This window comes from Chrysemys picta, chromosome 1 (genome assembly GCF_011386835.1).
Source record: "Chrysemys picta bellii isolate R12L10 chromosome 1, ASM1138683v2, whole genome shotgun sequence".
NCBI classification, from domain to species: domain Eukaryota; kingdom Metazoa; phylum Chordata; order Testudines; family Emydidae; genus Chrysemys; species Chrysemys picta.
The window spans coordinates 91879529-92130742 of record NC_088791.1 but is presented as its reverse complement, the minus strand read 5'-3'; the positions used below and the strand labels follow the sequence as shown (position 1 = coordinate 92130742).

At 47.3% G+C, this 251214-nt stretch overlaps 9 protein-coding genes and 1 long non-coding RNA gene across 36 annotated transcripts; 4 read left to right on the top strand and 6 right to left on the bottom strand.

Annotated features, from left to right (window-relative positions):
* Positions 1–17748: 17748 nt before the first annotated feature.
* Positions 17749–36305, top strand: TEF (TEF transcription factor, PAR bZIP family member). Of its 6 annotated transcripts, none has more exons than XM_065563207.1 (6): positions 17960–18161; positions 27077–27403; positions 29607–29827; positions 30616–30827; positions 31493–31556; positions 32671–36305. In XM_065563207.1, exons 1-5 carry the CDS (start codon positions 18059–18061, stop codon positions 31548–31550), a joined length of 921 nt encoding a protein of 306 aa, XP_065419279.1. In that variant the 5' UTR covers positions 17960–18058; the 3' UTR covers positions 31551–31556; positions 32671–36305. The 6 variants fall into 6 exon arrangements, with proteins under 6 accessions (XP_005302641.1, XP_065419279.1, XP_005302642.1 ...); XM_065563195.1 differs by lacking the exon at positions 17960–18161 and adding an exon at positions 21844–24432; XM_005302584.5 differs by lacking the exon at positions 31493–31556 and having other exon boundaries at positions 17749–18161.
* On the bottom strand, positions 35377–60162 carry LOC103307564 (uncharacterized). Its single transcript, XR_006172858.2, has 5 exons — positions 50761–60162; positions 45515–45641; positions 42602–42737; positions 41611–41862; positions 35377–39800 (listed from the first exon to the last, which is right to left on the bottom strand). It is a non-coding gene; the product is annotated as an uncharacterized LOC103307564 (long non-coding RNA).
* Positions 60163–69386: 9224 nt separating this feature from the next.
* Positions 69387–82307, bottom strand: TOB2 (transducer of ERBB2, 2). Of its 2 annotated transcripts, none has more exons than XM_005302586.4 (2): positions 80634–82307; positions 69387–74020 (listed from the first exon to the last, which is right to left on the bottom strand). In XM_005302586.4, the coding sequence occupies exon 2, from the start codon at positions 73939–73941 to the stop codon at positions 72925–72927; it is 1017 nt and encodes a 338-aa protein (XP_005302643.2). In that variant the 5' UTR covers positions 73942–74020; positions 80634–82307; the 3' UTR covers positions 69387–72924. The 2 variants fall into 2 exon arrangements, with proteins under 2 accessions (XP_005302643.2, XP_065419257.1); XM_065563185.1 differs by lacking the exon at positions 80634–82307 and adding an exon at positions 78228–78860.
* A 5087-nt stretch (positions 82308–87394) lies between these two features.
* Positions 87395–95564, bottom strand: PHF5A (PHD finger protein 5A). Its single transcript, XM_005302588.5, has 4 exons — positions 95281–95564; positions 93189–93212; positions 90748–90914; positions 87395–88116 (listed from the first exon to the last, which is right to left on the bottom strand). Exons 1-4 carry the CDS (start codon positions 95330–95332, stop codon positions 88027–88029), a joined length of 333 nt encoding a protein of 110 aa, XP_005302645.1. The 5' UTR covers positions 95333–95564; the 3' UTR covers positions 87395–88026.
* A 79-nt stretch (positions 95565–95643) lies between these two features.
* On the top strand, positions 95644–127388 carry ACO2 (aconitase 2). 6 transcript variants are annotated; one of them, XM_065563161.1, is made up of 20 exons: positions 95745–96104; positions 97354–97453; positions 100231–100371; positions 105479–105621; positions 107176–107434; positions 109637–109729; positions 112276–112434; positions 112887–113037; positions 114373–114477; positions 115099–115190; positions 115822–115927; positions 117048–117205; positions 118381–118454; positions 119279–119390; positions 120021–120143; positions 120474–120629; positions 122222–122413; positions 123864–123996; positions 125801–125922; positions 126905–127388. In XM_065563161.1, exons 4-20 carry the CDS (start codon positions 105548–105550, stop codon positions 127040–127042), a joined length of 2247 nt encoding a protein of 748 aa, XP_065419233.1. In that variant the 5' UTR covers positions 95745–96104; positions 97354–97453; positions 100231–100371; positions 105479–105547; the 3' UTR covers positions 127043–127388. The 6 variants fall into 6 exon arrangements, with proteins under 6 accessions (XP_005302646.2, XP_065419221.1, XP_065419237.1 ...); XM_065563155.1 differs by lacking the exon at positions 95745–96104 and adding an exon at positions 98674–98764 and having other exon boundaries at positions 97359–97453; XM_005302589.4 differs by lacking the exons at positions 97354–97453; positions 100231–100371 and having other exon boundaries at positions 95644–95802.
* A 1226-nt stretch (positions 127389–128614) lies between these two features.
* Positions 128615–141435, bottom strand: POLR3H (RNA polymerase III subunit H). Of its 3 annotated transcripts, none has more exons than XM_008179254.4 (7): positions 141281–141435; positions 138680–138811; positions 136768–136864; positions 133596–133682; positions 131875–131938; positions 130986–131193; positions 128615–130366 (listed from the first exon to the last, which is right to left on the bottom strand). In XM_008179254.4, exons 2-7 carry the CDS (start codon positions 138788–138790, stop codon positions 130313–130315), a joined length of 621 nt encoding a protein of 206 aa, XP_008177476.1. In that variant the 5' UTR covers positions 138791–138811; positions 141281–141435; the 3' UTR covers positions 128615–130312. The 3 variants fall into 3 exon arrangements, with proteins under 3 accessions (XP_008177476.1, XP_008177477.1, XP_042699437.1); XM_008179255.4 differs by lacking the exon at positions 141281–141435 and adding an exon at positions 140144–140923; XM_042843503.2 differs by lacking the exon at positions 141281–141435 and adding an exon at positions 140093–140114.
* A 16267-nt stretch (positions 141436–157702) lies between these two features.
* Positions 157703–186812, top strand: CSDC2 (cold shock domain containing C2). Of its 5 annotated transcripts, XM_065563126.1 has the most exons (6): positions 157744–157878; positions 158371–158425; positions 158868–158996; positions 179703–179968; positions 181627–181749; positions 182618–186812. In XM_065563126.1, the coding sequence occupies exons 4-6, from the start codon at positions 179793–179795 to the stop codon at positions 182778–182780; spliced, it is 462 nt and encodes a 153-aa protein (XP_065419198.1). In that variant the 5' UTR covers positions 157744–157878; positions 158371–158425; positions 158868–158996; positions 179703–179792; the 3' UTR covers positions 182781–186812. The 5 variants fall into 5 exon arrangements, with proteins under 5 accessions (XP_005302650.1, XP_005302649.1, XP_065419204.1 ...); XM_005302593.3 differs by lacking the exon at positions 158868–158996 and having other exon boundaries at positions 157703–157878; XM_065563132.1 differs by lacking the exon at positions 158371–158425 and having other exon boundaries at positions 157741–157878.
* A 226-nt stretch (positions 186813–187038) lies between these two features.
* Positions 187039–205933, bottom strand: PMM1 (phosphomannomutase 1). Of its 4 annotated transcripts, XM_005302599.4 has the most exons (9): positions 205362–205499; positions 201591–201793; positions 201185–201302; positions 199703–199779; positions 199318–199409; positions 198394–198493; positions 195821–195896; positions 192179–192294; positions 187039–191027 (listed from the first exon to the last, which is right to left on the bottom strand). In XM_005302599.4, exons 2-9 carry the CDS (start codon positions 201645–201647, stop codon positions 190905–190907), a joined length of 759 nt encoding a protein of 252 aa, XP_005302656.1. In that variant the 5' UTR covers positions 201648–201793; positions 205362–205499; the 3' UTR covers positions 187039–190904. The 4 variants fall into 4 exon arrangements, with proteins under 4 accessions (XP_005302656.1, XP_005302655.1, XP_065419161.1 ...); XM_005302598.4 differs by lacking the exon at positions 201591–201793 and having other exon boundaries at positions 205362–205496; XM_065563089.1 differs by lacking the exon at positions 205362–205499 and having other exon boundaries at positions 201591–204784.
* Positions 205934–214995: 9062 nt separating this feature from the next.
* DESI1 (desumoylating isopeptidase 1) lies at positions 214996–230760 on the bottom strand. Its single transcript, XM_005302600.5, has 6 exons — positions 230418–230760; positions 222603–222624; positions 221466–221535; positions 220576–220685; positions 219618–219740; positions 214996–218137 (listed from the first exon to the last, which is right to left on the bottom strand). The coding sequence occupies exons 1-6, from the start codon at positions 230506–230508 to the stop codon at positions 218044–218046; spliced, it is 510 nt and encodes a 169-aa protein (XP_005302657.3). The 5' UTR covers positions 230509–230760; the 3' UTR covers positions 214996–218043.
* A 230-nt stretch (positions 230761–230990) lies between these two features.
* XRCC6 (X-ray repair cross complementing 6) lies at positions 230991–250974 on the top strand. 7 transcript variants are annotated; one of them, XR_010591793.1, is made up of 13 exons: positions 230991–231125; positions 232367–232460; positions 232766–232878; positions 233832–233970; positions 236008–236262; positions 238067–238250; positions 240117–240303; positions 242013–242181; positions 244500–244661; positions 245926–246055; positions 247438–248469; positions 248907–249020; positions 250448–250974. XR_010591793.1 is itself a non-coding variant. In XM_005302602.5 (13 exons), exons 2-13 carry the CDS (start codon positions 232382–232384, stop codon positions 250645–250647), a joined length of 1833 nt encoding a protein of 610 aa, XP_005302659.3. In that variant the 5' UTR covers positions 230991–231125; positions 232367–232381; the 3' UTR covers positions 250648–250974. The 7 variants fall into 7 exon arrangements, 5 of the variants coding, with proteins under 5 accessions (XP_005302659.3, XP_005302658.1, XP_023955858.1 ...); XM_005302602.5 differs by having other exon boundaries at positions 247438–247538; XM_005302601.4 differs by having other exon boundaries at positions 231108–231774; positions 247438–247538.
* Positions 250975–251214: the final 240 nt, after the last annotated feature.

Below are 251214 nucleotides of genomic sequence, written 5' to 3'. Positions count from 1 at the left end.
GCAGTGGCCATCTAAATTCTATTTTTGCTGTACAGTAACTCCTCACTTAAAGTCGTCCCGGTTAACGTTGTTTCGTTGTTATGTTGCTGATCATGCTTGTTTAAAGTTGTGCAATGCTCCCTTCTAAAGTCGTTTGGCAGGAAGAGCAGCCTGTTGCAGCTAGCTGGTGGGGGCTTGGAACCAGGGTGGACCGGCAGCCCCCTATCGGCTCCCCGCTCCCCTAAGTTCCCTGTGCAGCAGCTGCCCAGCAGGCTAGCAATTGCAGCTATCCCTCCCCCCACTGCCATGTGCTGCTCCTGGCCTCTGCCTTGGAGCTGCTCCCTGAGCCTCTGCTTGCTGTGGGGGTGGGGGGAGGGAGAGGGCTAATGTCAGGGTGACCCCCTCCCCCTTGCTCCTACACCCCGCTTACCCCTTCTTCTCCATATAGAGCAGGGAGGGGATACGGATGGAGAGAGACAGAGAGCCTGGGGCAGCAGCTGCTGTCTCAACTTCCTGATCCACTTAAAAAGACAATGCACTTAAGAGTGGGTCAGCTTACTTAAAGGGGCAGTGTGCATCTCTCTCTCTCCCACACACAAGGTGTGTGTCTGTCTCTGTCTGCTATGCTGTCTCCCCTTCCTTGTGTTCCTGCTGCCTTGTAGAGTGCAAGGCTATATTAACAACGATGTGTTAACCCTTGAGGGCTCAGCCCAGTGCTAGTTCATCAGGAGTTCTCAAACTGGGGGTCGGGACCCCTCAGGGGGTCACGAGGTTATTACATGGGGGGGTCGCAAGCTGTCAGCCTCCATCCCAAACCCTGCTTTGCCTCCAGCATTTATAATGGTGTTAAATTAAAAATACTTTTTTATATATTTATGGGGGGGGGGGGGGAGTCGCCCTCAGAGGCTTGCTATGTGAAAGGGGTCACCAGTACAAAAGTTTGAGAACCACTGATTTAGCAGCAAGGCATTCCCTGGGAAATATCCCTCCCTCTTCCACCCTCTAACTTCACCACCTCAACCAAGCATCACAACCATCATAGCTGTGAACAGTATTAAACTGTTTGTTAGTTTTTTGTCTGGTGGAAAAAAATTTCCCTGGAACCTAACCCCCCCATTTACATTAATTCTTATGGGGAAATTGGATTCATTTAACATCATTTCACTTAAGTTGCATTTTTCAGGAACATAACTACAACGTTAAGTGAAGAGTTACTGTATTATTGAAGTTGCTCTTATTATTTAGAGGAACGAGGTCATTTTCTGCTTTGTTTACATTTTTCTATGCCTAAATGTCCCATGTGTGTGTTTCAACATCTCTGCTGTTAACCCTAAAAGGAATTACTACTATTCCCTTTAAACAGAATTCCTTCAATTACTGGTAAACCTTGAATAAATTGATTATATGGCTTCAGTATCATTTTATTAGTATTAGCTTTTCAATAGCTGTAATAATCTTTATAAATTCTCATCCTGTCTAGTTGCTTGTACAACTTCTTCCCAGACGTGTGACAGAATATATTCCTGTGTTCACACCCTACACATTACTGTATTAATGTTTGTACAAGGTATGCCTTGTGAGGTATTAAAAAAAAAAACTCAATAATGTCATGGCAAAATGCACATAGCAACATTATATGTAAAGTTATGAACATAAGCTGAAGTCATGACTGAAGTGTGTTTCCCGGATAAGTCTGGGGAGTGACTAAACCAGTTCCTCAGAGGCAAAGGGCAAGCTGATGCCTCAGCCAGTGTCAATGAGGCTGATGGACCATTACCTGTGAAATGGCCATTTTTTGGCAAGAAAGAGGCAGGCACAAAAAATCTACATGTTCACAAAGAAACGGCATGGAGTTTCTTTTCTTCACCAGGCTACCCGTTGCTAGGGTTGCCAATTTTGGTTGGGCATATTCCTGGAGGTTTTGTCACATGGCAATTTTTAATTAAAGATTAATCTGGAAGTGCTTCTCAAAGGAGGGCACAGGACTATAAAAAGAAGGGGCAGCCACCCTTCTCTCCCCCTGCCCATTGCAGTGTCGGCACCTGAGAAGACAAAAGGAAACACCTATTGGACTTTGGTGGCGGGGTCCTGACCTGAAGAGTTTGGTCAATAATCATGCTGGAAGCAGGTGCTGAGAAATTTTGCTTCAATCTAATATAGTTAGGCACTAGTCAACATTTTTTCTATTTTGTCTTGTAACTACGGTTTTCAACCCTACAGGATTGTTCTGGAGTCTCCGGGAATTAAAGATTAATCTTTAAAGATTATGTCGTGATGAAATCTTCAGGAATACATCCAACCAAAAAATTGGTGACCCTACTTGTACTCACTTAGTCTGAAGTGGTTACAAGTAATGAGGCATAAAAGTCAATCTCTGTGTAGTTAAACTTGTTTTACTGTTATCTAATCCAGCGTGTTTAAGTGGGAATGTCTGCGTACTCTATTTAAAATAATAAGATGGCATATTATTCCCTTTAAGGATTAACAGACTTCATATATTTGTACTGTCCAGCACAGGGCTGGGCACTACAGGACATACACTTCTGGGGAAATGCTGGGGTCACCGTGCAGTATAACCAAGGCTGGAGAGAGCCAGAGTGTAGCTGACAGGCTGCAGTTATACACAGACACTCAGGGTATGGCTTGCATGCTGGAAGGCTGTTTGTGAGCAGACCAAGGGGGAGCTACTACAGCAAGGTATTGTAAGGCACCCAAGGTTGCAGAACAGGGGTGACATAGCTCCCGCCCCCCGTAGTCTGGACTGTGCACTCCAATATAGAAAACAGTTTAAGTACATTTACATGTACCACGTCCCCCTTCTTCAGTTACATTGGTTATACAATAAGCTCTAGAAAGAGTATCAGCAACAATGAATGACTTGCTTGGCTGATACCCTCATTTTAAATAATTGAAAAAATAATATTTGGAACCGAGGTGGTATGTCTATCGTGTTCCTTTTTGAAATATTAACTAATGGTTTGTGATCTGTTTCTGCCAATACAGGTCTACCCTATATAAACGTGAAACTTTTTGCACGTCAAAACTAATGTCAAAGCCTCTCTCTTTGAGCATACTGACATTCCATTTTTGATATGGCTCTAGGATGCATAAGAGAGTGGTTTCCATACATCAGCCTACTTTTGTAATAGCACTGCTCCTAGGCTTTGTTTGGAGGCATATGAAAACAATTTTATAAGTCTGTTACTATAAAATAGTTTTAATGTTGGAGCTGTTTTTATTAGTTGGTTCAGATGCATAAATTCTGGTTGCTGTTGACAGTCCCATTTCCAATGATTACTTTTACAAAGTAAAGCCCTTAAATATGGTGGTGGTGGTTCTGCTAGGCTGGGAATGTATTTTCCTATCAAATTAACAATATCCAAAATTTCTGCAATGACTCGTCTTTTGGGTAAGCAATACTCTCAATGGGTTGTATTCACTGTGGATCAATCTATAATCCCTGAATGGTCAGTTTTTCCTTCTAGAAATGTTAATTCTTGCACTCTGAATTTACAGGATTGAAATTTAATAAAAATGTAATGATCCACCTTTATTTTCTACTGTTAATAATGAATTCACCTACTCTAATTATATCTAAACTAACTAACCCAATTTTTTGTATCCTATTTCTTAAAGCTAAGGATATCTTTCTAGTTGCATGTATTACTGGTTTGTTTCATTTAACTTTTTTTTTTTTTACACATTATATTCAATTTACCAATGCCAGTGAATAACTCTGTAAGCGGATGTTTTATTTCCAGTGTCTCAGAATCCTGAATAGTCTGAATTCTACCAGGTAGATTTATTGTTAAACATTGTTTCTAAATCTAATACAGAAATGTTGTCCCTGTACTACAAATCTTGTTTTCTAAATTACCTTTAACTATGACCTGTAATTCACAAATAGCCATAACAAGAATTTTTTCACCCCTATAATATTGTAAGTTAATATGTATTTGTTATAACTACAGGTTTTACTTTTAGACTTTTTACATTTTTTTCTGAAATTACATTAGCTTGTGGATACGTATATATTACATAGGAAATAGATGTTCCATTAGTAGATAGTGTAATTGACCAATCCTCCTTGTAGTTCAAAGTGACTTTCAAAATACCTAGAAACAAGTTTCTTCATCTGTCATGTCAGCTTTGTTGTCCTTATTTGGTATTGTTCTAGAAATATACATTTAGTTCAACATTCAAAAGTTGAAGTTTTTCCAGACTTCTGTGTGTAAACTTTTGTGAAATGATTGTTTGTTTCTTGCAGATATGAGAAGTTTGACCATATGTTGGACGTTGCCTAGGTTGGTACACCTCTACCCAATATAACAGGAATTCAGATATAATGCGGTAAAGCAGCGCTCCGGGGGGTGGGGGTGGGGCGGTGCTGCGCACTCCGGTGGATCAAAGCAAGGTCGATATTACGCAGTTTCACCTATAACGCAGTAAGATTTTTTGGCTCCCAAGGACAGCGTTAGATCGGGGTAGAGGTGTACCTCCTTCCACATCTAGAACATTCTTTCATCTGCTCATATGTTTTAACTTTAATACTTTCATTCTGTGTTTTTTTTTTTATTTTTTTTATTTTTTATTTCTCTATTCAACAGTTTGTTTTCTTTCTTAACTGGGCAATCACTGTTGATGAAGTTCAGCAGTTTGACAAATTCTTACTGCTTTTTCCAGATTTAGATCTGCCTCTAGCCGTCTTTCTTACACGGAAATCTTTTATGTACCCATCACAATTTCATCTCTCTCATGGACTCAAATTTTGGAAATTATATGTCTGACTTATCTTTAGATCTGTTAAAAATGCTTCAAAAGTCTCTTCCTCCATTTGATTTCTTGAGTGAAATCTTTCAGGTTAAGACAAACTCTTAGTACATTCTCTAACCTTAAGCTCAAATGAATTATATAATGAAATTGTCATCTTTTTCAATATTGCAGGTATTGAAGCAATCTTTTATTCATCTTCCTTATGAGTAGATCCCAAGGCCCTCAAATCGGTCAAGTTCACGTTTAAGCCTTTTCCAATTTTCTGCAGCATTTCTTGACATTTTTAGGAATGGGGGTGCTCTTAATTGATCCCTCTTATTTCAATCAAACTTGTTTTTCACTTATGAGTAACTTTTACCTCAGGGTTGTTGTTGTTGTTTGTTGTTTTGTTTTGTTTTAAACTTCTTCTAGTTATTTTTATCACTACTTTCACTCCTGGTACCCTGTGTTTTATATTCATGTAATTCACCAGTCTTCATAATTATTCATTGCTAGTAACTTGTCTTTTTTAGATACATAGTTAACATACACAGAGCATCTGAACTCAGGTCAATCTATCAGTCTAACTAAAACCAACTGCCTCTTCCAACAATTAACTTCCACACCCTGAAGAATCTGTTCATTCTCAATGCCACGGTAACATTGAACCTGGTACCTTTCATAATATAGAGCTGCCCTCTTGTATGGAAAAGTGTGTGTGTGTGTGTGTGTGTGTTGCAATTCTCCACCAGCCATGCAAATCTTTGTGTAAGTGGTCCATCTGAATGACATTTTTACCAAACATACGGAGCCTGAACAAGGTCACTCTGCATTAACACATCTGTCCCCTATGTATATGGGGCACCCATGTTTCAAGGCTGCTGGTGAGCAAGTCTGTAACTTGATTGTCAGGCTCTTGTAGAGTTCTGCTGTGTAGACTGGTCTGAGTAACTGAATCTGTTTAACTGCGTTAGCCAGTTCTCCTGCCTCCCATCTTTCACTGTAAGAGGACATTCCAAACCTTGGGACACCCCACAGTCCCCTGCACCTAGTACCAGCAGCTAAGGCAATGCAGAGTAGTTGCTCAGACTTCCCTCTATAGAGAACACTATCTAGTGGAGCACCACAGGTGAGGGGGAAAGGTCAAGATTGGGACACCTGCTAAATATTTTTCACTAATGACTTATCTGAGATTTCATTTCTTGATTACACCAAAATATCGAGATGTGGCAAACACAAGAAACTCAGCTGTTCAGATACTATGGTGATGGGTACCGTATAAATACCCAGTCGCTTATTGGAACTGTGTGCCTTATGCAATGAACAACTAGCTGAGATTCATTATTGCAGTCTTGAATGCAGGGGGGATACAAGCAACACGATGTCTATGTGGAAGGGGAGACAGAGGATGACCTACTGGTAGCCTGCCAAGCTAAACATGAGCCTGCAGGGCAAAGCTGTAGGAACAACAATCCAATGCTGTTTTAAGATGTCTATGGAGGTAGCACACAGTTTTTACAGTTGATAAGTGTCACTCTATAGAACTAGTGTAAAAACTTTGCCTGGAATACGGAGTGGAGTTTTGGTCTCCACGCTTCAGACAAAAGCTACATAAAATACAAATGGGAGGATAGGAGGATTGGAGGACAACAGGAGGAGAAAGAGCTGGAGCTAAATGTGCGGTGTCGAGAAAGGAGAACCTCCCTGGAGATAAGACCCAAAGCTATAAAATGAGCACTGTAAGAAGGGGACTCTTGTGTTCTGACGGCAGCAGAACACATGATGACTAAAGAGCAAGAAGTTCAAGTGATGACATAATGAAAATTTAACAACTGAGCAAGCCGTGATGGACTCTCAAGGCCAGGTGGTGGAGGCCCTGGTAGTGCATCACAAGCTAGATATGGAGGATGGAGCTGAAAAAGGCAGTTATGTGGTGACCATGCACTCTCTAAAACCTGTAAACAGGGTTCCTAGCCGAGCTGCATGATCACTGATTATAGAGCAGCATCAGGCCATGATGCAACATGAACATGAAATGTCATTGTACATGTGATGCTAAACCTGTGGGCCTGCCCAAAAATTGTAACTCTTAATGCTTGGGAATTACAAGCTTGTAGGCCAAACCTTTGAAAAACAGGCTGTTAGGTACCAGATGAGTGGAACTCCTAAATAAAGCTCACCTAGGCCTGGAAGGGGAACCTCTCAGACATGACTCCTATCATGGCCACCTCATGCTCAGAAGAGGGGGAAACATTTAATATTAAAGGAACCCTGAATAACTCTTACTCCTATAGGTTCCCTCAGTCTGCAGTGACTATTAACTTTCTGGTACCTTACAGGCAGACGCTGGGAAGGGGTAGATAGCCATGTGTTGCTAGAACTAAACACCTGGTAACCACATGCACCCAATACTGCTTGTGCAGTAGAACTGGAAATCCCTGATTGCGTGGAGCGTGTGGGTGACTGCACCAGTTTTCATAAGCTGAACAGCATCAGGCCCAATGAGACTATCAATAGGAGACCTCTAAGGAAATGCATGGTGCGGCAGGAAGTGGTGTTAGTGACTCGTGCAGGGGTGTTTTGAGTCAGTAAGGAACCAATATTTCAGAATGATGGCAGGGAAATCTGTTCAGCTGCAGGTGCCATCTTTCTTTTGAGACCTAAAAATGGAGGCCCTGACCATCTGGCGTCCTCAAAAGCTGCTTTCCCTATGAGGAAGTGTTACCTCTATCTAAATTCCAGTTTGGGTAATTATGTCCTTCTGACATACATTCTCCCTACCCCCGCCTGACACACACACAGACAGTTTCAGTCACATAGTGTTCTTCCCTTGCTCTTCTCATTTGCATTGCTCCAGGGCACATCACCCCAGAGGCCCCTACATTTCAGTGGTGGGTGAGTGATTCAGTCTGTAAAGTGCTTTGGGATGGGGAGGGGTGAAAGGTGCTGCTAGGGAAATGTCCGCTGTAACGTAAGATGTGAAGAAGAGCTCCAAAGCTTGTCTTTCATCAACAGAAGTTGGTCCAGAAAAAGATATTACCTTACCCAGCATGTCTCTGCTGTAACATAACTTATCTTCTTAATTTCACTGCTGGTCTCACTTATTTTTAGAGGAAGTACAAAGAGCTGCCCTGAGGGAATCAGTGTCAACTGCCCTCCTTGTCTCCCCACCCCGAAGGCTTCTGCTGCTCCCTATGAGATTAACGATTTTCACTCCTTCCATTCTCCTTTAAATATAGTAGGACATGTCTACACTAAAAACAGTGGTGAGTTCAATCCTTGAGGGGGCCACTTAGGGATCTGGGGCAAAAATCAGTACTTGGTCCTGTTAGTGAAGGCAGGGGGCTGGACTCTATGACCTTTCAAGGTCCCTTCCAGTTCTATGAGATAGGTATATCTCCATATATAAAACCACTGCAGAAGCACTTCTACCAACCTAGGAGGGGCAGTGTGGAGAGCTGAGAGTCTGGTGTCTCACCTCTGCTCACCAGCTCCCTACTGGGAGCCCGGCTGCCCCACTGGCTTCTGGCTCTCTGCTCCCTGCCAGTTCTCTTCTCCCCCCCCCCCCACCCTGCCTGCTCTCTGTTCCATGCTCCCCACCGGGAACCCGTCTGCCCCTCCCTCCGCTCCCTGCTGGGAACCGGTCAGCCCTCCCAGCTTTGTGCTCACTGCCAGGAGCAGGGCAGCTGCCCAGGCCCCCAGCAGGGAGCCAGGAGCCTTGGGGAGCAGCCTGGCTGGGAGCAGGGAGAACTTTGTCAATTTCACAGCTCTATGCTGGAGTTGTTAAATTGACAAGAATGACAGCGGACAGCCGATGTAAGTAATGCAGTGTCTACGCAGACACTGCATGGCCCTAACTACACTGCCATAAGCCTCTCGTGGAGGTGGAGTTATGTCGGTGTAGTGAGGCAGGCACATCAGCGGGAGCAAGGCTGTAGTGTGCACACTGACATAGTTAGGTTGACATAAGCTGCCTTATGTTGACCTAAATGTGTAGTGTAGACCAGGACTCAGTTTAGTGCAGTGATACTCAGACTGAGGCTTGTAAGCTGGAAGTGGCTCTTTGCACCACATATTAATACTGTTATTTAATTATTGAGCAATCTAATTCATTAACCAATCAGGATGCTTTTACTATGTTATTAACCAATTGTAGCTGATAAAATAATAATACTTGGTCATTTTGCTGTGGAGAATTATATATAATTATTTCCCCTGTCATACTGTTTTAATATGAACGTATAGTACTATAGTGGATGAAACAATTCACACTACTCTGGCTCTTTTGGGTAATGTTGATTGCTAATTTGGCTCCTGAACCACTGAGGTCTGTGTATCACTGGTTTAGTGCATCTATGTAGTTTGCAAGCACTGGTCACTAGCAGGGGTGCTACAAGCAAAGGGCTCCTTGTGAGAATTCACCTTTGGCACTTCTTAAGTTTGGCTCCACTCGGGCACCCAGATGTTTCATAACAACTGAAGAAATACAGACACAGCCCAAGATCTGCCTGTGTGTGCCTGGCAGGAAAGAGCACTTGTGGTGACACTCTGGCCCCAGCAAGCTTGCTCATGTTCCCCGCCCACTCTCTTTGGTTCCCAGGGGGTGGCAGCTCACAAGGGATGGCCATGTGCGTGCAGAGCTGTGGTGAAGCCAGCTGCCACGTGAGCTCTCCCAGAGGGGGAGGGGGCACAATTTTGACTTGAAGCAAAGCTAATTAGTTTTTGGCACAGACAGGTGTGAAAGGAATTTCTTCTGCCTCAGGCAGGAGGTGCCTCCTCTCCCCAGGTGATTCCTCTCCCCAGCACCAAAATCAGTTGCTCGTCCAACACAGGGCTCCATAAGTAAGGCCTGCTGGCTTTACACAGTTTGGGGGAAGGGAAGGAAGGTGCCAAGGACATGCTGCTGGGACTTATGAATGTTGCCCATGTGCAGTTTGGTTCCATTTAGGCTGGGACTGGGGACGGCAGGCTAAACCCATGGAGACTGTAGTGATTTTAGAGGAAGAGCTGCAGGCTCCCACATGCTGATGACGATTACAGGGGTGCCAAGCTGGGTGCTCAAATTACTGATCACAGCAACTCCTTGCTGGGGCTACAGGGATACTGGTCACAGTGATGCCAACCTAGGATACCTGGAATGCTGCTCTAATCATTGCAGGAGGATGTCTGAGGGGAGCATTTTCTGCCCACATAAGCGAAAACCATACCTGCTTCTTTCCCTGCTAAAGTAAGGGAGTGCCTCCCCCTTCCCTTCCTCCTTCAAATAACGAGGTTGCCCTTCCCTCCCTGTCTCAAGGGAGCTGAGCTGAAACTGAACACCCACACCATGCTGTGCCCAGTGATCAAGGGAAGGGATTAAGGAGAAGCAGTCAAGCTGCTGCTGACACCAGGCACACCTCCCTGGAGCTCTTCAGAGACCTGCTGCTGGGTATTAACTCTAATTCTCTCTCCCGTGGCTGCTGTGACAGGAGCACTTTGATTAATTAGGCCGGGCCTTTCCGCTGGCTGAAGCACTGAGGTGGGAGGTCTCCCTTAGCTCCCAACTTGAGGAGATGTTTCTTTAGTGCTGGTGAAAAGGGGTGAGATTGATTGCTGGGGGCATCAAATTCTGTAGCCATAACATAGGGGCAGCACGCACAGTGCCAGTGGGTAATCCCCCACAGACTACCCTGCCATGACTGCTCCCAGAAATACAGAGGAAGTTCAGAGTAAGGGTCACCTGCCTCCTGGGCACTCCCTCATGGCCAGGGGTGCCTGGACATTGCCCTGCTAACAATTCCTCCCCCTTTCAGGACTCTCCCATAACTTCCACATCAAAGGGACAGTCTCACCAGCTTCTTATCAGGCTTCAGTCCCCAGGCACCAGCCCACCAGGCTTGTGCTTGGGGCAGCACCTGGAGGGGGGCGGCGTGGTGCGGTGCTCTGGCTCTGGCCACCGGCGAGAGCGGAGCCGCGGTGGGCTCACTGCCCTCCCTGCAGCGCTCCGGCCGCCGGGGAGAGCGGAGCCGCAGCGGGCTCGCCACCCTCCCATGGCGCTGCGGCGGGCTCGCCGCCCTCCCCCCAGCACTCTGGCCGCCGGGGAGAGCGGAGCCGCAGCGGGCTTTCCGCCCTCCTCCCGGCGCTCTGGCCGCCGAGGAGAGTGGAGCCCCGGCTGGGCTCTCCGCCCTCCCCCCGGCGCTCTGGCCGCCAAGGAGAGCGGAGCCCTGGCCGGGCTCTCCGCCCTACTCCCGGCGCTCTGGATGCCGAGGAGAGCGGAGCCCCGGTCGGGCTCTCTGCTCTCCTCCCGGGGCTCAGGCCGCCAGCGGAACCGCGGCGGGCTCGCCGCCCTCCCCCCGGCGCTCCGGCCGGTCGGGGAGAGTGGCCCGCGGCCAGACTCGGCGCCCTCTCCTGCCGCGCTCCCGGGGGCGGCGGGAGGCTTTTTTTGCCTGGGGCGGCAAAAAAGCCAGAGCCGGCCCTGCCAGGCACTTCTGGCCAGGTTTTTAGTCCTCTTCCATTTTGTTAGTTCAGCAAACGAAAATTGAAAGCAACGCTACCCTGCCAGCATTGAATTCTGGCCTCAGGGTGTCTCTCCCACAGCTTCCTGCCTCTGGCAGTCTCACCAACTCTCTCAGTGCTCTTGCTACAGCTTTTCTCTCTCTCTCTCTAGCTTCCTGCTGCTCTGATAGTGGAACCACCTGATCCAACCCAGGGGTGGCTCCTTCAAAATCAGGGTTGGCTAGCTTTAGGCACTCAAGCCCCTATGGGAGAGGTCCCCTGTTACAGGCCTATTCAATCCTTGGCTTCTATGCTGAGAACTAGTGCCAGTAATCATGGGGCTTTTGCCATGTGGGCACGTACCTAAGAGCTCATCTAGATGAACTGTTAGTGCGTGGCAAGCTGGGGTATAAATGCACAGCACACTAGTGTGCCACACACTAATTGTCCGTGTGGACCCGACTACCATGCACTGAAAATTCCCTAGTATACAGTAATCTACTCCTGTTTCATTGACTCATTTCACAGTCACTGAACTGGGTCACTAGTCGTCTACTTGTGGAAAAACTCCACTCCCATTCTCAGACCTCTGAGCCATCCACCCCCCTTTGATATCTATTTTCCCTTTAAAAAAAAAATCACATCCTGTATGATACTTGAATGAAAGATCCTCCAATCTATGGTGATATTTGTCTATAATGAGCAATATCATCACCCAGGTAATTTAGGGTGGGGGGCAGTCAGCTGCTAGGGATAGGCTGAAATTATGTCCCTACAAAGGTACTGGAGGGCAGCACAACGTGGGCATTGCACTTCAGGTTTATGTGGCAGCTATCTCACCAGCCCCCACAAGTACTGAGCTCCGCAGCTCTACCAATATGGGTCGCCAACCCTCCAGGATTGTCCTGGAGTCTCCAGGAATTAAAGATTGTAATGTGATGACACTGCCAGGAATTGGGGCTGTCGATTAATTGCAGTTAACTCACGTGATTAACTCAAAAAAATTAATCACGATTAATTGCACTATTAAACAGTAGAATACCAATTGAAATTTATTAAATATTTTTGGATTTTTTTTCAATTTTTAAATATATTTATTTCAATTACAACAGAGAATACAAAGTGTACAGTGCTCACTTTATATTTTTATTGCAAATATTTGCACTTAAAATGATAAAAGAAATAGTATTTTTCAATTCACCTCATACAAATACTGTAGTGCAATCTCTTTATCGTGAAAGTGTGAACAGGCGTTCGCATGGCACTTTTGTAGCCGGCATTGCAAAGTATTTATGTGCCAGATATGCTAAACATTCGTATGCCCCTTTATGCTTCAGTCACCATTCCAGAGGACATGCTTCCATGCTGATGATGCTCATTAAAAAAAAAATACATTAATTACTTAGTGACTGAACTCCTTGGGGGAGAATTGTGTCTCCCGCTCTGTTTTACTCGCATTCTGCCATAGATTTCATGTTATAGCAGTCTCGGATGATGACTCAGCACATGTTGTTTGTTTTAAGAACCCTTTGACAGCAGATTTGACAAAACTCAAAGAAGGTCCCAATGTGAGATTTCTAAAGATAGCTACAGCACTCGTCCCACGGTTTAAGAATCTGAAGTGCCTTCCAAAATCTGAAAGGGATGAGGTGTGGAGCATGCTCACAGAAGTCTTAAAAAGAGCAATGCTCTGATGCGGAAACTACAGAACCCAAACTACCAAAAAAAAAATATCAACCTTCTGCAGATCGCATCTGACTCAGATGATGAAATTGAACAGGCATCAGTCCGCACTGTTTTGGATCGTTATCGAGCAGAACCCGTCATCAGCATGGACCCATGTCCTCTGGAACGGTGGTTGAAGCACGAAGAGACATATGAATCTTTAGCACATCTGGCACATAAATATCTTGCTACAACAGTGCCATGCAAACGCCTTTTCTCCCTTTCAGTTGACACTGTAAACAAGAAGTGGGCAGCATTATCTCCTGCAAATATAAACAAACTTGTTTGTCTGAGTGATTGGCTGAACAAGACGTAGGACTGAGTGGACTTATAGGCTCTAAAGTTTTACATTGTTTTGTTTTTGAATGCAGGTTTTTTTATACATAATTCTACGTTTGTACGTTCAACTTTAATTATAAAGAGATTGCACTACACTATAGTGTTAGGTGAATTGAAAATTACAATTTCTTGTTTTTTACAGTGCAAATATTTGTAATCAAAAATAAATATAAAGTGAGCACTGTACACTTTGTATTCTGTATTGTAATTGAAATCAATATATTTGAAAATGTAGAAAACATCCAAAAATATTTAAATAAATGGTATTCTATTATTGTTTAACAGGGCGATTAATCGTGATTAATTTTTTTAATTGCGTGACAGCCCTCCCAGGAATACATTCAACCCAAATTGGCAACCCTACTGCCTATGCACTTCAAGCCTGAGCCTCAGCTTCCCCTGGTGTTGCAGTCCTGAGGTCCGATACAGTTCTGCCAAATGCCCCTCACTTCTGATCTCCAGCTCTCTCTTACTTCATGAACTACTGTAATTCAGGGGTGCTGGAAGTAGGGGTGCTGGGGTGTGGCAGCACCCTCTGGCTTGAAGTGGTTTCCATCATATACAGGGTTTAGTTTTGTTCAATGGCTTTCAGCACCCACACTATAAAAATTGTTCCAGCGCCCCTGCTGCAATGGGTTGGATAAAGGCCACCAGTAAAGGGGGAGCTGGGATATGGCACAAACATGCTTTTTCAAAAGGTTGTGGTGAAATTTAGGTCATCAGCAGAGAAGGTGGCTCTTATCAAAAATCCCCAAAGAAGGCAAGTTCAGTCCTCTGAAGGAAGTAGGCAAAACTCCCATTGACTTCAATTGACTACCTCGCCCAATTTCTGGTTTAGACAAAGAAAAGAAGAAATATGTGGATGAGTTACGTGGAAAGGTCATTGCCTGGCCTCCAACAAACTTTTCTAATGGGAAAGTGGGGCCAACTGCCAGTGCTGGGTTTTTCCACCCTCAGGGCTTGGAGCCTTGATGGAGAACGCTATGAGTCATCTTGATCCACAGGACACACGGCAGAATGATGCGAAGTCTCTGTGAGAGCAATTGTGACATTCCAAAGCAAATGACGATGCTGCAAAAATCAGTTGTCTCAGCTGAAGAAAAAATAGCATCTGTTTACTAGAGGAGACAAGCTACTGGATAACCAAGTTAATTTGAACAGAGTTTTGCCTCGCCCACACAGAGGCGGAGAGATAGAAGAAGCATTAATAATAACTGCACTCAGGATGCTCTGCTGTACGCTTTAAGCCATTCCAACATGCAATAAAACTCTATAGAAAAATACCTTCTTAAAATGTAGAATTAATAAAGCAATTAATTAGTTGCTACTGGGAAAAAGGACCTAGCTCAGAGTAGGAATGGGTTGTAAAGGAAACAAATATGTATTCGCCATTAGTTTTATATGAAAAGCCAACTTTGCGGTGAAAGCTGTAACAGTGGGAAGAGATGTACTAAGATAGATGTCCGGGGAAGAATATTCCACATGTTAGGGCCCAGTGCAGTCATGCCACCATTGCATACAAATTTAAAAGGCAAGATTAACAGGCTGATTACCTCACAGCAGGTGGTGTGTGTGATCAGATACCTGTCCCGATGAGGCTTAGGGGAATGGTTTTGCATGTAACTCAAGCCTACACCACAGAGGGCTTTAAAACCCAGGAGTACCCGTTTAAAATTAAGTTACATCTATGTACAGCCAATATAAAGAATGCATGGCAGGCGTAATTTGATCCTGGTTGTTCAAACCGGTGAGCAAACATGCTTCCAGAGGCTGAACAAGTTGTGAATGATGGAGAAGCCCTGCTGAGAGCTCCACTCAGATGGAATTACAATAATAAACCGCACGGGAGCATGAGGGCCTGCAAGGTCAATGCAAAATAGATAAAGATGCGACCAGGACAAACTGTGCATCTGAAATAAACACTTTATTACGATGTCTGACACACAGCTTACCATGGACAAAGATAGAGCCAGTGTTTTAAACATCATTCACTATCCCAGAGCAAGCCCCCTCAACAGCAGGGGCACAAAGGAAGAGAGAACCTGTTACTATGAGTTCCCACTGCCATGATTTTTGATACCGCAGGCCTTGAAAACAAGACAGCTTGATACATCCTTCTTCTGAAATCAGCCAAGCATTTCTCCAGGGCAGGGACTACATTTACATGGTCGATGAGGCATGAACGACATAGTCTTGGCAAGAGGCCTCATTTATATGATGAACACATGGTGGGGGATACTACTTATTAGACCTTTAGTGAATATCACATAAATATCCATTACCACAGAACAGCCCCTGTTTTCTATTAATGGCTCAAACCACGGGATGGCAATTTCAGACACCAGCAACTTCCTTCTTTTGCTGAAGCAATAACCCACGGGCATTTGTTCCATAAATTACTGAGAAGTCATCTATCCCCCAAATGACTAGCTATAGCCAATCAAAAACAAATAAAAAACCATTCCTGTCCCTGACCAGTGTAGTTTCACCTTCAAAGAGAGGTTGTAGCCCATGTGGAATCAACCCAGGATGTCACTGGGTGTAAAAGTGCACCTGGAACTGACTAGCCACTACCTGCTCAATCACTTTCTTTGAAAGGGAATAAGTTAGACTTGGTGATAACCGGCAAGCATGCCAGTGTCAATAAATGGGTCCCCGAGGAGGGGCAGGACTCCACATATTTGAGGATAGTCTGTCTCCTCCCTTTGTTAAACAGACATGAATAATGCCTGATAATAATGAATGGCCCCCACAGCTACTCCACTTGCCTTAAGCAACCAAGATAGACAAGGTTTGGAACCACAGCTGGTAAGTGTCAGAAAAGAACATGGGCAACCTTCTTGAGAGAGAGTCTCCCTGTACCATACCGTAACAGCTGTGATCAGTGGAGGCTCTTGAGCTGGGGCTGTGTCAATATAAAAGAAGGGGCTGCTGGCAGGTTGTACTCCATGGAGGAATGCTGACTCCCCTTCTGCTGAATCAAAAGAGCCAGAAACTGTGTCCTTCAGGGAATTCCACAAAGCCTCTCTCCTTCCCTCTGGCCTTTTGGCAGGAAAGGGGCACAATAAAGGCCAGTATTTGTAGCTGTGATGGTGTATTTGCAGTGTGTTGTTTGACTGGTTGGCTGGCTGGTTATTTTCTGGTTTTGGGGAAGCTGCTAAGGTTTTACGTCATTAAATTTTAATTAAGAATAATGTCAAAGGCACCTCAATTGAAATTTTCAAAGCCGATTAGGGTATTTAGCTCCACAGCACCCCTAATCTCCTTTCAAAATCTCAACCCTTGAGTCCAGAAAAAGCACTTCCCCCCACACTTTTTTGTTATATATCTAAATAAATCTAACCCAGTTCATTATCACTCTGAAAAGAAACATATTATTATTGGAGAACAAAAAAAAAAATCAATTTTCAAGAATCTGGACCCCAGTAAAGCAAAGCCCTTAAGCTAAACCTCACAGATGTGAGCAGTTTCACTGAAGTCAGCAGGCTACTCACGTGAGTAAATGTTCACAGGATCAGGACCTTAGTGCCCATAAAATCAGCATTCAGGGATGAGGCAGCTCAGGTTCCCATTTTATCTCTGAAAAAAATTGTGGCACTTTTGAAGTCAAATTCTACATTTTTGGGGATGCAAACTTGGCCAAAATTGTGGTTGGTAAGATTACTAAGAAAAATGTCTTACATTATTATAGGTAATAGCTTATTAAGTATAGACAGTGTACATTGTACAACATATGAAGACAGTTTCAAAGAGCCTACAAACTGAAAGATGGAGACATACACATTTAGTGTCTCTGTGTGTGTTTGTATGGTATTAGTACGTGTGTCTGCTATCAGTGTTTGAGTGCCTCTCAATGTGTGTGTTTCAATGTGAGTTTTTGCTGGATCTGTGGTCTCGATGTGTATGTGTATTTGGATCCATGTGTGTATTTGCCGTCAGTCTGTATGTATGATGTCAGTGGGCATGTGGCTCAGTGTGTGCATTTACTGTTTGTGTCTCTGTGTGCATTTGCTGATAGTGTGTAATGTATGCTCTTGTGTGTGTGACTGTGTGTATTTGCTGCCTGTTTGTTGTCCGTGTGCTCTGTCTCTCATAGTGTGTATTTGCTGTGTCTCTGTGTGTCTGCTGTCAATGTATGTGTGCTCTCAGTATGTGTGTTTGCTGTCAGTGTGTTTGCGTGCTGTATCTGTGTGCATATGCTCTGAGTGTGTTTGTTAGCAGATGTGTGTGCTGAGTGTCTGCTCCACTGTCTCTCTGTGTGTGACTGCGTTTGCTCTCAGTGTGTGTTTAATCAGTGTGTATGTTTGACTTTCTGTCTCAGTGTGTGTGACTGTAGTTTCAGTGCATGTTTTCCCACTGTGTGTGTTTGCTCTCAGTGCCTGTGATGACCTGCCTCTGTGTGTGTGTTTGCACTCAGTGTGTGTGACTGGCTCTCAGTGTGTGTATTACTTGTCCGAACATCTTTCCAAGCAGCGGCTGACTTCTTTCCCAAAGTTAGGTAACAGGCCCAGTTCTTTGCAGCCTGGTTGGCTGCGGCGGGTCCTATCAGCCAATCCTGCCAGGCGGCCCCGGCCCAGCCAGTCAGGAGGCCATTTCCACCAGCGGCCAGGAGGGCGGGGAGCGGGAACGAGGACGCGGCTCGGAGGCGGGCTGGGCAGGGTCGGCTTGGGACTGGCTGCTGCTCTCATCTGCCCAGCCAATCCCGCGCCGGGCACGGCCGCAACTTCTCTCGTGACTCCCATTAGAGCCATCTGCGCTCTGCATCCCCCGGGCCCCGCCAGGACACGGCATGTCCGGCTGCGACAACCTCGGCGTCCCGCCTGCCATGGACTTTCCCGAAGTGCTGAAGTCCCTGCTGGAGTACTCCTTGCCCTGGGCCGACACGCGCTCAGGTAGGCGGGGGTCCCCTCCCTGCCTGGCTCCCCCCGGCGCTTGGCTGCGCTCCCCTGGGGGTGGGGGGTGCTGGTAAGACTGATCCCCAGCCCTAGGAAAGGGGCTTGGCTGCCGAGCCTTTGGGGCTCTGCTCCCAGCGACTCTGGCGGGCTTTGCGCCGCAATAGGCGCAGGTGACCCCCCCCGCATCTCGCCCCGGGCCGAGCCTCTGCCCTGTTTGTCCCGTTTCACAAGAACCGCCGAGCCTCCGGGTGTTGCTGCTGCTGCCCCCATCCCCCAGGGGTCCACGGTGGGAACGAGTCACCCAGGGGGTTGGATGTTTGTGGGGCAAACTTTGCCTCTGCTGCGGCAGAGGGTTACTAATGTAAAGCTGGGCAGGGAGCAAGACCGATGTCCCACCCTCTGAACACGTAGCCTCTTCTTTTCTGGGCTTTCCCTCTTGCTGTGTTCCTAGTACAGTCCCGCACAAACCAGATGCAAAAAACCTAGTAGGTCCCCTAGTGCAAACTCTTGTCCTTCCCGGAGCAGTGCAGGATAGATCAAGTCACCCTTTCTTGATACACTCCAAGGATTGGGGAATCGTTACACCCAGGGACCTTTCCATTTTCAGCTGGGATAGTTGCACTCCCTTGCAGGCTGCTTTGTGGTTGTTTTAACTCTTTCCTGCCTGAGCAGCGTTCTGGGTGGGAGTGCACGTGGAAATGCCACGGCACACCTCAGTCATGTTTGGACATGTGCCTCCTTACCTCGCAGACTGAGGTTCACTGAGCTATATGTTCTCCGGAAACTGCTGCCAGGACACAGATATGGTTCTGTGGCAGCAAAAGGGGCTAACATGGTACAGGAGAGGTGCACCAGAAAAGGCATTAATGAAAGACTCTCATAGCCCAGGAGAGAGGCTAATGGGATATAAGTGGGGGCGGGGACGCTGGTAGTAAGTGGCTTATGGCACAGAATAAAGGCAGCTGAAAATTTAATTAGAGACAAGAGGACCTATGGCATTAGGAAGATGGGTGATGACGAAAGGATTAATGTAGCTCCCCACCTCTCTGATTGGATTCATTTTGTCAAGTCCCTGTAGCACAGTCCTTCTGTTGTTGCCTGTAAATTCACTCCCTCCCTTGCTGGGACCCTGTACAATAACCAGACTGTTATATAATATGGAGCTGGATGGCTGGTCCTGGACGTGTTTCTGAGATATCCAGTGCCATGGTGAAAAGCTGACTGAGAGGGGTGGGTGCAGTTGTGGCAGAGCAAGGAAAGCAGAGTCACTAGTGCAAGTCCTGGATGTTGCTCTGGCCAAGGTTGGATTAAAATTCCTTAGATCCTTGGTATCCAGATTCAGCAGAGTGAAGCAACTGGTTGGAATCCATCTAACCTAGGAGAACTGGGAAGAATTTGTTGATGGGGCTAGAGAGGAAATTGGATTATTGATTGTTATGATTATTGGAGGGAAGCATTTAGTCTTAATTGGACATGACTTTCTTTGGCTGCATGGGGGTATGGTACCATGACAACTCCCTCCCTTTGCCTGGGGACCTCCCTGCACATTCCCGAAGTCTCTTTTAGTTAGTTCCCTCTTAGTACACCTCCCTGCCAGAGCCAGCCTCTCCAACCCCCTTTTTCAGGGACCAGGTCTGTCATCACACATACACACCCCTTCTCCATTTTACATACACTCTGCTATCCTGCCGCAACTCTCCTAGTGGTGCTGATTGCACACATACACTCTACCTGGTCATCGGCTCCTTATTACATATCCTCCCGCCACATCAGAGCTGTGCTTCTCCTCATCCCCTTTGGAGCTGAATTCCACATCACAAGCTTCCCAGTGTAAAAGCTAAGCCCCCTCAGGATTCCCATCTTGCGTGTTCCAATTCTTAGTACCAATGTTAGGGGGCTTATTCCTTCACCCTCTCAATTCCCTGGTCCTTCTCGCATGAACAGAGAGCAACAATACCTGAAGTCCAAAGGCGCAAACATTTATTGGGGTGAACTTCCAGCAAGCATGATTCCAGTTTCCTTCCTCAGTGTCCCCCTTCCCAGCTCTGACACCCAGAGCCATCCCTGTTCCCATTCCCCCCCTTACTTCCTGATTGACTGCAGACTATATAGTAAAACTTGAGTTCTGCTTAGCTATACCTTAACCAATCACTTTACTGAAATTTAACTAACCAATCCTAACATACTGTAACATGGTTATTTAACCAATTATATTCCACCACCTTAATTGTTTACACCCAACAAAATTAATTATACAGCAGACAGAAACAATTACAGAACCAGAGACCATGCAAATAAACATACAAAACAATACAGAAGTGAGGATTTCACAACTACATCTATACAGACATAAGGGTTTTCCAGCTGTGTCTATTGATAAGTTTTTGCCAGACAGAAAACTATCAAACTAAATTTCCTTTTACATGTTCTAGGCTCTTTCCTTTCTCTGGAGGTGATAAGAATACAATTCTGTCCTGATATTCCTAACAGCCCAATAGCACCTTATTTCCATGTGACTCGTTTAGAATGTGAGGATGTGACCGTTCACTTCTCAGCTTATGGCTATCTCTGCTGCATAGCCGAAGGCCTTACTTACCCTAAGAACAGAGCCTCAGACTGTCACAGTATGAGAAGGCCCTTTAACAGACAGACAGTGATTTTGATTCTTTCTTTTATACCTCTATAACTAGCTAAGTGATAATACACCTAAATTCTTAAAGTATAGGCCTTTACAGACAGACCTGAATATCTATATCCTAACAACGAGAGCTAAAGAGAAACTGACAATTACATTTGCAAAATCTAAATAAAGCAGGAGGGTGCAGCTGATGTTGCAGTTTCCAGTGACCTACTGCACCCATCCACTTTATTCCATTGGTGACTAGACTCTGAGTGTCTAATCCCAGGAAGAGTTCCCAAACCAGCCTCTCATATCACTGTCTGAGGAAGAGCCAGCAGAGTGCATTGTGCAGGATCCCACAAGAAGCTCCCTGCAAACTCCTGTTAAGGCCTATGCAAAAAATCATCTTTGTGTAAAACAAACACTTCCTGTGCACAGCCACATGCCTATGACTGTACAAAGCTAATCCTAATGTTCAGCATCTGCTAAACTCATCTGGGAGTAAGTCAGGGAACAAGGTCAGCCTTAGGCACAAGCACTGCACCGCCACCAAACCAGCTTCCACTTTTGGGGCCTAGAGGTGAGGGAGACACTGTTGGTCTAAATCACTGCCTCAGTACTGTAGTTTAGATTCCTTACAGATCATAAAACCAGCCTTGCCAGGGAAACTGCAGTCTTGAACAAAATGGTGGGAAGCAGATATGAGGACTGTAACCAGTGACAAGTACTGGTTCCTCCACTGGTTAGAATATATTATTTATTCATCACTGCCGATGTGTGTGGCACTTTTACTGTCAAGTAAAAGACAGGTTTCAGAGTAGCAGCCGTGTTAGTCTGTATTCGCAAAAAGAAGAACAGGAGTACTTGTGGCACCTTAGAGACTAACAAATTTATTAGAGCATAAGCTTTCGTGGACTACAGCCCACTTCTTCGGATGCAAGAAGTGGGCTGTAGTCCACGAAAGCTTATGCTCTAATAAATTTGTTAGTCTCTAAGGTGCCACAAGTACTCCTGTTCTTCTTTTTGCGGATACAGACTAACACGGCTGCTACTCTGAAACTCTTATCTATGTGCTTATCAGCTTTGCTAGCTGAGCTACTGGAGATACTCCTTTAACGCCTGGCTGGGTAGAGATCTGTGTTTTTTGAAATGGAAGATTGCAGGATGTAGTCCCTCCACTTATGCATTTAGGTGGCAAGTGTCATGTATGTATTTGAGTGATACAAGAAACATTCAGCAGGAACAGCAGTGGGAAATTGGTAAAGACAAGATAGGAAAAACAAAAACTCATAGATCACCCCATCCACACCCTGCCAATGGCAGATTGTAACTCTGGGTAGTTTCTCACCAACTTCACCAGTATAGTTATATTGGGTCTGCACTTCTAAATCGAGCACCATTTTCCTTGTTTGTTTGAGGGCTGGAAACAACCTCAAAGTTTCTTCCTTCTCCTAGGGGTTTGACATCACATAGGACACACAGCTGCTATTGTCATGATGCAGGACAGGATGAGATCATATCTATGTCACATAGTATCCTATCTGGAGGTTGTGTTAGATTTGATCTCCCCCGATGTTGGCCATAGAGAATGTTTGTTTGCATGATGATATTTGAATTTAAGCAGAATGGTAGTACTATAGAGTGCTCTGCCTCTTTACATTGCCTTTCACCTAGTTTCCTTATGCCTGTCAATATACCTGTGATCTGATATAACACGAATTCAGATATAATGTGGTAAAGCAGTGCTCGGGGGCAGGGCTGCGCACTCTGGAGGATCAAAGCAAGTTCAATATAACACAGTTCCATCTATAACGCGGTAAGATTTTTTTTTTTTTTTTTGGCTCCCGAGGACAGCGTTATATCGGGGTAGAGGTGTACACTATGGTTCCCATTAATCTAAAACATTTATCACTAGATTTTACTTATCTTCCCTACTCTCCCCCCTAAGAACAAAAAAAGCTAAAGAGATGGAATCTCCACACACATCTTTACTCAGCAATATTCCCTGGATGGAAAAATAAGGAATAGATTTCCCAAAGTACTCATGGCCAGACTTTCAAATGCTCATTGCCTACTATTGGGGCAAGATTTTCAAAAGAATGGTGCATCCAGCAGGTACTATTGTGATACTGGCAGCCAGATTTCAAGAGCTCAGCTCCTAGCTCGCTGAGCTCTCTTGAAACTCTGCCCCGATTGTGTTCTTTTGAAAATCTTCTCCAAGAAGTAGAGCAGGTGCTGGTCAAGCAAAAATGATAGATGACTTTTGTGCCAGGAGAATGATCATACACATCACTTCATCAGACCCATGAAGGAAGAAGGGGGCTGAGTCTGATTTCACATTTTTTCACTGTGATGACATGATCTCTTTGGCAACAGACAGATAGACGCTATGTTTGTACAGTGCCTAGAACAGCAGGGAAGGGTTCTTGGTTGGCCTCTCAGCACTAACATAATAAAGATAAAATGGAACCACGAAATGATACCACTGCTGGGGAGAAGCAGAGGGCGGGAAGGGAAAAGGAAAGAGGAAGAAATTAATGTATTGCTAGGGTGTTTTGCTGACATTTAGCAGCTGCATACAAGCGGAGCCCGTATCATGTGATCAGCCTTGTCCTCACTGGTAAGGTGACCCGCTATCAGCCTGCTGGGGCCAACCCGGAGTGAAGCTGAAGTAGTGCGACCTCTAGTGTAGACAGAGGCTGTGTGCCTGAAACCAGGCACGTCGCAGCCTGGAGTCGTTTAGCATGTGCACACGCGAGGCACTGGCACTGGGGGAGGCCAGCGGGACACAAGTGGGGAAAATCCCCCGAGCGCTGGCAGCAGCCCGAGCTGGGATCTCCCAAATCCGGCCCCCCCGCCTCCTCTGAGGCCGGGGCCGATGGGGGTAGGCGGGGCCGCGTCCCTGCGAAGGGCAGGGATTATTAGGGAAGCTGGGGGATCCGTTGCGCGCGCCCCGTAGCCCCGCCCCCTCTCCTCCCGAGCGGGCACAGCGGCTAATGGGCTCGCGACTCCCGGCCCGCACCGCTACGCAACTGCAGAACTCGGAGCTGGCCAAGCCCGGCCCCAGTGCCTCCTCCCTTCCAGCGACTGGGCTCGCGCGCTCTGCTGCGATCGCCGCAGCACTAGTGTGCGCGCGGCTGTTTTCACACCCCTCCCTCCGCGCGCGGTTTTGCTTGGAAGGGGCGGGACTAACATGCTAATAAATCACACTCCTTCCTTGCTCTTTCCTGGGGTGCGCCGACCGAACGTGTCCGCCTATGGCCAATGGGAGCGCCTCCCTCGAGCAGCGCAGCCAATCACAGAAGGCGACCTGGGTTGTGGGCGGGAAGTGAGGGAAGCTCGCGCTCATGAATAAAGAAATAAGGCGAGGCTGGCTCGTGGCGTCAGCTGCTGGCGCGTGCGCCTTGGTGGTGTCTTTCCGGGAGCTGCTGGCGCAGCCCTAATTCTTAGCCTTCCCCTGCGAGGGTCTCGGCGTTGACACCGCTCGCCGGACAGCGGGGAGCATGCCCGGCCGCGCCGCGCGCCAGGAGGCAGCAGCGGGGAGCGCAGGGGCGGCCGCCTCCGCGCAGCAGGAGCGGAGCCTGGCGGGAGCCTTCCCGCTAGTGCTGAAGAAGCTGATGGAGAATCCTCCGCGGGACGCGCGCCTCGGTGAGGGCGGGAGCGCGCACGCACGGCGCGACCCCGAGAGCGGCCGGAGCGCGCGTGTCGAGGGGCGGGGCGAGTCCCATCTCCCTGGTTCCCGGGCCGGGTCCAGCTGAGCCGGGGCCCGCGAGTGCTCGGCGCTGCACCCAGCCCCGCTCGCCGGCTGCATGCTAGGGCCGGGCCCCGGCCTGGGCTCCAGTGGCTGCTGGCGGGCGGCGGCAGCAGCTGGGGGGGGGGATTCCCCCTCCTTAGCCACAGGTCGGGGCTGCCGTGAAAAGACTTCTGGCCTCGGTGACTGACCTGCCCGGAGTCTGGCTGCAGCCTCGGGGCTTTTTGCCAATGCAAAATAGAGCAACATCAATCAAAAAAATCTCCCCCGAACAGCGCGGCCTGTGCCCCAGGGCTGGGCTTTGCTCCCTGCTCCAGGCGTTGCCACCTGGTGCATGCGAGTGTCCAGTTGCCTTACAGCTCCAGCCGAAATCAATGTGATTTACAAAACTAAGTCATCGGTGTCATTTGCATTTGGTTCACTAATATATACTTATGCTAGTACTCAGAGATCTGAGGCAAGACTGGCTCTATTATGCTAGGCACTGAACAAATGCATAGAAAGACATAGTCCTATCTGAAGAGCCTATGATCTACTATCAGCATGTGTGTTCCTGCTAGCTGTTGAGGAGTCCCAAGCCTCTGGCTGGTGAAGCAATTACTTTCTCATCCAGGTTTTTTCGTTCGCTATGAAATAAATTTCTTTCTATGCTTTTAAACGTAATGTGCAAAATACAGCAGGTTGAAGTAACAATGGTACCCTGTTATCACAGTGCTGTCCTTTTCAACAGAAATCTCATTCATGCCTTGAGACTTCCGAAGGCATATTCCACTTTGATTCTGTTCCTGCTAAGGAAGTAGTTTGAAGTAATGTCTGCCAGAGTAATTGGGGTAGGGTTTTCTAAGGGTTGGTATGCAGGATCTTCTAAAATCATAGCAGGGCTAAAAGGCTATCCTGGTCTCTCTGTGTGGTTGACCCTACTGACTGATCTATTCCATCTGCTTTGGAACAGCCCAGTGTTCTCAGGTTTGTGCATTGTGCTCTTTGCCAGGCTTCCCTATGTGAACAGTGAAGAGCCAACCTCTGATCCAGTAGGATTTACATCTCTCTGGAGTGTGTCATTCTGGTGACTGTTGTTTTATTCAGAATCAGAATGATGGTGCTGTCTATTTCTACATTGCAGCATGAGGAAATTTAGTTTACAATTGCTGAGCATTCTTGCAAGTATATATTTATACTGTGATCACACTTGCTGCATGAATTTGTACTGCTGTATACACTTCCCACACAATAGCCTGTATGTAGACTTCCAACCCCAGATGAACATCCCATCAAGCAGTAATTACCTGGGGTTCCTGGTTTCCACAGAGCAATCTTCACTGTGTTGCCTAAAGTAAGAGGAACTCTCATCCAGGTGCTCTTGTGTGGGAGTGAGCACCTCACAAAAATTGAAAAAATCTCATTGCTCTGCAGCCATTCCTCCTCATCCCAGGTCTTGACCATCACGCTTTCACCAGTCAGCGGATGTGCTTCTGCCCCCAAAATGGTACTCAGTCCAGTAAGGTCTAGAGGTAGGCACCTGATCTGAGTATGAGTGAGGTGTGATTTCATGGACAAAGTAGTGTCATTATTTAAAGCTGTCTTCTAATTCTTATGGGCCTCATTCTTTGCTGAGATTCTACTCCGTTTATCTATGACCTTCAGCAGTCAGTTGACTACGCTTCCAGGAATTCAGTCAGAAATGGGCTTTGCTTAGCATAGAGACAACTGTGCTTCTCCTGTGTATGACCTATAGTGTAGTTTATACAGAAAATTTTGTCAATCTCTGGGGAAAATTCTAAGATGTTCTCCTACAGCCTCCCCTTTTGGGGAACTGTGTGATAGGTACTTTGACCTATAACAAAATGTTAGAGGGAGTACTGTGTGGGGACACTGAATTTTTTCAGGAACAAATACTTTTATAAATGCTTAGCTGAACTGTTACAATTAGCATTTAATGTAGATGAACTTTGTGTTATTTCCAAATCAAATATGAAAATCCCCATTTCCACCTCTCCCCCTTCTTGTACCTAATCTTTCCCTCTTTGCACTTCTCTCCCACCTTCAGGATAAACGTTCTTGTTACCTCAAAGGCTTCTTAATAGTTTCCATTGTAACCTGACCCTTCCACATGTACTTTTCCTGTCTTCCAGGAAAAGCCTGGGAGAAACAAAATATCTGTTGTAAATCCTAAAGATAATCAAATCTAAACTTCGGTGAATCATGGTGCTTAGGAGCATGTGTATTATACCACCCCTGGGTGGGTTGTTGGCAGTGTGGATTAAACAGAGGACCTCTATGCTAAAAGACCCTGCTCTCTTAGCTCCAAGACTTTAATGTACCTGTAAATCTCTGTGGCCTACCTATTAGATGGAGACCGACAAACTGTTAAGTGTGGGTTACACATGGAGATTGGGCTGAGTAAATTGATGTAGAACGTGTCAAGGAGTGAATTTCCTTGCTCTGATGGAGTCTGTATTGAACTCTTACCATTATTTAAACCTAGTCTTTAATCTTCTAACCCATATTTTACACAGTGACCTTTATGTTTTTGTCTTTTAGATAAAGAAAAGGAGAAGGAAAAACTTGAGGAGGATGAAGCAGCAGCTGCCAGCACTATGGCAGTCTCTGCCTCCCTCATGCCTCCCATTTGGGACAAAACCATCCCTTATGATGGGGAATCTTTCCACCTGGAGTACATGGATCTGGATGAGTTCCTCCTGGAGAACGGAATCCCTTCTAGCCCTGCTCACCTAGGCTTGAACCAGAACCCGCTCCTGCCTGTGGCTGAGCTGGAAGGAAAAGAGCCTGCCAGTGCGGCTGCTGCCTCCCCTCCCTCATCATCTTCCACTGTAGTTTTCCAACCATCTGAAGCTGCCTCCGGCACAGGTAGGTGAAATACTTTGAAGCCATATGGACAGTTTCTGTTGCTATTATATGTAAAGAGGCCTCAAACCTGGGGAGAAGCATTACCACCCTGCTGAGATTAGCTTCAGAAGCTTAAATAGCATAAATGTGTTTAGCCTATACATTTACATTCATCTGTAAATTCCTGCTAATCTTTATGAAGAGGTCTTTCCCACTCCCAAAATAACGTAGGGCTTGTCTACACTTATTGCTGCGGCACGATCAACGCTTCGGTGGTCAATGTAGCGGGTCCAATGAAGACCCGCTAAATCGACCACTGATCGCTCTCCCGTTGACTCCTGTACTTCACCTGATCAAGAAAAGTAAGGGGAGTTGATGGGAGAATGTTTCCCGTCAACATTGTGTAGTGTGGACCCCACGGGAAGTAGATCTAAGCTATGTTGATTTGAATTACGCTATTCATGTAACTCAAATTGCATAGCTTAAATCGACTTTTCCCTTAAGTGTAGACAAGGCCTTAGTGCCACTGCCGCTTAGCCACTTCTCATTACTGTATCTGATTGCAAATCTTGTGGATGTTGATGCTAGGGAATGAGCCCAGCTAAAATAAGAACCAGCACAAACATTCTCCCACAACTGAAGCAGGACTTTTTTTGAGGTTTTAATATCTGTCTTTTAAAAAAAAAAAAAAATCACATTGCTTCTGTGCTGTTTTGTTTCTAGTTGGAATTGGAAAATCTGAAATACCAATAAATTTAGCCTTTCTAATTGGTACTTCTAACCTAGCAAGAGTCTGGAATTCCTTGAATTCTTGTGGAAAAATCTGTTACTATAAGATCTGCAGGCTTGATAGGTTCAGATAAGCTTTTGAACACCTTGGTGGTTCAGTCCGTTGAGGTAAACCATTAGTAGTTAGTGTACATCCAATGAACTTTGCTTTATGGAAATGTTATAATAAAGCTTGTGAAATGTGACAGCTACGTTTTTTGGACAGAGTCTGTTTTATATTTTAGTTTTGACGCTCCAAGGAATGCTTGGAAATCTCTTGAGTACCTGAGATGAGAAAGGAGACACACAAAAATAAAACACATTTCTGGTGCCTCCACCTTAGCTACCCGTGACCTGATCCTAGATAGCGGTGTGCATATCTGGAGAGGAGCTTCACTTTTCAGTTTAGTGTTGGATTTGGGAACTCCACACAATAACACTGCGCATATTTAATGGCTCTTTTGTGAGAAAAGAACCTGCAAGAAGGCCTTATGGAAAGGGCCTGAACCCTGACCCCCTTTCCACAAACCTGGTAGACAAATGCACAACATGGAATACAAGGTTTTTCAGCAGGAGGGAGGAAAGAAACCATGCATCAAGTGCTCACTTGTGGACTCCATGTTTATATATGATGTGTTTTATGTTATCCTTTGGGTATAGTTTTTTGTTGTTTCTCCTAAACTCTTGTGTAGTGTTGCTAATGTTTTACTGCCCAGATATGTGGCTGCATTTCATTAGTGGAAGAAGAGATTCATTTATCCCTGCCTATATTTCACTTTGTGCTAAAATTTGCAGTTCATCTGTATGAAAGATGTTTATAAACATAAGGTTACTGTAATGTGACTTTTAACTTGTCTTTAAAGGTCATGCTACCATTCTGTTTCTGTCACAGTACACATCTCTTCCACACTGGGCCCTCTGTTATTACTCTTCTATTTACATATAACAAATAAGGAAGAACATGATGTGTGGATTTTTATCAAACCTCTATTTTTCATGCTGAAAATTAAATTTTGTGTGGTCTTCAGTGGGCTGAGTGAGAGAAATCTCCAAGCCAGCTCATGCTTCTGTGGGAATTTCTGAGCCATAAATGGCAGGGAGCTAGAGCTCTGAATTTCTGATTTAACTCTGTTGGAGCAAATACTTCTTATATGTAGCGAGGTGCACAAGGGAGAAACTGATATCTTTCTGCCATTTTTATCTTCTTGTATCTCTCATTCTGGGCATGCATTTCTTCCATGGTGAAGGAGGTTATCCAGCATTTCTGTGTAAGGCTGAGATGTTAGTTCCATCCCCTGCAAGAGATATCTTGTACAGTACTGAGTTGACTATTAAATAGAAGTGATAAATGTGGCATACACTAGGACAGTGAGCAGAGATGCCCATATATGGGTACCTGGATTTATTTTCTTCGTCATGCTGATCTCCTATTGTGATGTTTACTGCCTTTTACTAGAATCCTCCCCAGAGAGTGAGAGAGAGACTCCGAGCCCTGTTGATCCAGACTGCATTGAGATTGATGTGAACTTTAATCCCGACCCTGCTGACTTAGTGCTCTCCAGCGTGCCCGGTGGTGAGCTTTTCAATCCTCGCAAGCACAAGTTTGCTGAAGAGGACCTGAAACCACAGCCCATGATTAAAAAGGCCAAGAAGGTTTTTGTCCCAGATGAGCAAAAGGTAACAGACTTATTATATCAGACTGATGAGGCTTTACTCAGGGTTGTGGGGGGGTCTTTTTTTGTATGTTGAAATAAATTTGGGGCAAGGCCAATGTGCCATACCTACAGAGTTGAGTGGAGAATGTTTCTCAGAAGAGGGTTGGCAGGCTGATTCCTATTCAGCTGAAAGGCCCTTACTGCTTTGTTAACTTGGAGCAGTGAGTGAATTGTTGGGCAGGAGTGACTTGTGATGGTAGACACAAAAAAGGATGGAAAAACTAAGTTGTCTTAGCTCATTCCTCCCTTCTCTTCCTCACTAATGCAAATTTGCCCCCCACACTGTATACAGTCTTCATGGTCATGTTCTCATTTGCCAGTGCTTTTTGTTTAGTCCAGTTCTAAATGCCCCGGACAATGAAACATTAATCACTTTCATTGGGAGACTGTTCCACAGGCTAATAGACTTAGCTGTTAAGAAATTGTTCTTGATGTCCAGCTGAGATGTTCCCTTTGTTTAATTTCATCTCGGTTTTAGTTCCCCACCCCACCTTGGACTATCCTAAATAGGCTTCTTGTGAGGAGACAATCTTCCAGTACCAGGTTGCCTAAACTTCAGTTAGTATCTGAGCCTAGCCAACCCAACAGCTTCCTGCATGAGCTACAGGAAGAAGTCCAACAGCAAGTAGGATGGCTTTTTTTGGATAGGATGACTCTTGTGGTAGGGCAGGAAGGTAGCTGTTTGACACTGGATATGAAATACTGAGCTGTCAGATTGGCATCTTTTTTTTTTTTTTTTTTTTCCTACAGGATGAAAAATATTGGACAAGGCGAAAGAAGAACAACGTGGCAGCAAAGCGTTCCCGCGATGCTCGGCGACTGAAAGAGAATCAGATCACAATCCGAGCAGCCTTCTTGGAGAAGGAGAACACTGCCCTCAGGACAGAGGTGGCAGAGCTGCGCAAGGAAGTGGGGAAATGCAAGAACATTGTCTCTAAATATGAGACCAGATACGGACCCTTGTAAGCACACTTTCTTTCCTTGCTAGGGCTCCTTGTTTAGCTCTTGGACTTCTGTAGAGACTCCCAGAAATAACATGTGTGGAGGCTTTGTCATTGTGCATCTATAACAAAGATCTGCTTCTGATGGCACAACTTGGTCAGGTCCTTTCCTGACCCTTGTGGTGCCAGAATCTAGGTTGTGTCCATCTTTACAGCTTTGTGTTAACACTGCTAGAGCAGTTGGTGATGCTAATCTAAGAGAATGGATTCATCCATCCAGGGGAATAAAAGTGAATCTGATTAGATTGTTGGACAAGGCTTTTGCTTTCTGTTCTAATTTCCATTTTAAATGGAAAGAGAGCTAGCTGAAGTGCAAAAGTCTCCTGTCCATTCGTTCTCTCTCTCTCTTGCTTTTAAAACTTAGTTTTATCATTTGGGTGCTGCGGGACAGCATCATAAAAAAAGTTCCTTTCCCAGTTCCTAGATATTGGAACGTAGCTGATCAGCATCCGTTGTGCAGGGCTCTGTGCTCCTGTTCAGGAGGAACAGGGAAACCACCTGGGCCTGGGAACCGTCTGTCTTCTGCAGAGGTGAAGATAACATTCTGATGAATATGCATTTGTGTAAACCAGAGTGCAGTGAAAACATTGTTTCTAAACAATACTTGTACATTTTTCTTTGGCTAGCTCCCAGATCCATAGGATGAGGTGCAGGGCAGAGAGCCCCATACTTCTCCTTTACTAATGTGAGGTAACGCTTTTTGAGTTCACAGCAATGGATTTTAGGGGGTGCATCGCTCTCTTCTTCCTTTTCCCTAATACAGTTAGGGGACTTCTTTTCTTGAACAACTAATTATGCAGCACGTGACTCTTCATTCAGAAGTGAAGGAGAAGGGCACCACCAAACCTTGAGTCATTCACCTGTGGCCTCATCAGATCAAACCTTAGGTCCATCTCGTTTGGGAATCACCAGCACTTTGTGTTTTGGGCGGGGGGAACAAACCCAAACCACCACTCTAATGCATCTTCCCAGTTGTACAAGTGTTGGTGGGGGATTTCTTGGTCCTTTTGAGCAAGCTGGGGGCAGCCACACCCACTCTAAACACGAAGAATTTCTCTCACAACCTCTTTGGGTGGCAGTCTCTCCATACCAGCTGGTTTTCTCTCAAGCACATGACTTGCCCTCTTGGTGCTGAGAATGGATTACTTTCCAGCGCTGCTCCTACAATAAATGGTGCTAAAGAAAAATGCATTCTTGTGTAACGTTGGAGGCCTCCTCCACCTGCAAGAATGGAAAGCTTTAGTAAGATGTCTGGTACAAATGTAGACAGTCATTGTCATATGTATTTTATCCCAGGTTTATGGCAGTGAATATGTTAGAACTGGTGGGGTTAGATGTCTGGGGATGGTGTTTGTATTTGGGAGCAAGAGGAGCGTGGGAGATAAAAAGATTTTAGGATAGATTTGAGTGAAGGAATTACAAACTTATAAGAGCATGTAGAAGTTATGGGGTTTCTTTTTCTGTAACAGAGATTTTGACTAGCTCAGCTTTGCGAGCTCAATGTGAGAATAACGCAGCATTTCTAAATTCATATGTTAGCTCCCTAATGGAGTGGGGAAGGAGGCTAATCCAGCATGATGAAAGTTAATCTGTACAGGAGCTGTTTTTCCCCCTCCATTATTACCTGCTTGTCTGGGCTGAGCTGTTTTTTTGTGCAGCGCCAGTCTGATTCCTCCTGAACGTCAAAGAGGGAGATAGAAAAAACCCAGTGGTGTGGGATTCTTTCACAGAGTGGTATGTAACGGTGATAGGAGGAGTATATTGTAAATAAATTGTCACACTTACTGCTTTGCTTTATTTAAAGTGACTTATCTGATTCCGAGTGATGCAACTTTAAAGACTTCTAAAAACAAAGAAACTAAAAAGCACACATGAAACCATCTGTCTTCAGAGTGAGCAGTGAGATGTGTGAGAGGTATCCAACACAAACAACTGACGGGGGACACTGCCTGCAAGTACCCCATCTGAACTGCCCGGGGGCTGGCATGATGAAAAGTGCAAGGTCTTCTTAATGCTGTGTATGGCTTTCTTCTCTTTTTTTTGTACTAATGTTTGTCTTCTCTCTGTAATCAAACTACAGTAATGTTACTTACTGACACTTGTCAATTACACTCACAGCTCATGTCTTTCAGTCCAATCTGTTGATGACTTGTGTGAATGGTGACTCTGTTTTGATACTTGAATGAAATGGGAGAAAGGGGGATTCTAACTTAAAATGGCTTAAAGGATATTGTCACCGATTTTTGGGGTTAGGGGGCAGTGGAATAGGTTTTAGCTACTGCTGCAGCTGGATTCTGACAAGCGTAGCATCTTGAGGTACTGCTCGGGGTGCTGAACTAGAGGCATCCAGGGAAAATAGTCTAGGTGTGCAAGAAAATGTAACAGATTTGTTGAAGTAAACTAAAAAGCACCATCGAGTGTGCTGTACAAAGGGTAACAAATAAATCCTGTTATATACCCCAGATGACAAACACAGCTCCTTAACTACTTCCTCCCCTGATATGTACATTGTGGGGAGCCCACCCCCGTCACCTTTTACTTTTAAGGGGCTCTTTGTATCCCAGTAAAACAAATTACATCCATTTTCCTGTCTGCTGCACCAAAATAGGGGAGAGGTGTGTACCTCTGAGCTGCTGAGCCCTGTATTTTGCTGCAAGCCAGACCAGTCAATCTGTATTGAAGTCCCAGGGGAACAGTGGCTAGCAGCTACTATGCTCTGCATCCTTCTCTTTTTTTCCTACTGCACTCTAATTCCCCAAGCACCTCGGAGAGTACGGCATACATCTGTCTCATGGACCCCAAATATCCAGCAATGCCATTGTCCTAATGGAACAGCTTTAAAAACAAAGACCCTGGGCATGTATGGAGGTAGATGAGGCACTTAGAGAGCATTGCAGGGATGTTGGCCCTGTGTAGAAAAGGGAGGCTGTCCATGGAAGGAAAGGTGCCATCAATACTGCAAAAGAATCCTAACCAGACATCATAACCAAATCTATAGGTGAAAGAACAAATGGAATGGCTTATTTCCAGTAAAATATTGTAGGGCTGCACTTGTATCCAAGGTTCTGTCAATAACATAGAAATGAAGAGAGGAAGTTTTTTCTATGTGTCTATATGACAAACTCTCTGCCAGGTGGCTGATCAATAGCAGACACCTGGTTGATAAAGTGCTCTTGAAAGCCTGCAAAAGGAAAAGGACCTAAATGGGAGGCTCAGGATCCATTACAACGGAAACTTATGAAGTATGGTTTAATACTGTACAAATACTGTGTCTTCATCTTCCCCAGAGGGATCCTGCCCTCAGGACTTCTTAGTAGGAAGGAGAAAAGGAAAGGGTGCAATGGGGAGAAGCAGACTGCTGCAAACTTTCTTTAAACAAAGTTGTAACCAATTCATTTTTCAGTGTAACCTGGCAACGATGAACGGGCTTTATCCATCAAGTGCACTGCTTGATCTAGTCTTGCAAGTGGACCATGTTTTCAGTGTTAAAGAACATGCTTTAACTTTTTTTTCTAACCAGTAAGAAATGTTATTAATATGTATATAATAAGATTCCAGGATTGTCACTCTGAAGCCTATTATGTCTGTAGAGTCAATGTGAAGCGATGGAAACAGCTACACAGGTAGTTGAGAGCTCTTTTTGTTCTGAATATCACCAGGTGCAGTCATTGCTGTGACTTGTGATCTGTTACTGTCATAAGTTCACAGCCATTTTTGGCTTTTTTGCGCACACACACAACTTTACAAATTACATTCATGGAACAACAAAACTAGTACTTTTATAAGTTGGAACTCTTAAGATTCGCTAGGATAGTACATGAAAGTTTCCAAATATCTGCAAATGGGTTACTATTCCAGCATCAAATTCCTAAAATGTCAAGGATATATTACCACCTGTATAAAGTGCTGCAGGCTTACACCTTGTACTGCAGATCTGAACAACCCTTTTTTTTTTTTTTTTTTTTTTTTTTTTTTGGTGGATTCTTTTTTTCGTTTAAGGGCCTTGATTTTAAAGATGTTGAATGCATGTAAATGTATTAACATCTTCTAGCATATATTTCCAATTACTTAGTTCTGAATTATTGTTTTTCACAACCATGTTAACCATTTGAGGAGAGGTGCTACTAACTGTGCCAGGTACATCTTAAGGTAGCAGGTGCCGAGGAGGTCCAGCAGCTCCTGGGTTTAGGAATATTGTAAAAGTACAATTGTGGCAAAAATATTTTGTGTAGTCAGCAGGAGATCAGTGCTGCTGTGGAACTTCAGATCTGCAGAGCTCCTAACCTTTACAGAACTGAAGCTCCTGGTTATCAAAAGTCCTGATTTTACAAAGTGTTTAGTTATCTCAGAGCTTTGTAAAACAGGGTGTGTCTGTATTGTTTTCTCCTGGCTGTGGTGGGTGAGCCCAAGACAAAGGGCAGATGCAGAGGTGATCTGACCCATTAACTTCATATTGTACAGTAACCTAGATCTAAATATTTACTGAGGAAAGAACATTTATTTTAGTATCTTCTTTTTTTAAAGGGCTTTTCCTCTCACAGAAATACAAAATCTTGACCAGCTTTGTTGGTCTTAAGTAATTCTTCTGTTGTGCATCTACCAAAACCACCACTAAAGGTTGGGGGAAGGGACAACAAAGCTAATAAAGTTCCTTGGAGATCGTCAGTATTTTTAGCCGGATGGTTCATTATTCTTTATTGTGCGGCTTTTTTAGAATACAAACATTTAAAGTTCAGGCTGTCACAATGGAGTGGAGAGTTGTGAGGGAGGTAAAAAAAGTAAGCGGAGGATAAAGAGGAGTGGAAAAAACAAAAGATAAGATTAAGGCAAAATACTAGCCTGAGCCAGAATGCTGAAACTGAGGCCGACCTGCTTCTAACTTTTGGGGCAGTTCGGATCCAGATCTCAACCCCACAGCTTGGGCTCTTACCCAAGATGTTTACTTTTTTTAAGTGATGGGCGCCTCCTTTTCTTCGCCATATTTTTTATGGCCTGAGATAGAGCATGAAGGTGAAAAGAACTTGGGAGAGTGAGGGAAGGTGCTATTATTTCTAACTACAGTAGTTGTTATATTAATGTACTCACTATATGTCCATTCAATTAAGGCACTTGATTCTGACTTGCAGATGGCAGTATTACTGCCCTTTGCTCATGTGGTGGCCTGAATTGTTTGACAGAGCTGCATCCATATATGCAGCTGAAGGTGAGGTGAGGATTTGTTTACTTACCTAAATGGAATAACAGGTAGCTGGTATCTGTCTTCTAGAGCAGCGATGATGTATCTGTTTGCTACTGGTCAGGATAATGGAAGGATTAATCTTCTACACTCGTGATTTATTGGAATATTGTATTTTGTATAACTTAGAACATGTAAATACACTTTTAAAATTAATTGTCCTATGAAGTAATAAATAGCACTTCCATTGTAACACCTGAAAATTGTTAAAAGTGCTTCATGTCGCATGACTTGGGATTTTTTTTCCTAGAGAACTGCAGAAATCAAAGTGAGATTGATGTTGTGGAGTTTTAATTTAATTGTGATGCTTCCTGGTAACACAAATATTTAAAAATAATAAACCACCCAAGCCGAGAAACTTCATTTTATTTTTTTACAGTAATCACTTAGGTGACATTCATCACTGTACTCAGACAATCCCATTTTCTGGATAGTCAGTTTTGTTGTTGGCCAGTAACATTTGGAAAGCACTCCTATTGGTCAGTTTCATAAAAAGCACTGTGCAAGTCCAGAAAAACAGTAACTTGTTTTTTAAATTGGTTGTGGCTTAAATGTAGCCCTCTAACCAGACTTCAATGTCATTGACTGTTACTGCAACTCATCCATAACATAAGTAGAATAAACCTTCATCAGTCATGTTGTGTACACACAAATATACGGTTATCCTACTCGCACACCTTTTGGTGCATGAAGAGATCCATTGAATTTTCAGTGCATTTTCACTGGATACTGCACAGATGGAACTTCCAGCAGCCAGTCAAATTCTTCTTTTTGTGTCAATTTTAGACTAGAGGAAAACAAAATTAATGGTTGAGAATCATGGTCAATGTGTTAGGAAGTAACTTGTCCTTGTCCTTCAAACTTTATCTAGCACTGGGGCCCACAGCCCTGTGATAAAACCTTCCCCCTGACATCTCTTCAGCTCACTGACTTTAACTGATGTACAGCAGTGGCCTCCACTCCAGTATCTGCTGCTGCAGCATTCCATTGAAATAACAATGGAAAATTACACATTTTTCATAGTGGGCAGAAATGGTGGTACATTTTTGTATTATGTTCCCAAGCTGTTAAGTAACTGTGAAGCAGCTAAGTTTTATGTGCAAGTTATTCACTGGAGTTCTGCTCCTGTCAAGGTTTTTTGGAGAAGAGAAGAGAGTCTGTTTTGATCTCATTAGTGTTTCTGGAAGAATCTCATTTGGTGTGTTTTGGTTTACACTACATTTTAATGCCAGAAGCAAGAGAATTTTGAAGTGTCCTTTATTTGGATCTGCAGATGACACCACTCTATCCCACTAAATAAGGAAAAATTTAACTGCAGAACGTTTTATTAACTGCAAAATATTTATATAGCTTTTGCTTTGTGTCATTAAACAATTGCTGTATTTCACCTCCTGGGTGTCTCCGTTTTTGAGGAAGGCAAAGTAATTCCTGTATATAGTTTTGTAAGTCTGTAAAATGCTTTTCGGATCGTCCTGGATGAAAGGCCCTATAGAAATGTAAAATTGCTACTAATTTACCAGATACGATCATGTTTGTGAAATAGGTGGGTAAAGTTGTCTATTACCATAAATAATCAAGCTTCGCTATTAATCCTGTACCCAAAACTGCTCATTTTGTATACACACTCTTGCCAGCTGATTGGAGAAAATAAAGGTGCCTGAATTGCAGTCTAATGAGGAAAGGGCATTTCACTGTACACCTGGTATCCTCCTATATTTCCACTTCTGACACTTTTTTTTTTTTTTTTTTTTTTTTTTTTATGAACAAACTGGATTTGAAGTTTCCAAGTCTTGAAAAATCACTTGGAATTTGTGGGTAGTTGAAATCCTTTCTGTTCTTGACAACTTTTTTTTATGCTTTTTTTTTTTTGTTTAACGTAAAGTTTTGACTGTATGAAATTGTTAGTATTTTTCCTTTTTAAAAAAATAAAGTGTATATTCCACTATAATAAGATCTAGTCATGTATTTTTCTCTCTCTCTCTCTGCCAGCGTTCTGCCTGATGCTGATCCTTCAATTGTTATGGAAAGGGGCTGCATCTTCCAAAATTAGGTCCTACTGGTCTACTTGTATGCTTATATGGTGTACACGCAACACAGTTTCTCATCTTATGTTTCCTTTATTACATTGGGATTATAAACTGACTTCGGAAATGTCACAAGGTTTCATACTTAGTGTCCCTCGATCACCTCCAGATCAAACTTTCACTTTGCAAGGTCCAAAGAAAACTTGCCAATGCCGCAAACATAATCTGTGCTCTTTCTGCCTCAGCACTATAATGACACAGTTAAGATTTAGTTGGCAATCTTGTGGACGAAGCAGAATTTTATTTAGGACTCCAGGGAGCAAATATGTTGAAAATGATGCCCCACCCCCGCCTATTTTAAACCTCAACCAAACTTTCTAAGAATGGTGCTGGTGAAGAGTGCTGGATTATTTACCCCCCCCAATCGGGTAAATCCTACATAGTAGTAGCACATGGTTTTTACTACCCCCTCCATCCCCACGCTGTGCTTCAGTCTTAACTTAAAAGGACCACTCCTAGGGAAAGGCCTTCGGTGTCTTTGGCCCCATTCAATCCTTGGGGGCCAGTTGTGACTTTAGTATGAATAATGAAGGTGCTGTAGATGTACATGGTATCACAGGGGTAGCCATCACATTGTAGTAATCAACACTTCATATGCATGGAGTGAAAATTACAGATACAGGCATAAATACATATTGGCACAATATAAATGCCTGTATCTTTAATTTTCACTCCATGCATCTGAAGTAGGTTTTTTTTTACCCACAAAAGCTTATGCCCAAATAAATGTTAGTCTTTAAGGTGCCACCAGACTCCTTGTTTAAATGTATGTGGTGCTTTACAAAACAAAGCAAGCCCTGTTCCATGCACCTAAAACTGTAATGAGATTGTCTAAATTTACAGTCCCGTAAAAGGGAAGGCTGGGGGAGGACTACGTCTACGAAGAACAATGTAGAAAAAATTATGTGAGTAACTCTATACTAGGAAATGCACTGAGGCGTCTTAACCATTTTTCACAGTGAATGGCCGTAGGATAGTAGCAGTGGTTTCTAATGTCTGCTGCTTCAGTCTGATGAACTAGAGGTGTAAAGCTCCTTTTCTCATGCCTGACCCTTGAGTCATCTGCTTCTAACTCCCTTTTTTCTGTAGTTGTGCTTAGCAGGACTGAAGTTTGCAAAATGTCAGCAAATCTCTCTTTTGGACTCAAATCTCCCTTTATTGAACAGCAGCACCATCTCCTGTCAGCTTCATATACAGAAGGGGAGGTCTGGGGGAAACACTCAAAATCAAATTTCCCCAGGTCTCAAGCAGTGGTGGGAAGGGCGTCTAAATGTGACTGAACAATAAACACAAAATACACGTGGAGGCAGAAGGTTTCATACTCTGCTGTTCAAATTAAACCTTGGGGAGCCACACGGAGTTGTAAGAATGGCCTTGCAGTCTGGATGAGGAGGGGCTTGATGATGGGGCTATTGCTTGTTCCGATCACCCCCAGGTCTGTGGCGAGCCAAAGTTACTGTGGTGAAGTTGGTTTCTCAGTCTAGCTCTGCATGAAGTGGCTGCTCATCACTGGTGTCAAGTGGCCTCCTTGTCAGTCTCAGCAGAGTCTCCGAGGACTGAACTGACATCTATCTCCTCCCCAGAGCGTCCCAGCAGAGTCGGACAGAGGCGCAGCTGCAGGGACAAAGCTTGCACTGCTGATACTTGTCACGTTATACCTTCTCTGGAGAATAAAGGGAGCACTGAAGTGCCCCAAGCTGTTGCTGTAGCTCCTTTTACCAGCAATCAATTCATTTGCTTGGGCACTAGAAGGAACTGCTGAAAGCTGAAGTGGAATTTCTATCACTGAAGGTACTCCAGGGGTCAGACTAAATGCCCGTCTATCAAGTGTGGATTAAGGGATAATGGAAATGGTAGAGTCATAGAAGATTAGGTTTGGAAGGTCAGGAGGTCATTTAGTTCAACCCCCTGCTCAAAGCTAAATCATCCCAACCAGAGCTTTGTCAAGCTGGGCCTTAAAAACCTCTAAGGATGGAGATTCCACCACCTCCTTAGGTAACCCATTCCAGTGCTTCACCACCCTCCTAGTGAAATAGTGTTTCTTAATATCCAACCTAGACCTCCCCCACTGCAACTTGAGACCATTGCTCCTTGTTCTGTCATCTGCCACCACTGAGAACAGCCTCGCTCCATCCTCTTAACAGAACAAGGAGTAATGGTGAAGCACTGGAATGGGTTACCTAGGGAGGTGGTGGAATCTCCTTCCTTAGACAAAGCCCTGGCTGGGATGATTTAGTTGGGGATTGGTCCTGCTTTGAGCAGGGGGTTGGACTAGATGACCTCCTGAGGTCCCTTCCAACCCTGATATTCTATGATTCTTTGGAAGCCCCCTTCAGGTAGTTGAAGGCTGCTATCAAATCCCCCCTCACTCTTCTTGTCTGCAGACTAAATAAGCCCAGTTCCCTCAGTCTCTCCTCATAAGTCATGTGCCCCAGACCCCTAATCATTTTCGTTGCCCTCCGCTGGACTCTCTCCAGTTTGTCCACATTCTTTCTGTATTGGGGGGCCTAAAAGTGGACACCATACTCCAGATGTGGCCTCACCAGTGCCAAATAGAGGGGAATAATCACTTCCCTCAATCTGCTGGCAATGCTTCTACTAATGCAGCCCAATATGCTGTTAACCTTTTGGCAACAAGGACACACTGTTGACTCATATCCAGCTTCTCGTCCACTGTAATCCCCAGGTCCTTTTCTGCAGAACTGCTGCTTAGCCAGTCGGTCCCCAGCCTGTAGCAGTGCATGGGATTCTTCTGTCCTAAGTGCAGGACTCTGCACTTGTCCTTGTTGGACCTCACCATATTTCTTTTGGCCCAATCCTCCAATTTGTCTAGGTCACTCTGGACCCTATCCCTGCCCTCCAGCGTATCTCCTCTCCCCCAGCTTAGTGTCATCCACAAACTTGCTGAGGGCACAATCCATCCCATCATCCAGATCATTAATGAAGATGTTGACCAAAATCCCTACAGTGTTGCAGTGAGAATAGTCTAAATGACTGGCTAGAGCTGTCTCCTTCTACCAGTTATTTACTGCCACTTCTCTCTGGTCACCTCCCTGAGAAATACCTGATTGCCAATGACCTGGGCAGCATGGGGACTCGGGCTAAGAGCGTAAACAAACTCTCAGTCGGTTAACTAGAAATAAGAACCTGACCTATTTAACATTAAAGGCCATGTGCAGCCCATGGGCTTGGTAGCGCATTTTAAGAGGAACTGTATGGGTGCAGTGAGGTTTGTGTGTATGGGTCTCATTCGGAAACAGATTAACATCCCAGTGAGAACACTTGGGGTTGGGGCCTAGCAAGATGGCTGCTGCCAGCACTAGAAATACCTGTTGATGCTCCTTCCCTCCTCCCCCCCCGACCCCCAGGGTCAATGTCTTCTGTGGAAACTTACAGACTCGCTAAATAAGCAAACTTTTATTACCTGTTCCCTGCAGGAAAGTGCAGTGATGCTCAGGAGAGTGGCAATGTAAAACTGGCAGCCTGCTTCCTGTCTGCAGTGGAGTCCGATCTGCTGACTTCAGTGACCAAAATAAACCCTTACTCTGTTTTGCTCCTGCTGTCTCCACAAAGCCTGCAGAGGTACAGGAGCGTGAGCTAGAATCTGTTCTGTTCTGTGTTGGCACTGCACTGCAGTGCACTCCAACAGATTTAATTTTTCTCCCCAAGCAGCCATCTACGACAAATCGACAGAATTGCTGTGTTTTCAAAACGAGGCATTTCGCTTCTTTCATATTACTCTGTTAGCCCTTGTTACTGGCTAGCACATCTTGTGAAAAATATTTCAAGCACTACACATGGTCTTCAGATAGGGTGACCAGATGTCCTGATTTTATAGGGACAGTCCCAATTTTTGGAGCTTTTTCTTACATAGGCACCTATTAGCCCCCCTCCCCCCGTTCCGATTTTTCACACTTGCTGTCTGGTCACCCTATCTTCAGAGGGTGTGCTAGGGCATAGTCTATTGAGCGGGAGCTGCAGGTTCTTTCACCAGCAGGTGCCTACTTTGCATATGTGATCACAGCTTTACTGTGACACTGAATTCCCCTTCAGAACTGCAGTTAAGTGTGGAGGTGCCATGATTATTTGAGAAGGGAGAATGGCAGAAGCTAGCCATGGTGTGTCAGGAACGAGGGGGAATAGAAGGAAGCGGTGGGGGCACGTATAGAAAGGAGCAGAATTTCAAAGTTTGATCTGAAGAGACAATTACATCAGGAGGAGGAAGGGGAGGGGGTCCTGGGTAGTGCAAGTGAAAGAAGAGCCAGTGCCCAGCCTTTCTCCTTTGTGGAAAGGGGAGAGGACAGCGAAAGCTGGGATTGGAGGGACTGAGGGAATGAGTGGCCAGGCAGGAAGAGCAGGATAAAGGCAGAGACTCTGGCAACATTCCAGGTGTGGCAATAGGTAGCTTTACGCACCTTTCATACGCATTTGCAAGTTCAGGGTCAAAAAGATGACTCAGCTTTTCTAGTCCTGGACTTTGCTTCCAGAGAGAGAGAGAGCAGAGTCAGCACCCTGAGCTGGTTGACCCAAAAGCAGCACTTTTGCAGTCTCCTACAGTGAATCAGAGTAAGACTTAAACAACTAATCTATTCAGTTCTGTCTAGATTCTTACACCCTGTCTATCGCCATAGTTTGTGAGCATCCTCCAAAGTTAAAAAAAAAACAGGTGACCACCATCAGTCAGAGAAAAGGTTCTTCTCTCACAGGGAAAAGTTTCATGCGGGGGATGATTTTTTTTTTTTAAATCATACATGAAGCTTAAAGCCAGGTAAAAGAAGTGAGCTTTGCATTAGAACCTGAAAGTGGTGATGTTTGTGTTTGTATTTACTTCCTTTGGGAGGGCGTTCCAGGCCTAAAATATAAAGTTTCTGCCTTCAGGTAGACAGCTCCGCTGGGTCTGAGCCATGGGCTCATCTGGCTCTCAGAGCATGAGGTGGTCCTTCAGGCAAGCTTAGGGTGACCAGATCGCAAGAGTGAAATATCAGGACACACTGGGCAAGCGGGGGAGGGGAGGGGGGAGGGGGAGGAAGAGAGCCACAGCTGCTCAGCACCCCACACAGAATGCCCCAACTCGCTAGTTTCCCAATACACACAGATTTCTCCTCCCTCCTTCCCAGTGCCCTTCCCCACAGCCCCACCACCACAACTAAACAATGCCCCACACAGACGCCCCCACTGGCAACCTTCTTCTGGAGTCTAATAAGGACTGAAATCTTAAATGTGAATTTGTTCTCTAAGTAGCACATGGAGTTAGCAGAGTACAGGGCTGAGGTTTGCGGTAACCTGTGTTGCTGAGAAGAGATGCTGCTGCGTTCGGCACATTTCTTTTCAGGGCTGATGCTTTCAAGGCCATGTAAGTAAGGTGAGCAGAGTGTGTTATTTTAACTTTTATGCTTACAACATGGAAGAGAACCTAGGCAGATATACTATAGCCAGGGCCGCCCAGAGGATTCAGGGGGCTTGGGGCAAAGCAATTTTGGGGGCCCCTTCCATAAAAAAAAGTTGCAACACTATAGAATACTATATTCTCGTGGGGGCCCTGGGGTCTGGGGCAAATTGCCCCACTTGCCCCCGCCCGGGCGGCCCCGACTATAGCTTAGTGGCATGACTTTTACTCCTGAGGAAATTCTGCACGAAAACCATTACAAATTCTGCGTGCAATGTTTTCAAATTCTGCAAATATTATTTGTCAGTAAATAAATTTGGAGGCTTCAGCATGGCAGTGGGGAGCACAGGCCACTGTCTGCACGGAGGTGGGAGATCACTTTGCAGCCCCCTCCTGACAGCGACTTGGGGATGAAGCTGCACCCAACCCTGACAGCACAAGGGTCGGGCCTGCCCCAGAAACACCCCAAGGCCCCTCTATGCTAGGCACACTAGGTGTGGGCAGGCAGGCTCAGCCTGGCAGGATCCAAGTGTGGAGCAGCTTTGGGCGGGGGGGCAGATGTGGGATGAGAGGGTTCCGTATGGGCAATCTGGGTGCAGGCAGGTCCATGGGGGGGGGGGGTTGCAGGAGGGATCTGGATGCACAGGGGCTTGTTGGGGAGTTCTTGGTGCAGGTGCCATGGAACTCTGCAAGGGGGTCCAAGTGAAGGTGGTTGGGGCTCATTGAAGGGTCTGACTATGGGGGGGATGTGGCTTGTTGGGAGGGTCTGCATCTGAGGGGCTCAGCAAGGGGGTCCAGGTGCTGGAGGAGTGAGGCTTGGTGGGGTGGGAGATCTGGATGCAGCTGGTTGGGGCTCAGTGGGGTAGGAGTCCAGATGGGGAGGGCTTGTTGGGGTGATTCAGGTGCAGGGGATTGGGGCTTGTTGGTGTGGGGGTTCGAATTTGGGGGCTCAGAAGGGGGTGGTCAGGGTGCATGGGTGGGGGTCCAGATGCAGGGAGTGCATCTCGGTGGGGTGGAGGGTTGGGTGAGTGGGGCTTGGCAGGGAGTCTGGGTATGGGGGGTTGTCAAGATGCATGGGGGTTGGTGGACAGGGAGCAGCTCCCCCTGCAGTGATCCCTCCCCCCACAGCTGAGGGATGATAGAGGAAGGAAGTAGGGAAGGGAGTGTGGAGCTTCCATCAGTCAGGGGAGGTTTCTGGGAGTGGGTCTGACCGGGCCCTGGTCACTCCCTGCAGGGGAAAAGGAAGTCTTATCCTCCCCTATCCCCAGCCCAATTGGGACTAGCGCTGGGCTCAGCTGCAGGGTATGAGCCACTGGCAGGGGTATCCCCAGCCCCCCTTCCCCTACAGTGAATTACCTCTCTGTCAGCTGCTCCGGGCGCCCAAAAATGACACGTCTCCACTGCTGGGGAGGAGTGTGTGACCACTCTTGCGGCTTCCCTATCAAAAAGTCATTTTTCTGTGGGGAGGCAAAAAAATCTGGGGGGGGGGGGGACATGAATTCTGCATGCATGCATTGGCACAGAATTCCCCCAGGAGTAAACCTTGATTGTAAATCCAAGGTAAACTACATAACAATAATCCAGTCAGAAGGTAATGAAAGTGCATATGACTGAGACCAGGTCATCATCAGCAATGATGAGATCTAAGGTAACATTTTCCAAAAGTGTCTAAGTGACTTAGAAGCCCAAGTTCCATTGAAAGTCAATGGGATTTAGGCTTTATGTAACTTAAGTGCTTTTGAAAATGTTACTGGCAGTCTAGTCAGAAGTCATTGAACATCTATATAATTCCCAGATAAAAAAAACTAGAACATAAAGTTTTAGGTACTGTAAGTAGCAGATATTGGAGAATATAAATACCAGGAATGTTGGTATCAAGCAACCTTAACATTAAACAATATGGAAATACATTAAGGGTTAATGTGAATCAAGAGTCAAATACCTTTACAATTCATACATCCTCTAGGAAAAAATCTTGATATGTGAACATCATCATTAAACAATAAGCACCTGAACTCTGACCCCCAAAGACATAGCTTCTAAAAATATTGTTTTTCAGCTTACAAGTTCTAGAAAGGAAAAGAAAAAAAAAAGAATTTTCAACACATAATACACCACCAGATCTACAGTACTTATAACTGTCTTTCACCCACCTCCATAGACAATACATCTCCATACACATCTTCTAATTGTGGAATACTAATATTAATTAACAATTCAGATATGAAAAAAATGTATTTAATATTGATTTGTTATGTGTATTCTGGTAGTGCTTAGTGGCCTTGCTCAGAGAACAGGGCCCCATTGTGATAGGTACCGTAGACCAGATCCTCAAAGGTAATGAGGTGTTTAACTCCCATTGAAATCAGTGGAAGAGAGGCACCTAAATACTTTTGAGGATCTGGGCCTGCGCATACAGCCCACCCTCCCATGCTGACCGACCACACACACACACACACACACACACACACACACACACACACACACACACACACACACACACACACACACACACACACACACACACACACACACACACACACACACACACTCACTCTCCTTGCTTTGAAGATCTTGTAATCTAGATAGTAGTAATTATAAAAACCTCTCAGGACTTTTGGCCCTGATCTTGCAAACTGCTCTACACAGGCAGATCATTGCATAGAGCAGTTTGCAGCATCAGGGCATTTGTAAAGATTAGTTGGCTAAAATAGTACTTTGAGTTTATTTTTGAGTGATGATCATCTCTCCCTCGGGGAGATTGTAACCAGCCACCTTATAGCCCCCCCTTGTGAGCTTGGCAAAGAGGTTTTGTCACAACATTTTGGTGAAACAGATTTTTTTTTTCTATTCATACATTTCAAATGATTTTATTAAATGTTTCTGAAGGGGCAAATTATTCTCCCCATTTAGCAGGTGGAGAAATTGAAGCAGGAGGAGGTTTAAGTGACTTGCCCAAAGTCAGACAGGGATTTGAACTCAGAAGTTCCTGATTCCTAGTCATGTGCCCAGACCATGTGGCCTGAAATGACTTCTGGGTTAGTGATATCAGATATAATGAGGCAGGAAGAGCCCCATTTCTCTGTCGCTCGCTCTCAGAGAGAACTTCGTCAATATCTGTGAAGTTCCAATGGCATCAACTACCAAATGAACTGAAGCTCCCTACCCCAATTTTCTGCTGTTCTTTTATTTGGAGGAGGCTTTCAAAGCCCTGAAGACAATTGCCCCTGACAGCTTGGCTCCCTCTTCCCCTCCCCAACCCACTCTGTTCCACAGCCCATCTTCAAGCTCCGGGAGGACTTCAGTGCTGCTGGAGCCAGCAGGAGGGTGAAGTCCTTGCAGTGTGGAGACACTTGGAGTGTGTCCTTCCCTCCATGCTTCCCACCCACGCAATAGGGGCTGAGTATGTTACCTCCACAGTGCTTCCAAGGTCTGGTTTGCCCTGCTTGTTGTTTAGAAATGGAGAGGCTGATTCGGGTCTCACTTTCTAGGGTATGTAAATCTGAAGCCTGCGGGGTTACACTGCTGTAACAGGAATGAGCGACGAGATCAGAAACTGGCCTGCTATCCTTAGAACATTGCAAGGGCTACTTGCTTGTAAATGAATACATGTGCCCCATGTGCAGGCACATGCACCCCTGATCTCTACCCTCTTTCTTCCAGCAATATAATTCTCTCATCCCACCGGTAACCCCCAGCAGCCAGACCTCAGTACCAGCTACAGAAACTGCTTGTGGTTGCTACCCTCTTTTAAGCTTCCTAATCCTACAGCTGCCTTCCACTTGGTGCCTGTTTTCCAGACCCTGAGACTGCCTAGGGTGACCAGACAGCAAGTGTGAAAAATTGGGACAGGGGGTGAGGGGCAATGGGAGCCTATATAAGAAAAATACCCAAAAATTGGGACTATCCCTATAAAATGGAGACATCTGGTCACCCTACTGCCCACTAACTAGCTTGGCAATTCCTTCGGAGCTGCTGAATCTGCCCACATCCTCTGTATGACCATCCTGATCCCCTCTCAGCTGCTCAATGCTGAACTACTCATCCCAAAACCTCAGCTGACAAGACCTCCAGCAAGTGCCTTGATGATTCCACCCTGCCTAAACCTCTTGCAATCCCTGCAGTATGCCCTCTCCTCTCCCTCCATCAGCCTGATGCTCCTGGTTTCCAAGCGTCTGCCACTTAACCCTTCGAACCTACCAATTCTACTTTATTGTTTTAAATCTCTTTTTAAGGCACATCTCTCTGTGTTTCCAAAGGCCGGTCACTAGATGGCTCTGTGGTAGCATAACAAATGGGGTGACCTTGTCTCTTTAAAAAAATAAGTAAAAGCCCTTCAAATTCACGATTGCGCAAGGATCCCAGGGTTATTCATATTGGATTAAAGTGAAAATGAGAGTAAAAAAAAAACCTCCTTGCCCAGAGCTATTAATCCAGGCCAAAGTCAGCGGGCTGCGTGGGTTTTTAAAGGAACAGGACGCTCCCTTTAAAGATTTCATTTTCTTTCTGTTCTTGGACCTGTGTGCTGGGTTATTATTGGGCAAGAGTCCAAATGCACTCTGATCAAATTCTTTCCCTGATTAATCTCATTCAGATGAGTAGGCAACCCTCAGGAACGTGCTCGCCTGAGTGAAATAAGCCTTTTATGTCACACGCAATATGAACTGGGAACATACCAATTGCTATACCTGTTTAGACCAGAGATCTATCTAGTCCACTATCCTTTTTTGGCCAGCATCAGGTGCGTCAGGAGAAGGTGGAAACTCCCACCGTCCATGGACACTTATCGAATAACCTGCCCATGGAGGCAGTTTCTTCCTAATCTCTGTCACAGACTCATGGCCTGAGGCAAGAGCATGTCTATCCCTTCCCACCTTTTGTATCTTATCTAATGCACCAGTGGCGAGGGGCAGTGCCTTCAGCTGAATTCATTCAGGCCCGGCTAACAAAATTGGCAGTGGCCCAGTTTTTGTGCACTGCCATTTTTGGACCATGTGTTGACTCTCTGATTTGGACTCTGCACCCTGACTATTTAAACAGGGAGACTGGGATGGGGCTATGGTATCTGTGTATTTCACAGCACGGCCAAGTCTCACTGGGTGACATTGGGCTGGTCACTTAGAACAAAGTATTCTGTAGTCTGGGCAGGCCCAAATGGCTATTTGGGCCTGTGAGTGGCTATCTAATGTATATAGATAGGGTGCTTCATGGCCCCTATCATTGTAGTATCTGAATGCCTCACAATACTTAATGGGTTTATCCTCATAATGCCCCTGGGAGATAGGGAAGTGCATTGGACAGATGGCAAACCGAGAGGCTAAATGAATGGCCCAAGGTCCCACTGACTATCTGTGTCAGAGCAGGGAACTGAACATGGCTCTCCCAAATCCGAGGCTATGGGATTTTCAAAGCTGGTGGCAGGCACATCCAAGTTGTCTGGGAACCTGGGGGGTGAGCGCTGTAAGGGGGTGTTAGCACTTTCAGAAAAGCCCAGGGGCTCATAAGGGCTGCTCTGGGTGCTCAGAAATAATGGTGTTAGAGCCACAACAGAGTCTGGAGGCCCATGTTCAAGTGCTCAAGCAACAGTCCCTCTATTGGGGGCTCTACAATCTATCTCCCCTGAAAACAACCTGGGGATGGACAGATAGACACATAAATGGACACACTCTGTGTGTGTGTGTCTTTTAGGACAGGGAAGGAGGATAGTTGGGATTAGGTTAGACTTAGAGGCTCAACAAGGTGAGGGGGAGAGGCAGAAAAGGTTGTGACTGGGAAGGGGGATCACTAAAGGGTTTGGAGAACAGGGGGACAGCATTGTGGGGAGAGGCTACAGGACAGTATCTGGGCAGGGGTGGGGTGGGGTGGAATTATGTACATCCCTTCCCACCTTTTGTATCTTATCTAATGCACCAGTGGCGAGGGGCAGTAAAGAATACATGAGAAGGGGGTGGTAGGCAAGGGAATTGGAGGCTCAAGAAGGATGGATGCATCATTACCTGCCTACCAAGGTCAAGGACCCTCTGAGAATGTTCCTCAATCTCCCTGAGGTCATACAGAGGTGCTGGCTCCCCATGAAACCACCCCTCCATCTCTGATGGGCTGAAGGGGGTGCGGGAGAGGCTGAGCCATAGGAGCCGTTATTATAATTTGTTATTTGTGTCTCAGGGCTCTAGTCAGGGACCAGGACCCCGCTCTGCTAGGCACTGGACAGTGTCTCTGTCCCAGCCAGGGAAAGCACAGCCCTCCCACAGACTCCGTATGCTACATTGGTACTTGCGTCCCATTGCTCCTTTCTGATTCACCGTGTTAGGGGAAGAGAGGCCCAGAGTTCATCACTGTGCCTGAGCAGAGCTGGGTAAAGGACATGGGGAATGGGGCAAGGTGGATTTATGCAACCTTTGTACTTCCCCTAGTCTGGAGGCTGGTCAGGGCCCCCGACTGCAGGTTAGATCAGCCCCAGGGCTGCCCTAACTTGTGCTTCCGGCCCTGAGGGGCTGTAACAGCAGCCAGCACTGTTCTGGCTATGAACCCATTCCCTGCGAGAGCTCCCAGCAGGCCCCTTACACCAGGGACTGTTATAGGGTGGTGTAGGGCTGTTGTACTGGCTTTTTGCCACTTGAAAAATCTCCTCCCCCCTCCCATGGAGAATTCCCTGGGGTCCGGATCTGCTAGGGAACTAGCTCAGAGGCACCCCAGCACTGTGCTCAGTCAGGCCTGTGGTGCCTCATGGGAGACCTGGATGTGCCTGGCACACACCCAGCGTTCTCTGCTCTAGACCCTCCGTCTCTTGACCTCATGTTCTCACATGACACTGCAGTTTTCCCTCGCCATCCTTCTGCTCAGCCCCCAGTGATAACCCAGGAGAGGGAGTGACCTTTCTAATGTTACAGCAGGAGAGAATGGGAACTGCCAGTACTGCTGGTGAAGAGGAAGGGGATGGGGGGGAGGGAATGCCAGCTGAGGGGGACGGGGCAGTGGAGGGATGGGGGAAAGACAAGGAGGCCAGGAGACAAAAGGCAAGAGGAGAGGAGGGCTGGAAGCAAACGGGTTTGCAGCTAGACCAGCAGTCTGAGTCAGAGAGCTCTCTGGAGTGGCTGAGTCTGCAGCCCTGTGGAATCCTCCTGGCTCAGAGGTGCTGTTGAGATGAGAAGTAATTATTATATTCGCATGGGGGAAGGCCTGCTGTACCTTGTATCTCCACTGGGTGTGGGGTCGGGAGCGGTGAAGGGACAGCTGCACATCATGATGGGGGCTAAAGGGGAAAGAAGAGATGGGGGAGGGGAGATTTAAAAATAGCCCCTTCTAATTTTTGTGGCTGTCACTCACAATGTGTAATCCACCCTGAGGCATCCCAGCGCCGGTATATACCATGAGTTACATAAGGGGAGACACACAGGCGTCACTTCAGCCTCAGAACAGGGACAGACGTGACATTTACGCTGCGTGTTTCCCAATCTGTCCCTCCAGCCTCTGCCCAAGCCTGTGTATATGGAGCAGATGCCAGGTGCCTGACACCTGGAAACTGGCTAAGGGTTTGGGAGGCAGGATATGGGGGCAGTGAATAGCAGGAAAAGGTTCCAGCAGCTGGGATGTGGCAGGAGTGGGGCTAGGGAAGAGGCAAAGGTGGGCGTATTGCTGCCAATGGGTGTTGGGGGATGGGTGCAATGGGAGAGTTCTGGGAGCGGGAGAGCAGGTTGAAGTGTTTGGGGGGTAACATTGCAGGAAGTGGAGTGATCGGGAGGGGATCAGGCTGCTTTGTGGGGGAGCAGGAAGCTCAGCTGTGGTGGAGGTTGGATTTCTTGTCACGAGGTAACGAGAGGCTCCATTGCATACGGGGAAAGGGTGGAAGAAAAGGGAGAGAGCCGCAGTTGTGGGGAAGTTTGTTGGAGTATCAGGGTATTAGCCATTGAGGGGCAGGCCAAGGCACTATTGGGGAAGCTGAGAAATCAGCAGTCAGAGAGGATCGGGTTAGCGGGCATCAGAAACTGAGGCGTGTGGGGAAGAAGGGAGAATCAGCAATTTTGGGGAGGGTCAGGGTGCTTGGGGAATAGCGTGGGGGGGGTCAGGGTTTATCAGAAGACGACTAGTGGTCACAAATGAGTGCATTCATCGCTGGTGTGGGAAGGGCTAAAGGGCCAAATGCTCCCACTTCTTGTGAAGGAGAAAAACGACATTCCATTCTCCTCATGCCAGTCATTCTTGGGCTGGGATGCTGCCCTGCTGTCATGTGCTGCTTTCCCACCCTCCCAGCTTTACCCGGAGCTGTGTCTATTGATGACTCAGGAAATTCCAGAGCAAGTAGGAGATGCACGCCGTGCAGCGCAGGTTGTGAGGACACATGGACAGAAGCAGGCTGGCTGGGCAGTGGTGGGGAAGCGAGGAGCCTGGTACCATCTAAATGTAAAAATGAGCCTCTCAGACCCTCTGTGTGGCCTTGAAACACTTTCACAGACGCCTTCTGCCCCAGAACAGTGCCACATGTCTGCTCTCTTCTTCCAAAGATCACCTGCTCCTATTCCGTACTCATGCAGCCAGCCTGCCTTGGGTTGCTGACTCATTAGTATGTGGTTATACCAAGTGTGTTTGCTGAGCTCAACTCTGCACAGGCTTGGAAGAAGAGCCAGTTGGTCCCTGGAGTTTACAATCCAAGGGCCAGACACAGGGGAATACTGAGCTTTGCTTAGCATTAGCAACGCCTGCTGGTCAATGGACACTGCAGGTGCTCTGCACTTCACAGGCGCTGACCCAACACGCAGTTCAGTCCAGTCTCAAATGGTGCTAGTGTTCCCTGCTCACACACACCAGCCAGGCCTCCCGGAGTATTATCTTGCTGTGGTTTACAAAAGGAGCTAGTTGGTAGCAGCTGGTTTTCTTTGCCCTGGTCACACCCACTCTGCTATGGTGGTGGGGGGAGGGGTGGCATGAAGCCACCGGTCTGGCTCAGTGCTACCTGGGGATCCCACGTCTGCTGGAGTGGGGTTCAGGAGCTGGCCTCAGACATCAGCACTGCTGCCAGTTTGGGCTTTCTAGGAAAATTCATACTTTAGTTTGTAAACAGCTGTGAAATCTCCTAACTATTCTCAGCAGTTTTCCTTTCAACCCGACTTCCCAGAGCAGTGAGTAAGTCCCAGGCTGTGTACTCCCTGGTTTGGCAGCACTCGGTAGGGCTGGCTTTAGTGGCCTCTATTCCATGAATGATCACAGGCTAGGAAGTTAATTCTGTGGCTGCAGAGCTAAGCACTTTACATTAGCATCAGCAATAAACAGGATTGCTCAATCTCCAGGCCAGCCCCAGAGCTCCCAAGGGCTTGAGTCAGAGGAGATCACAAAACCCTCTGTGGTTGGCCTTAGCACACTCCCTCCTTCCCCCACCTCATGCCCTGCCCCGGAGAAGGTCAATACTTCCCCAGGAAGTGGCCTGAGCATTCACACTTGCTGAGAGCCAGAGGAAATCACAGCATCCACTGCAAGTCTGCCCGAGGGCCTCTGTGAGACTGGCCAAGCCGGTAGTAAGAATGAGGAGGTGGAACTGGGAGGTGGATACAAGTTTTATTATAAAGGAAGGAGCAGCTCTAAACAGAGAGGAACTGTGTGTAGAACAGAGGACGAAGGATGATCCTTTGCAGATAAACTTGACTAGGCAGAAACCTTTTGGGCTAGATTTCCTAAGGAACAGGGCTGGCTCCAGGGTTTTGGCTGCCCCAAGCAGCCAAAAAAAAAAAAAAAGCCACGATCGCAATCGCGATCTGCAGCGGCAATTCGGTGGGAGGTCCTTCGCTCCGGGCGGGAGTGAGGGACCGTCTGCTGAATTGCCGCCGAATAGCTGGACGTGCCACCCCTCTCCAGAGCCGCCGCCCCAAGCACCTGCTTGCCAGGCTGGTGCCTGGAGCCGACCCTGCTAAGGAAGGACTTGCTACCCAGGAGCAGCCTCACAGCAGGGGAAATGTCCACTGAGGGGGGGAGTTCCCCAGCTCAGGGAGGCATGCACACAGGATCGGGTCACTCTTACTATCTGTACGCAGGGTTGCCAACTTTCTAACCGAACACCCTTGCCCTGGCCTTTCTCCAAGGCCCCGCCCCATTCACTCCATCCCCCCTCCCTCTGTTGCTCATTCTCCCCCACCCTCACTTATTTGCTCATTTGCACCAGGTGGGGGGCAGGGTCCCTTTTTGACCAGGTGTTCAGTTTAAAACCTGACACCTGGCAACCCTATCTGTAGGGCCTTAGCTGCCACAGCTGAGGCTCTGGCCATGAGTTTCCTCTCAATTGTTCTCACTGCCAGAGAGAGAGATAGTGCCAGCACCATTCAAATGTGTCACAGGCCTTCCTAAAGAGCTTGGCCCCAGATGACTACTTGCGTACAAGGCCTGCCCTGCATAAGCACCTGCCACCATAAGGGTCTTCTTCGGGGAGCTCCGATCCCTCCCCAGACTCGCAGGAGGGAAGCGGGTGGTGTGGAGTTATGTCCCTCCTGAATATCATTGCCTCATGTAATTATAAATAGTCACGAAGGTGTCAGGGATGTTATTAGCACAATTGCTCATGACACATTTACAGGAAGAGACAAGTGTTTGCCAAGAAGTGATGACAGTGGCAAGAGAGAGCCAGGCCATGCTATGGGAGATGTTCTTCTGGCCTCATCTTTAGCTCTCCCTCCCTCCTTCTGTTCAGTCGTTTTCCTGCCGTCCTATTTGAGGCTGAGAGTTGCTGATGTTCCTTCTGCACCTCTCCCACCTTCCTGCTCTTTGGCTTCCTCTTCTCCTTTGCTTTCCTTCATTCTCTTTTCTTTCTCCACAATCCCTCCCTCCTCAGAGACTCCCAGTGGTGGCTGGTGCCCACAATAAATGCTAGGGCTGCAGGTACTAGAGTCCCTCAAACACACACACACACACACACACACCTCCCTCCCTCCCTGCCCTCAACCCCACCAAATAAAACCTCCTGTACTTGCTGCTGCAGTGCAGCTGTAAAAGCAGGGTCAGAAACAGCAAAGGAGGGACTGTAGCTGCACGGAGCATGTGTGGGAAGCCTTATACCCTGCTCCTGGGAAGGGGAGAAAGGGCTAATCTAAATTAGCCCCACAGAGGCCTGTGTTTTCTGCTCTGCATCTGTTCCCCCTGCTGCCTGAAGTCCATGTGCTATAGAAATGCCTGCTCACGCGGGAATCTCCAAGGTCTGGAGTACCCCCTGCCCTAGGAGGAGTCTTCCAATGGTGGTAAGTTATACTGCAGCTGGCAGTACAGCAGCCAACATTATAGTCGCTACACAGCATTCATTGTGTGGCTGACGTAATATCCCCTACGTAACAGTCTCCCAAGCATTCTCCAGACACTCTGGGGTCCTTCTCTGATCTTCTTTTTCATTAGAGACTCGTTTTGTTTTTCTGAATTACTTTAGGGAACAGCATTTACAATGGTCTCAGGATAAGCAGAAGTGGGGGGCGGGTATATAGAGCATGGTCTTTGGGTACGGTCTCCTCCTGCTATTTTTCTTTACCCTGCCTCAAGCTTTGAACTCAAACTATACAAACTCAAGCTATGATCGCAGGTGATTTTGCAAGCTGGGAAGAATTGGCCTTAGCCAATATTTGGATGAGACTTCAAAGACAAGCCAGTAGCTGCTGGAAGTGGTGCTGATCGCTCACTTGGTGATTATATATGCTCTCTAGGCCTCAGTGAATCTGTGCCCAAGCATGGTGATGGGGGCTCATGAGCTGTTTTCAGATGAGCCATAGAACTGAGCTACTCGCTCCTGGTAATTAAAGATCCCATAGAACGTTTCTCAGTAGCAGAGCTGTGAATCCCTGTTGCCTGGCCAAACAGCAACTGGCCAATTACACTCTGCTGACAAACTTCTCTTTGTATTTTCAATTAGTCATTCTTTATTTACCTCCTCTGACAGTGATTATGGGTACAAAATGGCTGCCATCTCTCTCTCTCACACACACACGTAGCTCCTTCCACTATGCAACTACATTTCAATGGGGGATGCATGTCTTTAAAGTGCTTTAGGATCCTTCAGAATGAAAAGTGCTAGTGAAATTTAAGGGATTGTTAGTAAGACGCTATTTAACTAGACCCAGTAGTAAATGTGGCTGCCTAATTTGCCACTCAGCCCACTTCAGTCCTATATCTCTGTGAGCACACAGGAGCCAATCTTCCTGCCATTTAAGTCAATAGTAAGGGTTGCCAACCCTCCAGGGCTGTCCCGGAGTCTCCAGGAATTAAAGATTAATCTTTAATTAAAGATTATGTCATGTGATGGCACCTCCAGGAATTTGTCCAACCAAAATTGGCAACCCTAGTCAATAGGAGTTTTGATATTGACTTCAGAGGAGGCAGAATCAAGACCTTGAGGAGTATGGAAATGATGGGAACTTGGGAGGGACGGGACTTGGAGATACGTCTGTGTCTGCTTCACATAGGCAGCCGTTTCCTGTGAGTCTCGAATGCAGGAAAAACAGAGAGTATTTGCCTGATTTTCAGAGCTTCAATAGGATTCATTTTTTTACTTCAACAGAAACCACAGGTGTTCAGCATGTTTGAAAATAAGGCCATATATGTTGTGGAAGCAGAGAAAGAACTGACAGGAAGGAACTGCTTCCACAATGTGCAAGTGTAATTAATACTATTATATATACACCACTGGCTAATAAGAGGCTATGTTTTTTAATCAAAGATAATGAGCGACCACAAACACAAGAGATTGGCCAATATTTGGGGTCTTGTGAGTTGTTTCCATTGGGAGGAGAAATTGATGGTAGACAGAAAGGTATTTCTTTGACACAGTCCTGTTCAGTTACAAAGAATGTACGAAGTTCTGTTTCCCTGAACACAGTAGGAATCAAACAGCAGGTGAGAGGTTTTTTTCTCACAGTTCCAAGCATCTTTCCGGACTGCATTCTACCCAAAAGCTAGCCCTCTTAGTTTTACTCGGGGCTGTAGTTTTATGCTACAGGTGCGTCTCTGGGACTTCCTACTCTGTTTGTTTCATTCTATGGTGTTTCTGCCTCTCTCTCTCTCTCTCATATACACACACAGTTCCATCAAACAATACCCAGTTCCCTCCATTTGCATTCAGCCCTCAGGGAAAACCCATCAGGCCACCTGATTCAACTCCTACTCCAGCCTTGCACGTGGCCTGTGTTTTGGGCAGTGGCTCCTATTGTTTCAGCTACACTGTATCTGTCAGAAAGGAGCTCAATTGTTTTTTCCATCTAGTCTCAATGAAGGGCAGCTGTTACACCCACCAGCTTCAACCTGGGTTCACCCAGCCAGCAGTAAAACAACAACAACCTTTCACACATCTATGGCATCTTCCATAGTAGCCTTTGAAAATTATTTCAAAATATCAATGCTTAATAGCACTCCTGTGCTGCAGCATGCCAGTGACTTTGATAGGCCTTAGTATCCTCATTTTGTAGGTAGGAAAACTGAAGTACAACGAAGTTAAGTGACTTGTCCAAAGTCACACAGTGACAGGGCTGGGAATAAAAATCCAAGAATCCTGGTCCCTACTTTACCACTGGCCAGAACTCCATAAACTAGAGATTATCTCAACGGTGTCCAATGATTCAGAAGATTCAGCTGCGTAAGAGGGGATGGACTGCGGAGAACTGGGGTGGGCTATACATTTTCTTGGAAGGTCTGGCTAAACTCATCTTACATGGTCACCTGAGGATCACAGCAAAGAAAGTGCTGCTGTAGCTTGCCATCTAGGGAGACTTGTACAATTAAGGGTGTGTTGACCATCCCCTTGCTTTTCCTGTATAACTTCATCATCCGGAACCAGTCGGGGTTGGTTGTCTGACATTATATTGCCTGATCATCTTGTAGCTATACATGCAATAGCAGACCACAGAGTCTACTCTATGCAGCTCAGATTGAAACGGCTGGTGGCAGCTGCTATTATTATGATACGTCCATGGCATCAAGGAGGACTGGCCTAGAATGAGGAGCTGGGTGTAGTCTGGCCATTAGAAGGATCTCTAGAGGAGTTATTTCCCCACTGTTCTGGAGCCATTCCAGTGAGTTCATTACGTCTGCCCTGGACAGTACAACTGTGTTGACATTGCTCCCTCATGATTAAGCTTGGGCGCCTAGGGATCTATATCCTGTCCAGATAGGCTATGGGGCAGAGATCTGGCCATAATGATTTTACAAACAAAGTAACCAGGCCCTCCCTGAGTTTTATTCCACAATTCCCACTATTAAACTCTCTACAGTTATAAAGTAGATTCCTGTACCAGCTCTTGGCTCCCAAGCTTCTCCTTAGTCTTCCCATCACCTCCTGATGTGGGCCACAAAGAGAATATGGTTCCCCCAGAAGCTCGCTTCATATAACAAACTAGTGTTTCATGCCACATATTTATAGCTGACCAGACAGCCTTCATGCTGGGCTGGGCTGTCATCCATGACACTCTTGTCCTTCAGGATGTCTCAGCAGCTGCAGGATTGAAGTGACCCTCCTCCACACAGCCTCTCTACTGCTGCTGCTTCCATGTGGCACGTAGCTCCTCCCTGTTGATGGCCCTCAGGCTTGCTCTGCCTTGCCTCTACAGGGGGCTCTCCACTTGCTGCTCAGGTTGGATTTCCTAATCCTAGCCACTTCCCAATTGCTGGTTCTTTCCGGCTAGATGTGGCCGACTCACTGTCCCCTGCCCCAAATGTTATGTCTTCATGGTTTCCTGACGCCTGCCAGTTCATCCAGCACCTGTTGTCCCAGGGGGAATGTTGGCTTCACTACAGCCTGACATGCAAGGCTGATAGTGCCTCAGGCAGGCGGTGAATGGGCATGCACGGTTCCCGAAGCAATCCCTAGGGCAGTGTGCCCTCAACCTGGACAGGAGGGCTAATGGCTCTAGCAGCATGTATAGAATGCCTGTCACTGCAGTATCTATGCGCTGTCAGGGGTTCTCAGGAAACACCCTGAGAACGGCCCAGGGAGAAACGTGTTTTCACCTTCTTGGCAACAAAATGAGAACGTGCCAAGGCAAGAGCCAGGACTCACCAGGTGGTGCCAGAAGTTCAGCCCCACAAACCTTTCCTCCTCTAGTCCCCACGCGCTCCACCTGCTTTTCCCTTTTCCAAAACCTCCCACACCTCCAGGAGGAGACATGGAGGAAGGGACCTGAAAGTGGCACAGGGCTCCCCACCCATGAAACCCTCCCCTTCATTTCACACACATCCACCCCAAAAATCTACCAGAGGGAACCCCACACTGGCAGAGGATTCAGGGGGCCTGGAGTCTTCAGCGGCGGGGGTCCTTCCACTCCGGGTTTTTGGGGCACTTCGGCAGCGCGTCCCGGAGCGAGTGAAGGACCCACCGCCGAACTGCCGCCAAACTGCCGCCGAAGACTCGGAGCGGAAGGGGCCCTCGCCCCCGAATTGCCGCCGAAGACCCGGAGCGGAAGAAGCTCCGGGTTTTTGGCAGTGGGTCCTTCACTCACTCCGAGTGTGTTCGGTGGCACTGAAGGACCTGCCGCCGAAGACCCACTGAAAACTCTTGTGCGGGCCCCTGAAAACTCTCGTGGGGGCCCCTGTGGGGCCTGGGGCAAATAGCCCCACTTCCCTCCACCCCTGGGCGGCCCTGTGCATGCTGACCCAATGCTGTTCAATCTAAAAGGGCCCCTATAGTTATTGGGGGCAAACCAGAAAGCAGTGGTGTCACCTAATCTGTGCTTCCAGTCTGAAGGGTATAAGACATGAGTAGTGATGTGCTGTGGGGCGGAATTTGGTTACTCAGACGAGAAGCCTGGGTTATTACTAGTGACTTGTGTATTGGTGTATAGGGCCTGGGATATAGAAAACAAACTACACAAAATGGGGGCAGTGGGGTGTGAATTTATGTTTGAGTTGGGGGGTCTCATGGTGCAGGAGGAGTCTCTGGGGGAACCCACTATCTCCTGAATGCACAGGGAAGTTTTGGTAGCCAGGGCTTAGTCGCTGGGCAATAAAGAGGTGCCTGTGGCTGTTTCAGGTTGAAGTCAGGTCTCTGTTACCCTGAATGATCACTGTTGGGGGATGCTGGACAGTCAGTGCCCACCCCCACATCCATTTGTAGGAGTGAGCAGCCTGCGAGGCATAGGAAAGGTTTCATTCCAATCTCTTCGGGGCATGTGAAAACGCCTCTCCCCACTCAGCCACTTGGGCGGGCAGCACAGAGCAGTGTGGAGAGCAAAGAGTTAATGCAGGTAGCCAGAAGTCTGAGTGGGGCAGAAGCCAAAGGATAAATGTGTGTGCCATGCAGATCACTGAGCAGGTGGCAGGTGAAGGGTTAATCCGCACAGCAGGCTCCAGCATAGGGCTCTGCCTGCAGGCTCCTGGAGCCCAGCACAGAGGTAAGGAGCTGGGACTCTGACGTCAAGGGGGCCAGAATAGAACACTCTATTTATAGGCCTGTTCCAGGGGACAGCAGAAGCAGGCCAGAGATTGCACTCATCATGCTTGCAGCCTTCTTTTTCCTTTTCTAAACGGATCAGAAGGCTGTCCCGCCAGCTGATGTCACCTGCTAAATTTGGGAGAGAGATTCCCCCCTTCCCGGTCACTTCCAAACAGTGCAGAACACCAGAGCATCATGGCCCCTCTTCCCCTAATACTCCCACCCCCCACAGCCACACACTCCCTCCTCTCCTCTTCCCTCCCCACCTACCCCCACAGCCACACACTCCCTCCTCTCCTCTTCCCTCCCCTCCCCACAGCCACACGCTCCCTCCTCTCCTCTTCCCTCCCCTCCCCACAGCCACACGCTCCCTCCTCTCCTCTTCCCTTCCCTCCCCACCTACCCCCACAGCCACACACTCCCTCCTCTCCCCTTCCCTTCCCTTCCACCCCCACAGCCACACACTCCCTCCTCTCTTCCCACCTACCCCCACAGCCACACACTCCCTCCTCTCCTCTTCCCACCTACCCCCACAGCCACACACTCCCTCCCCTCCCCTTCCCTTCTCTCCCCTTCTACCCCCACGGCCACACACTCCCTCCTCTCCCTTCCCCACCTACCCCACAGTCACACACTCCCTCTCCTCCCCTCCCCTTCCCTCCCTACCTACCCCCACAGCCACACACTCCTTCCTCTCCCCTCCCCTCCCCACCTACCCCCACAGTCACACACTCCCTCTCCTCCCCTCCCCTCTCCACCCCCCCATGGCCACACATGCCCTCCCCTCCCCTCCCTACCTACCCCCACAGCCACACACTCCTGCCCCTCCCCTATCCATCCCCCACTAATTTCCCTGCCCTCCCCTCCCCTAATCACCCCCCCCCCAGCCACACACTCCCTCCCCTTCCCTCCCCCATGGCCACACACTCCATCACTCCCTCCCCTCACGCCCCTATGGCAACACAGACTCTTTCCTATTCAACCATTGCTTGGTTCGCGCGCACACATTCTGTCTCTTACACACACACACACACACGTCCCTCCAGCAATTTCAGTTCTATTCATTAAAACCTTATTGGCACGACAAGCTGTACAAGTGGTGCCAGTGTGTAGAAGAGACAGACTCCTCAGGTCTTTGTCAAAGGAAAGTACCATCTGCCCTGGACACCGTGTTCGGGGTTTGATCCCTGGTCTCCATTTGCTCTTCGTGCCCATGTCTGGTAGCCAATTGCTACAGAACGTGACACCGTCTCTGAGGTTCTCCCTGGGTTAGCACAGGTTCTCCATTGCTTTAAGAGAAGTCCTGACTATCTGAGGAAATAGCTTTCTTATGCTCCTTTGTATTTTGGACGCTGGAGTTGAATGTGTCTCTTTGGCTCAGCATCTCCTCTGTTGCCTAGGTCAGGGGTTCTCAACCCTTTTCTTTCTGAGCCCCCCCTTCCCCCCCGCGCTATAAAAACTCCCTGGCCTACCTGTGCCACAATAGCTGGTTTTCAGCATATAAAAGCCAGGGCTGGCATTAGGGGGTAGCAAGCAGGGCAATTGCCTGGGGCCCCATGCCACTGGGGCCCCCACGAAGCTACATTGCTCAGGCTTCGGCTTCAGCCCTGGGGGAGCGGGGCTCAGGGCCCTGGGCTTCAACCCATGTGGCAGGGGTTTGGCTTTCTACCCTGGACCCCAGTGAGTCTAATGCTGGCCCTCCTTGGTGGCCCCCCTGAAACCTGATCGCGACTCCCCCAGGGGCCCCTGGACCCCTGGTTGAGAACCACTGGCCTAGGTTGTACTGTTGCTTCTCCATAATCTCACTGATTCTGTATTTGCTGAGAGCCTGCCTTAGCTTTGCACATTTCACCATAGTGAGGCAATCTGATAGTTCTGTGCAGGAATCTACGGCAGTAGCTCACTGCTCATTGTTTTGGATTTGTTCTTCCCAGTGACTGGTATATTGGTATTTGAAGTACTGGTTTAACTTCCTGAGCATTTTTCAGTTTTGGGTGGGGCTGCTTGCTCCATGAATTAGAAGACTAGAGTTGTGAGGCTGAAGAAATGGTGACATTCAGGAGTGTATCATGCTTTCATTTGGATTTAATTTCTGTTCCTGTAGTGCTTTGTGGTGGAGGGGGAGTTTTTTAGCTCTGGCTGAGATGGCCCCAGAAATGGAACGTTCTTTTTTGCATGTTGATTAGCAGTGGGGTTGACTCAGTTCTGCTCTGTAGTTATTGTTGGTGGAGTTCCCGGATACATGGAGTATTTGTTTGCAGAACTAGATATGCAGGTGTCCTACTGGGGTATTGTCCTGATGGTGTTATTGACTGTTAAAACTGGTCCCAGGCTTCACTTCTATAGAGCAGAATGAATTGAATTAGGCCTTGGCTACACTTACCGGCAAGTTCGACGGCTGGAAATCGAACTTCTGGGTTCGACTTATCGCGTCTAGTCTGGACGCGATAAGTCGAACCCGGAAGTGCTCGCCGTCGACTGCGGTACTCCAGCTCGCCGAGAGGAGTACCGCGGAGTCGACGGGGGAGCCTGCCTGCCGAGTGTGGACCAAGGTAAGTTTGAACTAATTCGAAATAAGGTACTTCGAACTTCAGCTACGTTATTCACGTAGCTGAAGTTGCGTACCTTAGTTCGAATTAGGGGGGGTAGTGTAGACCAAGCCTTAGATTGTCATGTAGTTTTAGCGTAACTTTCTTGGAAGGTTGTATCTATTCTAGCAGTTCCTTAATGGTGTTGAAGATCTGCGTTTTCTTGTTTGTTTGTTTTTCCCCTTGTAATGCTTTTATAGCCAGTCAAAGCTCTCTGATGCATGCAGCATGCATAATTTAGGGTTCAACTTCTATGTCTCTGTATAAAATGTTAGTTGGTTTTGGTCATTTGGGGGCATTTTATGACACATCATGAATTTAGTTTTTTCCAGGATGATTTGTAATGCAATAGGTTTCTAGGAGGTGTAAGTTTCTTGGGGGAACCTTGTTGCCTAAGTAGTAATATGACCAGGTCATTGATATACAATAGGCATTTTATCTCAGTAGAATTCCTGGGCTTGGAGATTTTTCCAGTAAGATTTCCAAGTCACGGGTGTGTATATTGGGAAGGCTCAAGATGAGGTTATGGCCTCGATTGACTCCCTCTTCTTGCTTGGAGGTCTCTGTTCACACGTTGCTTATTTACATCATACATTTGATGGACAATTAGTTCATATGTTGCTCCACCAATTCCATTTCATAGCAGTTTATGGTTCACACTTGAGCGCCAAAAGCTTTTCTGAAATTCTACAAGGCAGACAAAGCGCTTCCCCTGATCTGTGTTTTTTTTTTGCATGTTGGTTAATGAGCATCAGTATGATCAAGATGTGATCAGTGGTTTGTTAGTCAAGGAGGAATCCAGTTTGACTTTCATGGATTACTTTGTTGTGGTTCAGATACTATATTAGTCTTTTACTGAACTTGCTACAGAACAGCTGGCTGGTGTTCCTCCAAACACCTCTGTAACTTCTGGGTTTGAGGGCATCTCCACTTCTGTGCATTGGGCAGAGTTGATCAAAAATTTCCCATCAAAACTTGACTTTATTGGAAAAGGCATTTTCCCTTGAGGAAAAAAAATGGGGAAAATGTTTGTTGTTTAAAGAACAATTGTTTTTGAACAAAAAAACGTGATTTATTTATTTCCTATGAAGATAAAATGACCTTTTTCTATCTGGCGCTAATATTGGATTGATTCATCCATATGACCAAGTGTCCAGACTGGAGGATTAGGGGAGTCATTTTGGCAGGGCTTCCTAGACATGATCAGTGCTGTGCTTTAGGCCTTACGTAATGTTTGAGCCACGTGATCTCCTTGCTTGGAGTTTTGGAAGGTTAGGAACCTTCACTTCCTGTTCTGTGATATGTCTGTCCACAGGGTTAGGGGGCTGTAGTTTTTAATGATATCGCCAAGGGCAATTGTTTTTGTAATGATGCTGTTTTGCTCTCAAGGTTGGATTCCTCTGTTTAGGCCTCTGGAGTGTCCTGTCCCGATGTTACCTTCTCATGTTTGTCTTCTCCCCAACCTCCCCTGCACATGCTCCTACCCCAATCCCTTTCCCCCCAACACGCTTTCCCTCCGACTAGCTTATGGAGGCTCATTCAGTCATTCTCCCTAGGACACTACTGATTGAGATCAGCCATGTAGGAGACTCCTGCAGCAGGGTGAGGGGGGAAAAAAGAGGGGCCCAGGCAGGGCGGGCGTAACCCATTAGGTGACCTAGGCGGTCGCCTAGGGCACTGCGATTTGGGGGGCGGCGACCGCGGCGGTATTTCTGCGGCGGGACCTTCCGCCATCTCTGTGGGGGGGCGGCATTTTGGGGCGGGACCTTCCGCCGCCCTGGTGGCACTCCTGGGCCCAAGATGGCACCTGCTGCCCTCTACTGGAGCACAGGTGGAGTTCCAAAAAGCGGAAAGCACACAGCAGCATCACTGCCATTCTATAGCTGTCCAGTGGGACGGATACACAGAGCACTGGAGTCTCCACACCTCTCAGCCTTTCATCAGGACTAAATGCACTGGTAAGCCGGAGACTGTGCTCCCCCAAGTGCTGATCAGTTCACTTCTCCCCAGTTGCTAGGTAATCATGCCTGGCTCTGAGGATATGTTCCAGCCCCAGAGTATTCTGGAAAGGCTTCTCTCTTGTGTTTCATTGGCTGCCTATGTTGTCACTCACTCTCCTGCTGGGGCTGGGAGTGGCACAGGCTGACTCAGAACACTTCAGTGCTCCTGCTTGCCTATCTGAATTAATCTCTCTGCATAAAGCACTAGCTATTTTTCCCATTCACCTTCAGAATTGCTAGCATTACTCCATAATGCTGCAGGTACGTTTCTTCTGCATCCATGGAGTGAACAGTGCATGAAAGTGGAGGGCTGCTGCTGCTTTAAGCTGCAGTGGAGACGGACGAACTGTAGAATGTACTGGACTGACGGATTCTTCCAGGGCATGGTGCATTGCTGTGATTCCCATTCAGCCCCCCTGTTCTTTCCTACCTTAAACATCAATGACATGCCAAAACCTGTACTAATGCAACGTGCAGCAGCACAGATGAAGACATGAACAGCAGGAAATACAAAAGTTAATGCTGCTGTGGGAACCTTCATTTGCACTATGCGAGACTTAAAGCATTTAACATGGAGAGACAGTAACATTATAGGGGGAACCATTTCCTGCAGCTGGCTCAGCCAGCCACATGACCCGCACGCTGTATCCATGCTATCTAGGGCATTTAATACATATGAGCTTGGATTTCTTAAAGAAAGCCCAGCCCATCCTCTCCAGGCTCTTGCTTGTTGATTCCTTTCAGCTGAAAACATTGTCCTTGCTTTAAACTCCCCGCACAGCACCCGTGGTGAGGGAGGTGGTGGCGGTGCCTCCTTCCATCTGAACGCCATGCCAGTACCACGTCAGGGGCTGCCAACAAAAATAAAATCACTCAACTGAAAAACAAGTTCCCCTGGCATTAGTGTTGCATAAACTCCAGCAGAGCACAGGGACCTTCTATTCACTTCCTTCTCCCTCCCCGAAGAGGGAATGAATCCCCCCCTTCAATGGCGAAGTGAAATCCAGGACTGAACTCTTCCCACAAAGGCCTGAGTGTTGGAGGTGCTGAGTACCTACCATGCCTGCTAAAGGCAATGAACACGGCAGCTGCTTAGCGCCTTTGAAAGTCAGGCCATAATACGTCTGCCTCCATGCATGCACTACAGAGTCTCCTTTGCTGTAGGCTACAGGCATGCCTGAGTCTGCCACTGCATTACGCACCGCCCCAGCCCGATCAGCAATAGCAATAATAATAATAATAAGCAGCAGTATTAATTCTAGCAGGGCACTACACTTAATAGTGGCACTGGGGACAAAGTCCATTTGTCAGTTTAAACAAGCACCAAAGGTTTCTTGTGGTGAAATCATTACCGTCATGGGGTGTGTGCCTGGGGGCGGGGTTAGTGAAAGGGTAGCCCCATAAGCGGGCAGAGGCAGGGGTCAGGGTGAGCATGATCCATGCATTGTTTGTGTTGGAGCCCGCCCAGAGGGATTGGGGGAAAGTTGCACGCACTGACACAGCAAAAGTTTTCACACATTGCTAAGTAGGGCTGAGCTTTTCTGACTTCTTAAGTTTGTGCTCTGGCTTAGCAAACCAAACCGGGGCTGAGCACGGAGGAAGGAACTGGTGAGGATAGAGCGTGCACGTAGTCCTCCGAGGCTTTGGGCTTATGGACAGCAGTGCATGGAGAGCGAGGGTGAGAAAAGAGCTTAGAGGGCAAGTGGTAATTCGAGTCAAACTGAGGAGAGTCCTTGATTTTCTAATCTAGTGAGCCAGCAGCTGAGGAGAGGAATGGGGCTTGCCAGGAGACCTAGGCTATGCAGCCTTTCTCCTCTTGCTGACCAGTTCCAACCCAGCCCCCAACCTGAACGCAGTTACCATCTATGCACAACAAGGGAGCAGGTGTCCTCAATGCAGTCCCTTGTGCTGTTTTGCAGACACATAGGAGACTCTAAAGAGGCCAAGGACTGAATAGGTCATAGGCTCTTCCTCCGTTTTTCCATGTTAGGGCTCAAGCACATTGGCAAGGGAAGGGATGTTGGGACCGTGCCGGCTGCCACAGCCTGCGCTGTACCCGTTATATGAATCCAATCATCTAAATAACTGAGAGGCTTCAGGGCAGTCATACGCTCCCTGCCTGCAGAGCAAGCCTAACCCAGCGTCCCTGTGCTCCTACGCACAACCAAATCCCAAGTGCTACTATAGCACAGTCTGATTTTCACACCCATGAGAGACAGCCGGCTTTCCTCCTCCTTCCCCCGCCCCGCAGCCTGACATGTCAGAAATTACTGCTGCCAGAGGCTGACACACACCAGTGGGAAGCTTGGCATTTTCTATTGAAGCTGTCACCTCCGTTCAGGTGGGAACCCTCCTTCTCGATGACTCAAGCTGTAAGCTCCATCTTTTAATAACGGAGTCCCCAGTGATGAGTGTCTAAACACGGCCCCACACCCATGCTTTGGAGAAACTACCCAGTGATTTCAGGGGACACGTCCCATCTTGTTGCTGTTCCCACCCAGTAACCAATGTCTTGCACTTGGGGATCTAGCTATGTTATTGGCCCATATGTAGGGTCAAACTCAAGGTAATCATTCCCCCTCCTCACCCCCAAGCACTGCCCCATTCAAGTGATCACTGCACTCACACTGTCTTCTTAGTACCCCTGAGAGGCAGCTATCTAAAATGCCAGGAGGGAGTGTGAAATTTTCTCTAATCCAGCATGAGCTGTACAGCACGCACTGCCTCTGGCACTGCACCTCAACCTAACCTAGAGGGACCACAGCTAGGGCAGGGTTGGGAGTTTGGCCCCCTCAAATCATTCAGGCCCTGGCCCCATTGCTGAGAAAGCCAGTGTGGGCTCCTGTCCCATTAGAAGCAAGGTGAGACAAGCCCTTCTCCCCATCCACATATAGGCCCAAAAGCTAGCGGATGGCAACTACATTCAGCCCCTGCCAGCCTGGGGCTCCATTTGAACCTGTTGCCTAAAAGTGAGAGGTTCTGTATTTCCTGCCTTGCCATCACCTTGTCCCCTCCACCATGGGTTATTCACCAGACATTATGTGGGGGTTATTAGGGTCACCACCCCCTTCGCTCAGCCCCAGTCTGCAAATGTATTTTAAAACATGATTGCAAGGCTCAAACAGACACACAACACGCCCCCCATGGTCTTGTTACTTGGGTCTGTGTCCGTCCCCCAGTATCCAGACTAGGGAAGAAAGGAGCTTGACTTCTAGAGTCTGTAATTGAAATGCAATGATCAAGCAATGTGCACTCCGTGCAGTCTCACAGACCACCAACCACCATGGGGGGGGGGACCCCAAACAAACCTGAGTGGCATTGCAAAGCTGTGTGTCAGGTTGCAACACCTCTGCCACCTGTCTCTGCCATGACAGAGAGGCAGCTAGGCCAAAACTGGCACTTACTCCATCCCCCACGCTCTTCTACCATAACCACCCAACCTTCAGAAGGCTCGCCCTGTCCCCCACCTGAAATGTGGGTGGCTACAATTTCCATAGTGTACAGATCCCCACAATTCTTTTACCTGGCACTAATCCAATCAAGAGTTCTTAGTGAGAGACTCAGGTAGTCAGATCTGTGGGGAAGAGATCCTAGCAGGAGCAGGGAACAAAGTCTCCTTTGACTCCATTCTTCCAACAGCTTTTTGAGGGAGGGAGGTAGGGAGAGGTCGCTCTGCGTGTGCCATTGCATGGGACTAACTCCATCCCCCTCTCTGGTGCAGAGGAAAGGAAGAATAAATTAATTAGGTTCTGGTAAACTCAGGTGGTGGGCAGTTTCACTAGCCCAATTATGTACCCAACAGATTCAAGTCACCAAAGTATCGTAAGATTATGCAGCTCTTTACAATTAAAAGGATCCACACCATATCCAGGGATCAGCTCACCTTGTCTCACTGGTATGGAAAGGAGGAACTGTTTAAACATGTTGCAATCCCACAATATACTGACTCCAACTGGAACCTGAAGGGTGGGTTTGAGGTAAGCAGACTACAATTAGCTCCCTCCTGGAATCAGACCCATACTGTTCGGAGAAATGCCACAGGCTCTTGAACAATCTTACAGGGTGAGGATTTAGCCTGGGTGCTCTTTGCTTCAGAGACTTTCTTCACTCATGTTTGGAGACTGTCTAGCACATTTTGGGTGCTAGACCAACCAGTTTTACTTCTCTCCAACACAGTGTACGCTGGGGCACTCCATCTATACTACCACTTCCTGCAGCAACCCAAGTTCTTTGTTGGAGGCCTCTCAGCCCAACGTGAGTGGGGCTGGGCCTGCTCAGTCCATGAAACCAGGGAAGATTACAGCTCAGCGTGATATGGCTGCAGGCCACGTATGTACTTCTGCACTTGTCAGTCGAGGGGAGCCTGTATTTTTGACAAACTTCAGTGTTGATGTGATATTGATTCACTAGGAGGAATCCTAAGTTTGAGTGGGACAAGGGGCCCCAGGGCACTGTGGGCTAGAGGCAACATAGCATTCACTCCCCATCATCTGTGAGAGGTGGCTCCTTTTGCTGATCACTAGTGACCCTTGTTGTGGCACTGATGGATCTAGAAGGAGATGTGGAAACCCCTTCACAGCTACTATGGAACAGAGACTTCAGGAAGCACAATAGGGAGCTTTACTAGAGCTTTACCACCAACTGCACCGGTTGAGAGCCAGAGCTTTTATCCAATGTAGCATCAGATGGAAGATGGGCTGAGATGGACCAATGGTCTTTCTAGGAGGGTGTTAGCACAATAGCAATTTTGCTGTCTAACATCAGACCAGAAAGCAGGGACTTCCTCCATGCACCTCCCCCCTCCCCCACTGAGCGCACAACGCAACACAACACAGGACGAGAGGCTATTATATATCATGCTTTTAATACAAACTTAAAAAAATCTGGAACAATAGAAACTGTACAGATTTGATCAACTTTTTGTTTTGTTTTTAACTAAATCTCTAGACACGCCAATGTCCCGTTCCAAAATATTGCACAACATTCTGAATACAAAACTCTGATTGTATTCCTCCTTCGCTAAAGAAAAAAACAGCAACCCCCTGATCCCCCTCTCAGTAGACCCCTTCTCATAAAAACAAACAGAACAAACATAGGAACCTTCTACATTAAGAAACATACATAATTCTGTCCTCTTTGTGTTCACACATTTTCTCTCTCTGTCTCCAAGATCATACAGTTGTTGATTCTCTCTTCACAAGGGGTTAGGGAGGGGGAAGGAGGGAGCTGGGGGATGGAGAAAGGAATTTTCACTGCTTTTTTTTTTTTAAAGTTTTTTTTCCTGAAAAAATATTTTCTCTCCTCTTAAGAAAAAATCTCAAAGAAAAAATTACATTTTTTACGTTAGAAATATACATATATTATATATACCTCTTACATTTTACAAATGTAGCAAATTATTCAATACAAACGGACATCAACAACAAAACACAAACCCATAAAAAATAAAAGTTAAAAAAAAAATCTCTCTTGCTCTCTTTTCCTAAGAAACCAGGTTAATTAGTGCAGGTTTTAAAAAATAAAATCGAAGCTGAACGCCTAAATCCAAGACCAGACCAAAAAAGGCCATTAGTTTAATTGCCACCAGTGCTGGAGAAACGCTTCTGAAGCACGCTTTTTTTTCCTTTAAGATACAAAGAGGTTGGTCCCCTCCCCTTTCCCTCCTCGTCTTTGCAACACTATTTTTAAAGCAGTTACAATACGTGTAAGCAGGTTAAAGCAGCGTCAAAGCTTCACACACACATAGCAGGTGGCTGGTGATGTTCCATCTCTCCCTCCCTTCCTATGCCATAAGAGGGTGCACAAAGGCAGTGACTTGGGGCAGCATTTTGCTGAAGGATGAGAGGGGTGGAAACAACAAAGGAAACTGGGCTGCGAAGCCAGCCGGTCCCCTGAGGTGCGGAGAGTTATTTAGTCCAGTGCAATAGTCTGGCAGTCTATAGTACGCTCAAAGGGGAGGAACTGGGTGGCAGTAGTAAAGTTGGTGGGAAAGAGGATCAGCTAAACAGATCCCCCGAGTCTCAGTCTAGTTTTTCCATCTTCAACCCTGCAGGTTTCACACCTCATGCTAGGATAGACTGCTTAGTAGTGGCTGCCCTTGCCTCCCACCCACCCGCCAGTTGGGTCACAGCCAATAAGTGGCAAGCAGCCTGTTTTGGGAAATGGTGTGTTGGGATTCAACCCAATCAGAAGAGTGCTCTTCCCATTAATGCAATAGTGATGGGGATTTAGAAACAAGCCCCCTAGTGAGACCAGGGTAGTGTCAGTTGTGGCAGGGCAGTCTCCTTAACCCAAATAAGATTCATTCACAACACACACACACACACACACACACAAAGACATGAGAGCTGGAGCGTCATCAACTCGGGGGTTTTTGGGGGTGGGGAGAAATGGGAGTTCAAAGCCTCCTCCCACTGATAGACAGTGAAGTCTTGGAAAAGTAAACTGGATCTTATCCCTTAATTACTTGAGGTGAGTCTCGGAAGAAGCTCCAGAGACAGGTTTAGTTAAAAACAAACATGGGAGACAGCAGAGCTGGAAAAGATTGTTAAAAAAGGAATGCCCCAAAGCTAGATGCATCTGCTTCAGACCTTTCCTCTTCACTGTCTTCCTAGCCCAAGGCTGACACCCCAGGAGGCAGTCTTCCCACCTGGAGTCCCCAATCCCAGGGGGTTCTAGGTTGCCCCACCTGGGAGGAATAGGGATTCCCACACATCATGGAGGCAGGCTATGGAATAACAAGATGCAGAAGCAGACTATCAAAGGCCACTACTGTCCTACTCCTTCCCTTGTTCCAGCATTTTTTTGGGGTGTGTGTGAAGGGAAAAACTAGGGAGCAGCTTTAGGATTCCTAGCTCTTTGTTACTCCCAATAATGAGGAGGGGACAACTATTCATCTAGGTCCTGGAATATCAGTTTCTTCTCCCCACACCATCAGTCATTTCAAAGTATTAGTCCCTATTCTGCAGCGAGCCCCCTCTAGACTGTGTCTCTCTGCCTGGATTGATCAGTTAACACTAGGGGCTGAGTACAATCCCCCCGGGCATTCCCCTCTGTACTAAGTCACCTGCCCCTCCCACTCCCCCCCCATCCTTCCAGAAGGAAAGCAAAGGGGGTTTGGTCACACTTTATTATATCTTTTAATAAGAGAAAACAGGAAGTGACATCCCTCAAGCTATCAATCAGGAAAGCAGCCTGGGGGATGCAACCCCCTGCTCTCCCCAGAAAGCTGTGCTGCCTCTTCAAAAGCAGGAAACCCTTTCCCCCCCGAAAGCCTGTAACCAAAGGTAGCTGAGAGTAAGAGAACTCAAAACATTTGGAGACTGCTCCAAAGGAACATCAGTGGATGCTGCTTACATTGGAGGGGAAGAAAAGCACATAAGAATGTGAGAGGCAGCATATCTAACCATGTCCCCTGAAAGAGAAGTGCAATACATAAGGACTGATACTTCCTCCCTATAAACAGCAGTGGGTGCACCTACTGTAGTGCTTGTATATAATAGCAACCCTATTGAACTGACACTGGCTCTGACCAACTTGAAGAGACCAGCTCAGACAAGATCCTTCGTGCATGAGGGTGGGAGTAGGAATCATAAATGGACTCACTGGTATAACACAGTGCTGTTCTTCTCCAGCATTCACCTCTGGGTGAAAGTGTAGAGAGGGAAGACAGCAGGAAGCAGCCGTTTCATATAGTAGTGCTCCAACTTACCCGCCTGCCAAGGAAAAGGAGATTGGGGGAATCTTATTCCAAAACAGAGGCTGGCATCAACTGTGGCAGTTTTGAAGGGTTTTGGATGACAAGATCATAGCAGTCTAAAGCAGGCAGGGTAAGGGGAACTCGGTAAACTCACCCTGTCTGTTCCCCGGGGGAGGAGAGGAACTGACTAATCATGGTAAGAAGCATACAGTGCCCTCCCACCTCTCTGGGAAGCATACAGTGAAACTGTGCACCTCTTGCCCGGCACTGAAAACCAAACAAATACCCTCGCCCCTCTCAGCAAGGCAGCCTAGCACCCAAGGATATGGGAATGCCCAGAACAGGCCATCTCTACACCAAAGAACAAGATACTAAAGCCCAGCTCTGAGGAGGAAGTTGGGAGACAGGAAGATAAAGTGACCTTTGTTTCCACCATTTCTGGATCAAACAAACCCATTACAGGAGTAAAAAAGTGGGTAGGAAAAAGCACGGGGATTGAGTTAAAAAACAATTCAGTGCTTCAGGAGCGCTGCCCGGCACAGCACAACGACTCCGGGGTTGTCTCTCTTTCCAAGAAGCTATATTTATAAGATTTCAAATTTTTGTATATTTCTATTTTTCATTTTTCTTCTCTTTTTTTTTTTTTTAATTCTTGTTTTCCCCAAATACTCTCCTTCCTCCCGGTCAGTTGGCCAGGACGACAGGCTGGAAAGACTGGCTGGGATACTGCATGGCGTTCAGGTTGTAGCTGAGTCCTTCCACAAAGGGAGACTTCTCCAGAAAGAGGCTGTTGCTGCTGCTGCTGAAGACCTGAGCCATGTCAAAGCCGCTGCCGCCGCTGGTGCTAGTGTTGAACTGGGAGGCCGGTGGGATGCTGCCGCCCTGATTCTCGTTGGTGACACCCTCAAAGAAGAGGCCGCTGGGTCCGGACGATCCGCCATTGTAAACAAACTCCTTGGCATTGGGGGAGAGCTGCGACTGAGGAGCTTGACTCCCCCCGCCCCCGATGAAGTTCAGAGAATGCATAGAGAGGGAGAGGCCCTTGTGCTTCAGCAGGTTGTTGGTGGGTGACCTGGCCATCCTTTGCTGCTGCTGTTGAGCTCCTGCTCCCCCACCCCCACCCTTCTTCATCTTGGTGGAGCCAAACTTTGTGGCAGCAAACGTGGCAGTGGTAAAGGTGATGGGCTGGGCAGAGCGGGGGATGAAGGTGGGGCTGGGTGACTGGCCAAAGGATGGCGATGGCGAGTTGGACAAGGAGTTGTCCTGGCTACCAATGGGGACAAACACCTGGGCATCAGGGTTGAAGCTGCTCTTGATCTCCTTGTCCAGCTCAGCTGCACTGCAGCCCTCACTGTCATCCAGATACAGGACCTTGACAGACCCTTTCTCGCCAATCTGGTAGGAGACCTCAGAAGGATCGATCCAGACGCTCAGTTCTTCAGGCACATTGGCCCGCACATCCTCTACGGCCAGCCCGCTCCGTTTGGCTGCCAGTTCCACCACCGGATCCACCGTTTCCCCGATGTGGACGCAGCGATAGCCAGAACCCTTCAGAGGCTTTTCCGGGTACCAGTGGCCCTCATATTTCTTCTTCAGCAGGCGTTCTAGCTCTTCACCAAACAGGTCTGCCCGCCTCCGGGGAAGCTTGTTATACAGGTACGAGATGATGAAGTTCAGAGCAACTTTGATCTCCAGATGCATACTCCCTTCACAGCAAGCAAGTCAGGGCAGTGTATTGAAAGAGACAAACAACATACACAAGATTTGGCTCCAAGCGATCCTAGAAAAGAAAGAAGAAAAAAAGATGGATGAAGGGAGAGAAGAGAACGTGGCAACTTTAATATTGTTGAGGCAAACAGCTTAGTATATTTACAAAAAGATTAGACATTTCTACAAATAGCATTTGCAATGCTACTTCCTAGAATAAAAGCTACACGAATGTGATCAATCCTTATGCTACATGACATAAGTGGATTGCTAGAGGAGGTCAGGAAGAAATTCTGCCCTACTAAATGGAATGAGTAGTACGTTGAACAGTACGTGCATATGATGCCATTCTCTCAAGTTAGCCAACACTGATCACCAATGGAGACAGGATACCAAACTAACTGGACAAATAGTTTGTTTTGGTACAGTGGTTAATATGTATTTTAGGCCTGGTCCACACTAACCCCCCACTTCGGACTAAGGTACGCAAATTCAGCTACGTTAATAACGTAGCTGAATTCGAAGTACCTTAGTCCGAACTTACCGCGGGTCCAGACGCGGCAGGCAGGCTCCCCCGTCGATGCCGCGTACTCCTCTCACTGAGCTGGAGTACCGGCGTTGATGGCAAGCACTTCCGGGATCGATCCCAGAAGATCGATCGCTTACATCCGGACCAGGAAGTAAATACAGACGTACCCGTAATACATCTCTTTTTGCTTCAACTCTTATTTATTTCCTTTCACCTCATGTGCCTCTGATTTAAAAAAATTACATCAAGGCAGAATCATGAGAGTCTTTCCCCATCCTGAGTGGAGATCAACTCCTGAACTCTGTATGGCAACACCAGCCTCTCTGCTGAGGAACAGCAACAAGATTCAGTTGGAAGGCAGTGGCTGCTGGTGGTTTTTGGAGATTTGCATTCTCTGGTCCTGCTGGCTCAAGGATGAGAGAGTGGAGGTGAGGGTATGAGGATAGTGAGGCACTAACTGCCAGCCCAGTTTTACTATCTCCTCAAAGTGGACAGTTCATCTGACATTCAAATACTCACTTGCCCCCGACAGAGGATTTGTCTGGCTAAATCAAGCTAAAAAGCTTCATGTCTCAGTTTAATTCAGATCAGTAAATAGTGTGGGGTGTGCACACTACATACATTGCTGGCCACCTGTCATGCATAGTTCCCAGCCCTGTTGTCATTCCAGCAAAAAAGGGTGTATGGGGAGTATTGTAGGCCCACACAACTTTTAACTCACTTGCCAAAACAGAAATGAACAGTCTTTTTCCAGCTACCAACAAACTCTCTAGGTGGGTCATTTCCTCAAAGAGAAGAGATGGGAAAGGACAGAGAATCTCAGACTTTTTAAAAAAGAAGTATACCACTATCAACTCCTGCTCCATTCAGCAGGGAAGCGGCACATCCAGTTTTTAATTGATAGCTTAGTCAGAGGGAAGTCAGCTCTCCACTACTCTGGGCTCTGCTCAGACAAACATGAACACACCACATTCATCCATGTTGGCAAAATGGGCTTAAGGGACACTCAAACCTTCAGCCCAAGCATTTAGGTTGCAGGCCAAATGGAGTGAGTGAGTTTGTGTAGCACAGAGTTAAGACATAAGCCTTCCCCTGCAGAACTAGAAACCCAGGCAACACTGGCCTAGATCAAGAGAAGCAGAAAGGGAAACTGATTAGGGCTAGTTTACCTATCCTGGTTGCGTGGATGGCAGGGAGTAAACATGCAGCATTAATGGTGACATGCACAATTTGTTTTTAAATGAAGACTGAGTTATGACAAAAGTGACAGTACGAATTCTACATTAAAAAGATATTACACTGGTAACTTATGTTCAGGGAGGTTTATTTCCAGGAGTAAAACAACAGGCAGTTGGAGCTGTAAACACCTCAAAATCAGCTAGCACAAGAAGCTACAAAGTTCTAGATATAAACCCCTTCAGGTTTAGCCTCGCATGGAAGTGAATAGAGGCAGAGAGTGACGGCTGAGAGTTGAAAAGGCACCGCCAGCCTTTGGAGCTTGGATTTCAGGAGTTACTGGACCATGAGAAGTTCGGCGAGTTCCCAGGGACCTGACAGAAGTTCAAATAAAATAGAAACATGCCAAGAAGATCTGAACAAGGCAGCTTTCTGAAAGGCCAACTAGGACAGGTCATTCTTAGGCTGGTGTGTAGGTGGCACTCAATAGCTTGGGATGGAGGCTTTCAATGACTTTCAGAGGAAAGGAGAGCCAGTGGACCTGTGGAATACACGCTGAAATAACAGAGGCCTAATCAGCCCATGTTATCCCAAGTAGATTGCATAAAACTAACTTCTGTTACTATGGCCTTTTTTAAAAAAAAAAAAAAAAAAAAAAGCACCCAGCCTGGTTCACTGGAATCCTAGCAAGATTGGATGTTGGTGGGAAGATCCCTCTGGGTCACAATTCTGATCCAGAGCATTAGAGACCAAAAGTTAAGTGGGTTAATAAGAGGATCTTGCTGTTCAAATTTTGACAACAACTTCTGTAGAGAAACAAGCATGTTTTCAAGAGAGTTCCAAAAATAAGAGACGACGGTATAAAAATACAAGCTACCTGAAAAACTGTACTTGAGAAGGGTCCCTTTAACAGAACAAGGACAGGAGGTAATAAAGAGTTTTCTTGCAAAGAGAATTGATATAGTGATCTTTAACAGAAATTGCCAACAGCTTCAGTGATCCCCAGCAACCACAGGCACACTGGAACTGACAGATGGGATCAATCAGTGGTCCATTTAGCCCAGTATTACTTCTCTGACATGACCAGCGCCAGATGTTTCAGAAGAAGGTAAGGGGGGGGAGAAAAAAAAATCCCAACACTCCAGGGACTTGATTTATTATCATCCCCAAAACAGCACAAAGCCTCAATGCTTCTCAGCAGTCCTGCATCTTCACCAACAAATCAGCACAGTACTTCCGTGGGAGGCAAGGAGAAGGAGGGGTAAAATGCAGCAACCAATTTCAGTATCAAGCTTGCAGAGGAGTTATAAAAATGGAGTACTTTTTCTTTTTTTTAAAATGGAGAATACTCTGAGTGTGGCGTCTGTGGCTTCAATTTAAAAAAAGCCATTAACCAAATAACAGCATGCACCAAGACAGCTACACACAACAGGCCTTGGCAGATGCCTTCAAATGTAAGAGAGGGTTCCAAATGAGCAAGAGGCAACATTTATTCCCGACATTGTTAGCACAATAAAATGTATTCCATTTGGATCCCTTAAACCCAGGATTGCCAATACGAGAACCCGTATGGTGGAGCTGATTACTAGTTTTAAACCATAAAGTAGCTGCAGCTGAATCTGCACATCTGCAGTGAAAAAATATATTTTCTTTTACATACCTAGGGGGCTTTTGAGAGGGGGTGGGTGGGAAGCAAAGGTCTTGAAGCTGATGACCAAGGTAGAAAGCGTCATAGCATGTTTTGCAAATGATAAGGCCAGTCACAGAAAAATGTACATATTTCCCCCCATCTCCTGCATATATTTGCTGGATAAATATTTTATGGTGGAAGGAAGGTGGGGGGAAGGGGGGGAGAAAAAAAATAAAAAAGAAGAGGTTATGTTGCAGAAATGCAGGAGCTCTGGAGGTCAACCCTCTCTCTTTGTTTTAACAGAGCACAGATTTTAAAGAAAAAGGGCAAAATGACTGTACACATTAGATGAGAATGAACACTTTAAACATCTTCATTCCTCCCGGTTATGAAGATACTAGGCAGTGACCTTGTAAGACAAGTTTCAATCTGGAACAAGATCTATTTTTTTAAACCTATAAAGAGCAATTATCCCTCTGAAAACAGGTCCGCGATTCTGCCCCCTCATTAAGTGCACACAGTGACATTTCAAAGGGCTTAAAAAAAAAAAAATCAAGGCCAGTATGATAGGATAACCTTCTATGTTACTTTGCAGGCCACACCCTACCAAAACAACAGCCTTGTCTCTAACCATCCTCACTCACCCCCACCCACAGACTATAAGAGGCAATCCAATTATTTTCTATGTTTAAACAATTTTAAGGCACATAATCTCCAAAATGGGGAGAGAGGGAGAAATATTTTTAAACACTCAGCTATCCCTGCAGACTGTGTGCATGGGGAGGAATGGGCCCTATGGACACACATTCTAGACACCAAGATTGAAAAATCTATGATCGCCTCTTCCCCTTATAAACACTATCAAAACCACTGTTCCTGGGTGTGGTGATGGTGGGTGTTGTACAGAGGACACCCCTCCCCCCCCCCAAGCAAAATTATACATACATTAGGGGGCCTGTTCTCCAGATCAGCCTCTCTCAGCTGGGAGTCCAGCTCCCCCCACCCCCCTTTAAGCACAGCAGCCAAGGCTCATAGAGGATGATGCATTTCCAATAACCCAGCCAAGGAAATTTCTACAAACACTCTGAATCCGCCTCCCCCACCTTACTATATCTAACACACAGGATCCTGGGAGTTGCAGTCCTTCACCCTCCACTTCTCCAGGCCCTCATCTGAGCCAAGCCGAGTGACCTACTTTGCCGCTGAACTACATTTCCCAATATGCCGTGCGCCAACCCTGGCCCAAAGAACCAGCGCCTGCTCAGAGGAGCAGTGTAGAAAATTTTCCATGGCACATGCGCTCTCAACCCTCCCAGCCAATTGCCCAATGCAAGAAACACACCCCATGTACCGTGTCATCGGGAATTGCTGGGTTATTTTTAGGGGGTCTAAGCGATCTCTCGCGTTCCGGGGGCGGGGGGACAATGAGGGCTATTTACCCGTCACCTCCCCATACACACCCTGGAAGCCCCCCACACGGATTAGCAAACATCCCCTTGGTTGGGGGCTAGGAGTGAGACTCCGAAGTGGGGTCCTGGAGAGCTCTTTGATGGTATTATCACAATTGCCTTTAAAGACTTAAGGCTACACCTGTACCCCCCCCCAAAAAGCCACCCAGCTTGCTCCCTTCTCCCCATATTGGTCACCACTGCTGTGGGACAGGGATAAATAAGTTAAAGGAGTGAGGAGACAGAGGTCCCAATATTAGGGACTTTGTCTTGTGTGCATTCCTCCCCTCCCCTCCCTCCCCCACAAAAAAAAAGTGTCCTGATTTTTCACATCTGCTATCCGGTCACTACCCACAGCTACCTCGCTGTTGGGGGAAGAGATCAGCCACCAAACCAACAGATCCCAAACAAGGCCCCAGGAAGAGGCCTGCAACTGGGTGGCAGGGATGAGGAGACATAGGGTGATTCCCCCCAAGGCAAGGACATTTCTCTGCCTCAAAATGTATTGGGGGAAAAGGGTGCGTGGAAGAAGGGAAACCCTAATAACCCTCCATGAAAGGTGCCCAGGCCCAGAGGCTTTGGGGAGGCGATGGGTGTACAGCAGACCCATGGGAGAAGGGTGCTTAGGCCTCGCATGACCTTTACTTCTGCCAACATATGGCAAATGACCCCTCTTGTTCTCCCCGGGAGAAGGGGGGCCAGGCCAGAGACCTGGCTTTGTTACAGGTGCCCAAGCCCTCCAGACTAGACACTAGCCCCCATCGCCCTGAGCGTACAGGTCTTTAGGCCTGGTCCTTTGTTGGGGACTCCCCCTCCCCACCCCGCAGCATAAATATCCTTAGTCCTTCTTAGAGGGGGGCAAAGAGGGAATAGATCTGACCTGATATCCACCCCCCTCCCCACCAACAACAGGGGATCCTCCCCACAGATCCTCCTCAAAGGGAAAGGAAATTATTCAACCCACGAAGGGCACGGGGATTATATTTCTCGGTCTCATCTCTCCTCCCCCCGCCCCCAATCTTCCTGGTCTGCGGTGGAGGGGTCGTTCCTGCGGTAGGCCACCCTCGGGTGGCCTTTAGGACCCCATCCCATGCCGGGGAGGGGTGCGACAGAGCATCAAACAGAAGCGTCGCTTGGCCCAAACACAATGCCCGTTGTCAGCAGTGCTGAAGGAAGCGAGACCCGCCAGAGAGCAGCACCCCCCCCCCGGCACCCCCATCCAGCCCCCTCATTTCTCCCTTTTGGCCAACGGCAGCTGCTTCCACAAAGGGGGAGGGATCCAACCCCCCCTTCTTTTTCAGGGATCAAATAGCTGCCTGCCCCCATCCCGCCCCCCCCAGCCCACACCGCAGGCTCATTTTTCTTTAGGGGCCGTCTCCGGACCTTTCATTTTTAAATCCCCTCGCAAGAACAACAACAAAAGCCAGAACAAAATGGTGAACTCGGGCATTTCAAAGCGTCACAAGCCAAAGGACTGTCACCCCCCCGCCCCCGCCAATAAAGATCCCACCGCTCCCAAGAAGCCACCAGCACCAGAAACGCTTTGAAGGGTGAAAACGACGGGGGGGGGGAGCTAATGTCCTACAAACGGGGACCCCCCCCGCAAGCCAAGGCCGGATTTGCTCCCAGCCGCCCCGCATGCTGCAGAGTGGGAAGGGGCAGGGTGGAAACTGAGGCAGGGGGATTTCTCCCCGGCCAGTCACGGCTCCGGGAGCCGCCGCTCCCCGCTCCGGTGGAGCCCGGGCGGCGCTGAGCGCACCGACGGGGCAGAGCAGCCAGCCGCAGTCAGACAGCGGGGGCTGGGCGGGGGGGAGATACGGGTCCCAGGCCGGGGGTGGAGGGGGGAGCGAGGCAGGGCCGCTCTGTGCCCCCGATCGCCAGCGAGCGCCCCAGCCCCACTTACTTCGTCCTCAGCTGCAGCGCGGGCGGCTCCTTGCTCCTGCCGGGGGTGGGTGTTGCTGGAGGGTTTCTCTGGCGGTTTCTTTTTTCTCTCTTTTTCGCGGGGTGCGGATGGGGTTGGGGTGGGTGACTCCCCCCTGCTATGGCCTGGGTGGGAGGGGTTGTTTGGGGCGCCCCCTAGCTGGTTTCTCCCCCCTCCTCTCCCTCGGCTGGGATCCGGAGCCTCCCTCGCCCTGGCCCAAAGTGAGCAAAGTAAATGAAAAGTTTCACCCTTAGCAACCCTGCGCAAGGATCTCCTCTTCCACACCCAGCGTGACGCGTCCTGCAAAGGACAAGGGGGTGGGGGAGAAGGGAGAGCCGGAACTACTTCCCCAAACCCTCGCTGGAAATTAACCCTTTTGTCCATGCCCGTCCCCAGCCATTAACCGCCTCGCGCCTTCTCCAGGAGGGAGTCCCTGCGCGGATCGCCCTGGGGCAATAATCTCTGTGTGTGTGATTGTCTTTTCTCTCCCCTGCTCCAGGTTGTAACTTCGCTAAAGCTTGGAGTTTTTTTTCCCTCTCTTTCCCTGTCGTGGTCTGTTCATGGTGGATCGGGATCATCTCTGGCTAGGCAGCTATGCGATAGGACAGTGTTGCAAACCAGGGGCAGCTCAGCTGGCTGTTTTTGCAGTTTGTGGAGTGGTTTGTAACGCTGTGGCGTATGCACCGGTTTAAGAGACGAGAAAGGGGCACGGAGGGATTTGGAAGGGATCAAATAGCCAGGCTGGATTGACCTGAGATTTCCCCAAGCTCCTTATCGCTTCAGGACTTGGGACAGAGCAAGAGCATCAAAAGGGAGGGAAAAAAACGATAAGATTTTTCTTTTATCCCACATGCATCATTATCTGACGTCTCCCACCAGCAGCTACAGCGAATGGTGTTAATGGGGTTTGTGTGTGTTTTAAAGGGTGGCTAATCATCGTAGACATCCATCTCTTTGATGGAGAGCGAGGAATCGCTTCAAAAATGACCTCAAAGCAGAAGAAAGGCTCTTTGAACAAACGCAGTCACACTCCGAAAGAAACGAGTTAAACCCAGGATACAATCTCAGCATCAAATCTGTTCAATTGAAGGGATAAAAACAACCCTCTTTTAAAAGGTGGTTGATAGAAATCCCCTATCCTGACCATTCCACAGGCTGCTGTGCAAAAAAAAAAAAAAAAAGTCCCCCCATCAGCTGTGAGAAGATAGCTGTGTTACAACGATTCCCCCCACGCTGCTCAATAGAAACCCCATTTTCCAGTCTCCTCCTGATCCTGCCACTGCAGATCTCCCCGCGAGTCCTGGGCTGTTGACTGGCTCGGTTAGGAGTGGGACACGCGTGGGTGCGCACCGGCTGTTTGGGTACGCAGACGGGACTAGCGGAGGGTGCCCCCACGCTGCTAAGGAGGGGGCACAGGAGCGGTGGGTGACATCAAGGCAAGACGAATGCAGGCTGCGATAGCAGCACCGCCCCGCCCGCCCGCGCACACCCCTCTCGCCCAGGCACCCAGCGCCCCTCTCCCCAGGGGAGCCCCCCGCGCCGTGCCCGAGTTCACAGGCATTAGCCGGCCAGCTTAGCCCGCGCTAGCGCGTGTTCGGACGGGGAGCGAGGGAGGGACGATCTGCAACGCGCCGCCACCTCCCCTCGCTACGCTTCACAGCGCTGTTCGCACTGAGGCGAAGTCCTGCAGCCAGGATCCTTGTTGGCGCAGTGTTACACCCCATGACACGGAACCAGGAGGCCAAGAGCCTTTTAAACCAGCAGCCCCCCCGCACCTCGAGGCAGGGATGTGACTTTAACTGCCCGCTGGGACGCATTTCCCTCCTCTAAGCCTCTGGTTGCAACGCCCAGCTCAGGGACTATTTTTTCCCCTACGCGCTTGCGCATTGACTTCATCATCACCACTTCAGGCGCAGGCATTGACACACTGCGAGCAACCTGCAAGGTGCACACGAGAGCAGACTGTGCTAAAAATAACAGCGGCGTGTTAGCAACAGCCTCCCCATTGGCTGGCAAGGTTAGGAGGCACCTCCGGATTGGTCTGTTGCGTCAACCAGTCAGCTGAAGGGGGCGTGTGCGAGCAGGGCCGTCTCAGCCACGGAGCAGAGGCTGCTGGGAGGGGTAGTTTTCTATTCAAAGGTTCTAGGAGGCCTTACAATGGGGCCTTGTGTGTCCAAGCCCTCCTTGTGGAGATGAACAGCTATATTGTTTTAAGGTTTAAGTAGGCAGGGCTCACCTTAAGCGCAAGCAAGATAAACGATTACCTAAGACTGCCCTAGCCTCGGCAGCTCCTGGCCCGAGTCCCAGCCTGGGGAGGAAGGCAGTGCAGAGCTTGGTAAAACTATTTGAACTCCAATTGATGCATCATCTACTAGTTGCACTATGACATACCATATATTTACCCTTTTCAAAACGGGTTAGATCCCGAGAAGAGGCGCTGCAGTGACATTAGCGAGCATACAAGGGCTTGTTCTTGATGTAGTGAATATTATTTTCTTGAAAATGACAGAATATATTACTAAGAGTTATGGCCCTGCTGCTTCCAGGTTGAAGCCAATTACCAGCTAGGGTCAGGAAGGCATATTCTCCATAATGTAGCACTGCACAATAAGGCACGTTATAGGGGATTTGATGCAGAAGCAGTGCTATTTATATGCATTTATAGGGCACCAATCACTATTGCACTAGCCCCACTTTCTATGTTTTAAATTGGGAACTGTTATCAATTCCAAATAACAAGAACAAATACACAATAAGCTCTTGCAGGCCCTTAACTTTAAGCACTGAGAACAGGAAAAACTACAGCCAATTACCAACCTTTAAGGGTATGTCTACACTACAATAAAACACCTGCAGCTGGCCAGGGTCAGCTGACTTGAGCTTGCAGGGCTCAGGCTATGGAGCTATAAAATTGCAGAGTAGGGTCTGAGAACCCAGGCTTCAGCCCAAGCCCAAATGTCTACACTGCAATTTTATAGCCCTGGGGCCCGAGTCCTGTGAGCCCAAGTCAATTGACCCAGGCTAGTCATGGGTGTTTTATTGAAATGTAGACATACCTTTACCGCCCAGGATTCTGAATAAAAACGTGTCTTGCAAAGTGTTCTAGATGCATCTATGTAAGAGACATTTCTTGGGGGAATAAACTCCAGAAATGTGAACCACTACTGAAAATAGCCTGCTTCCATCTTTTGCAAGCTTTGCCTTCAGGCCAGTTGGGTTCAGAGTGAACACAAATGGATGATAAGTCAGCGAAAGAGAAAGAGAGCATGCACCAGTCTTTTAGATAATTAACCACCAGCATCACCATTGGGAGAGAAAAGGTAACTGACTAGATTGGCCAAAGGTCTGGCCCAATTAATCTGTTCCCATTTTCCTTTCATCCTAAAGCATCCCCCAGAAAAGGTAGCATAGTAGATTAATATGTAACCTCATTATTGGATCCTCTTAACTTGTGGAGTTACACTTATTTTTGAATCATCTCAGAGCTTCAGACTACAAAAGACTATAAATCCCTTTGAAACAGTTGTAATTCTTTCAGGTTAAATTGCTCTCCCCAATGGCTATTGCAAAAAAATATTCATCCCCAACACTGCTTTCATGAGGATACTCTGTGTTCCCCAGGATCTTTCTATGGATCCTTTACACTTCACCCCCTTTTCCTCACAACCCTCTCCCTCCAGCCACCATCTCTGCAGTCAAAGAAGACTGAATGAACTCAGTCAAGAGTGTATCTTGAAAATCTGTTGTGGCAGTTAGTGTTGGATACTACACTGCAGTAGGCATGGCTACTAATTCTTCTCCCCTCCCTCCAAAAAAAATGTGCAGCATATGTGGTTTGTTTTTGTTTTTGGGGAGGATAGGTTGAAAATGGGTGGCCATTGGGAAAATTATGAAACCTATAATGAACAGAAATATCTCCATTACTTTTCATTTAACAGCAATTCAATTAAAAGAGTGCATTAAGAATTTAAACATTCCATTGCTTTGCTTCAAACAAAATCATCCTGCCAGCCAAGCATCAGGAAATGAAACTGACCAGCCTAGGTTCAGTATCATTAGTAAAAAAAAGCCAATTACATTTCTGAAATTCTGTTTTAGTTTTAATAAGATGTTACTAATAGCACATAAGGACTCTTAAAATATTTCTCTCTTGACTATGTTCCTTTAATTATCCAGAGGTGAATACACCCACAGGGAGAAAGAGAGAGTGGAATTCTGTCGTAAGGATCCATTTATGCATTCTTGACTACTTGGCTATTACGACAAAGGAGAACTATTGAATCAGACACATGCACGAGAGGGAAGGAATCTCCAGGTTGCCAGAACAAAGCTAGTTTTGCTAGGTTGTTTAATGCCAAGGAAGGTCAGTCAGGGTATAATTGGGCATAATTAACACTTCCATACCAGGAACATTCTTTACTTTCAAGTCACATGACACTTAACTAAACCCAAAGGAAATGAGAAATTCTTTCCTGCCTTAGAAATGAAAACATTTGCTAATTTGAACATGTCAACAAAAAGTTCCCACCAAGCACCATAAAGAACAAAAACATGGCTGCTCCTATTAAGTAAAATTTCAGATAGTTAAAATCTGATCCCTGTAGCCAACACTCAGAGAGAGAGCACACTAATACAATCCAGACATTTGCCAACATCCAATTTTTAAAGGCAGCAACATTTCAGGTTCAGAGGGGCTGTCAAGCAGTGGACCAAATGATTCACGGGACTAGGGCTGGGTTTTAGAGCCATTTACCGGTCCAATATGACCCTGTCCCAGCTTATTTGTAACCAAAAGTTATGACCCCTTTTTGGTAACTGATATGAAATAAGGTGACATTGTGCATGTAGGGGGGAGTGGGGAAAGAGGACTCAGGATATGTGTCCATGTCCCAGAACACTATAAACACCTCATTAGCACTGTGAGCAGAGAGGCTAAGTATTGAATAGGCCAGGAATTCTCCAGTTTTTTCTAGTGTGGAGATTGTAAATACAGGGATTTTCTTGCAGAAACCTCCTCTTCCATTTACAGAAGCATAGCATCCCTGTGGTAATTACAGCAATGACATATGTGGAAAAGGAATACCAGGCATGCATATTTAGCTTCCTTTAATTCAGTTTAGCAGTGTGCCTCCTAGTTGTTCAACTACTATAGTGATGAGTGCCATTATAAGACCACACTGTTCTCTGCAGACACCCACCAACCATCCCACAGATCAGTTTGGGAACCTCTGAATTAGGCCATTTGAGACTGAACTACTTTCTGAAGTCCTGCCAGAGGCCCCTCCAGGGCAGGGCTGCGGCACAACAGGAGGGCAGCATGTGGGGGAAGCTTGTCCTGCCAGTGCCCTTGCTGAACCGGTTCTGGGCTTAAAGAAAGGACTTTGATCTTCACAGCTGTCAAGGCAAGCACTTTCTACTCATTTCAATGAGTTTTAATTTTTTTTTTTTTTTAAAGACCCTGCAATTAACCTCACAGTTCTCATCACACAGAATCTGTTTCAGAGAGCCTGTCTTTTCTAGGGTCCCTGTCTGGGGGATTAGAAACTAATGAACACAAGACAAGTAATCACATAAGAAAGACTGAATCTTCACTGCAGTGCTACCCTTCTGTATCTCTTGCTCTGCTTCACAAGGGAGGGCCTCATCTACACTAGCAGTTTTAGGGCAATCTCCCATCCTTGCGGTCTGGCACTGCCACTGACCTAGGCTACACACACTAGTGGCAGTAGAAGTCTTCTCCAAAGTTGCCTGTGTAGACAAGGCCAAGGAGAAAAGCAACCCTCTTCCTTCACTCGACCAATGGATGAGAACCACTAGATAAGGCAGTTTAACTCTTTCACAGCTGCCAGAACATGGAGCTACATACCCAGTAATCAAAGTTCTGATCTTAAACTATAAGCCCTTGATTCCCTACAGCAGTAGCGAGACTGGGAGTGCTGAGGCAACAGCAAGCACAGCTGTATGGGGGAAAAGGAAGGGAAATTCCTCGTCTCTCTATAGCGATCCCTGTCTGGATGGTACTGCTAGTTGTGCCAACAGGCTCAGATGTGAACACTCTGCATCCCAAACTACATCTTTGTTGGGACCTTAGACCACAAGTGGGAAATTCTACTGTACCCCAAATCCAGCTTAGTTTCTCTCTGCCCCTCCTGCTCACCAAAGCAGCTCCTTAGAAGTTAACATGATTGCAAGCTCCTGGTCAGGAGGGAAGGGGAAGGTGTGTACAACCTGTACATGAGCTGTATCTCCTTCCCCAGATCTGTGCTGAGCAGCCTAGGAGTCCACAGCCTCTGCTGGTATTCAGCAAACAAGCAGGCTCTAGTTTTCAGTACATGGCTATTAGTCTGGAATATAATAGCTGGTTTCCAGCTACAGCACAGAAGGTTCTAACTTCCTGCAGCAGGATAGTCAAGCAGCTCAGGAGGTTTTAGAAAGGGATTGGATGTTTGCATGGTGAAACAACATCCAGACACATTAGCAAAGGCAAGGGTTACACAAAGCGAGCCGTCCTCCTGCTTCAGGACATAAAATTATCAATGGCTGGGGTGAGAAAGCAAACAGCGGTCCTTCCCCAAAGCATCTCACAGAGAGGTCAGCATAGCCATGACTGGCCATTGTCAGAGAACAGATGGCTCATTGTTAATTTCTAGTTTGGCAACTCTTAAGTTCTTAGTGTCCCAATCACCTTACAAAAGGAAACTCTGGGAGGACGATGGGTGAGATGAACTAGAGAGAAATCCTTGTTAGAAAAAGAAAAAAAAAAAAACTTTATTGGTTTACATTTTGCAGAGGTAGTTACAGAAAGGGCCTTCGGTTAATCGGTTGAAGAAAACATAGGGACATGTAATTGTTGTGCTCATATGAAAAGGGCATCAGTCATGAGCATGCTAGCCTCCCTGTATAATACATAGAGATTTTCGGTGGGTCGGCAATCTGAACTCATTCCTCAGACTTTGGGGGTGAGGCCAGGGGAGAAGACTTCTTATCAACTGAGAGGGAGAGCATGGAAAGGAGGACTGCAGGTGACCCCCCGATTCCGAAAGTGGGCAAGACGTGTAAAAACAGTGCTACACCTTGATAGGAGAGCAGATCCCCTTAGAATGTAAGTACTTGCCCACCAGGCATTTTGCAGAGCCATATGGCAGACGGTAGCCATGCTTGGGAGATGGCAAGAGTCAGTAGCCTGCTTTTGCCATCTCAGTTCTCAGCTATTATCAGGTTCCAATCCCCAGTTGATTTTGTTTCTTCCCCCACACATAGTTTAATTTGTAACATTTTAGAGAAGATTAATTGGTTCTCAATAACAGTGAAGTCCAGAGATGCTTTAAGACCCTTTCCCCAACCCTGCAGCAGGTACAGCAGCACCAAGGGCCGATCACCTCTTCTTGAAGCCGTACTTCTTGCGCTCGTAAAAGAGATCTGTCTTGGAACTGCCCAGATTGACTATCTTAGGGCAGCCATCCCTCTGGAAACATGCAGAGAGAAAAGGACATGGTTAGAGCAGAACAGGCTCGAGTGGGGTATGAAGAGTGACCACTATCTTCCACCCCAAAAGACACCTCCTGGAAACACCCATGCAGGAACACTTCCCTTCTACTCCATTGGCTCCAGCCATCAAAACTGAGAAAGTGGAGGGGAGGAGGGAAGCCTTGCTAACACTAACTAGGGCATTCTCTTCCTCAGGGGAGCATGGAGAACAGTTTGAATAACATAATCACTTTAATGAAAGAGAAGTATAGTGCCCCGAGACTGGATCCTTCTAAGCTGACTTATGACATGACTTATGGGGGCAAGGGGAACAACCTTTCCCCACCCTGAGTTAAGAGGAACCTACTTCCATTAGGTGTCAACACATATTCCTTGTGCCCTCAGTTCCTGCAGCCAAAGCAATTCCCAGATTCCCCACACTTTAGACACATCAGAATAGAACTTGATTCACTGTAAAGGTCACATGCCCATTTTGCAGGTACAAGGGTACTCATAGCAAGCGTACGTGGGGAGGCCTCCATATCCCAGTCCTACCAGCTGGAGGGAAAGCCAGACGTAAGTGGAGCAAGTTAGGGAGAATAAATCAAGGGTGTAGCTGTGAGTTATGGGAGATGGAAAAATTTAAATACAAATCAGAACATGAGCCAAAACCCTCCCTGATAATGGGAGATGGGACATATGCATGTGCACGCCAGAGAACGTTTGCCCATGGGTCACTCAGCCTGGCATCTGTGCGCCTCTTGAGGGCAAAATGCTGCTGCTGGAGTTGGCATCTGTGCTGTGCTGAGGGGCCCAGTGGGCATTGGCACACGTGTCCCTGGTTGTTGCGTAATCCTGAGTGGATTAGACGAGAAAGCCTTTGGGCAGGTGTCATCCACTGCAGAGACCGCACCCAAGCTGCGGCACCAAAACTTGCTGTTATGGGGGAGAAAAGAAGAGGTGGGATGGGCAGGATAGCAGAGATAGAAGAGGGGAAAAAATTAAATCATTCTCTCCTCTCCCTTCCCACCACACCCAAATATATGCCTACACCAACCAGCCTCTAGCTCTTGTCTTGTGGTTTCACTTTGAACCTCCAAGGTGGGGCCCTTCCAAACCTTCCCTCCCACAATTTAGGGCATCTGTGATAAACCTGGCAGCTTCATTACAGGTGTCTGTTCATTCCTCCACCCCCTCAAAAGGATTTGGCACATGCTCATACTTCTATCCCCAAGAAAGAAACCCTCCCTGCAACCCACAGCTTGCCAGGATGACATGGCATGACCCTGGCCTGTAGCCCCAAATGGGGCATGTGTGGAACCAGAGCCCCCCACGAAACAGGAACCAGGCACCTTTGCCCCTTTACATGAAGGATGTTCCCTCCAGCCCATCTCATCCATTTTTTGCTTTCTTGCTTCACATTCTAATGGAAGTACGTTCCTCTTGACTCTGTCTGGGGCTGAATGTAGAGCATTTGGGAAAGTAAGATTAACTCATTTGACTAAACTAAGGGAGTGTTAAAGCTTTAGACACAGAGCTCTGTCTGCAGAAGCAGTACTGTGGTCCTGATCATTCGTGTTCATTTAAAAAAAAAACCCTCAAGACACTTTTCCACAGGAAATGGGTGTCCATCTTTAATCACTGCATTCTGTCTCTAAGTTCCACCTGCTGTTTCATTTCATTCATTCACATCCTGCTCTAACTGGATGTAGTGCTGCTGTACACGGTTATACTGCCATGTTTCACCTCAAAGGTGGCTGTGTTCCTGTGTGCAGAGATCATTCTCACACCACTGTCATTAAGCACTATAGGACCCTGCTACAGAAACATAAGGGAAGAGGACCACTAGAAAGAGGCCACTTCTAGGTTGGAATACGTTTACCAACAGTACATAACACCCCACAGCAGTGAAAAATTCATATCCAAATAAAATGGGAAAGGGAGTTTTAGGTCTGTAGAGTGCAATTACCGGAGTTGGAATTTGGTCAGGACACCAGAGCCATAACCCATATTCTTATGAACCCCCCCACAGGATTTTAATGGCTACAAGTGGCCCATGACTTTTGTTTTTCGTCTAACTCAGAGGAAAACACCAGCAGTACTGGATGTCCTACAGCACCACACATACACAGGGCCATTGATTCAGTGTTGACTGGAGTAGTCACATGCTTTTTGCAGCATTTGAGAATTTCTAAGCTAGTGACCTGACCCTGATAAAGCTTAGCTTGTGAGACCTAGTAAGATAACATCTTAAGTGGTAATGTTACAGGCAATGTATGGATGAAGTGAATCACATACATGCAGTTTGTAAACTATTTTTCAGTCCTGTGGGATGAAAGGCACGAGAGAAATATCACAGGGCTTATTTGTAGATCTCACAGCATTTTACAAAGGTGGGTAAGCACCACTATCCCCAGATGCATAAAAGAGAGGTGAAGTGACTTCCTCGTGGTAACATAGCAAGCTAGTGGCAGAGTTGGTACTAGAGCTCAGGTGTCCCAAGTCGCAGCTCCATGCTCATTCCACAAGACCACAGCTGCCTTTAAAGATAAGCATGACTGTTAAATAAAAACCACATCTGTTCAACAAGAGACAGAAAGACAACCTTGAGGCACTGTGTCCAACTTACATCTTTCTCCTGGATGGTGCACTCCTTGCAATAATAGGCATCAGAGACTCCTGGACCTCCGCAGATCACACAGCGGCCTTGGTACGACCCATAGTTACACTCGTCACATATGCGCACAAGTGTGCAGGGTCGCACATATGAGTCACAGATCACGCATTTACCATCACCTACAAATAGAGCACAGTCCTTAGCTAAAGAGTTTCCTTCTCCACCATTCCCACCGAGAGGGGATAGCTCCCTATCCAAACAAGTCCCCCATACACTCTAAAATAGTGGGACTGAGCTTGGAAATTCCTTCTCGCTGACATATGAAAGCCATTTTATTTCTCTGAAGTGAATGAGCAAGTAGAAGAGCCAGTATCTTGCAAAACTTCATTTTCGAGTCTTTTTGCTTTGCAATCAGAATCAGAGATGAGGGCCAGCACTCTGCTCAGCCAGCATTTTACAAAACTCTTCATTACATCATCCCACCACTGTGTCGTTAAACTTTCTGACGAAATTTAGCACTTGTGAGAATTTGCTGAACTGACAGCACCAGACAGTCTTTTAACTACAGGAGAGGTAGAATATGGGCAGCAGCAGTGCAAGCTTCTCACACACCACCACATAAACATGAGACTAGAGTACTACCTCCAAAGGATGAAAAGGGAGGTTCAGTCTTCATGATCCTTGACTTCTGAGAGGGCCAAAAAGAGGGCGAATTTGTGTAGACAGCCACAACAATTTCTGTGGTGTGGAAACCTCACAAAGAATTGAATGAAACCTAACAATTCATTTCACAGATGCCATATAGTCATCAGATGCCAGTGACAGTCTGTAGTGTCCTGGACTATATCCAAATCAATGACCAAGAGCTGAAAGGTTCATATCCTATTACCAGTCCCCTTGAGTCATCTAATCCCTACCGCCACTAAGGATTCTTATCTCCATAGTGATGAGGCTTCAACTACTTCCTGTGGAATCTATTCCACTGACCATATACTCGTAAAACGCTTCCCTAATGTCAGACTAAGGGCTTGGCTACACTTGCAGATGTAGAGCGTTGGGAATTAAATCAGCCTTTGGAGACCGCAGCAGGGAAAACGCTGCCATGTGTTTACACTGTCAGCTGCAAGCACACGGGCATGGCCACATTAGCAGCTCTTACAACGCCACAAAGAGCAGTGCATTGTGGATCTATACCAGTGTGCAAATGGCTGCAATGTGCTTCAAATTGGGGGTGGTGGTGTGTGACAGGGAGTGTGTTGTGTGTATGTGGGGGGAGAGACAGAGTGTTTTAGGGGGCAGAGAGTGTGTCAGCATGCTGTCTTGTAAGTTCAGAGAGCAGCAGACCTCCCCCTCCCCCCGCCACACACACACACACACACACACACACACACACACACACACACACACACACACACACACACACACACACACACACACACAGTTTGCTTTGTCCCAGAGCAGATAAGCATGCTGGCTGTCAGTAATGGAGCTTTGAAAGGGAATATCTGCATGTCTGCAGCCAAGTTCAAAACAATGAGAAGAGCGGCCACTTGACTTCAGGAGATTATGAGACATTTCCGGAGGCCAATCACAGTGCAGTAATGCATCACGTCGGCATTTCAGCCAGGGTGCAGCAAGCTTTATGCTTCTCATGGAGATGGATTACCAGGAGTGCTCCAGCTGCAGAGTCCAGGCGCTCTAAGTGCCTTGCCAGTGTGGATACGTCAGGAGTTAGGGTGCCCGGGGCTGCTTTAATGCGCTCTAACTTGCAAGTGTAGCCATGCCCTAAATTTCTCCCTCCTTTGCTCCTTTTCCCACTGTTTTCTGAGACACAGGCTAACACCCTTATTTCATTTATACTGTGCCCATGAAAGGACCGATCATACCCTCTCATTCTCCCAAGTCTCCTCTTTTATAGTAGGAGAAGAATGTATTTAGTTCTGTGTCTCTTCACATGTCCTAGCTTCAGATAGTTTTTGCTGTGTATTTCCCACACTCAGAATTATGACTTGAGCCTTTATCAAATTGTGTAACAGGCATTTTTGGAAAATGGATTTTTTTCTTTTTTAAATTACCAAGTTATCTTTTTGCAATACAAGTGGATCATCGTGAACTGATCAGTACAACCCCAGTTCCTTAAACTCTGGCCACAAACCTGTTTTTTTATCCACAGGTAGGACCCTCTCCCTGTACTTTTCCATGACACATACCGTAATGCTTTGTGCTTGTATGGCATCTTCCACGTAAGCCTCTCAAAGTGCTTTCCACATATTCATCAACTTAACCTCACAACACCCATGTGGGTTTTCCCATTTCAAAGAGTGATTTGTCCAAGCTTACACACACAAAAAATCAGTGGCACAGCTGGAAACAAAATCCAGGCTAAATCCCAGCTGTGTACTCTAACCACAACAATGCTCTCACAAAACACCACAAGCAGATGTTATACTTACATTTTTCACACAGTCTTCCAATAGCTGCAATAAGTAAAGCAGAAAAAAGAAAATTATTTTTGACAGAGACAATTCAAATAAAACTTTTGTTTTAAATAGGTGAACTGCAATTTAAAAGTGAATTAATGTTTTTTTAAAAAAATCTGTTTAAAATCTAAACTAATTTAACAAAGTACAACGGCAGCCTTAACATAGCAAATACATACATTTTAATAGTAAACAGTAAGCATCCTTCTAGACATACATTTGCCAAGACCAGAGCGTAGAGTTCAATGTTCCCCATGAGGCATTCAATGGCACCATTCACACTTCCAGCACAGCGCTGCATTCGCTACACTGCTTCAGGTATTAACAAGAGCACGGAAATAACAGAGCCCAATACACAGGCTATGGCAGAAACTTTCCATTGCATTAATGGGAGCTGGATGAGGTTTTCAGAGACGAAATTATTTTCAAATATTTTGTTTGAAGTCTATGTTTGATTTTGAAGGCTACTAGCATATTCAGGTCATGTTCAGGATGTTATTTGAATTAACTGAAAAAAGTATTACCATTTGTCTATAAGATTTTTAAAAAAAAATTAAATAAATAATACCGTAGATGAATGTATGCAGTGTTCTTGGAGCCATGTTGGTCCCAGGATATTAGAGAGACCAGGTGGGTGAGGTAATATCTTTTATTGGACCAACTTCTGTTGGTGAGAGCTCTTCTTCTCCTTAAGCAGAGCTCTGTGTAAGCTCAAAAGCTTGTCTCTCTCACCAACAGAAGTTGGTCCAATAAAAGATATTACCTCACCCACCTTGTCTCACTAGTAGATGACTACAGTAAGTATCAAGCTATAGAGAGTTGTATACCCTAGTGACCACCACAGCAAAGACTCAGTCACCACTGAGCAGATAGATACCCACCAGGCTGGAAGAGTAGATTTCAGATAGAGTGAGGCCTCTCACCATAAAAGTACAGTTCTACGCTGAAAAATGATTCTTTAAAAACAGCACCCAGGTTTCCATGTTTCCCTTGTCTCAACAAGAACAGTTCAAATTTGCACTTGCAAGCAAAGATTTTTTTTTCCTGAGTCAGCCAGCTCTAGATCCAAGAATCAAGCTAGTCTCTTTCTCTCTCATGCCCCATCACCACTATATAGATTTAGCAAATCAACTTCTGTCCTCAGTTACACCATCTATTGCACAGTTAACTGAGGGCAGAACTTGGCCCTACAATTGGAAAGAATGAAGCAGTTCTGATGATAAAATATTCTCCCACTTGTTCTCTTGGCACTATCAGGATAATAGGAGTAAAGAGCAAAGATATTTGGTCACTAGCGTGAGCAACTATGACTGCTTAAGCATACAAACTAGTCTGTTGAGTAAGTAGATATTATATTCATTTTTCTAATAATTGAGGTGCAATTAAAAGTATTTAAAACCGGCCACTTAAGAGGCAACTAATGCAGAAAACAATCTACAAATATAGAATTACAATAACAGACCCTTATGTTCTTTGTAGGTCACAAGCTGGCAATCACAGAGTGAGGCATTAGGTTATATGGGAACACAACATGCATGCTGGAGCACACAGGTGAGGCACAAGGCCAAGAGCCCTGGCCTACCTGGAGAAGGACAGGTGACTGGGGTAAATGGGAGGACAAGGCTGTTTCTAAAAAGTGTTTTGGATGCGTTTTTGTGGGAGTCACCCCAACGTTAGTAACAACCCACAGCACTGACAGGACACCTCCCAGCCAGAAAGCACTTCATAAAGCGGGGGGAGCGAGAAACATTCCTCCCAGGCTTACCCAGCCAGTCTGTAGCAGAGCCAGAAACAGAACTTGGGTCCCTCTGACTCCCAGACTCATCCTGGTACCACAGTTCCAACGTCCTCCCCTCCCCCTCCCCGGTGCCCCTCCCACCCGCTGCCAACGTGCCCCTCCCCGGTGCCCACTCGCTCGCCGAAGTGCCCCTCCCTCCCCGCCGGGATCGGGTGTGTGGGACGCTCCGCCCCTCCCCGCGCGGAGGCCGAGGTGACCCTGGACAGTGTCGGGATCCCCCACCCAACGGACGCGGGAAAGAGGGAACCAGGGACATCCGGGTCTCACCCACTCCCGCCTGCTTGCGGCAGAAGATCAGGTCCGGATGATGTTTGGCCATTTCTCGTCACCGCGCGAGTTAAGTCGCGTGGTCACCGTTGAGTCCTTTCACCCTTGACCTTTCACCCCCAGGTCCTGGCAGGGTCTATGTGATCTTCTCCCACAAAGCTGCCCGAGCTTCCCAATGACAAATGCTAAATCACTCCACAGCCGCGTGCATAAAGCACCCTTAGACCACGACTTTCTCCCCCGAGACCGCCCCAGAGTCCCCTCTGTTAAGCCGGATAACGCGTCCCCACTGCTTGGGATACTTTCCTTCCAGGACCTGCAAACCCCACCCACTCTCCTTCTACAGGCTCAGTCGCTTGTCGGAGCCCCGCCCTCTCTGGGGCCTGGCCCCGCCTTTTCGCCAGAGACCACGCCCACTTTCGGACATTATTTAAAGGCTGCGCGTGACGTAATTAGAATGCGACATCATCTTTGTCAGTGAACAAAATGGCGCCGTACTGTGTCCTGGTGACTCGCCTGCAGGTGACAGTGCCGCAAGGCGAGCGGGGTGCGGTGGTGGGGAGCCGGGTGCAGTTGGGCGGCCCGTGGCGGTGGGAGCCGGCTGCAGGTGGGAGGCTTGGGGTGGCGGTTTGAGGCCGGGGCGTCCTGGTTCTCCCTGTAGGTCAGCGTGTCCCTCGCGCCTGCCCAGGCCCTGTTCCCATAGCGACTGGGGAGCGGGGTCCCTGCAGGGCGGGGGCAGCCCGGGCTCCGCTGTCGGGAGGTGACACCCCGGCTGCGCTCCCTACGCACGCCCGGGGGGAGCCGGGCAGTGGCCTTTGCTCAAGGTGAGGACAAGGTGAACTGCGAGGTGGGGCCCAGAGGGGACAGGGGTCGGGCCGAGCCCCTCGGAGGCAGACTGCAAACCTGCTGCTAGTGAGCCAGGTCCTGTCTGTGCTGGCCTCGGTTCTCCCCTCTCTGGCCCCGGGTGTTCTGCAGTGTGTGTGTTAGATTTAAACTCCTGTGAATAAACCAACTTCACCCACCCTCCCCCCACATCCCAGCTAGGGCTGCAATTTGACCTGGGCCTCTGGGACTGCCATGCAGAGGTTATTTGGGTTGCAATCTGTGCCAAGGGCTGGTGGGTGCACCTGCATTGACTTGTTAGAAATAAGTGATCATAATTTTTTTTCTCAGATTAAATTTTGTTGTTTCTTTTCTCCCCTTGTTTGAGATATAGTGAAATAAAATACAACTCTTATTAATGTATATGTAAACCATCTCTAGTGGACTATACCTCTTGACACTTCCGTTTACCTGTTCTCGAAAATCACCAGTTGCCACTGGAGCATTAGCATACAAGACTTCAAGTGGAGAATGTGTATGTACATGTTTAGGCCTAAATACAGTAATTACAGGGACTATGCAATGAGACATAATGAGGGAAGAAAGAGATCCACCTTCCCATCCAAGTTCTATCCAACTAGAACTTGAATAAATTTACACTTTTTAGAAGAGATGCTCTATGTGTAATGATCTCTCAAACTCATACAAGCTTGCAACATTACTTCAATACAATCTGATTCTTGTACTTCAGGCATATTTTTGTGTCTAAATCTGTAATTTAAGAACTCTAGAGTTTCTCATTATTCTGTTGAGGACATGTATATGGATATAACTTTCTCTTTTAAAACTAAAATGTTCATGGAAAATCATGCTCCTCATTTAAAGCATGGAACTGGGAGTCAGGAGATCTAAATTCTGTTCCTCATTTTGCCTTAGACTTTACCTGACCTTCCCTAACATTTTTCCTACTTTGCTTCAGTTTCCTAATCTGTAAAATAGTATTAATTTACCCATAGTACTACTTAAGATGTTGTCATCTTAATTCACTATATATTTGTAAGTGTTTCATCTTAGGTGGAGGTACTATAGAAGAGTATATTAATTTTATGCTTAAAATATAAAGGGTCCTAACTGCAGTTTGATTTATAATATGTCAAATTATTTGAAATGTTGCTTCAGTAACCTTTTCTAACTGGAATAACTAATTTCACTGATTAAAAATGCTTCTACATGACTATTTTCGTAAAACAGGGGAAGAATTGCTCTTACTGTAGATAAATAGGACAGCACAAAAATAAGGAACAGATCCATCATGTGAGAACAAGGGGTCAGCTGATGGAATGAATGGCAGGTCAGTTTAGAAGAAATATAAGGAAATACTTAGCATATAATGTATTGGAGCTATGGAATTCACAGTTCCCAGAGGCTATCTAGTATGATGATTAAACTAGATTTCTTTAAAAAGGATGAACAGTTATAATGTATACTAACAAAGCTAAAGGTAATCACTAAGGCTACGATTTAGTCATAGGTATTTTTGGTAAAAGTCATCGACAGGTCATGGGCAATAAATAAAATTTCACTGCCCGTGACCTGTCCATGACTTATACTATAACTACCCCAGACTAAATCTTAAGGGGGTTGCTGCTGGATGTGTGTGCTGGGGGCTGTTGCCGGGGGGGAATCCCAGGGAGGCGGCTGCTGCTGGGGAGGCGTGGTCAGCTGTGGCACCAGCTGCCAGGGGCTGCCAGCAGTGGCTGCACTGGCCACACAAGGACTGCCGCCAGCACTAGCCACTGGGGGGCTGCCTGGGGAAGTGGCTACTCCGACCGCCGCTAGCTGCCGGGGGCTGCCCGAGCAGCGTCTGGTGCAGCCGGCTGCAGGGGTGCCCCAGTAGCTGGCCGGTGTGGCTGTCCCCGGGGTCACCTGAGCAGCTGGCCCTGTAGCCAGCTGCTTGGGCAGCCTTGGGGTCAGCCACACTGGACCCCGCAGAAGTCACGGAGGTTGTGGAAAGTCATGGAATCCGTGACTTCCACGACCTCTGTGACAAACTGGTTAAGCACTGTAGGTGACAAGAAGGAATTTTTGCACATATATAGCATTACACAGACCGTGAAGGACCTATATAAGTATCACTTCACCAACCACAGCAGCACCTAGAATATCTGCCACATTAAAACAGCATATGGTAATTCTGTACAACAATTTTAGGACAAGAAGTAAAGAATTGAAACTGCAAGGGGGAACTCTATTTGCCAGAGCTAAACTAGAGTGGAAATTGCGCTGTGCTCCTGAGGTCTGGACAAAGCCAGTCCTGATGATCTAAACCAGGAGTCGGCAACCTATGGCATGCGTGCCAAAGATGGCAAGCAAGCTGATTTTTAATGGCACGCTGCTGCCTGCCGGGGTCCTGGCTGCCGGCTCCGCTCAGCCCGCTGCCGGTTGAGCGGGGCCAGCGGCCGGGACCCTGGCAGCAGCAGCATGCCATTAAAAATCCTGCCCGGCCCGCTCTTCTCCGCCCCTCCCGCCGGTATTTGCACATGCTTTGCTGACCTCTGTCACTTCTGGCAGGAGGTTGTGTTTCCAGGTTAGCGTGTCCGGGAAGCGGCCCCGCTGGCGGGGGCAAGAAGAGGGACTCGTCCCCACAGGAGTCGCGAGGCCTGTAAGTGGGGAAGGGTCTTGGGTCCCAGCTCCGCCGCCCGCCCGCCCCAAGCGTGGCTGGCCCCGCTCCCTGGACTCAGGCAGGCTTCCCCGGGGTTGGAGCCCCGGTGCCGGGATGAGCTCGGCTCTGTACTGGGGCAGGCTGTGTCCCACAGCCCGAACCTGAGCCCGGAGGCTGCGGCTCGCCGCCTGCTGGACTCTGGGAACAGCTGGGTCGCGCTTCTTTCGCCACCCCAGGTCACTGGATCCCGCTCCCCTCCGGCATTGAGGGCAGAACCCAGGAGTCCGGAGCCCTAGTCTCCATCTGCCCCCCACCCCCTCGAATAACTAGAGCCCAGCTGGAAACCTAGGAATCCAGAGTCCTCGCTCCCAGCACTCCTCCCCCGAGCATCAGACACCAGCCCCTTCCCGGAGCCCGGGAGTCCCAACTACCACCCCGCTCCCCGCCCTACCCCCCCTCACACACCCCTAGCCCCCTGCCCTGACTCCTGCACCCCCCCACATCCCCACCCCCATCCTGAGCACCAAATGAGAGCTCCTGCACCCCTCGCACCAAATGGGAGCTGCCCAGGTAAGCACTCCACACCCAAACCTTCTGCCCCAACCCTGAGCCTCCTCCTTCATTCTAGCTCCTGGCCAGACCCAACACCCCAACCCCCAGCCTGCTCCTTCACCCCCAGCCCTGTGCTCAGTGCACTCCCACCCTCAGCTCAGTGCAGAGAGAGAGGAAGAAAATGGGCTAAACCAAGGGAGAAGGTAGGTACCCACTCTGTGAGTAGGGCCGGGACCCCAGACCGGCAGCGGGCTGAGCAGCAGCAGGCTGAGCCGCTCAGCCCACTGCTGGTCTGGGGTCCCGGCCGCCGGCCCCACTCAGCCCGCTGCCGGTCTGGGGTTCTAGCTGCTGGCCCCTTGCCAGCCGGGGTCCCGGCTGCCAGTCCCACTCAGCGCCTGCTGCCGGCCTAGGTGAACGGAACCCCAGGCCGGCAGTGGGCTGGCGGCGTAAGATCAGCATTTTAATTTAATTTTAAATGAAGCTTCTTAAACATTTTAAAAACCTTATTTACTTTACATATGACAATAGTTTAGTTATATAATATAGACAGAGAGAGACCTTCTAAAAAAACGTTAAAATGTAGTAGCAGCACGCGAAACCTTAAATTAGAGTGAATAAATGAAGACTCGGCACACCACTTCTGAAAGGTTGCCGACCTCTGATCTAAACATTAGATACAGGAGAGGAGAAGACTCAACAAACCATTTGAGGGCCCATCCCCCACAAGTTTTGAGAATTGTCTACATGGGGCTGTTATTTGCGAATGAAGTAGGGTGTGAATCCAAAGTTCTGTAGCTATTCCAGAATAATGCCATGTATTCAGAGTATGTCTACACTACAGCAGCTCGACTGTGTTGCTGTAGTGTGGATGCTTCCTACATAGACAAAGTTTTTTTTTTTTTTTTTTTTTTCAGTCCATGTAGTTAATTCATCTCTCCTAGAGGCTGTTGATGGAAGAATTCTTTGATAGACCTAGCTGCATCTTCATTGGGTGCTAGGTCTACCTCACTATGTCGCACGGAGTGTACAGTTTTTCACAGGCCTAAGTGATCTAGGTAGGTCAGCCTAAGTTTTAGGTGTTGACCAGGTCTTATCCCAGTCAATTTTCCCATGCAGATAAGCTCTTAAACTCTTCAGGTATTAGCAAGCCTACTATTTTGGGTAACTGAGCTGAAGCCTCCTAAAGTTCCCAGGGTTGGGTTTAGGGACCATTGGTTACCTCCTCCTAAGGCTGTTGGGTGTATGATTTCAAGGGAGACCTTCCCTGGTCACTAGATAAAGCTGCTCAATTCTTATAAGGAGGAGGGGTGGGAAGGTGTGTGGTGAAATGCACCCCTGTATTCATACCCTACATGCTATTGTAATAACCTTTGTGTACTAAATATGCCTTGTAAGGTATCATTTGAAAACTAGTAACTTGCTGGTCAATAATATCATGATAAAATGTCTGTAGCAACATTATATGTAAAGTTATAAACATAAGCTGAAATAATGACTGAAGTGTGTTTACCAGACAAGTCTGGGGAGTGGGTAAACCTGTTTCTCAAAGGACAAGTTGACAACCCTAGTCCAGTGTCATCAAAGCTGATAGGCCATCACCTATCAAGTGGCCATCCTTTGGCAAGCAAAGGGGGCAGGAACAAACAGACTGGCATTTTAGCAAACTACAGCATGAAACCTCTCCCCCTCCAGACTTCACGTCTTCTTGCTCTCAGCTGGAAAGAACTTTATCTAGGGGTCACTCTCTGGAAAATGCATTTCAAAGAGTAACTGAACTATACAAGTGAGGGGCAAAACACCCTAAGTTCTCTCCCTGTCCATTTCTCTCTTGTCCTAAGAAGACAGAAGAAACAGCTCTTGGACTTTGGAAGCAGATCCTAGCCTGACAAGTTTGGTCAGCTATGTTCTGGAAACGTAGTAAGGGACCTCATTTTGAACCAAGTCTAGTGTAAATTTAGAAAGCATTTTATCTTGTAAACATTTCTGAGTAAAATGCCTCATTACTTCTACTCACCTAAAACGTATCTCTTTGTAGTTAAATAAAATTGTTTTACTTTGATTAAAACTAATCTAGTGTTTGTGAGTTGTTTGGGTAACTCCATTTAAGGTAGCAGACTGTTGTGGGCTGATCCCCTTAGAGGGGCAATGCACCCAATATATCTGTACTGTCCAGGATAGGACTGGACAGTGCAGAAGACACATTTTGGGTGGAAAATCCAGGACCGGGAGTATTGGGGTCACCCTGCAAGTTGTAACCAAGGCGTCTGGAAGCCAGAGTGCGGTTGGTGTTTGCTGACAGGCTGCTGTGCTCAGAGCAGCTGGACTAGCACTGTGGCTATATGCAGACGCTCAGGGTGTGACCTGCATGCTGTTTGGCTGCTTATAAACAGCCCAGGTTGGGAGCTAGAGCAGCAAAGTGTTGTGAGCACCCAGGTTGCAGGGCAAGTGGCGACGCAGCCCCTCTCTGGTCTAGATTGTGCCTTGGAATGTCAAAGGTGGCTCAAGGAGGGAGTTGGCTTGGAAGCTATCAGGGACTGAAGGACAGGCTAAGGTTCAGGGAAGGCCACAAGCCCTCAAGATGGGGCTCAGAAGCCTCAAAGTACCACCAGAGTGTGAAGGTGTGAGTGGGGCCCTATATAAACTTCCAAAGGCTTTTGTGAGGTGGAGGTGGGCCATAAGCCTCCAACAGCCCTTGAGGGGGGCACATGAGGTCCCATGAGCAGGACCCATGAGCTTCTGACAGGTTGGGGTCTTTGAGGCTTGCAGGAGGTGAAGGCTGTCAGGCTGAAGAGTGTACAATGGCTGGGTGAGGGTTTTTTTCCTCTGTGTGAAAGATCCACATAAACAGGAAACTGATAAGAGTATTTGACAACGATTTATGTATAAAGTAAGCAAATAGGAGAGAACCACTGCTAGATTAGAGAAATATTCATCCTAGGTGTTGCTTGTTAGAAACTTATAGTACAGAGGATAAGGATGTGTGTACTAGTCCCTACTGTGTTATTGCATAACTTTGGGCAAGTTACTTAACCTGTGCCTCAGTTCCCCCTCTTATAAAATGGTGACAGCTCACCTTAGTAAATCACTTTTTTGATTTTTTTTTAATTACTAATTATTGTAAGAGTAGTAGGGAGAAACTTTCAGAGAAGTAAATTTAAAATCAGCGCTGTCATGTTAATCATCTTCATATGTGGAAAAGATGAAATGGTTCACATCATTTCTCTTCTTTGGTATGTCTCTTGTCTTTACTAAAACCTAAGGTTACATCTACACTGGGGGCTTTTGCCAGCATAGTTATGTTGGTCAAGGATGTGAAGAGTTGTGGATCCATGACCAACCCAGTTGTGATGCAGTTGTGGTGGCAAAACACCAATTTTACCTGGTATAGCTTGTTTTACTTAGGGATAGGAGTGGAATAAACTATACTAACAAAGCTGTGCTTGTCCGTATAAACTGCATCCACACTGAGTGCTTTGCTGGCATAGTATGCCGGAATCCCCATACAGTGTTCTGAGTGTAGAAATGGCCCAAGTGGAAGTGGCTTAGAAGCCTGTTCTCCCTTGTCTTACTGGCAACTTCCCCAGGCTGGATACCTTAATCTCTGAAATGTTTCCATTTCTCTCCTCCCTCCTGGTGAGTCTGAGAGGTTGTGGCAGGCTTCAAGGAAGGGTTTACTGCCTGATATTGATGGCCTTAGTTACCATCCAAATATTTATACCTTCCCTAGGACTCTTTGCCAACCGTTAATTTAGTGTAAGGCCCTACTGAGGCAAAAACTTAAATGTTTTCTTTTACTTCCAAAATTTAGGGTTCACACTGAGACAGTCTTGACCCTTCCCTAAAACCTAAGGGCAGGAGAGCGCTGCTTCAGATTTTGTTCATACCAAAGTCTGCACTCAAACAAAAAGAGTGGACTGTTGTGGAGATGCTACCATTATTTTAATTTCCAGACATAATCTTCTTAGGCAGTGTTCTTTGGTCTGTTACCAGTTCACTGTGTAAAAATGATGGCTGTTACTGTAGTTCCATTGTTGAAAATTCCTTATGTAGACAGTGAGCTAAGTGGATTAAAACTCCTAATGTAGACCCATTCCACTAATACAAAGCAGAGTTTATGCTGGTGTAGTTTACTCAACAGACCACCTCCACACCAATCTGTAACGGTCTTATTCTTCCTTGTACCTATCAGTCGCAGTTCTCCTTGATCCATCACCTACTCTCATGGTTGAAGTGGAGCCTCGACATAAGTTACAGGATGGTGGGAGGAGTTTTTACAGACTCCTTGTTACCAACTCATAGGGCCTTTTCAACTTCTTGTTTGTGGTATCCAACAGAGGGTGAGGGTCCAATAACAGAATTAATAATTACAAGTTGCATGAGAATGAAGATGAGTTAAACTAATTAAGACTTCAGAGAAGAATTCTTGGGCATAAATCCAGAAACGGGGGAGGAGACTGGGATTACGGTGAGAGTTCTTGCAGTATATAGTAAAATGCCTTTACTAATTTGGGCTTGGAAAGTGATATTTCTTCCATGGCATGATGGTGGGATCTTTGAGGTTTATCCTTCCTCTACAGCATTAAGTGGAGGCTTTCACAATAAGGTGGATATACCTTGAGTGCAGACAAGTCAATAACAGAAAAGTGAGCTTGAACTGGGCTGAAGGAATTGTGAGAAGTCACATGACTGATCAAAGATCAGCACATACACTTTGAACAATGAGTTAGCAGGGATCTAAGTCAGTGGTATAGTGAAATGTTTCATCTCTAGTACTTGCGCTTTGTTCTGTGGTTGAATCTTAAACCACATCCACCAAAATGTGGTGAATTATTAACCAAAAAAGAAGAGTTGGAGCTGATGCATTTTAATGAATAGCTCTGTGACTTGCACCTTTTGAAGTTGCGTTCTCATTTGTACCTTTTATGTTGTTTCCTAACTGGCATGTGCTTTAACGATCTGAGACACTTATTTTTTTTGTATTACAGTAGTTCCTAGAAGCTTTGATTGGGATCCCCTCCACCACATGGCAAAACTAATAGTTCAGATTTTTTTTATAAAAGGACAAATTTATCTTGTTGGTAGTGCTGCTATTACAAAACTGACTATACAACCGAATTAAATGTCAATCCCAATCTTCCTGGATTTCTCAAACTTTTTTCATACATCTGCTATTGAGAGGGCAATATAAATAAGATTCAGAGCATCCAAATATTGTCATGATCTTGCGTCGTTAGCTCACAGTTCTTTAGTCAATATTTCAGAGGCTGGTGTCAAGATTATTTTGTGAAGAACACACCAGAGAAGAAAAAAACGAGGTGGTGGGGTTTGGAGTTCTCTGCCCCTCACCAAAAAAGTCTACTAATGAATGAATAATTAAGGATAAAGGGGAATGCCAGGAGTAAGATTAAATGCTTAGATATTACAACAATGAGAGTTTATTACAGCTTCAGCCATTGCTTTTGTCTCCTCTTTACGTGACACCAATGCTGGTGAAAGTTGCCAGATTTCTAGTTCTGACAACAGGTGCCTAAGAAGTTTGGATACCCAATTCCCATTAATTGTAATGTAAATTGGATATCTATTTACCTTATGCATCTTTGAAAAGCTCAGCCAATGGCCATCTAATCATGAGTAAGGTTAAGATTTTGTATGGTTATTTTTAGTAAAAGTCAGGGACCGGTCACAGGCAATAAACAAAAATTCACGGAAGCCTGCGACCGGTCCTTGACTTTTACTAAAATAACTGTGACAAAATGGGTCTGACGGTGGGATGAGAGCCCGAACCCGCTGTGGAGGTGGGGGGCACACTTGAACATGCTAGGTCTTTATTTTCTAAAACTATCTCATAGAACTGGAAGGGACCCTGAAAGGTCATTGAGTCCAGCCCCCGCCTTCACTAGCAGGACCAAGTACTGATTTTGCCCCAGATCCCTAAGTGGCCCCTTCAAGGATTGAACTCACAACCCTGGGTTTAGCAGGCCAGTGCTCAAACCACTGAGCTATCCCACCCCTGTTTAATCAGTTTTTGTTGCTCATCTCTTAGAATTAGTGTCCTAGAAATCAGAGCTGGAAAACACACGTTATTACCTTTTTTGTGGGAGATCACTTTGCTACAGATGTTTGATAGATAACCAATATAATCTTTGTCTCTTCCTCTTCCAGCAAGTCCTGAGTAAAGGGGTACGGCGGTACCATGTAGCTCCCGTCCTGTGCCAGAGGGCCAAGGTGGCCATGAGCCACTTTGAGCCTAATGAATACATAAATTATGAAATGCTTGAGAAAAACATCAATATCGTCCATAAAAGGTAAGGGTGAGAGGTGATTTGGAGAACCCACCACCACAATGAGGGAAGGAGAGGAAAAGACTTCAAGGGGCTATGGTAGCACAAGGAGAATCTAGTGGGGAAAGAGTAGCTTTAAGTGGCTGTGCTGTAACATTGAAAAATGAAAATTCTATGTGCTGGTGGCTCCTATGTGGTAAAGAAGAAGTGGGGGGCAGGGGGGGGAGGAGTATATATATATTTTTTTATATATGCAACCAATCAGGCCACTGCAGTGGAGGAGATGCTGAAGAAGTAGAAGTATTGGCATTGGATTTAATACCAGCTATTGGAGATTATCATATTGATTTTTTTTGCTTAATGTCAGGTGTCAGATGGGAGTCTTGGTGTATCATGCCCTAGTCTGTTTGTACTCATGGGAAACAATATGTGATTAGTACAAGTAAGACGCTTTAAAAGTATCCCCATCTCTTCTTTGCACTTTGTTTCCATAGTGAAATTATCATTTTGTATTCACATGTCCAGATACCTACAGCAAAAGGTGGCCTAGGGATACCTTGCATACGTAATTGTGAACTTAGTTTGCTGACACAGAGATTAGTGTGATCTCAGGGTCACCAGTTTTACTCTAGACTCACCTTGGCAGTGGTTGAAAGTCATTCCCTTGTGATGGCCATTCTGTATGCTTTGTGAAATTAATTGGCTATCTCAGTTCAGTCCATTGTAGCCAAGTAGCTTCATCACAGAAAACATCACCATTGGAATTAACCGGGGTTTCTGTTGAGATTGTCTGTGAAGAAACCACTGACTGAAAAGGTCCTGAACTCCCCACTTGTTTCCTAGAGCTGATGGATCCTCACTCACTATGGGGCTTGGCACATGTAGATTTGATGACGTGTGTGTGTGTGTGTGTGTGTGTGTGTGTGTGTGTGTGTGTGTGTGTATACACACATACCTCTACCCCGATATAACGCTGTCCTCAGGAGCCAAAAAATCTTACCGCGTTATAGGTGAAACCGCATTATATCGAACTTGCTTTGATCCGCCGGAGCGCGCACCGCCCTGAGTGCTGCTTTACCGCATTATATCCGAATTCGTGTTATATCAGGGTAGAGGTGTTTATACATTTTTTAAAGTTTCCTGCAACTGTACCATTGTGGACTATGATCTCATAAGCTAAGCAGAGTTGGTTGACTGTTGCTTGTACTGCACCCAAATGTATGCATTTGGAAACTTCTGGGGGAAAATGTGGATGCTTCAGGAAGGGGTGCTGATGGCTCTTGAAAGAGTGCTCATCCTTCTGAGTCCATACTGAACCAGGGCCTCTGCACTGTTTCATGTTTGGATCCTTTTAACCAGCTGTCAGAAGTAACTGCACTTCAGTGTTGTGGGAGGAGTGAGTGGTCCCTCTGTGTATCGTGTAAAACGTGCCTTGGGAGTCTGGTTCTTCTGGATGATGTGTGGGGAAATGTAAAGGTGTATCCTTTTTCATTTCAGATGCACGTTTAAATGGGGCAAAAGGGCTGGAAAAACATGAGCTGACGTTGTTAAAATTCCTCCCTGTTGTCTTCCCCGCAGGCTAGACCGTCCCCTGACCCTGTCTGAAAAGATTGTATATGGGCACCTGGATGACCCTGTGAAACAAGATATCGAGCGTGGCAAAACCTATCTGCGCCTGCGGCCAGACCGCGTAGCCATGCAGGATGCGACTGCTCAGATGGCAATGCTGCAGTTCATCAGCAGTGGCCTGCCCAGGGTGGCGGTGCCCTCCACAATCCACTGTGATCACCTCATTGAAGCCCAGTTAGGGGCTGAGAAGGATCTTCGGAGAGCTAAGGTCATTATTGCACCAAGACCCATGAAATAAGACAATTCTTTCCTATGTTTGGAACACGTGGTCCCCTCTAGAGAACAGATTTTCAGGAGAACAATCACAGGAATGGAAATCGCACCAGATTATGTACTGTATAGCACCATATATGTACCTGGTGCAGTACAAAACCAAAGTTGTGACAGGTCCAAGCCCCAGGGAGCTTACAATCTGAACTAGACAAATCCGTCACAAACCGTTTAAAGGGTGAGGCATGATGTTGAGAAAAGACAGTCTTAGTCGATCTGCTTTGGAAACCAAAGCAAAAGGTGTATTCTGGGCATAGGGGAAGAGGGAGGCCATTTAAAAGGGGTGAAACATGGAAATAGCTGGATCTAGAGCACTAGAAATTTTCTTCCAGCAGTGATCAAAACCTGGTGTGTCAACCTCCAGAATATGCCTGGCCAAATATACAGCAGTCTATCGTGGGGTGGGGGAGAAGCATTGTCCTGATCTCTGCAAGTAATCAACTAAGGGTTGCTCTCCCTTGTCGCTTTCTGGGGTGGAAATCCTGCAGGACTTCTGCTTTCCTCCCCTACAACCTCATGAATGATAGAAACATACAATAGAAGATGGGAAGACTGAGGTCTACTGATGCCTTTCCCTCACTCTGAGAATGTAGGATAGATTGTGGGATAAGCTCCTCTAGTTTTAATGGACCATTCTGATTGCAGTGCTTGAGAGTAGCTGGCCCTTCCTGGAGGGCAGGAAGAACTTTTTCCTTGATAACAAAACTGGTGAATTAGTTTTATCCTGTATACATGGGATGAGCTGTAGCTTAATCATCTAGTTTAATTTATATCCCAAGATACTGGCCCAAGTAAGTGCAACCATATTTTCCCCCCTCCCCCGGAAATGATAGTAAGGTGGATTATGGCACTCATGAAACTGAGGTCAGGAGCAAATTTCCCCTCATTAAGAGTATTTGTCCCACGCTTTGTGCCTCAGGAAGCTTGAGAGTTATGCAAGAGGTTCAGAATCTGGAGCCTTCTTACTAGACTGTTTGTTCCCTTTCTTCCCTTCACCCCTTGCCCTCCCGCTGCTCTTGCTCTGGGCACCGAATATGTGCTCTGTAGTGTGATTGTATTCTTTATAGCAGTTCTGCTGTAGCTCTGGGCACCCCCTCCCTCCCCATCCGCTCTGGGATTAGAGCAAGTGAAGGTCCTGCTTGCCTCTGACTGGGTTTCACTCTTGATGTTGCCAGTTGGCATGGAATGAATGCTGGCAGGGCAGAGAGAGGCTTGGATCTGCTCCTGGCACATCAACATGCTTCGTTTGGGAGAGAGCGGCACAAACAGAGTGAAGTGACCTGACTCCCAGTGCAAACAAAGCTCAAAGAGCTGTCGCCGCCTCATGGGAAACTTCAGTAAATGTTCTGTGCGGAGACAATTACTCTATTATCTCCACATAGTCCCCCCTTTCTCCTTATTCTAAAGTGTTTGCATGAGAACAGAGTCTCTAAGTCATCGTCGATTCCTGTTCCTTATCGTATCTACTCTCCAACTGCTCTGCCAAGAACATCTCAGGACATCCTACAGTCTTCTGCTTGTGACAATAAGTGATTGCCCTGGAAGCCTTCATAGTTATGATCCTACAGATGATTGTGATGTCACAGCAAGAGGCAGCATTGTATAGCTGGTAGAACCGGAGACTTGGGCTCTCTTTCCCACTCTACCACTAACCTCGTCTGGCCTTGGGCTAGTCACTTAGCTTCTCTGACTCCATTGCCCTATCTGTAAAATGGGGCTAACATGCTTATCAAAGCACTGAATAGAGCAAAGAAACTAGGAAGGAAGCAAAAGAGAAAAGTCCATGAAATGGAAGCAGGATGGTTTATAAATAGTTTGGGTTTTGTTTTATAACTTAAAATAGTAATTCTAACTCAGCCTTGAGATGCTTTAGTGGTGTTGCAAATTGTTGAGTTCAGTGCTGGGATCACTGTGAAATTCTATGGCCTGTTGTGCTAGAGGTCAGACTAGATGATGGCTGTGGTCCCTTCTAGCCTTAAAATGATTTCCTGGAAGTCAGTGATGCTGAACTTCATTCTCCCCTCCACTGCCTATAAAATGTCCAGGAAGCAATGCGGCTGAAGGGTGGCTGAACTCTGGCTCTGTGGGGAGAAAACTGAATGTAATGTCTTACTAATGCTTTATTTAACTGTATGAATAGGACATTAACCAGGAGGTGTACAACTTCCTAGCAACAGCAGGTGCCAAGTATGGAGTAGGGTTCTGGAAACCTGGATCGGGAATCATTCACCAGGTAAAGAGTGCGTGACTGCAGTATTTGAATGGCAAATGGCTCACCACCTTATGGTGGGGAGAGAACACGAGTGCAATTAAAGGCATGTCCCCTCCTTCCATGTTTAATCTAGACTGGCTGTGTTTGTCCTGCAAGGTGACCTCTTTGTACCTCTGGCTTATACCACTACATTTCTCCAAGGTTATGCTGGTCAAACTGTAATCTGATGCTTGATGGCCTATTGTTGACACTAACTGTAGTGGGAAGGGGCAGAGTTTCACACCTTCATCAGAATGGTTAATTGGCTATTTTAGCTTGATTTGGCTGGGGCACTAAAGTGATGCTGTGAAGTAGCTTAGGCCCAATGTAAGTTGTCTTTATGGGGAGGGGAAAGTATATTTTTAAAATCTAAAGAGAGATGTATTTATGATCTTAGCTTTAATAAAAACAGGGGTTGGGATGGGGGAGAAGATACCCGTACACAGTAGCACTGTCTTATTGCCTGAGAATAGCAAAGCAACAACCAGTCTAGAGCAGAGGTGGGCAAACTATGGCCTGCGGGACTGTCCTGCCCGGCCCCTGAGCTCCCATCCAGGGAGGCTAGACCCCAGCCCCTCCTCTGCTGTTCTCTTTCCCCTCTTCACCCCCCCCCCCCTCCCCCGCAGCAATGTGGCCATGCAAGCAGAGCAGCTGGTTCTGGCTGGGCGGCGGGGCTGCAAGCTCCTGCCGCTCTGAGCGGCATGGTAAGGGCGGGGGTGGATAAGGGGTGGAGATCCTGGGGGGTGGTCAGAGGATGGGGAACAGGAGGGGTTGGATAGGCGTGGGAGTCCTGGGGATCTTGTCAGGGGATGGATAGGGGGCGGGGCAGTCGGGACAGAGAGCAGGGGGGGTTGAATAGGGGGTGGGGTCCCGGGAGGGAGCAGTCAGGGGACAAGGAGCGGGGGGGTTGGATGGGTTGGAGGTTCTGAGGGGGGCGGGAAGTGGGAGGGGGCAGATAGGGGGCGGGGACCAGGCTGTTTGGGGAGGCACAGCCTTCCCTACTCGGCCCTCCATACAATTTTGCAACCCGGATGTGGTCCTCAGGCCAAAAAGTTTGCCCACCGCTGGTCTAGAGTCACTATGCAGACTTTGTGAAATGCAAAAAGTAAACTCCACTGAGGGTGAAAGTATCGTTTTTTAAACAAAAAACCGTTTCTAGAATCTCATGTTCCATTAGCACTATAACAGAATACAATCAACTTAAAAAATCACAATTCTCTCAGTCTTTTTAACCTATTTTATAAATAATACTTACGATGGGTGTAATTAGGATACTGGAGGGGAAAGCCCATGTTGCTTTTAGTTTGTCTGTTTTGTGTATTTTGCCCTGTTTATTTTGTGAATGTCCCACACAAACAGGGAAAAGATGGGGGAGGAAGGTGCAATTGTAAAACTAAGAAGTTGACTGGAGGGTCTGGGGACAAGTGCACTTAAGATGTGCCTTAAAGGTCTCTTTGTTTTTGGAACTCATCTTTTAGCTGATATGTTACCTTCAGCCCATAATGGGCCAGCCTAGAAGGGAAAGGGGAGTGTCACCTGAGCCTGCGCAGGAAACTGTGGGAACAATTCACTTCTGCCACTGCTCTGGGACCATATGGTAACTCTTCCCATGTGGCCATCTGTCTATGGTAGTGTTTTCTACTACCATCACTAGTATCTGAGCACTTTGTGTGTAATAGCAGTAGTGGCCTTCACAGAGTTTCTGGCATTTCACCCTCTTTGGGGTAAAAGCATCGCTTGGAGTAGGGTTTGTCTTTGGTTGGGGTTTTCGGGCATAAGGGAATGTCCGTGCTGCATGCTGTTCTTTCTGTTTCTCCCCCCACCTTAGTAGCATTGGGCAGGAGCTCTGGCTTATTCATCAGCTGATAAAGCTCAAGGGTTTCTTGGGTGGGATCAAGGCAAGTCTGCTCCTCACCCCAGTGCCAAAGGCATTGAAAGTATAACCTGGGAGGAAAAGGGGTAGTTCAGGTGCTGTTACTGTTTTTATTCTAACCCTGACCTGTTTGCCACCCTACCCCCAATGACTGAGGTGCACTTAGGGCAGCCTTCTTTGGACCTGATGGAGAGGGCTTGGAGAGGAGGCCTGATGAAGGAGGGTCTTAGGTTAATGCATGAACCTTTGTTTTCTGTCATTGGGGTCACCTGAGTGGGTTAGCTGGGTTTTTATGAAACAGATTCTGCCTCTGACACCTGTCTGTGTGGAGCCTTCTGACTTCACGCGGATCCCATACAACCCTGTACCATGTTGTATTATCACTGGCTTCATATCCTCTTCTCTGACTGGACTGGTTGAGATTCATTCCTGGCATCTGGTGAAGGGCTACTTGTGGCTGACTGGACAAATCTGCTTTGGTGGGAGATGCAGTTGGAATGGCAATGAGCTTGCAACCTGAAATAAGCTAGAGACTGTCTTGGGATCACGACCTACAAATTAAATCACTGATCTGATCCTAAGGCTCCTTCTGCTCCTGGCTCTCCTCTTCACTAAGTTTCATCTTGTTTTGTTTCTCCACTTCCGTTTGTTTCAGATCATCCTGGAGAACTACGCGTACCCTGGGGTTTTGCTCATCGGTACGGATTCCCACACCCCCAATGGAGGTGGCCTGGGTGGAATCTGCATAGGAGTGGGTGGAGCCGATGCAGTAGATGTCATGGCAGGCATCCCCTGGGAGCTCAAATGCCCAAAGGTGAGATGGTGGGGGAAAGGTTAATTCCAAATGGGCCAGGGGCTGAAATAATGAGAAGGGGAGCTTGAATTTCCCAGATAGATGAGGCACTTTGAGCCACTATGGCCTTGGGAAAGTAGACTGGTCTAGAAGCAACTAAACCATGCTTCACTGGCAACTCTGAGTCTCCACTCCCTGCATTGTTCATTTTTGTGTGTGTGCCTCAAAGGATGCATCAGCAGGAACTTCCCATTAATTAGCCATGCAAAAGGATTCAGGCCTCCTGGCAATAGAGGCTTCCTGGAGCATTGGTTTGATACTTCAGGATTTCCTTCCTTGCCCCACATTCTGATTCTGGGCACTGATGCCACTCGAAAGTGAGGAGGAATGGGATCCATGTAGATGCTCATTGGCTTAGCCAGCAGAAGATAAAATCTCCATATTTTAGCAAGCTTTCTCTTGGTGCTTCTCAGGTTATTGGCATCAAACTGACTGGCGAGCTGTCAGGCTGGAGCTCTCCTAAAGATGTGATCCTGAAAGTGGCTGGCATCCTCACTGTGAAAGGTGGCACAGGTGCCATCATTGAGTATCATGGGCCTGGTGTGGACTCCATCTCCTGCACTGGTGAGGCAACACCATCTCATTTATTGGGAACATAGATTGCTACTGGAGGCTGCGGTCTCTGGACAGTAATGGGCAGACTGATGCTGTTTGCTGTTCTGATGATCATGGGGATTGACTGCTGGTGGACTGAGCGTGGGAAAGGAATGTGATGGGAGTTCTTTAAAAGAACCCAACCCCTGAAACTGGCCTGGTAGTTAATGTGCTGCTTTGGTGTCCCGGAGACACTGACTCTAGTTTTGATTTCTTGCTCTGCAGGCTGACAGAGCAAGGGAATGCTGCATAAGCACAGAGCTCCCGCCAGGGTAGGAGAGATCACTCAACTGTGACTCCTGCAATTCAGGAGCATAGAATGGCTGGCTGCAACAGGGGAGTCTTATTAAATGGCCAGCCGGCAGGATGCAGGGGCCTCATCTATGTTTGGAGGAGGGAGAGAGAGATTTCTTCATGGTTCTGACAGGATACAGGTGGTAGTTGACCTTCCTGTGCCTGGGTTTGGACACCTGATCAGGCCTGTGTAACTAGAGGGAGGAAAGGGAAGCCAATGATTGGTAGTGAGTGTAAGTATATGCGCTGGTGCTGCAGGAAAGGCCACTACAAGAGCAGGTGAAGATAACTGGAGTGGGGAAGAGATGAAAGGCGATTGGTCAGTGGTCTTTGCTTCTAGAGCCCTAGACAGAGGCTTTGGGCCTGCCTGTGAGGATGTGAAAAGTGGCACTTGCATAATGAAACTTTTACCTAAATTTAAAATGCTCTTAAAACTTCACCACTGTGCTTTTGAAATTCATGGCAGATCCCAGTGGCATAAGAACATACTGGCTTTCCATGCTCAGTCAGTGAAAGAATAACTTTTACTCCATTTAAATCCACCTTTGTCATTTTTCAGTTGACAAGATCAACATACTACTGGCTCTTCTGGCTAGAGAAATGCTGTATAGCTGGGGAGGAGTTTGAACCCTGCCCCTAGTATTGTGCAGGTAGTAAAGAGACTGCTGCAAAATATGCCTGGTGGCTTCAGCAGATACAACCATATTAAGGCATTATTTCCTATCAGCTGTGTTTTACCTTCTAGAACGCCCCAGCCCTGATCTCCACACTTAAAGCTCTATACAGTCATGTGCATTCAAAAGGTCAGAAATATCTGACATTAAAAAGATGGAATATTGGATCAGATGGACCTTAGACTGAGCTGATGTGGACTTGTTTTCCTGTGCCCACCTCCCACATTTTGTCCTGGTCTTGCTGTCTCCAAACAAAAGCAAATCTATGGTGAAGAGCTGAATGCCTTTAAATCCTCTGTCACTTAGTTTGTGGGTCTTTCCTCTGGCCCGTCTCTAGGAATGGCAACTATCTGTAACATGGGGGCGGAGATTGGTGCCACCACCTCCCTTTTCCCATATAACCACCGGATGAAGAAATACTTGAGCAAGACTGGACGAGCTGGTAAGAGGCTTGGGGAAGGCTGGTGGCAGGGTGCCCATCTCCTCTAGCTTTGGGTGCTCTACCATGTTGCACAGGGGTGGTGCCTATGGCAGTCAGCACCGTAGAGGTGGCACACTTGCTCGCCCTTGGGCGATGTGGGGATCTCTTGTGCTCCTCACCAGCACCCCCAGAAAAACCGAATTCAGGAGAGGCTTCATGGGCTCTACAGAGGGCTCTTGGTCAGACAGAAGAGTGTTAGAAGCTTTCGCCCCCCCATTAGATTACCCTATTGACTCTTGATGTCAGACTCTTCTGGAACCTGTTATTTCACATGCTACTCACGATGGGGTTGGGTGGAAATGCAGCTAACTGGTACAGTAAGAGGGTGCTTTATGGGCACGCCGTCCCAGGATGCCAGGTGTCTGAGGAGAGGTCAAAGGTGTGCGCAATGTAAAAGGCCAGATCAAATCTGTTCACTGAGTGGTGGTCACCTGGGTTACATGGTGCGAGAGGGGAGATCAGCAGGCAAGGTACCTGGTTAATGCTGGGATTGGGAATAGCCTGAGTGCAGTGTCCCTTAGGACAAATGGTGTACAGCCTCTCCTGACCTCTGAATTTTCCAGCTTTCTTTTCTTATTTCAGAAATTGCTGCTTTGGCAGATGAATTCCAGGCACACTTGGTGCCTGATGCTGGCTGCGAATATGACCAGCTGGTTGAAATTAACCTCAGCGAGGTGAGGCTTGTTTCACTACCTCGTTCTTCTTGAACATTTAGATGTGAGTTGGTCCTGAATGAATAAGGAGCAAGAGTCTAACATGAGATACTTCATAGCCCTACGGAATCATAGACACTTCATAGCTGACATAAAAAGACACAGTGCCTGCCCAGAAGACCTTGATCTCTTACACTTAGATATGACACAACAAACAAGGGTGACAGACAGTTGGGGAGGCGGATGAAGCAAGGATGAGGCTTGACAGCAAAATGCTCATGTGATGACTCAATTCAAGCAAGTGTCCGTCTTGGTGATGCTATAAATAAATAAATTCCAAAGCCTGTCTCCTGACTAAATCTTCAGAGCTGTCTGCCTAGTAAATTCAGTTCCTTGTGCCCTCAAGTATTTCCTTCACCAGAATTTAGGAGAGATCTCTTCAATTTATTGACTTCTTCCTGTTACTGAGGTGCTCGTAATGGAGAGCTCCATTTTAAAAGGACTTTCCAGGTCAAGAGTAAATTAATTATTTTGATTATTGGGTAAAACAGGCATTTTATTTTATTGAGTTTGAGGGGGGAGGGGTGCGTGCTAAACATTACCTTTCTGGCCTTTGTGTAATCCCTCAGCTACTTGTCATTGTTTCTTAAAGCTGAAACCCCATATCAATGGGCCTTTCACGCCAGACCTGGCGCATCCTGTGGCAGATGTTGGCACTGTGGCAGAAAAGGAGGGCTGGCCAGTGGATATTAGAGTTGGTGAGTAGCCTGTTTCCTGGTCTGCATTTTTCCTTGCGAACTGACTGCTCTTGCCTCGAGAGGAAGTGGCTTGCCATCTCCGTTCAGTCTGGGCCTGCTTGACTCTCTCAACCATCTCCTGTCTTTCCTTTAAACTTGCCCTTCCACAGCCTGGTCTCCTTTGAGCCCCAAGAGTTGGTCATTGCCCCAACTCAGCATGACCGTTCTAACACCTGCTGGCTGTAAAGCAGAGCTGGAGTCTTGTACTCTTATTTTCAACATAGTAACACACTGGCTGTTTCCTCTGTCACTCAGACTGTGGCCTTCAAAAGATTACACTTCAGTCTGGAGAAGTGTTACAGTGATCTGGGGTGTTATCTGTAACTGAGAGATTGGGAAAATTTCCCCTAATTTGTTTACTTTGTGCATTTGACAGCACTTTGGTGTACAGTCTGTTTCCTGTGTTCATGTGATTCTCTCGCATAGCAACAGGAGAGAGACAAACACAATTCAAGAGAATCAAGGAAGACCCAAGGAGAAAATGCCATATAATGAGACTTAAAAATCTCAATCTGTTCAGTTTATTAAAAAAAACTTGACAGGTGACTTGATTAGTGTATCATTTCCTTCACAAGGAGAAAATCCTGGGTACGAAAGGGCTCGCTAATCTACTGGGGAAAGGCACAACAAAGCCTATGGCTGGGAGCTAAAGCCACACAAATTAAAACTAGAAATAAGATGCAGTGAGGGTGATTAACCTTTGGAACCAACTCCCAAGGGAAGTGACGGATTCTCTCGTCTTGAAGCCATCAAGAGACGAAGTTATGCTTTAGTCAGATGAGTTATTGTGCTCAATAATGGGGTAACTGGGTAAAATTCTGTGGCCTGTGATAGACAGGCGATCAGGTCCTTCCTAGCTTTAAACTATGAATTTTAAAGTGTTATAAAACCAAAGAAATTGGCTGGGAGATTTGGGGTAGGTGCAGTACGTGAAACCACTCCTAGCTCTTTTGTTTTTGTATGTTGGAGCTTTAGATTGGTGTCCCTGTGTTTTCTGCACTGATGGGTAGGTCTGGAGGAAAGGAACCTATAATTGGTAGTGAAATAACTGCTTCCTGTTTATCCATCAAAAATCACACAGGTCTGATTGGCAGTTGCACCAATTCAAGCTATGAGGATATGGGGCGTGCTGCTGCAGTGGCAAAGCAGGCACTAGCACATGGGCTGAAATGCAAGTCTCAGTTCACTGTCACACCTGGCTCGGAGCAGATCCGAGCCACCATTGAAAGAGATGGCTATGTGAGTATGCACGCCCCCCCACCCCTTCGGCACTTAACTGTCAGAGGAATGAGTCTTTCGAACTATTTTCCGGGAATGGCTTTTTTCCAAAGAATTTGAGGGTCTGGAGGCAGGTGCTGGAGAGTTTAAAGTCTCTTCTTGCTGATCTCTAGAAGCCCTCTTGCTGTGATCTCCCCACTGGTGGGCTGGCTGCCTTTCCTGCTCCCAACTACACGTAGGGGTTAGCTTCTGGGCGTGGGCCAGCTGCCACTACCCCACTATCTCAGCATGGTGCTCCTGTGCTCAAAACAGCAGGGCTGGAACTGTGAAATTGAAGCAGCCAGTAGGGATTGGAGCTGCCTGAGGAGAGACAGCAATGTTGCAGACACACAACCACTTCCCACTGCCAGAGTCCCAGCATAAAAGCTCCCCAAGACGGCTTAGTAAGGCTGACTGAAAACTTTCCATCCAAACCAATTGTGATGGGGTGGGGGGAGAAACTGATTAGGCATGGGGGAGAGGGGGGACAATCCATGTTCTGACCAGTTCCACGGCTTAATAAAATCCAAGGCTGTCCCATCCAAACTGGGACTACTAGTGAACCTGCCACATCGGCCTTCATTTTTGAATGTGTACAACTCCACACACCTGATACCTCTCCCAACACTTCAGTCTTCACACTGCCCATTGCAGTCTCTTGATGGGTATCCCAAGCCTCTGCATAACAACTCTGCCCACAACCGCTGGCTTTTGAACTGGTCCCTTGTTTCCCACTCCCAGTGTCTGTAAAATGCTTTGCTCCCAGATATCCTATATCTGGAAACTAGGGAGTGTACTGACAGTTAAGGGTTGGTTTCTGGTCAAGTGAACTTAGTACTTAGTGCAAGGTATGGACTGGCAGGCAAAACCTTCTAAAACCAGTACAGGATGGGCAGCAGCAGTACAAGTGCCCACCTCTCCTTCCCCAGTACTAATTTACAGCCTTTCCTGGATGAAACTCTCTCTCTTTCAAAATGACTCAAATGAAGTACACAGGAATTGAAAGGGGAAGCTAATACATGGCTTCAGGCTGAGGTGCCCTAGTTAGTGACATCTCTCCTGCCAGAAACATGGCAACTGCACGTTGAAAGGCTGGAATGCAGACTACTGGGTTGCTTTTTCTGCTGAGTAACTTTGTTCTTCCTTCCCTCCCCCAGGCTGGAATCCTGCGGGATGTTGGAGGAGTGGTTCTTGCCAATGCCTGTGGGCCATGCATTGGGCAGTGGGACAGGTAAGGGGGAATGAACATGAGGAAATCCCTTCTACAGCTTTATTTCATATCTCACTTTTCATACAAACTGGCATCCTGAAACGCCCAATAAGACTGACTGGCATAGCAAAAGCTCTCAATATTAAGAGTACCAAGTGAATAAACTGGTGCATTTTGGCCACAGATGATCAATAGGAGAGAAAGGAAGAGTTACAGGCAAGAGAACGTCTCAGCTGAGATTTAACATGAGGTGGGGGGATACTAGGAATTGCAGTGGGGAAGACTCTTGAGAAGAGTGGCCATATTTTAGGAAGGGACAGAGGAGGTGAATAAAGAGAAAAGGTATGTGTGAGAGGATGGAGTTAAGGCTCTGCTGGGTTTTTGGTTTTTAAAACCAAAGGGTGACATTTGACCTGGATCCTGTGTTGTATAGGTGGGGACAGCCAGTGGCACAGGGGTTTGGAGAGTCTTGTGTTCACAACTTCATTCCGAAGGGTTGGAGTAGCGTTGCGGCCCATTCTGGACACTGTGTGCTGCTAGACTATCATTAGAGTAGCACAGAGATGTGGAGAGCTCAACCTCCCGTAAAATATCAAATATCACTGTTCAGCAGTGGCTCATTCAGTGTTGCCACTATAACCTATACTCCTGGGAGGGAATGTTAGGTCAGAGCACTGACCTGATCACTCTCAAAGTACTGTGTGATCTCTTCCATCTGGAAGATGCCACAAAAGCCAGACCAAGGGGATCTTTAACATCTTGCTGATTCTAGAAGAATCTCTAGAAGCAACATACCATCTGGTGACATTAGCAAAGCACATTTGTTCCTCTGCATTTCTTTATAGGAAAGACACCAAGAAAGGAGAGAAGAACACAATTGTTACATCCTATAACAGAAACTTCACAGGCCGCAATGATGCTAACCCAGAGACGCATGCATTTGTGACCTCTCCAGAGGTACAGTACACAGGCTGGCAGGAGGGAGCTGGACCCGTGGAATAACTGTGGGAATTCACTTCCTGGGACTACATTGTCTTTAGAGAAGGTCCTGCTTTCTGGGTGGGGTTGGGAAGAGAAATTGGCAGCCCTGATATGGACTGGACTTAACCATGTTCCAAATGCTCTGGGATGTGAGAAGAGGCCCCTGAAGGCCATTGTAAACTTTGGCTTTGATTCTCTCAGTATAAGATGCTCACTGAGAAATCAATAGTCTGATTGCCCAAAGAGCTATCAAGATGAATTCTTGGACCATCTACAATCCCCAAACAGATTCTAAATCTTGCTGTAATTCAGGGGTGGTAACTTCCTACTCTGCCTCATAACTACATTGTTCAATTAAACATGTTTATGTAGTCCTTTAACGCCAATCTCTTCAGTAGCCCCAAAACTAATTTGTCTTGGCCTGATTTCATTTCACTGTGATACCCAAGACAAATACATTTGAGTTCCCATCTCCCTGCAGGCACCGCCCCTATTGCTAGTCTTGGAAGCACCATGACTTCTGGGTCTGAGACTTTAATGTATGGCAGAGTTGGGGGTAGGACTTTAAAATCAGAGAGATGAAGTGAGCAAAATGTACTTTCTCAGATTGTCACAGCCCTGGCTATTGCTGGCACCCTGAAATTTAACCCTGAGACGGACTCCCTGACTGGAGCCGATGGGAAGAAGTTTAAACTAGAAGCACCTGATGCAGATGAGCTGCCTACACTGGTAACATTTGTCTTGTAGACTGACTTTCCGCCAAGTGGGGATGAAGGGGGAGGCATGTAACATCAGTGGAAATGTATATTACTGCTTGATTAGATGTAGTTTGGGGGGAGGACCACCCTGCTGTGGGATTAGAGGGTGGCACAGAGGAAGAAAACTGGGTGTTGCTCATGGAAGACTTCTCATATACAAACAACCACTTGATTCCCATTGTTGAAACGCAAGTTCTGGCCTTATGTGAATACAAGAACTTTGCTTGTTTTTGTTTCAAATGCTGTTATGAGTGTGGTTGAACAGAATGGTAGTGAACTCTCGATCTTTCTTCCCTGACAGGAGTTTGACCCAGGCCAGGACACCTATCAGCATCCCCCCAAAGACAGAAGTGGGCAGCATGTAGATGTAAGCCCCACCAGCCAGCGCCTGCAGTTACTTGAGCCCTTTGATAAGTGGGATGGCAAGGATCTGGAAGACATGCTGATCCTCATCAAGGTCAGGAATGGGGGGTAGATTGGGGCTCAGATTTGAAAGGACTCCAGGTAGTTCTAGAACAGATCCATAAAGCAACTGTGGGATTTGGGTGACCTGACTTGGTAGAGAAACTGTGCAAGGTTCTAATGACGCACTCAGATTAGCAGTTTTGACAAGTGTATAAAGCTGGTGTTCACTCCATCACAGAAAGGGTGGGTGAGTGATTTGTTTTCTTTGTGCTGATTTCCCTTCTCCCTCTTCTCTCTCCCTCCCTCCCCCTGTTAGTTTTGCAAAGTTACTTTAGAGGAAGTCATACAGCCCCGTAATACATTTAGCTGCATAACCATGGGGTGGAGATGTCGTCTTGACTGCCAGCTGCTCAATTCATATCCTGAAGCATAAGGCTATGTCATTTATTAGCCTACCTCAGCTAGTGCCACTTTTATTTACTATTCAGAGAAGTGTCTGATCCTCTTCTGAATCTCGCCTCTGTTTGCACCTGTAATATCCTGCCACAGAAAGCTAACGAGGGCACTTCTGTAGCGCGTTCCATCTTTCCTGTCGTTCCTTTCTGGGAGAAGTTTTTATGCCTCGGGCACTTCCTCCCCTCCCCACCACAAACACTTTTTTTTTTTTTTCTTTCTATTTCTGCTTTTCTTGTCCTGCATGTCATGGATAGAAGTCCCTTCACAAAGCTAAACGTTGCTCCTATATTTTAATCGAGTGTGACAGATGGAGCTTTTCATGATTGCTCTAAAGGAAGAGTGAACACCCCCAGTTAGCAAGGGGAGTTCTGAAATGCAGTCCTTTACGATCTGTGCACTCCTTCTGGAGCATGTTCCCAATTCCCATTGCTGCAGGAAGTGAAAGTTGGGTTCCTTGGCGGCCAGTGTTGTGGTATAAAATGCTACCATCAGGTTGTGCTGTTCTTGTTTCATCCCAGAGCTTTTTGATGCTAGCCCTTAAAATCTGAATCATGAAAGGGTTCCTTTGACTAACACTCTGGGAGTCTGAGACCAGAAGCAATATTAACAATCTATCTCGGAGCTGTGAGCTCCATCCTTACAAGCCAAGAAGGGTTGGACTGTTTCAGTACTTGGATTGGAGACCTTCATAGAAAAAACAGGTGCTGTGGAAAGTGGGGTTGGTGACTCAACAGGTGGGCACTATTCCTTCTAATTCCTTACTGAACCAGTGCCCCACTATGAAGTTAAGGGACGCTGTGCTGCCTTTTGGATGAAATGTAACACTGAGAACTTGATTGCTTTTGGTTCCTAATGAACCCACTGCTGTGTGAAGTGTGAAAAAGTGGTTGGGTCTGTTGTCATGGCTCAATTCCAATTTGGAATTCTGCCTTCCTAAAATTCTTCCAGCAGTTTCAAATAGAGATGTTCTTCCCTTACCCTCCATTGCAGATGCAGAATGATTGTTGCATTTTGTCCCAGAGATGGCTGTGATTCCATATCAGGTGTGATGTCCTCACATACATGGCTTCTAAAGGGCTTTAGGATCCTTCAGAATGAAAAGTGCTCCAGAAATGCAAAGTCAGTCCTTACAGCATCCTTCCCTGAGTGAGGAAAGACTTTCATTTAGTTTCTTTTGCTGCACTCCAGGTGAAAGGGAAATGTACTACCGACCACATCTCTGCAGCCGGTCCATGGCTCAAATTCCGTGGCCATCTGGACAATATCTCCAACAACCTGCTGATTGGAGCCATCAATATTGAGAATGGCAAGGCCAACTCAGTGCGGAATGCATTAAACCAGGAGTTTGGGCCAGTCCCAGACACAGCCCGCTACTACAAGGTGAGAGTTCCTACCTTACCCTCTGACATTAGAGGTGGATGTATCTGGATGTGTTATGGTGAGAGATACTGGTGACTGCTTAGATCTCAAACATAGCTAATATAGCTGTCACTTTAAATTGATCACAAGCCCCACAGCTAAGCCAAAAGGAGGTTGTGAACTGACCTAGGAGTTTTTGGACTGAGTGGGTGGAGGGGGTTTGCTGAGTAGTGAAGGCAGTCAGGGCAGAAACAGGCAGCAGGAACGAGCAGCTGAAAGCACTGTCTCTGGCCCTGGAAGAAACCTAGGGAGAAGCTTTTGTGTAAGTGGTGCAAGCTGAACAAGTGGCATTGGTGTGGTGAGCAAAAGGTGTTCCCTGCAGCTTGATTCCCTCTGCATTCAGAGAGACAGGATGCTATAAATAATGTACAAAACTGCATCTAAGAAATCCCAGACTATCACCAGTTTCTGCTCCTAACCGGAACCTCTCCAGCTCTCAAACTTTGACTAGCTGTTTGGTTTGAAAAGCTACAGAGAGGGTACTATGCTTCATGCTATTCTGTAGTAGAGGTCACACAATACCTCACCACTGAATTGGCTCTTTACTAGTCCTCTCAGTGTTTGGGCTGTCTCCAGGGATCCACTCTAGTTAGATTGTGTGGGGTAACTACCATTTTCCTCTCCCTCCCTGGAGGAGAGAATACCTAGTGACCCAGAACTCTCAAACTGAAGGGGGAGACTGGAAATGCTGCTCAAGTCCCTGCTGCCCTTATGAGCAGAGTTGTGCCTTCAAGCCAAGGTGGAATCTCTTCACTGGAGTTTCTTCCATCTGTATGATCATCTGATTGATATTATTTAGAAAATTATCAAACATTTTGCCCCCTCCATTCTTTGAAAACTCCTTGCTGAACTTGAGGATGATGGAAACTGTTAGAGAAAATGCCCTTACCACCCTATTCCCCACAGCTTGACAAGTGCCCATGGGTTAATTTCCCATCTGCCAGAAGAATCATGGCTCTCAGGAGCAGTTCCAGGAACGTGCCATGTCTACCTTATGTTGCCTCTGCTGGCAGGGTGGCTGCCACAGGACAGACAATGGCATTGGGGGACTATTCAGGAAGAGTCTGTGGTTGAAACTCCACTCTGGAGGCTAAGCAATATCTAGGGTCTCCAAAATCCATTGTCCAGTTAGTCCTCCATGGCCAAGGATGACAATACCTAGCTCTCTATATAGCTCTTAATAGGATGGGCGACAGATAAATGTGGGAGTTAAAGGAGCCCTCTGGAGGACACTCGTTAGCAGATTTTTTAATCCATAGAGCACTAAGGAATGGAAGATGAGTGTGACCATGCACAGGTAACCTTTATTTTGGCATATCTTAATTTCTGAGTGCTTGGCTTTGCAACCTTAATGCTTGCAACATAATTTCTGTGGGTAATACAAAATTATTTGCATTGCTTTTGGTCACAGAAAAATGGCATCAAATGGGTGGTTGTTGGGGATGAAAACTATGGTGAGGGATCGAGTCGGGAACATGCAGCATTGGAACCACGTCACCTGGGAGGAAGAGCCATCATCACAAAGAGCTTTGCCAGGATTCATGGTGAGTAACACCACCAGCACCTGGATACCGTGTGGTGTATAGGAGGTTTCCTTATGGCTTGGAAGACCCTATTTCCTTGACGTGTTCAGTACTGGGGGCAGGAAAGAAAACAGGATTTGCTGGAGCAAATCCATTGTCCATCTAGTCTGGTGTCCTGCCTGCCATTGTCTTACTATACGGTGTTTCTTTCGATCTGTTTAGCTTACCAAAACAAGGACTGAAGTGATTTTGATAAGTGTGTAAGTACCTTCATGAGGGAAAAAGATCACATACTAAAAGACTAATCTAGCAGAGAGAGGCTTAAGAATCAATGGCTAGAAGCTGATCAAACTAAGAAAGGCATAACTTTTAACGGTGAGGAGGATTAATCACTGGAACAAACTACCAAGGGAAATGGTGGATTCTTCATCTCTTGATGTCTTCAAGAGTGGATGTTTTTTTTGGCAGTTGTGCTTTGACTAAATACAAGTCATGGGGCTTAATACTGGGGTAACTAGGTGAAATTCTATGGCCTGTGCTATATAGGTCAGACTAGATGAGTTCATGGTCCCTTCTGACCTTAATCTATGAATCCACACCCACACTTACACCTCCCTGGGGAAGCTCCATTGAAGTCCACTCCCAACAGGGATAAAGATGACCCAAAAAGCTTACAAACATCCATCTTATTATAAAGTCTCTAAGTTATTGCATTCCCATCAGTTTCTTGCCTGGAAAGCCATTAGAAGTATTCTTCTTAGAGGTGGCATATAAGAAACACATGCCACATGCTTCACTGCTCGGCAGACTCCAACAAAGGGGTGCAGGGGGTGAGGTGGGATAGCAGATAGTGACTTCTAGATCTTTTGCAATTGGCTGTTTGAGGAGAGGGAGTTACTGAACCAATGGTGGCAGATAGAATGCAATCATTCAGAAAGTTGTGTACTACTGAAACTCCACTTGTGTCTGTTGTTTGTTTTTTGAAAATGTACCTTAAACGGTCTCAGCTTTTTCAGTAGGATCTGCAATGGAACAGAGTTGGGTGTGTCTCTGGATGCTTCCCTCCCCAACTGCTTCACAGTGTGTGCTGGATCTTAGATCTGTGACCGTACTCTTAAAGACCAGATAAAATGTTACCACGCTGCCCCTAGAAAAGCCAAGAATAGTTTGGGGCAAACTTATAGAAGGATCGATGTCCTGTTTAATCAGGATACACCAAGGCCTCCAAATCTGAACCATGCATTTCTTGGTCAAGCAACTTTTTGTTGTGGTGGAAACATCTGCGAAATCTCATTACTCACAAGATCTGGAAGTCCCTATATACTTAGTATCCATATTTATTTGTACTCTTGTAGCGCCTAGGGGCTTCAGCTGCATTGTGCAAGGCACTGTAGAAACACATGACAGCTGCTGATTGTGATATTCAAGTATCAAACAGTATGGTGGATGTTCTTGTACCTCTGTGATTCTGAGCTTATTCATCACGTTCCCTGCAAACTTCCCTTCCACCTAACAATGCTCCTCCTTGTCCACTTGCTAACACTGTTGAGTGAAAGGGGGAAATGAGGAAGATACCTTCCTGAAGCTTGGCGGTAGACTACTCCTGTCCTTCGTTTCATTGCTCAGAAGAGAGAAGTGAGAGCTGCTGGATAAAATGAGCACTGGCTATGGAGCTACCATTGCCTGAGGGGCAGCCATTGCATTGTCAGTATATTATGCTGCAATACCTAAAATGTGGGATGTTATTTATCCCTCATGTCAGGCTCACTAAACTCTCCTATACCCTTTTGTGGTGGGTGGTGAACCCTTGCGGTCTTATTTACAGAAACCAACCTCAAGAAGCAAGGCCTGCTGCCTCTAACTTTTGCTGACCCAGCTGACTACAACAAGATTCATCCTGTGGACAAGCTGAGCATTGTGGGTCTGGCAGACTTTGCACCTGGAAAGGTAACTGGTTGGATTTCCTATTGCAGCAATGACCTGTATTTTGCTTCCACTGGGCAAACTCCCAGGGATCAGAGAGATTTCTAGGGGGAGGGAGGGTTATGACTAACTCTGCTCCTAGAGCAGCAGTTCTCAAACTGTGGGTCAGGACTCCAAAGTGGGTCACAACCCCATTTTAATGGGGTCACCAGGGCTGACTTAGACTTGCTGGGGCCCAGGCCCAAAGCCCGAGTCCCATCGCCAGGGACTGAAGCAGAAGCCCAAGAGCTTGGGCCCTGAGTGACAGGGCTCAGCTTACAGGCTCCCTGCCTGGGACTGAAGTCCTGGGGCTAAAAGGGGCTTGGGTGGGCACAGGGTTCAGTCCCCCATCTTGGGGTTGGGTAGTAATTGTTGTCAGAAGGGGGTCACAGTGCAATGAAGTCTGAAAACCCCTGTCCTAGAGGGAGTGATGGAAGCCAGGCCTAGTGTTCTGAATGGAGTACTTACAAATATACGAATTGCCAACCAGATCTGAATGGTCCATATAGTCTAGTCCGGTATTCTGGATTTACTGGTGGTCCAGAGAGCTGACTCTCACTCATGGTGCTGGCCTCAATTCCTGCTGCCTCTCTCCATTGAGGATGATGTAAAAATAAATTACTTCAGTTACTGCTATTCAGTGGCAGCTACAGCAGTCTGTTACAGGGGAGTGTTATGGGATTGCAAATGGGACAACTGAGCTTCCTGATTGCAGATGGAAGAGGCAGTGTCTATAGGGCACTTGAGTTAAAGGACCCCTGAATTAGAAATTGTGTTAAACTGAAGGGGTCACTCATTCCTCTATCATGGGCTCAGTGTTCTCCTTTAGGTGATTCCTTTTAACCCTTTCAACAGGGTAGGGTCAAAGACTTTCTAGTGAGCATCCTGCATTCTCTTATAAATGTTACTCCAGGAAAAGAGAAAATGTAAACTCCAATCTTTTGCTTCCCTCCTCTCCCCTCTATAGCCCCTGAAATGCATCATCAAGCATCCCAATGGGAGTCAGGAAACAATCATGCTGAACCACACCTTCAATGAGACGCAGATAGAATGGTTCCAGGCGGGCAGTGCCCTGAACAGAATGAAGGAGATGCAGCAACACTAAAACAGCTGCACATAGGACCCAGTGGACTTGGCTCTGACATCTTAATAAAAGTGCAATTCCATGGCTGTTGGACATAAATGTCTGATCAAATGTAACCATAGCTTCTTTTTCATAGCTGTATTAGTTCACTGACACTGAACAGGGAGTGCAGCTCAGCTTGCTGCGTCTTGGTTTCCAAATTCCCCAGCTCTTTGGTTCAGATTTCACTTGTATTTATTTTTGAAGATAACTACTCAGTTGGCTTTTTCTGCCCAATCATTTCATGGATGGCTGAAGAAATTTAAAGTAGGACTTTTTGGTTCTTGTGAAAATATAAAATCCAAAATAAAGATTGTGTTGGACATCTCTGGTTTGAACTGTTGTATTGATATTTCTGATCACGGACCACACTCTGCCTGCAAGAGGTTGAAGGTGGGGCTGTGTGACTCCAGAAACGCTGTTAACTTGCCTTCACTACACCATCCTCTACTCTCAAGGGCATCTGCACTCCAATTGTCAGTACACAGCCTTGGTCTCCTCTTGCACTTGTGAATGTCAGTTTATGCCCTAAAAGCCCACTTCCATCTGTGACTGGCCAAATGATAGGATGGAGAATAAGCAGACAGCTGCACACTGTGATCCATCTGTGACACCTCCCAACTGGCTATTGCACTTCTCTCCTAGGAATAAATTCATCCACCCTGCAAAAAGCTGTTACAGGCAGAAATCTTGCTGTTCAGCAATTCCAATCTCCATGAACTACACCTTCCCCCTGCCCTAATACTCCACTTCCTCTTTGCAATTGGCCTAAGACCTCATCTCTCTGACTTCCTACACCAGCTATAGTCCACCAGAACAATGACATAAATGGGGGAGGCTTGTGAGGAGAGCAGCTCTTTCCCAGGACCTAGAGTAGTACATCACACTCATCCAGAGGAGACAAGAACAGTGGATCTTGCCACTCACCCCTTACTTACATGCAAATCTTCACCCAGTGAGTGAAGAATCAATTAGTTAATAGGTCCAGAGATCACTTGTATTTAAGTAGGTGAAAGGCTTTCAGATGGTATGAGCATAAGTACCTAGGACTGTAGAGGAGAAATGGTATGTGTCAGGTAGTCAGCATATAGAAGCAGAGTAAAAGTATACAGGCGCTGCCAAGTGGAAGACTTTTTTTTTTTTTTTTTTTTTTAGAATGGGGTCTGAAATTCACTTACTGGGAATAGAAGGGCCCCCAACTGCAGCAAGGGTTAGGGGGAAGCAACTCCCAACTGTGTCATTCCAATTACCTCTTTAATTTATTGCTGCCCTTGAAAGGAACAGCAGTAGTACATAGCTGGGGTGAAAAGTTCATGCTAGGACTCTGGGAATTGCTAGGTGTATGCTAGCACATACTACCTCAATTTCATTCCAAAATACTGAAAATTGGAGAACTCTTCCATTTCTCTAACACTGCACCAATGCAAGCTTCAATCTGGCCTCATAACTCAGAGGGGTATAATAGGCAAGACAGCACTGCCAGTGCTGTAACTTGCTAGTTGTTCATGGCCATGTGTGCATAGATGCCACAGTGCAAAAACTAGTGTATGAGACTGACACTACCAGTAGTTTTTATTGGTCAGACTTCAGCTGCTTGGAATCCATGGTTTTCACATAGCCAAAGTGCTGTAAAATATAAAGATGAGTCTGTATGAAGAGCATCCTCTCCTCCTTGAAGCCTATTCCTAGAACATGCCCAAATCTGCTCCTCCTGTGCTCCAAGCTATAACGTTCTGTAAAATATCCATACCTTTCTTTCCCCTTAGCAGCCCTGTTAGAATCACACTAACCTAGAGCAGTGGGTGGTCAGTGTTGCTATACTTATTAGAGAAGCTGGTGACAGCACAGAGGGGACTTTATGAATTCAAATGGCTGAGAGAAGATGAATTCTAGACTTTTTGATTAAATCTATGAACCAGCAGTAGCCAAGCTCAGCACTAAGGAACTGTAATTATATTGTAAGAATAGTTCCAGTGACTTAAGCTTTGCATTCATGGTTTAGATCAGCAGAACCACCATCCAATGGAATTCTAGCCCCCAAAAATGGCTGCTATTTAATCATGCAAAACACATCACAGTCCTGGCTCCCTCCCCTGCACAGACTCCCACTAACTTTTTGTTCCCTGCTTTCCTTTCATTGCTGGCAGCAAAAGTAATTTAGTTTGGTTCCTGTGTGTTTAATGCTGTTCCTCAAAGTAGAAACCAGAAAGTATCTGCATCAAGATGGAGTAAGCATCCCAGGCTGCAGAAGCCTGGGTTTGTCTTTTCCTGATAGAGAGGAAGCAGGGTTGTGTATGGCCAGTAACATTTATTCATCTAATATTAAAACCAGCCTTCCTGCCCCCTAAGGGATTGGAAATATGGCTTTACTCAGCAATATGGCCTCTCCTCTAAAATTAAGTGACCATTTCAGCCAAGCCACCAGTAGAATTGAGCTTGTTTTGCATAAAACCACAGTCCATCCACTGTATTTCAGCACCATAGCAGGTGGTTGTTTTCAGAGGACAGCAAAGGATTAGAAACAGAAGCTAAATTGCTTCCTAGTAAGCGCTCGCCCTTCCATCTTCATGGCAATTCATGTAATAGAACTCTAGCTCCCTTTTACAGTGAAGTGAATCCTCTATGGCCAGGATTCCCATCCTTGCCCCAGCTCTCAAAGCCTTCCCCATCCTTTCATCACCAAGGTTTACAAGGGTTTAAGAGCCAACGTATCCCTTTCCCATACTTTGCGGTTTTCTCTCATGTTGAGACAGCAGCAGCACCTTGTTTTGTGCCAAGGAGATATGAACACTTCCACTAAAGGAGAGACAGGCCTTTGCTTATACCTCTCCTTACATTTCTCAAGCCAGGAGACTGGGTGTGGTAGAAAATTACCAGTTTCTTCTGGCCAGACAGCACCACTTGTCCTGCCACTATAACAACTCAGATTGCTCTTTTTCAAGACAGAGACTTTCTTTGGCATTTGAACCCAATTTTGCTCTGCTTTCCAGGATGTCAAAGTCCCAGATGGGTTTGTGGCTGCTGGGTTCATGTAACAGGGCAGCCCTTCCATGTCTGTAGTTTTACTTGTACAGTTCTAACAGAGGTATTTCTTGGCAGTTGTCAGCTCAAACTGGTGGGGAGCAAAGACAGGAACATGGAAGCCCTGCTTTCTTGTCCACTCCCTGGAGGGGAGCAGAGCACCAGCTGGCTTCTGCAATCCCTGAAAGCATCCATCCTGTAGGGGCCATGCAGAACAAGTTCTGACTGCTGCTAACTGTTTGTCCACCACGAGAGGAGGCCCAGGCCAGGCTCACTGATAGATCCCTGTCCAGAGAGAAGGAAAAAGAATGAGATGAGAATTTAAGAAGGTTCACAGGCAAGTAGATAAGAGTGAATGTTTGATCCAACTTAGCGGTCAACTGGGGGTGGGTGGGTGGGTGTATTCAAAGGAGGGGGAATATCTGAGTATCTACTGGAATCCTCCTTTCCTCCCTCTCTCACAATGACCCTCAGAGGTCCAGCCTCCACACACAAATACCCCACTCCATCACTGGGAAGGTGCAATTTAAGGGAGCACCAGCACTAATTTAGAGTCTTGCCTTTCTGCTGTGCACAGGCCTTTAGATCAGAAGTTCTTTAGGGGAAGAGATTGTTTGGCACAAGGCTATTGTACAGCAATAGGTGCACTTCTATTCCATGTGCACCAGGCAACCTCACTTGCTGCCTTCAGCCCCCTCCTCAGAACTTCATCCCAATGTTTATTACAATGACAAAGACACCAGATACATATTTAGTAAAGCTGATCTCAGTAACCTCCTCCCCCACCTTTGTCATCCTTCACTGTGTTATCTCTAATTTAGACAGTAAGCTATTTGGGGAAGAGGCACGGGCTCTTTAAAATGCCATGCACATCTACGGTGCTGTATGAATTATACATAGTTACCACTAGAGTGTAGGGTGCCTCCTTCTTCTGTACCTCCTCTGTGGCACCAGAGGTGGAGGCCTCTGTGGAGCTTGGACCTGTAGGAGATGTGTCAACAAAGCTCTCATCCACTATCCGGAAGCGGATCTCCTCCCCCGTGTCCATGTACAGGTCATGAGCTCCTTCTTCTGTCTCATACTCCCACACCCAGACCTGCTCTGCTTCATCGCTGGCCAGCTCAAGTCAAGGCAGTAAAACAAATCATGAGAATCCAGTGGTTTTCTTTCACTCAATAGACCATTCTCCCCAAGAGCCCTCTGAGCAGGAGGCTCGTGGTTTGAATCCCAGGATTCACTCTCTTCACCCGTTCTCAAACTGCACCACACTTCTCCAAGCAGCTCTAAAACCCAGGCCCTTTTATCTTACCTTTACAGCAGCAAAAAGGATAATCAGTGCTCATACTTCAAGGCATAAGATAGTCACCTGGGATGGAGTCCAAAAAAAAAAAAAAAAATTCTCCCACCATGTACCGATTAGGCCAAGTGCATCATGTTGGGCAGGCCACTGATGGAGGCAAGTTACAAGACTGGAGAATGTCTATGCTGTAGAACCCCCCCCCTGCCCCCCAGCTGTTTAGGTGACTTTGCCATTCATTTCTAACAGGTGGCAGAGTAACCCTACAAGACCCACGTGGTGTGACCCCAAAGGGGTTAGCTGTTTAACTCCGATACCTGACTGCATGGGACTCTGGACCAGGCATGATACTCCAGCTGCTGTCCCCGAGTCTCTTTATAGTACAGAAGGGGGCATGCAAGGGTTAAGGTGACAATTAAGAACTGTAGCCACTTCCCTCCTTTCTTTAAAAAAAAAGAAAAGAAAAAAGTCAATGTGAAAGATGGTTAGAGGATACAACTTAGCTGGCTGCTGCAAGGACTCTGGAGGGATGACAATGTCATCGAAGAAACCAAGAGAAACTGCAAAGCAAAGAATCGAATTAGGAAGAAAAGGATCTTGTCATCAGTGATGGAGTACATTAAAGTGGTATAATGTCAGCTTGACGTCTTTTTTTTTAAAGTGTGAAGTACAGCAAATCAGTTGTTGTGCCTGCCTAAGTCCCCCTAGCAGATCTATAGCTCTACAGTCCCACTCTTCTGTTAAGTGTTTCTCTCTCTCAGCTGCTGTGAGAAAGTCCCTCAAAACAAGAAAGGATAGTGACACCCTGACCATAAACTAATTACTGTCAAATCCACAAAGTAAACAATTTTTTCCACTAACTTTAGATACAGGGAGGGGTCACAGACACTGCACATAATCATAGAAGGCAAGAGAATTCTGACCAATGTGATTTACGGTGATAATATACCCCTTTTAACCAAATGACTCTCAGAAGCCATGCTAAAGGAATTCAGACAAAGCAAACCTATGCCTCCATCCGCCAGTGAGCTTTATCCACCTGCACAATCTAGTGGATCCAAGCTCTTCTGGGATGTGCACATACAGGACTGAATAAAGGAGATTTGTGGGTCTGGGCAAAACCCTCAAGCAAAAGGGCCCACACCTGCCCCCAGTCTGAAACTAGCAATTTAACTAAAGGCTTGTCTACACCAGCAATTTACAGCGCTGCAACTTTCTTGCTCACGGGTGTGAAAAAACATCCCCCCCCGCCCCCAAGCACAGCAAGTTTCAGCGCTGTAAAGCGCCACTGTAGACAGTGCACCAGCGCTGGGAGCTATGACACAAGCCACGTTAAAGCGCTGTCACGGCAGTGCTTTAGCGTTGCCAGTGTAGACTAGCCCCAAGATTGCTCCCACACTCATTTCACTCTTGTTCCCTGTCAGGTTTTTGCTGGAATCCATATTTTGACTGGAAATCCACCCCAATGAGAGTTTTTTTGCTTTTTGCACTGATGTTTTTGCGCTGATGTGCCAGTGAAGACTCTAGATTGCTTTTACGGGTCTAATTGCCTTCTGGAGCTGTACCACAATGCAGAGAGGGAGTGGTCGCTCTTTGAAACTCAGCAGTCCTGCCTGCAGGTATACGTCCCTCCCCCTTTAGCTCCATTCTGACAGCCTGTGCTCTCACTGCTCCGGGACACAAAACAAATCATTTTTGTGGAATGCTCCTGCTGCCTCCCACAATGCGAACAGAGGCAGGCAGACAGAATGTGCTGTGCAGAGTCAGGGAGGGAGGGAGGCAGGGGCTGAGATTGGGGTCTCTCCCTCCCCCGCGACTGGTTGCTTCAGGCAACTGTCACACACACACATATCCACCCCTTCCACAATAATGATTTGCTTTGTGTCCCGGAGCAGTGCATAGTGGGACAGCTACCACAGTGCACTCCTCTCATCTGCGATGCAAGTGCTGCATATGTAAACACGCTCTGATGCCTGTGGAAAACAATGTGAACACAAACCAGCACTTTTCTTTTAGTGCTCTTCTATCACCGACAAAACTGTCAGCGAAAAAACTCTGCAAGGGTAGACCTAGCCTTAGTTACTGTTGACCCAAGCCAAACTAGAAATAATGACTTGGGGTTGAACATCTCTGTATCTCAAACCAATCTCATAGCCTAGGATGCTGGATTCAACACTGACAGCTATAGTCTCCCTAGTATTAGGGGTTGTAATTTACCATGAACTCCATCCTGACTGCAGCCTTTAATCTCCCCGATCAGAATCTCATCCAGAAAGGGATGGAATACCACATACCGGAAATGCACTGGAAAGAAGCAAAGATACTAGGTCTGAGAAAGTCACGTACTTAATTTCCTCTGGGTGACAGCCATTTAAAAATAAAATAAAATAAAAAATCTACCCCACACCCCTCAAATCTTGTATCTGATGTTTCTTTAGCAGCTTTTATCCCCATGCCAACAATATCAGCACACAAACTCCCACAATACTTTTAAGTTCTCAGGAATCATGTGGTGTGCATATAACTAGTCTAAGTAATTGCACAACTTTGTTACTGTAAAACTCACCGGCCTATTGTTTGCCACACTTGCTTGTTATTTTTTGTATTGGACTGTAAACTTCTTAGAGCAAAGACTATTTCTTTCTGCCTAATACAATGGGGCCCTGCTCTTCCTATTGGGCATTACTACAGTACAAATAAATAATACCACCAAGATCCTATCAGTAGATCTCAGAGAACTTCCCAAAGGTCAGTATCATTATCCCCACTTTACAGAAGGGGAAACTGAGACACAGAGAGTGGAAGTGACTTGCCCAAGCAGGCCAGTGACAGAGCTGGGAATAGAACCCAAGTCTCCCGAGTCACAGTCCAAGGCCTAAGCCACTAGACCACACTGCCTAAATAATGCACTTTGCCATTGAAAAGCAGCTGCCACTGAGCTGGACTGCAATACACCTCTACCCCGATATAACGCGGTCCTCAGAGGCCAAAAAAACTCACTATGTTATAGGTGAGACCGCGTTATAGCGGGGTAGGGAGAGTAACTGCTCCCTGCCCCAGCTCACCTCCGCCTCCTCCCTAGTGCGCCGCCGCCACTTCGCTTCTCCCTCCCAGGCTTGCCGCGCCAATCAGCTGTTTGGGGGGGGGGAGGGAAGAGAGAAGCGGAGCAGTGGCGGCGGCGTGCTCAGGGGAGGAGGCAGAGATGAGCTGGAGCAGGGAGCAGTTCCTCTGCACCCTGTTACTTGCTGCGGCCCTCCCCAGGGGCCCCCCACCCCAGCTCACTCCCGTTCCGCCTCCTCCCATGAGTGGAGGCAAGCCTGGGAGGGAGGAGAAGTGGAGCTGAGCGGCGTGCTCATGGGAGGAGGTGGCAGCAGTGAGGTAAGCTGGGGTGGGGAGCAGTTCCTCTGTGCCCCCACTTACTTGCTGCGGCCCCCCTGCCCCAGCTCACCCCTGTTCCGCCTCCTCCCATGAACGCGCCGCAGCTCTGCTTCTCCCCCCTCCCTCCCAGGCTTGCCGCGCCAAAGAGCTGATTGGCGCAGCAAGCTTGGGAGGGAAGGGGGAGAAGCGGAGCTGTGGCGCGCTCGTGGGAGGAGGCGAGCTGGGGCGGGGGGGCCCTGGGGAGGGCCACAGCAAGTAACGGGGGGCGCAGAGGAACCGCTTGCACTAACACGAATTCGGATATAACGAGGTAAAGCAGCCCTGTCCCCCGGAGCGCTGCTTTACCGCATTTTATCTGAATTCGCGTTATATCGGACCACATTATATCGGGGTAGAGGTGTAGTTGTATGACAATGCACAGAAATGCAACATAGCAGAGATGTTAGTGAGGCTCAATTTTAGACAAATTCCCATTTTGATTACAGAAGTAAACTTCAAAATATTATCTTTGAAGCTGCCTTTTATTTATTTATTTATTTTTATAAAAGGTGTTTCTCCAGCCCAGAAAGGGATGGGAGTAGTTGCTCCAAAGTAGTTACAACCAACAGACAGAATTAAAGTTATCACAGAATTTCTGATAGCCCGCCCCAGCAATCTCTATACCAATATTTATTACTATATATTAGATTGTGGGGGTACTGCAAGTATGCTAGACACTCGACACAAAGAGACAGGTGCTTGTCCCAAAGATCTTATGACTTAAAAAACTAGAGGAGGCGATGGTGACAGAGATATAATATACAAGCCAAGTGACCAGGGTGGGGGATTACCTGCTGAGACGGATTCTCTTTCTGCTTCTTAGGTCACCCCCCACAATAAAGCTCCTGGAATCCAAACCCCTGGCTGGTTATTCTGATGATTGGCAAAGCAGAACGTAACCCAGCTTTGCTCTTCTGAAGGGCTGATACTAACCAAACCAAGTCTTTCTCCAGTGTAAGTTAAACAGATAAGACTGTGGTGATGGGAACAAAGGTGGACACACATCTGGAAAGGCCAATTTTAGACAGTGTCACTTTTCTCACCACAAACATTTTGATGTCTCAACCCTTTGTTACAGATTAGGAACCTGCCTGGCTACTGGGACACTGTGGGTATCAGAGGGGCACTGCAGATGCTTTCTGTAATAGATGGTATTTACCTTAAGGAGTGGCTGAGATGCAGGCAGCAGGATAGCGGTAGCGAGCGATGCTCAGAAGCATTGTAAATTCTACCGCTTACAACATGCCCAAGAGTCGTATACATTTTCTACGGCAGGCTACCCAATGCTCAGGGACAGATACTGAAATAGTTTTCTCTGTCCAATGGAAGGGTGGGGGTAAAGCCCACTCCAGTGACTATTCTGGAACACAGGTGAATTGGCTTAACTAGTCACAGGCAAAAATGCCTTTGTTAATACAGAATTGAGGTTGCAGGTGCTCAACACTCTCCTGTGCCCCTCTTGCCCTTCCAGTATGGGAGAGCTTAAGTTCTGAAAATGCAGGTGTTGCAGAACAAGGCAGTGTGGTGCTAATGTTAGCACTACAAGAGAAAATCCTCAAACATCAGAAAGCCAGGAAATGCAATTAAGGCCATACTTCCCACACAACATAACCTTCACTCCACCCCCTTGGATCCCCACAGTGAGGAGTCCCTCATGCAAATCTCAAGAGGAGGCAATGGGGTTGGAGGCCTCCCTACACATTTTTGTCCAACTAGCAGCAAGTAGTTCCCACAGCAATGGTGCTGCTCAGAGGGTATGAACAGGTGAGCCAATTTAAAGTGCCGTGAGCACACAGAAAACAACAGCTTTTGACAGGGACAGATGATGTCCTGTGATGCTCCTCTTGGGACCTCTACCCGGGTAGAATTGAGGTTGTGAGGCTTGAACCATTCCTGCAGCCTTCCTAGGATGATAATTAGAGAGCTGGAAGAATCCTGAGAACCACACAGGTTAGGAAAAGCAGTAGCAGACCTTTAGTGTGCGATGCACCATCCCCAGGAAATATGTATGAGTCTTCCAGCTTTGTGATGTCATACAGACAGATGCAGAGGCCAACATTGTACACAACCTGTTCAGAGAAAAGCCAATGAGCAATAAATCCCTGGAACCTGAAGTTGTAAATCCCCTCAAATCTCTTCCCCACGCCACTCTCACACACAAGTTTTTAAAGCAGGAAGCTCATGCAAATGGCCAACCAGATGAACTGCCACAGGAGGAACTGGACAAGAGACCCATGTGCATCAGATAAGAGCACTGTAGAGGTGCAGGCCTCAGCTCTTGCAGGGAAAAGACAGCGCACACTCATCATCACCTTCTAGGGACCCCTCTGGCTTTCTCAGAGGCATCGGAGGGCATGTGTTGACCTACTCCAGAAACAGCACTGCTGCAACCTGAGCCTTTTAGGAGGTTGTCAAAGATGGGAAAATGGGAGAAGTGAGCCCTGTGAGTGGCTTAAATAACCACCACCCCACTGAATGAGAAATGCAGCATTTCCAGAACTAGCTGTTCCAAAGGCCAGAAACTCCCCTTGCTGGGTAGTCATGCCCTGGAATCCCTTTCTGTAAGAGACATGCTTCACTCAGAACTCATGAAGACAGCGCAGGTGAAGAAAGCCGCCCCCCCATCCCCCACAAATCAGGCTACACCCACCATTAACTCTAGACCCATCAGTTGATACTCAGGTCAGAAGGAGCTTGCCTATATCATACAACATAGGTATTTTCAAAATACTGAAAATACTAAAGATGTCAGTATACCCTATGGGCTTGGGGCTGCCTCTCAAACCAAATTACAAATAGAAGAGACCTAGTAGGTCCCAACTTGCCCATTCATCTCTATCAGTGGAAGATGATTCCCTACAGTGTATTAAAATGTCCCAACAACGGGGCTTCTGCCATTCCTTTAGGAGATTGCTCCTCAGCCTATCAGAAATCTTTTCTGATGTTCAGTTCTGCTTAGTTTTATCCTAGTCAAGTCCCCAACCCACAAAAGACCCTGAACCACGGCTTTGGAGCGGAGCCTGGAGCTGGAGCACGGACCAGTAGGTTTTTGTCCGGAGCCAGAGTGGAACAATTCAAAAATTTGATTGCTCCAAATCCCTGCCCTGAACATTCCCTCTCTTTCTTGGTTGTTCAAACACTTGTAGACATCATCCCATCTCAAGTCACTGGTGGCCAACTGAGACATGTTTAATAATCTCTCCACATAAGTCACTCTTCATAGCCTCGATCATTCTTGTTGCTCTTCTCTGAACTCCCTTCAGTTTATCAGTTACCTGTGTAGAACTGAATGCTGCATTCTAATCATAGTCCCAGCAGTTCTATATACAAGGGGCGGTGACCTCTCTGCTCTGTGGTGTGATGCCTTTTTATATGCTGTACCAAATCTCATCAGCTTTTTTGTTGCCAGATCACATTTCAGATGCTTAGTGCACAGCAGTGAAATACTATCACCCCGTGATTTCTTTCAACATTACTGCCTTAAAGGTATTTCTCCCTCCAAGATGTGTAAGTTTGCATTTTTCCAGGCTGAGTCTCCTATTGCTACTTCCTACTCCTGCGAACTACTCTAAGTTCCCTTCATTATTTCTCTGCTTCACCCGGCATCCTTCTCAGTTCAGTATTCCCTCGGAATATCATTACTGTGCTCTTTACCCTCCTTCTTCTACATAATTTGAGATCACATTAAATAACGCAAGAGCCATCACCTTCTCAAACTCTATATTTTTGATCATTTACCCTTTGTAGATGGTCCCTTAGGTAGTTTTCAGTCTTTGTAATCGTCCTCATATCCAAACCATTCTGAATTTAATTTTTTGCTGCTTACGCAGTCACCCACAACTGCACAACAGTCTGGTTCATGTGTTCAGTGCTCTAAGCTTTACCTTATTAGCTAACTTCTTATTTAGCTCTTCGGCAATGGAGTCATTGAGTTTCATTTCAAACTGCCACGGAGGAATCCGTACCGTATCCATCATCTCCACTAGAACAAACATAGTGGCTAGTAGCAAGTGTCCCTGGAGAAAGAGAGCAGAGGGCCAATAAGGCCTGGTCTACATTACAAAGCTATGTTGGCTAGGAGTGGGGGGAGGAGGGAAATTAAAAAAAAAAAAAAAAAAAAATCACACACATCCAGCTGATAGAGATATGCCGGAAAATCCACCAGAATGCACGCAACTATGCTGACAGAAGCATGCTTCTGTTGGCATAATTAATGTTGCTTGGGGAGGTAGTGTAGCTATGCCAGGAAAACTCTCTATGCAGGCCAAGGCTCTGTACTGTAGATAAACCCTAAAAGCAGAAGGACCCTTTCAGATCAGGGGTGGGCCTAGGATCCTCTGATAGCTTGGTTGGGTGAGGTGTCTGGGAAATCATTCAGTTCCTGCACTGTAGGCACTTCATTCGCATGGAATGTCTATAAAATCTGGCAGGTTCAATCAAAAACTCATGTGATTCAGCTATGGAGCAAAATGATCCTTTAGGTTCACTTTGCTAGAGGTCCTGCCCAGTGAACCCCAAATGGTAACTTTCTATTTTTCCATTCAAGTCTCCAGCTCAATCCTCTATAATCATGAGCCCTTTGGGACAAAGATCATCTCTTCTTTATACACATGCACAGTGCCTAGCAACTGGGCTTCTAAGTATTACCCAATATGACAGCTAAGAAAGGGATCATCATCATTGCTGAGGGCAACTCCACAAGACAAGCCCAAGTGTTAGTGAGGATGTGTCCCCCCTACTGGCTGTGAAAGGAAGGGCTCCTGAGAGAGCATGACTGACGGGAACTCTGGTTTTTAACTTATCCAGAAGATTCTGCACCACTCCACTACTTGCCTAAAGGAAAGATTAGGCCACTGTCAAAGATGCCACCTGGCCATTGTCACATAAAAGTGATCTTCAATTGTGGGTTGGGGGGAAAAAATGGCATTCATTCGTGCAAACTCAGGAGCAACCATTTGAACCCACACTGTCTGAGGCCCCCCACCCCACTAAAATATGATCCCCCACATATAGGAACAAAGGAAAATCATTTGCTTTTTTTTTTAAAGCAGTTGGAAATAGCTATTAAAGTGATGGGCACATTACAAATCCCTAAATTAGATACTGTAGTGAACATAAATTGATCCTTAATTACAATATGCCAGATGCTCACATGCTCCAATGTTAGGTAGTTAACAATTCTGGCCTTTTTTCCACATCTGTAGAAATGCCAATCATTTGTAATACAGTACTTAGAGGCTAGTGCCAACCAACCTCTGCCCCTCCCCTCAGAAAGAGATACATTCCCTACTACCTACCACCACGAAAGCTTAAATACAGCTCCAAACACAGGAGAGAGATGGGCTAACCTCTTAAAATGTCATTACTGAGCTAAGCAGTAGGGTGATAGATTCTTTTCTCCTGCTGCCATCTGAGGTCCCCTAAAGATTTTTCTTCTAGCGTTTGACTTGCCATAGGAGAGAAATGAGGGTTATATGTATTTTAAGATTTCCCTGCTGCACCTGGATAAGTCAAATCTGACAACACAGGAAAGGGACTTGGACAAAAACTGAGTAGCACGGAACAGGACAGGAAAAATCAGTTTGGATTAGTTACTCCACGGATAGTCAACAGGCGGACTGTGGGACACATCCGGACTACCAGTCACCTTTGAACAGACCTCCAAAATATTTTTTATTTATTTATCATTATTGGGGATTTATTATTTTCTTCTCTGTAATCTGTATTTGGCTATACCTTGATGAAGAAATTTGGACCCTGACAAAAAATAATGGTCTACCCCGAGTTACTCCTAGCAGAGCCCAACGCGAGTTTTTGTATCAGACACACGAACTCTGGGCCAGCAAAGGGGCACCGAGCTCTTCCCCTTGAGGGTGATGGCTTCAGTTCAACCTCGGGTCACATCTCACAAGCAGGAAAAACTTCCCAGCTGCACCCGAGGGGCAGCCGGGGCAGGACAAGCTTGGGAGAGGCCCCTCAGCTGGGGAACCCGCTAGCGCCGGGGGATCAGCGCAAACCCGGATCGCACACAGGCCCGTCGCTGTCCCGAGGCCATTTCCCCCCTAAGGGAGCTGCCAGCGGCCTCCCACCCGGGCCGGTCACTGCGCGCTGCCCCAGCGCTCTCGTTCCCCCGCCCCTGGCACTAGCCTCACCCTCGCGGGCCCGGATAGCGGCGCAGGGCAGCGCAGCATCCGCGCGGGCTGCGCTCGGCCCCCCTTTCCCCTCCCCGCGCGGGACAGTCGGGCTCGCGCAGAGCCGCCCCCCCGCCCCTGGGGCAGCGGCCCAGCAGAGCCCCCCCTTCCTCTCTTCTCCGTGCCCAGGGGGCTAATGGGCCCGCGCGTGGCCCACCAGCAAGTGAACCATAGAGGGGGGAGTGGACGCTATGGTGCCGCAATGCATGGCGGGAAGGAAACGGCTCCCGGAGGGCCAACTTGATTCCTCCCCAGGCAGCTGCCCTGCGGCCTCTTTAGGCCCCCCGCACGCACCTGTCCCGGGTGCAACGCGCACGTGGCAACAGCAACACCGGTAGCAGCAGACAGTCCTGCGCCGCGGCAGCCTCCTAGTTACCGGCCACGTGACTTCCGGTGGGTAGGCCAAACGCCTTTCAGGGGCGGGTCGAAGGGGTTGATTGACATATGGACTCTATCAGGTGACCAGGACTGCCCCAATCCCCGAGCGAGGAGCGATACGGGTCTCGCTCTGTGGTGGGGGCGGGCGAGTTGCTACAGGCTGCGCCATTTTGCTCTTGCCAGACCCCCTCCCCCGTCCCATTGACTCCCGTGATTCCCCCCAGGCTCGCGGGGGCAGCGACGTCCGGTCCCTGCCCAGCCCCGCGCCGGCCTGACGCGCTCTGCCCTGGCCGCAGAGCCGACTCCTGACGCTGGTGCCCGAGAGAGCCCGGCTGGGGGTTCCGCTCCCCCCGGGCCCAGGGCCGAGCGAGCCGGAAACGTGCTGGGGGGAGAAGGGCTCGGGCTCGCTCGGCCCCCGCCTCGGCAGCCAGGCCCGGCTGGGGGACGGAAGCCGCTGCCGCCTCAACCAGCCTCTCGCAGGCAGCCACCGAGCAGCTGGCATGAGAAGTGGCTGGTGCCGCCCCCTCCACGCCTTGCCCAGGCCCGGCTGCCAGGAACGGGCTGGGGTGCAGGCACAGCGGGAAAAGCACAGAGCCCCCTTCATCCCCCCGCCAGGCCAAGCAGAAATGGGGGGCGGGGGCTTGACCCTGCAGGCCCTGCCTACGCGTCACCTATGCCTGGCAGGATGTGGTGGGACAGCACCTTGGGGAGCCAAGCCAGGGCCGTGACTGACCCAGCCATGAGGCTGCCAACACCCAACCATTGGAGGGCCTGTGATGGTCATTTTGTCCCACCTTTATGCCATGCCAGAGCAGCCTATTGACCCATCTAGTCCAGTATCCTACCTCTGTTGTTTATTATCATGTTTTTTTATTACAGGAGCCTCTAGAAGCCCTAACTGGGCTCAGGCTCCCATTGTGCTAGGCAGATGCAGTTCTTGCCCCAGACAACTTATTAGAAGATGAACAATATACAAAGAGTGGGGGAAAGGGACATAATCAAACACATAGTTGTTAATAACAATATTTTGTAATAATGTCAGTAAATATCAGATTTTGTAGCAACCTTGCATGGAGCTTGGAGGGAGGAGCACAGCTTGCAGGAGGAGGTATCCGGAAGTCAGTCTGGGTGCACGTGGCTGGAATGCTTCTCCCTCCTGCGGTTTCAGCATCTCTGTAAATAGTTCTTTGAATAAAAATCCAATTTAATTTTAGAAACTTGGATCCTCTGCTGTTACTAGGCCGCGTGCAGTTTCCCTATTGTTCCTCAGCAGCTTGCTCCAATTATCCTTGGTCCCCTCCTGTCTGTGCTACCCTGGTACTGAATTCTAGGGCAGATTCAGGTAAAATGGAAGTTGAAAACAAATCATACAATCAGTGCAGTGTCCCTTTGTATGATTTATTTTGCTAGTAAATTCAGTTTATTTTATTTATACTGCCATAACTTTTCAACATGCCACAGTGTTTGCTACTGATAATGCCTATTTGCATTGCAGTTTTCAGGGGAGAGCTGCGGGTTTGACAGTGCAGTGGTAGAAATTTGGTATCCAAGAAGGTATGCGAGTCAGTTTATGTTTTTAACACGCAGGCAGCTGTTTTAAGCTTTTCATACTGAAGATAGGCTGAAACTTCTTTTTACCTTCCCCTTGTAGATTGGGACATAGGTGACCTGAAACTATGGAGGGGCTTCAACTCCTAGTTCTCCTTCCCCAGGAACTCTTGACAACCATTAGCCTTCCCATTTTCCCCTACCTAATATCTGCCATTTCATCCAACCATGATGAATATCTACATTAGCTGGATGTTTCTGCTAAAATGATCATCTGGAAAATAGTTAAGTGTTCTCATTTCAAGTGTCATTGTTAGCCTTTGATGTTAACATTACTATAGAGATAACAGTTCACACCTCTCCCAGAGCTGTTATTTCAGGCTGTTTGCATGTTCACATCTGGAAGGTTTTCTTCAAAACTACAACAGCTAGAAACTTAGGACCAGATTCTTAGCCAGTATAAAGTGGGATAGGTTGTAGCTGTGACAATTAGGCCTTGTCTACACTACAGAGTTTTTTCAATGCAAATTATGCTGACAATCAAAAAACAGTATAATTACATCACTTCTTGTTAACACAATGCGCCTTCTGTTGGCAGAGCGCATCCACAGTTGGTGCTTTAGCATCGACAGAGAGCAGTGCACGGTAGGTAGCTATCCCACTGTGCTACTTGCCACCTTCTGCAGCTAAGAGTTGTGGGAAGGTGGAATGTATTGCAGTGCATCATTGGAGCAGGCTCAACATCCCATGGTGCAGTTTTTTCCATCCCATCATTCCATGGGCTTCTGACTGCATTTCACAGCGTAGAGTCACACACAGTCTGCAAGCGGCTCTCTATGGGGAGATTAAGAACATAAGAATGGCCATACTGGGTCAGACCAAAAGTCCATCCAGGCTAGTATCCTGTCTGCCGACAGTGACCAATGCCAGGTGTCCCAGAGGGAGTGAATCTAATAGGCAATGATGGCTACCACTCTTCTCTGACACAAAAGTTACCCCAGTAACCTGCAATCTTCCTAGATTTTATGACTGGCTGTATTCTCAAGTAAACCAGTGTGTGTAGTACCTAAGTGCTGAAATGAACAAACAAAAACTGGGACCAAAAAAAGTTGCTCTCTAGCCCACCATAAATGTTCATAAGAAAGGCCATACCAGCTCAGACCAAAGGTCCATCTAGCCCAGTATCCTGTCTACCGCCAGTGGCCAATGCCAGGTGCCCCAGAGGGAGTGAACCTAACAGGCAATGATCAAGTGATCTCTCTCCTGCCATCCATCTCCACCCTCTGACAAACAGAGGCTAGGGACACCATTCCTTACCCGTCCTGGCTAATAGCCATTAATGGATTTAACCTCCATGAATTTATCTAGTTCTCTTTTAAACCCTGTTATAGTCCTAGCCTTCACAACCTCCTCAGGCAAGGAGTTCCACAGGTTGACTGTGTGCTGTGTGAGGAAGAACTTCCTTTTATTTGTTTTAAACCTGCTGCCCATTAATTTCATTTGGTGGCCCCTAGTTCTTATATTATGGGAACAAGTAAATAACTTTCTCCACACCTCTCATGATTTTATATACCTCTATCATATCCTCCCTTAGTCTCCTCTTTTCCAAGCTGAAAAGTCCTAGCCTCTTTAATGTCTCCTCATATGGGACCCATTCCAAACTCCTAATCATTTTAGTTGCCCTTCTCTGAACCTTTTCTAATGCCAATATATCTTTTTTGAGATGAGGAGACCACATCTATACGCAGTATTCAAGATGTGGGCGTACCACGAATTTATATAAGGGCAATAAGATATTCTCCCCCTTATTCTCTATCCCTTTTTGAATGATTCCTAACATCCTGTTTGCTTTTTTGACTGTCGCTGCACAATGCATGGATATCTTCAGAGAACTATCCACGATGACTCCAAGATCTCTTTCCTGATTAGTTGTAGCTAAATTAGCCCCCATCATATTGTATGTATAGTTGAGGTTATTTTTTCCAATGTGCCTTACTTTACATTTATCCACATTAAATTTAATTTGTCATTTTATTGCCCAATCGCTTAGTTTTGTGAGATCTTTTTGAAGTTCTTCACAGTCTGCTTTGGTCTTAACTATCTTGAGCAGTTTGGTATCATCTGCAAACTTCGCTACCTCACTGTTTACTCCTTTCTCCAGATCATTTATGAATAAGTTTAATAGGATTGGTCCTAGGACTGACCCTTGGGGAACACCAATAGTTACCCCTCTCCATTCTGAAAATTTACCATTTATTCCTACCCTTTGTTCCCTGTCTTTTAACCAGTTCTCAATCCATGAAAGGATCTTCCCTCTTATCCCATGACAACTTAATTTACGTAAGAGCCTTTGGTGAGGGACCTTGTCAAAGGCTTTCTGGAAATCTAAGTACACTATGTTCACTGGATCCCTCTTGTCCACATGTTTGTTGACCCCTTCAAAGAACTCTAATAGATTAGTAAGACATGATTTCCCTTTACAGAAACCATGCTGACTTTTGCCCAACAATTTATGTTCTTCTATGTGTCTGACAATTTTATTCTTTACTATTGTTTCAACTAATTTGCCTGGTACTGACATTAGACTTACCGGTCCGTAATTGCCGGGATCACCTCTACAGCCCCTTTTAAATATTGGCATTACATTAGCTATCTTCCAGTCATTGAATACAAAAGCTGATTTAAAGGACAGGTTACAAACCATAGTTAACAGTTCCGCAATTTCACATTTGAATTCTTTCAGAACTTTTGGGTGAATGCCATCTGGTCCCGGTGACTTGTTACTGTTAAGTTTATCGATTAATTCCAAAACCTCCTCTAGTGACACTTCAATCTGTGACAATTCCTCAGATTTGTCACCTACAAAGGACGGCTCAGGTTTGGGAATCTCCCTAACATCCTCAGCCATGAAGACTGAAGCAAAGAATCCATTTAGTTTCTCCGCAATGACTTTATCGTCTTTAAGTGCTCCTTCTGTATCTCGATCGTCCAGGGGCCCCACTGGTTGTTTAGCAGGCTTCCTGCTTCTGATGTACTTAAAAAACATTTCGTTATTACCATTTGAGTTTTGGGCTAGCTGTTCTTCAAACTTCCTTTTGGCTTTTCTTATTATATTTTTACACTTAATTTGGCAGTGTTTATGCTCCTTTCTATTTATCTCACTAGGATTTGACTTCCACTTTTTAAAAGATGCCTTTTTATCTCTCACTGCTTCTTTTACATGGTTGTTAAGCCACGGTGGCTCTTTTTTAATTCTTTTACTGTGCTTTTTAATTTGTGGTATACATTTAAGGCGGGCCTCTATTATGGTGTCTTTGAAAAGTGTCCATGCAGCTTGCAGGGATTTCACTCTAGTCACTGTACCTTTTAATTTCTGTTTAACTAACCTCCTCATTTTTGCATAGTTCCCCTTTCTGAAATTAAATGCCACAGTGTTGGGCTGTTGAGGTGGTCCTCCCACCACAGGAGATTCAGCTAGGAAATTGCCCAGGACTCAAGTGCAGCTCCCCTTGTGGATTTTTGGAGAGGTGGAGCCCCCTGATGTGGGGTTCTGTCTCTTCCATTCCATTATGGCCAGTTTATGCTTCATTTCTTTGTCTTTCAGTTCCAGGGCTAACTTCTGCCTGGCTGCTTCTGCTTTCATTTCTTTGTCAGCCTCCAGCTGTCTCAGTTCCATGGCTCTCTGATGTGCACCTTTTGCCTGGCTTCTTCTGCCTTGGCTTGCATCCTCATGGCTAGCTTCTGGGCTTCCATTTCCTTATCAGCCTCGAGCAGTCTCAGTTCAATGGCTCTCTGGTGGGCTGCTTTTTTCTCGTCTGTTTCCTTGTGTTTTAATTCCACCTGTGTCTTATTCATCCTTTCCTTTTCTTCTACTTGCAACCTGTGGAGCGCCAACTTTTTGGTAGCTTCACTTTCACTAATTTCCTGCTTCTCCTGTCCCTACTTCCCTTACCCAAAATAAGCAAACAGAAAATAACAAACCAGTAACCACTTTGTCTGTTCTCCAGCCACCCCACTTCAAACTCACTGAAAATCATCACCAGTGTCTAAGAGCAACAAGCTGTGCACATCACCCTGCTTGCCGCGCCACTGTGCTGGGTTGGACCCCCCTTCTGGGATGCCCCCAATGTACTGGGATTCACTGAGCCCGCCTGTCCACTAGCCTGGTCCCCCTTTCCCTGTTTTGCTGAATCAAGCTCTTTGGCCACACACACAGATAGGGAGCAACAGCTGTAGAATCACACAGCATCTGCAAACAGCTCTATGGGAAGATTCAGCTAGGAAATTGCCCAGCACTCAAGTACAGCTCCCCTCTGGAAAGTACACCCAAGATAATATTGTCTTGCGCTGTAGAGAAATCTATACAACGTAAGCTCATAAATTCACCCCCCCTCAATGTGGAGGAAGATATGCACAACTTCTTCCACCCCCGCTCCCCCCCAGTTATAAATTGCACAAACTGGGTTTTATAATAAAAACAAGTTTATTAACTACAAAAGGTAGATTGTAAGTGTTTATACGAGATAGCAAACAGAACAAAACAGATTACTGAGCAAATAAAACAAAACACGCAAACACGGCTTAATACACTCAAGAAACAGGTTACAAAATGTAATTTCTCACCCTAAATGTTGTTTTAGGCAAGTTGCAGAGTTTCTGTAGCTTAGAGTTCCAGTTATTTCTGTTTACAGACTAGACTCCTGTCTTAGGGTATGTCTACACTACCCATGTTACAGCGCAGCCGCAGCAGCACTATAACGTGGGCAGTGTAGTCATGCTGGGAGAGCTCTCCCCCAGCGATTAAAAAAACCCACCTCAAATGAGCAGAGGTAGCTTTCTCGCCGGGAGTGCGGCTCCCAGTGATAAAGCACTGTCTATTTTGGCGCTTTTCAACACAAAAACTTTTGTCGCTCAGGGGTGTGTTTTTTCAGCCTCAGGCTAGACTCATCCCGTGCCTTCCCCTCAGCTCAGTTCCTTTGTCTCAGGTACTTTCAGCAATCTTTCTTCTTGGGTAGGAAGGCAATGGAGAAGAGTCCTGTTTGCCTTACTCCGTAGCCTTATATAAAATTTACATAAGGCAGGAAGCCTTTGTTTCCAGTGTAAAAGTACCAGCAATGTCCAAGGTGGTACTTTTTACCAGATGAAATTATCACCTGACCTTGCAGTGTCAAAACAACCATGAAACCAGGTTTATTTGCAATCTCCACAGGAAGGAACTCCCGAAAGATGGGGGATCCACATCTTCTAAGACTCATTGTCGTTTTCCTAATAGCCCATTAAGGCTGAGTGCTCACTGTCTGGTGGGCATCTCCTAGTATAACCACAGTTGTAATTGTTACATAGTCAATATTCCTAACTCCAGATACAGAAATGATACATGCATACAAATTGGATAATCACATCCAGTAAATCATAACCTTTCCAGTGATATCTTACATGAGCCATCTTGCATAAAATATGTCTTAATTATGCCATATTCATATCACAAGCATATTTCTATAAAGAATATGGAGCGTCACATCACAGAGAGTTTTGTTGGCGGAAGGAGCATTGTAGTCTGTGCACCTCCACTGTTTGGTCGATAAAAGCTGCCTTTTATCGACCAAACAGTGGAGGTGCACAGACTACAATGTAGACAAGGCCTTTACGCCAGCTGAAACGCTGACTCTTAATTTTAAAAAATCCTAGTTTCTGCTGCACAATTCTTCAACAGTGGATTCTGCAGTAAACTGAGTAGTTGAAGAATTGTGGAAAACAAGGGGCTCTGCTAATGCCTGAAACTTGCCAAAGCAAGATGAAAAGAGAAGGCTTGAGGCGTTTAAAAAAAGCTTTAAGGAAAACCAAGCATCTCAGCAGCTGCCAGTCAAAACCACAGTCAGTGCAATCGCTTTGATGCAAACACTAAGTTCTTCCCAGTAGTATGCAGCAGGAGTGTTTCGGAATTATTAGATACTGTACTGTCTTGGGGAACACAGGTGGGAGTAGGATTGGGACTAGTGTTTCTAGGCTTTATTAAGATGTTATTTTTCTGTAGTTGGGCTTTTCTGATCAATTATGCTCTCTCACTTAGTAACTATCCTGTTTCACTGGATTTTTTTTTTTTTTCATAAATACTTGTGGTCTGAATATTTTTGTTTTTTTAATGGGGGATGATGAAGGCTAGAAGCGTGCTTAGTGGGGACATGTACTATTCAAGTTTCCACCTGCCAGGTGAGTACCTGAGTCCTTAGCTGCAGCACCCCCTGCTATCCCAGTCCTGAGCTCTCCACACAGCTGTTAATGTACCTCAAGCCTTATATGCAGCACCCCTTGCTATTCCTGTCCCAGCCCCACACAGCTCTACAAATGGTACCTTCCTGCTGCCCTACAGCACCAGCTATCCCAATCCTGGCCCCACAGAGCTTAGCTAGTACACCTTGATTGAGATCTGCAGCATCCCTTGCTATTCCAGTCCTTGCCTTACATAGCTCTCAATGCACCATTGTTAGGATCTGTAACTGAGCACAGTTGTTTTGTTTCCGTTGTCTGTTAGTTTTGCTCCATCACTATCTTGTGCAGGGGTCTGGCCCTTTTCTCCATCTCCCCATGCTCTTGCCCACATCCTTCTCCCAACGGTATGGAATAAAACATTTCTACCTCACAAGAGGAACTAGAGGTATTGGAATGGCAGAGAGAGAAGGTCACTCTGGAGAGTTTTGTATAAGAAACAAGACAGTTAAGTGGGGGCAGCAAAGGAGACAGGAAGGTGAATTAGGGATGGGGAAGGAAAGTGAATTAGGAGCATATTAGTCTGTCAAGCCTTTCAGCTCTAGATCACATTTGGTCTAATCAGGCCCATGTTGGTAATAACCAAAAATGGTCAGTGTGCAAAGTCTGCTCAGTGTCCTGTAGGAAATGGGTTTGTGGGTCTCAATTCAACATATCACAAAACACACCACCACGGTTGGTACCAATTGACAAGTTGGCACCCTCTGCCAAGAATGGGCTGGGGCAGAGAGACTGATCTCTTCTTATCCATTATGGTTGGCCCCTCCAATAATTGGGTGTGCAGAGGGGAAATGCCATGTGGCAGATGCTTGCATTGCTTTAGCTCTTCTGCAGGTACACAGAGGCACTCGGTGCTCCCAGCCATCAGTGCAGCACCATTTATAACTAAGGCTAAGATTTTGTCATGGATATTTTTAGTAAAAGTCTCGGACAAGTCATGGGCAATAAACAAAAATTCATGGACGCCCGTGACCTATCCGTGACTTTTCCTAAAAATAACTGTGACAAAACAGGAAGTGGGGGATCCAACACCACCACCACTGCAGCTCACGGCAGCGGTGGGCTGTGGGGTCCCCCCGCCACCAACGGCATCTTGGAGCCCCGGGGCCAGTGATTAGGAGTTGCAGGGTCCCCCTGCTGCAGTTTGGAGCTCTGGGGCTGGTGGCTGGGAGCTGCAGGGGGCCCTGCCACCCAGGGCCGGCTTTAGGAAGTGCGGGGCCCGATTCGAACAGTTTCGACGGGACCCCGACAGGGATGACTTAAAAAAAAAAAAAACACGTTAAAAAAAACACGTGGGGCTTGTACTCACCGGCCCGCGCTCCTAGTCTTTGGCGGTGGGTCCTTCACTCACTCCAGGTCTTTGGCGGCACTGAAGGACCCGCCGCCAAAGTGCCGCCAAAGACCCGGAGCAAGTGAAGGACCCGCTGCCAAAGACCTGGAGCGCCGCCGGGTGAGTAAAAATTAAAAAGGTGCCTCTAGCCAGGGAAGGGATTCTCTGCCACTTGCCCCCCACTCTGGGCGACCCTGCCACTGGGCGCGGGGCCCTCTTAAGCGTGGGGCCCGATTCGGGGGAATTGGTGGAATTGGCCTAAAGCCGGCCCTGCTGCCACCTATGGCAGCTGAGACCTCTGAGGCCCCCGCTGGCTGACAACACCAGTGCCCCGGCCCCTGGGCTGAAGTAGAAAATGTCACGGAGATCTCTGGAAGTCACAGATTCCATGTCTCCTGTGACTTCCCTTACATAATCATTGCCTTGTTTATAAGCAATACATTCACTTTTAAAAATGTAAAAAAAAAACAGTCCCTTGCCTTGCAAAGTATTTGGGGTGTCTTTACCCATATTCTGGTAGCACCTGAGACATGTATAGTATTTAGTTTCTTGGCTAAGATATTGTTATGTTGGGGGTTGGGTGAGATCATAGAATCATAGAACTGGAAGAGACCTTGAGAGGTCATCTAGTCCAGTCCCCTGCACTCGTGGCAGGTCTCGCTGAAACTGGTGGATGTATCACCTGGGCTTTATTCAGGATAAATGTAAGAAACAGTTAAGCTCCTTTTGGAATAATATAGTTAAAACACTAGGAGCCATAGCCCAAAACACCAATCACATGCAAGGCCAGTCAGAAGGTGAGTGATGTGGGTAGAAGGGTTTCACTGGGGGCTTATGATGGGCTGTACCCTTGTGCATCCTTTTTACAAAACTATGTTAAATCTTGTACAAAGTATACCTAGTGAAAAAGGGTGTTACTCCTGTGGGAACTCTGCGCCAAAAAATTAAAAATTCTGCACATAATATTTTAAAATTCGGCAAAACTCTGCCTATTTTATTTGTCAAAATAACACAATATAATCATGCCAGATTCAATTATGTTGGTAATTTATTTCAAAATACTTGTCAGCAAATATGTCTGTAATAATACAGAAAAATAATTCAGGAGGTTTTTTTTACAAATAGATTCCTCACTAGGTAAATTAATGCATGACTTTGAGTAATAATTCATTTAAATTACAATACAGAAACGTATTTCCTGCACCACTCAGAAGCAGGTCAAAGGATTGGTGAAATCTGGGAAGGGAGGAGCTGAAGAAGAGGGAAAGAGCATGGGAGTGAACCTGGAGGGTTGTTGGTGTGGGTGGAAGAAGTATGGAACAGTTTTTTTATGTGGGGGAGAGACTGTTGGGGAGTTGGGGAGCCTCCTCCATGCAGACCTTGACTGACCCCTAGCCTCTCCCATTCAGTCAGGCACATCTGCCCCTGTTCCCATGTGTCCTTGCACCTCCCTCCCCCCTCTCCCCATGTGGCCCTGCAGCCTCCTCCCATTCAGCCCCTGGCGCAATGCTGTCACCCCACTAGCTCCTGAGCCCCCTGCCCCAGTCTGCTAGGAGAGCTGCTCGGACTTCTGTGATCTGAGATGGGAATCTGACCCCAGGGAATACCCTGCCCTAGGTGCCTTCTCTGTCCTCTTTGTCCCTGCGCTGGGCTCAGCACCCGCATAGGGATACATTCAGCCCAGTGTGTCTCGCAGCACGCTGAGTAGGGCTAGTGGTTTGGTATGGTCAGTTGTATGGAAAGCCATAGTCTGAACATAGGTAAAAAAGGCAAAAGTCACAAATCTATGGTTTAAAAAAATGCCCAAGGGATGGGCTGCCTCTCTTTAATCCAAAGAGGTTTTATTTTAAAGCCATTTAATAGTATATAGATAGTAGCTTAAAAACATTTTGGACCACGGTCCCAGTGTCTCCTGGTTCAGCCCTGCAGCAGCCGCAGAACAAGGAGGAAGGTGAGAGTCCACAGCTCTCCTTTCTTTAGTGCTGCTTTGCTTCCTCAACTCCTGCCAAAGCAGCAGAAGCAGCAGCAGGTGCAGACACCTCCTACCCAGCCATATAAACTTGAGGACAATGAGATTTGGGCTCACTCAGATTTCCTGAGGATGCCTTATAAGCTGAGCTTTCACAAGTAGAAATCTAGGCTCTGCCCACTGAAGTGGCTCTCTTGGGCATAGCAAGATTGGCAAAATGCCGAAAGATATGGCCCCTAAAGTAACTGGGGCCTCACCCAGCCAGGCCTTTGAAGAGGGGGACCTTGAAATGCACCTGAAATGCAAATGGCAGCCAATACAGAATGCCAAGCCTCTGGTGTGATGAACAGATGTCATGTAGCTCTGCTTAGAAGGCATGGTGGACCATGCAGCTTCTGGGTATCTCCGGGGGTTGTCAGCTCCAGGTGGAGCGAGTTGCAATAGTCCAGCCTGACAGTGACAGGGTCTTAGATCTCTGTGGCTAGGTGTCTAGCAATGAGTATTGGTAGTTGGCCAGCTGAAAGTGAACAGAGATATTTCTGGTTACTACATCTACCCAGGCATCCTGGGGCAAGCAGGCCCCTGAGGCTGTGTATGCCCGACCACAGCAGCCAGCACCCAGCGTCAGGGAAAAAGGAAGTCTTCCTTTCAGTTAGTTCCTCAAACTGCTTACTCGGTTTTGAACAGCATTATCTCTGTCTTGCCTGGTTTAGTCAGCTGCTCTTCATCCGGGTCCCCACTTCACTCATGTGCTGTGTCAGGAGGGAATCACAGCACCCATGATAAAGGTTACGTTTATGTCATGGAGGTCATGGAAGTCATGGAATCCCTGACTTCTAGAGACCTCAGAGACATTTTCTGCTTCAGCCCCAGGGGCTGCAGGACTGGAACTGGCAGCCAGCAGGGCCCCGGCAGGATTTCAGTGAAGGTTGAAGGTTGACAGCCTCCTCAGGGGGCACGCCTCAGGGTTGCAGCACAGGGGCGGGGGAGGGGAGGAGAAGGATCTCAGGCCAGCGGCTGGGGTGTCCCATTTTCTCTTTGGGAAATATGGTCACCCTGCAGCTCCCAGCTGCCGTGGGTGGACGGGGAACCCTGCAGCTCCCAGCCACCACGGTGGTGGGGGAAACCATGGAGCTGCAGCAGCAAAAGTCACAGACAGGTCATGGCTTCCATTATTATTATTTTTTTTTTATTGCTCATGACCTGTCTGTGACTTTTACTAAAAATAACCATGACAAAATCTTAGCCTTACCCATGATTGTCGAAAAGATCACATCAAGCAGAGTGTCATCTGCCTACTGAGAGCAGCAGAGCTTATAGCATTTCACAGGGGGCAGGGATTGAGGAGGAGGCACGATAGGGCAGATAGGACTAAAGGCCTTGGGGAAGAGAAGTTACCCTTCACTACTCTCTGGGGACCTAGCCAAAAGGAATCATAGAATCATAGGACTGGAAAGGACCTCGAGAGGTTATCTAGTCCAGTCCCTTGCACTCATGGCAGGACTAAGTATTATCTAGACCATTCCTGGCAGGTGTTTGTCTAACCTGCTCTTACACATCTCCAAAGATTTTTAAGAGCTGATTATGCCTGGGAATGACTGGAAGCAGCTTAGAGCAAGGGTATGTCTACAGTACGAAATTAGGTCGAATTTATAGAAGCCTGTTTTATAGAAATCGGTTTTATACAGCCGATTGTGTGTGTCCCCACATAAAATGCTCTAAGTGCATTAAGTTGGCGGACCGTGTCCACAGTACCAAGGCTACCGTCGACTTCCGGAGCATTCCACTGTGGGTAGCTATCCCACAGTTCCCGCAGTCTCGGCCGCCCATTGGAATTCTGGGTTGAGATCCCAATGCCTGATGATGCAAAAACAGTGTCGCAGGGGGTTCTGGATACATGTCGTCAGGCCCCTCCCCCTCTGTCAGAGCAACAGCAGACAATTGATTCGCGCCTTTTTACCTGGGTTACCTGTGCAGACAACATGGAGCCCGCTCAGCTCAGCTGAGCTCACCGTCACCATATGTCCTCTGGGTGCCGGCAGACATGGTACTGCATTGCTATACAGCAGCAGCTCCTTGCCTTTTGGCAGTAGATGGTGTATTATGACCGGTATCCATCGTCGTCGTACCCCTCAGTGAGTTCGGTCAGAGGCACCTGGGCAGACATGTTTTGTCTCCTGGAGACTCAGTACTGCTGGCAGTCCTATTGAACCATCTTGACAATGATGGCTAGCAGTCGTAATACAGCATTTTCTGCCAAGCACCCAGAAGATGCCGATGGCTATCAGTCATGCTGCACCATCTGCTGCCAGCTTAAGATGTAAAAAATAGATGGACCAGATTTGTTCTGTATTCATTTGCTTCCCCCTCCCTCCATGAAATCAACGGCCTGCTAAACCCAGGGTTTTGAGTTCAGTCTTGGGGGGGGGGGGGGGGGGGGCATTCTGTGTGACAATTGTTTGTGTTTCACCCTGTTGCACAGCCACCTTTTGTTGATTTTAATTCCCTGTAAGCCATGTCGTCACTCACCCCTCCGTCAGACAATAGTTTCGCGCCTTTTTTCAGCCCAGATGCCATACACTGGGATCATGGAGCCCGCTCAGATCACCACGGCAATTATGAGCACTATGAACACCATGCGCATTGTCCTGGAGTATATGCAGAGCCAGAACATGCCAAAGCAAAACCAGGCGAGGAGGCGATTGCGGCGCGGCCACGAGAGTGATGAGGAAATTGACATGGACATAGACCTCTCACAAAGTACAGGCTCCAGCAATGTGCAAATCATGGTGTTACTGGGGCAGGTTCATGCCGTGGAACGCCGATTCTGGGCCCGGGAAACAAGCACAGACTGGTGGGACCGCATCGTGTTGCAGGTGTGGGACGATTCCCAGTGGCTGCGAAACTTTCGCATGCGTAAGAGCACTTTCATGGAACTTTATGACTTGCTTTCCCCTGCCCTGAAGTGCCAGAATACCAGGATGAGAGCAGCCCTCACAGTTGAGAAGCGAGTGGCGATAGCTCTGTGGAAGCCTGCAACGCCAGACAGCTACCGGTCAGTTGGGAATCAATTTGGAGTGGGCAAATCTACTGTGGGGGCTGCTGTGATCCAAGTAGCCAACGCAATCAAAGACCTGCTGATATCAAGGGTAGTGACTCTGGGAAACGTGCAGGTCATAGTTTATGGCTTTGCTGCAATGGGATTCCCAAACTGTGGTGGGGCGATAGACGGAACCCATATCCCTATCTTGTCACCGGAGCACCAAGCCACGGAGTGCATAAACCGCAAGGGGTACTTTTCAATGCTGCTGCAAGCCCTGGTGGATCACAAGGGACGTTTCACCAACATCAACGTGGGATGGCCGGGAAAGGTACATGGGTTTGCAATGTAAAAGGAGGGGCTGTGGTTTCTGGGTTAACATGCAGCACAAATCCAGCTACCCCCCCCCCCCACACACACACACCCAATTCTCTGGGATGATCACTTCACCCCTCCCCCGCACCGCGTGGCTAACAGCGGGGAACATTTCTGTTCAGCCAAGCAGGAACGGGCACCTCTGAATGTCCCCTTAATAAAATCACCCCATTTCAACCAGGTGACCGTGAATGATATCACTCTCCTGAAGATAACAACGAGCGATAAGGAATGGATGTTGTCTGCATGCCAGCAAACACCGGGACCATACGCTGCCATGCTTTGTTATGCAATGATTCCAGACTATGTGCTACTGGCCTGGTGTGGTAAAGTGTCCTACCATGGCGGACGGGATAAGGCAGCCCTCCCCAGAAACCATTTGCAAAGGCTTTGGGAGTACATGAAGGAGAGCTTTCTGGAGATGTCCCTGGAAGATTTCCGCTCCATCCCCATACACGTTAACAGACTTTTCCAGTAGCTGTACTGGCCGCGATTGCCAGGGCAAATTAATCATTAATCATTAAGCACGCTTGCTTTTAAACCAGGTGTAATATTTACAAAGGTACACTCACCAGAGGTCCCTTGTGTGCCCTCAGGGTCTGGGAGCACGACTTGGGTGAGTTCGGGGGTTACTGGTTCCAGGTCCAGGGTGATAAACATATCCTGGCTGTTGGAGAAACCGGTTTCTCCGCTTCCTTGCTGTGAGCTATCTTCATTATCTTCATCATCATCTTCCTCGTACCCTGAGCCCGCTTTCCTGTTGCGTGATTCTCCATTGATGGAGTCAAAGCACACGGTTGGGGTAGTGGTGGCTGCACCCCCTAGCATCGCAGAAGCGGCATGTTTGCGGCTCTGCCCCAGACCTTCCATTTGCCTCTCTGGCTTTGTGGTAGGCTTGCCTTAGCTCCTTAATTTTCATGCGGCACTGCTGTGCGTCCCTGTTATGGCCTCAGTCCTTCATGGCCTTTGAGACTTTTTCTAATATTTTGCCATTTCGTTTACTGCTACGGAGTTCAGCTAGCACTGATTCATCTCCCCATATGGCAAGCAGATCCCGTACCTCCCGTTCGGTCTATGCTGGAGCTCTTTTGTGATCCTGGGACTCCATCATGGTTACCTGTGCTGATGAGCTCTGCGTGGTCATCTGTGCTCTCCACGCTGGGCAAACAGGAAATGAAATTCAAAAGTTTGCGGGGCTTTTCCTGTCTACCTGGTCAGTGCATCTGAGCTGAGAGTGCTGTCCAGAGCGGTCACAATGAAGCACTGTGGGATAGCTTCCGGAGGCCAATAATGTCGAATTCTGTCCACACTACCCCAAATCTGACCCGCAAGGCCGATTTCAGCGCTAATCCCCTTGTCGGAGGTGGAGTAAAGAAACCGGTTTAAAGGGCCCTTTAAGGCAAAAAAAAGGGCTTTGTCATGTGGACATGTCCAGGCTTAATTCGATTTAATGCTGCTAAATTCGACCTAAACTCGTAGTATAGACCAGGCCCAAGTCTAGCTACACCTGCCAGAGCCAATGAAATAAATGTCTGCCTCCTCCTTGAATCCCAGCTTCCATCCTCTGCTATTCTTGGGTCATTCTCTATTCCTCATAATCAGCCTCTTTCCCGGCAGTTTTCAAGGCTCCCCGTCTTATGTCATGTGTCATCTCTCGCTCTCACACCCCCAGCACGAGTCATGTCTGAACTCTTGAGAGATGTGCTCCAACCCCTTCTCCCCCCCCCCCCCGCGAAAAAAATACATGTCTCTTTAAATCCAGAGTAGCAGTTATCATCATAAATCCCTCCCGCCTCCCCCTCTCTCAGCATCCTGACGTCAGGAGGAAGGAGTGTATAATGTGCGAAGCTCAGGGTACAACATCACACACGCCAAACATTTTCAATTCATCAGGAGCTGCCAGCAGCCCGACAAGAGGAGAGAGAGAGGGAGAAGAAAAACCCCGTAGTGAGGCTGAGTGTGAGAGGACCGCTGCTCCCCGCAAGGTAATAGCGGAGCCTTCATCCCCTCTAGGCACTGAAGCTTTGTAAATTACAGCTGCATGAGGGGTGGTAATTGACTAGGAGGGGAGGGGAGGCAAAATGCATTTGGTATCCTCTGGAATCCTGCCCTAAGAGACGTAGGTGTGCAGTGACTCATTCTCGGAGATTAAACAGTTGTCCTGAGATTGAGAAGGTGTAAAATTAAATGTGAATTAACTTTCCCCTCCTATTTCTCTCTCTCTTCTCCCCCTCCCATACCTTTAACAAAATAATCCTTTGGCATCAGCAGTAATATTGTGTGTGTGACTTTTTTTTGCTGTGGGTGAATAGCTGTAATTTTGCTATCGAAGACTGGGATCAGCTGGGCTACGTCTCTTATCTATTCTGTCATTTTCAGAGGGAGGGGGGTGCGATTTGTTAAAACCTCTCCTTAATGATGTTTTAAAGAGGTTTTGTTTTGTTTTTTGACTGACTAAAATTGTTTCTTGCAAACAGCAAGTCCAATCTCCAAAGGAGGAAGGAAGAGGGTGTATGGAGACATTAGCTTGAGGTATTAAAACAGCCACTCTTCCCATTAAAAAACAAGCTGGGTATCTTTTGTTATTATGATTTTTTTTTTAAAGGCTAATCAAGACTCCATGATGGCTTCTCTTTCCAACCCCCACCCCTTTGGCACTGGTAGCTTGTTTGTTCTCTCTCCCATCACCAGCCCCAAATTCAGTAGCCAAGCACTGACTAAGAAGGCTTTTATAATCTAGCTATGAAGGTGACATTTATATTTTACCACTAATCGGGCTGTTCTGTTGTAGACGTGGCTGCTCCTCAGAGGGGTAAGTGTGATCAGCTCAGGGAGGGGAGGTTTAAATATCTAATCCAGTAAATGGTTTATTTATTTATCTTATTGTGATTCATCTCCCTAAAGGAGCATTTAACATCTAGGACATGTAAGTGAAAGTGCATTGCTTGTGATGTGATTTAACTCTTGGTTGCAGGACACTGTAACCAGCCCAGGCAGGGATAAGAGGCTTTCATTAGCATTGGATAGAGACAGCATTTATAAAAACCTGCCAGACACCAGAGCTCTGATCTGAAGAGGAGGGAGAAAGGAAGAAAGAATAAGGGTAATCTGTAAACCAATGCAGCAGACCTGTTTATAGTAACCTATTTATTTAATCACCGCATTTCCCAGATGAATATCCATTAGAATAATCACCCATGGGAGCAGCCCATTCCGACTCTTGGACCAGTGACCTTAAGTGGGTGTGTATATAAGGGGGGGAGGATTAAAATATAATTTTGTTACTGAACTCTGAGGACAAACTAATTTTATGTGTGTGTAGACCTATATTGAGAGAGATCTGTCTGTCTAGACAATTTGGGTTTTGGGGGTGTTAGACCAGCTCCATGTGTGGCTACAGGCCAGAATGCTTCTTTCACTTTTCTCTGCCCATACTACCGCTATCTCCTTGCCTGAGGCCAGGGTGTGCCAAGAAAGCTTTCTAGGGTGAAGGAAATATACATGGTGGTCTGCAGTTTGGCAGCATGCTCCCTTTGATGCAGTAGTTGGGGAGGGAGGCTTTTCAGTGAAATGTTGCAGGGATCAGCCCCTTTCTTAAAATGTATCATCTTTATTCATGATCTGGAAGAGGTGGCAAATAGCACAAGGAAACTCGCGATGGTTCTAATCTGGGAGGAGTTGCAAACACTAGCGACCTAGATAAGTGAGAGAGATGGGCAGGAAATAACTAAATGAGATTCCAGAGGAAAAATAATCTGAAAGCAGCTAGTCTATATGGAAGGGAGAAACTAGGGAAGCAGGAATGCTCAACAGATCAAGGTGTGAGAGTGGACAGCACATTAGACATGAATTTGTGATGGCCTATACCCACTGAAAAAGCTGATGCAACTTGGGGTTGGATGTGCAGAGGCATCCAATTAGAGAGCAGGAATGTAACAGTCCCATTTATTAGATGTCTTTTGGTGCAACCATCCCTGAAATATTATTACCTTCTGGGCACCTTCTTACCTGAAAGGTCTTGACAAATTGGAGGAAATATGAGGAAGAGCAACAGAGATGATTAAAGGGCTGGAGGCATTGATTCACAGGGGTAGATTAACCAAACTAGCAATGTATACTGTAGCTTGGCTGAATGACATCTGAGGGATTTTCTTTGCTCTGTACTGAGGGGAGGGAGAAAGGGGGCTATTATCTCTTCAAAAGCATCCTTCCCATATTTGGAGGCACCCAAAGGGTGGTTAGTTAAAGGAGGTCACAGCCAGCTCCCAAATGAATGTGTCTATATTTAAAAGAGAGATTTTTGTTTGATAAATTGTGGGCCCTTCCGATGATCTGGATGAATGGGGCACAGGGAGCTCTGAATGAAAGCTCATGTGTCTAGAGCCTGTCTTGAATAATTGAACTAGGTTTTTGCATATTCTTTGGTTTAAAAAAAAAAAAAGACTGTTCTATGTCAGTGATGCTTGGAAATGTTCCTTTTTTCTTTCTTGAAGTAGCTAAGGTAGCTGTCACTCATGCTGCTGCAGGAGAGAGTAAAACTGCCGGCTTCTGGACTATTGCAGTGCTTTTAATGACATATACAGGTTTGGTGTTTTGAATTCGAACACAGATTGCTGCGCCTGCTCCCCAAATGAGCTCAGAGTGTGAGGCCTAGACACTCAGGTCCTGGCCTCACATGGCTTTCACCTACTCCTACTGTCCAAGCAAAGCCACTGAGCTGCTGTCCTCCTCCAAAGGGAAATGCCTGGGGGGAATGAGTCTGTCAGCAATAGGCAGGGGCCTGTACTGGAAAACCTCTCGACTTCTTCCATTTCGTGGCACTGCATTGGTGCACACAGCACTGTGCCATGGGAGCGACCTGGATTCCCTCCCCCTGGGCAGATCTGTCATTCAGATTTCCATTACCAAGGCTGGGAGAGGTTGAAACACTTGTGAAGGAAGCACTCTTAGCCCCATGGCAGAGGGGAGCATGGCTGTTGGGGGTATGGAAGAGGAGCAACGCAAGGTGCTTTTCTCAACAACCCTCCTCCACCTTGCCTGATACAGCTCTTATCCGTAAGAATGTGGCTACTAGGATCCAAAGGGGAATCCTTCTGGGGAGGGGTATGAAATAGGCTTTCTCTGTGCTCCCAAGCCCCTCTGCATCTCCCTCTGGCCAGATGGGAAGAGCAAGGACTCTTGTGCTGATCCATTCACAGCTCTTCTCATCCTCTAGTGCAGGAGTTCTCAACGTTTTTCTTTCTGACAACCCCCTCCCCCCAACATGCTATAAAAACTCCACAGCCCACCTGTGCCACAACTGGTTTTCTGCATATAAAAGCTAGGGCTGGCATTAGGGGGTAACAAGCAGCCCAATTGTCTGGGGCCCCATGCCAGAGGGGCCCCCACAAAGCTAAGTTCATCTTCAGCCTCGGGTGGTGGGGCTCATGGCCCCGAACTTCAGCCCCATGTGGTGGGGCTTCAGCTTTCTGCCCTGGGCCCAAGAGAGTCTAAAACACTGGCCCTGCTTGATGGATTCCCTGAAATCTGCTCATGGGCCCCCACAGGGGGCTCCAGACCCCTGGTTGAGAACCACTGCTCTAGTCCATCTTTGCCATGGCTTTAATTTCCTCCTTTCCTTTGTTTGTGGTGAGGCTTCCAGGGCCAGCTCCAGGGTTTTTGCTGCCCCAAGCAGCCCCCGCCCCTCCACAAAACAAAAAACAAACAAACAAAAAAGCCGTGATCGCGATCTGCGGCACTTCGGCAGGAGGTCCTTCGCTCCGAGCTGCCGAATTGCCGCCAAAGTGCCGCCCCTCTCTGGTGTGGCCACCCCAAGCACCTGCTTGGTAAGCTGGTGCCTGGAGCCGGCCCTGGAGGCTTCAGATTAGGTTGCTGTCAGTATGACTATCCCATAGTGACCCATTGTGCTAAGGTTTCCACGCTGCCTGACTTTTGAGCAGACTATCCCATGTCTTGGGACCCTTAACGGGTCTCTGGAATGGGGGAGGGCTCTCCTGTCTCTCTGTTTCAGAGAGTGTGGATTGCTCCCTTGCAGCAGAGATGGATGTGGAAAGAAGGGTCCCTTCCCTGCTTGTGATGCCCACAAGACAAATACTAGGACTGTTGTCATGAGGTGTCTTGGCATCAGTGGGGCCTGAAATAAATTCGGGGCACTTGAATGGGCCAATGGGCATTAGCTTCATGGCACTGCTGTGTGAAGCTGGATGCTGCCCTGTGGATTTGGGAATGTACGGGGAACACCATATGTAATTGCAGATGAGGTGTAATGTAATCATACCTGGTATTCCCACCTCAGCCCTGCCAAACACACACACTCCTCAAAAGGAGACCCTGAGATGCAAGCTCTAGTGGTGGGAAGGCTGGACTAGGTGATGCCCTTTGGGCCCTGTCAGTGTTGCTATTTGACTAGCAAGACACCAGGGACAATCTCAGGAGCTGGTGGATTGGAAGTTGGTGGGAGCTGCACAGGACACTGGCTGGCTGCCTGGCATCCCTCCCTGCCAGACTGCCTCTGCATGGCTGGGCACTCCCCAGGTAGGGCAGGCAGCACAGCTCTGAGCTGCACCCAGATGCATTTTTTGCCTCTCCCTGAAGGAGCCCAGCCCTGCCTCTGGAGGCAGGCTCCAATGAGATGCTCCCCGCTGCCCTGGTGCTCCTGACTCTCCTGCTGCTCCTTAGCCCAGAGGCAATGGGTGGGGTGGTCACATGCCCCTCCCCCGCCCCCACCTTGAAATTGTGCTCCCTCCCATCATTGAGTTACGTGTCAACTCTGTTGGCAGATTACGCCTGGGGGAATTCTGTGTGTGCGCAGAATTCATGTGCCATGCAGAATTTTTTTCCCCACAGAAAATACATTCTGCTGGAGAGGTGCTGTAGTTATGCCTTTCACCCACCAGGGGCTGCTGTAGCACCAGAACAGAGAGCAGTCACTCCCCGGCCAGTCCCAGCTGTGGATAGGGGAAAGAAGAGGTTGCCTTCCTCACAGTGCCCTGCTCATGGGGCCAGGTCAGGAGGCACAGGATATAGAATGTCAGGGTTGGAAGGGACCTCAGGAGGTCATCTAGTCCAACCCCCTGCTCAAAGCAGGACCAATCCCCAGACAGATTTTTGCCCCAGATCCCTAAATGGCCCCCTCAAGGATTGAGCTCAAAACCCTGGGTTTAGCAGGACAATGCTCAAACCACTGAGCTGGGGGGGGGGACAGACAGCATGGGGCACATGGGGCTGCTGGGGAGTCACAGACTGGGGTTCAGAAGGGCTAGTAGGGGCAGTGGTGCTGGAACAATTTGTACTATGTGTGTATGGGCAGGGGGGGGGGGGGAAAGAGCTGAGAGCCATTGAATCAAACTGTAAACCCTGTATATGATGGAAACCTCTTCAAGCCAGGGGGTGCTTCAGCACCTATGTTTGAGCACCAAGGGGGGGGAAGGGGGGAAAAGACTGGGGTGGGGCCTGAATGAGGGTGCAGGGACACATGGGGCTGGGGCACTCTGGGGCTTGGAGGGGTGGTCACATGCTACCTGACACTCAGGGGTGGGAGGTGGGGGGGGCTCTGGCAGGGTCTCAGGCAGGAGGAGCGAGGCCTTGGGTGGGGGCTAGCCTCCCTGAGCAGGCTGGTCACCTGCTGCCCAGATGCAGATGTGCCTGACTGAATAGGAGAGGCTAGGGGTCAGCCAGCATTTTCACAGTGGAGGCTCCCTAACAAGCCCTCCCCGCCCCCCCCAAAAAACTGTTCCTTATTTCTCCCACCCATATCCAACAACCCTGTAAGTTCACACCCAGGCTCCTTCCCAGCAACTACTTGCCTCTCCCTCCGCTCCTCCGTTATCCCTGACTTCCAAGCCTTTACACTGCTTCTGAGGGATGCGGGAAATGTGGTTCTGTACTGGAGTTTAAATGAGTTATTACCCAGAGTTCTGTATGAATAGGCCTAGTAGGGAATCTACTTGTCAAAAAACATTTCCTGAATCTCTTGTGTTGTTACAGATGTACTTGCTGACAGGTATTTAGAAATAAATTACCAAAATAATTGAAACTTGCACGATTATATTGTTGTTTTGACAAATAAAACATGCAGAACTTTGCCAAATTTTAAAATACTGTGCACAGAATTTTTAATATCTTGGCGCAGAATTCCTCCAGGAGTAGCAGCTGTAGAATGCCAGGGGACTGCTGAGCGCTACTTTACATCCCATCAGCTGCCTGTGTGGCTCTTTCTGTGACGGCCTCAATCTCTGCCTCCAGTGGCTCTTCCTTGTTCTTACAAAATGTCCCTTCAGCCCATCCACCTAGGCCAGGGACAAGAAGGTTGCATGGGAGAGTCCTGGTTGTCATGGGTCTGCCCCACGGGCTCATGAAACTACTGAAGAATCCCAAAGAAGTGACAACACGGAGATTGAAGTGTCGCATGACGAGGCGTCAAGGAACAGGTGGGAGATGCTAATCGAAAACAGCGTTGGCTCTGCCAGCAACTTCCTGTGTTTCCTTCCCAGCTAATGCAGATATTTGTGTCTTTTGGAATGAGATTTTTTCCTCCCCAACACTTGGCTTCTCCTTCTGCCGGAGCTTGCTTGTGATGTTCCTCTCTCACGGCCACAGAAGTGGTCGTGATGTTACAGGCGTTGTGTTGGGTGACTGACTGCCCTCCAGGATTGACTGGGGGAAGGCGGAGAAGGTGGGACCCCCAAGGGAGAGGAAGAGACTTGGGCGGTGGGGAAGATGATCCCTTTAGTTTCAAATGCCAATATTTGAGCAAATGTAGCAAAGGGAAATGATGCTACAATAATCCCAAATGCCGAGCAGGCGGAATATACAGAGATTGGCTTTAGATAAATGTTAAGCTTTGTCATTCTATCGGGGTGGGCGTTGCGTGGCTTGAGGAGTGTGACTGCCAGTGACAATCCAACAATGTCTTAGGCGGGGGAGTGACAATTAGAACCCACAGGAGATGGGGTTGGGCCAACAGAATATTATCTGATTTGGAGTCTGGCCAGGATCTTATTGTGAACAACCCTAATTTTGAGACGTGCCCTGGGATCTGTAATGACCGCCAGTGACCAGAGCCCTGGCTTCCCGTCCTTTGTAAAAGACTGGGGCAGAGGTGAGCAGGCTTCTACTGTGGTCTGGTCCATTTTGGAGCCTGTCTCTTGAGTCCCCAACCCCCGCCTCGCTGCGTGTTAGGTGGCAGCAATCCCTGGCTGTGTCACGCAGCGGTGCGGCTGGGGGGTTGGCACGGATTCCCCTCCTTCAGCCTTCTGTGTTGTTTTGCAGCACGCTGGGTGGTGTTTCACAGAGATAGGAAGCAGTCCCTCTGCCAGATCTGTGCTCAGTGCTGCGTGTGGAAGGGGAGGGGAGCACACATAGGAAGGGTGGAGGGGCCGTCCAAGGCCACGGGAGCAGACAGGAGAGAGGCAACGCTGTTGCTGGGGCACAAACCAGCCTGGGGGATTGACCCTTGGATCCAGCAAGAGCCTGGCAGAGGCAGAGGAGGTGAGAAATCACTGCAGCGGGGGCTGATCTGGAAGCTGGGGTGGAGGGTGGCGGGGGAGAAAGGCAGGTGTTGGCTTAAAGTCTAGGGACAAAGTGGATCATCCAGTGAGGCTTGTTTGCAGACTCCCTTAGGGATGGAGTCTCCAAGTATAAGTGTCTGATAGACAATTTGATGGCACCCCTGTGAGACTCTTGGCAGGGAGAGGGCAAGCCCTCAATGGGAGTGGGTCACTGGAGGGCACAGACCGTCCAAATGAGAGCTCAGGGACAGTTCTGAGGCAAGCTGTCTAAGCTGGTCTGTGGTACAAAGTAATGAAATGCCATTATCCAGCAATGAGAGACAAGCCAATTCTTGGAGATCACTGTACATCCCAGGGGAAATCCAGCTTGCTCTTCTGATCTCCCCTCCCCACCTCTTCCCGAGTCTGAGGGCAGGATCTGAGTGTGGGGGCGGAGGGAGCCCTCGGACATTGTTAGAATTCAGATGCCAGAAGAAGGGCAGGGTGGGGCGGGAGCCATTAGTTTATTTCAGACTGATCTGAGTGATCTCCCATTGGGGGAGATCTTGTGGCACTCAAAGGTCCTTCATTCAGTCTGACATCCCCCATGGGGCTGCTTCTTGCCCTGAGGGACTTTGGAGGGGGGGTGTGTGCGCCCAGTCCCTGCACCTGCCTCCAGTTAGTTCTGGTCCCGGCATGCTTGAGGTGTGCCTGACTAGCAGAGGGTGGAGGGTGTTGTCTGTATGTGCACAACACTATTTCAGCCTTGATTACTGCACTGCCTTGGTTCCTGCAGGGATTAGGGCAGGCAGGGAAGGTGCTTTGTTGGGGCTGCGCACGTCCTCTCCGTGACGTAACACGGCTGTTTCTGCCTCTGCTGCCCAAAGAGCAGGTCACATGTCCTGCAGGCCTGGATGGCTGAGGGGACTGATATGACACCCAGCCTGTTGCTTCTCAGCTGTTGGCTCAAGTGACCCCTGAACTGGCAGTGACTCAAAGCTGCTGACTGTTCTATGGTCCATGTGTAAAGACTTGTGGTGGGTTGGAGGGGGTGTCAGCGAATTTCCTAGCAGACAGGGGTCCTTGTTATAAAGAGCCCCCAACACACTTGGCTCCCTTCTTGACTATTTGAGCAAAGAGGCCAGAGATTGAGGGATGAGTCCTGCTCCCATTGCCATGAACAGGGCCAAAACTGAGCATGGAGACAGACCTCTCCTCTACCCCAAATCACGAGGAAGGCCTGCTCCGTGTGGGTCGGGAAGCCAGCAGTGCCGCTCCCCACACTGTATCTGTTCTGTGGCTATACAGGATACTACTCCAATGCTACTACCCCAAGTGCTCAAAGCAGGAGCGTGGCTTAAAAAATTCGAATAACATAGGGTTACCATATGTCCTCTTTTTCCCGGACATGTCCGGCTTTTCGGCAGTCAAACCCCTGTCCGGGGGGAATTGCCAAAAAGCCGAACATGTCCGGGAAAATGGCGGCTCTGCTCCTCCCCGACTCTTCGGCTCTGTTTAAGAGCCGGGCTGCCCGAGCGCTACCAGCTTCGGGCAGCCCTCGTGCCTCCAGACCCTGCGCCCCCAGCCGGGCACTTCCCCTCCCGGGCTCCGGCGCCGCAGGGTCCGGAGGCAAGGGGCTGCCCGAAGCCGGTAGCGCTCGGGCAGCCCGGCTCTTAAACAGAGCCGAAGAGTCGGGGAGGAGCAGAGCCGCCGCGGCTGGAGGCTCTGCTCCTCTTCGGCTCTGTTTAAGTTAGGGGACAAGGAACAGGGAGGCTTAGGTAGGGGCTGGGGTTCTGGAGGGCAGTTAGGAGCAGGGGTCCCAGGAGGGGGCAGTCAGGGGACAAGGGGGGGGTTTGGGAGTTCTGGGGGGGGGCTGTCAGGAGGCAGGAGTGGGGAGAGGGATCGGAGCTGTCGGGATAGGGAGCAGAGGGGTTTAGATGGGTCGGGAGTTCGGGGGGGGGGCTGTCAGGGGGTGGGGAGTGGTTGGATGGGGCATGGGAGTCCCAGGGGTCTGTCTGGGGGTGGGGGTGTGGATAAGGGTTGGGGCAATCAGGGTACAGGTAGGGGGTAGAGTCCTAGGGGGCCAGTTAGGATGGGGGGAGGGTTCCAGGAGGGGGCAGTCAGGGGACAAGGAGTGGGGGGAGGGTTGGGGGTTCTGAGGGGGGGAAGTGGGAGGGACAGGGGCAGGGCTAGGGCAGGATGGGGCGGGACTAGGGCAGGACAGGGGCGGGGCTCCTCCCGTCCTCTTTTTTGATTGCTGGATTATGGTAACCCTAAGTAAGGTATTGTGCCCTGATAGCCCCAGGCCACGGGGCCTCTCGGATCTCTGTCCCTGTGGCTCCACCCCCACTTGGATTGGTGATGGCAGGAGGACCCCCGCTCCCTTCCCAGAGAGACAGGGGCAGCAATATGGGGCCTCTTCTTCCCCGCCCTTCAGAGGACAGCAGGGATTCTGTCTTCTCTGCCCTCTGGAGAAGCAGGGGTGGCAGACTGGGATCCCCCTAGTACTTAACTCAGCAACTAGGATCTACCTGCTTGGGTGAAAGGGCAGGGCCCCTTACACTCTTCCCTGTCATACCCATAATCCCTTATTGGGGGTGATGTTAGCAGGGTTCTTCCAGAGCCAGATAAGAAGCCAGGGGCAGTTCACACCTCTCAGAGCCACTGTTCCAGGCTGGCTGCAGACTCCAGCAGATGGCTCTAGATTGCTAAATGTGACACAAGCATAACCAACCATAAGGGCTAGAAACTCTTATTTACAAAAAGCTGCCCTGCTGATGTAATCTTGTGACTCCAGAAACTGGGGGCCCTAGATGCACCTCTGTAGTGCTGCTGGCTTAATCCGGCTGTCGGGCTAAATCCAGATCTGATCCAGTTTCAGAACTGGTGTGCTCTTGGGTCTCTGTGTGTGTCCTGCAGCTCTTAGAATGGAGCGGGCCAGAGGAGGCTGTACAGCACCATTTTGTAGCAACTGCTGCTTCCCCATAGGGGAGAAGGAAGTGGAAATAGTCCCCTCTGCCGAATGTAGGAGCCAGAGGGCTCTGGTGCAATCTTTGGAGTGATGCTGCAAGAAGTTACCTAATCCTGACGTTTCATTTCAGTGGAAGTAGATGACATTCTACAAACGGTCAAAAAAGTCCCCCTCTTCCCCCCTCCCCCCATGCTATGATGTGAGCCAGTTTGGTTCCAGTGAGAGGAGAATGGTAGGAGGCAGGAAAGGTGGATGGGGCTGGGAGAAGGGACAGGATAGCAAATTTGTGGCCATTTGGAACTTTGTTGTCTCTCTGCTGCACACTGACTAGGTGGAAGGGGTGGGGGGATAGCTAGGAAGCCAGGGAAGGACCCAAGGATGGTTTGAAGTGGTTAGGAACATGGCGAGGAAGCCACCAAAGAGGGTGGGAGTGATGATGAGTTGTGATCTCTGCCTGTCATAGCTGTGCTGGCAAAAGCCTCTCTTATCAATGTGGCTATACCAGTGAAAGCACAGCTTTGCCAGTACAGCGGTGCCCACGTTAGAAGCACTTTGCTGGTATATTGGGAAAGCGCTCCTAGCATAGACCAGGCCCACTTCCTAGAATGAGAGCAGCATGGCCTCAGTATTGAGGACCCAGGGAAGCTGAGTAAAGGGTTTGGGGGGATCACAAGTGGCAATGGCAGTTGTGCAGATGGGAAGTGGTTAAGGCATGGATACAGGTGACGTCTGGGGCAGAGCCAGGATGAATGCTGGCAGCGTTCTGGGCTCAGCAACTTGCAGAGAAAACAAAACCTGTGGGAGGAGGGTGGGAGTCTGCTCGACTCGGCTTCTTTCTTCCTGAAACTGGAACTGACCTAGAAAACTTCCCCAAAGCCCTCCGCACCTTCTCTTTTCAGAGTGGAGGGGAGGGGACCCTCTTTGTCCATGCACCAAGGACTCTGTTCCTATCTCAGGAGGCTACGCACGAGTTTGGAACTGAATTTTAGATCTCTGGCTTTCCTGGGGTGTTAAATGAGCCCAGCTGGAGGTGGTGCTGGTGGTTTAATTACAAACTGGGGGCATGGAGCTCAGGTAGCCTTTCAAAGCTTCGTTCCCCAACACACGCAAACCGCATCTACCCATGAGCCCCACCAAGGCAGGGGGTATCTTTCTCTCACCCCTCCCCTGGACAAAAGTTACTTTTCCTTCTGGAACCTGACAGCATCCCGTTCGCAGCCTCTGTACAACTGCCCTGCTTCCCATGCCCACAGCATGGTGCAAGTGCTTTGGAGGATAGGATTAACATTCAAAATGAACTGGACAAACTGGAGAAATGGTCTGGAGTAAATAGGATGAAATTCAATAAGGACAAATGCAAAGTACTTCACTTGGGAAGGAACAATCAGTTGTACACATTCAAAATGGGAAATGACTGCCTAGGAAGAAGTACTGTGGAAAGAGATCTGGGGGTCATAGTGGACCATCAGTCAACAGTGTTATACAGTTGCAAAAAAAGCAAACACCATTCTGGGATGTATTAGCAGGAGTGTTGTAAGCAAGATACGCAAAGTAATTCTTACGTTCAGTTGAGGCCTAATCAGAGTGGAGTTGGAGTATTGTGTCCAGTTCTGGGCGCCACATTTCAGGAAGGATGTGGACAAATTAGAGAAAGTCCAGAGAAGAGCAACAAAAATGATTAAAGGTCTAGAAAACATGACCTATGAGGGAAGATTGACAAAAAATTGGGTTTGTTTAGTCTGGAAAAGAAGACTGAGAGGGGACATGATAATGGTTTTCAAGTATGTGTAAAGCTCTTACAAGGAAGAGAAAGGAAAAATTGTCCCATCCTCAGAAGTTAACCAGAACAAGAAGCAATGGGTTTAAATTGCAGCAAGGGAGGTTCAGGTTGGACATTAGGAAAAACTTCCTAACTGTCAGGGTGGTTAAGCATTGGAATAAATTGCCTAGGGAGGTTGTGGAATCTCCATCATTGGGGATTTTTAAGAGCAGGTTGAACCAACAGCTGTCAGGAATGGTCTAAATAATTAGTCCTGCCACAAGTGCAGGAGACTGGACTAGAAGACCTCTTGAGGTCCCTCCCAGTTCTATGATTCTATGGTGGACAGCTACTCGCGTGGAGCATGTCCTGGAAATCCACTTACCCGCACTGCATGAGGGCATGGTCACTTTTATCCTAGCTGGTGCCAGTTAAGTTCTGTTTGGGATGATTTCAGGCATGTGATTAGATAAAGCTAATACAGTCGTCTCTGGCATATCCATAGAGCGGCTACCTCTGAAGGGGTCTGCTCTGCCGCACCAGAGGCCTAGGAGTCACTCATTCACTGCTGCAGTGAAAAGCCTTTGAACTGGACCATGGCAGCGGTTTAAATGCAGAGTCATAGAACAGGCTGAGGTGTGACATAAACCCCAGCTCCAACTGAAACTACCATTGGGATTTGCCCAGGACACCCCTCCATTTGGGAAGTGGTGAGCTCTCCCCACATCTTAAAGTGAATGCAGCTTAAAAACAAAACAACCCCCAAAGTGATGCATCCACAACAGCTGCCTCCTGGTGACATCACATATACACATCAACTAGAGGCCACTGAATTGCCCAACAGGATAGCAATGTACAACAAATAACCTCTCTAAACGCCTCTTGCGCCATCAGAGCTAGCGTTACTGTGCAACTGGGCCAAGTGCCAGAAACAGTTGAGATCACACTCACATGGTGATTTCAAAATGAGTAAACAACTAGCTCTGGGATTCTGATAATGCAGGGGTGGGCAAACTTTTTGGCCTGAGGGCCACATCTGGGTATGGAAATTGTATGACAGGCCATGAATGCTCACAAAATTGGGGGTTGGGTGTGGGAGGGGGTGAGGGCTCCAGCTGGGGGCTCTGGGGTGGGTTTGGGGTGCAGGAGGGTGCTCTGGGCTGGGACCGAGGGATTCAGAGGGGGATCAGGGCTGGGGCCAGGGGTTGGGGTGCAGGAGGGCATCAGGGGTGCAGGCACAGGTGCCAACTTCTCATGGCGCCAGTGGGTGCTCACGCGCCCACCCCCGGCCCTGCCCTGCCATGACTCCACCCCTGTCCCACCCCCATTCCAACCCCTTCCCAAAACCCTGCCCTAACCCCGCTCCCTCCCTGCCCCTATTGGACCCCTCCCCAAATACCCATCCCGGCCCTGCCTCATCCCCTGAGTGCGCCGTGCTCCCCCTCCTCCCAGGCTTGTCATGTGAAACAGCTGTTTTGCAGTGGCAAGCAGTGGGAGCGAGGGGGAAAAAAGCGGCCACATGTCGTGCTCAAGAGGGGAGGAGGAGGCAGAGGCGGAAGTGAGCTGGGGCAGGGGGGTGCAGTGGGGAGCCAGCCCCGGAGCACCCGTGAAGTCGGCACCTATGGGTCCAGGCTCTGGGCAGCGCTTAGCTCAAACAGCTCCCAGAAGCAGCAGCATGTCCCCGCCCCTCTGGCTCCTATGCAGAGGCGCGGCCAAGCGGCTCTGCACGCTGCCCTATCTGCAGGTGCCGCCCCTGCAGCTCCCATTGGCTGTGGTTCCCAGCCAATGGGAGCTGTGGGAGCAGCGCTTGGGTCCAGGGCAGCATGCAGAGCCCCCTGGCTGCCCCTACACATAGGAGCCAGAGGGGGGACATGCCGCCGCTTCTGGGAGCCATGCGGAATGGGGCAAGCCCCAGACCCTGCTCCCCGACAGGAGCTCGAGGGCTAGATTAAAACATCTGGGGGGCTGAATGCGGCCCCCGGGCCATAGTTTGCCCACCCCTGCGATAATGGCTCTGATTCTGATTTCAGCTGAGGCCAGAACGCCCACAACAGTATCTGATTTCTCATTCTTAGCGTAAAGTCCGGCACCTGAGTGTTGCCAACTCTTACAATTTAATTGCTTGTCTCTCTGAATTTGCTGTCTGTCTTAAAGCCCTAGCTTTATTACGTGAGACTTTCTAGCCTTCCTGGCAGCAGATAGAAGCTTGAGAACATGAACCCTAAAGGTTCTAAAAACAGAAGGTCCTCACCCCCTCAATTTTTAAACATCTCATATTATGCCAATCTCACAATTCCTGATTTTTGAATGTGTGGGGTTGGCATTCCTGCATATATAGAATCATAGAACTGGAGGGGACCTTGAGAGGCCATCTAGTCCAGTCCCCTGCACTCAAGGCAGGACTAAGTATTATCTAGACCATTCCTGACAGGTGTTTGTCCAACCTGCTCTTAAAAATCCCCAATAACGGAGATTTCACAGCCTCCCTAGGCAATTTATTCCAGTGCTTAACCATCCTGACAATAAGGAAGTTTTTCCTAGTATCAAACCTAAACCGCCCTTGCTGCAATTTAAGCCCATTGCTTCTTGTGCTATCCTCAGAGGTTAAGAAGAACAATTTTTCTCCCTCCTCCTTGTAACAACCTTTTATGTATTTGAAAACTGTTATCATGTCCCCTCTCTGTCTTGTCTTCTCTTTTCCAGACTAAACAAACCCAATTTTTTTCAACCTTCCCTCATAGGTCACGTTTTCTAGACCTTTCATCATTTTTGTTGCTCTTCTCTGGACTTTCTCCAGTTTGTCCACATCTTTCCTGAAATGTGGCACCCAGAACTGGCCACAATACGCCAGTTGAGGCCTAATTAGTGCAGAGTAGAGCGGAAGAATTACTTCTCGTGTCTTACTTACAATACTCCTGCTAATATATCCCAGAATGATGTTTGCTTTTTTTTTTTTTTTTTTTGCAACAGCGTTGCACTGTTGACTCATATTTAGCTTGTGGTCCTCTTTGACCCCCAGATCCCTTTCCGCAGTACTCCTTCCTAGGCAGTCATTTCCCATTCCCATTTCCCATTATGTGTGCAACTGATTGTTCTTTCCTAAATGGAGTACTTTGCATTTGTCCTTATCGAATTTCATCCTATTTACTTCAGACCGTTTCTCCAGTTTGTCCAGATCCTACGTCTTTCTGAAGAGCCACCTGACATCAGCAGGCACAGAGGAGCTTAAAATCTGCATGGAAACCTTTACAATGGGAAACTAGAGAGAGAAACTACTTCTTCCATCCGTGCAAGGTGGATTGGGAAACAAACTCTGTGCTCCCAAAAAAGGGCATCCGGGTGTTGAGTCAACTCTCAATATCCACTTCTGCTCTGTGGTTCAAATCAAAATTAATTGTTAGCGTTAGCGTTATGTTAGTATCTAGTGCCCTGATTGAGATGGGGGGGCTCAGTTGTGCTAGACACTGTACAGCAGCACAGAGTCCTTGTCCTGAAGAATTTCCAATGTAAATGGCTGAGGCAAAGGGTAGGAGGGGAAATGGAGGCACAGGGAGGTTAAGCGACAGGCAGGTCAATGTGCTATTGCCAAGTCCCAGGACAAGCACAACTTTTCTAAAGCAATAAACTGATGGGTTTCTTTAAAAGTTGGACTCTCTCTGGCTCAGTGAAGATGTTATGTGCGTGGGCATGGCCAGGCTGAGTGGGGAGTCTGGTGAATAGTCACTCTGCAGCACGTTTCCCTCGAAAAGGCATAGAATCACAGAAATGTAGGGCTGGAAGGGACCTTGAAAGGTCATCTAGTCCAGCGCCCTGCGCTGAGGCAGGACCAAGGAAACCTAGATCACCCCGCCAGGTGTCTGCCCAGCCTGTTCTTAAACACCTCCAGTGATGGGGGTTCCACAACTGCATTGTGACTTTCTATTTCTATTGCCTGAGTATCCTTGAGGGGTCCCTCCAGGGCTTTCCAGCATCTGGAAAGTGTCTGGGTAAGCCCCTGGTAGATGAGGAAGGATGGGGCACGGGTACCTCAGCTTACAGAACCATCACTAGATACCGTTCTAGCTCTTTTTCTTTCTGGTCTGGGGAAAAAATAACTTGAGATGATTAGCTTAGCTATAGGAGATTAAGTGGGAAGGCAACGGAAATGGAGAAGACCGTTAAAAGAAAGAGGTGGTGACAACAATGTAGTCGACGTCAATTCCAGTTTGTGAGGCACAGCGTGAATCTGGGATGACAAGACAAAAACGGAGACGATTCTATTCAATAGAACAGCTTCCATGGGGTTCACTTTCCTTTGGCTAATTTTGAGTTGGCCCATTCTACATGTCTTGATGTTCACAAAGCTTACGGAGATAGGTTGGGAGGGAGGATAAGGGTTTGTTTCCTCCAACGGCAGATACATTTCTGAATGCTAGTATAGAAACTCTTATTCGTATTCCAGTAGCACCTAGATCCCAGCAGAGACTGGGGGGTAGGGGGACATTGTGTCCATACTGACCTCTCAAATCTACTCGTGGGATTTAGAAAACAATGGGAGAGAGTTTCAAAAGGGCCAAAGAGATTTGGATACTCAACACCCACTGAAAACCAATGGGAGTTGTGCTCCTTAGGCTAGGTCTTCACTAGAAAAGGTGTGTTGGTATCTCCTGGGGTGGATGCAGCTTAAATTGGCAAAGGAGTGTTTTTGCCAGCAGAACTATACTGGTTCCCAAAGCAAAATAAGCTACACTGATAAAAGTAGTTTGTGGTGTGTTGGAATGTAATAACAATGGAAAATGTCAGAATAACTGGCTCCAATGGAATTATTTAATCAAAGATTCATACAGCACCGCACAGGATACAGAAAGAAAACATGTCTTCCCACACCCTGTAGATGATGTGGAGAAGGTAGTTTGGGCCCTTCCTCTGTACCTGCTAGAATGCTGGCAGCGTTCATTCCCAATCTAACTCCCCAAACCTCTGTCCCTTTATATGGTGTGAGACAAAGAAATGCCTTTTTGGAGGGAAAAATACTTTCCATGATTAGTTTCACCCTGTTTTGCTTTTGATACCTTATCTTACCTATTTACTTATGGCATTTCTGTCATGGCTGTCCCAGGTTCCATGACTGAGTTAGACTAAAGGGCTTTCTGATCCGGTCACACTGGTCTACAATTTTTGAGAAGTTGTCTGCTTCAGAGATAAAATGTGCTATTTATTATGTATTTTGATGTGCTGAAGTCAAATATGACAATTAAAACAACTGGCTACTGTTTCTAAGATATTTACGTTTTTACATTTTATGTCTCTGTATATTGTGTAGATAGTAGAGTTTTAATCATAAATTGTAAACCTAGGTCTTTTCATGTGTTTATGGTTGCTTTACATGATAATATTTCACCTGTCCTGTTTATGTAACACTTTAAAAATCAGCAAAAGGGTTATATAAATAAAATTTATTATGAAACAAAAGGCAAAAAACTATGTACATAGTTTAGTCCTATTCAGTGTCTACTCGGCGCTTCTTGGCTTGTCTCTTGTATTCATTAAATGGAGCATCTCTTGTCACTGTCCAGCAATAGTCTGCAAGCATTGATGGGCTCCATTTGCCCTGATAGCGTTTCTCCACTGTTGCAATGTCCTGGTGAAATCGCTCGTCGCTCACTGCTCCGCCGTTCGGTGGAAAAAATCTAGATGAGCGTGCAAAAAATGTATCTTTAGTGACATGTTGCAACCAAGGCTTTTGTATGCCTTGAGGAGGTTTTCCACCAACAACCTGCAGTTGTCTGCCTTGTTGTTTCCGAGAAAATTTATTGCCACTACCTGGAAGGCTTTCCATGCCGTCTTTTCCTTGCCACGCAGTGCATGGGCAAATGCATCATCTCGAAGAAGTTCACGAATCTGAGGACCAACAGAGACATCTTCCTTTATCTTAGCTTCACTTAATCTTGGACATTTTCCACGGAGGTACTTGAAAGCTGCTTGTGTTTTGTCAATGGCCTTGACAAAGTTCTTCATCAGACCCAGCTTGATGTATAAGGGTGGTAACAAAATCTTCCTTGATTCAACAAGTGGTGGATGCTGAACACTTTTCCTCCCAGGCTCCAATGACTGTCGGAGTGGCCAGTCTTTCTTGATGTAGTGGGAATCTCTTGCACAACTATCCCATTCGCAGAGAAAACAGCAGTACTTTGTGTATCCAGTCTGCAGATCAAGCAAGAGAGCAACAACCTTCAAATCGCCACAAAGCTGCCACTGATGTTGGTCATAGTTTATGCACCTCCAAAAGTTGTTTCATGTTGTCATAGGTTTCCTTCATATGGACTGCATGACCAACTGGAATTGATGGCAAAACATTGCCATTATGCAGTAAAACAGCTTTAAGACTCCTCTTCGATGAATCAATGAACAGTCTCCACTCATCTGGAGCGTGAACGATGTTGAGGGCTGCCATCACACCATCGATGTTGTTGCAGGCTACAAGATCACCTTCCATGAAGAAGAATGGGACAAGATCCTTTTGACGGTCACAGAACATGGAAACCCTAACATCACCTGCCAGGAGATTCCACTGCTGTAGTCTGGAGCCCAACAGCTCTGCCTTACTCTTGGGTAGTTCCAAATCCCTGACAAGGTCATTCAGTTCACCTTGTCTTATGAGGTGTGGTTCAGAGGAGGAGGATGGGAGAAAATGGGGGTCCTGTGACATTGATGGTTCAGGACCAGAAGTTTCATCCTCTTCCTCGTCTGACTCAAGTGAGAATGATTCTGGTGCATCAGGAACCGGCAGTCCTTCTCAGTGGGATACTGGGCGTATAGCTGATGGAATGTTTGGATAATGCACAATCCACTTTTTCTTCTTTGACACACCTTTCCCAACTGGAGGCACCATGCAGAAGTAACAATTGCTGGTATGATCTGTTGGCTCTCTCCAAATCATTGGCACTGCAAAAGGCATAGATTTCCTTTTCCTGTTCAACCACTGGCAAAGATTTGTTGCACAAGTGTTGCAGCATATGTGTGGGGCCCACCTCTTGTCCTGATCTCCAATTTTGCAGCCAAAATAAAGGTGATAGGCTTTCTTAACCATAGTGGTTATACTGCGCTTTTGTGATGCAAAAGTCACTTCACCACAAACATAGCAGAAGTTATCTGCACTTTTCACATAAGTACGAGGCATCTCTTCTCACTTTGGCTAAACAGAAATGTGTCCCTTTGCAAAATCAAACACTGACAAATAAGAGAGCACGACACTGTATGATTTCTAGAGCTGATATAGGGCAATTTGTTCAGCAGAGTGATGTAAGCTTCGTTATGATTGCATCATCCATGACTTCTAGGAATAACATGATGCAATTCATATCATGTATGACGCAATACCAGCTTCAGATTGCATCATTCATTGTTTTGCCTAAAAAGCAAGTACTGTCCAAACCCAGTCATAGATTTATTCATAGATCCAGTCAAAGATGTATTTTAGTCATTTCTGGTTTAAATTGAGATCCCTTCCCTTTATAACTCACTTATCCTCCGCCATTCCCAAGTCAAGGGTCGTATATACTGACCCAATAGCATATCTTGAAAACTAGAGCCAATCAACAATTTTAAGCATCATTTTTGTTCTCAGTGACCCAGAATTAGTAAAGTTTGACTACATTTATTTCAGAAGCATTTTGGCTGTAGAGCAGTGTCATTATTACTGACAGCTCTGGTAGCTGGCAGTTCTTAATGAGTTAAAAACACCTTTCAGTGGGTCATTATTTCACCCCTTACAGAAAACATTTGCAATCACAAGTACCTCTTATTGTTCAGAGAACATAATTAGATCATAAGCATTCCTTACAAATTACCCAGTCTTATTTATTATAACATACTTCTGTAAGTACCTTTCATTAGTTTTGAGGGGTTCCTTCCCTGGGTGTCTGGCTATATTAGTAAGGTCAGGGTAAAAGATTATACACATTCCATTACTGAATTCAGTGTTTCCTTCACCCATTAGGTTCAATTGAAGGACCAAGTACTTTTCCATTTCAGTAGATATAAGGCACTAAATATTTTGATTCACGACATAAAAAGGACTTTGGTTAGCATATAACAATGATGAGAGTTTAACACTATAAATCATAAAGCTAATATTTACTACCAACTTTTATGCTGGTACAACCACTGCTACACTAGGCCTTTTGCTGGTATAGAAATGTCTCACAAAAATCCAACCCCAACTGAATTTACTATACCCGCAAAAGTTTCTAGCATAGCCCTGCCCTAAACCACATGTGAAAAGTCCCACCCCATATGTCTAACCAGTGGGAGTTACCAGTAGCTCTGTTCTATAGGATGAAATTTTCAAAGCCTGCTATGGGATTTAGCTGCACAGCTCACATTCATTGCAATGGAGGTAGTGGAGCTAAATCCTCCTAAATTCACCAGGCAAGTTGTCGGGAAAATTCCGCCCCAGCCCCTACATAGAGAATATCTGAAGGTTCCTTCAAGCAGAAGTAACAAGGTTTTGATCCCTCCTGCAGCTCTGACTCTCAGCAGTAAAGGGATTGGAGACGGGTCCCTCAAGACGACAGCAAAGTCAATAAAATTGAGTCAAATGGGCAGCCAGCGGCAGTTCTTGCAGCTCTATCTAGCCTAGTCGCTTTCTGGATGGGGCCCATCTCTCCAAGGACATGGGTCCCTGCAGCAGCAGCCACAGATGGATATTTTCTAACCACAGGAGGGGGAAGGGGGGAGAGATTACCTTGATTTCCCCCCCCACACACCTTGGATTACAAACTGTACCCAGTGCTTAAGTGATCTGACAAACGTATGTAGGGGGTCTCATCACCCCCATATGTGTCCATTCACCTGCCCAGCAAGTGATTCTGGCCCCACCAATTCTGTCCCCAGCCTCACCTCTGCTCCTCCTGCAGCTCCTGGGGTTCTTTATCTCCTTTCCCAGGCCAGTGAGGGGTGGGAACAGGGTCCCCTCTGCCCCTTCCCAGGCTGGATGCTGCAGGGAGGGAGAGGGGTGGAGCCATGACCGTCCTATTGCTCACAGGAGCAGAAGAGGATTTGGGACTACCCAGAGCCGATGGCTGCTTTCCACTTTCTCCTTTGCCCTCCCCTCTTGTGAGAACAGTGTGGGTTCCAGAGGGAAGGGGCGATATTGGGGGGGGGGGGTGATGAGTGGGTTGTGCTTGCATCTGTGGGGGTGTGGAGCCCAATCTGGCGGCTGCAGGAGCGATATGACACAGGAGCTTTTGTAAAAAGCTGTGCTTAAAGCATGCCCCACTGTGACTCAGCTTGATTTCAAAAACAACCAGCACCCTTGTCCCCAGGTCTGCGACCCATTCCCACCCTGCCCGCACCTCCATGCTGTTACAGCGCACTGGGGCTTTGGGGTCTGTACAGACTCACAGGGAACACTACCACCTACCATGTTGCCAACATCACCTCTACAGCACCCAGCTTCTCCTTGCTGATCTCCAGCTCAAGCACTGGCCAGGCCTGGCCCTGTTCATCCTATGAGATAGGATGCAATGAGAGAGAGGGGGGGCAATTGGCTGCAGAGCACACAGTCTGTTCCCTGTATGTTAGACCGTCTTTCTCTGCTTTGTACTATAGGTTGAAGTAAGAGCCAAAACTGTGAGCTCGCTCTCTCCTTCCTGTTGCCACTTTCCCCTCCAAAAGACGGATCATCCTGCCAGCCACGCCATGTCGTCAGACCCAACCACCCCTCCGACAGTCCCAACCCTCCATTCCCCGAAGTCGCCTGTCTGGCCCACCTTCCCCTTTCACCGGGAGGGAAGTCGGATCTGGGAGCGGGGCAATCTTCTCCTCCGGGACCTGCCCAGCCCCCTCCCCACCAAAAGAACCAGAACATACTCTGCGTAAGTATCTGGCTTATGCTGCTGAGGGTCGGACGGGGTGGTCACTGCACAAGGGGCAATAGGGCAGAGTATAAAAATCTTGTGAACAGCTCCAATGTGGGGGAGCAATGGGAGAGATTGTAGCTGCTGTTTGTGTGTGATCACACCCAGACACCCACTGGGGCGGTCTCCCTTTGCTGGTTCAACCACAGTAGCTCACAGACAAGCAGGTATTCCCGGAGCTGTGCTGATCTGGATGATGCATACACACAAGGACTAGGAAGCCAGGGGAGGCACGGCTGTGAAGAGTGTGTTTTTGAGTGTGTGCTGCAGATGGGGGAACAGCTTATGTGTAACTGAGCTGGCACTTGCCCTGTGGTCTCTGCGAAGGGGTACGTGTGCATGTATTGTTACACCCCAACAATGCTCATGGTGAGCAAACTCAAACCCGTGTCCCCGGGTGCCCTAGGCAAGGAGGGGATCTGAAGCCTCCACAAATAGCTCCCTTACTTCCACCCACCCAACTGGTTCCCTATTGTCATCTCCTCCTCTAAACAGAGGTAGCGGTACCCACTCAAAAGCACACGGCAGGTGCATCTAACTTCAGCCCCCCTCCCTCCTAGAACCCTCTGCACTAGTTAGTGATGGTTCAAAGGAGGTCCTGAGGTAACGGATGCAAAGGATTCTAGGCTGCCAAGGACCCCTCCCCCACATCCCCCTCCCCCTCAACTGAATAAAAATGGGAGCTGCCCCTTAGCAGGAGTGGGGGAGCAGATAGGCAGACTCTCCAGGGCTGGTGAAGAGCTGTCTGGGACTGGCACTTTGGTGGGTGATTGGCACTCAGAGTGCTATTCCAGTGGTGCCGCTGTGGCAACATGGGCTGCTGCCTCCCTAGCTGGTGGCCACCTGACATGGTGAGTGTGTGGCTGAGGCCCCCCATGTGCAGCACATGGAGCAGAGGTTGAGAGAAGTGCTCTGTGTGGCATAGGGGGTCCAGCCCTTTCAGTCGCGTAGTGACTGATCTGCCTGCCCCCCTTGAAGGGAGGCTATTGACTGGCTATGGTCTGTTAATTTTGTAAATAGCTGCCTGATTTCTGACCCAAGCTTTTCCTCTTCCACCCCCTACCTCTCCGCTGCAGCACCAGTAATACCTGGGTCTGGCTGGGTTTGGGATTGTCCGTTGTGGAAAGCCACTTCTGGCAGATGAGGGCCCTAAAAATCTGCCTCCTGATTGTAATTGCAACCTTGATCTTCAGCGAGAACGTGATTAACAGTGTCTGTCCTGCTAAACTGAGTGGTGTCCATGGCAACCAGAAGACCCTGTAAACAACTGATACTTTCAAACAAACTCTCTTCTTTATCCCCAGTGTGCGGTTCTAACTCTGGTATTAAGAGCACCAGTCACTTTAGTATCTAGCTTCTTGGCAGATGGAATATATAAAAGATACTCATTACCCCCTGGACTGCCAGTTCAGTGGTCCTGGGAACACAAGACCATGATCCTAATGGTAAGGGACACCATGTTGTTTAGAAAAGTGGTGACACAACCCTCTCCTGGGCTAAAGATGTGGTGAGACTGATTGGTCTGGCTCCTTTAAGTGGCACTGCCCAATGGTGTCTCTTGAGGTGCCAACTGTGAGACTACTTCACCTCTTCTCCACTCCTCTCTCCTTCCCTAGGACGGCTCGTGCCTCTGCTGGCCCTGTCTTCAAGGGTGTCTGTAAGCAGTTCTCACGCTCCCAGGGCCACGGCTTCATCACTCCAGAGAACGGCACAGAGGACATATTTGTACACGTGTCTGAGTGAGTCCTGTGGGGAGTGGGATATAGAGCCTTTCACCTTGAGGGCATTGCTAGGTCTGGGAGGACTGGATGTCTGAGGGGACTGCGAATGGGACAGGATCCTTTAACTTGGAGGTCACTGGTAACAATAGATGGGAATGACCAGAAATTGTTGCCACTTAATGGCTGTTTGGGGCCTGTGAGAAGTGAGTTTGGGCTAGAGGGGCCAGGGAGATCTCAGGTAAGTTTGTTGTGGAGATGCGTTCACATCACACAAATAGCTTCGATGATGGGTGTTAACTGAGGCATGAGGGCTAGCTGATGAGATTGGTTATGGAGGCCTAGGACTGGCCAAAATCTCCGGGGGGAGGGACGGGAGGACTCTACTTTGCCCTGCCCCTTTCCAGAACTGGGCTCTCTAGGTTGGAGGCATAGTGTGTGGTGGTGAAGTGCACAGGCTGCTGCTGGCTGGGCAGTATCTGTTCTGGGGATAAAACCTTCTCCAGGAGTCTGAATCCTGTGTCCCACTGCAGCAAAACATTCACTAAGGCTGGGATTTCCAAAGGGGCCCAGGGAGTCAGGGGCCCGAATGCCACAGGCGTGAGCTTGCTTTTGCCCTATTGAAGGACCCCAGATAGCGGGACTCAGCCTGGTGCCAGAGCCCCTCATGGCATCATCCTGTAGCCAGGGAGAGGAAGGGCTATCACTGCAGCTCTGCCCACCCCTATAGAAAGGGCACACTTGATGTCAGGTCTTCAGGAATGAAGCATTTGTCCCCACTTCCCCAAGAGCAGCCTGTGACCAAGGACATCATTAGTTCCTGATTATTTTTTTTGGCTTATGTCTCGTTTCAGCCCCTAACGATCTGCCATGTCTTCCTCTCTTCCAGCATCGAGGGGGAGTATGTCCCCATGGAAGGAGACGAGGTCACATACAAAATTTGCCCCATTCCACCCAAGAACCAGAAGTTCCAGGCTGTGGAGGTGGTGCTCACCAACCTGGCCCCGCACACAAAGCACGAGACGTGGTCTGGCCAAATAATCGGCTCCTAGGCTTTGGGTGGAGTCTACATGGGTCGGCTCAGTCTGGAGGCAGGGTGGGGGGTGGTGACTAAGTCTGAGACAGATGGCTTGGGGGGGAGAGGGGCGGGATCACATTTATTGTTTGCAAAGTGACATGTAGCCGTATCCATTCTGTGTCTTTTATAAGATTACATTCTTGTTTGTAACCGTGTCTTCTTGGGGGCGGAGGGAGAGGCAGAGCTGCTTTGGGGCGGATTCCCACTTTCCTACATGTCATGAGCTCGTGTAGTCTCTCCTCAGGGACATGTGCAGAAACCCCTGCTTTGTGTTGGGAGAGGAGAGGTGTGAACCCAGCAGGAGTTGATGTCAAGTTTATCCTGCTGCCTATGCGATCCAAACTCACCACTCTTCCCTGATCCCAACTCCTTCAGGAAGCTCCAGATCGCCCATGCAGGGGGCCAGGACAGCCAGTGTTCCAGCCCCCTAACTCCCCCAAAGCAGGCGCTAAGGAGAGCCGGGGGAATGAGGGGTGGGCAGCAATATCCCCGGAGAGAGTGGGCAAGGAGGCACTCATCATTTGAGGGGTAGGGCAGCCCCACAGAGTCTTAAAGAAGCATGTAGATTGAAAGCTCCAGTTAGGTGTTCTAGAGTCTTTCCTGGGACTCTCTCACCTGGCAAGAGATGGAATTTATTCCCCCTCCTGTCCAGCCAGTGAGGGGAGAAAAGAGGCAAAATGGCATGTACCTCCCCCAGGTCATTTCATACACCTGCCTCTTGGCTCTGAGCAGCTGTGCTCCATGGGCTCTGGATCTGGCCACTGCTCTAGTGAGGCTCATTTGCACCCCCTTTGCCGCCTCTCTCTTTAATTTCCCCCAAATACTGGCATCCTGAGCCTAGGGAGTAATAATATACCAGGGGGCTGTTTTTTTTTTTTAAGGCAATGGAATGTACCACTGTGCAGGGGGACAGGGGAGTCTTTTAAAATATGAATTAAGTCTCTCTCTCTCCCCCCAACCCTTCCCTCAGATCCCCACACGTGATTGAGATTTGCCAAATCTCATTAGTGTGGAGGAAGATGTCCTAAAAACAATGAGGTTAGCTTTGAAAACCTCTTCCTGTCCAGAGCACCAGGAGACTTCGGCTCTAATCTGTATAAACTCACGGTGGGGCTTCGGGCAAGTCACTTGGGGAACAGGCTCAGAAGGGATCTCGGATTCTTATTTCTTGGTGCTTCAGATTTCAGTGGCCCACTTCAAATCATCTTGGATCTGATGCTCAGAGGTGCTGAGCATTCACAGTTCCCAATCACTTCATCTGGAGTTGTGTGTGCGTGGCACGTCCACAAATCAGGGCCTTGGTGTCTCAGTAGATGCTTTTCTGAACCTTCATCTCTCAGCCTCCATTTCCCCATTGGGATGATGAAGTCGGTTCTCCCCCAGTCCTACCCATTTTGAGGCCTGTGCTTTGTAAGTCGAAGTGCTAGTTGGTATTTACAATCTTACTCAGACTCCTTTAGAAATCTTCCTCCTTCAGATGTTCACAGGTCAAACAACTCTGTATAGACGTTGTTGTGGTGATTATTGTTTTGTGTGTGAGAGAGACCAGGAAAGAGCATAACGAACCAAGAAGGCAATGGGAATAAATCTAGACTCTAGTTACTGATGTGCTATCCAGTCATGCAGACTCACCAAATTGTAGGCTAGATGCTGTCTTTAATCCTCAAGAGTGGTCCTCACCAGCTACACAGCTGGATAAATAGTTTCCTGCTTTAGATTAAGTTGATTAACTTATTTAAGCAATTTAATATAATAAATCTTTGCAAATGCAAAATGTAAGATTTTTCTTTTTTAGGAGGCACTCATCTCACGTTTCCTCAAGCGTGGTACATTCTGGTTCCTATTCCCCCATCTCACACACACACAAATGCCCATGGTTTGCTCCTGTCTTTAAGTGTCCTAGTTGTTTTGGCAACTCTCTCTCTCTGTCTCTCTGTGACCCTGTGGATTTCCATGGCATAATTGCTGTGGTTGCTATGGTGTGCTGTATGTACAGGTCACGCTCCTGGGACAGGATAGGGAGGATTGTGCCAGGGGTTGACTTAGGCTTGATGGTTGAAGAAGGAACTCTTAATATCCTGATCACACATAGCACCATAGATGCTGCAGATGGAAAAGCCCTGCTATGTTCACCCCCCACCCAGTGATTTCTTGCACTGATAATAGATGGATAGCAGAGCAGAGCAGAGGTCTGGGCTGGTAGCTACTGCTCTATGCTGCTGCATGGCCAGAGACCTGGGGTTGAAGATCTCTCTGCACTTCTGCTGTGTTTAGAGATGTTGCAGGTGAAGAAGCACTTTTCTTTGGATGGAGCTGACCTGAGTTTTGGGCTACAGCTCCCCTCCCCTCTTGCTAATGTAAATTCCCTTTATGTATGTTTGTGTTGCTGGCTGTGGGGCAGGAAGTGAGGGAGATGGAGGAAGGGCATAGGTAGCAGTATGTTCTCAGGGGTAGCAGTTTAGTTGGCTATGCAGTTCATGGTGGGAATTCAGCTGCCTAGGTGTGCCTCCACAGTTACTGCTTCCTCCAGAATACATGGGTCTCTCCAGGCACCTCCCCCTGGAGCATATAGGGTCACTGCTACAACACAAACTTAATTTCTGGTCTTCCTATAAATATCCTGAGTAGGCAAATCTCCCAATGCAGCTGGTCAGGAGTGGGGAGGGGCTCTGTGTGCAGGGCGTGGCTGGCATGGGTTTGCATATTATGGGCAGGGCTGCAGCTCCATGCACACTGATACTATCTGCTCCTCGACCTGAATTAACCCTTTGGAGACTCTGTAACTGAACATGTCCTCCTGAGGACTTATTTGGGATGGTCCTCTGGAAAATACCAACATCCTAAGGGCTAAGCTGCTCGAGCTGAGTGGACATTGCCCAGGCACAGCAACAATGGTGGCGTGGGGGGGCAAAGTCAGTTTTGCTGAGTGGTAGGATGCCCTCGGGTGGAGTGTATGGGCTGCCTGGTCCAGAGAGCAAAAGCACACGTGCATGAGCAGCACCCATGTTAGGAGGCAGTGCTGTCAAGTGGCTTTATATGGTGGTTAGAGGGTAGTGTTTGCCCCTCTCTTGCTTCTATTACCATGGGAGTGTGAGTTCTGCCGTAACTCAGAGAGGGGACACCATCCTGCCAGGACTATGCTGAAGCCTAAAATGCCTGACCCTGATATGCTTTGGAGCCTGGCCCAGTATCCATGCATAGCTGAGGTAACTGGTGAGATTGGTGGCCCATCAAGTCTGCTTGGTACACCAGCCCTCCTTTTGCCCCCTATCCAAATGGGTTCAGGCTGTGCCACTGCTATTCTATGGGTGCAGTGTTACACTACCGGGAGCAAAGTGGGAAGTCCTTGTGAGTCACCAGAGCCGCACTACTCCCCCGCTGAAGCTGAACTGTTCAAAGACTGGGGGTTGTTGGAGCCCCAGCCTTCTGAAGTCAATGGCAAAACTTGTATTGGTGCTGTTGGGAGTGGGATCTGGCCTATCCCAGAGTGATTCATAACAGGGCTTAACACCCTTTGGAACCCACTGGGCTGTGAGGGGGGAGGGTGTGTGTGTGTGTGTGTGTGTGTGTGTGTGTGAGAGAGAGAGAGAGAGAGGTGGAGGAAGGAATGCTGTAGTCTGCTCATTTCATCCAACACTTGCCTCAGCCCTTGAGGACAAACTAATCAGGGGACCAGGTTATTCCCTCTTCCTCACTGGAAGCTCTGTCCTGAATACTGAGGTAGCTCCACCACATCCTCACTGCTGTTCTTTGGTTAAACAGCAGCAGCAGCAGCAGCAACCCATGTCTCCTCCCCATGGAGCAACAAATGCCAGAAACTGCAGCTCCCTCTTGCATCCCGCCTGGAATGGGCAGCTGGCTTGGCCACGACTAACTCTTTGGTTCTTTTGGAAGTAAACTAAAAACTTAGAAGTGTTTTTTGTGTTTTTTACAACTCTGGCGTGGTTCCCGCCTGTCTGACCTTGTGTCGACTTCTGTAACACTGGCAATAAACCATTCAAAGTGACTTTCCCATGAGTCCTGCCTCTCTCGTCTCTCTTGTGTGGTGGCTCTTCCATCTGTCTGACGTGGGCAGGGCCCTCACTGCAGGACTGTCCCCAGGATCCTCAGAGCTGCAGCAGGAGAGAAGTATCTGGCCCCCCTTCTGTTACTAGACCCTGCTAGCTGTTGCTGGGCTTGGCCACAGTGGGTTGCACGAGTACTGAGGTACAAAGCACACAGTGCTCCATGGCCACATTTAATATTTTAATGTTTGTTAAATAAATTTATTTTAAACACTTGGGATCAATTGTACAGGAGCTGCCTGGCTCTATTGCAGATGTGACCAGAGCCACCTGTCTCCTTGGTCACTGACACATCCATCCATGTTCAAACACACACAGCAATAACTCTGAGACACACATTCCTGCTTAATCGTGGTAGATATCAGCTGTGGACAGTACAAGGAGAGTCCTCCTGCATCCCAGGGCAGGGGGGGAGGCAGAGGGGAGTGCTAATAGGTCCAGCCACCTCGTGGCTAGTCAGAGGTATAACACAAAGGAGGCATACTACCTGTTTTGTAGCCCTTCATGGGCTACTGAATGCTCTGTCTCCTGTTGTTGTGAGAAGGGAGGGGGGTGGGTTCCCACTTCATGCCCTCTCCACCTGTCACAGTGAGATCAACCCAGCAGGGTTACAAATACAGGGTTAGGAAACAGATATGGAAAAAAACCAGAGATGCTAAATTCTAGACCAACAATTATTCCCATCTTCCCTCTCACATAACACCATCACCCCCAGTGCACTCTGTGCTAGGGCAGTGGTGACGCAGCTGGGATGGGGTGCTCCTCATGCTTGGGTGCTGATACAAGCCACACCAAGGCATGGTGGTCAGGACTCAGATGGGTGGATTCCCCTTCTTGGCTCCTCCTAGTGCTGGCAGAGTAGCCCTCTCAGCTGCTATGTGCCCTGGGGTGTGCAGACCCCCCTCTAGGCCTCTGGGAGGGGTCTGACAACTAGCACCTGGTGAGTATTTCCAGGGTGCAGGAAGAGTGACTACATGGCTCTAGGAACAGGGGGTGCACGCAAGCACTTCCTAGGAACATACCCATGGGGTGTGGTCAAACAGAGGCTCTTCCTCTCCTGTAAGGTGCTGCTCAGGCAGAGCGCAGGCTCTCACCCACCCTAACCACTGCCAAGGAGCCCAGTCCTGCCCCTTCCCCCCACACTTGCATTTGGGCCCTTGCCCACATCAGTGCAGGGCCAGCGGTGCCAGTGCTAATGGGAGGCAGCCAAGTTAAGTCACCCGGGGCCTGCTTCTCTGAGGCACTGAGCAGGTGCAAACCATGCGCTCAGCCCCTCGGCACAGCAGGGCCTGGGGGATTGGGGTTAGGCCCTCAAAGTCAGAGGTGACTTTTCAAAATGGTGGTACAAGCCCAAGCCCAAGCCCATCCCCTTCTCCCTCCCCCTCCCATGGTGCTGCCTCCCCACTGCTGCTGTCGCTGCCAGGCCAGGGGGAGGCCTGGCTCAATCTTTGCTTTTGCCAAGGATGGTAGCAGGGTGGGCTCTGCTCTACCCCAGCCAGGCTGACTGCTTAAAGCCAGCCCAGCCTCTCCACTTTACACAGCACCAGAAGCAGGGCTGTGACAGCCCCAGCATTGGCCAACAGTGCGGTTTGGAGGAGGGGCCTCCAGAGCAAGTCCATGAGCCTTTACAGCCAGAGCTGAAGAGCCTGGTGCTGTGGCTGAGAGGTGTAATGGACTCCCCTCTGCTGCGGACTGGCATAGGGGGAAGCCCACCACATGCTGACCTGGCCCCTAATATGGTTTGAGCTCTAACAAAAGGAGGCCTAACGGTAGCCTAGAGCTGGCATGGCATCACCTACTACAGTGGTTCTGAAACTGTGATTCATGGAGCTGTATCTGCTACCACAAGGAAGTGTTATTCAGACGGCAGGTGCTGAACTGTGCATTAGCGGGAGGCCAGGGCAAGCCCCTGTTGGCCTGGTTTTCAGCAAGGCCAAGCACCCACAACTCCATGTGAAGCTTAGTACTGCTGAGGAAACGCCCTTTGGGTTCCCAGCTGAGTAGGGAAGCCAGTGTTGCCCACCTTGCAGTAGTGGGCCCCTGGGAAGGTGACCCCAGGTGAGTCCCAAGTGGGTGCAGGGCAGAGCACAACGGGGTGGGGAAGGTGTGTAACCCTGCATGGATGGCACAGACAAGCTCCTGAATGGGGAAAGCTGTAGCTGGTTCCTGTAAAGTCACCCACTTTCCATCTCTGCTCCCACTGCACCTATCCCCAGGAACAGTCAACATGCACAGAGCGGCAACCTCAGGCAAGTTCTTCCAGCCCCCTTCATCAAATGCTGAGCTCAACCCCACAGGGCCACCAATAGACATCCCATCCCCAAAGGAGCAAGGGCCCCGTTTTCAGGGTGTCTGAGCACTCAGAGATCCCGTTGATTTCAAAACTGGTGTCACAAGGTGCTCAGCCTCTCTGAAAAGCAGGCTGCCCGGAGCCTGCTGCTGGGTGAAGCAGAGTAGGGGAACCACACAATAAGTGACCCCCTAGCTGAATCTGTATGTTCAATCCCCAGACAACCTGGGCTCTAAAAGGATGAGCCCACCCCTGCCGCCTGAGCTGAGACCTGGACATTGGGAGCCTGGTCTGTTAGCTAAGTAGCAGGAGGAGACTCTGAAACTGCTATGTGTGGTCTAGCCACTAAGAAGAAGCAAAGAGCCACTCTGGTTTACAGGGGCAAGACAGAGCAGCAATCGAAGTGAAAAGCTAAAGAGGGAAAGAAAAACAAAAGTCAAAAAGAGCAGGAGAGAGAGAATGGAAAGAAAAGAAATAGCAGCATGCCCTGAGGAGCCCGAGGCAGATGGGCACCTGCTTCCTTAAAGGTGACTGGCAAAAGGGGAGAGGGCAAATTAGAGCTGTTCCGTGCTTTGTTTCCAGCTGGATAAAGAACTCTTGAAAGGGCTGGGCTGGTTTTTTAAACTAGAAATTCAGCTCTTGTCTAGGCTGGCAGTCCCAAGGGGGTCTGGTGATGTCATCACTTCATAGCTTCTCCAGACAGGAAGACTTGAGCAATTGTGGGAGGAAAGGGCATAACACTCAGACTGCTGAAACTGTGAGAGGTTTCTTTCTTTTTTTTTTTTATTAACTTAATACCCACCCAATTCCAATGCCTAATTAACTCTTGGTTAAAAGAGTGTCTTTGTTAAAGTTTCCACTTCCCAACCTCTTCAATTGAGGTGCTAAGGGCAGAATAAAAACTCCCATAGATCTCCCAGAAGTCCTCCAGCAAAATCAGAGATCAGCCACAGCATTCCTGATATTTCTAGTGTAAACAAAAACCCAGTGCACCCTTTTATACATATATGAACCCTAAAGAAATAATGACCTTCTTTATACACCTGACCAAGCTGGAAAGGGCACAAGCTCATAAGAACAGCCATACTGGGTCAGACCAGTGATCTTAATCTAGCCCATTATCAGGTCTTCTGACAGTGGCCAGTGCCAGATGTTTCAGAGGGAATGAACAGAACAGGTAATCGAGTGATCCATCCCATCGCCCACTCCCACCTTCTGGCAATCAGAGGCTAAGGACACCCAGAGCATGGGGTTACAGCCCTGATCATTTTTTAAAACCCTTTGCAGGTCACCTTTAAGGACTGGTCTGCTGTGTGAAGTGGTCTGAGAACACCAGACTCTGCTTCCTATTTAAAGGTGCTAACTGATGAAGAGTGCATCCCTTGTGCAAATACGTTTAGAGAGTGAGACTGTAGTGACTGGCCCCCTACAAATGCCTCAGATCAACAGAGGCATTTGTAGGGGGCCAGTCTCCCACCAAGAACTGAACGTTCACCCGGAAAAGGAAGAGAGTCTGTTTGGTGGCAGGGAGGAGTCTGGTCCCACACAGCCCACCTGTAACTGGGGGTAGTGGAAAGTTAATAACCCCCATCCCTATCCCCTCCGCCAGCTCAGTTTAAATCCTTCCCTCACAACCAGTTCTGGAAAGCTTTCTTCAAAGGGCCCTGTGCAGAGTCCTCGAATGAAGGTGGTTTTCATGATGTGGGATCTTGGAAGGCAGGGTGCTGGAGAAGGGGTATCAGAGTCACGATTCATTAGCTCTCTCTGGAAAAAAGATCTCACGGCACCTCCTGACTGTGTCCTGGGGAGACTGGACGCTGTGGCCTACTGTCCGGGGGTCATCATAAATTTCATAATCATTCCCTCCCTGCAGGGGGAAAAGAAAATAGGGATGAGGGTAGTAATCACAACCATAACCCCCTCTCTAGCTATAGCTTGCTTTATCTTACACAACCCCCAATGCACTGGAGACTCTGTAGAAGGGTTGTTCATCTGCCACTGAAATGCAGCTACCTCTGCTGCTGGAGGGGAACATGGCAGCTCATAACAGGCTACTAGCGTTTGCCTGAAACACCCGCCTCACGTTGTTAGCAGGTTTTGATCCTGCTGAGAAAAGGTTCCATGGGGTTTGCTGATTCAATGAGGCAAGTGACTCATTGCCCCATGTGGCTCTAAGGAGCTGGGAGCGGCTCTAGGGAGAGAGAGGATTTAGGGTCTGGTCTGAGGCGCGACTGTCAAATCTGTAGCGGGAATGGAGCTAATTTTTATCATCTTGCTGCTGCCAACAAAAAGCCAAATGCAAAGCCCGGGAAACAGGGGAATATGGGTTGCTGCAGCGTGTGACCTGTGCTAATGGAGTAGGGGGGAAAGGTCCCTGCTTACACCGCTGCTCTGCAGCTACAACACTCTGGAGTAGTTTAAGACAGGAAGTGAAGAATACCACATCCATCTGAAACGACTGGAGAATTTTAGAGCAGTACAATGTAGTTACCCAAGCCGGAGCTCGGCTAACACCCCTCCCCCTACGTCGGTGGAGATGCCCGAGTCAGCTTATTGCAGCAGGTACGGCTCATCCTGTAACTGACTCCAGAGAGAAAGCAGGGCCGTTCCTGTTTACACGGAAAAGCCTCTGCGGAAGTGGGCGAGGTTTTGGTTTACATCTCATTGGTTACATGGCACCTTCAGCAGCATAGCCCTTCCCAGACCTGTGCTGGGCCACTAGGTCAGTAATGACTCAGAAGGAAGAGAGCCACCCGCTGAATCCCCAACACCACTTCTTACAGCACTCACCCCTGGAGATGCAAGTTCTGCTGGGACTGCAGCCTGCTATGGTACAGTTGCAGGCCCTCATTTGCACTAGAGAGACCTCCCTCTCCCCACTAGAGGGCAGTCTTGCTTGATACCAATTCCAAAGGGAGTTTAGGTGAAGTCCCATATAGCTGGAGAAGGACCCCCTGCCCTCTCCTCGGACAGGCTGCCAGCCTAGAGGAGAGAAATGCCCCCCCCCAGTATACTCACTGGGGTTGTCTCGTTCCCGAAGAAGTGGATGGTGTCGAACTGCTCGTCATTGAGGATGTCGAGGCAGTAACGCTTGTCCCAGCCCTCAGGGAAGACATCAAAGCTTATCATACCACCTGCCAGCAGGAGGGAGGTTGTTAGGCGATCTGGCTGGTGTTGGAAGGGTGCGGGGTGAATTCCAGACCTCGCTACCCTGGAGCAAAGGGCAATGTCTGTCCATGTGGTCCAGGCAGGCACCAACCCAGCCATGCTGATCGAGTCTCTAATGCATTATCAGGATGACAGCAGCTGCTGTTTCTATGGCAATGGGCTGTGATGGCATCAGCAAGGCCCTTGTGATTCCAGCCAAGGGCACAAGCAGGAACCAGTGAGGCTTGTGTGGGTGGGGGGAGGTCCTGCTTTGCTCCAGAGAAATCTGCCAGAGGTACTGTACCAGAGAGGTCTGTCCCCTTTCAGGTGTAGTGGGATCTGGGGCTAGCCAACCCTGTTCCATGACATGGCCCCTTTAAACAACAGCTGTTTAAGGAGGCAGCAGAGAAGCTGGGGAATGGGGGCCAGGTGTTAGTCAGGGAGCTACCTCCTGATCCAGGATAAAACCCAGCTGTTGGCTGAGATGGGTGGAAGAAGAGAGACTCTGTGGAGTGAGCCTGGATCCTAGCAGGCAGGGGCACTTGACTCTGTGCACAGCCCATGGAGGAGCTGTGAAATCCCTTGGCCAGAGGAATGGTGCTGAGACACCAGGGCAAGAGAAGGCTTGGGGAAAAGACTCCCCAGAGGAGCCAGAACAGAGGTGGGCAAACTACACGGGACCATCCTGCCTGGCCCCTGAGCTCCTGGCTGGGGAGGCTAGCCCCCAGCCCCTCCCCCATGCCCCCCCCTGTAGAGCTACGCTGCTGTGCGGGCAGCGCTCTGGGTAGCAGAGCTGCGCGCTCCTGCCGAGCAGAGTGGCAGTGTGCCTGGCTCCAGCCGGCGCAGCAGCCAGACATGCTGCTCTGCATGGTAAGTGGGCTGGGGGGTTGTATAAGGGGTGGGAGGCGGTCAGGGGATGGTTGAATGGGGTAGAGGTTCTGGGGGAGCGGGGTGGTCAGGGGAGGGGGTTGGATAGGTGTGGGGTCCCAGGGGGCCTGTCAGAGGTTGGGGGTGTGAATGGGGTTGGGGCGAGCAGCGGGGTTGGATAGGGGGTGGGGTTCCAGGGGGTGGTGCGTCCTGGGAGGGGGCAGTTAGGGGACAAGGAGCGGGGGGGGGTGTATGGGTTGGGAGTTCTGAGGGGGGCAGTCAGCAGGTGGGAAGTGGGAGGGGGCCAGGCTGTTTGGGGAGGCACAGCCTTCCCTACCTGGCCCTCCATCCAGTTTTGCAACCCCAACATGGCCCTCAGGCCAAAAAGTTTGCCCACCCTTGAGCCAGAAGCTGCAGTGGGAGTGACAGAGCTCCCTGGCACCAAGTTAATTGGAGGGGGAACTGGGAACCTGAAGGCCTAGATGGAGGGTGAAACTGGAAACCCCAAGAGGAAAGGGCTTGGGCCTGAAAGGGCCAAAGGAGACTAACCATTTCCTAAAGCCTTAACTGATCCCCAGGAAGGGGAACATTACTGCAAGTATTCTGGTCTGCGACCATGTGCTTGGAAGAACTAGGAGGGAACTAAGGGCTGGGCGCCTGCAGGGTCATGCTGTGCCATGACGGGGCGTGCTCTGGGACAGGCCCCTGCCGCAGTACTTCCATGGCCCCATCCCCACCGTATCCAAGTACCTCACAACTCCCCTACCTCACAGGGGTGTTGAGAAAAGTGCTAGCATCCCCTTTTACACAGGGGAAGCTGTGGCACAGAGATACTAAAACAACAAGGAGTCCTGAGGCACCTTAAAGACTAACAGATTTATTTAAGGCATAAGCTTTGTTTTTTTTACCCACAAAATCTTATGCCCAAATAAATCTGTTAGTCTTTAAGGTGTCTCAGGACTCCTTGTTTTTGTGGATACAGATTAACACAGCTACCCCCTGATACTTGACAGAGACACTAAGTGACTTGCTTGAAGGTCCCACAGAAAGCCTGGGGCAGACTAGGAATTGAACCCAGGTCTCCTAAGTTCCAGGCTAGAGCCCTCCCATAATCCTTTCCTTTAATACATCCATATGTATTTAGATATGGAAAATATTGTGTCAGCATGCTCTGTCTCTAAGCAGAGCTGGGCAGCGAGAGTGGCTCCTGGCACTGGCAGGGCTAGAAGATCAAATGCAGAGGGAATGACAGATGGCACTCAAGGACAGTGAGTTCTGTCTCGTTGTTCAGTGGTGTGAGCAGGGGACTTGGTGCCAGGAGCTCCTGAGGCCTTCTGCCACTCTTCAGCTCTGTGCACACCCCTTTCAGAAGGAGTCCTTAATTTGTGTGTCTCCATTTTTGGGTACTCCAATCACTTTATGCCTTATTTTTAGAGGGGCTGAGTCCCCGCAGCTCCCATTATCTTCATGTGCTCGCTTACAATCCTAGTCTACTGCTGGCAGCGTACCAAAGTCATGGGAGAAAGGACCATTGTTCTGTTCTCATTCCATGTGCATTTGAGGAGGAGAACAGGACTGCAATGTCTTTGCCCTTCTCTGCTATGACAAATGGTCTGTGCCAATGCTGGCAGGGATCACGAGATGTTCTTACTGGGGCAGCGAAAGGGGATGCTGCCTAGAGATGCAGGCTCCTTGGAGTGCAGAGTGTCGGGGAGTCTGAATTACACAGAATGGCCAATGATGTGCCACCTCCACCATGCCCCCCCCAAATCACTCATCCCTGCTACACTCCTAGTAACAGGCTTTCTTTTTGAGGGGAGCCTTCCATTTTTAGTCATGCCTACCTTCCCTGCGGAATGGCTTTAAAGAATTCAGCCCTGTCACTCACCCAGCCTGATGACCTTTCACTTCAGTGAAAAGACCCAAGAGTGCTCCTCTCCTGCTGTGCTCCATGAGGCTGGCTGGGGGTTGAGCACTCCTGAAAAATCTGGCCATTAAAGTGCAGTTTCACTCTGATAAGTGACTGCATAAAATGGCATCATGGACTCCACATTTACTGCCTCAGTGACTCCAGATGTAGCTTTTCCTTGTAAATGGAGTAAAGGCAGTTCTCTTACCAGTCACCCCTGGAGACACAACCTGGGAGCTCAGACTCAGGCTGGGCTCTTCCCCTCTCCTGCACCAGTGGGTTCAGTGGGGTTACGTAGGTGGGACTGAAGGTAGAATTTGGCTCTGTAGTTGGAACTCGGTTAGCAATCCTGTTGCTATTGTTTGAAACAGAACAAATTCAAGCTCTCTCTCCCATAACTGTGTTGGCTCAGTACAGCTAACAGGAGTAAAATATAGTAAACTTAGTGTGTCACTAAAGCCAGCACATCTGAGTGATACCAGGGAAGCATATCTACGGTTTTCGGACCATAATCACACTTTAAATAGGAAACAGGGTTTGAGATCCCTCCCTAGGGATGAACACGGGGAATACACCTCCCAGGGATCTCCATTGGGAGTACACCTCTGCCATTCACTCAAGCAGATGCTCTCCCACTTTTAAGCAGGAAACAGCCCGGCATCCTTCCCTTCCAAGATCCCTACAGAAAATTCATCACACAGGGAAACCCCACAGTAGCTGTGATGCACTCTGCTCACCTCGAGAGAACCGTAGGCCTTTGCCAGCAAACTCCCTCTGCAGGGCTGCCACAAACTTCTCTCGGATCCTCTCTTTCTGCAGATGGGACAAACAGAAGGAGAGCAGGTTTTGAATGACTGTATCCTTGATAGGCCTCATTCTAGATTCACCAACAGGCCTCTCTCTGTGCATCACCAGGTTAGTTTCTCTGCTCTCATCCCAGTTTCCAGGCCAGAATTTCCTTGTTACCCCAGCAGCAAGTACAACCTCCTTCCTCTGTCTCCTGTACTGAGCACCTAGGACAACTGCTGGGGAACAAGGGGGGTATTCAGCATGGGCTGTGAGGATTCAAAATGGACTCTGCTTTCATGCTACTTTAATTTCTCCCTGTATATGATCCCTGCCCCGACCAGTCTCGCACTGCTGTAGCCAGCCCACATTAGCCTTGGCCATGTCAGCCTAGAGGACCCCAGGTCAGGATGGTCCAGGTCAGCTGTTGAGCAACTCCAAACCAAAGCCCTTTCCTGCACCCCCCCCCCCCACACACACACAATGAGCTGATGCATTTCACCATCAATGTTATTCCCCCTTGAAGGTTCAGAGGCCCAGTTCAGGACCCAAAATCCATAGTTCCCCACTTATACATCTGCCTTCATGTCTTGACATAGTCTGACCTCTTCTGCCCTTGGGGAGGGTAGAAGGAAGCCACCACAGATAGGTTGGTTCAGCCGGTATTTGCCAGGATCTCAAAGCTCTGTAGATCTGTTTAGGAGACTGGTCCTGGTCTGGAAGGCCCATTGGGGAGACACCTGCTCTATTTGGGCTGGGGAATTGGGCACAGTATTCTTGCCAGCAAGTTAAAGAAGTATGGATTGGATGAATGGACTATAAGGTGGATAGAAAGCTGGCTAGATTGTCGGGCTCAACGGGTAGTGATCAATGGCTCAATGTCTAGTTGGCAGCCGGTATCGAGCGGAGTGCCCCAGCAGTTGGTCCTGGAGGTGGTTTTGTTCAACATCTTCATTAATGATCTGGATGATGGGATGGATTGCACCCTCAGGAAGTTTGTACATGACACTAAGCTGGGGGGAGAAGTAGATATGCTGGAAGGTAGGGATAGGGTCCAGAGTGACCTAGACAAATTGGAGGATTGGACCAAAAGAAATCTGATGAGGTTCAACAAGAACTAGTGCAGAGTCCTGCACTTAGGACAGAAGAATCCCAGACCCTGCTACAGGCTGGGGACTGACTGGCTAGGCAGCAGTTATGCAGAAAAGGACCTGGGGTTTACAGTGGATGAGAAGCTGGACATGAGTCAACAGTGTGCCCTTGTTGCCAAGAAGGCTAATGGCATATTGGGCTGTATTAGTAGGAGCATTACCAGCAGATTGAGGGAAGTGATTATTCCCCTCTATTCAGCACTGGTGAGGCCACACTTGGAGCATTGCGTCCAGTTTTGGTCCCCCGACTACAGAAGGGATGTGGACAAATTGGGGAGAGTCCAGCAGAGGGCAACAATAATGATTAGGGGGCTGGGGAACATGACTTACAAGGACAGGCTGAGGGATCTGGGGTTATTTAGACTGCAGAAGAGAAGAGTGAGGCGGGATTTGATAGCAGCCTTCAACTACCTGAAGGGGGGTTCCAAAGAGGATAGAGCTAGGCTGTTCTCAGTGATGGCGAATGACAGAACAAGAAGCAATGGTCTCAAGTTTTAGTCGGGGAGGTCTAGGGTGGATATTAGGAAACACTTTCACTAGGAGGGTGGTGAAGCGCTGGAATGGGTTACCTAGGGGAAGTGGTGGAATCTCCATCCTTAGAGGTTTTTAAGGCCCAGCTTGACAAAGCCCTGGCTGGGATGATTTAGTTAGTGTTGGTCCTGCTTTGAGCAGGGGATTGGACCTCCTGAGGTGTCTTCCAACCCTAATCTTCTATGAATGGGACATGTCGTCAGTTGACATTGCTGCTTGGCTGTGACTGGAGATGGACCCTGAGCTGTAAGTTCACTACCTAAGTTCAGCGCTGCTGACTTTGGGGTTCTGGTCTAAGACCATCTCTAGTCATGACAGTGAAGAAACACCATTGAAAATGAGAGATTCTTCTTGGGACAGCTTCTCCAGCACAAGGTTGTACACAGGGAGCCTGCACCCCTACTTGATCAGTGGCAGCAGATTAGTTCAGTTCTTTTATTTAGGCCTGGTCCACACTAACCCCCCACTTCGAACTAAGGTACGCAAAGAATTTGAAGTACCTTAGTTCGAACTTACCGCGGAGTACCAGCACGGCAAGCACTTCCTGGATCGATTTATCGCGTCTAGACAAGACGCGATAAATCGATCCCAGAAGATCGATTGCTTACCGCCGGGTCCGGTGGTAAGTGTAGACCTACCCCTCACCTATATATTTCCTTTGGTTTCCCATCCTTATCACAGCCTCAGCCTCCAGAGCTTATACAGGCAAGCCCACAGCCATCAACACAGTCATGGGCATGGATATAAGATGAGACCCAAGTGCTGTGGTGTTACATGGCCAGAAATGGTCAACGCCCCACAATGTAATGCCCAGTCACGGAGGATGGATCTTGGCCAATTACCTTGTCCAGCTCGGAGAATTCTATTCGCTCCTCCAGGGTGCAGCTTCGGCCAATGGGAGAGATGTTCAGCATTCCATTGCGGAATTCTATGAAGGTCCCGCTGTGCATGTGTAGATGTCCAGGTTTTTGTGTGTTGTTGTTTTTTTTTTGGGGGGGGGGGGGAGGAGGAGCAAGGGAAAGAGAGAAGGAGCCATTAAAATAGGAGTGGCTGTAAAACGTGTAATGTAAGGAATGTCTGCAGGGACACTAGGTAGGCTAAAAATGACAACAGGATTATCCTCATGCTTCAGGTATCAAGTGCTCACGCTCTAGCCCAGAAATAAACAAATCTCCACTTTTGCTGCTACAGTGCAGCAAGGCACATCACTGCGATATTAACCACAGCCAAGCTTAGCTGATATAGAGTTGAGGGGAGTTGCCCCAGAATGACAGCATGTCTTTAGAGAGAAGGAAACATGTCAACCCAATCTAGTCCAGAGCTCAGGGGGAGGGAGCAGTGTCTCGGAAGCTTAGATAATGCGAGCGCAAAGTGATCTTGTGGTTAAGGCACTGGGACTCAAGTGATGTGGGTTCAATTCTTAGCTCTGCCACAGACTGTGTGTGATGCCGGGCAAGTCACAATCTTTGTGCCCCAGTTTCCTATCTGTAAGAAGGGGATAACAATACTTCCACTCTTCCATCCACTGGTTTGTCTACTTAGATTATCAACTCTTTAGAACAGGGTCTGTCTCTTAAATTGTGCATTTGCAATGCCCAGCACAACAGGACTCTGCTCTTGGGTAGGGCCTCTAGGTGCTATCAAAATACACATAATGAGACCAAGAACAAAGCCAGTGGATCTGCAATTCTAAATGGGACCGTAACGTCCAAATGCCTGGATCTGAATGGTACAGAAGCAGCAGTTCGGTAGGAGAGGATCATTACCGTTTCTTGGGCAGCTTCAGGAGAGCCATGTAGTTGAGACAGAAGTTGATCAGCTCCTGCAAAAGCTCCTCCCCCAGGTGATTCTGGATAGCCTGTGGGGGCAGGGGGAAGAAAAGGTCAGTTGAAGCCAAGGCTACCATCAACTTGCCACAAATCACATGGGCTACAAAATCCATCCAGGATGCCCACTAGGATGATGACTGGACAGAAGGAGCAGGGTGGCTTTGGTAGGTGCTGGGGGGATTGGAACTGGCAGACCTCTGGATGGTGGCATATGGCTGGTTTCATCTGGTGCTGATGGAACTGAAGACGGACTTGGTGGAGGGGACAGAGAAAGAGAGCCCCTGTGGCTTGGTGGGAGACATAGCAAGTGAGTTAGGCCTACCTGTTTGGCGACCAGCTGCCCATTCTTGTACTGCACGGTGCCATTCTCCGCAAAGACGTAATCAAACTTGTCGATGACTGTGGGGAATGGGTGTGTGGGGCAGGGGAGAGCAGGGTGGGGAAGGGAGATGAAGGCGAGAGAAAAAACATTAGCACAACCTCGTCCGCCACTTGGAATCAGAGCAGTGCGGAGTGATGGACATTGGCTGGATTCAGAGCTCTTTGAGCCTTTACTCCATGGCCGTAGGCTGAGCAAACAGGCCTTGAGCCTCACAACTCCCTGGATGTTATGCCCATTTTACACATGGGGAACAGAGGCACAGAAAGGGGAAGTGACCTGCCCAAGGCCCTGCAGTGAGTCAGTGACAGAGTTCAGATTAGAGCTCAGGAATGCCAGACTCCCAGCCATGTGCTCATTCTCCTAGAGCATCCTGCCTCCACCCCTTCTCATCCCCACCCCCACCCTCAGCAATGCACTTAATGGTTATCTAACCGTAGCTTCTCCTCCAGCAACAATCTGTTTATTGCTGACTCTGCAATTAACTTCATGCTCTCTTGAGCGGTGAGTTGTGTCACCAGGCAGCCTCTCTTTGCTAAGGAGCTAGAAAGAGGATTTCAGAACTCTGCTGTAGATTTTATGCTGATATTAGAAAAGGGGAAAAAGGAAAGTGAGAGGACAGGACATCTGTCCCTTCCCCAGTCTTTCCTTCTCATCCAAGCACTCTGTCCAATTTCCCGCTGCTATTCAGGACCTTCAGACCTCCAAAACATAGAGCATGTCCAAGCGTGGGAGAAAGTTCGTGCACATTCCCTTTCCATTTACTCGGGCTGTCAATGGGCTATGGAGTTGAAGATGGTAGGACTATATTTCTCATGGAGGTGGGGAAGAGGAGAAGGTAAACTCTAAATGGGCCTCTCTCTATCCTCCCATGCTCTTTGCAGGCCCATGACAGCTAAAAGCACATGCTGCAACTGCTTGGAGCTGAAGACTCTACTCATGGGCTCCACGGCTCAGGCACAGAAGGAGACACAAACATGGTGGGTTACATGTGCACCTCTGTTCCGTTACAAAGATCAGCTCTGCTGATGTGGATAGCTGCCGTTCTGGCTGTCGGCTGAGCTGCTCCTGCTCTCAATGGCAAAATGTCTGTTGGCTCCAGTGACTTCAATGGGAGCGAGAGCAGGCCCTTAGGTACAAGCGCTCCGCTTCTAGCAAAAGTGGCTGCCTGGGGGCGACTCTGAGCTCAGTAGCACGAGTGGCAATGGTAGCAGTGCAAGCTCTCTCTGTGGGTATGATTTTTATCATCTCTGTGGGTGGAATCAATCTCAGTGTTCAGGTGTCTACAGCTGCATGTAATTACCAATAGCAGACAAGGCAAATTACCTCCCGCCCCGCAAAAGAGAGTAGCCTCTCTCTCTCCACCCTCTGTTTCCCCCACCCCTTCCCACACTCTCCTGATCTGGGATAGGGGGAGATTCTCACCTTCATCCCCTTCCCCCAGCTGCTCAGCTATCTTGGAATAGTCAGAGCCTCCCACCACGCCGATCTGGACTCTCTCACGCAGCTCCTGAAGGAACTTGTCCACTTCGGGCTCAATTTTCTAGAGGGGCAGGAGCGAGAGGGCAGGTCAGAATACAGCCAGAGTAATGGACAAGCTCGGGCCCCACTTACAGCAGGGTCTCCAACGGAAGGCCATTCCTAGCCGGTAGTGACTGGTCTTTGACAGTTTTTCCCTGCTTGGTGAGCACAACTTTAGTCCAGGGTGGGGAGGTACACTGGAATTGTGAATAGCTGCATGACCCCAGATCTGTCTATCATCCCCTCCCCCTGCAGATGGGCTTCCATGGCTCTGAACGAAGTGGCAAGGGATTCTTTGAAAGCCACCTGCCTTCTCTCTTCTCTCACAGCGGCTTCTGTGAGCGGGATGTGGGAGCTGCTCACACATAGAGCTGCAGGCAGCATCCCATCAACCCACACTTCTCTTCTTTGCTTCTGCGGCGTTCAGCTCAACCCTGGCAGCATGTGAGGCCTAGTCCCACGGCGATACGAATGGGTGCTGTCATCTTCCCAAGCCCAGCAGCACACAGTCATCTGGGGGGGAATGGGAACAGGAAGGGGGTACCACCAGGGAATGGAGGAAAAAATACACTGGGAGGGGTGGAAAAATGACATGGAGGAAGGAAACAGCAAAGGTCTGATGGAGGGGGAAGAAACACACAAGGAAAGGAGTGTGTGTGTGTATCCCCCCCCCACTTGTGAGGAATTATTAGTAAATTGGCACCCCATTCCCCCATGTCCTGTCGCTCCATGTCTTTCCCCTCGCCCTGACACACACAGTGGTAACATACTCCCTTTTGTGTATTTAACTAAGGGGGTGGGAGGTGCCTATCCATCAATAATCCCTCACAAGTGGGAGAGATCCTACCCAGAACATTTGGGAACCAGGCAGAGAAATGTTCTAAGGGATGGCTCCCCATGGGGACAAACCAAACTGCATCACAGAATTCACTGTAAGGGAGCTGGAGATAAAGCAATGACAGCAGGGGCCACAACGAGTCTCAGGAGAGGTGGCAGTCAGGGGCCTGCTCTTGCTCCCTTCCCCTCCCACTGAAGGGCTGCCCCATTACTGCCTAATCCCATTAACAGAATGACAGCTGAAGCAGCATAGGTCCCATCAACCTTTAACTTCCCCCTGCTCCTTGCAGGTCTGGCCAGAATAGTTACAAGCCATGCTGCTGCAGAAGAGGCGAGGCGTCCCACTGTTGTAGGGTTGGACTACATGTGTCTGCCAGGAGCAGACTCTGTCACCACCCTTCTGTTTTATCTTCTCAAGATAAAGGTAGTTTGCTAAGGCTGGAGGGCTGACTCCACCCAGCAACAGCGCCTCCCCTCCTCCCCCTTCCTTTGGCCTGGGGACTTGTGTTCTCCTGTATCACTCGCTGACTGATGGGGAGATCCCTTACAGAATAACTAGCTTTAAAGGTCAGTGTCATTAATCACATGGATACTTTGCCCTCCTGTTCAGCACCTTCATGTGAGGAGCCCAGAGAGCCTGACATGACAAACACAATTCTAGCCTCACAAGCCATCTGCAAGTAGGGTGACCAGACAGTAAGTGTGAAAAATCGGGACAGGGGGTGGGGGGGTAACAGGAGCCTATATAAGAAAAAGATCCAAAAATCAGGACTGTCCCTATAAAATCGGGACATCTGGTCACCCTATCTGCAAGGTAGGGAAGTGTTGCTGGTTTGTACCTATAGGTCATGTCTCCACTAGAGAACTGCGCTGGTGGGATGAAACTGGTCTAGACACAAACATTTCAACATGTCCATTCAGCATTGCATCCACACTGGTGCTGTTCTAAGCCACTTCCCCTGCAATGTCTTCTGGGTACCTACCCCATAGTTCCCAGCTCAGCTGCCAACAGCAGTGAATTCTAGGAGATCTCAAAAGGTCACTAGTGGACTGTGGGCCAGTAGGGAGAGGACTGTGTGATCTGTTCTGGTGCTGTCCACACTGCTATCAAACCAATACAGGCTGAAATGATTCAGGGTAAATCCAATATTGTGCCCTGCTTAAAGCAAGTCATTTCTTGCTTACGTGTTGTGGGCCCAACAGGTTTTACAAGCATGCAAGGGGGCCACACAGATCTTGGCCTGGTAAGTCCCTTTAGTGTAGACAAGGCCATAACATACAGATGGGTAAACTCAGTCCCATAGTGGACAAGGTCACAGTAAAAGAAGAAGGATGTGGGGTTAATCTGTGTGTGTGCAAGAGGCCTTCACTCTGCAGTGGGGCTCAGAACAGTTTATATGCGGATGCAGGGCCAGGGGCAGCACTTCATCCTGGAGTGGCTAACAATGAAGGGATGTGGAGTACAGGTGGGATTACACTGGAAGAGCCAGATGCTTCTAGGCTTCGCCAGCTAGGCCCACCAGACCTGCTCTTGTTCCTTGCAAGGCTCCAGCATCTTTTGCAGACTGTGAGGAGAATGCAGGTCTCTCCCCTTTCCCTGCTTCTAATACTGAGCAGATGCTGTAAACTGGTTATTGCATAACTAACATACAGCAGGCAGCAACTGAAAGGAACTTTGACATATTAATCAGAGATTTTTTTTCTATTTCCCCAAAAGCCAAAATAACTAGGATGCAGGGAGGAGATTTAACCCCAAAAGATACGTCTATGCTGCAATTAAAAACCTGTGGATGGCTGGTGCAAAGTGACTTGGGCTCAAGGGGTTCAGGCTAAGGGTCTGTTTAATTGCCGTGTAGATGTTTGGCTAGAGAAAGTGGTAGGGTCCCAGAGCTTGGACAACCTCTACACCACAATTTAAACAGCCCCTTAGCTGGAGCCCTGTGAGTCTGAGGCAGTTGGCACGAATCAGCCCAGGGTGTCTCACCACAGCGTAGACATACCCAGTCCCTAAGAGGCTGTTAGACCCTGTCATCTAGCCTGTTCTTGTCTCTAGGTGATGTAAAAATCTTGTCCCAGATATAACCAAAAAGGTGCCCCTACGTGGGCTGTGGGAGGGGCAAATGTGCAGGTCACTAGGATGGTGGCCAGATCTCCTTCATCAAATATTACCAGAACAACCCTGTGTGTCCAGCCAGCTGGGGTGACACCTTGGGGTGGTTGCCTATGAAAGGAGCTTTATGGTTTAAGGTAAGGCTGAGAGACGTCAGTCTGTAGCACAATATAAGCATGTTGACTTGGCAACTTTGAGAAACCTCTGCTTGTGGGGAGGCCTGGGATGGGAATAGCAGGGGATGCAGCACGTTCAGCACCATGGTGCATTGGAAGAACAGTGTGGGAGGATGCAGGGATAGCAAAGGTCGTAGCAGGGCAGGAGTGAGAGCACCGGCAGAGCTATGCATGTCAATCTAGAACAGCAACAGCAGGACATTAGCAGTGCTATGGGATCAGGAGTGAAACAGTAGGGGCTGCTGCAGGTCAGAGCGGTGCATTCGTAGAGCTGCATGAGAGGATGCTTGTCCAGCCCTTGCCCATAGTGTGTCGGCCCCTTCCCAGGACCATCTGCCCCTCACTTTTAGAAGCAATAAATGCTCTCCATGTTAAATCACTCTACAACACAGAAAAGCTACAGTTAAATCCAAAGGGCCAAGGCAAAGAGAATCCCTGGTGCCAAATGGTTACGTGGCCTTGCACAGTCTCCTTCTTCCACCCACAGGATATTTCATAGAAAGGCAGAGCAGGGCTCCAGACCTGCTAGAACAAGGCCCTGAGCGTGCACAACTGGGCTCCAACACATGGCAGCACTGGCTGGGGAGCATTAGCATCCCTGACTCCATCTAACCAGCCACTGCCAGGCGGGGCTTAGGGGACTGTTGCCCAGAAGAGATGCCGCAGGAGGCAGGTGGTGACTTCCTCAGTGGAGGGCAGCAGGGGCTGGGAGTCCGGGCTCCCCACTGCGCTAGATCCCACAGGCTCCGAGCTGGGCCATACAGCGCCTCTGCGCGGGTTCAGCGCGGGGCACCGGGCAGGGACTCCGCTCCCGAGCCCCCTGCGCGCGCCGCACCCGCGGGGGCGCGGGGCGGACACCTCCCCGGCCGGCTCCTTTAATGCTCAAGGACGGGCAAGGGGCGCGGGGCCCGGACAGGCCGCAGCCCCGGGGCAGGAGGGAGGGGCCCACGGGGGGTACCTGGCGAGCCGGCGTGAGGGTCCCATCCACGTCGAAGAGGCAGAGGACGCGCTCCCGGCTCGGCGGCTCGCTGCCAGCCATCGCTGCGGCGCCGGCCGAGCCCCGCGCTGCAGAAGGCGCGCAGGGAGGGCGGGCGGGAGGCGTCGCCCCGTCCGGGCCAATCGCGGCGCACGGGCGGGATCCGGGGGGGGGCCACAAGCCTGGCAACACGTACACCCCGGGCCTGCCGCCGCCTGCGGGCGCGCCCGGCCTGGCCGGTTCCCTGCAGCCCCTCGGCGGAGTCCGCTGCGGCCGCCAAAGGAAGGTAGCAAACCCCCTGCCCGCGCAGGACGGCCACGAGCGGCGCGGGATGCGTTGATCGCGCCGAGCCCGGCGAGGAGCCCTCGGGGAGGAGGGACAAGGCTGCCAGGGCCTCCTGCTGCCTGGGCGCCTCTCCTGCCGAAGGCTCCCACAGCATCTCAGAGACCATGGGACGTGTTTTATCCTCGCTCGCCACGCAGTGGAACCCCCCCCCTCCGCTTGGGTGGCATGGCAGGAGAAAATAAGGGCAGAATTTGGCTCGCCCACCACTAACGTGCAGCCGTATCTGGGGTGGAGCGCGGTGGCTGCTGAACAGCCCACAGCAACGCTGCACAAGCTTTCCGACAGTAAATGAAAACGAAAGTTACCGATTTTCCTCTCTCTCTTCCACATCCGTTTATTCAAAGTCTTTACGCAACTGCACATACGGTAAATGCAGCAGCTGTTCAGAGCTCAGCAACTGCTTTCACCGAGCAGCAGATTTAGAACCTGTCTTTGCCATGAGAGGGAGTGTTAGAGTAGACATCAGTGTCATTTTTGATCCTTTCTGAAAAGTACCCCTGGGGATAGTATCAGTTACGTTTAAGGTCACCCCTAGCTAGTGGCTACAGTTGTGTCACATATTCTTGGGACTAGGGGGTTGGTGGAAAGAGGAATCTAATCCCGTGATGATCATGGAGGCTGGAAAATAATGGGGTAGGGATGACCAATCACTTATTCCGATTACAGTTAAATTAACTGCATTTGTAAACTGCGCAAGACAGCAGCTGCTGTGGATGCTATGATGAGCCTGACGTAACCAGCCTTGTGCTTTACAGCCAAGCAGCTCCCTCAGTGAGGAAAGTAAATCAAGGTTTCGTCTTAAAAAGCTACCCAATCTCACCACTTCTGGGGTTTGACGTAACACCTGTCGTCATGGTATCTATGTGCCACACCAAAACCCTTAACAAAAGGTGTTTTGCCTCTCCCAATTCCAGAGAAGCGTGACTGCGTGTTTGATTGGATAGTATCAGTTCTGAGGAAGGCTTTAGCAGGGCTTTGGAGCTGTGCTCCGGCTCCGCTCCAGCTCCAGGCAAAAACCTGCAGCTCCACTGTTCCAGAGCTGCTCTGCGTTCCAGCTCCAGGCTCCGCTTCAAGGCCCTGCTTTATGGAAAAGGCACGGTTTGATCAGAACAACACCTGGTTTGGCTTCAGTCTGGTCTCTGACAGATCTGCAGCGGGGGCTCTGTCACCAATACTGCTCTGTTCCCAGTGTCTGGGTTATCCATCTATACAGATACTTACACAGGACTGAGTCACACTAGGAGCGGAGAACCTCACAATAATTAATGAAAACAACAAGGAGTCTGGTGGCACCTTAAAGACTAACAGATTTATTTGGGCATAAGCTTTCGTGGGTAAAAAACCTTACTTCAGATGCCGGTGCCACCAGCGTTCCTCAGAACATCCCTGTGAATTAGGGGAGCACTAGCCCCATTGTACAGTTGGGAAACTGAGGCATAGATGGATTAAGTGACTTGCCTAAGATCACACAGGTAATCTGTGTCAAATCTGGGAATTGAACCTAGAGCTCCTGAGTGTTTATGTAGTGCTGAAACCACAAGGTCATCCTTTCTTATCAACAATACCCTTTTGGAATGTAGCTGACTTGGGGGATTATGCAGGATAAAGCATTCTTTGCACTAACTAAATCCAAGTATGTTCAGTGCCTTGTAGATTAGGATCAGGACTTTGCACTGTGCTCTGAAACAAATGGGGAGCCAGTGGTATTCACAAAGCCTGGTTGTTGTGTGTCTGTGTTGGCCTTTGCTGCTAATGAAGTGCATGGGGTTAGGGAACAGCATGTGGACTGGCAGTGCCAAGGGAACTGCAGGTGGTGTGTCTGTAGCTCATCGTTACTGGCCTGGGTCTTTCTTCTACCTCAACCACTGTAACAGAAGCAGTGGATGCCCAAGAAGACTGCTCTGCCCTACTCTTGAGTGCTGGCTCAAGCCATGCCTAGACTTGGCAAATTAGCTAACACGTTAACAAACGTTTTCACTTGGGAAGTACAATTTTCAGTATCAATTCTTCTTTGCAAAGTCAAGTCTGTTTCTTCCAGTCATATTGCTTTGACCTGGTTATCAGTTATACCACAAATAATTTGGTCCATCTGGAGTTCATGTGACTTAGCATTATTATGCAGGCCTGTACATAATGGTCAATAGTCTCACCTCACCCCCGGCTTCTTTTAAATAATATGTCTTTCCCAAATTGCATTCTTACATGGATCACAGTGTTGTTGACATTTCAGAATATTTGCTCTCCTGCTCTCACTGGAATGTGCTGTTGGGCTTCAACATCTCTGGACCCACCACATTTCACACTTTCTGATTTATCTTCAATACTTCTTGCTTTCAGTAAAATCTGCAACCATTTCTTCCAGTTCTCTACCAGATCTCCTGCCAGACTGAGGGATTCAGGTGACGTCACTTGCTCCATTTTTGTCAAAGATTTTGTTTTCTTCTGATACTGTGTTAATACTGTGACCCACAGAAGTGCTGGTAAAAGACTATCACCTGGCCTGGTCATACAAAAGATAAAACCTTATCACACAGCAGGGGGCAGTATCCCTAATGTTACCAAGGTGACTATTACTAGGGTGCAGTGGTCCACTTCAGTGGAGATTTGCTCCATGAGTTTCTACCACTCCTCCCCACCTGCCAGAGGAGATCATTCATAAGCTGTTGTGCCAATTTCCATAGCATCTCTGGTGCAGAGGATCCTGGAGCACCTCTTTGAAGAGGCAATTATTGCAGGTGGCTACATGGGGGAGGGTCTGGAAATCTCTTTGGGGGGGGCGGGACCATCTTTTTGTTCTGTGTTTGTACAGTGTGACGGGTTAGATCACAGAAACCCCCTTGGGAGCTGCCAACTGATGTGCCAAGACTACTTCTGCCCCTGCTTTCCCTGCTAGCTTGGGACCCCAGCACCCTGTCTTGCTGAGCCAGACACGCCCGTCTGCTCCAACACAGACCCAGGGTCTGAATTACTTGCCCCAAAACTGCAGACTTAACTGAAAGCAGCTTATAGAAGTGTTCTTGCCTTTGACACTCAGATGCCCAACTCCCAATGGGGTCCAAACTCCAAATAAATCTGTTTTACTTATGAATTGTTTGCCCTCTATAACACTGATAGAGAGAGATGCACAGCTGTTTGCTCCCCCCCCCCAGGTATTAATACATACTCTGGGTTAATTAATAAGTAAAAAGTGATTTTATTAAATACAGAAAGTAGGATTTAAGTGGTTTCAAGTAGTAACAGACAGAATAAAGTGAATTATCAAGCAAAATAAAATAAAATACGCAAATCTAAGCTTAATACAGTAATACAATTGAGTACAGATAATATCTCACCCTGAAAGATGTTTCAATAAGTTTCTTTCACAGACTGGATGCCTTCCTAGTCTTGGCACAATCCTTTCCCTTGGCACAGCCCTTGATCCAGCTCAGGTGGTAGCTAGGGGATTCCTCACAATGGCTCCTTCCCTTTGTTCTGTTCCACTCATTTATATATCTTTTGCATAAGGCGGGAATCCTATGTCCCTCTCTGGGGTCCCACCCCCTACTTCTCAATGGAAAGACTCCAGGTTAAAGGTGGATTCCAGTTCAGGTGACATGATCACATGTCACTGTAAGACTTCATTACCCACTTGCCAGCACACACATATACAGGAAGACTTACAGGTAAAACACAGCCATCTGCAGTCAACTGTTCTGGTTAATGGGAGTCATCAAGATTCCAAACCACCATTAACGGCCCACACTTTGCATAATTACAATAGGCCCTCAGAGTTATATTTCTAGTTTCCGATGCAAGAGTGGTACATTTATACAAATAGGATGATCACACTCAGTAGATTATAAGCTTTGTAATGATACCTTACAAGAGACCTTTTGCATGAAGCATATTTCAGTTACATTAGCATATTTTCATAAAATCATACAGAGTGCAACGTCACATACAGCACCTAGCACAGTGGGGTCATGCTTCAGGACCATGATTCCTAGGCACTATCACAATACAAATAAGTGGTATGAACATACATGGAACTTTCTGTAGAGGTTCTTATACTGTGCTCGTATTTGTGCGCCTGCCAGTGGTGCGTTAAGCAATGTGACTACACATCTGTCATGTTGTTTGTTCTCTTATCCTTTCCCCAGCAGGAGAAGTGTGTGTAGTGGAGTGTCTTGTTTTTGGTAGGTTTTGTTTTGATCTCTATATACCTGCTGCTATGTGTTTGTGTTGGAGAAGGCAGGTCAAAGAAACAAACCGGTCACTTGGAGCAGAAGATATAGAGGCTTGTGATGGTCCTTAGTTCCTGGGGGAGTTTATTCCACAGTCTTGGACCAGCCCCAGGAGAAAGGGCTGGCTCCCAGACAAACAAGCTTTACTCTTAGTGGGAGAATCCCAATAACACTGAAAGTCTGACCTTGCCCCTTTACTAAAGAAGACAGAACCTTGGTAATTAGCAACCAGGAGAGAATGAATCTCAGGTGCTTTCAAATGCACTTTGTTAACTATCCTGTACAACTGACTAATGAAGAACTCAGGGTCCCTGGGCTGCTCTGTATCCAAGGAAACAGAGCAAGGGAAACAGAGACACACCCACCATCTTCATACAGAAGGCCTTGGCTTGTGCAAGATGTGTGTGCATGGGCTTTGTTCTCCCTCAGTTTACCCTGGGCCACAGCTACAGTTCTCTCCTAAGGAGCAGGAGGTGAGGAGGTCAGATTCTGAAAGGTGAGCTTGGTCGGGGCTATTTGCTTATCATTTTGGTGATACTGGAATAATCCAGGTGGGCCTGGAACGAGCTGGGAGGGTATATGGGTAGGATAGCCGCCAGGCGTCAGCATAGAATGTGACACTCCCCATCTGATTTCCACCCCCCTTTGCATTTCCAAGAGCCCCTCCCTACATCATCCCCATTAACGTCTTTGTGTTCTTTAATCTCTGATCTTTTAATCACTCCCTTGGAGGAGTCTATTCTACTCTACTGTCCGTTTGCTCTGACTGGTAAAGCGGGACTGCATATTAGGTGACAGTTAGATGTGAGCAGGACTCCTCTGTTCCAAACGCTGGGGAGTGGAGTTGCAGGGGGTTGGGTCATCTACTGTATTTCCCCAGGCTTTGGTGCTGTCACAGTTGATTTATGTCTGGCCTACAGGGTTCTCTCCGTTCTACTTGTGCCATAGCTTGCTTATGACAAATCACATTCTACAAGGCTGGAGATATAGGTTTAACTATAGGATGTGATCCCCAGGTACACCTGTACACAGGTACAGATGTTTAGTGTGGCTGGCATGCAGTTAGGTGGCTGAATGTTTATATAGGTCAAAGAACATGCCCTAACTATGTTTACACGTGGAGTTATTACTGATGAACTTTCTGTGTGAACACTGTTATTCCAGAATAAGAATGCCTTGTTCCTGTTTAGCTTCACCCAGTGGGTTAGATAACTAATGCACATAAGCTATCTCACTGTAAAATCCTAGTGGAGACAAGGTTCTGTTGTTCTCACTGCAGTGTAGCTAGGCAAGCTCAAGGTGGGTGGAGGGGTATAGTGTTGACCTTCCCTAGTTACATCATGGTGAAAACTGCCTGCCCCTTGCCTCCACTGGGATTTTACAGCAAGATAACAACTGAGTTATCTTATTATATTAAAAAAAACCCCAAACAAACAATGTGTGTGTTTTGGTAGTGAGAACGAGTGCATGTCAGGCAAGTTCTAGAAGAAACTAGCTTTGCACTGATGTGGCCTTCTCCTACAGCCTTGGGGGAATTTAGATGGAAACACTCATATTTAGAATCCTCAAACCAGGTTGTTTGCCAACATTATCTGTTGGGATTTAAGGTTTGTCTCTCTGTAATTAAAGGTGATCTGCAAAGAGGAAAACAATAAATAGAGTTCTGCTTCTTCCCTGGGCCCCTTTTTTATGTTCCAAATGCAGACCTGCTTATGCTTTACCATAGACGTTCAGGGCATATCTAAGCTTGAAGAGAGTATGTCACCTCTGCAATGGGAGGTGTGATTGCTGCACATGTAGGCATACCCAAGCTAGCTTGGATCTAGCCAGGATGAGTCCTTGCTGCAATGACAGCACCATGGGCTTCAATGCAGGCTGTACAAACCCATCCAGGATTCTGGCTAATTACTCTGGTGGCTAGCCCATGCTGCTGTGACATCATTGCTATTGGTACTCACGCTAGTTAGATTAAAGCTACCTCAGGTTTGGCTGCATGAGGCAGTCACACCATGTGATTGCAATGGGCACCTATCCTGAGGTGACTGGAGAGCTAGGAAAATGGTGACATCCCAAGCGAGTGACAGTTGAGCAACTGAGAAACCAAGGGATTTTTTGTCAGACTGTTGCCATCTCTTTGGCTGAGACTCTCAGAGCTGTGCAGAACATTTAGCCCCACACCTGCGATTAGTTTCAATGGAAGAGGTGTAGCTAAGGCTGTCCCCTTGGTATAGCCACCAGTGGCCAGCTACCAGTGTAACTGCATTAGAGCAAACCCCTTGTGTAGCCAGGCAAAGCCATGATTTGACAGATACTGTTTTATTTCAACATAGCCACAGTGTACCTCAGTTGCCCCCTCTCATCATAGTCCAAGCAGTTCGCACCTTCTCTCACTAATTCTAGCATTGTCTGATTCGTTATCAGACTTGCTCAGTTTTAAAAGATGCAGTTCCTGACTGCCAGCCCCGTCATCTCAACCTGCCCCTCTGAAAGCCAAGTCGGACTCTCTTTTGCCTGTGCTGTGGCATCACTGCTACAGATTCTGCAAGTTGTACTCTGCTCCACACTTACATTTAGCCTTCAGATCTTAACCCTTTTGGTCCCAACACTCTTAAACATCAGAAAATATTTTGAGGTCTGCTCAGACTGAGTTGGCTTTCATTTATTTTTGATTGGTCTCCTCACAACTAGAAACCTCCAGAGAAGCTTAATGCGATGGCAGAGCCACGGGCAGGGGAAGGGAAGGGAAACAAGTGTGGATGAAAGAACAAAGCTTCCTCACACCCTGTGTGAAACCACAGCCTTCTCGGTGCGTTAGAGTAGCTGGCAATACGTGCTCTCCAAGTTCTTGCAGTTGTCATTTCATTTCTTCTTGTGCTCTTTGCTTTCAGGAGGAAGTGCTCAGCTACTGTTCTCCAGAGCCTTCCAGCCTGGGTTCTTGTAGATGCTTTGGATCAGCTTCCAGGCCAGCAGGTGCGTGGTGGAACATTCTAGGCTTGTGAGGCTTGCCCATAATCCAGGAAGCTGTACTTCCTCTTTGTAGCATCTTACAAGGATGAGAAACTGGTTCCCCCATAAAGATCACTCTTACAAAGTGAATCTTGCATAGATAAGAGGGATGTGGCTTGGGAGACTAGAGACCTCACTTTACTCACAAATTAGTACAGCAGCCGCAGTGCAGGGCCACAAATGTGTCTTGGCCCTAGGTTTAACAGGAAGAGGCTGCCTCAGGATAAACTCAGGCTCTATGCACAGGCTTCATTCCTTGGCATCTGAGACGAAGAAGCGGGCCTGCGGTGAAGTGTAGTTTGTGTGGAGACCTGTCCTTCTAGGAAGTGGACTGGAAATTCACTACCTTCAATCACACAGGCCACCAGATAGCCACTGGATGGTCATGACCTTCAAGCACTACTTCCCAATTGGCATTTCCCAGTCTGACTTTGCAACAGCAGCATAATGAGACCCAAAGTGTTTGTATCAAATGCGAGTTACATAACCATGAGACAAAATAGCAGTGCCATCTAGAGGTAGCTTGTTGTAGCAACTGCCAGTGAGTTGGCATTTTCTCAGGATTTTGCATCTTTCACTCCTATAAACAGATGTCAGACCGGCTTCACCCCTCAAAATTGGTGGTCACACCAGGGATGAATTTGGCCTGTTATGTTCTTCCAAATCTGTCTTCCTCATACTGTTTTGGACACCTCTTTGCAAGAGCCTGTGGAGAGTCCAAACCACTCTTTAACCGTCCTGTGTACTATTTAGTACCAGCTGGCTAGGAGGAAGGCTCACATCCCTCTTCCCCCTGGCAACAGGAATTTGCCCTCTGGGCAGCAGCAATATGTTTAATCATTCATAAGTCATCTGGGCTTGCTGTAAGGCTGTACTTGCCCTGGGCAAACTGTCATTCCATAGTTACTGAAAACTTTGAAGCCCCAACCAAACCACCTGTTTGGACTATAAGCTAGAGATCCCTCGATACATTCCCTCTACAGCAGCTGCTGCTGACCTAAAAGCATTGCCCTGGAACAAGCAGCCTGGACTATTTGCTGGCATTCCCCTTTTGGAATAGGTGTCTGCTCTCCTTAGACCACTGCTGATAGCTAATGTCTAATGTCTAAGACCAGCTTTCCCATGCATGAATCTAAGTTTGGAAACTATGTAGCCACCGATGCAACTACAATCCTGACTCTGACCCTGTTTGAAATTCTTTGTCCTTTAAAATATCAGCAGAATCCAGCTTCTTAGCATTAAGGGGGAGAGATGGGCATAATTACTCTGTCATTAATGTGCTATGAATTTATGTGGACAGATGCTGAAGCATGATAACTTGCTTGCATTCTGAGGGTTGAACTGATAGCTAACTAAAAGTGGGAAGGAATTTTTCCTTTTTCCCCAGAGCCGTGTTGATGGGAGCACAGGAATTCCTATAAAGCAATGAATGTGTTAGGATGAGGTGGGTAGTCTATGCAATCTCTTCCCTGCTTCTGCAAGGAAAGCCAGGCCTTGGGCCTTCCTGTTATTTAAAAAACACACAAAATACTTGGTGGATATCTTCCATTCAAAATGCTGAGATAACTAGTGTGTTCAGGGAGGTTCCAGCATAGGCTCCCTCACTGCCCAGACCCTCTCTTCCTCTGTCTTAACTCAGCTTACCACCTCCTCTAGCAGCAAAGATTAGGAGGTTTTATTGTTCCCCACCCATTCAATGTTATGAAGGCATCTTACTCAAGTGAGGGCCAAAGAGCACCCCCTCCATCCAGCCATCTTTCAGCAGCACTGACAGACTCTTCAGAGCTCTGTCAAATGTCAAAGAAAGTAGCCCTGATGCAGGAGCAGGGTGTGCATGGAAGCACTGTCCCCAAACTTGATGCTGCTTGTGACCAGCTCTACCAGAGTGAGGCAGCCAGTACTCCCTTCAGTATCACCAAATGGCATGAACTGCTGGGGCAGTTTCCCAGCCCACATCTTGGTATTGATGGATAGGCCCTGATGGGGCTCTAGTCACTTGCTTCTGTTCAGGCGCTGTGTCAACACATGAAGTAACACAGAACAACATACTATAGTTCCGTTTATTGTAATAGGGAAAAAAACAGAATAAACCAAACACCACTTTCTGCCTAGAGACATCATTATTGTAATGTAAAAATGCATCCCCTCTGTCCAGACATTGTTCAGCAGCACTGAGGGGAACCCCAGAAATACAAGACAGAAAACAAGAGTTGTGGCAAAGGGGTTCTGCTCTCTTCCAAGATAAAAGGTTAGGTTTCCCTGCCCCTTTGTTAGTCAACTCACTGGAAGTACTTTACTTACATACATTTACATATTTATTTCTCATTCTATCATATATACCTATAAATAAGTGTTGGTGGGTGGAATGCTGGGTATACGCATCTGCAATTTATACATAGCCCATCTGAGGAACTGGGCTACTAATAAGCCTACAGAGCATCGGGTGGGCTCACTACACAACCATGTTAATTGGTTGGGGTAGAGGGGGCTCACTTTCATGTAATTTGTTTATCAAGGAGCCCAGTGTTAGTGTTGAACTCAGGCCCCTTTCTGGGTCCCTCCCTACAGTGGGACTGTCCCATGGTGCCTGCAAACAGAAGCTGCTGCTGAGTAAAATTTTATCCAGTAACTTTTTTTTTTTTTATTAAAGTAGCAGCACTATCTGTCCTGGGATTAATGGGGTGGAGGGACGGCAGATTCCAAAATACATGAGGTGAATCTGTTCCCCTTCTTTCCTCTCTCCCAGAAAAGATGTAAAAGGTCCTGAAGTTTGGTGGGCAGTCAAGTAAGATCCAGGCTCAAGCCTAATTAGTGGGATACATTGCTAGGGTGTATGCTGGTCTCCATTTATACAACAGGAGATGGGAAAGGACAGGACAGGATGACATACAGAGTATAGGAAAGCAGAGGAATGCAAAGACCTGTTTGGTGGTACTTCTGGAGGAACAGGGAAAGAAGGGCTCTGAAAACAACTCACTTTAGAACAGTTTCTGCAGACTATGCATTTTCTGGGTTCTGGGAATGTTTGTGCAAACCAGGAGCTGCTTCTAAAGGGCATCTGCTCCCACTGCTTATGTTCTACCGCACCTGGAATCCAGATTCATCACAATGAAGGGCTGAGGAAGAGGACTGTTATGTTACAAGGAGAAGACGACACAATGGAACACGTTCTGGATTGCATTGACCATTGCCCTGCACCTTGTGTAGTTATATACACTTTATCAGTCTGACTTGATAACACATTTTACCCCCACTATGTATTTGTGTAAAGGATTACACAACATGCAGGGCAACATCAAACTGAAACTAAAATCATCCTCTTCCTTCTAAACAGTGTGCACCACTTTTAGTTGTTACTGAATAAGCACAACAGAAATTGCTCTCCAAAGGATATCCTTTTGGAACTATTAACAAGGGTAGAAGCTTAACAGAGCAAGGTCACAACTGCTTTAGGATCTTAGGAAGTGTCCTGTGCACTGGTGCGATTAGAGGTTGAGGCAGGTCTAAACTAAGCTTGGAGCAGTTCTTAGCACAACAAGACACTGGGCAAAGGGTTCTGCACATGCAAGGTCCTCCTGTTGGCAGGATCTGGGGCAAGTACTCCCCGTTACAGAGTATCAGCAACACTAGTGGCCATGGGGGAAGTTCCCACTGTCCCGTGACTATCTTTCTTTCATTGTCTCTCCTAAAGACAGTTGCTGGAGAATCAATGGGGGGAGGATAGCTATACTTGAAGGAAAGATAGCACAAAGTACCCCTTCTTTCCTTTCCCTAACCTCCTACCCACAAGAGAGTTAAATGGAGAGGCCGCAGTAATCTTTAATCAGGGGAGGATGCTGTTCTGACCCAATCTTTTGCCTATTGTTCAGCCTTACCCACTTCCAATGATAGGCACGTGTATCCCTTGAAGTGTCCCTGATAAAAAGTGGAGAAATTCTATTTAGAGACTGTTCTGCTTTTGTCTTGCTCATCCCTCTTCTTCTTTAATTTGGGGAAATTTACATGGAAACCAGATAGCAGCTTCTGCAATGCTGACCCGCTGTTTTCTTCACACATTTAATCAGACTCATCTGTGACATCACACTCAACTGCCTTAGTGCTTATGTTGTGACTGCAAACAGATGCTGCAGACTGTTTGCAAACCTTAGATTAATGTGCAGCTGCCATGCTGTTCTTTCCTCACTGTGCATGCAACACTGGCTCAGCAGGGCAAGAACAGGCCCCATGCAAAGGTAGTCAGTTTCAAGGGGTTTTGCACAGGAGCCTATGAGCTTGCTTGCTATGGGGAGAAGGAAAAGTTTCACTTCATTTTGCTTTTACTTGACCCTTATTTTCCCCTGACTGAAAGGGATACTGATCTTTTGGAGAGGTCCTGTCCTCCACCCCTTAATTCTTGGATCTAGCATTATGAGGCTGGTGGTGACACTCTGGTGCAGCCACCATCCAACTCATACCTAATGTCACTGAAAACCTTAACACTGAGAGGCTAGCAGGTTTTATTCAGCTAGGAGACCTTTCCCCTGTAACTATCCCACTGAATGTTCTGACTAGGCTAGGTTAACTTCTCCACTTGAGCAAACAATACAACATTAATGGAATAGTGAGAAGGTTTTAATATTGGGGACCCACTGCAGTATTACAAAACTCACTGTATTTTCCTATTACAGACTGCAGCAAATATCCCATAATATGGGCAGTGAAGAAGAAAAAAGATGCAAGTCTGGCAAGGGATTGCTAGGACTCTTAACCCAGTGCCTCCCCTTGGGTACCCCAAATTGAGTAATGGGCTCTCCAGTCTCCATAGAATGAATTCCCACATCTCCAGCAAGAGGGTTATTTAGAAAGTGTCAGTGTACACAGACAAGACAGCCTTAACAAGTTAGAATAATGCTATTAGAAATTATGGCAATCTTTTTGGTAGCATTGTCCTACATGCAACCCGATAAGTCATCTCCCTGGGAAATCTGAAAAAACATCTTGTTATTTCCTTGGAGACAATGCTGATGTGAAATTATAAAATAGAAATCTGGTAGATTTGTGTGTTTAAAAAGGAAAAGCCTGGTGAGGCTGGGCACATCCATCCATTTGTGTTAGCTCTGTCCATTATGTCTGCGGAAGGTATTCCCACCAGGTGGCTGGATCTGGATGGAGTCCAGGAGAGGCCTCAAAGCTTGTCCAAAGGGTCTGAGGTGGCAAGGAAATTAAAAAAAAAGAAAAAAGGACATTTATAGATCTTAAAGTGATCATGCTACATATATACACAAGGATTTCTCATGCACCCTTGAAATGTAGCCACCTCTGAAACAGAATGAGATGGCCTTTATAATGGCAACTTCGTAAAGTCCTGTTCTTCAATGAGTTACTTTATATGGTTTAATTTAACCAGTTAAATAAAAATTGCTACAGCAGCAACTTTAAATGTTTGTTCAAACTCTAGTTTTCATGAGCCAGTTCCTTGAATCCTAACATAAAGTAGTGTCAAGATAGCAGTACCCTCTCTGATACTAACTTTTAGTAATTTATCTAGTTACCTGAAGTGATCAGAATATGATTTTGCAAAGCAGTTTTCCATTAAGTGTCAAACATCATTAAATAGTGGAGTAGTAGCTATCCAACTGAAACTCCTAAGAGAAAGTTAGGGAGGCACAATGTCAAATTTGAGCTAAATTCAAACTTGGCCAGAAAAATAGTGACTATCATCAGTAACCTTGGAAAAAGGGCCATGGGATCTCTAATGATCACAAGTGTCCAAACCTTAGTTTAATAGATGGCATCTCTGGCAGCAGAACCACTTCTGTGCAACTCTGGATCAGTATTCACTGAATAATTCCTACTGAGTCCTGAAGCATCTGAGTTTTCCTTGAAGGTCTCCTATTCAAGTATACACTGGATCGGACTTTGCTTAGCTTCATCTTACAGCCCAGTACAGGAGAAACATTTCTACCAACTGCCCTCGCGTGTCACAGTCAGGTACAGTGCTGTTTGTGATAAGAGGAGAACTGGATGGTGCAGCTCTCCTTACTGACTCAACTGAAAGTGCATACCAAAGGAGGCTTAGCTAGCCAGTGAGATCTACAAACCTCAGTTGTGATGAGAAGGGATGTTATAGAACTTTCACTTATTTCCTCCCTTCTGCATCCTCTCCTCCCATCCAGCCCCTGCTTTTAAGTATCTCAAAAGCAACTTCAAAGCTTTACCTCCATAGGGCAACATGGCAAGCCTCAACACAGTGATGGCCCTCTGGGGCAGGAAAGGTGACTCATTAGCGATGCCCACACCCTGCCCTGAGATGAAGACATTGCTTATTTTAATTTCAAAGAGGTACTAGTATCCTTAGCCACTGGCCTTTATACGGCTCTCTGACCTCTTTTATATACATCTTGTCAAGTGAAAAAAAAAGCCTAGGGAGGTAGTTAGATGACATTCATTGATGGTAGAAGAAAATAATCTTCCACCCTTCCCTCATCATGATAGGGCCAGTCATGGTGTGGAGACTGTCATTGCATATAAAGGCCCAAATAAATGAAGTGGCATCCTCTCCCTGATCTCATGAGGTACAGCAGGTACCAGTCCCCACCTAGGGCTTACCAGATGTGGCAGCAAACATCCAGGCATCAGCATGAAGCAACATACTACAGATAGAAACAGAGAAGATTGTACTCACGTGGAAAGGACTTCGGACGGAAGGTCAGTAATGTAGGAAGGGATCTTTCTTCCTGTCAGGAACTGCGCCACTTCGTTACTAAAGGTGTTGCAGTTATGTTCAAAGAGATTATAAGACTCTCCTCTGTGCCCAGGAGAGGAGTTCAAACACAGAAGAGAGAGAGTCAGCAATAAATACCGCAAGAAAAGGAACTCAAACCAATAATTAATTACATCAGCACCATTCATCCTAAAGGACCCTAACACGATTTAGACAACACACTAGTCCGTTCTCTCTCCAAAACTCAGCTGAGTTGGGGATGGAACGTGGCAGCCATTCTGCACTACTGACACTACACAACAGCCTTTTGGAGGAGAAATGAGTACCAACTTCTTCACTTGAAATTACAGAAGAAATAGTAGATCCAAGTAATTACTGAGGTTGGAATTTCACCGGGACACTAAGTAAGTATTATTGTTAATTACTTTTGTGAGAAGTGCCCTTGGCTTTCTAATGAACACAGGAAGTCAGAACCTTGGTTTTACATATCATCTGAAAGAGGGCAGCTCCAGCACAGTGTTTCAGTACTGGCTCTCATAGTAAAGTGCCCCTATTGAATGAACACTATTTCTTCCATCATGTAGGTCTTCCATGAAGGTCTCTCATCCAATACATACCGGGCAAAACCCTGTTTGCTGTCAATATTCAATGTGGGCTCAAGATCCAGTGTTGCAGGCATCCTGACAGAATTCTTTTCCAGCCTTGATCAAGGCCTGGGTCCACCCAAGTGTTATATAGCTTGCAGTTGATCATGTGCCCGTTCTAGCCCCATTATTCCTTATTATCTGGTTAGTACTAAACAGTATACTAGTCAGATGAAGCTTTGTGTTAGTGAGACAGGCCCTGGGACCCCCACCCCAATTTTCTTTTTTTTTTTTGGCAAAGAAATGTTAAAAATCAAATAAAAGTTATAACTCACCGGAACATGGATTCTCCCAGCGAGGACAAGTATTCCAGGAAAATTTCTTCTGTAACTTCTGTGCTCCCCAGGTCTACAACTGAGTCTGGGGGCCCGAGCAACGTCCCTCCCTGTGAAATGCACAAGCAAAAGAAGATGCTAAATGGACAGAATGGATTCTGATCGAGCACTCCAAGGGGTGGGGATTCCTGCAGTCCAGAATGCTGCTGACATAAACAAACTAACATGGTTTGCCCAGGAGCAGGGAAAGGGGCTTACAGTATCAGATTCAGAGCAAACTATTCTGTCCTCAGCTCTCTCCAGTTAGAGAATGAGAGGTCCAAGACACTTCATGTGACTTATTCTGCAACTTGCTGCTGTGTTCTCCATGCTGTTCCAGAACTGTGTGGCAGACCTGTGTTTTAAGATGCTTTCAGAGGGTGAACTTTGGGCTAAGACTACCCCAAGAACTGGAGAGGATATCAAGGTAGTCAATGTGTGTGCATTTTAAATACCGTGAATCACCAAGGTATAAGTATAAAAATCCTCCATTTAGTGCCAACCATGGCAGCCAAGGGGTGGCTGAGCTGCAGGAAGCTTCTTTCTTTTCAGAATGCTGAGCACAGGAAGCCCCATAGTTTGTTTTGAACTCTGGCTGATGTAAACCTTAACTTGTGGTTGGGACCAAACCCATTGTGCAGGATCCCTTTTCCCCAGCTGACCAGCCATCATGACCCTTAGTACCTCACCTGGCTGAATCTTGCAATCTCTTAAGACTAAATACACTTGTACACTTTTCCTAAAGGGCAAACACAGGGCACTCCTGATTAGAGAAATTAATCATCATCAAGAAACCATATGGGAAGAGAAAAGAGTAGAGCTAGGAAAAAGTCCCAAGAAAGCTAACTTACAGGTGCACAGCTGGAAATCCCACCACTGCCATAGAAGAACTCATCCTTATGGACAATTATGGAGGTGTGCCTGTTGAGGGAGAGCAAGGAGACATGAAAAGGAAGCTATATGAAAGAAGAAGAGGAAATGTTTAAGCCAGCATATAAACCACTTATATGAGTGGATGAAAGACTAGAACTGTAGTACATGTTGCCTAAGGTATTATTGAGGCAAATAACTTAAAGTCAAGAAAAGACTGAGACCCTTCTATGAGTAGGAATAATGTCTGCTGGGACACTAACCAGAAGAAAAATAGTCACACTGGTTATCAAGCCTCATGCTACACTGCAGGTGGGAGCGAATGGCTCAGCCAGGATCACCACGGTACCTAAGACACCAGAAAAGGTGGGAGAAGAACCCCCAATAGCTTTCCTTCTCCAGCCATATGCACTGAAGGACAAAACTTCTCTCACAGGCAGTTAGAAACTTGGGAAAGTTTGGGGCATGAATTACCCAAGGTCACCATATGGACAATGGCTGGATGATTGGGACTGGAAAAGAGTTGGACAGTGAGTGGGATAGTTGGATGAGGGAGGACAGAGTGGTTGACTGGTGAGGGAGGATGAAAGACGTTGGCCAAAAGGCCCGTAATCCTGAATGGGAGACTTTGGCGAGTTGGGCATGATTGTGCTTTATCTATTGGAGAACATATTTTCTAACAAAATGTACATATAGCTACTAAGTAACCATGTGGTGGTATTTTTGTAACCTTTGTCTGCAATCCTCCTATTTTCACCTGCTGTTGGTGCTCTCATGTTCAGTCATGTCTGCAATTGGAAGCTATGTTGTTTGGGACAGAGACAGTATCCTATGTTTGAAAAACGACTAGTACATTTTGGGTGCTGCTGCAATAAAATATGTAATAATAAATTATTGTTGGTATTGAGGTCCATTGAAAAGAACTGAAAGGAGATTTGCACAGTGCCTAATTCAATGCTATCAATCTTCCTTCTAGTAACTCTAAGAACATTCAGAAAGTACCTCAATCTCTGTTCAGTACCAATGTGTTCCTTCAGATCTAAAACATTTATAATGCCATATTGGAAATGCTACCCAACGTCTAACACACATTATGCAAGTTAAATCTAGTCACTTACCAGATCCCATCCAGCTGTTTCCCTGTATGTAGAGAGAAGGAGAGAGTCATCGGCAACTTCCTTTACACAGTTCAGTCTACTTGCTGTCACTCACCTATGCATCTCTCACCTATTACCACATCTTGCCTTAACCCCAAGCTGCAACCTTAATGTCAAAGTTGTATCTTTCTAAAGCAGTGGTTCTCAACACGGGCTACATGTACCCCCGGGGATACACACAGGTCTTCCAGGGGGTACATCAACTCATCTAGATATTTGCCTAGTTTTAATAACAGGCTACATAAAAAGCACTAGCAAAGTCAGTAAAAATAAAATTTCATACAATGACTTGTTTGTACTGCTCTATATACTATACACTGAAATGTAAGTACAATATTTATATTCCAATTGATTCATTTTATAATTATGTGGTAAAAATGGGAAAGTAAACACTTTTTCAGTAATAGTGTGGCTGTGACACTTTTATGTCTGATTTTGTAAGCAAATAGTTTAAGTGAGGTGAAACTTGGGGGTATGCAAGACAAATCAGACTTCTGAAAGAGGTACGGTAGTCTGGAAAGGTTGAGAGCCATTGATCTAAAGCAGGGATCGGCAACCTTTGGCGGGCTCGGGCCGGTTTGTTTACCTGCTGCGTCTGCAGGTTTGGCCGATTGTAGCTCCCACTGGCTACGGTTCGCCGTTTCAGGCCAATAGGGGCTGCGGGATGCGGCAGCCAGCACATCCCTCGGCCTGCACCACTTCCCACAGCCCCCATTCGCCTGAAATAGCGATCCGCAGCCAGTGGGAACTGCAATTAGCCGAACCTGTGGACGCAGCAGGTAAACAAACCAGTCCGGCCCGCCCGGGGGCTTACCCTGGCAGGCCGCGTGCCAAAGGTTGCCGATCCCTGTTCCAAAGGATCAGGAAAAATAGCTTTTTTTCATTTAGTAATGAACTGTAGTGCTAGTGAATGGTGCCACACTGTCTGCACTGGTGACTTAAATTTCTCTGTTTACTTGCATGAGGAATTGGTCGTGCCAGACTTCTCCGCCAACATACTCGTCCTAACCCTGAATGGGCCCACTTCTAGGGAGAAGAAGAGAGCACCATTTCAGTGGCCCAGTCAGTCCTTGGCTTCTAAGCTTACCAACAAAGGTGCTCAGTCAGTACCAGGTGTACTACTAGTTTCATACTAATTTCACATAATCCATTATACAGCCATCATATAATAATGAATTTCCTTTTCAGTCACTACAGATAAAGGGCCAGATTGGAACTTGTGACCTAGAAGCGAAGGCTCTGTAGCTCATTCTCAGTATCTCTTCTTAAAAATAAAGTATGGGGCTGAAATGTAAATAGGCTTTAAAATTATAACCTACCAAATCTGAGTTGTTGTTTTTAATCTACCACCTTATCCATTTTGTGACTTCAGCCAGCAGCAACAGTTAAAGACTTGTTGCAAAGATCACTGAATTCAGAAGATGAAACGAAAAAAGCCACTTTGGTTTCAGCTCATTTAGAAACATAGAAATCTGCCTCATGACACTAAACTAATTAGAAAGTGACTAAAAACCAATACATGGAAATTGACTTGAATCAGTGGAAGAGGAATTGGAGACTGGACAATGGAGAATTATACATACAGTGTCTATTCTTATGTGTTTGTACATCACCTAACATAACTGGACCCCTATATGCACTATTAGAATATAAATAATTTATTTGAAAGAGAACCCAATAGTGTCTCCCTTTCAAAGATAACCTGTAGGGCTTTTAAAAACAGGATTGGGGTAGATAAAAAAGTTACAAATATTTACACCTTGAAACGAAATGTGAAAATAGCTTCCTCCTTCACTCATCATGTCAAGAATATAGTTCAGAATTCAGTGTTTTCTCTGGCAACAGGTGATGACTCTGTCTAAACAGTACAGATAAAATAAACTTCAGCTGCTAGTTTATAGAGACAGACTCCTGGCAGCAGGTTGGAGAGGAAGGAACTAGTTTTCTAAAATTTGATTTTCTACGGTAATTCTCTCTAAAAACGTATTATATTAAACAGGGAGGATGTCAAGATAAACTGTGCTTTAAAGCATTCCTTTACATGTGCCAATGCCTAAGATTCCTAAATTGGAATTGTTTTTAAAATCAAGGTCTCTTCACTATTTCTGCTGTTAGTTTTTGTACTTCATTCATCATAGACAGTGAAGCTCTACTAGATAGTTCCACTGACTGATTATAATTTATTAGTAAAGAGAAGTTGTGTTTGGATTCCCAACGCTGCAGGGGAATATCAACATTAAGATCAAGACATTTTAAGTTGCTTTTTACAAAATCTACGACTAAGCTATTTGATAGCCTTTAGGCCTTGATTCATCAAGATACTTAAGCATATGCATATCTTTAAGCATGCAAGTAGTCCCATTAATCAGATATTTATATACTTTGCTGAATCAGAGCCTAAGTGATTTGGGAGCCTACACGGGTTTTTTTTGTTACTTTAATTTTTTAAAAAGATTTCTGTTTCAAATAGTTATCTTGCCAACCTAAACACTATTTATGGGGGCAAGAAAATAGGTTAAAGCTCATGGGAAATAATTCCACTGCCTCCAAATTAATTGTGGGAATTTGAAGAATTACTAGACTTTATTTACTTGTTCTGTGACTAAGTTAGGACACAGGTTCATAGTTAGGATACAAGGTCACTTTTAGACTAGAAACTGAGCCTGTATAATTTTAGAATCCAATCAAACCAGATTACTTCCATGCCTGGGTTTATCCAGAAGGCCATGTAGTGGGAAGATTAGATGGCTGTGAATCATCCATCCTGTTGGCACAGTTAATTTATTAATCTAGAGGGTTAGGGGATGGAGTGTATGCATGTGCAGGTTTTTAATCTCAAATAAAAGTGGAGTTTGTAGATGGATCTGGATTAATCAGATCCAAGAACAGTGTACTAGTGATGCATGAAGGGATTATATAAGGAAACAGCTTCTACTCAGGATATCAAATACTCTGACTGGGATGCAAAACTGGTGCCTACACTGGCACAAAAGTGAAAGCAACACCTGTTCCCTCAGCTGGGTAGCAGGGAAATAAGGTGCTATTAAATTTAGCATTTTTAGTCACTTAGGATGACACCTCATTGCTGAAAGAATATTGCCCTACTTAGTGAAACTGCAGCACTATGCCAACAGAGTCTGCATCTGCGTCTCAGTTCCTCATTCCCAGAGGTGGCTGGGAGTGTGCGGAGATAGGGTGTATGGGGCAAGGGTAGAGTATTTCATTTTCAACCAAACCTCTTTAGCAGATGCTTTGGGGGCAAAGCTGATTCAGTCTTGCTCTGGAACCATCCTGTTCTCTTATTTAAATCATGAGGCGCTGGATGGGGGATAGAAGGAAAAAGGCAAGAGATAATTCAAGTAACAGTTATCCCTTGCTCTCAGAGTCTTTATGGGCTAGTGGGGGGGGAAGGATGGTAGTGCTTGTTGAATATTCCATCAAGAACTGTTCCAACAAATGTATTCCTAATTGATTGACTGATTCGCAGTGGCAGCTTTTGCCTTATACTGCAGTCTAGGATTCCACTCATACACACATCTGACCCATGAGTCAGTGCCATTGGCTCAGGTACATGAGGGGAGCAAGTTAGAAGAGGCCCTGAACATTTCATTTGCATATCACCCTGGAAAACTTGTGCCAGCACTGAAGTGGTGGTACATTAATCCTCACCATGGATCTCTCTTAATATTAGGGTAGCTTGTTCACAATCAGCTTCCAATTCTCATTTGCCCCCACCCTCTCCTGGAAGAATAAGACCAACATCCTAAGAATGGAACTTCCACTGCTTTCCCATTGGTGAATATTTATTATTTTACTGTTTTAAAGCCAGTTTAGTTGGACATGCTAAATTAGTCAAAGCCCATCCCAAAGGCTGAAGGGTAGAGCAAGTTAGATAAATGCCACTGCAGTTGCACATATGACATCACAGACAAGGAAGGTGATAGTCCCTAGATGCAGTAGAGACTAGTGTTCAGTAGTGCATACCTCAATATCAGAAAGATGTCTGGTGTACATTGGAAGGAAAATTGAGGGAAGAGTTACACCAGAAAATGGATTAGGGGGATGGAAGGAAAACTATATGTGGCCAAAGGACATGATTAAGTCACTATAACATCTGTTTCGACAATGCTATAGAAATCTAGAATTGTCCAAGTTCAGCATTCAGCTACTGTGGTGATGATCGTTGTAAAGTTACCTTATAGAACTTTCTACAAGTATTTGCGGGATGAGAGGACTGATCCTTGAGCTTTGTACTGACACATATTAACACAATACCCATGACTACTTCAGGATTCCTCTAACCTATCTGAAATTGGCAGGCAATTATGCCTTTGCTGTGGTGGGTCCTATGATGTGGAATCTGCTTCCCTTTGATACACATCTCATTTCATTCTTCCCCTGCTCTAAAACACCTTAAGAACCTTCTGGTCCTTTATTTGTCACCTTCCTTTCCAATCTTTATTTTAAGTGCATTTGCATTTTAAGAAGGTGGCATTATGAGGAATTATCACACCAAAGAAAGAGTCATATTGTTAGAGCTAAACTGGATAAAGCAAAGAAGAAGATACTGTAAGGAGTAATCCTGGACTGGCTAGGGATGACAAGGGTTTAGAACTAAATCATCTAATACATTATTTCCCTATCTAATTTTTGTATTCCACGAAGCTTAAGAGTCTCACAGCTGAACTGCCTTGGGCTCCAAAGGAACAAAAGCTATTGGCTGCATGAGATCCTTATATAAAGCCAATCTATGGAGTAGTGCCAAACCGCTTTTGTGGCCACTTAAAAGGGAATGGGATGTATTTGGCGAAAGAAGGTACTTTTCCCATCTACCTACTTTGGGGAGATCTGTGGAAAACCACTGAGGTCAGATATGGCAATGGGGAGCCCACACTAGAGATTTACTGTCACTCAAAGAATAAAAACCAAGATCTATCTTTGGGACAGTCCAATCACCAAATTCATATGATCCCAAATATTCTGAAGTTTGCTTTGTCACTGTGACAAAGCAAACCAAGTGGGCATTATTCCCAGAACTCATGACAAGTTGCCCAATCTCAGATGTTTATTAACCATCACTAGCAATCAGTATTTCCCACACAACTGTGGACTCTGATCCAATTTGTTAATTTTCTCTTTCTTTCTGCAGATTCCTATAAACTTAGACCTGTGCACTGTTTTTCAAGCACACTATTTTGCAATTATTGGGTATTGTAAAAATCATAGCATGCTTATTACCATTCAGAAAACAATAAAGAAAGAATAAGTGCTAAATGTATCATTCAGGAACTCATAAAGCAGCAAAATATAAGACTGGCATCTTATGTCATACCAGAACTAGAATGCTTTGGCTTGGTCTGCATATGAATTTGCATTGTATTAACAAAAGATGTGAATGAACATTAGTTTAGTTTTCAGTACAAGCCTGTGGATGGACACTTATTCCAGAAGAAGCATGGCTAAGGTTGATTTAGCTAAACTTTCTCACATTTAGTTAAATAATTACAAATTTGTGTGTAAAACAGGCTTTAGAGTCATATTGATATTTCCCCTCCAGCCCAAGATAAAACTTAGTCACAAAAACCATTACAAGAGAAAGTTACATCCTTGCCAGTACAATGGAAAAGAGCCTGAAGGGAGAAATAAGTATTTGTAATTATTTTGAAATTATCCAGCAGGGGGTGGAATAGCGGCATGCACACCTCTCAAAGCTGCTACTTCTGTCTATCTGTCATACACGGAATTAATCGCTTAGGGGGGTCTCAACAGGAATGTTTTCTTCTCAAACTCACAAACTCACTGTTAGCATAGATGGGCCTTCATGCGGAGTATAATTCAGGCTTTCATTTTTATTTTTAAAAAGCCACAAGAAAGCACAACATCTTTCTCTCAGGACAGGCAGATGAAATTACTGCCAGCAGTTCACAGTCCATAGGGCCATCTACTCAGATACTGGGAAGGCTGATATACATTGTTAGCCTGACATGGGGCAGACAGTTACAGGTCTTCCTCTTCCTACAAGGCCACTTCACACTTCAGAAACCATACACAAGAGACACAATTCCTCAAAGTCATCAAACTTTTGATCAGTCAGTTGACAAAGGACAAGTTCTTGGTAAGAGAGTTGATAGTGATATGCATAAACTATTGTAGCCAGATTGGTAGGATACATGGCCTAGTCTACACCACAGACAGTACACAGTAAGTACAGAGTCACAGTACAGCATCAACCTATTAGAGATATGAGTGACATTGCAATGGGTGAAAAAGCTTTGTCCCCATTCAGTCTCTCTCATAAGGAAAATCATTATGGTCAAGAACCAGTTTTCTACTCATACCCAGGGGAGACTGAAATTATCTCTCATAGCCCCATTTTAAAAAAACAGTTTCAGACACAGGATAAAACACAATCCTCCTTCATACAGAGCTGCTACACCTGACAGATCTTATCCAGCTGTATTGTATAGGGTCCTAAAATAGTTTGCTACCAGGATAGAAAGTCAATATACTTCAAAGTTCAATCTCATGGTCAACAAGTATTTTTGCAACCTCAAAGTAAACGGAAATTTCAGAGAAGAAACTACTAAAGACAGCATTAGTTCCATAATCCCAACCAATATTCAGTTCCTTTCTGGTACCAGATACCCACCCTGTACATCTTTTCAAACCCTTCCAAGAAATGCTTTCTAGCCCTCAAAATAATTTGTCTAATTACCAACACCTAAAACAGAGAAATTTCTTAGTGGAGAGCTCATGTAATAGGTCTACTATTTGGCATATTCCACAAGGACAAAGTAATCCTCATAACAGTCAATCTTAAAACTGAAGATACGTTCTGGGTATTTCCACACATATTTTAAGAAATAATTACTTTTACTTATGCCCCTAAATCCACCATACCCGGAAGAAAGTGATGGTATATCTTGGGTGTCAGCAAGGTGGTTACAATCTATCTGATCCAGGACAAAATCCATCCAAAAGTTTGACCTCACTCATCAGCCAAGTTATGATTAAATCTGCCATATTAAAGTTGGTAATAGAGCATTTCAAACGATTAGCAAAGGGGCCTGCACCTCCTTTACTCATGAAGTTCACCCATTAAGATCCTGGACAGAAAGATCTATCTCTTGTGAAAAATCTGTAAAGTGGTAATAAAGTCATACACTTCCAGGAGTTGCTCTTTAGATGCCCAAGTGTCATGTAGTGTAGCATTGGACACTGGAACGCTGCCCATGGTAATATTCAGTACTTCTACCACAGATATTTATAAACTGCTTGAAACAGGTATCTATTCTAGCCTATTTCAAAACAGGATCAGTCCCACCCTAATGGGATTTTATCACCAGTGTTGCACTGATCTGTGAACCCTACTGTACCGTGTCAAACGGGAAAATGTATCCATCTGCTTTGAAAATCTCTTTTCTCTTAGATAAAGGGCCAGAGCTCCACTCCACTACGATACAATGACTGCGAGCGAGCCTTTGTCCCCCCGGGGAGCAGTGTGTGGGTTTGCTGGGGGGCTCGGCAGTTCCCAGCACTCTGGCGGGACACATGCTACTTTGCACCTTGGGAGCCGTCCCAGCGTCCGACTCCCAGGAGTGACTTGCATCCAGGGCAGCAAAGGGGGAGACCAAAGGGCCGCCGGGGGCAGGATCCGGGACAATCCTCCCCGCAAGGGCCCGGCCCAGCGCTCCCCCCATCCCACGGCCTCGCAGGCCCCTCCCGATCCCAACCCTCCTCACCCCACCGACCCTGCCCCGGGGCCAGCTCCCTTACCCAGCATGAGGGGGCTGAGGCGCCGGGCCATGCCCTTGGACAGGTCGTAGACATAGAGCTTCACCAGGTGCAGGGTGGGCGGCGGCTCCATGGGGGGACGGGGTCCCTGGGGGGGATAAGGGCCCTGAGAGGGAGTAGGAGGCTCCTTGCCCGGGGGACGGCGGGCGGGTGCCGGTCGAGCGGAGGGAGGGGGGAAGGGAGAGCCCGGCCCGGCCCCGCTACTTCTGGGTCCACAGCAGCGGCGGCGGCACCAACTGTGAGGTCACAGAGGAGGGGGGAATGCTCCCTCTGCGCATGCGCCACAGCCATAGACCGGCCGGGCGGCTTGTCACTGCGCCGCTATAGAACCCGGCGCCGCTGCTGGGGCGGAGCTACAGCTGGGGCGGGGTGGGGCTGTGGCGTTAGGATGCGGGGCTTTTGCTGGTGGGAGGGGTTATTTCATGAGGAGGGGGTACATGAGGTAAGCGAGCAGGACTCCATCTTGTGGGCGGGGTTACGGATGGGACCAGCTATTGGCTGGAACGCGGTGATGCCCTGTGAAGGTGGCTCTTTGTGGGTGGGGCTGTAACCTGCAGCTGAGCTGCCGGCTCTAGAGGTGGTAGAATGTAGGGGGCGTGGTTTCCCTCGGGCCGCCACGGCTTTCGCAGGATTGGGTGGGATTGTTTCCGGGGGCGGATTTCCGGTTTCGGTGAGCTGCTACCGGCTCAGGTAATGGCGGGAGTCACTTCTTCGCGCGGAGCCGGGCTGCCTTAGGGGCTGTTGGGGTCCCGCCTCGTTTTCTACCGATCCCCCCCATCTAGTGCCCATGAATTCCCCCTTTCTCTCCCCCGGGCCCCGGCCTCCCATTGCCAGGGCGGCGCTGAGCTATGGCTGGCCGCAGATGTTCTCGTCGCCTCTCGCCCCACAACCCCGGGGTGGTGTCCTGTCCGGCCTCCTACTGCCGCTGCAGGGACAGGCCGGGCCCTTGCCCGAGATCGGAGGGCGGGTCGCGGCTGATGGGCAGCTCGGGGCTCGCTCTGTTGCGGCGCCCCACGTGAGGGCGCGAGACGCTCGCCGCGGCTGGAAACCAGCGAGAGGGGGCGTGTCCTGTTCGCTTCCAACTGGCACGAGGCCACTGGGGGCGGGAGCAGCAGTTCCAGCCAGGCCGTTATCCCGCCAGTGCTGCTTCGCGCGCCCGCGCCCTCCCCCTCCCCCTCGCGGCCCGGGATTCTCCAACCGCTCCTGGCGTGGACAGAGGCTCTGGGAGCCCCCGCTGCTGACTCCGGCCATCGCTTCCGTGGCAAAGTAACGTTCGGGGGCGTCTCTGGTGGGTTAGGCGGTGGCTGCGCTGCTGTGGCGTAGGCGCTTCCCACGTAAGGTGACCAGACAGCAAGTGTGAAAAATCGGGACGGGGTGGGGGGTAATAGGCGCCTATATAAGACAAAGCCCCAACTAGTCGATCTAAGTTAAGTCAGGGTGCAGCCACTGCAGTAATTACTCTGGGGGTTCGTGTCTGCGCTGTGCCCCCTCTGTTGGCGGCGCGCTTCCGCTGACTTCACCGGGTGGGGCATTGTGAGCCCCACACGGGCCTGACACTGTGTCTACGCCATCATCCTAACTATATCGACATCCTAACTATGTGCCTCTCGCGGAGGTGGCGTTATTAGGTCGGTGTAATGGGTGACTTGCATTGATGGGAGCAATGTTGTAGTGTAGACATGTTGACGTAAGCTGCCTAACTCTGTAGTGTAGTTCAAGCCTTAACTGTATCTATATTGGGGGTTAGGCCTCCCTAACTACCGTGCTCGGGGCATTACATTTTCCCCAGCAGTGTAGCTAGGTTGATCTAATTTGTAAGTGGACCAGACCTTAGCAACTGAAAACAAGTGCCCAAACCATGTGACCAGCTATTTGGAGGGTCTTCAGACTGAAGGTCAGTTCAAACCACCTGCCTCATCTGCTCTTTTTAGCAAACAGTGGCAGCCATGTCAGAGTGGATGTCTTACTACAAAAATGAGGAGGATGAGGAAGAGGAAGAATATCCTGAAGAAGTTGAAACTGGGGGTAAGAATTTGACCTTTAACCAAAAAGTGTTCTGTGAATGTGATCCTGAGTGCCTGCTTTCTTTCCCTTAGCACGGGGTCCTCTGCTCCAGACATATTTCTGAGGATCTCCTTAGGTTCTCTTTTTTTTGTTCTTTCAAGCATCTGTATTGTGAATAATCTCCTGTGGATGAATTTTGGCTACTCAAACCACTCCCTACATTTGCTTATATTACAAAGCGCAAATAACATGGGTGGGTGCATTAAGTGGGGGAAAAAAAGATACAGCCAATTATAAGACTATACTTTTTTTTTTTTTCCCTTCAGGGGAATATAAATATGCAGGTCGAGACAGCCTGATTTTTTTAGTTGATGCTTCCAAGGCCATGTTTGAATATTATGATGATGATGAGTGGACTCCTTTTGATATGACAATTCAGGTAAGATCATGTGTTAGGTCATTATTAATCTCTATCTTGTAGACTAAAAGATCTCAATGTGCTTTATGAGTTGCCTATATACATATTTCTTCTTCACTATAATATAGCTAATGTAGGTAGTTGACTGCCTTATCTATTTATGTATTTCTCATCGCCATAATATGAGAGCACCATATCTCTGGTGCGAAAATCAGAACTCATTCTGCAGCAACAGCAGTGGTTGTGGGCTGGAGAGGTCTGATCTGTAGTAGTGATGTAAAATGTTAACCGGTTAATTGATAATCATTAGTCTTAGCCCCAGCTGGGGCAGCCCTTTAATTAGTTAACCATTTAAACGATTAAAAATATTGAGTTTAAACGGTTAACTTTTTAAACGATATTTGCATCCCTAATCTGTAGTCAAACCCAGACATTTTGGTGGTGATGGTGTTTACAAAATGAGGAATAAATTTGCCTTATAGAGTAGTATCTCCAGGAAGTGTTTCTTTTGTCCTCTTCTGTAGAAAATGTGTTATAAAGAAAAGTATTTAATGTTCAAATGTAATCATAAACATCTTGTACTTAACTTGTTATGAAATAGTGACAAAGAGTCCTGTGGTACCTTATAGACTAACAGGCGTATTGGAGCATAAGCTTTTGTGGGTGAATACCCACTTCGTCAGATGAATGAATGTACATTCATCTGACGAAGTGGGTATTCACCCACGAAAGCTTATGCTCCAATACGCCTGTTAGTCTATAAGGTGCCACAGGACTCTTTGTCGCTTTTTACAGATCCAGACTAACACGGCTACCCCTCTGATACTTATTATGAAATGTGGCTCAAAACATTGTGGCAGCCCTTGGCGTTGCCATTATGAAGGGCTGATTGCCAAAGAGAGAACTCTAGCACCATTTTTTCAGCTAACTTTCTCCCTCCCTTTTCCCCTGATTCTGCTGTTTTCTCTTTCCAGTGCATCCGGAATGTGTATACCAGCAAGATCATTAGTAGTGACAGGGACCTCTTGAGTGTTGTGTTTTATGGCACTGAGAAACACAAGAATTCTGTGGATTTCAAACATGTGTATGTTCTTCAGGAGCTGGACAATCCAGGTAAGAGATAATAGGCATATGAGGCTTAAGAGGAAATGGGGAAGTTTGTACAATGCTTTTATCACCATTTGTCCCCTTTGGAGAGAGAGGCCTGTTACTGTAGCATTTTAATTTCTTTTTCTGTGCTGGGATTTTTGATAGGTGTAGCAACTTCCCTGCTTAGAATTTCCTTATTGAATCAAGTAAAGAACACACACTATCAGTGTTTTATTTCCTTTATGTGTGGGGTTCCATATTTTTCCGTACTTTAACACAAGGCCCCATTTTATGGCCACTGCCCCCTTTGATTAAAGAGGACTTCTAGCACATACATGGTACATTTTAGCAGTACAGCAGGTGCGTGACAGGCTTTCAAGAGAGTCCCATCCAGACTCTTAAAAGCTTGTCAGGCACCTGCTGTACTGTTGAATTTACCATGTATGTGCTGCCATACCTTTTGATTGCAAAAGGAGATGGACAGGATGACCTGCTAGTGGTATTTTGTCTCAGACTTCCATAATAATGTTCGCAGCACAGTAACTCTGGTTGAGAACCAACAGCAGGAGTAAAGTTAATGTGACAAAGTGTAGAAAGCAGAGTGAGATGTGGGAGGCTCTGGGGAGAGAGAGAGAGAGAGAGAGAGAAGATATTGTAATTTCCTTGTTTGAGGGAGGGGCAGGAAATAGAAGGTGAGTGCTTCCAGCCAGAGTGATGTTAATGGAACCAAGCGCTAATATCTGTCATGGCAAAGTGGCATTTTATCTAAAAGCTATTGCTTGTAAATAATGGGAATATTCAATAAATAGGAGTGGGAGAACATGCAGATGTTTCTCCAGAGGACTTGGACTGTTAACTTTTCTTTCTCATTGAGACTTCTTAGCCTTCGTGCTGAAGTACTTTTAGGAGAGTAGGATGTTGTATAGAGAAAGAAGGCCAGCTCTGTTTTAGCTACTGTACTGGCAGGGTAGGAGTGTGTCTGACGTCTGATTCCCAAACTACTCCTTGGAAGCACATCTTATAAGCAAAGTGCATCATGGTGGAAGTTCTGCCTACCAACCTCTAATATATCACACCTCCAGAGCCGGACGGGGTTATTGTTCTCTTGGCCCAAAGGTGCAGATGAAAGGTGTGGGCCGTTAGTGGGGAAAAGAATTGGGGAAAGACTCCTGCCTGCTGGAGATACAGTGTACCCTGGAGGGGGAAGGGTTTATGTAATCTAGTTCTTCTTGTATAGCATCTTCTCTCAGAACACTAATTCTAAAACTGTTAGTTAAATGGGGTTAACTGTTAGTTAAATGTTAGATGGGGTAGGAAATTAAATAGTGAATAGGATCCCTTTTCAGGTGAGATCTTAAGAGATGGAGAATCCAGTGAGGGAGCAAGCTACGAAAAAGCTGATCAAATAGCAGTGGTTGCAGAGTAAAAGGTTCTTCCACTATCACTGGCAAGATTGTGAAGAGAGAGAGAAGCTGTCACTAGACAAGCAGAAGGGGAGCCGTTGGTCAACTTGAGCAAGTCCATAGTTTGAAAAACAAGGATGGTTATCGATGGGTCCATACACCTAAGGATATGTGTATACAGCAGGTCGGAGGTGTAATTCCCAGCACAGATAGACATATATGTGCCAGCTGTGCTTGAGTTAATGCCTAAAAATAGCAGTATGTCTGCAGCAGCTCGGGCTAGCTACATGGCTAACTGCTCATTTACAATCCCACCCGATCCCCTGCGTGCGTACGTGGGTGGCTATCCCAAGCCACCGCCTGTGCTGCTGTGGCCACACTGCTATTTTTAGGCACTAACTTGAGCAGAGCTAATGTGTATATGTCTACTCATGTTCGGAAGCATGCCTTTCAGTTGCTGTGTCGACATACCCCAAGACGCTGAACACTTTCCCTACCCAACTACTGGAAGGGCCATGCTGTGGAGATGCTGTGAAATGTTAGACAAACATCAGCTGTAGGGAGCAATGTGTTTTCTCTGGCTGGAAAAATGGTCAGCAGGTTTTGGCTTTAATGTGCGAACTAGAACCAGTAATGCCCTTGCTGTCTTTCCATCTAGGTGCCAAACGAGTGCTAGAGTTGGATAAGTACAAGGGAGATCAGGGAAAAGCACTCTTTCGTGAGTCGTTTGGCCATAATGCTGACTACTCACTGGGCGAGGCACTCTGGGCCTGCTGTAATCTCTTCAGTGATGTCCAGCTCAAGATGAGCCACAAGAGAATCATGCTGTTCACCAATGAAGACAACCCTCATGGACATGACAGCACTAAAGCTAAGCTGGCCAGGACCAAAGCTGCTGACCTTCGAGACACAGGTGAGCATTTTCACCTTTAATTTAGAAATTGAGCCTAATGAAGAGTAAGTGATGCTTCCCTGCAGCAGACACCAAGTAACTGCTTTGTACAATCTTGGAGGAAAGTGAATGATGTGATTGGACTTGGGGAATTGCTAGGCGTAAACAGGGCTTTGGGCTGCTACATTTCTGGAGACAATTCTTCAAAATATTTGAATCAAAACATAAAAATCCTTTCTAAATTAGAGGTTCTCAGTCCAGTTTTTTTGTAGTTAATAGGCACTAATTAAGCCCCTTTTGTTTGTCTTGGCTTGTAGTCAGGGATTGAATGGGCCATAGAAATTAAACCACCCTCATACTTCCTCGTTTCCCCCTTCTTCCAGGAATGGAGTGACATGATCAAATTGACAGGCAAAGAGGATTACTTTAGCAACTGTATCTGTTTCCCTCTCCGTGGTTCAACAACAGCACACATTCTAGGTTCCTGGCTCCTCAGCCATCACCTCCCTTTGGTGTCTGTGCTTCGCTTTCTCACCGAAGGCTATGAACAGCTGTAGTTGCCAGCAGTCACAAGTTGGCACACAGCTTTTTCTAAGCAAACATATTTATTCTTAAGGTGAAAGCATTACAGAGAAAATTATATTAAAAACGATAAAATCTACATACATTCTAATAAGTTTACAAGAGATCACCCCCGAGCTCTAGCTAGGACTCTGATAGGAATCAGTGTTTCAAACTCTGCAAAGGGGTTTTTCTGTGGTTACAGGTTCATAGCAGACTTAGCTCAGAACTAGCACACCCATGAATAGTGCAGTCTTTCCTTTATACAGCTTGGGCCTTTGATCTTGAGATTCTGGGAAGAGGTAATCAGTAGACAATGGTTCCCTTCTCAAGCCATAGCTTGAAAAAGCTGGGTTTTTGCGTAACTGGAAGTGGGAATTTGCATTCAGCGTCGTCATGTGTCGTCCCTCGTCCCCCCCCGAGATTTCCCCAGGCAAATCACTTGACACTTAGTCTCCAAAGTCCATTCTTGCCTGGCACATTGTTGAATATAATCCTTTGACATTCACAACACTTTCTGGGGTTCACATCACCTCTCTTCCCTTCCCTCTCCCCCTCCAGACAGGTTACATACAATCTAAGCCAATAATAACATTTAATACAATGGACTCCAGAGATACTTTAACTTAATTCAGTAAGGTTTTTCAAGGATATTGCAGAAATTGCCTTCGGTCACAGCGGTATTTTATATGAATTGAAGGAAAGCAATATGTTTGGAGGCCAGAAAGGAGGATATTGCAGTAGTCACAGCAAGTGGTTGAGACAGCCAATTCCTTCAGAATTCAGTTGGTGTGCTAGAGCCTAAGGGTAGTCAAGCATCTTTAAGACCTTATCCCTTATACCTGACAAAAGAGAATTTTGTGGGGGATTCTCTATAATCTTCCATCTTCTCTTCCTCTCCTCTCCCTATGGACAAGAATGGGGTGGATGCAGTTTCTTCTGGAGCCTGTCAGTGCTGCTTTGAGCATTGGCCACAGTGGGTCACTCCCCTCCCAGGCAGGGGCTGAGCATGGTCCCTCTGCTGCATTGCTTGACTAGATGCAAAGAACTATCAGGCCCGTTCTCATTAATTACTTTCTTACAAGAACCAACACTTAACCAAAAAGAAAAAAATCTTAACAAAAGGACACCTCTTTGTTCTTGGACGACTGTCCATTTTGACTTCCTTTCCCATTTAAAGGAATATCTGAATATTGTATGAACATGCCAGTATAAGTAGAAATCAATTTGTATGATCCTCCCCACATTTCTACCTTGCCCCCAGGTATCTTCCTTGACTTGATGCACCTGAAGAAGCCTGGGGGGTTCGATATCTCCTTGTTCTACAGGGACATCATTAACACAGCAGAGGACGAAGACCTTGGGGTCCATACTGATGCCTCAGGAAAGCTGGAACATCTCATGAAGAAAGTGCGAGCAAAGGAGACAAAGAAGCGTGCTTTGGCCAGGTGCGTACCACATGTCAACATTTTGAAATAGCATCAGCAGCCTCTGGAAGGGGTTATATCCAGCCTTCTTCATGTGGATGGATTGTTCTATAAAGACACAATTTGAGCAGTATTTTCACTCCTGGGCCTTAACTCTCTAGCACAAGACTAATGGAACTCTCCTAGCTCGTAGACCCTTAAGGATCGCAGTAGTGGAAAATAGAATGTGAACTAGGCCCCTTCTGGCCACCACATGCCTCCTCCTATTCTGAGAGTCTGGCCTGAAATCATCCTTGCTCCATCCTGGCCCCAGAGCCCTTTTCTTGACATGGTAGTCTGAGTATGGGGCTCATGTCCTCCAGGCATCTCAGAAATCATCTACTGGAAAAAAAATCTACAACTCAAACCAGAAAATGTTAGTGTTTGTGGTAAAGTCAGGCTGAAGTGGGCCTTTGCACAAAAACTGCTCGACTGCCTTCACCTGTCTGAGTTTAGCTTACTGCATTCCAGCATGTTTGGTAGCTATTTCAGTTTGTCGCACCTGCATTAGTCATATGTGGGCCAGTGTCTTTACAGGCCCTTGTTTTCTGGTTCTTATGGGGATTAACAATTCTGAAAACTCACATTTTAAAAAGTGTTATGGGATATTAATGTGCTCTTGACAAAGCTGCTGAAAATTCCTTCTGAACCATCCAGTTTGTGTGAGTTTGTTTCTTACAGGAAGTTCATTTTCATGGTGGCAAAGATTTCAGCTCAGAGTGAGTTCAAGGGCCTAGTGATTGATTCTTCTTATGCCATGCTTTATAAAGATAAGGTAATGCTGCAGACTCATCCGAGCTTCCTTTTCAAGGTGGTGGTAGACTTCTACCTATCCTTCTGCCAACATTTCCCTTCGGACTGTGTGCCTGTCTGGGGAGGCCTTTCACCGTATGCTAGATGTCAAAACGTCCCTGGAGGTTCTGTATGGAGCAGACTGAAACCCTTAGAAATTTTACCACAGGAGAGAGTCCCTTCTTAGGATGTCATCCCAGATTTTCAGGTTGCCAGTTTTTACGTGGGCTTTTCTCACTGATTGCTATTCCTTTTTGCAGACTGGAACCTCTGACATAGTACTTGGACAAGGTATGTTACTCCTTTGTTTCGTTAATGCTAACAGCAATAAGGTCAATGCCGACAGTGTGAATAAGGAAGGATATAATTTATATATATATTTTTTATATAACACCTCCGTCCTTATTCACACTGTTGGCATTGCCCTTGTTGCTGCTAGTTGCAGCAACACTTTATTGCCCCCCTTTGGGGACATCCCTCAAGCTCTTTAACTCTTGTGGAGTGAGAATCCTATACTGACATTATCTTTAGAGGAAGGGAAATGTCTTGTTTCACCCTCTCGCTGTTCTACTCAGTTTGTAGGTTACCGTCTCTCTCAAGCCTTGTTTCTTTTTCCCCCAGAGGCATGTTTTTGCTATTGCGTTGTCTTGAATTGGCTTTTTCTGGGAGCTTTACCTCCTGTTGGCTCAAAGGAGCTGGTTAAGAGTTCAAAGGGCAGCATTTATGTTCAGCATGGGAACGGTGCACAGTTGTCAGTAGTGGGTCTGCCTTGTGCTCTACCTCACTGTAGCTGCCTTCGAGGGTAAAAAGAACGGAGAAGCTCTGAGTTCTGCTAAGTGGTTTGTGTTAAAGAACTATGACCCAGGACTGAGAATCCTGCACAATATCTTCAGAGAAGCAGAATTGCAAGGTAAGTAATATTTCCATTTCAGAGATGCAGGTGGTGTTGGAAAGTGAATAAAGGCGAACCTGAGGGAATAGACTGTCATGTGAGAGACCTTTATGAAAAGTGTCCATTTAGAAATTTGAAATAACCTATCTGTTATTTCCACACAGGTTAAACTTCCATCTGGGCAAAGACCTGTCCCTCACTGTAGGTGTTTACAACCTGGTCCAGAAAGCTTTCAAACCATCTCCAGTGAAACTTTATCGTGAAACCAATGAGCCTGTGAAAACAAAGACACGGACATTTAACCGAGAGACAGGCAGCTTGCTTCTACCTAGTGATACCAAGAAGGCTCAGGTAACGCACTCCCTACACATTCGTTCTTCCTGATGCTGGGGGACCTGCAAGGACATTAAGCATCTGAATAAACCTGCTGCTTATTTTTCTGTTGGCCTTTTAAGATGATCTGCAGAAAAGCACAGTACCATTTGTTCGTATTGTTTGCACCTCTGTCCTCTTAAGGGTCTTTGTCACGTTCATAAGTTAAGCAGAATTTGAGTGGGTCATTGCTTGGGTGAGGCTTTCAAGGGAGAAAACAGCTATTTGTGGAAGTGAGGCTGGGGCTTTATAGGGTGTGCTCTCCTTTCGGAGTCAGAACTGTCTCATCCTGAAAACATGACACTAGCAGCCCTTGTTTTATTGCTGGTGCCGTTTCTTGATGATCTAAACACAGATCATGTTTGACCGTGGTTTGAGCATTGGCCTGCTAAACCCAGGGTTGTGAGTTCAATCCTTGAGGGGGCCACTTAGGGATCTGGGGCAAAAATCAGTACTTGGTCCTGCTAGTGAAGGCAGGGGGCTGGACTCGATGACCTTTCGGGGTCCCTTCCAGTTTTATGAGATAGGTATATCTCCATATATTATTATTTATTAATATCATGGAATCATTAATTACCAAAAGGTCAGGGATATGAATCCCAATGTCTAAGTTAACTTCCAACCTAGGTAATTGCATTCTGCATCCCTAAAATTCCCTCTTTATTCTGCACTCCCCCGCTGCCATGTAGTGTTGCTGTTACTGAATGATTGCCATGCTCAGGTGTAGCTGTATTTCAGGGCCAGATAAGTGATTCCTATATACATGGTCTGCAAAATACTTTGAGGCTCCAGGATGGAAGAAGTTATAGGACTATAAAGTTATTTTGTGTCCATCCTTCTTTTAGCTGAAGATGTTGGGTTTTATTGTCATGACCCACCAATTGCTCAGAGCAGAAGGTGTTTGGGAGAAGTACAAGGCTGTAATCCAAACATCTCTCTCCTGTCTGACCTTTTGTAGACTGGATGAAAGTACGGAGATTAAATACTGTTCTGATCAGATCTTTGAAACAGAAGAGTACTTTCAACCACCAGGTTGCTAGCAGATGTCCGCTTAGAAGCAAGGGTTGTGAGCACACTACCATTACTGGGAATTTGCTGAAGCAGATTTTCTTAGTCATTCACGCCCAAACTTCCTCCATAAACCATCCTGCCAGGTCCTACACTGAATGCCATGGAGTACCATGGAAACTAGTGCAAAGGGATCCAAAGTGTGTCTGAGGGAGACTGGTGATGAATAGATAAAATTAAACTATTGTCTGAATGGCTGATTAAAAACCTGGGATTAGAGAGATCGAAAGGCGCATGAGAGATGCTCCATTATGGACATAGCAGGACTGTTCTTTACGTAGACTGGCTATCAGTCCTTTTAAACTGCTGGCGTTGTCAACGTTGAATGTATTTGATTAGTTCAATCCTGTGTGTGAAACCAATTTGGATTTTGCTTTAACCAGCAGTGAGCTGGTTTCTCCTCATGCCAGCATGGAACTACATCTCGCAGATCTTTCCTTTGAGCTGGAAAATATCTTCAGTGGGTAATCTAGTCACCTTCCCCATTCCCACAGTCCTCTTTTTGCCACTCCCCCATATGTTTCATCATAGGAGAATGGATTCCATTGTCCCTTATGCCCTCTCTGCTGAATGGGTGAGCTCTCCATTCTCATAATTGTCTTTTTTCTTCTATTTGTTAGACCTATGGGAACCGTCAGATTGTACTGGAGAAAGAGGAGGTAGAAGAAGTGAAGAGATTTGATTCCCCAGGTTTGGTCCTAATTGGCTTTAAACCATTGGTGATGCTGAAACAGCACTATTACATCAAGCCCTCCCAGTTCATCTATCCTGAAGAGTCCTTCATTAGTGGTAAGCAAAACTGGGAGAGATTGACCACCTGGCAGTGCAACAGCAAACTAATTGACAGAAGAGTGGAACAGAGCTATCATTTAAGAGGGACATAGAACATATAGAGTTTAGATTGCTCCCTTGCCCAGTACAGTAACTCCTCGCTTAACGTGGTAGTTCTGTTCCTGAAAAATGCTACTTTAAGTGAAATGATGTTAAGCCAATCCAGTTTCCCCATAAGAATTAATGTAAATGGGGGGAGCTAAGTTCCAGGGAAATTGTTTTTGACAGACACACAGAATAAGTTTTAAACAAATAGTTTAATACTGTACACAGCAATGATGATTGTGAAGCTTGATTGAGGTGGTGGAGGAAGAGGGTGGGATATTTCCCAGGGAATGCCTTGCTGCTAAATGATGAACTAGCTCTCGGCTGAGCCCTCAAGGGTTAACATGTTGTTAATGTAGCCCCTCACTCTACAAGACAGCACAAATGGAGGGAGGAGACACAGCATGGCAGAGAGAGACAGAGACACACACCGTGTGTGTGTGTGTGTGTGTGTGTGTGTGTGTGTGTGAGAGAGAAACACGTGTGAGAGAGATGTGCTCATTGCCCCTTTAAGTACACTGACCCCACTCTAAGTACACTGCCTTTTTAAGTAGATCAGCAAGTTGAGACAGCAGCTGCTGCCAGCAAGCTCCCTCTGTCCTGAGCCCTGTCATGTCCGCCCCCCCCTGCTCTGTGGAGATGAGGTACAGGAATGGGGGTAGGGGGACACCTGGACATTAGCACCCCTCTTTCCTCCCCCACTCCCCCCCTTCCACAACAAGCAGAAGGCTCCCGGGAGCAGCTCCAAGGCAGAGGGCAGGAGCAGCACACGGCGGGGGGGGGGGAGGGACAGCTGAATTGCTCAGCAATTGGTAGCCTGCTGGGCTGCTGCCGCACAGGGAACTTAGGGGAGCTGATGGGGGGCTGCCGCCCCACCCTGGTTCCAAGCCCCTACCAGCTAGCGCCAATGGACTGCTCTTTCTGCAAGTAGTGGACAAAGCAGGCGGCTGCCAAACAACGTTATAAGGGAGCATTGCACAACTTTAAACAAGCATGTTCTCTAATTGATCAGCAACTTAACAACATCAATCCGGACAACATTAAGTGAGGAGGTACTGTACAAAATCTTAAACCCACATTATTGCTCTTAACTGCCACTCTCTGCTCCCCCAGTCACAACTAATGTTCTCTTCCTTCCCCACTATGCTTCTGAACCTGTTTTTTCTTTTATTTCCAACCTACAAGCAGCTGATCAAATGTGCCCCCAAAAGGTTTGCTTTTGTCATTCACAGCAGTGTCTATATTTGAAACCTGTGGTATATTGGAAGGCAGGGACCAGAATAGAGAGCTCTAGGGTCATGGGTAGGAAATCTAGATTCAAAGGTGGCAATTATATCAGCTAAGCACAACAAAGGCAATGCCAAGGAGGGATGTATTCGTTAGTATTTGAAGGTTCTGGATTATTTTATAAGCAGATGTAAACTGTAGGGGGTGGAACCTGGGCCTTTTTTCTCTTCCGTCACCATGTTATGTGTGTACTTGGGGTGGGGAGGTAATACTGTAACATGTAAGTGAACAGTGCTTAAGATGAAGTAGTTAATACTTCTCTCACGTACAGAGTAGGCCATGAACTAAAAAGGGCTCTGTTAGGACAGGGTGCCCTTCTCCCTCAGCATCTGAGACAATGCTCCTGGTATGGGGCATAAGGCATACTCCCTTGAGTGTTGTGCTGTTGGGGTGGATGTTTAGCTAACCCCTTTACTGCCTTACAGTCCATTTAGGTCCAGCAGAACAGCACCTGCATGACTCTTGACTACATAGTCTGAGTTAGGTGTCCGGTGAAAATAAAAGCTAATGTTTGGTCTGGAAAGAGGATGGAGTTTTTACAACCTAGATTCTTAGTACCCTGCCTCTGCAGTGAGGGCCTTGGGTCTACCACTGCTAGGCCTCCAAGAGAGTGTCACTAATATATATATCCAAATTGAAGGGGGGGCTTTGCCAGATGTCTCCTTCCATTTTCTTCCCCCATCTCCTGTTGCAAATGTTGGTGAGTCCAGCAATCTCACCAGCATTCTCTTGCTCTTCTGTTCAGGTGAGACCATGTTGTCATCTCAGGGTTTTGCCCTGTTAACGTTATTTTTCTGCCTCCTGTTCTGGCCTCCATCTGCAATTTTGCAGGTATATTCAAAAAGTGGCAGATGCTAAGGTCTGTAATGCTTTGGGTCAAGTGTCTGCGTCCCAGGAGGGAGCAGCGTTCTTAGTCTGACAGATATATGGCTTTTGTTGCACAGGGAGTACGACTCTGTTTAATGCCTTACTGACCAAGTGCCTGGACAAAGAGGTGATGGCATTGTGCAGGTATACCCCCCGCCGGAACACTCCCCCGCGTTTTGTAGCCCTGGTCCCACAGGAAGAGGAGCTGGATGAACAGAAAGTGCAGACAGTCCCTCCAGGTATGTGAAGAGACTGCATTTTTTCCATCTTGCAGCATGAAAAAAACTGCCAGCTAGAGAACATGCACTATCCCTGCCAGATACTGCCTGCTGCCAAGTATAAAGATTGGGGAGAAAGTGTCTTGCAGAAAGAGGAGATGGGCATGTCAGGAATCTGACACAGAACAAGGAGCTCATTGGTCTCTAGCCACAGTTGCTCACCTGAAATATTTACTTTGCACAGGTCTGCCACAATTTTTCGGTTGAGGCAATTTAAAATGAATGCCTGCTACTATGGATTTCTGATGCAAGGCTGGTATTAGCCTTGTTTAGCTGTGCCATGTTGCACCTGTGTAGTGTGCCCTGCTACACATTTTAAAAGCCTACATTTGTGTCCGTTCTTGCCCTGGATAAAATAACATGCAAGTCCAATGTGGCTGCAACAGTTTCCCTCCCCTCCCACATCTTTGCTAACTGCTTCAGGTAGCCAACATCAGAATGGAAAAATCTCTCTATTGGTTATCTAGAGCTCTTATGCCTCCTTGAATTTTGTTCTGTCCCTGGGCTCTTCTGAAGGTTGTGAATAAATGAAAATCATCATCATTGTCACCGTGTACCAATTGAGTGGGGTGTTATGAAAGAGCAGTGGTAAATTATTTTCCTTCTGCTTTTCCTCACTTTTATAATTGGAGAGCCCTGGGTTGAGAAGTTTGGGGAGAAAAATAATGCTCCATGCATGTAGTGTGTGATTCTGTCCAATCTTTTCATAAGCATTAATTCCATTGTCGCAACACCACTGTGAGATGGATCAGTGTTCTCCTGATTAAAAGATGGGATGATGCAGAAAAGACAGGTGTGACTTGCCCAACTCCACTGAGAATCAGTGTCCGATGGAATTACAACTCAAGGATCCCTAGTGCCTGCTCACACACTTAGATCGTATCTCTCAAAAGTCAGCAGCATTAATTATTATTGATACGGATTTATATTATGGTAGTGGCCAGAGATTCCAGTCAGGATTGGGGCTTCACTGTGCTGTGTGCTGTTTGAATACCCCTGAAGATATTGTTGGCTCTTCAGAAAAGAGACTGCCTAAGAAATGTCTGAAAAGGGAAGCGATGCTAGTTAATTGTGCATTATTGACAGATTGTATACAATAAGTGTCTGGCTAGCATAGATAAATTTTCTTGCCAACCCAACTGCAGAGCATTTTGGGCTTGCCCTTGACATGCTGTTCTGAGGTCAAGCTTTCAGATAACTGCTCTCTGGTCTCTCTTTGGTCTAGGTTTCCACCTCATTTTCCTGCCTTATGCAGATGACAAACGGAAAATTGACTTTACAGAAAAGGTCCCAGCCAATGATGAACAAGTAGACAAAATGAAGGAAATAATCCAGAAGCTCCGGTTCAAGTACAGGTGAATGGAGGTCAGAGGCACGGGGCATGAAAACGCAAAGCTATCACCTGCTGTGTTGTACGGTGTTCAGCGGCAGCTGTGGTATGCACACAGAATCAATCCTAGACTTCAAAGCACTAGGTGCCTGAAACTGTGCAATTTATAATGCAACTTGAGTGCTTTTTTTTAACTCTGAATGAATTTGTTCAGCTGTCTGGTGTTCCAAGGACATGTCTACCCTAAACATTGTATAAAACCATTATTTGAAATGCTTTGATCATGCAACACTTTTACAATATGGTGTCCACATACAACAGCTAAGCCAGACGGCTTCCAGGTATTGATTATAATGGTTGGCCACAAAACTTGAGAGCAGATCTTTAGGTCAGGTCTGGTTTATCTGGTGCAATCCACTGTGATGTCTGCCCCAGTGGTCAAATCTCCAATACACGTATAGCTGCACTGGTTCAGATACCATAATGATGGGTACAGTGTAAGTCTAGATAAGATGAATTAGTCCTAACTCCATCCCAGGGTGCAATGTCTCACATTTGGAAATTACCCCAAAGCTCCTACTTCTAGGGGCCAAAATTGAGCTGCTAATTGAAAATTAGCTGTGGTATAGGTCTCCAATGCACTCTGCTTAGGTGTGTTTGCACTAAGCTAGGAGACTGTTGCAGGGAGATTGATTGATTGCCTGAACTAGTTTGTTATATTGTTTGTCCTTGCAACAGTTTAAGGCATACATTCACATGAAGTGGGCTATGGCTAAGACACTATATTAATAAACTAAAAACGAACGTGTAGCAACACTTACCGACAGAGCTATTTTGACACCACCCACACGCAGCATGCCTTAAACAGTTGTACCAGTACTTTCTGGAACTCCTTTAACACATGTCCCATAGAGCAGGGCCATTACACCATGTTCCAGAGGCAGTATGTTTCAGTGACAATGAGAGAACCCATGTCTGATCTATCTGTAAGTTAAGCATTTTAGGATGTTTACATGAAAAGTACTACAGAATAATTGTTAAAGGGAGTTGTGCCTCTCCATCTTGAGGAGGATCAACTTCATAGTGTTCACATTAAAGGGGATGTGTATTCAGATAAAGGGGCAAAACTGGTTTTGAAGTGTGGGCTGATGCCATCTTCATTTTTCACATATACACATCATGCTTATTAATAAGCTGGTAGCTTATTAAGCTAGTGACATGGTCATTACTTCTGCAGGCAGTAAACCTGAGAAAACCAGTCCTCAGTGAAGCACCATTGGTGATGGAGATGCTTAACTGTGCAGGGGAGGATGGGGAAATGATTTCTGAACTGGGGGCTCAGTAGCCCTATTTATGGGCTCAGCTTACTGCTGACGTGTGTTGAATGTTTCTGGGTTTTGTTGGCAGGAATGACAGCTTTGAGAATCCGGTTCTGCAGCAGCATTTTAGGAACTTGGAGGCCTTGGCACTGGACTTGATCGAGCCTGAACAAGCTGAGGATCTGACACGTGAGAACGATGAGTGGATGCAAAGAGGGTGGGGGTAGAGGCCACTTGATTTTTCACTCTAGGTGGTGGTGTGTTTCTAGAAAACAGAAATGGACTTCTTGTGCTTTTAAACCAGTTAGCATTGTGCAATGCTAGGACTTAATTCAGAGTGTGTGGTGGTAGTAACATACTTCAGTCTCTTTAATTTTGTAATTCTGGTTCTGTTCCCTTCCTCACGCACACCCCTTCCTCCCCAATAAGTACTTGATAAAATGTCCCTTTCAGTTTTGTTGAAAAACTGCTAACTTTGTGCAGTGTACAAATAGCCACTTGGACTAAATTAAGACCAAACTCATGTCACTTGTGACTTAGAGCTAAATACTACCCTTGAACAGACCTGCAGTTCTCAAGTCAATGAAAGCTGTAAGTGCTTACTGAAGGCAGAAACTGGCCCTAAACCTAGATTTTGAATCTAGGTATCTAGATGTCAGGAGCAACTCTCTTCTCCAAAAATCCCTCATTAGGTCTTAAAGTCATGGCCAATGAAAGTAAAGAGGAGACTGAATAACTTACCTCTTTGAAATGAAGATTGAACAGTTTTCCTTACTGGCAAACTGCTGTTTTCCCTGAAACTCCCTTCTTTAAAGGTCTAGTTAGCTTTTAACTCTGATAAATTAATGGAATGAATGACTTGTCCAGTGGATTTATGGTGGCAGAATGATGCCACCTTGTGGTCAGTAAGAGCATATATATGAGAATTTTCCCAGGAAAAGCTGTAACTTTTTCCCCTGTTTTTCTGTATGTTTGGAAAAGTGTTAAAATTAGCTTGTATTGCAGTAGTGCCTAAGGATCCCATTCGACAGTCAGGACCCCATTGTGTTAGACAGTGGATACACATGGCAAAAATGATTTCTGCGCTGAAGTGCTTATAGTCTAACACAAGAGACAACAGGTGAATATAAAAAACAGATAGGGATAGCCCAACATAACAGTGAGATGAATTAAAAGCTGCAGCATACTTATTTCTCTAGCATGCTGTTATATTTTTTTTTCCCCGTTTGGTCTGTGCATAAGCATGTTTGTCCTTCCTATTTAGGTATACGTACAAATCTAATTAGTAATAAGATATTACACATGGGCAATATAAGTTAATGGTATCATCAGAACCTCACTTCCTGACTGTTGTGCATTCAAAATTTCTAACTACCATTGCATTAACATACCTTTTTGCATTTAATTTCTCATGTTTGCAAAGCCTTTTGGAATGATAGTTATTCTGAGGACAGTCCTCTTTTGCGATACACAGGAATATGGTGGTGACATTTTCAGTCATACAGGTTTCCCTGTGCTTGGTTATGTTTTTGAGAGTATGAATTTCTCTTCTGTCAGAGCCCAAGGTTGAGGCGATGAACCACAGACTGGGTGATCTGGTGGAGCAGTTTAAGCAGCTGGTTTACCCCCCTGACTACAATCCTGAGGGGAAGGCTGTGAAGCGGAAACAAGGTGAGTAGTGGTGAGGAGACTGCACTGTTGTGACATGCAGCATTCTGTCCATATCAGCTGTGTGCTGAGAAGTCTGCATTTCTCAGTTTCTCATGGTTTAAAGAAACCAGTTATGAAACCGCTCTCACTGATACTGTTGGTTGGCTTCATGCCAAAATGAAGTCATACCACCTTGGATTGTGGCCTCATTAGAACTCTCAAGCTGAAACAGCGTTTGGTCAAATTGGATCATTTCTTGAATGGGAGATCTCTTAAGGAAAACCCAGCTTGCAGCAGGAAGTAATGTGGGTCAATAAATAGAGCAACCTTGAAATGTTTTTGCTCATTTGGCTTGAGATGATTTTTTTTTTTTTTTTTTTGGACAGGCCAGCAAAATCATTATTATTCTTTCCCCCCCCCCCCCCCCCAATTTACCCATACCACGAATAAGACTCTGCCTGGGCTGCTAAATTTTTTTGTAAGGCTGTAGTAGGCGATTTCTTCCCTCAAAGTAATGATGCAGTGTTCCACTATGAACTTGTCTTGAATTAGCTGTACACCGCAATTGTAATTAAGATTCCATGGGACTTTTCATAAGAGTGGGGTGTTAACAAAGGTGTCCTAGCTAAATTCCATGTTGGGATTTTATATTCTGCTGTGCTATCCCTGTGAAAATCCCCCATAGTGTCATTTGGTTATGGAGTCTTTCCCATTAAGCCACAAACTGTTCCAGCCAGCATATATTAGTCAACAGCATATAAATATGTATATATTAATATGCATTAAACACCAGTAATATTAAGCACAAATATTGTGACAGTGATATAACCTAAACTGGTCGATACCCTAATCCTGTTCACTTATGCTAAGTATCCTATATCTCCTTGAATTTGCTGAAGTAAGCATTTGGCACAATCAGATAGAACAAATTTCCTATGTCTTACTAAAAACTAGGGAAGTACCTTCACAGATCAGTACCTGGAATGCTAGTATTCAAAACCGAGATAGGGGAGGAACAGAAAAACAAGCTAGGGACCTGAAACAAACTGATGGGTTGTATTTTAGTGACATATAAAGAAATGTGTAACTTGTAAAATCATATAAATAATACCAGCTGAAATGTGTAACTTGAGGCACACACCTTCTGCATAAGGCGAATATAATACCGCTGCATGGGACTGCTCTTCAGAGACTGGTATTGTATAGAACCTTTTTTTCCTGTACCATCTCAAAAAACCAACTGAGATTGGTTATTTGATCTCCTCTGATCACTCACCAATTAAATACAGCTGCTTCAAAGATGAAATGCAGAATCTAGAAATTTGCCACATAGCTATTAAGCCACTGCTTACTTATCGGTTACTAGACTGGCATATTAAGTGTTGCAGTGTTTTCTCTATACATACAGTTCTTTTAATGTCGTGGTCCAAATTTCTTTTTCCTAATAGGAGAAGGTGCTGGCCAAATAGAGAAGAAGCCCAAGATGGAAGTCTCCAAGGATGAGCTTAGGAGCCATGTACAGAAGGGCACTCTGGGCAAATTCACCGTGCCTGTTCTGAAGGAAGCATGCAGGGTTTATGGGCTAAAAGGCGGTGGGAAGAAGCAAGAACTTCTAGATGCACTGACTGAGTATTTCAGCAAGTTCTAACCAGGAACTGAGGACTTTGATGACAAAGGGGTGACTCCCTTCTGCTTAAAACTCACTCTACTCACCTGGGTGTTGGGTCTGAGTTCAGTTTTGATGCCGGTGGAAGAGGGGGTGGGGAAAGAATCCCTTCGCTACATCCAACACTGCGGACTCCAGTGGGAAGAAAACTTATTTCTTCCTTTTGGTGACAATAGATCCTCTTAGCAATTGTCTTCTGCTGGTGGTAGCAGAGGGCAAAATAAACCCCATCCCAACTCTGGTCTTACAATTCAAATGAACACTCTTGTGCCTTGTTGGTGTCTGAATAAATGCAAGTTTGTTTTGGAACCCTTACTTCTTTGGAACAGCAGGAATGGCATAAAAGAGATGCTGTCATGTACAACAAAACTTGCTCATTTTAAATAAGGAAGTGGAATAATCTATGGTGGTGGATGAAATGGTGCTATATTACTATCAGGCTCACCTCGCAAATGTGTGCGCTTACAAGAACTACAAAAGTGGCACCTTACTGTACTGATTAACACATTAAACATATCAGAACCAAAATCATTATGCAAGAACAAGTTG

Excerpts from the sequence above, each read along its gene's own strand:
- ACO2 (XM_005302589.4), top strand. The coding sequence starts at position 95,767 with ATGGCGCCGTACTGTGTCCTGGTGACTCGCCTGCAG. Across the intron at positions 95,803-105,478 it reads TCCTGGTGACTCGCCTGCAG|CAAGTCCTGAGTAAAGGGGT; the intron begins GTGACAGTGCCG and ends TTCCTCTTCCAG. Across the intron at positions 107,435-109,636 it reads AGGATCTTCGGAGAGCTAAG|GACATTAACCAGGAGGTGTA; the intron begins GTCATTATTGCA and ends CTGTATGAATAG.
- XRCC6 (XM_005302602.5), top strand. The coding sequence starts at position 232,382 with ATGTCAGAGTGGATGTCTTACTACAAAAATGAGGAGGATGAGGAAGAG. Across the intron at positions 233,971-236,007 it reads TCAGGAGCTGGACAATCCAG|GTGCCAAACGAGTGCTAGAG; the intron begins GTAAGAGATAAT and ends CTTTCCATCTAG. Across the intron at positions 238,251-240,116 it reads AAGAAGCGTGCTTTGGCCAG|GTTAAACTTCCATCTGGGCA; the intron begins GTGCGTACCACA and ends ATTTCCACACAG.
- CSDC2 (XM_005302592.5), top strand. The coding sequence starts at position 157,732 with ATGTGCGAAGCTCAGGGTACAACATCACACACGCCAAACATTTTCAAT. Across the intron at positions 157,879-179,702 it reads GGACCGCTGCTCCCCGCAAG|GTTGAAGTAAGAGCCAAAAC; the intron begins GTAATAGCGGAG and ends TTTGTACTATAG. Across the intron at positions 179,969-181,626 it reads AGAACCAGAACATACTCTGC|GACGGCTCGTGCCTCTGCTG; the intron begins GTAAGTATCTGG and ends CTCCTTCCCTAG.
- TEF (XM_065563195.1), top strand. The coding sequence starts at position 24,288 with ATGCCCGGCCGCGCCGCGCGCCAGGAGGCAGCAGCGGGGAGCGCAGGG. Across the intron at positions 29,828-30,615 it reads TTGTCCCAGATGAGCAAAAG|GATGAAAAATATTGGACAAG; the intron begins GTAACAGACTTA and ends TTTTTCCTACAG. Across the intron at positions 30,828-31,492 it reads GAGACCAGATACGGACCCTT|CTCCCAGATCCATAGGATGA; the intron begins GTAAGCACACTT and ends TTCTTTGGCTAG.
- PHF5A (XM_005302588.5), bottom strand. The coding sequence starts at position 95,332 with ATGGCCAAACATCATCCGGACCTGATCTTCTGCCGCAAGCAGGCGGGA. Across the intron at positions 93,213-95,280 it reads CCGCAAGCAGGCGGGAGTGG|CTATTGGAAGACTGTGTGAA; the intron begins GTGAGACCCGGA and ends TACTTATTGCAG. Across the intron at positions 90,915-93,188 it reads TGGAAGACTGTGTGAAAAAT|GTGATGGTAAATGCGTGATC; the intron begins GTAAGTATAACA and ends CTCTATTTGTAG.
- DESI1 (XM_005302600.5), bottom strand. The coding sequence starts at position 230,508 with ATGGAGCCGCCGCCCACCCTGCACCTGGTGAAGCTCTATGTCTACGAC. Across the intron at positions 221,536-222,602 it reads AAACAGCTGGATGGGATCTG|GCACACCTCCATAATTGTCC; the intron begins GTAAGTGACTAG and ends CTCCCTCAACAG. Across the intron at positions 218,138-219,617 it reads CCGTCCGAAGTCCTTTCCAC|ACCCTTTGGACAAGCTTTGA; the intron begins GTGAGTACAATC and ends TTGCCACCTCAG.
- TOB2 (XM_005302586.4), bottom strand. The coding sequence starts at position 73,941 with ATGCATCTGGAGATCAAAGTTGCTCTGAACTTCATCATCTCGTACCTG.
- PMM1 (XM_065563097.1), bottom strand. The coding sequence starts at position 205,830 with ATGGTCTCTGAGATGCTGTGGGAGCCTTCGGCAGGAGAGGCGCCCAGG. Across the intron at positions 199,410-199,702 it reads GGCAGCTGGTCGCCAAACAG|GCTATCCAGAATCACCTGGG; the intron begins GTAGGCCTAACT and ends CTGCCCCCACAG. Across the intron at positions 192,295-195,820 it reads AGGCCTACGGTTCTCTCGAG|GTGGTATGATAAGCTTTGAT; the intron begins GTGAGCAGAGTG and ends TCCTGCTGGCAG.
- POLR3H (XM_008179254.4), bottom strand. The coding sequence starts at position 138,790 with ATGTTTGTTCTAGTGGAGATGATGGATACGGTACGGATTCCTCCGTGG. Across the intron at positions 133,683-136,767 it reads TGGTGCATCGCACACTAAAG|TGCATTTCCGGTATGTGGTA; the intron begins GTCTGCTACTGC and ends GCTTCTTTCCAG. Across the intron at positions 130,367-130,985 it reads AGGCACCCTACACTCTAGTG|GGATCTATCAGTGAGCCTGG; the intron begins GTAACTATGTAT and ends CTCTCTGGACAG.